Source organism: Mugil cephalus, chromosome 1 (assembly GCF_022458985.1).
Source record: "Mugil cephalus isolate CIBA_MC_2020 chromosome 1, CIBA_Mcephalus_1.1, whole genome shotgun sequence".
Taxonomy (NCBI): domain Eukaryota; kingdom Metazoa; phylum Chordata; class Actinopteri; order Mugiliformes; family Mugilidae; genus Mugil; species Mugil cephalus.
The window spans coordinates 52,709,810-52,998,167 of NC_061770.1; the positions used below are offsets into that span (position 1 = coordinate 52,709,810).

The 288,358-nt window shown below is 40.8% G+C and overlaps 1 protein-coding gene, 4 long non-coding RNA genes and 1 pseudogene across 9 annotated transcripts; 1 reads left to right on the plus strand and 5 right to left on the minus strand.

The window, feature by feature from the left end:
• Positions 1 to 5,195: 5,195 nt before the first annotated feature.
• On the minus strand, positions 5,196 to 147,612 carry dachb (dachshund b). 4 transcript variants are annotated; one of them, XM_047581478.1, is made up of 12 exons: positions 146,588 to 147,612; positions 88,882 to 88,997; positions 67,075 to 67,182; positions 45,443 to 45,643; positions 31,239 to 31,408; positions 30,515 to 30,620; positions 25,701 to 25,775; positions 22,642 to 22,739; positions 18,725 to 18,872; positions 18,462 to 18,635; positions 17,216 to 17,281; positions 5,196 to 6,842 (listed from the first exon to the last, which is right to left on the minus strand). In XM_047581478.1, exons 1-12 carry the CDS (start codon positions 147,223 to 147,225, stop codon positions 6,805 to 6,807), a joined length of 1,938 nt encoding a protein of 645 aa, XP_047437434.1. In that variant the 5' UTR covers positions 147,226 to 147,612; the 3' UTR covers positions 5,196 to 6,804. The 4 variants fall into 4 exon arrangements, with proteins under 4 accessions (XP_047437434.1, XP_047437426.1, XP_047437418.1 ...); XM_047581470.1 differs by having other exon boundaries at positions 25,701 to 25,778; XM_047581462.1 differs by having other exon boundaries at positions 22,642 to 22,742; positions 146,588 to 147,611.
• LOC125005852 lies at positions 25,825 to 27,683 on the minus strand (annotated as a pseudogene).
• Positions 68,122 to 81,759, minus strand: LOC125005866. Of its 2 annotated transcripts, none has more exons than XR_007112498.1 (6): positions 73,194 to 81,759; positions 72,540 to 72,749; positions 72,283 to 72,392; positions 71,822 to 72,060; positions 70,744 to 70,912; positions 68,122 to 70,501 (listed from the first exon to the last, which is right to left on the minus strand). It is a non-coding gene; the product is annotated as an uncharacterized LOC125005866 (long non-coding RNA). The 2 variants fall into 2 exon arrangements; XR_007112497.1 differs by having other exon boundaries at positions 71,152 to 72,060.
• Positions 147,613 to 152,347: 4,735 nt separating the features above from the next.
• Positions 152,348 to 155,225, plus strand: LOC125020885. Its single transcript, XR_007114285.1, has 3 exons — positions 152,348 to 153,327; positions 153,985 to 154,064; positions 154,398 to 155,225. It is a non-coding gene; the product is annotated as an uncharacterized LOC125020885 (long non-coding RNA).
• Positions 155,226 to 206,711: 51,486 nt separating this feature from the next.
• LOC125022059 lies at positions 206,712 to 213,526 on the minus strand. The gene is made up of 3 exons (XR_007114410.1): positions 213,443 to 213,526; positions 213,055 to 213,178; positions 206,712 to 207,332 (listed from the first exon to the last, which is right to left on the minus strand). It is a non-coding gene; the product is annotated as an uncharacterized LOC125022059 (long non-coding RNA).
• A 37,166-nt stretch (positions 213,527 to 250,692) lies between these two features.
• LOC125023541 lies at positions 250,693 to 256,708 on the minus strand. The gene is made up of 7 exons (XR_007114636.1): positions 256,615 to 256,708; positions 252,397 to 252,586; positions 252,152 to 252,280; positions 252,020 to 252,067; positions 251,364 to 251,486; positions 251,146 to 251,277; positions 250,693 to 250,834 (listed from the first exon to the last, which is right to left on the minus strand). It is a non-coding gene; the product is annotated as an uncharacterized LOC125023541 (long non-coding RNA).
• Between the last annotated feature and the right edge of the window lie 31,650 nt (positions 256,709 to 288,358).

Here is a 288,358-nt window from a genome sequence, read left to right on the forward strand (position 1 = left end):
AAATGATTATGATAATAATAATAACAATAAACCATCATGCAGTAGAGCTCTAATCCTTGCTGGCATGTTCCTCACGAGCCTTTCACACTGTTTAGGGCTAATTTTTTCCTATTTTTCTTGAATTACTACTTTTAGTTCTTCGGTTCTTTACGGTTTGCGCTTTGAAAAAGACCTTTTGATAATCTACCCCAGATTTTCAATGGAGCTCATGTTTGAGCTGGCCACTCTAAGACCCGGATACTGTGCTGTGATGCTGGAGATAATGCTTTGCCTAGCCTTCTGTGTACCCTCACATTACTAGGAGGAAGATAAAGCTGGAAACTAGACTCATCTGACCACAGAATCTTCTGACTGTCCAGTTTTTGTGTGCTTGGGCCCAACAATGCCAGGCCAACCTCTGTCTCTCATTGATCATGGGTTTCCTGACAGCCTTGTAGGATGTGTGGTGAAATGGTTAAAGTTTAAATGGGAAACTTACTTAATGGTGGTCTAACAAACCGTTGTCAGTGAGAGGCTCCATTTTCAAGGTATGAATGGGGTTGAAACTTTTTTGGGGCAAAAGTTAAGACTATAATTGTAAAACTATGTTTACATGAATCTGACTTTTGGGTGAAACCGCATCAGTCTTGCATGGTCCTGCCTGCTGTCAGTGACTGATCCGGATCTTGCCTGAGACTGGAACCACACCCTTTTGAATCCAGGTCCCAGGGTGAAAACAAAAAATACCTCTGCAGTCCTTTTTTTCATTCGTGTCAACAGCCTGACATGAACACGATGATGTCATCCGTCCCACTGTCGCCCCTCGCTCACGACCCTCTAGCCCCCAACGTCTCATAACAACAACATTACTGCTGGACTAAAGGCGTGTGATGGTGCCGCATCAGATATTGATGATTGGTGAGTGGCTAGGTCCAATATATAGTGTTGTTTCGCCACTACAATGAGATGTGGAATATGTACTACAGCCTTTCTACAACTACATGCACTTTCGCAATGGATCAACATTTGTGGAGAAATACTCGATATGACACCAAGGAAACCTGGATTGTTTTTGTACGTGTGGACATGGCCTAAATTGATGGCAGATTATATCTTAGTCTACCTCCTCTGTTAAGAGAAGGTTTTTCCTATTTGACATAGATACCTGTCTTCTCTGGCTAAGATCTTGACGTTGCTATCTTAGGTGTGGGTGGACCACTGAATCTTTCCCTGATGAGCTGGCTCTCCTGTGCTGGTATTCATTACTCTGTTACAGTACATTACTCTGTTTCTGCCTGGGTGTTTTGTCACTGAGGTTGACTAGTTTCTGTTCCAGTTGTCCAGATTTGAAATAAACTGGAATGCAGTTTTTCCCATACACCAGCCACGTAAGGAATGACAATGTTCTTCCTCCTGTTGTGCTCCTTCTCCCTGTCCTTTTTTAGATGTCTTCTAGAGCCTTTGACAGAGGCCCAGTTGGTATATCCTCATGTCTTGAGGGTTTGTGTGATGTGACTCCCACCTGACTCAACCTGACTCGCTAGAGCCTATGTAGCTGTAGAGAACTCACCTCTCCCTGGATGAGATGACTAACTGGTGACCCTAAATTGACCCTTGGTGAGAGTGATAGATAGATAGATAGATAGATAGATAGATAGATAGATAGATAGATAGATAGATAGATAGATAGATAGATAGATAGATAGATAGATAGATAGATAGATAGATAGATAGATAGATGAAAGACTAATGATGGAGCAAGTTGTGTGTGTGTGTGTGTGTGTGTGTGTGTGTGTGTGTGTATGTGTGTGTGTTTGCGTGCTTTAACAGTCTGGCTGCTCTGTCTGGGAATGTCTCAGTTGTCTTTCTTTCTTCCGTTCATCCCTCCATCTTTTCAATCAGGCACTTTTTAGCCTTTTTTTTGCTTCTTTCTTCTCTCTCAATGTAGTTTTTCTTGCCTTTTCATGCCTTTTAGATTTAGTCAGAGCTCCACCTAACACATTTATTTATTACTGATTAATTACATATTGTTCTTTTATAGCACTGGGTCTATGAAAATAAAAAACAAACTTTTGATTCAAATCAATATTTTGAAATTTTCTATATCTAATATCTGTCATTCAACGGATTAGAAGTTGTGCTGCAGTCTCCAGAGACTGCTTTTACATGAGAAATCTTGCAAGAATGTGCAGCCAGATTAGTCCCCCTTTCAGTGACATAATAGTCATGGCAGTACTCCACCTCTAAAAGCAGATTGGATTAAAAAAGTATGACAACAGATAAAGGGTGTACAATAACAATACATGCTAAATGTGAAATTAGACGTAAAACATAGTGGAAATACTCTGGAACCAAGAGAACATTAGTTTTGTGAAAAACTAGTGTGTGTGTGTGTGGGGGGGGGGGGGGGGGGGGGGGGGGGGGATCTTCTCAATCTTCCTTTTTCCTTTCATTTTCTCCCACATTGACTCATGGATTCCTCAATCTTTTTTCCTCACGCTGTCACCTTTTCATTCTTCCTTGTTGCCTCCTTTGCTTTCTATCCATTCTTCTTCATCTCTAGCTATTTTTCCTCACCGTCCATCGCTCTGTGTTTCTACCTCCATTATGGGGAAATGGAAAAAGTGACATCAGCTATTTGGTAAACAGAGAGAGATGGAGGGAGGCAGAGGATCAGATGAAGGATAGAAAAATGGCAAGCAAAGGTCAAAAGAGTGAGTGTGGGCAAAGACTGTAAAAGAGAAAGGGGCGGGAGAAAGAAAGGATCACAGAGAAAAAAGACTTGGAAGAGAGAGGCAGAAAACCTTTAAAGCAAGAGTGAAGGACAGACAGAAAGGCTTCACCTCATTAACCTCATAATGCAGAGTAAATACACAGTCTAAACGGAACATAGACGATGTGTGTGTGTTTACTGTCAGCCACCTGTGTGTATCCACAAAAATACATTACCAGAATGTCAAACAGTGTTTGTCTGTTTTTGTGGGTAAAAGTTATTGCAACTGTTGAGTTATATAATAAAAGTTATATAATGAAAATGTCACACAAAATTATAAATAGGTATGTCCCGATCAGTAATGGGGCCAATCTAGTAATTTTTATAATGATCGGATCAGCCTGGATTGGCCTTCGTCCAACCCTGATGTTTTGTAGTTATTTGTTTTAGCTCTGCCATAAACAAATGCAATGTGCATGTTTGGTGAGGTGACAGTATAAAATACTAACTTGATTCAACACTTATGAAAACAATCACTAAACAGAATCCTTTGAGTCCACTGAGGTACAAGCTCCAACAAACAGTGAACACCATATTCAAAAGAAGTTTCTGTTCTGTTTGGAGAAAAACATTAAAGAGAGGGTTACAGAGTTTATGACATTGGATGACAAGAACATTTTTGGAGTATAAAACACTCAAATATTCTGAAGCCAAAGTCAGTGACTACCCACTCCACTTTGACATCCACTGAATTGAATGAAGTCACATCTAGGAGAACACAGATAAATAAATAAATAAATAAATAAATAATAGTAATAACTAAGAAGAGAAGATAAGGCTTTTATGAATCTGCAGGGGAGGACGTTTTATTCAAGATCAAATAATGACTTAGAATGGGGAACATGGAATCAGGGTACAAGGAACACTCCCTTTCCGTTGTCATGGGGGTGTGCTTGGTTTGCAACACTGTTCAGGTTGTTGTATGCGTGTCCTACAACCTGTTCAAACCTAGTTATATTAGTGAACCAATTGCAGCTGAAAAATATGTGGATGTTACTTTTGCATGGTTCCAAGCTTTGCTCATCCCTTCTTGGAAATGGTATTCCCTGATGGTCACTTTCAGCAGAATGATGCCCTTCTCTCTAAGCAACAGATATTCTGGAATGGTTTGAGGAACAAAACAAGACGTTTAAGGTGTTGACTTGGACTCAAAATTCCCTAGGCAGGCATCTGTGGAATTTGATAGACAAACAAGTCTAATCCATGGAGGCCTCACCTCTCAGCTTGCAGGATTTAAATAATTCCTGCAAATGTCTTGGATCCAGGCCAATGGGGCAGGGCTGTTTTGCCAACAAAAGGGGGATCAAGACAACATCAAGGCAGTAGATGTGATGACTGATGATTGAAAGCTGGTTTATTTTAAAGTGTTTCAATAATTGAAAGCAGTAATTTTCCACAGAAGATAATCAATCTGGGGGCTAATGCCAGTGGCATTGGCATAGTAATTGTAATGCTGTAATAAAGTATGTGTTTACACAAAATCAACACTTGTGATTGATTTCACTGTGGTGTTGATGTTGACATTTGCTAATAAGCCAGTGATAGCATGCTTATATACTCAGTGGAGATTGTTGTAATGGAAAACGCTGATTGGCTGCATTAGCATGTTAAAATTGCTAATTGTTTAATCTTTTAATCCCAAATCTTGTCTTTTTTAATAGCTCCTCCTCTGCAGTACAAGCTTCCTGGTGATTTGTTTGTCTAATGATGATAAAGCCTGATGGTAATCTACCCTAGAATCAGGTTAGTGCGTTGCTCCATCACACTGGTGACCAGTTAGACTGGTGAGCATTGTAGATTCAAAATATTTACCTTAAGGCAAGTTCACACCAGTATACCGTCTATACTGCTGTATAATCCTATTCCTACTTTTTTTTTTAAAAAAAAAAAAGGTTGTGTGATTTAAACTAAACTGCACTTTAAAGCATAGTGAAGAGGTGGACAAAAGTATTGTTGTGAAAATGCAACAAAAGTTGAAAACCAATGATAATTAGTTTTGTAAAAAACTGTACTTTAGAACTTGTAACTTTGTGAATCACAATCAAACAATTCAGAAAATCAGTAGTGATGACCCACTAAACCTATGAACAGGAATGTTGGGGAGTGGGGGAACGCGGGATATCCTAAAGAACCATAGTGTAGGATTACATGGAGTCTAGTGGTGAGGTTGCAGACCAACTGAATACTGGTCCTTAATCGCTTAATAGCTTAATACCTTACAAGAAAATGTGGAATAACCAAACAGTTGGTTACCTTCAAAATCATCATCTCTGTAGTGCCACTTCAAAATTAAACATTAAAAGCCAAAGGTTTGTGGTTGCATAGAATGTGGAGTGAGGGATAAGAACAGAGCTATGAGGTATATTATTTTCCTATACTTTTTTACATCAGAATATCATCACAGTGGTTTGGAAGATGAGTGCAACACACCAGGAGACAGTCGTCATTATAATACTGTATATTTGCAGTCAGCTCAAACCCAGAAAACAGTGAGAGACTGAGAGGTCATCAAGAGAAAAAAAAACAAACAAATAAAACAAGAGAACGTTAAATGTAATTTCTATCTATACACACTATCCCTTTAATAACCCCAATTTATCCGACCCACCCATACTAGCCCCACTGTTCCTCCCGTACACATTTGAAATAGTAATCAACGAATAAAACACGTAGTGTGATAAAACTTCAACACAACAGTCTGCACTCGTATTAAGACAAAAAAATCAGGTTGAATCAAAGGTTACCAGTGTTTGGCGTTGCAGAGGAGTGCTTGATTTCTACACTTGGGATACATTTAATCATCTTAAACCACTATGGATAAAGAGGTAAACCTGGATTTTTAACTGATACAGAAAGTGTTACACTTTGATTTGGGGTGGTTAAATAAATCAGATAAATCAAGAGCTCCTCAAATGTGATGAACACCAGAAACTGTACTACTACCTCTGGTCACAGGAACAGGAGTCAAAAGGTTAAAAGGTTCAACATGGTGGGAGAGAATTCAATGTACCTTTTGCATGTTGTTGCGTCTAAAAATCACTCTGTTGTAATAAAAACACATTTTATGTTAACTTTTGCATCTTTTCAAAAACCATTTTTACAGGTTTTTAAGGGTGATAGAAAATCACACATTGAAAAGCTACATCCTAAATCTTCAGAGAAATGTCTCCTTTAAAGGGGGGGGGGGATGAGAAAGACAAGTACACCATATAAAACAAGGAGTGGAATCATGCAAACAAGCGAGAATACGTAGGATGAACAGGTTTATAGAAAAGATAAACAAAACAAGGGGTAGAAAAATTTAAGTAGGGGGAAAGAGAAAGAGAATTAGAGTGAAGGAGCCAAATAAGCCAAATGACAATGAAGAGTTTTCCCATGCATTTTTTCAGTCCCTATATGGACAAAAAGAATGAAACACAAGACAGAAATAGATTTCTGAAAAAGTTGTTTTCTTCATTTTTTTCTTTCTAATATTTTGTCTACTCCTGTTTATCTGGTTTTGACCTCCTTCGATTAGCTGATTACCATCCAATCAGAGGCATCCAACCATCAGCCGAGTCAGAAGACTTGCTCGTCACATCATATGTCACTGGATATTTTTTAAAAAGTCTGATCAATCAAATTGACCACTGTTATTCATTTTCCCAAATGATGTCCAGCCAAGTTGATTTGTAATATGCTGACTTCAGTCTAGTCCATTTGCATCGTGGTGTCTTTTTTTGGGGTTGAGAGTAGTTCTGTTGCAGAGGCAGAAAAAGACCAATGAATGGAGGGAGATTTGTCAAAAAAATAGGAGAGAGAGAGAGAGAGAGAAAGAGAGAGAGAGAGAGACAACCCCAAAATAAGTACAAATAAGGAGTCTGTCCCTTTGTAGTCTCATCATTTCACAGCAACAACCAAAAAGGTTGCACTGTTATAAAGATAGAACCCTGTCTGAGGATGTTCTTGCCATGGAAATCCAGGCTGCCGTAGCATCTGTGGTTGTTGTGGGAATGGGCTGGTGGAGTTCTTCTGTGCAGGGTGGGTGAGGTTTCTAAGGGCGGAGTCTCTCTTTAGAACATCATAGTGGTCTTCAGATACGACCGGGATTCTGGGCAGAACAAAGAAATCAGAAACAGAGCAACAATAAACCTAAAAGGGCTAAGCACTATTTTCATTGATGATTTGACTTCTGGAGCAGCTGATCAATCCCTTGTCCTACACATTATCAGCAAATGGTTAAAAAGGCCTATTGTAATCTACCAAAGTCCAAGTTGACTCAATAGATTAGAACAGTTTTTTCTCAGAATGTGAACGAAATGGATCAACCCATTGTTTTAATCACACCTTAGATCTTATCCTAAATTATGGCATAGAAACTTCTGACAATATCTATTCTCATAACCCTCTTTTGTCTGATCATTCCCTTGTAACATTTTAATTTACAACCAGAGATTACACTGAAATTGGAAAGACATTTCATTAAGGACTCACACGTCAGAATGCTGTTCATAGGCTTTAGCTCAGTATTCAATACAATCATCCCCCAACAGCTGATCTACAAACTGGACCGGCTGGGGATCAACATCTCGCTGTGCAACTGGCTGCTGGACTTCCTGACCAAGAGACCACAGGCAGTATGGGTTGGCAGCAACACATCCGGCACCATCACCCTGAACACGGGTGCTCCCCAGGGATGTGTTCTGAGCCCCCTCCTCTTCATCCTGCTGACCCATGACTGCACAGTGATGCACAACTCCAACCTCCTCATCAAGTTTGCAGATGATACGACTGTGGTGGGTCTCATCAGCAACAGGGATGAGACGGACTACAGGAGTGAGGTGAGCCACCTGGCCACGTGGTACACACACAACAATCTCTCTCTGAATGTGAACAAGACAAAAGAGAATGTTGTGGACTTCAGGAGAGCGCACACCTAGCATGCTCCACCATCCAGCAACGGTGCTGCTGTGGAGAGGGTGAGCAGCACCAAGTTTAAGGGTGTGCACACTACAGATTTTATTTTACTTTTATATTTTTATATATTCTCAATGTTTGCACATTTCTTGTTTACATTTTTTGTGTAGCTGCTGCATCGTAGACCTTTGAGGATGATAATTTCAATCCTGTATTATGTTTCACATGTCAGAATTGACAATAAAGTTGACATGACTTGACTTGACTAAACAATCATTCTTCTATATATACCAAAGTAATCTATGGAGCCCCTCAGGGTTCTGTGCTACGACCAATATTATTCACATTATACATGCTTCCCTTAGGCAATATTATTAGAAAGCACGGCATAAACTTCCATTGCTACACAGATGATGTCCAGTTATATTTATCCATGAAACCAGATGAAACTAATCAGCTGGTTAAACTCCAAGCATGCCTTAAAGACATAAAGGCTTGGATGACCTGTAATTTTCTATTTCTAAACTCAGACAAAACAGAAGTCATTGAATTTGGCCCTAAACATGTCAGAGATTTATTATCTAATTACCTGGTTTCTTTGGATGGCATTACCATATATATACCCTTAATTCTCAGATAAAGCAGGTGACCAGGACTGCTTTCTTTCACCTCCGTAATATTGTCAAAATTAGGAACATACTTTCTCAGAGTGAAAAACTAGTTCATGCATTTGTGTTTTACAGGCTGGATTATTATAACTTATTACTGTCTGGCTGTCCAAATAGCTCTTTAAAAGCCTCCAGTTGATTTAAAACACTGCAGTAAGAGCACTGACAGGAATCAGCAAGAGATCTCATATTAAGTAATATTAGACCCCAGTTTTAGCTGGGGTAATATGGCTCTGAAAGGCCTAGGTCAACCATATCTGAAAGACCTCATAGTACCATATTGTCCCAACAGATCATTATGGTCTCAAAGTGCAGGTCTACTTGTGGTTCCTAGTTTCAAAAATTAGAATGGGAGGTAGGGCCTTCTTCAGCTATTAGGTTGGTCTCCCGTGGAACCAGCTCCCAGTTTCGATTTGGGAGGCAGACACCGTCTTTACTTTTAAGGTAAGGCTTAAGACTTTCCTTTTTGACTTAACCATCCCTTAGTTATGCTGCACTGAGGACATGACCTTTGTCTGACATGACACATATTGTAGTATTTGTTGACTTTGATACTCACAATCTTTAGAATTGGCATACTGAAGCTGTCAAGAATTTATTTTTGTTTGTTTAAGGTTTTCTCCTTTATTTTATGAAATTGCACAATTATGTATCAGGGGTAAGTGGAAACATAGAAAATATTTGTTTACTAATCACTATTGGTAATGTCTGAAAAGCACAGGGCCATTGACCATTTGCTGACCTCCTGGTTGGTTGGTGGTTACCAGACCAAAGGACTCCTACCTTTTGAGAAGTCCCGACTTCCAGTGTTATTACTTAGGGAGGCAGGCAATAGCTACAGGGATAAACACGCATAAAGCCTGAAACTCTGAAGACTTAGCTAGCATTTTACAATCTAGTCAACAAATGGGGCTATGGTGAAGAAAAAAACAAAATATAAAAGCTGAAAAGTGTTGAAAGACTCAACATTTTCCCCTCTGGTTTGTGGATAACTCACTCTTCCTAATTTGATGGCAACATTATGTACAGTACAAATCATATTTTTGGTTTATGCAGTTGGAGAAATTAGTGTTTTAAGGCACCAACAAACCAAACCAACATCAACAAACCAGCTAACTTACAAACTATCTGGACTAAAATGTTGCACTTGACGGACCACAAAGACTACAGCCAAAGATCAGCTGGTTCATACATTTTACGCATGAAAGGAAATAACTCCTCATAGAAGCAAGTGCCAGTAAGCTGTGATCGTCAGTCAAAGGGGAAACTGGAAGATCAATTATTAGGTGGGAAGCTAGTAATAGCTTCTATTAGCTGGGAGACTAGGAAGCTAGGGAGAGCAACTGTTGGCTGGGCTAATAGTAATCTAGAAAGAGCTACTATTAGCTGGGAGACTAGGAAGCTAGGAAGAACTACACATTGCCGTACAAAGCTGGCCTCCCCTGAATCATGGTGATCCATTGATCTACAGTTTTCTCCATTCCGAAATATGAAAAATCTGCAATATTTGTGGAGTGGATGTTCATATGAGATGAAAATGAAAAAATCTTTTGTGTGACTTTTTTTGCTTTCATTTTAAATTAAGCTCTGGTTCTCTAAGCTGTTCAGTCAATCAGAGTGATCACACTCACTCACCAGTGTCAGGGGCCAGACTAGAGCCAGAAGTACGGGACACACTGAAAAAAGCAGGCACATGAAGCTCACCGAGGACCGGGTAATCAATCAGCTGTCAGTTGTTTTATTGGCGTTTGCCGGTAGTAAAGGCTGTACAGTAGGAAAGTGGGCATGACAAGTGGATGCGACTTTGGCCCAAGTAAAACATTAAAGACCATTCAAAGATCATTTCCGTCAGTTTAGATATCTGGTTCATATATATTCTTTCTTATCTTGGACAAAACAATTTCCCTGTGGAGATCAAAAAAAGTGATCTTGAATCTTGAAATAGTATAATATCGATGTATGATCGGTATTGTTTCTTTTGTTTTTGTTAGTTATTTGGCACTATAAAAACATGAAGTTTGACAGTTATCACTGACAACCACTCAGTGAAGCAGCATGGAGTGGGACATGGACTAGGAATGTTAAAAAAGCTTAGTGGTTTCAGCACAGCTAAATGAGCAGCTGTGCTGTAAACTGTGTTAACTGACCTCAAGGACCTGAGGGAGCAGTTTTTCTGGTAAGTTTAACTCTTGTTCTGTGAAATTGTAGTTGAATTAATAATATATTATTATTATATTAATAATAACACTCCAACATAATTGCAGACTGTGGGGAAACAGTCTGCAATTGGTAGCTAGCATTCATAAGTGCCTTCTTGAAAGAAATGTGTATAGAAGCAGAGGAAGAGCAAAGCACAATGAGTCTAGAGAAGTGGTCTTCAATGTTTTTCAGGCCAAGGACCCCCAAACTGATGAGAGATTAAGTAGAAACCCCCTACCTAATATTCAGAAACCTAAACATACCTGAGATAAACATACAGATATACAATGATATAACATTTTGGCCTCAGTATGGTACTAATGGGAACGAGCTACATTGTTAGCTTCTCTTCTGCCAATATTGCAGTGTGCTTTCGGATTTCACCTGGGGTATCTAGTATCTTCTGCTACATATATATATATATATATATATGTGTGTGTGTATGTGTCTAATCAACCAACCCTCCAGGGTTCGACAACGGGTCCCCAGACCCTCTGTTGAAGACCTATGTTCTAGAGAAAGTATGAGTGGATCATCGATAACGTGAGTCCACTCTCTGACAGTATTGCTTGACTGTGGCTCCAAACCTGCTAGATGGCGCTGCTTGTATCCCTAGAATGCTAGTGTCAGTTTTACCAATGGGATGTAGTATTTAGCTGCTAACTATAAGCAGAACTGAGCTACACAGATTATCCCAATTTTCTACAGTCATTAAATGATTAATATCTAAAAGACACACACACATATTAAGCAGAAATTCACCTGCAAACAGCCCCATGTGTTTCATCCTTAAGAGTTTACAGTGTGAGTAAATGTAATAAGCACTTTTGTCCAGGAACACGTGTTCATCGTGATAATCAAAGCAGGATGTTTTTTTTTTATTTGTTGAAAGTCTTGCATCTTGTGTCTCCCTTTATGCAGCATCTGGGCTCTCATATCTCTAATTTTGCCAGGGTCGACATTCCTTCGTTCTCCTTCTTCCACTCCCTGTGGTGCTGTTGCCGTACCCACCCACACAGGAGCATGTGCTTACACAAAAACAAACTCATACATACAACAGAAATACGCACACACCTTCCTCTTCCTCTCCCTATGGTGTCATTGTTTTCTGCAAACGTTGCAAAGTGTTTACATTTCTGCATAACAGCAACCATAAACCTGCCCTCCTTCCTCTTTGCATCCTCTCACTCCTGCCCAGTGCTACTTTTTTCTTTAAAAAAAAACCAACAACTTTTCATCTGTTGTTCTTTGTTCCCGTCTTACTCTCATTTTGTCCTCTTTATAATACTGTGTACTTTCTCTTTCATTTTAAACTCATCCCTCGTTTCCTCCTACATACTCCCTACTTTCCCTCTCATCTCCTGCCCTTCCCTATTTTTATCACTCCACAATCCACTCAAACCCCCTCCTGTCCTCCTCTTTTATCCCTCTATTCAACATGAATCCCCATCTCTTCCTCTTGCGTCTTCTCCTCACCTTCCCTCTGCTCCCTCCTGTCCTCTGTTACTTTCACATTATTTTTATCCCGACCCATTCTTCTCTTTGTCCTCTCCTGTCCTTTCTTTTTGTCCTTTAGGCAGTAGGTTTAGCCTGGTGCTAAAAAAGTGCCCTGCAATTTAAAGAATCGCAGTGTTGATTCCACTCACTACTGCCCCTAAAACTTAAATCTACAACGTTGGGGTTGAGTGCTGCAAACTCAACTCAACCTAAAACTTAAATCTACAACGTTGTGGTTGAGTGCTGCAAACTGAAATAATTTTTCGTTTGTAGGCTCCTCCGTGCTGTTACCTTGTCATGGTGGATAGGCATGTGCGTATCTGTGACCCTAAGAGCTATGCTGGGTGGAGCCTGTCACCCCTGGCCATACCACTAGCCAGGTTGGGGGTTGGGCGGGGCGCTAACAACACTGCCTTATAGGAAACCCTTACCATTACAGAAATGAGCAATCAAGCTGACATCGGGAAAATAGCAGACCCTGGCCTGACCAACCATTTGGGTGGCCGTGTGACCACTTCTGATGAAAACCGAAAGGAATTCAGGAATGTGAAGAAGGGTCTACTAGGACATAAACCAAGATCCATATTGGAGCATGGAATGTCCGAACCACGTTTGAAACCACCAAGACAGCACAAGTCCTTGCAAGTGGCGAGTGAGGTGAAGAAGTACCATCTTGACATCTGGGACTGGCTGTCAAGTTAAGTTAATCCTCCATTCAGGGTACGAAAACACCCACAAACATGGCACATGGGACATCAAGGCAAGGGCTGGAAATTATCAGGGTGACTTCTCCCAACTCCATTCACTCTAGAGGTCCCAACAGTACAGCCTTAAAACAAAGATGCTCATATACAACAACAGTGTTGCTATATGGTTCAGAGAGCTGATGGGTGGTCAAAACACTGAACTGAACACTTCTGGCCCTGCGATAGGCTAGTGACCTGTCCAGTGTGTACCCCGCCTCTCGCCCTATGACATCTGGGATAGGCTCCAGCAATCCCAGCGACCCTGGTGAGAATAAGCGGCATGGAAGATGAGATGAGAACAGCTTTCTTTGTTACTTTTATTTGTCCGGCTTTTCCTTCTTCTTTCCCTTTACCATTTTGTTAACTTTACAACATGGCAATCCTGCTTCCTTCCCCTCCCCCCTCTATCCGTTTCCATAAAACACCTTGTGCTCACGGTGCATGCTGTCTTTGTTAAAAATGGCATTGACCTACCTTGTTAAGAGTTAATCGACTGGGTGGAGAAAATGTCACCAGGTCTCGGAACAGAGTCACATTTTTCATCTCTCTCTATCTTGTCTTTGCCTTTCACACTCCCATACTTTTCCTTTCATCTCCCTCCATCTCTCTCAACCTCTCCACCCGTTCTCCCTCTGCCTCCATCCTTTCCATTTCTGTATTTCCTCATCAGCATTGTTCTCTACCTTTGTCACCTATCCCGTTTGCTCCTTCTTCACCGTTCATTTGTCAACTCCACTGTCTTCTTACCATTTTACCCCTTTTATCCCTCTTTCCTCTTATTCTTTCACCTTTCCAATGCTTAGTTGGTACACTTCCACACTTTTGCCTCTTTTCCTACTGTTTTCCCTCGTCATTTCATCAGCCGTCTCTCTTTAATTCTGTTCAACAGATGGGTCCCTCCATATGAGCTGGGTTCTGCTCAAGGTTTCTTCCTGTTAAAAGGGAGTTTTTCCTTGCCACTGTCGCCCTCAGGCTTGCTCTGGAGGTTGCAGGCTGGTTTTTGTGAAGCGTCTTGAGACGATTTGTATTGTTATTGGCGCTATATAAATAAAACTGAATTGAATTGAATTGTTCTCTTTTCCTTTCTTTGCTTCTCTTCATCTTCTCTTCCATCTCCTTGTCATCTTTACCTATCCCATTTCCTTTCCTTTCCATGTTTAATTTCTGTTCTATGCTCTTGCTATTTTTCATTTTGCGTAAAATGATATCCTTTTCCAATTTTTCTCCTCTCTTCCTCTTCACCCCCTTTCTTTTCCTTCCACTCTTCTTTTTTCATTTTCCCCTTTCTTCACCCTTTCCCTTGTTCTCTTTATCTTAACCATTTTCTCCATTCTTTTTGTTCTCTTTTCTTCTTTTCAATTTCTTATTCATACTCATCTTTAAACACTCTCCTCTTCTTCTCCTCTTTTTGTTTGTTCCTATCCCTATCACTCCTTTGTTCTTCATGTTCATTTCTTCTTCTATGTCTGTGAAGGTTCTCAGTCATCCAGGTCATGGTAATCAAAAAAGCGTTAAATAAGGTCAGCTTGAAGACGTTTCGCCACTCATCCAAGTAGCTTCTTCAGTTCTGGTAAACTAGTGGGAAATTGAGGTTTAAATAGGAATAAACTCTGTGGGTAACACCCACCCGAAACTTGCTTTACCAGAAAATGGGGTCCCTAATTTCCATAATGACTGGTACTTACCTGTCTTTGAATGGGGGGAACTGTGTGCCTAGGCTACTTACCCTATGAATAGAGCTCTAATGAGGAGTCAATGGGGTCAGTGGGATCTTGGATGGGTTGTTTTGTTTCCCCAATGTACAAATCTTTACATTCCCCATTACACTGAACAGCGTACACTACATTACTATGTTTCTGTCTAGGTGTTTTGTCTTTGGGGTGGACCAGTTTCTGTCTTAGTGTGTTTCCAGGTTTGAAATAAACTGGGATGTGGTGTTTACCAAAAATTCTCCTTAGTTTCTCTGATACACCAGCTATATAGGGGATGGTGATGTTCTTCCTTTTGCTGTGCTTCTCTTCCCTGTCCTTCCTGGGATATCTTTTTGAGCCTTTGACAAAGGCCCAGTTGGGATATCCACATGTTTTGAGGGTTTGTTTAATGTGTTTTCCCTCCTCGTCCTTGCCTTCTTCTTCTATCATTTTTCCAACTTGTGTTTCCTCCACTCTACTTCCTGTTTGAACTCTTCGCTTTTCCTTTCTCCATTAAATCCAGACTTCTTCTATCTATCTATCTATCTATCTATCTATCTATCTATCTATCTATCTATCTATCTATCTATCTATCTATCTTTAGGCTTTTGTTTGACACTTTGTTTATTTTTGTGTTTTTTTTCTGTACCTCTCTCAGTTCCTTCTTATCCCTGTTCCTCATTTCTTCCCCGCAAATTTCCCTCCACACTTACTAGTTGGCTTTTAACAGGCAAAAGAAGCCAATCTCTCCCCTTTCTCTTTAACTCCCACCACCACCGCTACCCCATTCTTCTATCATTTTTCCCTCCCCCTCCTCTCCCTTCTTTCTTCTATCCCTCTCTTTTTTATTGTAATGTCTTTCTTAGTATTCAGCAGTTTTCTCCTCACTCGTTAATTAAGAGTGTGGAAGGTGAGAGAGATGTGTGCAAGTAAACCACGATAGGTGCAAAATGCTTTTATGGAGGGATAAGGATGTGTGTCTGTGTGTATGTGTTTGTGTGTGTCCAAGGTAGCAAAGGGGTCCTACTGGGCCAATCAACATTAATGAAATCAGGTGTGTGTGTGTGTGTGTGTTTCTTCGAGTGCTTGGCTTGCAGAAGAGAGGGGATCTAAAAGGGGTCTAAAGAGGAGTGAGAGCTAATTAGACTTCCCTGTCTCACAAGAGCATGGATCAAACACACACACAAGCACACACACACACACACACACATACACGCAAACACACACACACACACACACACACACACACACACACACACACGGACACACACACACACATACAGACACACACACACACACTCCACTGTGTGTGTGTGTTGCCTGTAGATATTCAATGTCAGAGAGGACTGCGCACAGCTGGTGGAAAGAGGACGACACATGCATATTAACACCTTTGGTACTACATTTGTGAGACCCCTAAATCTTACCTTAACTTCCTCTTCGCATTTTGTACTCACAAAAATACCCTGATTCATAGGTTTAATTTAGGAGTATTGAACAGCAAGCTACTTTTTCCACATCCTTACTTCATCTCTCTGAATGATTCCTGTTTCATCCTTGTTTTTGTCATCCCTTCATATTTTCTACCTCCATTATTTATTATTACTTCCATTGTTACTATCTTTATCTTTTGAGCCTTACCTCTTTCAGTTCCTTTGAATGCATACCACTGCATTCCTCTTCCTATTTTTTTCTTCTTTTGTAATTTTTGCCAATATTTTTCCTTCACTCTACTTCCAGTCCAAGCCAAACACTTTCCTTCACCTTCTTATTCCATATTTGAACAAATTCTACTTATCCTCACTTTGCTCCATTCTCATTCCTTTGCCCTGCTTTTCCTTTTTTGTTTTGTCTTTTACATCTTTCAGTTTCTAATTTCCTACTTTTTTCCCACCATCCTTTCTCTCCAAATGAAACTCTTTCACGCTTTTGTCACTTAATCATCTTTTCCATCCCCTTGCGCATTGATCCCTTTTTTTTATTAATTTACTTTTCTCTTGTCCTTTGTTGTACGGCCTCTTTTAATTCCTCTCAACCATATCCCTCTTTTCTTTGTCACATTTTCTTCCTCTTTTACTGTTTTACCAACACATTTCCTCCTGTTCGATGTCAGCATTTTTACTTTCTTCAATAAAACCCTCCCTCTTTTTTCTTCTACAAATTTCACCTTCCACCACAACTGTAATTTTTTATTTCTATGTTTTTGCTCTTTTTTCCACACATTACTATGGGTTATGACTTATGTGAGATACTATATTTACAATTTATGCAAAAAAAAAAAAAAAAATGTCCGTAACAGAGTAGCAGATGTAAACTGTTTATGAACTGTGCTTTACTTTCCTAGCCTGGCATTCCTTGAGTCAATTCTTATTGGAAAATACCTCTCCTTCATACATGTCCATATGTTCCAACCAGTACAGGGACACTAATAATAACATGCATTTGAATGATACTACAACTAGAGCTGTCTTAAGTTAAAATTAAGAACAACTGTCAAAATAGGTTTACTTCTGAGGTCTCAAAATTGAATTTGTCTTGAGAGATGCATACAACACAGACAAGCAACATGAGATCTCTTCACATACAGTTTCATGTGTGTTTGTTTGGTGCATATCAAAGGAAAGCCACACGGTCTGGTTAATGTCTCCACTAATCCAGGCTGGGCCCCAACACACACAACCCTGTGTTTAAACACACTTGTGTACAGTGTCCGTTTGGTTGTCTGTATCAGCATGATGATGGTGCGTGTGTGTTGTGTTCAGGTACCTTGTAAAGCGCTGTTGTCTTGTTGGTTTCCATTAACTTCAGGTTTGTCCTCAGCTACAGCAGTGTCTGGCAAGAAACACGAAAACAAGACAGAGTCTATGTGGGTTGGCAAATTAAACCGCCCATGAGGTTCTACACAATACTTAGTCTTTCTACATTTGAATGGTGATTACATTTAAGTCATACTATATATTCCTTTATTGTGTGCTCTTGCAATAACCTCCAGTTATAATTATTCACAATTACATTTTATACGTTTACAGTATATCTATGTGTAACACCAACTGAAGCATTTTATCAACTGCACTACAGTGCTAAATAGAATTGTTATTAAACCAATCCTCCAGTTATTCTACCTCTTCAACATTTTATTTCTATACATTGGTTTAAAAGGAAAGGTCTTATTAATAATGCTAATTAAGAACTATAGCAGGATACTAGTCTGGTGTTACCAGACTTAACAGTGAGTCTGGTACAGCTACATCTGGATTTCATAATGTTTCAACTAATACAGGGGAAAGAAAGTACTTCTTTGGGGCTCAGAATATTAGAACAACTGCTGTCTCTCATGGACTTCTATGTACCTTTGATTCAGAACCATGAACAGTGCTTGTTTTTATATGTGAGTCATGACTTGAACACATATTAAGTTATATTTTATTGATCACTGCCTTGATTATTATTAGTTAATTATTAGTTAATTTTCAAGACCTCCACAAAACTCAGATAATAACTCAAACTCTGGAAACCTCCATTAACTTTGTGATCTGTTTTCTGGGCCCGTTTCATTAGTTTGATTTTTTAAATGATTATGTTGAACCGCAAATCAAAAGCAAAGTCTGATTTTCATTAGTTAATTTTCAGTATTTTTTTATTTATTTATTTATTTTTTAATTTCTGAGATATTGGTCAGTCAAATGCATCTTCGGTGTGTCCTGGGTGTGTTCTGTACTTTAAGGTCCAAACTTGTCATCGGGTTGTCCACAATACCCACAATGAATGTTACTGCAAAATCTGAATATATTTTAAATGACATTAAGAAATTAAGGCATTCTGTAAATATAAGTTGTTCAAAAGACACAAAGCAATGAATGACTATGGGCAAATCAAAAAATTAAAAGACTGAAAACCACTATGAAATAAGCAAAAAGAAAAGGAAAAGTGAATTTACTGTTGATGCAAAAAAAAGGGTTGAATAAAACGAATGAACAATAAGGGCCGACAACAAACAAATCTCAGATCAAACCTTTCTTTGTGCTGTTGTTGTTGGCAGCATGCAGTGGCTCCGGTGAGGGGGAGCACGAAGATGAATGTTTAAGGGCATCCTCCACTCTCTCCCTCCTCTTTGACTCGAACTCCAGTGCCTCCTGCAACTTCCTCTTGGCCTTCTTCTCTTTCTTCAGTCGCTTCTGGATGGAGGCTGGAGGAAATAATTGCCCACGTTTCACTTTCAAAAACTCATCCTGCCTTTTAGGTGGAGCTAGGAAGTGCAATGATATCATTTCTAACCTCTGTTCTGTAGTTCAGAGGTGAGTTGTCGTTCCAGACTCTCCCTCATCTCTCTTTCTCTGTACAACTCCATCTTCAGCTCCCTCTTCTCCGCCTGGATCTGTTTTTCCTGTACCCGGGCGTTCTCAACTGCCACCTTCAACAGGCCCTGAATAGAGTGGATTTTGTTCAGAATTAACCCATTTTAAAGTCTTTGATGATTCATCCAGGTCATGGTACATCCAAAAAAACAACAACAACAAACAAACAACAAGCTAAAACAAGAGCAAGTGAACTTGTAGAATTTCTTGAAGACATTTCATCCAACGGTCTATGTGACCAGTCTTTTACTTGAGTTACTTGAATGAAATTCCTCCGAAAACCTCTACAAGTCCAGTTGTACTGTAGAAATAAAAGACTAAAACAGTAAGATGTGGTAAAATAAGGAGATGATAAATAAATAAATAAATAAATAAATAAGTTAAAATACCATTAACCCATTAAGAATAGGTTATAAAAGTAAATAAATGAACAATTTTAAATTGAGCTACGTAAAACACTAATAACATAAATATAAATCAGCTGTGAAAAAATAAAATCAGGATGAATTAAAATCATCAAATGTTCCACAGTCGGGGGCCATAACTGAATGCTGCCTCCCCGAGTGTTTTAGATCTAAGTTGTGGTATTGTTAAAAGGCCAGTGCCGGAAGACATCAGGGTTCGTGAGGGTTGAAATGGTAAAGGTAGGTCAGACAAAGACCATTAAGACATTTAAAAACTACTAAAAGAACCTTTAAATCAATCTTGAAATGCACGACGAGCCAATGCAACAATTTTAAAACTGGTGTAATGTGTTCCCGCCCTCTGGTCCTCATTAGCACATGAGCGGCTGAATTTTTTAAAAGTTGTAAATTGGAGAACAGAGCATTACAATAATCCACACAGGAGATAAAGTATATAGTCCAAAAATCTTTCTTTGTTATGCTTCTGATAGGTAATAAAACTAAACTTAGAGTCAAAAAAACACCAAGATTTTTTACAGATTGTGATGGCTGTAGTTGTGGTAAGAGTTTCTCACTCATGTTCATGTTCAGGACCAATGACTAAAACCTCTGTTTTGTCCTGATTGAGCTGTATTTCTCTGTCATCCATGACTTAATATCTAAAATACAGTTTAAAAGGGCATCAATAGGCCCTGTGTCATCAGTAGACATGGTGATGTACAGCTGTGTATCATCAGCATAACTATGAAAGCTGTTGCTATGCCTCCTGATGCCGTCCCCCAGGGGGACCATATAGAGGTTAAAGAGAGTTGGGCCTAGAATTGACCCCTGAGACCTCTGACACTCAATCTCATGGGTTCCTGGGGAACAGGTATCCACATTTACAAAGAAGCTTCGATCAGAGAGGTATAAGGTGAACCTGTAAAGAACAGTACCAGAGAGGCCGTCCAGGTGCCTTGGTCTGTTTATTAAAATGCGCCCGTCTGCTGTATTGAAGGTCGTGGTAAGATCCAGCAGAACTAAGAATGTGAGTTTATGGTTCTAAATGACACCCAATGTCATTTAAAATCTTTAAAAGGGCTGCCTCCGTTTCATCCTAAAACCAAATTGGTTCTTCTCTAAGATCCTGTTTTTACTCAAAAAATCATTAACTTGAATAAAAATATGTCTTTCTAAAATTTTACCTATAAATTGTACGTTGGACACTGGCCAATAGTTATTAAATGTGTCAGAGTCTAAACTGCTTTTCCCAGAAGGGGCCACACCACCGCCGTCTCTAATGAGGCAGGGACGATCCCTGTCTGAAATTGGGCCTAAAAGGCAGGTTGTGGGCCTTAACTTGGGAGAAAACTCGATCAAGCCATATCAACCAGGGCAAAACTCTCCAGTGTTTTCTCAGGTAAAATCAATGATCCATGTGTGTCGACAGTTAATATCTGTTGAGATAAAAGACTCAACCTTATGTCATTGATTTTACTTCTGAAGTGGTCTGCAAAGTCCTCACAAAGTTTATTATATGGCGTACTGTGGAGAAGAGGAATTCGGGGTCATTTTTATGTTCTGTAATTAGTTTGTGGAAGCGGGTAATTCTTGCCTGTTTAACTGTATTATTGATGGTTTTGAGGTGTTCCCGTAATATTTCATAATCAACAGTAAGCTTTGTTTTTCTCTATCTCCTCTCAGCAGTCCAGATTCCTTTCAAATGTTTAATTTCACAATTTCTCTTTGGTGGTTTAGATGGTAGGTTTTTAAAGTTTTGGTTAACAGTGGAGTCACTGAGTCCAACACTGACTTCAGCTTGCAGTTAAAATTGTCAACAATAAAATCACAGGGCGCTGGTAAGATCTCTCTAGGAGTGCTCTGTAAAACCTGGATAACATTTGCTGCCACTTCAGGAGTAAGGCAGCATTTGCTCACCCCTGATTAAAACTGGCAATATTAAAAAACACACAAAAGTGGTTGGTCACTGCCATATCAATGACACAACCATTGACAGACCATAGTTTATAATCATAGATATAACCAACTTGGACGTAGAGCCCAAGTACATCAACATGTAAATTATTGTTGCAAGTTATTAAAATTCTGTTATATGATGCATGGATAATTGATATGAGATTTGAAAATTTGGTGATGAAAGAGAGGAAGTAACAGGGGGGTCAGTGGACTGTGACACAGAGGATAGGTGTGCTGCTAAAAACAAAGGTGTTGTACTTAAATGATGTGTAACTGAACATGAGTGCCAAGCCATACCTCTGTAAGAAGACAAATTATTGTCTAAAATTACATCATAAATCGTAAATGATTTGTTCACCAGAGAGCGGACATCCAGACATTTGGACATTCATGACGCTTTAGCGGAATTTTAAAAATACTCTAAAAACAGACCTGGGTCTCGTTGGTCTGTGTTTAATGATTGTTTGAATTGTGTGGATATTGCCCTGTGCTTCTGGGGCCACTGGGGAGCAGTTGTGGTGGACAGTCAGGTCGATGTTGATAGACACTGTTAAATTGCCTACAAAGGGGACACCTTTAATCAGGCAGTAGCCCTTCAGCCAGGTGTGCAGCTGACATACACGGCAGATGATGTAATGATGTGGGGGAAGCGGGTCGGAGACGATCAGCTGCCTACCTATATCCTGCAGGTGATTAACTGGGTCAATAAAGTCCTGTTTGAGGACCTCCGACTACTGGTTCCAAAGGTCAGTAATGCCAGCCATTTTCTCAGCTGCAGAGCTGACAATGCCACCTCCTTCATGTGGGCACCAGGATGGCAGAAGGTCTGGCCGCTTATGGACTGCCATGTGACGGACCATGGTGGTCCCAACTACAAGCACAGAGGGGAACTGCTGCTCCTGAGTGTGGGCCTTCAATTCCTTGGAGGTACAGTGGAGGTGGGACTGGGCCAGACGCTAGTGATGTTGGGCCACCATTGCGGAGGATGAGGAAAAGTGCCATTACCAGAATTGGAAGCAGCCCCAGCTGTGGAGAGGACACCTGGATCCCTGCTACTCAAAATTACTGTGGTCCCCTACCGTGGTGAAGAGGCACAGAGGTGCCAGCAGATGGCTTCCTTGAGGAACCTGCACTGAGTGGAAGAGGCTGATGACTGGATGGATGGCCAAGGAGGATGCGAGGGACAACAACTAGGATGCCATGCATGTGTAGGGGTAATTCTTGATGTTTGGATTTATGGATCTTTGTGTTTTTGAAGCTTTAAATCTACATGGATCCTCCATGGGTCCACCAATAGATACAGTCTTTTTTTTAGGTTTTTACATCAAAGTGTTATGGTAGGCTGTCTTTCAGTCTTAGAACAGGAGGTTATTCTGGTAAGATACAGTCAACAACCTCACCATTAGATGCCACAAAATCATACACACATTGGTCCTTTAAAAACAGAAATGATTAAAAGAGGATTGTGTTATTGTACCTGAATGTTGGTGAGCAGTGTTTCCACTGACGACAGGCCGTCAGCGAAGAGAAACGGAGCTGGAAATCCAGGTGGTAGTGCTTGTCCCAGAGAAGACTCTTCTGTAAGAAACAGAAGATATTTTTAATTTCAAATTAAAGGGTCTGTTAAAATATTTAATTAGCTGATTCTTTTCAGATGTTACCTTGTAACATCAATTACCAGTGGAATGGAACAAGAAAGGATTTCTTATTAGCAAAGAGAGAGTAGCCACTCTTACACTAGACCTAAACTATGAGCGGTCAAGCTAATCTGTCTGTGATGGTTCTCAGTCATCCAGGTCATGGTAATCCAAAAAAGCATTGAATAAGGTCAGCTGGACTTGTAGAAATTCTTGAAGACGTTTCGCCACTCATCCGAGTAGCTTCTTCAGTTCTGATAAAGTAGTGGGAAATTGAGGTTTAAATAGGAATAAACTCTGTGGGTAAAACCCACCTGAAACTTGCCTGACCAGAAATTGGGGTCACTAATTACCATAACGGCTGGCACTTACCTGTCCTTGAATTGGGGGTGGGGAACTGTGTGCCTAGGCTAACTTATCCTATGAATAGAGCTCTAACGAGGCTATTGTCCATGGGAGCCTGGAGGCTCAAAGTGTGAATGTTGTTGAAACTTCTTGGGGACAGAAGTCAAAATGGAATTATAAATAGTTGGTAAATTAAATCTCAGGCCACCTCCTCTGTTTAGAGAAGGTTTTTCCACTTTGACATAGATGGCTTCCTTGACTCCTCTCTCAAACCATCTGTCCTCTCTGGCCAGGACTTTGACGTTGGTATTCTCAAAGGAGTGTCCTTTGTCCTTCAGGTGGAGGTGGACTGCTGAGTCGTTTCCTGATGAGTTGGCTCTCCTGTGTTGGGATGGGCTTGTGGATGGGTAGTTTTGTTTACCCAATGTACAAGTCTGTATATTCCTCACTACACTGAACAGCGTACACTACATTACTATGTTTCTGTCTAGGTGTTTTGTCTTTGGGGTGGACCAGTTTCTGTCTTAGTGTGTTTCCAGGTTTGAAATAAACTGGGATGTGGTGTTTACCAAAAATTCTCCTCAGTTTCTCTGATACACCAGCTATGTAGGGGATGGTGATGTTCTTCTTTTTGCTGTGCTCCTCTTCCCTGTCCTTCCTGGGATATCCTTTTGAGCCTTTGACAAAGGCCCAGTTGGGATATCCACATGTTTTGAGGGTTTGTTTAATGTGTTTTCCCTCCTTGTCCTTGCCCTCCTGTCTAGTGGGAACAGTCTGTGCTCTTCTTCATTTGGTGCGTATTGAAGAAGATCAAAGCCTCAACATAGAAGTATATAGAAAACCCACGCACACCAATCAACACTTGTTATTTGACTCACACCACCCTCTGGGCTGGCTTTATGTAATGATAGACAAAAGAGTAATATCAATGTAGTCATAAATGTCATCTGAGCACTGTGGAGTAGGACTATCCATTGCAGATTAATTTTTTTCCTGTATTAGTGGAAACATACCACATATTGAAATCAAAATGGCGTGCCACCAGACACATATTCTGAAAAGAATTGTGATGACCATATCATATCACTTTGCAAGAAACCCTTATTGCCAAACTATCCCTTGTAGAGTCACTTTGCTCAAAATGCTTTGGAGATGTAAGGTTTTCAACTGTGGTCGCAGGCACATGCATCAAACTGTATAAAATGATCATATTTACTAAGGTATAAAAGTCAGTCAAGCAGCATCAGAGAAATCAATTACAGCACACACATATATATCCAGGGGTCTTTAGTATTCAGACAATCATGTGGGGCACTAATTGGCAAGGATTAAAGACATCCTTGATTTGTGTGGGTTTGTGTGTTCACTGGGAGTGCGTCACAGTGTCTGCTTAGCCCTCAATGCCTAACACATTGACAACTGGGTTAACTCTGCTGTGAAATTAATGCTGATTAAGATGCACTCTTAACACACACAATCTCCTACCCCAATCTGCCAGTTCATCCATACCTCCTTCCAGTTTACCTTTTCCTGTCTTTTTTATAATTTTCATTCTTCAACATTTTAGCACCAGTCCCTCCTTTTTTCCTAGTCACTATTTTTTTCACTAGTTTTTTATTTATCTTTTAGTTCCCTTGATTTGACTTTACCAAGTCCACCTCTGGTCCTTTTCTTCACATCTTTTCCAACGGTTTCCCTTACACATTTTAGTAGATACAACAATCTGCTATAACATTACAACCAACTAATGTAATAGTGCAGGTCTTCCGTTTGCCCTAAAAACATCCCTGACTCTGCTGTACACCACTAGACCTCTGAAGGTGTGTTGTGGTATCTGGATTCAATATGTTAGCAGCAGATCATTTAAGTCCTGCAAATTGCAAGGTGGGGCCTTCTTGATCTGCTTTATCTTCTGTTTATATTTCTTCTTTCAACTGTGATTAATCACTGATTCATTATTTTTCATTCCTTTACTCTTTCAGTCATACTTCTCAGGGCCAGAAGTTGTGGTATACTGAAGGAAACAATAACTTTACAGAAAAAAGAAAATGAGGAAAAACTGTGATAGCAGGAATAATGAAGGACAAACAAAGACGATAGGTTAGGATTGTGGGTTTATAATACTTGAAAAAAAAATATGAAGGTGATTTGAAGTCAATACACCAAGCAATACAATTGGGGGGAAAGAATGGAAATACAAAGGGATTGGAGGACATGATGGAGAGAGGGGAGGCCCTACATGCTTTTAGTGTGTGACCTCTTGACCCCCTTTAGCCATGCCTCCTTCACTTAGCCTCCCTCCCTCTATCCATCTATCCATCTTTCTGTCTATTTCTCCCTCCCTTGTTCCTCTGATTGATAGCTTGGAGTAAAGTCATCAATAGGAGAGGCAGAACATCCTGACAATTCTGTTTCTGTGTTTGTGTGTGCATAAGTAAAGTAAATGAGGAAAGATACTGAGGACAATTTGTCAGTTGTCAGAAAATGGTTACAATTAAGCTAGGTAATAGAACGTCATACAAGCATGAGAGTGCATGTGTGTGTGCGGTCCAACCTTTGTCCTTTGTTATTTTCTTGATGGTTGCAGCAGAATTGGTCAGGGCAACATCTGAATCAACTGACACCAAAGCTGCTGAAAGAAAACACAATTACTTTGTATATCTGTGTGTAGGGATGTTCTTATCAAAGTTTTTCACTTCTTGATCTGAAGGTAAACGGTCTTGCTTTTATATAGCGCTTTTCTACCTAATCAAAGGTACTCAAAGCGCTTTTACAGTCAGAGACACATCCACCCATTCGCTCACGCAAGCACACACACGCACACACATTCACACACCAGTGCCAGAGCAACTGGGGGTTCAATGTCTTGCTCAAGCCCACTCTACCTACTGAGCCACAGCCGTCCCTTCAAAGACATTTATTTTAATATTACATGCAGCTTTCTTTCCTATTCAATTTGTGGCATTTCAACAAGATACAGTTCTAAACCATTTCCAATTTATACTTAACTGAGAAGAGGCACTCTTCTTTTTCCTGTAAAAACTTTTGCGATGGGTTTTAATCAGCATGACCAGTCCCTTAGTGGAGTGCTTTGCCTCAGAGAAGACGATCCAGGGTTAAAGGAAGACGTCAGGGAAGGGGTGGCGCGCTGCTACCGGCACACTTCTTGTTGCTGGATGTCCTGCACAACAATTAATTTCTTCTTCTGGGACCTCTCTGCAGCCTTGGTTGTCTTTCCAAAGATTTCCTTGTACTTGACAGTGTTGATGACATCAACGCCAACCGTCTTCCTCATGTAACGGACAGCGAAATGTTCCAAGGGGAGTGTAAGTGGAAGAGGGCTCCACAACCATGGGCTTCTGTGGGATCAGTTTCACAATGGCGGCATCTCCAGACTTGATGAATTTGGGGCTGTCCTCCATCTTATTGCCAGTATGATGGTCAATCTTCTCAACGAGCTCCTTGAACTTGCAAGCAATGTGAGCGGTGTGGCAGTCCAGCACTAGGGCGTATCCCTTGTTGATCTGGCCAGGGTGGTTCAGGATGATGATCTGGGCGTTGAAGTTATCAGCACCCTTGGGTGGGTCATTCTTGCTGTCACCATGATGTTGAAGCCAACGTTGTCACCAGGCACAGCTTTGGACAGAAACTTGTGGTGCATCTCAACAGACTTGACCTCAGTGGTCAGGTTCGGGGGAGCGAAGGTGATGACCATGGAGGGCTTCAGGACGCCAGTCTCATCATGGCCGACGGGTACAGTTCCAATACCACCGATTTTGTAAACATCCTGCAGGGGCAGATCCAGGGTCTTTGAGGTGGGGCAGGCAGATGGCAGGATGGCATCAAGAGCCTCCAGTGGGGTGGTTCCACTGGCATTGTCCTCCTTATGCTCAATCTTCCATCCCTTGAACCAGGGCATCTTGTCGCTGGCCTCTAGCATATTGTCTCTGTGCCATCCAGGGGTGGGGACGAAGGCAATGGTGGTGAGGTTGCAGCCGATCTTCTTGATGTAGGTGCCGACTTCCTTGGTGATTTCTTCATCCTCATTTCCTCATCTTGTTGACACCAACGATGAGCTGCTTCACGCCCAGGGTGAAGGCGAACAGAGCATGCTCAAGAGTCTGGCTGTTGTTCAGTAGACTCGTGATCAGCACAGCGCAGTCAGCCTGAGAGGTTTCAGTGATCATGTCCTTGATGAAGTTCCTGTGTCCGGGGGCATGTAGTACTTGCTGGTCTCAAACTTCCACAGAGCAACATCGATGGTAATACCACGCTCATACTCGGCCTTCAGTTTGTCCAGCAGCCAGGCATACTTGAAGGAGCCCTATCCCATCTCAGCGGTCTACTTCTTGAACTTCTCAATGGTTCTCTTGTCGATTCCTCTGCACTTGTAGATCAAGTTGTCCAGTAGAGGTGGACTTGCTGGAGTCGACATGGAGTCGACACACCACGATGGTGAGATGTTGATGTGGATCCTTTCCTTTCCCATTTTGATTTACGTTTTTTCCGGCCTAAGCTGCTGCCCCTAGCCAGGTAACAGATCGGATCTGGCCTTTTACTTTGAGTATCAGCAGATCCAAGTCCCGATCCGATCTTAAATAAATTAAATGTTTCTAACGTCTTTTTTTGTATTCTCCTAGAGTTGACTGGATTCAATCCAGTGAATAGAGTTGTCAAAGTTAATGTGGTGTGGAGAAGGTAGCGCGTACCTTGTGTTCTCTACTCCAGAAATGGAGTACAACACTGCCATAAATTCAGTCACTCTCTCTGGAATATTTTTGTTCTTGACACTATCTCCAACTTTGTTATTCTGTGTTGTTGTGTTTGATTGAATTTTGGGACTTTTTTGTAGATGTTGAATCAAGTTGGTAGTATTGAGTGACGATATCCTACTACCACCTCACCCAACATCCACATTGCAAAATTTATGAACTGCTGTGTGAGTGGCTTAATTTTCCAGAATAAAGTTCTTCCACACTGCAGACATGTTTATTCACAGATTTTGCTTTGACACTAACCCAATCCCAATTCAAACAGGAAAAAAAAAAGAAAAAAAAGTTTTAACACTACAAGGGTGTGTTTTTGGCTCATAGCACACTGAGAACAAATAACTTCAAACCACTGATTTGGTCTGATCATTTTAATGCCTGGATTCACAATATTGATCGTGTTATTTGCTATTGTTGACATTACTGCAGAATAGGTTGATTATCACAACTGATGAGTTGTTTCGTTCGTAAAATTATCAAAAGTTCAAATATTTTACGAAAGTCTTCTGATATTTTGCTTAAGACTAACAGTTTCAAAAACGGAAAATATGAAGTTAGGGAACATTGAGTAAGATAAACATTATATACAGTGGGGGAAATAAGTATTTGATCCCCTGCTGAATTTGTAAGTTTGCCCACTTCCATAGAAATGATCAGACTCTGGTTTTTATGGTTGTTTACTGGTTATGGGTATAGACAGAATATCAGTTGAAAATGCATAAAAAACACACAATCTAAAAGTTATAAATTGTTATGTATTTTATTAAGGGAAATAAGTATTTGATCCCCAAGCACAACACAAGTCAGTACTTTGTAGAGAAACCTTTGTTGGCAAGCACAGCGATGAGACGTTTCTTGTAGTTGGTCACCAGGTTTGCACACAGCGCAGGAGGGATTTTGGCCCATTCATCTTTACAGACAGTCTCTAAATCCTTCAAGTTTCTTGGCTGCCTCTTGGAAACTCGGAGCTTCAGCTCCCTCCACAGGTTTTCGATCGGGTTAAGGTCTGGAGACTGACTAGGCCACTCCATGACCTTAATATGCTTCTTCTTGAGCCACTCCTTTGTTGTCCTGGCAGTATGTTTTGGGTCATTGTCATGTTGGAAAACCCACCCACGAGGCATCTTCAGTGTTCTTGCTGAGGAAAGAAGGTTTTTGTCCAAGATGTTACAGTACATGGCTGCATTCATTGGCCCCATAATGCGGTGAAGTTGCCCTGTACCCTTTGCTGAAAAACAGCCCCAAAACATGATGTTTCCACCTCCATGCTTAACCGTGGGTATGGTGTTCTTTGGGTCATACTCACGTTTTTTCATCCTCCAAACATGGCGGGCCGAGTTAATGCCAAATAGCTCAACTTTGGTTTTGTCAGACCACAGCACTTTCTCCCAAGCCTTCTCTGAGTCATTTAGATGTTCACTGGCAAACTTAAGGCGGGCCTGTACATGTGCCTTCTTGAGCAGGGGGACCTTGCGGGCACTGCAAGAGTTCAATCCATAACGGCGCAGTGTGTTGCCAACTGTTTTCTTGGTGACGGAGGTCCCAACTGCTTCCAGATCATTAACAAGCTCCTGCCGTGTTGTTTTAGGCTGCTCCCTCACCTTTCTCATCATCATCCTCACTCCATGAGGCGAGATTTTGCGGGGAGCTCCAGACCGAGGACAGTTGATGGTCCTTTTATGGGTCTTCCACTTGCGAATAATGGCACCAATAGTTGTCACCTTCTCACCAAGCCTTTTGCTGATGGTTTTGTAACCTATACCAGCCTTGTGCAGGTCTACAATCTTGTCCCTGACATCTTTTGACAGCTCTTTGGTCTTGCCCATGGTGCTGTAGAAGTTGGAATGTAAGAAACTGATTCTTAGAGCAGGTGTGCTTTATATACATGACGAGTTAAGATCAGGAGTATTGGTAATTAGTTGACTGAGCACAGCTGTGTGCCACCTGCGCACCAGCCAATCTGTAGGAGCCTGAATTCTAAGTGAATTGTTGGGGATCAAATACTTATTTCCCTTAATAAAATACATAACAATTTATAACTTTTAGATTGTGTGTTTTTTATGCATTTTCGATTGATATTCTGTCTATACCCATAACCAGTAAACAACCATAAAAACCAGAGTCTGATCATTTCTATGGAAGTGGGCAAACTTACAAATTCAGCAGGGGATCAAATACTTATTTCCCCCACTGTATATATACATGCTGATTTAAATATTAAGTTTTGTTAGTCTGGAAGTCAGTCTAAAATGGCCTCCAGACCAAAATTTAGTGGGAAAATTTAGGTCTGAAGTTGCTCTGTTCAGAGGTTATGATGCTGCAAGTCCAATCAAACAGTTTGGATGGGCAACAAAATTATACACTTCACCTGAGAGCTGTAGAGGTCAATTTGCTTATAATTGAATGGCTGCCATTGTAGAAGTGAGCTATTCATAGCCCACTAATGTTTCTGTTTTAAAAGATAGTTAACAATGATTAAGGTGTGAATAAGTATATATTCTCGTTAGAGAAACTTTCAATTGATTTATCTTTGAATCTAAAGTATTGTATATTTTTGTTGTGTTAGGTTGTTTCAGGTTTTGTGCTGTGTGTTGCATACCAAGTCTTTCAGGTGAGCTGGAGGCCGAGCTGCTGGGCTGTGACTGTAGAGGAGTGTTGTTTTCATCAACAGATGGAGAAAGAGAAGGACTGTCACAAAGTCTTTCCTAATGAATTAGGGAGAGACAATGAATGAATGTAGGTGAAGAGGTTCAAGATGACATAGAAATACAGTTTTCATTTTTGTCAAAACGAGAAATCCAAAAATCAGAGAAGCTCAATTACTTCAGACATAAATGTCTAAGTCTAAAATTGCACATTACCAGGAAAAAGACGAACTGAGATGTAAAATGGGACAAAATGAAAAAGGAGATGCATTATAATTTGCCAAATCCAAAGGATGTGCTTTCAAACACCCAGCATCATGTGACAAAGAGCTCAAAATTCCGACACATTTAATGAAAAAGGAGCAGGGCTCTTTTTTCTGGAAAAGGCAAATCAGAGGCATAAGGAGTCAAAATCCATCCCTCTATTCATGCTGTCCATTTTCACTTTCTTATCCAAGGTCAGGTCACAGGGTCAACAGGCTAAGTAAGGGCTGTCATTGATTAACAATGCTCTTTCAGATAAGCAAACACTGCAAAAAAAGGAATTTCAAGAAAGCAAAAAATCCTTGTTTCATCTTATATTTTGTGAGACAAGAACTTCTTGCTTATATGAATATATCAAAGAAAAAGCCAGACAGAAATGGAATAAGAAAGGATCCTCGGTGGTTTCTGTGTTACCTTGATGACAGGCTCACGGTGTACATGAGTTTGTATCTGCTGGGCTGCAGCGGCCATGTTGGCAATGGTATTGAGGTGGTTCATCTGTGACATTGCCATGGCAACAGATGCGGGTGGTAGTCCCATGGGCAGCAAAGGGTGGGGCATCATCATGAATGGCAGATCCAACCCTGAGAGGACAGTAACTTTGGTTAGCAAGTCATCAGTTTAAATGAAGTGAAATGAGGAGAAAACACATCATGACACTAAAGCCTTGTTCTTTTTGTGGCTTGGGGTTCAAACTTAAGGACTGGACATACTACCATCAACTGTCCAGCTGTGATGTCATCTCTCATATTTGGTGTAATAATAATAATAATAATAATAAATTTTATTTGTCTGCGCCTTTGAAGAACCCAAGGTCACCTTTACACATAAGAACAACAACAAAAAAAAAAATACAGATATAAAATACAATAGCACATAATATAAATACATACAAACAAAATACAGTGTGGCTAGAAAATAGATAAGGTGGATAAAACAGTTAGGGGACAGAATATTGTAGGGAGTAGGATAACTTAAAAAGGGCATTTATGAGGATTTCGGTAGAGTGCTGGGTGAGGGAGAGACGGAGTCTGGAGATATTGCAGAAGAGGAAAAAGGCTGCACGTGAGAATGAGAGGGTACTGTCCAAAACAACACCAAGACTTTTAACTGTGGATGAAGTGGGGACCAAACAGCCATCAATGAGAATACTGAGGGGGTGGGATTTGGAGAGTGATGATTTGGATCCGACGAGAAGAATTACACTTTTATTGCCATTGAGTTTAGCTTATTGTTTGACATCCAGTTTGTGATGGTTTGCAGGCAGTCCACGAGGGCAGTAGGTGGTGATATGGTGTCCAGTTTGGTGGTGATGTAGATGTGGGTTTCGGCATAACAGTGAAAGTGGATACCAAATTGATGGTAGATATTGACGGTATTGATATTGGGGGAGGATATAGATGATAAAGAGTAGGGGACTGAGGAAAGAACCTTGTGGAACACCACGAGGGAGTGGTGAGGGTGATTATCTGGAACCACTGAAGGGGAATGCCAGAGACCCTAGTGCCGGCCAAACGATCTAAGAGGATGTTGTGAGATATTGTTTCGAAGGCAGCACTGAGGTCTAGGAGTATAAGGATGGTGAGTAGGCCAGAATCTGCTACTAAAAGAAGGACGTTTGTAATTTGAGTGAGGGCTGTTTCTGTGCTGTGGTTGGGTTAGAAACCAGACTGGAAAGGCTCAAGGAGGTTATTGTTTGATAGATGGTCTTGAAGTTGGCAGGCTACTGTACGTTCAATAACTTTTGAGATGAATGGGAGGTTTGAGATAGGGCTACAGTTATTGAATTAATTGGGGTCAAGGCCAGGTTTCTTTAATATGGGTGTGACTGAGGCAGTTTTGAGTAGGGAGGGAACAATACCATTTGACAGGGAGGAGTGCACAATTTGAGTGATGAGTGAGGAGAGTGTGGGGAGACAGGCCTTAACCAATGTGGCAGGAAGTGGATCAAGTATAGAAGTACAGTGGTGCTTGAAAACATTTTAGAATTTTCTATATTTCTGCATAAATATGGCAGATTTTCACACAAGTCCTAAAAGTAGATAAAGAGAGCCTAGTTAAACAAATGAGACAAAAATATTATACTTGGTCATTTATTTATTGATGAAAATGATTCAATATTACATATTAGTGAGTGGCAAAAGTATGTGAACCTTAGCTTTCAGTATCTGGTGTGACCCCCCTGTTTAGCAATAACTATCACGAAACGTTTCCGGTAACTTCCCTGCGTACCGCCTTGGAGGAATTTTAGCCCATTCCGCCGTACAGAACAGCTTGAACTCTGGGATGCTGGTGGGTTTCCTCACATTAACTGCTTGCTTCAGATCCTTCCACAACATTTCGATTGGATTAAGGTCAGAACTTACTTGCCCATCCCAAAACATTAACTTTGTTCTTCTTTAATCATTCTTTGGTAGAATGGCTTGTTTGCTTAGGGTCATTGTCTTGCTGCATGATCAACCTTCTCTTGAGATTCAGTTCATTGACAGACTTCCTAACATTTTCCTTTAGAATTCTCTGATATAATTCTGAATTCATTGTTCCATCAATGATGGCATGCCGTCCTGGCCCAGATGCAGCAAAACAAGCCCAAACATGATACTACCCCCACCATGTTTCACAGATGGGATAGAGTTCTTATGCTGGAATGCAGTGTTTTCCTTTTTCCAAACTCAACGCTTTTCTGTTAAACCAAAAACGTTCTATTTTGGTCTCATCCGTCCACAAAACATTCTTCCAATAGCCTTCTGGCTTGTCCACATGATCTTTGGCAAACTGCAGACGAGCAGCAATGTTGTTTTTGGAGAGCAGTGGCTTTCTTCTTGCAACCCTGCCATGCACACCATTGTTGTTCAGTGTTTTTCTGATGGTGGACTCGTTAACATTAACAATAGCCCATGTGAGCGATGCCTTCAGTTGCTTAGAAGTTACCCTGGGGTACTTTATGACCTCGCCAACTATTACGTGCCTTGCTCTTGGAGTGATCTTTGTTGGTCGACCACTCCTGGGAAGGCTAACAATGGTCTTGAATTTGTGCATAATCCGTCTGACTGTGGATTGGTGGAGTCCAAAGTCTTTAGAGATGGTTTTGTAACTTTTTCCAACCTGATGAGCATCAACTCTTTTTCTGAGGTCTTCAGAAATCTTCTTTGTTCATGCCATGATACACTTCCACAAACGTGTTGTGAAGAGCAGACTTTGATGGATCCCAGTCCTTTAAATGGAACAGGGTGCCCACTCACACCTGATTCTCATCCCATTGATTGAAAACTTTAATTTCACTTTCAAATTAACTGCTAAACCTAGAGGTTCACATACTTTTGCCACTCAGTTATACGTAATATTGGATAATTTTCCTCAATAAATAAATGACCAAGTATAATATTTGTGTCTCATTTGTTTAACTTTTAGGACTTGCGTGAAAATCTGATGATGTTTTACGCCATATTTATGCAGAAATATAGAAAATTCTAAAGGGTTCACAAACTTTCAAGCACCACTGTACCAGGAAGGCATGAGAAGTTGAGATATGTGTGGGAATTTGAGGGAAGATGGAAGGCAGATAGAGTACTGGTGGGCCAGACAGAAGCATTGAGCCAAGGAGTGTCTGACTGAGAAGACAGGCAGGGGGTGAGATGGTGATGTATGGAGTGAACTTTGTGATTAATAAAGTACAAGAATTGCTGACACTGCAGGGCTGTTGTGAAGCGGGTGGCAGATTCCTTGGGCTTGAGTAGTTTATTTAGTGTGGAGAATAGAATCGTCATATTGTTTCTGTCATGGTGGATGATGTTGGACTAGAAGGCAGATTTGGCAGCATTTAAAGCAGTCTTGTAGGAGGTGATGTGGTCCGGGTACATTTGAAGGTGAACAGTAAGTCCAGTTTTCTTGGCACTCAAGGCGGCGACCATATGTTTTGAGTTGGCAGAGTTCTGAGGTGAACCATGAAGCAGTCCTAGAGAAAGTCACTGTACGGGTTTTTGTTAGAGCCAGGGTGTCTAGTGCAGTAAGTAGTGTGCTGTTGTAATGGTCAACATGTTCAGTAACAGAGAGAAGGTGTGGATGAGAAATTGACATAGAAATGAATCTGTTAAGTTCTGTGATATTGATGTTCTAAATATTACGGAAGGACATGATACGGTCTTGATGGAATTTGGAGACAGGAAGGTTGACATCAAAAGTTAAGAATTTGTGATCTGATAATGGGAGTTCTGGACAGGAAAGATTAAATGGGACAATACCAGAGCAGCTGATCATGTCTAACATATGGCCCTTATTGTGTCTGGACCAAAAGATTGCACTTAAGCCCCTTTCACATCGATGTGAAAGAGGTGACCCGGGTCACTGACCCGGCAATCGACCTGGGATTTTTTTATTTTATTTTTTTTTACAGGATTGCTGCATCGACCTGGGTTTTTTGCTCTGTTTATGCATTGGCCTGTTATTCTGATTTTATTACTCGATGGCCTGACAGACTGTATAATTGTAGAAGCTTCAGCTCAAAAACAACTTTTGGTCTACTCCCATAAAGACTGATCTCTGAAGGAGATTTTGTTTTTGTTTTTTTTCAATCAAGCAAATCAAATGTGTTGTTACACATCATGTGTGACTGTGTCTATATATAGATTCTACAGCGATATCCCACACTTTTAACGATCATGGCAGCACCCTGCATCCATGGAGAAGAGGAGATTTGGCGTCAGATATCGGGCACAGTGTGAGACACAGTGATTTATTTCAAATATCAGCAGCCTTTTGAAACAGTGGGGGTTTGCCTGGCCCATTCTTCAGGTCAACAACAAACTGAAACTGTTTAAAAATGACACCATGGCGCTAATTGTTTATCTGCAATGTATGCGATGGCGTATGGGAGGGGAAAAAACAGGCACACAGCTTTCACAGCAAGAGGTCCGACCTGGGACTTCTGCTGATGTGCACCAAAGGCGAGTCGACCCACGTCTGAAAATGCCGGGTCCGGGATTTCCGATATGAAAGCAATATTAGACGCACCACAAAGACTACAGTAAAGTACTATAGCCCATCTTTATCAGGAGTGAATTAAATTTGCGAATTCAATGGTAAATTAAGAGATCTATGTCAAATTGGAAAATCCTCCTACAGTGAAATGGATGACTAAGAACCTTCACAGAAAGTTGCACTTGAACACACCACAGAGTCTACAGCTATTATCCTGTGCTTGTGTATACGGGAATAACTCTTCATACCAACAGTCAGCAGAAGTCTGCATTTGTCTTTCAAAGGGTACACAGGAAGAGCTCCTATTAGCTGGGAGACCAGGAAGCTAGGAAGGACTCTCCTGGGGATCTGACTCGTGCCAACAGTACAGAATAGCCCATCAAAATTAGGAAAATGGACGACAGTACACTTGGCGATAAAAAACAGATAAAAAAAACACTCTGCTAAAAGCGCATTAATATGAATCTTCATTGGGTAGGAGATTAACTTAGTTTAGCATTAACACTGGAGATGTTACTGCTTCAACTCAAGAAACTGTTCCGTGCATCAAACCTTGCTTATCTTTTTATGTCTTCAAATACAGCCAAAGCTAGCTGTTTTCCAACACCTTCCAGCTGTATGGTAAAATCTGAGAAAAGGAGGTTGTAGCTTCCATTTTGTCATTGTTTAGACAAAAAGGATGGTATCAATCTCATCTAACTCTCTGCAAGACAATAAAGTTACTTGTCACCTCATTGCACCAACAAAATCATTTTAATACAACATCCTTGCAGTAAATGGTTTCGACATGAAGGTTTTAGTATTCAGCATTAGTTTAAAATAATGAAGAGCTGTTTATTCAACTGTGTTCTCATTTGAGGTGGTTGTATGTTGTAGTAGTATTGAATTGCATAGGGTTGTGTATGTGTTCCTGTGTTCCTGTTCTTTTGGCATTTTATTCAGAGGGCTAGGTTAAATAACGCACCATTGTTATATGAGAATACCTTCACGAGTGTGCAGTGTAATGAAAAGGCAAGATAGTGTAGACAGCAAAATGACTGATGTGATGAAAAATCTGAACTCGTCAAATCAAGTGTTTTTTGTTGTTTTTGTATTTCCGCTAAAGTTGTGGCAGATTGAGAACAAAAAGAAAAAATAACTTGCTTTAGCTAGAAACATAGAATTATCAGATTGCTAGTGCTGAACCATGTTTGACAGATTCTGCCCTGGTAGCAGAATAAGTTGCATAGTAAGAATGATCTCTCTGATTGGCTGATCAGTTCAGCCAACGAGTGCATGAGAGTTGAGGCTGATGGTAACAAAGGACAAACAGAGGGTTCTTCACATTCTTCATCTCATGTATGACAGTTTGTAGCTCTTCCTTGCTTTTCTAGTCTCTCATCCTAATCTCCCAGCTAATAGTTGCCCTTCCTAATCTCCCAGCTAATAGTAGCTTTTCCTAGCTTCCTAGCTAATGGTAGCCTTTCGAAAATAAATTTTTGTAAAATAGATTTTTGTGACAGGGCGGCACAGCAGCTCTGTGGTTAGCACTGATGCCTCCCAGTGAGTCCAGCATGGGCGTTTCTGGGTGGAGTTTGCATATTCTCCCTGTGTCTGCGTGGGCTTTCTCAGGGTACTCGGCTTCCTCCCGACTCCAAAGACATGCTCGATAGGTTAATGGTAAATTGACCCTAGGTGAGTGTGAGTGGTTGTTTGTCTCTGTGTTAGCCCTAGGAAGGACTGGCAACCTGTCCTGGGTGTACACCACCTCTCGTTCAATGACAGCTTGGATAGGCTCCAGCAATCCCCGTGATCCAAGTGAGGATGAGTGGTAGTAGAAGATGAGATGAGATGAGAATTTTTTGTGATAAAAACATAGGATGTGACACAATGGCGATCACCAGTTGCCATGCCAACTGCTTGGTAAAGCGGGTGTTGTGGGACTGTGAGAGTTGTAAAACCTATTTTTGAAAATAGGCTCATTGTATAATGCAAAATTTCCTTGTAGCTGGTGGAGGTAGAGCATAGCGGTCCCAGGCAAACCACCTACTTCTAAATGCTTGGACAAGTCCAAGGAGCTGCTCATTGAATTCAGGAGGAAGAGGACAGCAGCGGAGCCCATCATCACCATCCAGGGCCTGGAGGTGGAAGTAGCGGACCGCAACAAGTACCTGGGAGTCTACATGAACAACAGGCTGGACTGGAGGGACAACAGTGATGCTGTGTACAAGAAGGGCCTGAGTAGAATCTACTTTCTGAGGAAGCTCAATGTATGCAGCAAGTAGCTAGAGTCTTTCTACCAGTCTGTTGTAGTGAGTGCCCTGTACTTTGCAGTGGTTTTGGGGGAGAGTAGTACCAGCAAAAAAGACGTCAGTAGGATCAATATCTGAAAGGCTGGAGACAGTTGGAGACATTTGTCTCAGTGAGTGACAGAATTTCACTGGATAAACTGCTCTCCATTATGGACAATCCATCCCATCCACTACACCAAACACTAGAGGGGCAGAAAAGCTCATTCTCCAGCAGACCGATTCAGCTCCGCTCCCATAGTGAACACTACAGAACTTCTTTTATTCCTTACTCTATCCAGCTGTATACCACCTGATCTTTTTGTAACAATTGAGCAACTATGACTGTGGTGGCAACCTTTCAAAAGGTGAACTGAAAGCTTGGTGAAGATGAATCACAGTTCAACAAATAAAGCACATGCAGAGATTCTGGATTCTTCAGAAAAACGATTCCTCTTAAGGCAACCCTTTACATGGTCCCGCTTGCTTCTTTCTTGCATGAGTGAAAGATACTCCCTTTTGCTTTTAACTGAAGTAAATGGTTGCAATACTTGGTGAAGACACAGCCCCAAAAAGATGGACTCTCATTCTGTAGAGCTGGAGATGCACTGTTACTAACCACCGAACACCTGCTTAATGAGCTAGAGGTTAGCATGCATGCCTGGCCTCACTGTAACATGAAAGTGAGTAACGGCAGTAAACAGTATGTTTGGCTTGACGTTTTGGCTGAGTGAGACGAGTCATGCACTTTGTAACCATAGATATAAAACGTGATAAGATGATGCTAATGGTTCGGAGTTACTAGCTAGCATGCTAAAGTGGTGCTAACGCTGCACTGTGCCTTACTGTTGCATGTTCTAATATTTGTGGTGCAATTTTGAAAATAAATGTTTTTGAACTGCCAAACATGACTACCTTTTTTTATTTTTTGTAGGATTATATAAGCATTATATTGACACCTTTTAAGTGTTATGGGGGTAACACCTGTGTAGTTAGGAAATGTAAAATAGTCCTCTGATAGAGTTAATTGCTAATACTACATAAAAACACTGGTTAGTGTTAGGCAGTGTTCAATTTAACTACAAGAGTCAAATTCACACTACAACTTAGTGTAAAGGTACCAACACTTGAAAAAGTGTTAAATTAACACTCACGATAAACTCTTACAGTGTTAATTTGGGTATGCTGATTTTATTGTATACTGTGGCAATTCAGAGTTAAACTGTTTGAGGTAAAAGAGCCTCTCCTGGTCATTTTTTGTCCTTGATGACATGTTCAAATGTATGAATAAAGGACTGATATATCAGTGGGTTCCCATCATACACTTTGATCTCCCTTGCAGGAAGTAAAGACAGGTTTCGTTGTGAAATTCAGCAATGTCACTTGTTCTGCAGGTGAGCTGCGCTGTGTTCCTGTTCTCAACTCTCCTGAGGGCTGCAGTTTCTTTGAATAGCTCAAAACAGTGCTCTGAAGTGGGGTTTTTGGCACAGTACCTAATTGCACAAATTCCCCCTCTGTGCCAACAGTTCCTGTGGTTATTTGATGCATCATAATATTAATTTGTGGCATCACTTTGAATTTCACAAGGTCCAGCCTTCTCAAGTAGGACCTTTATTTTGGCGTTTGATGCTGCCAGTTTTTCTATTCAGTTTCACTTCCTCCAGTTTGGATTTCAGTTTCATTTGCTCCAATTCAAGTGTGTGTTTGTCTCTTAATGCAGTCATTGTGGCCTGCAGTGCTGCCTGTTCAGCCTTGGCCCTTTTATATTGGAAAGTTAAGAAGAAGCAGAGGTCTTTGATCCACATTTTGAATGTTTGAAAGTATTTATGACACATTTGAAATGCTGTCCTGTGGACCAACTTTTCCTCGAGCAGTATGTTCCAATTTTTATGATTACACCTCTTAAATAAAATGGTTTATGGTGGTTATCCTGGGTTCATACCATTGAATGTGATCGTTTCGTTCTCCCCCTCATATAACAGCATTTGCAAAGACATATGAGCATTTTTGAATCCATTCACAACTTCTTTAAAGTTTTCAAAACAGTTACTCAGTTCATCAAAATGTTTATTGTTCACCATCAAAGGTTTAATTTCATTCATTTTTTGAGTACATATTTCCAGTCTAGCTTTCCATGCTGCAATGCACATGTTTAACAACTCATCCGCTTCACCTGCACTCTCAGGAATTTCACTCATTTTCACATATCGATCCAGTAATTTGTTTTCATTTATTTATTCATCATCTTCCGTCGGTCAGCACTTTCATGCTTTCATGCTGAAATTTCTAAAGCACACCAAACTTTCTGAGCAATGTCATGTGGTTGAAAGAGGCGCTTGTTGATTGGACAATGAAGTGGACTGTCCAAAGAAACAAACTTTTGTTGTAATCGTTTCACCTCTACCTCCAGTTATTTCACTGATTTTCACAAATGACCTAGTTATTTGTTTTCATTTATTTATTCATCGGCTTCTGTTGTTAAGCACTGATTTAACACAGACTTAATCTGATCACTTCCGCATATATATCGATCCAACACATTTGGAGCGCTACTGCGCATTTCGTTCATAAATTCGAACAGCTGATTTACTATTCACGTCCACTGGGGATGTCTCCTGTCCTTAAGCCCTCCTATGCAGCTGAGTTTATTGTTTGATGTCTTGTGATGACTTGTGGTGAAGGCTTGGTGGAGGTGACCCATGGTTCAAAAAATAAAGACCTCTGAGAGATTCTGGTTTCTTTTCTTCATCAATTATTTACTAGATGACGGACAACAAAAAATCCCTGCAGTTGACTTTACTCAAAAAAACAAAAAATTGTTATATATTACTATCAAAACAAACCGAATTACTAAGACCTGTGGTCATCAAACTGTTCAACCTCTCTTAACTTAAGACACAAGGCTCTACACATATGGAAGTTTTTCTGTGCCATCAGAGTTTGAATATAAATTGCTAGGTGAATGTAGTTTACATAAAAAAATCAACAAAATCAGCCTCAAAGACACAACCTCAGACAATTCAACCTCAAAAGTTCAACCTCTCAGCTTCAACTTCTAATTTTCAACCACAAACCTTCAACCTCCAATTTTCAACCACAAACCTTCAACCTCCAACTTTCAACCGCAAACCTTCAACCTCCAACTTTCAACCTCTGAAAAAGCTGGACTTAACTTCCGGGTGAGCAGGGAGAAGCAAACAATCCCCGTCTCTATTCATCCAACTTCTAGCCAATCATATTACGCTCCATTGGTCATGAGGCCACACCGGCACACAGGACAGATCAGCCATGGCCACCAACACGACTGATGGAGATTCGAAGAGTACTATTTGCGTTCGTGAAATTGTGTAATAGATATTACTCGATCAGTTGAACATTGATGGAAGTATTGAACAGTATCTACACTGATTTAATGAAGTGGCGTTATTGAAAACTGCGTTAGAGACCAGCTAGTTACTGGCTGTGAGCATCTTTACCTTCCGCAGCTACAAACAACAAGCCAGTCTGAACTGAGCAACTCTGCAGTGATGCTTGTAATGCGCTACTTAGTAATCAGAGTAACTGAGTTGCTGATCCAACTCACTGTGCGTTACTGTTTTTGGACATTTTCGGAGTAAAAAGGCATGTTATTGCTTTCCTCTTATACACTTTACTACTGCTGCTGTATGCCTACAAATTTATGCTCTCACCATACATACACACAAATTCTAGTGGTAGAGCAGTGGAACTACACATAGAACTCATTAAGAGAATGGCAGTGTTCACCAATCTCAAACTTCACACATTCACACCAGCTCCTGTCCAGTCTGTGATGTTCGGGCACCAGCACCAGAACTTTTCTGCGAGTTTGGAGACTTATGCGGCATTTCACATCCGACACTAAGCAGAATCATGCCGCAATGATGGATGAAATCATATCTCTGGCCCCAGTTTACATCGAGTTCGCATACAGAAATCACCAACAAGTCATTCAAGTCATTGCCGGATTCCCAAACATAATTTGGACCCATAGATTAACTCACATCTCAATAAAAGCACATGACAAATTCAGTTACGTGTATATGTAAAATGATTTTATTCAACCAATACCCAATAATGTGCGATGCAAAGTGAGAAATGAAATTTTCTTTAATTTAATCTGATTTCATATTTTATTTAACATTTGCAATGTGCATGCATCAATCTGTATCCTCGTTTATTTGCTGTTAAGTATTTGCGATGTTGCTCAGATGATCCTTCATTTCATTTAGGGATTTGGTGGGGTCTTGCTGATTCTGCAACAATTTTCCTCCAAAGGCGGTATAGTGACTTGGTGGTTAGCACTGATGTCTCCCAGAGAGAAGGATCTGAGTCAAGCTCAGGTCTTTCTGTGTCATATCCATATGTGTATTCGGTTCTTTGGGCTCTTCCTTTCTTCATTTATAACATACTCGTTTCTGTTCTGGGGCCTCATTTATCAAACGGTGCATAGAAAATGCTCTAAATGTGTACATGTGCCAGTACAAAAAAATCAAACGTGTGGACACCAATCGCTTTAAGAATACGTGAAAGGATTTTTTTTCCCCTCACCAAAATCCAAATAGGTATAGTTTCAGATCCACAGGTTGCGAAATCATGGCAAAGAGAAAGAGGGTCAGTCCCACTTGTTTGTTGTTTGTAGCTGAGGGTACTCACAGCCAGTAACTAGCTAGTTTTTAACGTAGTTTTCAATAATGCCACTTCATTAAATTTTCAGTCTAGATACTGTTTAATACTTCTCATCAATGTTCAATGTTCAACTGATCGAGTAATATCTATTTCACAATTTCACGAACGCAAATAGTTCTCTTCGAAGCTCCATCAGTCGTGTTGGTGGCCATGGCTGATCTGTCCTGTGTGCTGGTGTGGCCTCATGACCAATGGAGCGTAAACTGATTGGCTAGAAGTTGGATGAATAGAGTCGGGGATCGATGCTTCTCCCTGCTCACCCGGAAGTTAAGTCCAGCTTTTTCAGAGGTTGAAAGTTGGAGGTTGAAGGTTTGTGGTTGAAAATTGGAGGTTGAAGCTGAGAGGTCAACTTTTTTTGGTTCAATTGTTTGAGGTTGTATCTTTGAGGTCGATTTTTTTTATGTTAAATTTTATTAGGTCGTTTTTTTTATTGTTAGATTTTATGAGGTTGAACTTTTTTTGATGTTGATTTACTTATGTAAACTGCATTTGCCTAGCAATTTACATTCAAACTCTGATGGCACAGAAAAACTTCCATACACACACCTGGTTATATCTCACCTGATTGTCAAGGCAAAGAGTAGAAGGAGGAGCCCTATTCATTCATTTATTATTTACTTCATTTAACTAGTATGGCTCCAACAATGACCAATTAATTTCCCTTGTGGATTATTAAAGTCTGTGTAAGTCTAAGTGTAAGTCTAAAGCCGCAAATATGCTTCTGCACAGGGCCATGCAAGGACCTGATGCACAAATCCTTCTCCGGTGCAAGACATTTATACATGTGCACTCATCAGTCTGGCTCGCTCTGTAACAACTCCACCCAAACTGCTGCTTAATGTGGACAAGACCAAAGAGATGATGATTGACTTCAGGAGAAAGGGAACTGCTCCTCAGCCACTTAGCATCCTTGGCTAGGATGTGGATGTGGTGGAGGAGTACGAATACCTTGGAGTGACCGTCGACAACAGACTGAACTGGAAGACCAACAGTACAGCTGTGTACAAGAAGGTCTGCAGCAGACTCTACTTCCTGAGGAAGCTGAGATCCTTCAACGAGTGTAGTGCTTGAGATCTTCTACAAGTCTCTGCTGTGGTCTGCTGGGGAACAGCCAGTGATGCCAATAGACTGAATAAGCGGTGGTGGAGAGGAGGACACTAAACAAACTGTTATCAATCATGGATAACCCTGAATACCCTCTCCACCAGACAATAGACAGACAACAGACCTCTTCTCTAAGAGACACATACAACTCTATTGTCTCAAAGAACACTACAGGAAATCTTTCCTGACCAAGAAATATGCCTTTTCAATTCCTCATCTGTATGTGACAGGTAACACTCAAATTTTTTCTTTTTCTATCTATCTATCTATCTATCTATCTATCTATCTATCTATCTATCTATCTAACACTAACACTAACACTACACGGCCGTGTTCTGTGATGTCCGTACATCCAAACCTCCTCAGTTAACCTTTCCAATTTTTTATTGATCCAAATCAATCAATTCGTAAATCGCGGAGATGGAGAAGTCGCTGGAAATACTAAAGCAGAAACACGTGACTACCAAGTGAACCAATCACAGCTCTTGCGCTCTGTGTCATCGTGAGTAGTTACATTTCTAGGAAGGTGCATGTCAGCGAGGCCAAAAGGTCCGTGCACTGTCGTCGAAGCGGTGTGTGTTCCTGCAACACGTAATTACGCTTAAGTCTATTTGGTTCGGTTCTGCTTTCATGCTAAAATTTCTGAAGCACACCAAACATTCTGAGCAATGTCATGAGGTTGACAATGCTCTGACAATGAGAAGGTAACAGAGAGACAGAAGGATAATGTGTCTGTACTTGTGTTAAACTTAACTATGAGGATAGGGAGAGAGAGAAAGGGAGGTGTCTCAGTGTCAAACGCCTCAGTAATAAAAGTTGCCAAACTGGAGGAGGAGGGAGGTCAGAGGGTTAAAGATGATGAGGCAAAAGTAGGGCAAAAACCAAGTCTTTGTCCTTTTGTTCTTCTCATTCTTTCCTTTTGTTCTTCTCATTCTTTCCTCTCTAATATCTTTCCATATTCTATATTTCTTTTATCAGCTTTTTTGTTTCATTTCATTCCTTCCACATCTTCCTTTTGTCATCTTTGTCCCCTCTTTTTCTCCGCACCATCAACTCATCGCATCCATGAGGGCATTCCCTTAATTTTGATTCACACTTTAACCCAACCCCCCTAACCTTGAACCTTGACCCTAAAATATACCCCCTCCAAAAAGATGTACACACTAAAAAAGAGGATGCCTCAGCTGTCACACACACATTACTATCAAAACTGCAGCATCTGCTTTCATTCCAATGAAACAATAATACTGATTGCTGTTGTCCTGATAACTGAAGTGATGGAATAATCAATGTGAGTGTTTGTCACCTCCTGCTGCCTGGTGTGTGTGTGGATGCATTAGTTCTGCAGCACAAGGGAAGAGAGCATTTGTTTGTGTTTGTTTGCATGTCGGTATGTGTGTGACTGTGTGTGGCGTTGATGAATTAAGTCATTTAGTAGAGTGTGTGCTGATTAATCTGGGCAGAGTGTTAATACAGGAGATGGGGACACAGTAAATGGTGGACATTAACAAATATTGCCACCCCTTAAGCAGAGTGTGTGTGTGTGTTTGTCTTTGTACTCACTGTTAGCCAGTAGCTGTTGCTGCTGGAGTTGTTGCTGGCTGACAGCTCCTAAGGCAGGACCCCTCCCAGCACTGCCCGCTGCACCACCTCCTGCTCCTCCCACTGTTGCCACTCCTCCTCCACCTCCTCCTGGTCCTCCACTGTGGGCTCCAGCAGGGGGGCTGGTCAAATGCTCTTTATCCCAAGAAGACTCACTTCCACCTAGAAGGAGATTCCGACATTTATAGATGAATGAGACACAATATCATTGGTCCTCATTAATTTTTCTATGTCTGAAAGTGTTGTGGAAAATATTGTTATATACAGTAGAGATGTCCTGAACAACTGTTAGTGTCCTCTAAACCAAACATGATCTTTTAATACTGAATATCAGCCGATCTGACTCCTAATCTTCCAATCTTATGATCTGAATCTGAATTTCTTCTCCTGGAGATTAATGAAGGCTTTTCTTCTCTTCCTTGTTTGTTGTTGTTGTTTGGGTGCAGACTCTTCCTGAGTAGACTCTGTGGATTCTGTTTCTGTGATTTTGTTGTGATTTTTTTTAGGTGTTGAATCAAGGTGTCAGTACTGAATGATGATCTCCCACCTTACAAAGCATTCACATTGGATTATTCATAAATTTCTGTCTGTGTTCTTTAAAGTTCTTCCACACAGCAGATATGTTTAGTTATGTTTAGTAATCATTTTGTTTTATCTTGTTTGATTTTTGGCAGCTTTGACGATCAATTAAGGTTGTCTGTTGTCCAACATTCATTAAATTCAACATGAGCCATTAACTTCAACAAGTTCCTCTGCACCAGGGGACGGCAACCCGCGGCTCTGGAGCCGCATGCAGCTCATTGTTCCTCTGCTGCGGCTCTTGTGGCGAGCAGTGCGGAGCAAGGACACTGAACAAAAGTCGTTCACTTTTTCACGCTAACTGACTCAGAAAAGCAAGTAGCAGTTTTTGCTTTTCTGAGTCAGTTAGCGTGAAAAAGTGAACAAGCAAGAGCTACACAACAACTGAATGACATTGAATGCCACACCACCACTCACACTCATGGTCATAAACATTGACTGTATGTACTAGGTCGTGGCATCAAAAAACACTTAACTCCCACAGTGCATTGCAGCGCATATACTCCTTGCTATCGAGTATTTAATTCAAATGTATTTTATACATAGGCCTAGCACAGAGGTAAAAACGATATATGCAGTGTTATCTTCATTTTAGATGTCAAAGGGGTTTTATGGCTCCCGGTGTTTTCTTTACTGTGGGAAACGGGTCCAAATGGCTCTTTGAGTGTTGAAGGTTGCCGACACCTGTCCTACACCATAGGTCTATTAAATCGGAACACGATTTTGTGACCCACCTGCACTACAGGGGGGGTTACTTCTCCCAAAAAGTAACTGAGTTAGTAACTGAATTACTCCACTATGAAAGTAACTAGTTACCAGGGAAAGTAACTACTGTGTTACTCTTACTTTTATTTAAGTTTGAATATGTCTAATAATTTGGATTTTTTTCTTAGTAGGTTTCCCAAGCCACTTGCATGGAGTAGAATTGCATAGACATATACTTACACAGAACTTTTAATATTTATTGCACCTCAGACCCCAACTGGTAGACATGTACTGCTTTCACATTGTCCACTTGCCTTTGGTGCTTTCACATTGGCAAAAGTCCCGGGTTGGACCTCCCATTGTGAGAGCTGTGTGCCTGTTTTTTCCTCCCTCATACATCATCGCATACATTGCAGATAAAGTTGCAGTTTGTTGTTGACCTGAAGAATGGACCCGTCAAACTCCTGCTCTTTCAAAAGACTGCTGATATTAGAATAAATCACTCAGTGCGTTTACACGCAGAGCTTAACCAAGCTATGCTCGAAATTCGACTTTCTGACTACAGTCCTTGTCCCAGTTTACATGCAGCGCAAGAAAATCGAATAACTGTTCTCCTCTTCCACACTAGGTGGCGATATGTGTCTTTTCAGTGGGTTAATACCACATTAATACCTGCCTGTTTTCCGGTTGACCTATTACGTGATATAATAAACAAGAGTCGTTCATGCGGCAGACCGGCATTTCAAACAACAACCATAGGGATAATAGTAAATTTTTTAATCTCGTACGTAATGTTCGTGCTACTTCTGGTGCAGGTAAGATATGCGCTATCCCTCAGACGGTTCTTCTACCAGCTCTGTTTATATTCTTCTTTTGCGATTTGCTTTCTTGGATGCTTTTTGTTCCAGGGTCACATGCCAGCTCAGTGGTTGTGGAGCATGTGCACACACATTATCCGATTGAAAAATGCGATTCACTGTATACATGCTGGGGAAAAACTAATTCCAATCACATTATTTGGGTGTCTTAATCGGATAATGACTAACGTGTTTACATGCACTTAAGTTCTCCTGTTATAGTCCAATTAAGGCAATAATTCGATTTTTTCATGTGCATGTAAACATAATATATCCTGCACAGAGCCTGATAACTGCCGCCAAATCCCCCCTTTTCTCGGATGCAAAGCGCTGCCATGATCATTAAAAAAGTGTGGGAGATCGCTATACCAACTGTAGATAAACCCAGTCACCATTCACCAATGCGCTTCCATTAACGATCGTGTAACAACACGTTTGATTTGTTTGATTGAAAAAAAGGAACAAAAATCTCTGCCCTTCAGAGATCAATCTTTATGGGAGCAGACCAAAATTACAATGTTTCTTCAATGACACCGTCTGTCAGGCTGTCAAGTCAGAAATGTAAGAGGCAGATATATCAGCATCAGGGAGAAAAACCAGTGACCAGTGATGGCTCGCGACTTCTCTTCCACACTTGGCATGCTGCCGCTTACCTCTGCTGAGGCTTGTATCATGAAGCAGGATTATGGACTTATCGTGTTAACTTCAGGGTTAACCCTGGGTTTCCAGCAGTGGTGTCATTTCAGTTTTGGACAAGGTATGGCAAGGATCACCCCCTCCTGTGAGGTCTGGGGGGTTTTCCACCTGCAGAATTTTTTTGATCATCATAAATTTAAATGCAGCAATCTGTTGCAATTTGAGAGTAAAATCAAGAAGCTTTAGATGATCAGTTATCACTGTCAATACTATAGATTGGATTATACTCACGATACCACACACAGTGGTTTACAATATAACTTTTACCAACAACAGAAGAATGAACCAAAATATCCAGACGATTCACATTCCAACACAACTCAGAGTCAAAGGCATCACTGAACGTCAGTTTAAGGATTATAATTTTTCTGCTAAATGATCCACAGCTAACATATTTATGGCCAATTCACCAGCATTAGATCAACAACACAGTAAGTAGCCCCAGTGTTCTGCTTCCACAGCACTATGATTTCCCCACATGTACAGCACATGATGCTGGTTTAACACAACAACTACAACAAAAAAAAAAACAATGTTCAATAGAACTTTCCACAAAGATTTTTTTAACAAGTATTTTCTTGTTAAAATCCATCTGTGAATAATCTCTGAAGACAAATGAATAAGTGTTTGTTGAAGTATATAGTTGAAGTATAGCCACTTCATAAAAGGTGTCTCTATCCTATTTCTTTAAACAAAGTATTGCCAACATGGGTTCATGTTTCTGTAGTCAGACTAAAGTCCACGTCTGGAAACAAATTAAAATTTTCACTAAAATCGAGCTAAATGAGTGATATGTTAGTCAGGGGTTTGGGGCTGGTTTGATTCAGCTAGAAGTTTTTGCGATTTGTGGCAAGATGAACAGGATCCACAGACAGTTGTCATCAGCTTGTTCTTAGCAAGATGACTGCAACAGATTTCACAATGTTTCTTAATCTTTCATTTCATTTGGCTCTGATTGACAAGCAGTGTTAACCAAACAGGCATGGGCATTTTTCTGAAATATGACTAATATTTAAACCTGTTTAAGTCATGTATGACTTTATAACTGGCAAAGGTTTTAGTCGCTCCACATGCACGTCTCTCGTCTGCAGCACAGTATGACGAGTCAGTGGCGTGCACGCCGTACGTACATGTGAGAGAGCCATGGATGTATGGAGAGAGCATGCAGCGCGCTGAGCGCGGGACAGCCCCGCCCCTCACTGAGAGACAGAGGAGCAGCAGCAGCGTTCAGTGTAAAAGAGCCGTCACCATCACAAATCGGTCAGAGAGAATTAGAGCAGGACTGAGTACGTCCCGGTACATCAGGGGTTAAAATCTAGAAGTGCTAGTAGCATACTCCGTTCATACATTTTCTACCAAAGTTAAGGTATGGCATACCCAAGCGACGCCACTGGTTTCCAGTATCACGAAGCTGTATTCATTCTTATCGAGGTACGTTACCATGGTAACTTACTCTGAACTGCAAACCTGCTTCGGGTCAGGGTAACTTTCAGGATTTATCTGAATCCGATAAAAGGCTCCACCCACCGGCCAATCAGCTGTTCGGGAATCACGTGTCCTTTCATTTAAAAGCCCATTGAGATTGGAGCCCAAATCGTGAGATGAGCGTTATGACGTGAGCTCATCTTCCAGGAGATAACTACACAAAGACGAGGATATTTTAGCCATTTGTCCCCGCTCAGCTCAAACACAGCTCAACCAGGATCATTTCATTCAGGTTAACAACTTGATGTATTGATGTGATGTAACTGGGGCATCAGCTTCCAGCTTTATTGTAGCCCATGTAACATTACAGAATTAAGAAATCCAACTCCCCAGATGAAAATTATGTTTTTGTGGTTGGTTTTTATCTGCTCCCACGTTCTTTTTACTCCAGAGGAGTTACATCTGGGCTAATGGCGATAATTGTCCTACACGCGATTCATCTATGCAGCAGTGATTGGGTTTCGTGGCTTCGTTAAATCTAAACTAATTGAGCCATTGATGTGTTATTTACGCATTTATGCAATCTGCAATCCTTTACCATGCCATTTGACGTCTCTTCAATGCAGCCGCAGTGTTTGACTTCGAGATTTCGAGTGGGATTTACTTTTTTTCTTTATATTTGAGTAGAATCAGTGTTTGCTCCTTTTTGCTGGCGGATCAGCGCTCATGACTGTGATTGGTCTGCTGGCTTGGAACCCGTCCTTTATACGTGCGCGTTCACCGATTCACAACAAGACAAACCTGTGTTACCGAGTTGATTTTTTTCAGCGTCGTGATACCGCTCATCCAGACTGTCGTTGTGGATAGGTTCAGCTGGATAAGTTGGAGTAAAGTTGCACAAAAGTCGGATAAAGACATCCTTGACCAAACCTTGTTGGTGCTTTCTTGGATTAATTGGTTGCACGACTGCTGAGCCAGGACAAAAAGACGCGGCTTAATCAATCTAGATGTGGATTGTTAGGATAAATGCGTGAGACCACGAGATCGATCACAGAATCACCGATAGGAAAATGGAACACGGACACGCGTCGTATTTCACCATTGCTGAACAAGAGCTGCTTGTTGGACAATATATTATAAGAACAAATGGCAACAGAGCAATTAAAAATGAGAGGGAAAAGCCAGGTAGACAATAGTGCGTAAGTAGCCCAAACATGTACAACTGATAAACTGTTCTCCACTGGAACGGTCTATATAACCGGAACGGTATATACAGTTAAAGGATGTGGAGCTTATTAGTCCATTAAAGTGTTTTATGGCACATTGAAGTACATGTTCCTCATGTTATATAGAGTATAATTAAGTTCAAAGAAATGATCTACTCTTCTATTTAATCTATTTCCCACATTGTGTTCTGTTTCATTCATCGTCCTTCATAAAGAACAAACTGAGGACTGGGCAGCAGGTAAAAACCAAATACAAGAATATTCTGCTGACAATATATTTCTGTATGATTTTTACAGTCAAGAAAAAAGCACATAAAACGGACACCGAGGATGGTCCACCCAGCCAGGAGCTGACCCCAGCAGAGGGGCTGTCAGTGGATGTTAATAAAGGGGGGCCAGTGATGGAGGGGTCCAGGGAGGAACTGTGATGGACTCAGTCCGAGCAAAAGGAGATAGCAGCTTCTTAAGGGGTTCAGTTCTACTAGAGATTAAACACACTTGCTAATATTGTACTATCTGACTTGGAATTTTCTTGCAGTGTCTGGGGACATGGTTGCACTTTAGGAGCCACTAGAAAATGGACTCCAGAATGCTTGAGGTATCATGTCAGTGTTGTGGAGATCTCCTGCTTATTAGTACAAATTAATATAAAGTCAGTGGTGTAGTGCTAATAAAAATATGTGTTACATGACCCAGAGACTGCACAGCTTCTAAAGCAGCCTGGTAACATTGAGTATATGCTGAAGTAAATCTACGGTATGCACAAATTTTGTACGGTATAAAGAACACCTGCAGTAACAGACAGAGCTGGAAGAACTCAAAATTCAGAGAGAAACAAGAAATCTGGAGCTGGTGGAGCTGGATATTAGAAGGAGAACACTGGAAACTAGAGAAAGAGATCCAGAAACTGGGAAGGGGTGGAGTATTCCAAGGCAAACTGTAACTGTATTTGTGACGGAGTGTTATTTCTTGTGACTTTAACTTTCTGTACTCCAGGCTCAAAGCTGAAAAAATGGTGCTTGTAAATTAAAATTTTATCTAGAAAAAATGTGTCCTATTTTCTTTCCCCATGAATGTGGAGTATACAACTGATTCAAAGAGGTGAGACTTTGAACCAATACTAGACAAAATGCACATACACAGAAAAAAGCACCACACAAGATCATTTGTTGACAAAAATTCTAAATTCAGCATTAAAGTTTAGGAGAGAAAATTGGCAATATGTTGCTCTCTGACCAACTGGCCAGCAGTGTTGCCTGGGAAGTCAAACTCCAGAGAATGACGATGCATCATTTCTTAACCTATTGTACACTGTAACACACTCATAATATCCAAGATTCTTACAAATATACACCACACATTACACAAATATAATATAAAAATGGATATGCCATCATTAAGAGGAAACAGGTGACCTATATGTATACTATGTTGCTCCCATCAGCCGTAATAGAGACCATCTTTCAACTTCAGCATCTTTAAGAGTAAAAATCTAATCAACAAAATTCCATTCATTTCTCACAGTGTTGACAGCAGATCCAACACAGGATTAATCTTATCCTGGTTCTTAGCTTGGTCTTTATGGAAGTTTTTCTGTGCTATCAGAGTTTGAATATAAATTGCTGGGTAAATGTAGTTTACATAAAAAAATCAACATCAAAAAAGTTCAACCTCATAAAATTCAACAATAAAAAAATCAACCTAATAAAATATAACATAAAAAAAATCAACATCAAAATTTCAACCTCAAGGATACAACCTCAAAAGTTCAACCTCTGAGCTTCAACCTCCAACTTTCAACCACAAAACTTCAACCTCCAACTTTCAACCACAAACCTTCAACCTCCAATTTTCAACCTCAACCAATTAACTTCCGGGTGAGCAGGGGGAAGCAGTCGATCCCCACCTCTATTCATCCAACGTCTTGCAAATCAGTTTACGCTGCATTGGTCATGAGGCGACACCGGCACATAGGACAGATCAGCCATGGCCACCAACACGACTGATGGAGCTTCGGAGAGCACTATTTGCGTTCGTGAAATTGTGTAATAGATATTACTCGATCAGTTGAACACTGACGAAAAGTATTAAACAGTATCTACACTGAAAATATAATAAAGTGGCGTTATTGAAAACTGCGTTAAAAACTAGCTAGTTACTGGCTGTGAGTACCTTTAACCTCAGCTACAAACAACAAACGAGTGGGACTGACCCTCTTTCTCTTTACCATGATTTCGCAACCTGTGGATTGTGAAACTGTACCGGGTTGGATTTCGGTGAGGGTAAAAAAAATCCTTTCACGCATTCTTAAAGCGATTGGTGTCCACACGTTAGATTTTTTTGTACTGACACACGTATACATTTAGAGCATTTTCTATGCACCGCTTGATAAATGAGGCCCCAGAACAGAAACGAGTACATCATAAATGAAAAAAGAAAGAGCCCAAAGAACCGAATACAAATATGGATATTACACACAGAAAGGCCCGGGCTTGACTCGGACCCTTCTCTCTGGGAGACATCAGTGCTAAATAAATGAAATATGAAATTAGATCAAATTAAAGAAAATTAAATTTCTCACTTTGCATCACACATTATTGGATATTGATTGAAAAAAATCATTTCACATATAGATTTGGGAATCCGGCAATGACTTGAATGACTTGTTGGTGATGTCTGTATGCGAACTGGATGTAAACTGAGGCCAGAGATATGATTTCCTCCATCGCTGCCGCATGATTCTGCTTAGTGTTGACTGTGAAATGCCGCATAAGTCTCCAAACTTGCAGAAAAGTTCTGGTGGCAGAACATCTCAGGCTGGATGGGAGCTGGATGTGTACTGGGATGGCCTTGGTGTGGTTTGTGTTTCGCTCCAACAAGAATTTTAAATCACGGCGGAAATCCATCAGTATGTTTTGGGGAGAGCACTGTTCAACAGATTAACGCTCAAGATAATCAATGGTACTTGTACTTCAACTTTTCTTTTCAGGTTGTCCCATCACAACTGTCTTTTATAGCTTGTCAAGCTATTTATTCAAAATGTCTGCTAAATTACTGAATGACATTGGTGATCATGGTGGTCATTGGTGAACACTGTGATTCTCTTAATGAGTTATATGTGTGTAGTTTCACTGTTCTACCACTAGAATTTGTGTGTATGTACGGTCAGAGCGTAAATGTACACATTTTTTCTGAAGTTCTGAAGTCTAGCAGCTTCACGTTAGCGTCTGGGGTGCTATCTATTAGCCACGTTTCAGTAAAGCACAGTAGACTGCACTCCATGAAGGTCTTGATGTTCTACGTCAGAGCAGCCAGTTCGTCGATCTTATTCAGCAGTGAGATCACGTTTGCCATTATCATTGAAGGTACTAAAGGCTTGAATCTCCACTTCTTTGTTAGCCGCTTAGCTTTTAGCTTAGTGCCGACTCTGCAGCCTCTGTACAGCTTCCTTTTGTCATCAGGTAAACACAGGTCCACTCTGTAATGGGACTGTTTTCAGTGCATGTAAAAGTGGACTCGAATAAACGAGTCTCATCGTGGAGAAATCTATATCCATAGGATAAAGTAATCAGTTTCCCCAGAAACAAAACAAACCAAAAAAAAAAAAAAGACCTTACAGTGTTAAATTTTTCTGCCCTATAAGGACCAACACAGTCTAATACAAGTGCAAATGTTAGCTAAGTAGTTTCCTAGTAATGTTGCAGTGAGTCGGCCCTTATAAAGCATAAGATAAAGTTTTACTCAATATTTTTATAGTTCAACAGCACCCCATCAAGCTATGCTCCCAGGGTTAATGGATTCATATGAAATCAATATCCACCTCAGTACACCCATGTAATTAACCCCAGCATGTATTGATATGATTGTGTTGACATGAGTGATAAAAAGTAAAGACTCTGCCGGACAAATATGGCCTGATCCACTGTAGTCCATACTGGGTACTGGTAGGGCTACCACCACAACAATCAGTCTCATGGCTTGTTGCTGCAGAAACCCCGCACAGATGTGAAGCAAATGCTGGATATTATGGGGGACATCTAACTCCAAAATATGACAAAGTCACCACTCATATCATTTCTGGGATCATATTGCTACATAAAATGTGACTTCAGTTTTGGGACACCGAAGTGTAACTGAAAGGTCCAATATAAACCACATACATTGCAACATAACCGCATGGCTCAAGTTTAGGTTCTGAACTGAACTGCTTGCACTTCAAAAGGAAGACAAAAGACTTTATAAGAATGTGTGTATATATATATATATGTATATATATATATATTAAATTATTTACTCATTTTGGGGACAAATATCTTGTGCCAGTTCCATTTGTATTGGGCACTTTCAAAATTTGCCACCTTGAGCATGAGTCGCACTGCACCTGCAAAAAAATACAAATTATTGTAATGCAACGAAATTGCACAATTATCTGTATTATTTATAAACAAGTATTTCTGAGCAAATTAGGTGGTGTTTTTTCAGGGGGGCACATATAAGGACAAAACAGGGCAATATTTAAGTGTTCAAACTGTTTAGTTTATTTAAAACGAAAACAAAATACATAAAGTATCTGGGTTCTCATTGATAATTCAACAATAAAAAAGCTTCTTGTTATGGCTCTCACTTTTAACTTTTGTTCCTTTTATACTAAGAAATGCTAAGCTGGAAAGCCTACACTACCCATAATCCTCGACCACCCACGATTTGTCACGCCCCTAGACATTTGATACTATCGCAATAGGTACCCTTCCACCTCTGTATGAAACGCTCTTCAATCACATAGTGTTTTCCAGACTGATTCAGGGTCTGAAAGTGAACAGATTTAACGTACATAATGCTTTGTTAGGTTTATTATTTTCATTTCACACATAAAAAACATTTATAGATTCATTCACCACTCTTGTCAGTTTTTTACCAACCAATCAGACGCAACCAGTGTACCAAAGGTTAATGGGATAACGGAGACCTTCTTAGAAGAAGAAGAAATTGATTAATTGATTGATTGCTGTAACGCAGATATGTAAAAAATATATGACTACTTTGAGAAAGTGATATATGTTTAGAAAGACAGATTACAGTAACGACTACACTTGGCTACTGCAGTATTAGCTATTTAAATCCACCAATGATGGATTAAATCTATTACAAACATTAAAGCAGTTGTATGTTGCAAAATAGCCCAATTGCCCTGCCACTGATATTATCAATGTTGTTATGTCATGTGGATTGCTTTCGTTATGTGTTTGTTTGTGTCACAAACAAACGTTCTGTCAAAATGTCTTTCCTCTTTAGCTTGAAAAATTAGTGATTCAGAGGATCTTGAGTTGGAGGAAGAGCTTCAGGGTGCCAACGAACTTCTTCAGGATATGGAGGTAACATTATTATTTTTAAGTTGTATTATATATATGTGTGTGTGTGTGTGTGTGTGTGTGTGTGTACATACAATTTCTGTGAAATTAACTTAAGATGTTTCATAATCTTTGCTTTAATCATGGACTGTATTTTAAGTATTGCAGTTTTTTCTTGTTAATTGTGTAGAATGAGGTACAGGGTGAACCTCAGCCAAGACCAATGCGCTGAAAAAAATGCGACAGACTGGAGATGTTATTCCTCAAAGGCCGTCATCCAGTCTAAGTACTAGTGGCTTGGCACATGGTCAGTATTCATGCTCACAACTTTTATGCACCAAAGATTTCAGTAAGTAAATATTCAATCTCTTTTTTTCAGTGTCAACTGATCAGCATCAATGTCCAGGTGAAGGACCTAGTTGTGATGTTGCCAGTGTCAACCCAACAAAAGGTACTTTACCTACATTGATATGTTGATTTCATTTTTTAAGTCGACATTTATAGTTGTTATTATAGTTGAGTTAGGCAGATACCTACAGTATTTAGTTCACTTTCTGGCAGGGTTTCTTTTTTTCTTTATTTTTTCTGTTAGTGCCGAAAATCATAAGGAGCTCCTTCAGTTGTTGGAGGATGGGGAAGAGGATGCAGCAGTGACTTGTGAGACATCGTCTGAGTTGGCTACTACTGACTGGGAGATCAGAAACATGGTGTCCTCCTAAAAGTGGAAAGAGGCCAGGCCTTCTCTTACTGACAATATGTTGGCTACTCTGGATCCAAGTCTGTGATATTACAGTTCACAAACGCTTTGACCTGCACAACAGAGAGGCAGTAACAGCAGTAACTAATCTTTGGAATGAGCCACTTATGTACATGTCACTACATCAAACGCTTTTCCAAAACATACATTTGATTAATAACAATAAGTGAGTCTTGATTGTAGTCTTTCCAGTCATTACTGGACCAACTATAGGAAGTAGTTTGTCATAGCATTTACATCAGGTATGTATAAAAATGGCCGTAAGAAGAACCACAACATGGCATCCATCAGGGATGAAGCCATTATCATGGTTTCTACATATTTCTATATGACATTAAACTGTTAAACTGGAAATATTTGAAGGTTCTGTGGTTCACATGAAAAATCAAAGTGATCCTCATATATCTCTGTGTGCATAACGAAAATGCCAACCTCACTACAACAGTGTGAAATTCATTGAACAAATGGACTGCATTCATACTACTATAACATAAAATGTATACTGTAACTATATTTTATAACCAACTATAAATGCATGGGCAGCATGCACAGGCTGTTTTGAATATATTCAGAAATTGTCATTTTTGATGCTCTAGTTTCTAGTTATCTACCATTGTTTGTATGGCTGCATATTTTGGTTGTGCATCTGTTTGATCAAATAAAATAATTGTGAGCAAGTAAAGTGTGTGACCTTGATTGCCTTCATGCTGACCCTGAGCCAGTGGCTAAGAGCCATTTTTTCTTTCTGCTGTGATCTAAGTCAAGACAAAAATGCCACCCGATTTGACTGTTGTCATGCCATTGGAAGGGCGTAATCCTGATGCATTTACCCCTTATATTCTTGATCATCAAAGATAATCCTTTAAGACAGGGGGAGGGGTTAAAGAGTTTTTTAATGGTCATATTTTGTAAATGGCAAAATATGACCTGTGAAACATGAATTGGTTTATTTATTGGCAAATTAGCTGTGAAATGGTCCTAATTTATAAATATTACTGTGTATAAGACAAAAATGATTATCTTGAATAAATTTGATCACTAAATTTCCCCTACGATATGTTTGACTGATTTCATCCAGCTTGGCCTAGAAGGAGGTCTTTGGATGTACACCTGAGACAGCCATGGCTGAGAACTAGATGAAAATTAAACTTTGTCATAGAACAACAGTGATGACATTGTTTGAAAGGTCTTGACCTGGGGAGTAACATATGTCAGTATGAGAGTTGTGGGCGGGTCCTGCTCCTCAGGTGTGCCCTTTGAACCTTGTACCTGAGACACATTTGAAGGTTTACTGTTCAACAACAAAACATGCTACAGACACAGGGTCAACGGTTTTGGAAAATTATTGACCTATACTATAATACCTGAGGGCAAACTAACAGGTGGTGCTATTGACTAGAGTTGAAACCTTGAAAAAACCTGATTGACAATGACAAAGATGAAATCTGATCAAACAGTTGTGCTCCACAGGCCCTAAAGCCCATGCAAAGTTTGCTAAGACCACAGTCACAATTTTACATAATAGAGAGAATACATCAGAACTACAAAATATATGGCGTAGCAAGCTGTTGTGTACTGTGACTCGGAAAAAAATGTAATTCCTGAATTCTTCTTCAGGGTTAGGATGATGTTATTAGGGTTCAGAAAACATATATCCACTCATTTTCAAACAAAAAGGTATATTCCCAACCTATAAGTTGATATCTTGAGTAGAGATACGCTATTAATAGCATTATTAATGCTATTTTTGGCGCATTTTTACTGTTTTTACGTGGCAGCTTTATCCTGCTGAAAAAGGGTGTGTTCAATGACATACCGTGTTCAGCAACGTTTCAAAACGGAACTTACCACCTATTTGCTTTTCATACATACATATATATACATACATACATACATACATACATATATACATATATATATATATATATATATATATATATATATATATATATATATATATATATAGGTAATACCCATATATATAGGTACTGTATATATATGGGTATTTTCAGCTATCCAAAACATACGAATATAAGATTTCTCAGAATCGAAAGAGAAAAGATTCAAAGTGAGAGCCATAACATGAGGCTATTTTATTGTTGAATTATCAGTGATATTTTGATGTGTTTATGTTGAGAAATGTTGACGATATCAATCATTAAAATAAATCCTTAAAATAGCGATATAGAGGGTCTTCGGTTCTCGGGTCCTCGTGTCCTCAATAAGATTGTAGCTCGCAGTGTCACATTTCGCCGCGGCTGCAGCCTCTGCTCTAAACGTCTCTTACCGTTGCCAGCGGGTTTACATTGAAGTCATTAGAGAACCCAGCACGTCTCATACAGACTTCAGAGGGTACAATTTGCGTCAGTATCAGACGTCTAGGGTTCATGACAAATCGTCAGTATATTACGCCTTGGGAATAAAAACAGGCAACAATAACAGAGGCTTATGGGTAGCGTAGGCTTTTTTCGCTATCGAAAACATCCGAATAAAGGTTTATTTCTCAGAATCGAAGAAGGAAAAATTAAAAGTGATGGCCACAACATGACGCTACTTTATTGTTGAATTAGTAGTGATACTCGGATGTGTTTGTTGAGAAATGTTGACGATCTCATTAAAAGAAATGCTTAAAAGGCACAGTGTCCTTGATTCTCTAATCAGTTTGAAGCTTGCAGCGACATCGCAGCGAACAAGTTATTATTGTAGTGAATGGAGCGCTCCAGCCTCTGCTCTAAGCGCCTCTTACCGCTGCGAGCGGATTTAAATTGAAGTCGATTGAGAACCCAGAGCGTTTCATACAGACGTGGGAGGGTACATTTTGCGTCAGTATCAGACGTCTAGGGTTCGTGACAAATCGTCGGTATATTACGCCTTGGGAATGAAAACGGGTTGGTATAGACAGACTTCTTTTTCACAGCATGAGACTTAAATATACAGCCACACTATCTTTATCTAAATCACACTCATCATCTCACTCTTTCTTTATGTACAGTAAGGAGGAAAAAGAAAGAAAAAATAAAAAAGGACATGATGTCCTCCTTGCTCCGTTTCTTGATGATAGCCTACTAAAAAGAAAATGGAGAGGATTGTAGCATCTACTCTCAGAAGGCCATTGAAGTTTTTTATTAAACATGTAGGCTACTAGCTGTTGGTTATTTCACCCATTTCCCAAGCATGACATCATGTTTACTGACTTCAGTAGCTTCTTATTCACAAACATAACAAGACCAAGCCGTGATTAAGCACAATAAAAATGGATTTTATCATTGTAGTGAACAACAGTAAAACACGAATATGTGAAGTTATTTCGTCACTGACGTTATGAAATTGAATTGTTTTCCAACCTTGGCCTCTTTCCAGCAGTCCATGCAGGGCTGCTGGCTGTTTGCTTTCACATCCAAAGTTCCAAATTCGCACTGCCGGTCTTTCAGAAGTGGGTAACAGTCTGTGTAGAACGCCTCACGTTAGTTCCTATCTTTGCGCCACCGCATGTCGCCGTAAGAAATTAATTAATCTATTATCCATTCAGCACAGGGGCCACAACAGCAGCCAGGAACAATTTTACAGGGGCACTGGCCCCTTTTGGCCCCTCTGTAAAACCCCTAATGGCTGCAGAAGCGCAGTATCCAGGTTTAAGAATGGCCAGCTCAATCCCTGGACATGAGCCCCATTGAAAATCTGTGATGGATTATCAAAAGGTTTGTTTCAAACCACAAACCAGAGAATTTAGAAGAATTAAAATTAGTAATTCAAGAAGAATGGGACAAGATTACCCGTCAACAGTGTAAAAGGCTCATGGGGAACGAATCAGTAAGTGATCCGTTTGTGAACTGACTCGAGTCAGTGACGCAACGCGAATCAGTAGATCAGTAGCATTCACTGACCGGATCACTCTCCTCAATCAGTGACTATATTCCTCCATTTGCTTCAATATAGGCTTAAGACCCAACACTAGGAGATGCGTTTACAGCCTTTCAAATAAACAAAGTATAGCCTTTGTGACTGTCTATGAAATTGTCTCTGAAATTAATACAAAACATTATGAAAGTGGAAAATAAATATAAAGCAAATGATAAACAAACACTATTGTATATTTTAACATATTAACACATTTTAACAATCAAAAATAAAAATAGGTCTCGTTTAGTTTAGTGCAAAAAACAAATGTATCAATTACAAAAAAATTCTATAAAAGATTAAAGATATGGAAATTGCATTAAAAATTAAATTAAATAAAAATAACTTAAATAGGCTTAAATATGAAATGATGAATATGCACGAATGATTCTTTCTTTCAAACGATTCATTTGTGAACGACCCAACACTACGGCGGAGGGGCTACCTCCCTGCTGTTGTCTGGCGGTGCTCTAATTCCTCCTGGTGAATGTCCAGACCACTGCTCTGCATCCCGAACATCATCCTCAGCTTCACGCAGGAGACTACTCAGAGAGGCAGCCCACAGGAGCTCCGCCGTGCCCACTGACCCTGTGATGCACCGTCATGGAAGCCTCTCACCGCCCACAACGGAGGCCACGTCACTGCCACGCCTCCATTATGATATCCCTTCTGACTGCTGCCACACTGACTTTTGCTCAGATCCTGACGTTTTTTCCGAGACCCAGGCCTGTCTACAGCTTCTCATCCCCGCACTCCACTCCAACCATATGGTCCCACCACACCTCTGGACTACACTGTGAACTCTACATACACCCTCAGCATTTCGTCATCTGCTCTTTGCTCAGTTTAACACTCACTGTCTGGAAAAAAAAACAAACAAAAAAAAAAACTGAACACACCATAAACGTCAGAAACATAAAATCCAAAAATCCCTCAGCTCAACTCCACCAGGATTCTCTTACTCACTCACAAAGCCCATTTGATCAGGAATAATGCTGTCCTCAATGCTGACAAATAAGGCAGATACTCATCGATCATGCAATACCACCAGGGAGGTGTATGATTAGCCCCAAATTTATTCTGTGGCATGACAAAGACCCCAAACATACAGCCAAGGTCATAAAGAACTATCTTCAGGCTAAAGAAGAAGTCCTGGAAGTGATGGCAGAGCCCAGATCTCAACATCACCGAGTGTGCCTGGGATTACTTGAAGAGACAGAAGGAATTGCCAAGGGTGATCACACCAAATATTGTTTTGATTCAGATTTTTCTTCTGAAAATAAACTATTAACACTTTCATTTTTGAAAGCATTCTTACTTACATCAGCACATGCCTAAAACTTTTGTTTTATACATATATATATATATATATATAAGTATAAGTATATATATGTGTGTGTGTGTGTGTGTGTGTAGGTATATGGGTCCCTACTTAATCTCTCCATCAGTTTGAGGCTCCCTGGCCTAAAAGGCATTGAAGACCCCCGCTTTAAGCAGCTAATAGGAGTGTTAAATTGCCTCTTTTCATATATAATAAACAATATTGACTATCAAAAATGTCTCCACTGTTCATCTGTAGAATGCACTTTCTCCATTCACACTTTCATTCCTGTACTCTCTGTGTGAAACACTGCCTCCCTCGTCCTCCACATCTCTCTCTCTCTCTCTACTCCCCTGTTCCCTCTCTCATCCATCATCATCTCCCTCCATTAGTTTGAATTAGCGACCATTTCTCTCTATTATTGCCTACTGAATCTCCTGCGCTGTGGGTGTGTTTGTGTGCAAATGTGAATGTGTGGATGACAGCTGGGCCTCATCCCCTCTGCCATTTACACCGGAGAAGAAAAGAAGTATAAACAGATGGGCAGATGTTCTCTCTGTCTGCCTCTCTCTCTCTTTCTTTTGCTGTCCTCCCATTCTTTCCTCTGCCTTGTCCTCTCCTTCTCTTCCATGAATTTCCTTTTCTTTCTTTTGCTTCTGTTTTTGGGCATTTTCCTCTCAACTCCTGCTTTTGTCTATTCTGACAAACACTGTACCTTCTCTTTTTCACTCCATACTTTTTGACTTGTTGGGGAAGTGTGAGTGAATTAATGTTGGGGCTGATCCAGGTAAATGTTTGGATCAGGATCAGGCTTCGATCAAGGCCTATCTTTGTAGCTATCTATTTTAGCTCTGCCATGAACCTACATGTGGACATTTGGTGAGATGGAAGTAGGAGATTTGTATTCAGTTCTACAAACTTGATTCAACAGCTCCGATAAAATCACTAAACAGAATCCATTCACACCAAGACAAAGGTTGCACCAAACAACAACAAACACTGAACAATGTGTTTAAAAGAAGAGAAAGGTTTGGCCAATCTGAAGACAGTGTGTACGAGAAAAAATATTCCAGTCACTCAGTATTAAAAGATTGGGATTGGATCAGGGGACAAAAAAAAACTTCAATACCTCCCTAGTCTCGTCATTTTCTTTACTTTTGTCACTTGTCTTAATATGACCCACATGAGAATTTATTCTTCTCTGTTTGGTTTGAGTTGAAGACTGAAAAACCTTCATTATTTCACTAATGTCAGCGCTGATGGTTAATTTCAGTGTGACACAACCATAACCACATCATTAACCCTTATGACCTCCTTTTTTGTACATGTACTTATTTTTTCAACTTTTCTTTTTCATTTGGTGATCACTTTGGCTGTGTTGCAGCTTGTGGCTTGAATGTCTGCAGGAACTCTTTTCTTTGGCCGAATTTTTTAAATCAAGTGTCATTTACTCTCACATGTCATTTATACTCTCGTGATGCATTTTGACCCCTCTGGACACCTTCGTGGCAAAAATGTACACGTGCAAAAAACAGCCCTAAAATTGTCATACATCAATATTTTTTCAGCTTTTTTCCATAAATCACTTAAACAACTTTAGGCCTTCTCAAAACTGCCAAAATGTCAATATTTTTCAGGATTTTTAGTTTCTTTTTTTTTTATAGGGACCCAAGTGTGTGTGCGTGTGTGTGCAAGAGAGACAGTGTGTAGCATGAACAGATAATTTAATTGTTGATAAGGAACATCCTCATTTGAGTGATATTTTTCAAGAGCCTTGCATAACATATTTTTATTTCTACCACCTATTTCATGGTGAAATAGCTTTTAAATCAACATCCGATTCATCATTGTGAATATTTATTGTGCAAACTGCAACAACATTGAAAACAACAACAAAAGAGAACTGTCTGACTGTCTGAAATCAGAGTGGCCTCTGAAGACACCAGCTGCTCATCAACGGAGATGTTGAGGGACATTTCATTAGTGAGCAGAGAAAGACCTGGAGCAAAAAGAAGGAGCAAAAATGATGAAGCATTTCAGTGCAGAGGAGGTTTTAGAAATTGTCATGCAGCCTTTATCTGCACTCATCTGAATAAGAAACAAGTTTCAGGTGGAGTCTGACATGGAAAGATCACTCTAGTCCCTCACTTCTGAGAGTGTCTCTGACTCTTCCTCTGAACCATTAAGCTGATGCTGTAGATCCTGCCCATCCTAACAGTGAGTAGACAGGAAAGAATGGACAAGTCTGGACTCCATCTCATGTAGAGACACTGCGATAGATTCAGGCTCCACCGGCTTGATGCCATGGACCACAACATCTGCCTAAATGTAGAACAACATCTCGATGTGACATGGATGGATCAGATTTGTCTGTTCTTTACTGTCCACCCACTGTCCTGTTTAATCCAGAGGACAACATCTCTGGATGAGAGAGAGCTGGTATGTTCAGAGGCTCCTACAAATCGAGACAGTACGTCCCCAAGAAGCCAGTGGAATACAGGCTAAAAATCTATTTCTCTAAAATACACACATGCACATGTACAGTACATCCCCAGCAAGACAGCTGAGTTTGATTTGCTAATAATCAGTTTCTCTATAATACACACATGTACATCACATATCACATATGACTTTTGTTTCCAGGTCATATGTTCTGTTGTGTTCTCTTTTGTTATTGTTTTCAATGTTGTTGCAGTTTGCACAATAAATGTTCACATCGGATGTTGATTTAAAAGGTATTTCACCATAAAAGTTGGTAGAAATAAAAGAATTTCATGCAAGGCTCATGAAAAATATCCTTCAAAGGAGGATGTTCTTTATCAACAATGAAATGATCAGTTCATGCTACACACTGTGTCTCTTGCACACGTACATGCACGCACGCACACACACACGCACGCACGCACGCACACACACACACTTACACTTACACTTGGGGTCCCTGTTAGTTATGTGGCTCCATTAAAATAAATGGGAAATTTACAAGAATTTCATGCACCGACCTACAATGAGAAAATTATTAAATCTGGTATTTGAATATGACTGAATATGTTTTTTTTTTGTTTTGTTTTTTTAAACTTGGTATTTTCAGACTGGCATTTAAAGGGTAAAAATCCTGAAGATTATTGAAATTGAAATAGTTTTGAGCAGGCTTGAAGGGTTAAACCGGAAAAACAGAAAAACAACAACACAAATACAAAACACAGGCATGGTTTCCACTGACACAAATAAATCCATCCCTCTTTTTCTCCATCACTCCATCACTAAAACATCTTTTCTTGTCTTTTTTTACTCATCCTAAATATCAATTTGTCTCAATATGATTCTTTTTTACCTCACTGTCCTCCCTCGCTTCATTTTATTTTTCGTACACTTCTATTGTGCTCTATTGTCCACCGCAAGCCAGGCCGGTGTGAGTGTCTCTTAGAAAGAAAAATAAGGTCGGACAATGAAAAGAAGGCTTTCAGCAAACTCACGAAACAAAAACAGAAATCACTCTGAATGAAATAAAAGAAGACAGGATTAGGGAGACGAACAAGCAAGAGAGAAAAAAGAAATGACAGAGTGATGGAAAATAGAGTGAAGAGAATAGAGGAAGAGTAACTCTATAAGCCCATTAGCCAGGTCAGCTGAAGATAAGGAAGAGGAGAAAGAAAAATAGAAACTGGAGAAACTGGGTGGAAACAGAAGGAGAGATTGCATGTTCTTCTTTCTTTTCCTTTGCTTTTTGTTTTCTGTCCATTCAGTAATTCAGGAAATCAAATGCTGCAGAGATTGAGTGGACCGCAAAGTGTCTACGTCTCCTATAAAACTATATATATATATATAGTTTACTGGAAGTTGCTGGAGAAACCATAAATGGTCTCCTTGAGGGCTCGTTTCTGCCTATTGGTTCTTCTTCTATTGGCACATCTACTCATTTTCTCAAAGGACAGGGAGCAACTAGGGGTTTAGTATCTTGCTCAAGGTTTGTGGATAACGCTTTCTTCCTACAGAGCAACTGTCAGTCATTTATCTTAGAGTACATATGTGAAAAGAGAACATGAGAAAAAAATGAGTAGGACACTGATCAGCCAAAACATCATGACAGATTATCTGGTTATTATGACTGCTATTAGTGGCAGCAGACGACCATTTTGTCCTCAAAGAAATAGGAAAAAAACCATACTACTGGTTACCACATATTACCATATAACATCAAATACCTTGCAGGGTTTGATATTAACACCCACCAATCCACCAAATGCTGGCTGGTGAATTCAGCAGTGGCAGGTAACACAGCCACTCCCACTATCCATTTGTTCACACACATTCACACACGTGCCATGCACTCGGAGTAACTGTTCAGTGTCTTGCTCACTGTAGCACATCCAGGGACTGACCCTCTAGTTTATGTACAAGTTGTTCTTCCTACTGAGCCACAAGTGCCCTGAGAGTGTTGTCTTTCACAAGAGGTCAAAACCTTGCCTTTACTTCAAATGATTCAAGCTTTACATTGACTTTTTTTGTATACCCTTTTAGGCATTTTAGGCAAAAAAAAAAAAAGAAAAGAAAAGAAAAAAAATTCTTTGTGAACAAACAGTTCCAGGACGTAAGAAACACCATCTTACCATTGACATGGGGGTGTTCTTGGTTAAGGTGGTGCCAGTATATATCAAAGTAAAATCATCAGGTTTTCCAGAAGAACACACATTGTAATGAGATCATCAGTGTTATTCACCTCACAAGCTGGTGGTTTTAATGTTGTAGATGATAAATGAACATGTGTAGCCAATGTTTTACCCGTATTGGAGTACAAGTCATCGTCTGACTCATTTCCATTTTGCAGACTCATCATCATCTTCATCTTCTGAAGCTTCTGGAGCTCGGCCATGGCGGCTGCAGTCAGACCTGAGACACACACACAAGCCACTGTTAGCATCATGATGATGAACATTTAACAGCATCCTCTCATTAGTATTTATCAGCATTTATATCAATATCTTTTAAGTCAATTACAGCGCTCATTACCTCCTTCCTCGACAGGTTTTTCATGCCTGCTTCCTTACATGCTCTTATGCTATACACTTATGTTACACACACAACACACCGATGCTCACGGCCAGTTGTCGCTATCGGAATCCCCTTTTCAGTGCGTTTTACTAAAACATTTCAGGTTGTGAGTGTGGTCAGAGTTGACCGTGTGTCTGTCATTGTACATTGCATGTGAGCTTTCTGCATTGTGCTGAGTGTGTACAGTTTTCGTTCATGTATAAATATGTATTTCTGTGTTAGGAAATGCATGCTTATCTGTGCATGCTTGCGTTTGGGTGCTCATGAGCTTTGTGTGTGTGTGTAGGTCAGTTGGTTTTGCCCCGGTCACGGTTGACAGCCTCGTAGGAATGTCCATTACACACAGTACTGTTGTCTGCAAGCTATAAAGAAAACAAGACAGAGGGATGAGGAAAGAAAGGAAAAAAGGGAGAGGGAAGAAGAGAAGGCAGAGTCGTTTGAAACTTAATTTAAAGCAAGATAGCTGGCTGGCTGGCTGGTGAAGGAAACAAAATTCACGCAGGGTAAACTACACCAGAAACTGCGAAGGATTTCTCACTCTACAGTACAAATAAAAAATTATGATACACTTCTTTTTGAAGGTGCGTTTTATTCTCGTAACAAACTTCAGTCTAACTTCAAACTTCAACAACAGTCTAAATCACTGGTCAGCACCACGCAGCTCTGGAGTCACATGCAGCCCTTCAGCCTCCTTGTAATGGTTCCCTTTGGCTTTGACAAAAAAAAAAAAAAAAAAAAAAAAAACAGATGACAAAAAATAATAAATAATGATTATTTCTTAATTTAATTTTTATTTAGATTTTATATTTGTTTATTTTGTTGCAGTTATCTTGGAGTTCGAGATGATACTTTAACATCATATTTTAAAAAGCTTTTTATAATTTGTCAACTAAAATATGTGTTACATCCATGTCTATAGCCCTCGCCTTTACCTGCAGACTGCTTCTTGAGTGTGTGACCCCTGTGGTAAGTTAGTGTTTATGTTTACCTTTTTAAAGCTTCTAAGCTGCAGCTTAATGTTTTATTTACATTATTGTGGGCTAATTTTACACAAATATGGGAAGGACTGTGCAATATGTCCATCATGATCAATTGGAAGATCGCAATAGAGTGGGTAGATAGCATGCCATTCAAAAAAATGTTTTAAATATTAGTAAATAAGTACATTATATTTATATAGCACTTGTCACAGAGAAGACTCACAAAGTGCTTCACAGTATAAAACAGATAAATACATAAGGTAGAAAGTTTCACACAGCATACAATTAATATATAAGTATCAAATAAAAGGAGCAACACATTTCATGAAATGCAGCAAAACAATACAAAAACCATCAGGCTTGCTCAAATGCATGCCTACACAGATGTGTTTTTAAAAGTTTCAGCAGAAGTGGATGCTCAAAGTTGTAGGCATTCAGCAGATCATAGTAATTCACAGGGTGATAGCAAGAGAGGACATCAGCTAAATATGGAGCAGCCTGATCATTGAGGGCTGCAAGGGTGAGGATTTTGTATCGGATCCTGAAATTTACGGGGAACCAGTGCAGGGATGCTAAGACGGGACTGATGTGAGAGAATTTGTGGGATCTGGACATAAGTCGGGCGGCAGCGCTCTGGATTAACTGAAGGCGGCCTAATGAGGCTTTACTGAGGCAGGTGAAGAGGGAATTACACTAATCAACAGTTTTTATGTGCTCATGAAACACTGGTTACCAGAACTTCACTTTTAAAATTACAGTAAGACATTTTTTACAATTACGGTAGATTAGTGGTTACTGTTTTTACCATTGAAAACATCACATTTTGTCCTACATTAAAATTATATATAAAATACTGTTTGTGCCATAAAATATGAAAATATTTTACTGCAAAATTAACAGTAAAATTATAAAATACATATTCACCATGTTAACATGTCCCTAAATTACTGTATAAATACAGGTTTTGTCTGTATTTTTAAACTAAAAAACTGGCAGCTGCAGTTGCCAGAACTTTACCATAAAAATGATGGGTGTGTATGCGCGCGCGCGCGCACGCACGCACACGCACACACACACACATGCACACACGCACACACTTACAGTGAAAGAGCACCAATATTGCTGATTTTACGGTTAATTATTGTGTTTGAATCCATAATGTTCCGTAAAATTACACGCTTTTACCCCAGGGGGAAAGAAAAAAAAAAAAAAAAACTTCTTTTGCTTAAAAATTAACATTAAAACATAAGAAAATTTAAGTTTGAGAAAGTGCAAATTTACTTGGTAAAAATGTCAATTGATTAGAGCAGAAAAATAATGTATTACCAGTTTTGTCTAACATTGGGAACATGGAAAACTATAAAACATCCAAAAACCTAACTTTTTCCATTTCAAAAATTTGTGAGGCTGTACAAACTTCTCACAACACTGTGTACACTCTGAATACACAGAACTCGGAACACATGCAAATGCTACATTAAGCATTCATACCAGTGCAAAGTATGGAACTGATGTGACACATTTCTTCTCCAGTGCTCTCTTTCTGTGTGTGTGTGTGTGTGTGTGTGTGTGTGTGTGTGTCAGATGAATATTCCACAGGTCACATGAAATTGACATAAATACAGTCTTAAGAACTTTCTAACAGATGTGCTGGGCACCACTGTATCTTTTCTGAAATAAAGAGAAAGTTAAAATGCTACTGACTGTTCTTGCTGTTCAGATCTTCAGACTTGTAGCAGTAAAATCACCACAGGTTCCTTAAGCTGTGACAGTGGTGCAGCACAAAACCAGGACCCTGCTTTATGCTGTAGTGTTATCAGTATTATCTGCTATTTATAAAAAAAATAAATAAAAATAAAAAAGTCAAAACATCAACCAGTCTTCAACCTAAACAACCATTCACCTTATGTCCAAGGCTGGGCATGGATGAGGAAAAAAGGGCCACATCTTACACTGTGTATACTCAGAATACCAATAAAACACAGTTTTTAACATACTGCAACATTACAACAACATTACACCTCACATCACATGCCTCATGAAGTATGGTCTAAGTCCACTCATGGTCTGCAAGGTCTGCGATGAGTGTGAGGACTCTTGGGTTGACAGCAAAGACCTTCCTCTTCTTGCTGTGCTCAACTTTTGTTCCTCTCTCTGGATTTATTGAAAAGAAACACCTTGAAGAAAAGAAGAAAGGATAAATATTACAGCGTCTTATGTTATGTTTTTAAATATCTTAACAAAAAGATACCACAAGATCCAGCTTTGTGATGGACACAGAACTGGACTCAGTGGCAGAGCGGACAACTCTTTACACAGAGGAGTATGTGTATAACACTGCTCAGCGACAGCATAGAAACGATGACAAAACATTTGCAGTTTCTATTGGCATTGTTTCCATTATGTATCTAAGAATTACCTCTGGAGGAACTCCAGTGTTAATCTCCGTCCCACTGGGTAGTGTATGTTGAAACAATAGTAAGTGCCAAACATCAGGCAGATGGGACAGGAGAAGGCAGTGATGTGGTCGCTGACAATCTTCTGATCAATGCTCAACATGAAGCAGTCAGCAGTGAAGCAAGAGGACCCTGAGAATAAACAACATGAACAACTATACATTACAAAAGGCATCTCTGTCAACCATTCAACTACATTGCAAACTTGGTTCAGACATATCACACAATAAGGCAGGGTGTTGCTGGCACATCCTCCATCTCAACCTCTTCAGCAAGGCTCATCTTCTCAACATAGTGGAACATATTCTCTTCTTTCTCACCAAAATAAGCAAGTAGAAGAAATACCATCTCTGTACAACCACTGGACCGACCTTTTTCAGTTTGTAACTTGAGGAGAGACTCCAGCACTTGTTTTTGTTTCCGGACAGAAACAGTTTTGAAGTTTAAGAGGCGTTCCCCCTTTTTGTCCAGATTGGTAAAGAAGGCCTCAGTCAGATTGATGCCAGCAAGTTGCTGGAAGTGTCCTGCCATACCAGCTTCATGGAACAGAAAAGGCCATTCTTGGCATAGCTTCAGGACGCTTGTACCTTTGTTGATGTCTTTACACTGTGTGTAATAGGTGGACTGGACAAGTTCTTTCACATCTTCTGCAGCGTAATTTTTGTCTTTGAAAATCTTCTTCATAACTTCTTTTTTCTTAAGCTGACTAGTCTCAGGAAGGGGCAAAAACTTTGGCTCCCAGTTGAAACAGCCATACGTGTCTTGAACACTGGCTTTCTGTTCAGCAGGTATCCCATCAGTTTCGTTGTCTGATTCTGCCTTGCGTTTAATTATCTTTGGCGTGTCTGGTCGTCTGACATTTTCAATTCTTGCCTGGAGTTGCTTTACCAGGGAATGATATCCAAGTCCAATAACATCACCATCAATTACATCCTTAAGTCACTTTTGATATCTGCTCACCATCCTTTCTGCTATTTCAGTAGTGTTGCATTTGGTGGGACTCTTGCAAATCTTCATCATTTCAGAAACAATAATCCTCACCATTTCTCTTCGTAGTCGTGGACTTGGCCTTCTCTGTCTTTCCAAAGTCTGCATTAACTCTTCCGGGAGATTCAGCCAAGGTATCTGAAAACTGTCTACCAGGTTGGCAAAAATGGGGTGCAGCTTGGTGAAGGTGATGAGGTAGCAGTAGACGATGGTGGTGAAAGAGGCTGCAGATTGAGAGGACTGAACGGACTGTGGGGAAGAGGATGCCACGCCTGAAGTTGAAGCCAATGAGTCTGGAAAGGCATTAAGTATAAAATGTTTTGGTACTCTGTTTAAAAAATAAATAAATAAATAAATAAAAAGAAATGTAAGTTTATCAAAACATCATATTATACACAGTATGGTTAAATCTGAACCATATCAACTTAATCAAGTTCTTATTGTATGCAAGTACGTGTACTTTTTACTGTTACAATTCTTAATCTTTTAAATTGTGTTACTGATATCAAATTTACCTGTGTAATGTTAGGTAACTGTTGCGGTAGTGTTTCCTTTTCTAACAGACTGTTGTCTGCTTCCTGCCCAGGAACTACCAGGTGTAAATGAGAAGCTGTACATTGTTGTCCTTGTCAAATAAACAAACACGAAATATGATATGATGAAAACTGACCTTGTTGCATCACGCCTTTCATTTTCAGTTTGATTTGTAGTTTGATGTAAAGCACATATTTTTATACAAAAGTTACACAAGAGTTTATTGCAAAATACTTACTATTTTGGGCCCACGTAGAAACCAGCCTTCTGGCCTGTATGGGCTTCAGTACAGGCAATAAGTCTCCTTCAGTGATATACCGTAAATCATCTGTGGTTGTAGTGCCGAGTTTCTCCAAAGCATCCTCTACAGCAGCCACAACCTCAGGTGAAACACCTGGAAACGCTGCTCCTATGGCATCACGGATGTCCTTTTGTGCATCCATCATATCTGTTGAAATACAGAAAACTCACACAGGTTGATCTGAGCCATTAATATCAAGCATTTACACTGACAAAACACTGTGCTTTCATGGGACAAACTGGTATCCATCTTTTATGTAAGAGGGTTGTGGCCACATGTCAATCAGTTTACTAATGTTTCTAACCAGTACACACGTGCTTGCAACTAGCGGCAACACACTTTAACATACACCTCGGTTCGTTGCGATGCAGTTTGCAATGGAAAACAAAGCTTTAACAGATTTGACCGTTTCTGCACATGCATGAATACATCTTATGTAGACTACCTCGACGGTTAGCATACAGAAATAGCGACACGAAACAGATGTAGGCTACAGCTAGTGCTGGAAAGGCAAACTTTAAATCCTCTTTCAACTAACCGAGTGCAATTTAAACTATTAGCTTCCTGAAATGTTCTTCAATAATTCCATACCTGAGAAAGAGAGCAGCTCTGATGGAGAAGGTTGGTTGAGAAGTCTGTCTCTGCACAAACTGAGCGGTCAGTGGACAGCTGAAAAAAAAAACATCAATCGAGGTGCAGCGTGTTGATTGGCCCGTTCAAATCCACCGCCTCCAAAATCCCGCCAGAGTTCCACTGCGCATGTACGAGCAGACCAGGTGCAGGGGGGCCCTTGATGGGCCATTAATTAAGACTGGCTGCTGCTGCCAGGGGCATGTGTGGGGCACAACAGTATGCGCTTCTCGACTGTCAGGTCTACTTACTACTTAACTTGAATGTGACTGACGTGACTTTTATTAAACCAAATAAATTATATTACAGTAGGCTACAAACATCTCTAAAACGTTTTTCAGTTGCTGAGTGCAGATTACTCTTTTATTTTATTTGTTACTTAGTGAAAAAAATTCCAGTGTTGGCAACAAGCCAATTTACAGTATATATTTTTTGCCATAATCATGTGTACATTTTACAGTTAAAGACTTTATTTTTTTAAGAGAAAGTATGCAAGGATTCCAAATATCAACTACTATCAACTATTTGCAGCGTATTTCTGTTATCACAATGAGAGTATGTACATTTACAAGAATCTTTACAAGAATTAAACCCGAAAATTACAGTACTGACTATTCAAATCCCTGCAGCATATTTCTGCAATTGCTATAACAGTATGCATATTTAACATTTACTAACTGCATTATTTAGGAGAATTAAATACAAAAATTACAGTACACACTGCTAGAAAAATTACAGTGTATTTTTCTAATTTCCCCAACTGTATGCACATTAACAGTTACAAATTGTATTCTTTAGGAAAAATAAGTGCCAAAATTACAGTATGTGCTTCTAGAACAATTACAGTATATTACTGTTAAAAGTAGTACAAGATTTTTTCTTACAGCAGGACAATGTATATATTCTGGAGAAAACCAGTAAATTACACTTTTTCCTAATTAACTTATTTATGGTAATTACTTGTTAAAGAAACTGTTGAAACCTGATTTACAATTTACGGTTTTTAACTGTTGGTTAAATGGTTTACTCTCTTTAAGTGTAAAATTTACGGATATTTTTTACAGTGAAGAGCATGGTCCGGTCAAAAGTAACCCCAAGGTTTCTTGAGCTGCTGTGCACATTAGCAGAAAAAGCAACTAAACAGGTGACAGAGGCCCAGCTTTCAGTACCAACAATTAAAACTTTCGTCACAATTGTCACATCTCTGCTGATCTGCGATTTTTCTATTTACGCTGCCTCCACCCCAATCTACCTGCCAGCCACATCCTCATCAGCCAACTCAGTCCACCTGTTCTCACGGATGTTCCCCATCTGTAATGAGCCTCGCATTTAAGCTCCAGCCCCTCAGCCACACTTTGCCACACTGTTCTTCACCTCCCACACAATAACTCTATGCCAGTTTGATCACCTGTTGCCAACTGCCAGCTCCGCTCTGGTTTTCCACTCTGCCTTAGTTACGCCCAGTTTTGGACCTCCCGCCTGCCTGACCATGCTTCCTACCTGCCTCCCATTGGTAACATTGAACTCTGCACTCTGGACTCTGTTAATGTTACCTCAAGAACCTCTCAACTCAACTCAACTTTATTTATATAGCGCTTTAAACAATGGCAACAGCCAAGACAAAGTGCTGTACATGGATAAAATAAGAGCAAAAAAACAATAAAAATCATTAAAACAATAAAAACTATAATACAAACAATAGAAAATAATAATAAGACTCATGCTGGTTTGAATGCCATGGAATAAAAATGGGTTTTAAGACGAGTTATAAAAATGCACAGTGAGGGGGCTTGTCTGATGCACAGTGGTAGATTGTTCCACAGTTTAGGAGCAGCAACAGAAAAAGCTCTGTCCCATCTGAGTTTCTGCATGGACCTCGGCACCTCCAGGAGCAGCTGATCATGTGACCTGAGATACCAAGCAGAAGTTTAGGGATGAAGAAGCTCAGGGAGGTAAGGCAGGGCGAGACCATTTAAAGATTTAAAAGCAAAAAGAATCTTAAAATGGACCCTAAAGTGCACAGGCAGGCAGTGGAGAGAGGCCAGAACGGGGTTTGTGTGCTCTTACATGTTCTGGTTAAGAGAAGAGCTGCCGCATTCTGGACCAACTGGAGGCATGCGAGGGAGGACTGACTGACCCCAAAATAAAGCGTGTTACAGTGATCCAGTTGAGATGTAATGATGGATGGATTATTGTCTCAAAGTGCCAATGTGCAAGAAAAGGCTTCACCTTTGACAGCTGCCTTATGTGACAAAAGATGGACTTTACTACTGCACCAATTAAGCGATCCAATTTAAAATCACTGTCCATCTTAAAACCCAAATTTGAGACTACTGGCTTCACATAGAATGCCAAGGGGCCCAAGTCAATAGAAGGAGCACCATCACCTCTGTTTTCTTCAGAGACTGTTAAACTCCTGCACCTGCTAAATAATTATGTAATCCTCTGCTCAACCCTATTCCTGCTGAAGACTCAAAAAAGTTTATTACCAATTATTCCACGCTGTTTTGTGCTGCATTTGGGTTCTACAATACACTTGTTTCAGCAATAAGATTTGCAAAATGAAGAATGACAGAGTATTGTAAGTTAAAGACTGAAACTTGAGAATCAACATCAACACTAGTGCTGTGTCACGCTGTCAAAAGCAGTTGAAAATTTCTCAGCAGAGAGGTTGTTTAACATGCAGGACAATTTCATATGATTATTGGATGCACAATCAGAAGTAACAGGCAGATTAAAAGGGATACAGCTGTGATCAGTGGCTGGAGATCAATGTCCAGGAGCCTCATTTCATCCAACACTGCCAGGCTGATTTTGCTTAGTGTCGGCTGTGAAATGCCACATTTACTCCAAACTCACACTAAAATTTTCCGGTGGTCAAACATCCCAGGGTGCACAGGAGTGCACTGGGTTGGCTTTGATATGGCATAAATCCATCAGTATGTTTATGGGGATGCGGTATTAGACAGATCAGATTAATTAACGCTATTTGAAAACGCACGGTTCTCAAAATCCTCCAGATAATCAATAGCATTGTACTTCAACTTTTCTTTTCAGATTGTCTTTTATAGCTTGTCATGCCAATTATTCAAAGTGTCTACTAAACTACCGATTTAATATTATTATAAGAGACTGGCAATATGTGTTAACGTGTGAAGTTTAAGGTTGCTTAACACTGCGACTCTCTTAATGGGTACTAGTGTAGTTCTACTGTTCTACCACTAGATTTTGTGTGTACGCATGATCAGAGTTGTGCATAAATTTGCACACTTTTCTAAGCAGTACAAATTGATAAATGCCATATTTTGCGTTGGAATGTGCTTATGCTCTCTTTACGCACAGATCTGTGCATAAGCACGGTTGATAAATGAGGCCCCAGATTCAGAGTATAAACTAAGTCCAAGGTGTATATATACATTTAGTTATAGAAAAAGGAAAGAGGTAAGGGAAGGCAGGATGAAACGGAAAACAGAGTCTGCATTTATACATTGATTACAGGAACATCTTGATGCACAGTTCTACATGTACAGTATACACACACACAAAGTTGCATATACAGGAAATACACATGGGTGGATGCACACATTACAGTATGTGCTTGATCATCATGTACACACATTTGTACACACACACTTGGACACAGATTCAAGAATGCCCGCTTTGCCTCAATGCAACCAGAAGTCAATCAATAGCGAGGACAGAGCCACAATACTGTTCACCATCATGACTATCAAACACACACACTGTCCTCTCTCACAGATCAATGGATGTCCGCTTTGTCCACGGTTACTGAGTATTGACCCACGTCGCTAATGGCAACCACAGAACCTTGGGAATTAGTGTGTGATTGATTGACAGACTAGTTCAAAGACACACACAAATCATAAAGAGACAGTATGTGTTTGAGGGAATATATATTTTCCCGATTGCTTGTGAGTGTGTGTCTTTCCCTAGTGGGTTGTCTGTAGGTTGTTTACCCATCTCTTATTTGCTCTCCATGCATTGTAATGTTTTCTGAAGGACATGTCTGGATTAAAAAAAAGAAAAGGAAAATAGAAGACATAATAAAGGAGTGTCGTGACAGCTGAGGAAACAGTAGATTACAAAAGCAAAACTGTGAAGTATCAGTGGGACATGATACATTAGGCCATGACTGATTCAAGCTCAAGCTCAGGGAGTGCTCTAGTTAAGATTTTTTTACATTAATGATTAATAATCAATAGTAGCCATAGTAGAATCTTAGATGTTGTAGCCTCAACATTTGAGGGTGATGCTGCTAGCATACACAAAATCAAATGTGGAAATTATTTGTGTTTCCATCCATTTCCGATTTGCTTTTTGTGGAACACATAAAGGAGTGTCAAGACAACTGAGGACATAACAGATTACAATGGTAAAACTGAATTCTCTGCGCACCCTGATAACCAAAGCAAAAAACATTCGAACTTTCCTGTGACTCAGCAATACCAATACTATTTTTTTATACTGTTTAAGACAATATTAACCATGGATGCAATGTCAAGTTTAGTGTCAAGTTCAGATTGAATTATCCCAATTGGCCATGTGACAAGAACAGATAATTGTGCACCCAGTACCTGGCTGGGAGGGTGCAAGTTCTGCTTCAGCAAAACACAAGCCAGAATTAAATTAAAGACATATTTTCATGTGTCTGTTTTTTTGCTGGTAGGGCAAATACAGCTTAGGCTTGCACACAGGCTAATATTTTATTGGGGAAACATTCTATTGATGATTAATCAAGATTTGAGAAGAAAACATCATCCAAATTAGGAGTTTTTCAAGAGTGTAACATATTTTGAGAAAAGAAATGTTCCCAGCCCCTTGACTATAGGGGCACTACTGCAAAGATTGCCCAGCCCTGGAAGAAAGGCAGGCCCCACACCTCAGTGTAGAGCATCTAACCACCCAGGCTAAAGGAACCTAAGGGACGGCACCCCCACAGGCAGACAGGAACAGCCATAAGCGTGGCAAGCCTACTAAACTAAAAGACTAAAACAGTAAGATGTGTTAAGAAATTAAAATAAGTAGATAAAAAATAAATAAAACTAAAATAAGTTAAAACATCCTTTAACCAGTAAGAATAGGTTATAAAAGTAAATAAATGAACCATGATAAAATGTTAAATGAAAATGTCATCAAATGTCTCCACCGCCGCCTTAAAGGAGGCGGGGAAGACACCCGTCTGAAGGGAGCAGATCACCATGTATAGCAGCTGTTCCTCAAAGAATCCATAAAATGTTTTAAAATAAAAAAATAAATAAATAAAATAAAATGGTGTGAGAATTGGGTCTAAAAGCTTGGTTGTGGGCTTTACTTGGGAGAAAACTCAACCAAGCGTCCTCGCATCAACCAGGGCTAAACTCTCCAGTGTTTCCTTGGGTAAAATCAATGATCCAGGTCCGTCGACAGTTGAAATCCGTTGAGATAAAAGATTTGACCTGATGTCATTGATTTTGCTTCTTAAGTGGTCTGCGAAGTCCTCACAAAGGGTCTCATTAGGTATTTTGGAGGATCTATTAAAATTTGTGTTTATTATAGGGACGATTGTGGAGAAGAGGAATTTGTTTTTATATTCTGTAATTTCTTTAAGGAAGTGGGAAATTCTTGCTTCTTTGACTGTGTTATTGTAAGTTTTGAGGTGTTCCCATAGTATTTCATAATGAACAGTTAGCTTTGTTTTCCTCTATCTCCTCTCAGCACTTCTGCAGTTTCTTTTTAAATGTTTAATTTCTCCATTTCCCAACACTGGTGTGGGTCTTGTTTTTATTGTTTTGGTTAACTGTGTCCAGCACCGACTTCAGTTTGCAGTTAAAATCGTCAACAATAAAATCACAGGGCGCTGGTAAGATCTCTGCAGGAGTGCTCCATAAAACCTGGATAAAATCTGCAGTCACTTCAGGACTATACAGCGTTTCCTCACCAGGGCCACCTACTGGTTAAAATTAGTGATATTAAAAAACACGAGTGGTCAGACACAGACTGATCTGAAATGATTTCTAGATCTGCCATGGGTCAGCTGCATAACATGTTGCGTAAAATCAAGGCAATGTAAAATGTTTAAAAGTCCTCTGGACATAGAGTCCAAGTAGACATCAACGTGTAAATGAAAATCGCCAGTTATTAAAATTCTGTTATATGATGCATGGATGCATGCTGATAAAAGAGGGGCAATAATGGGGGTTCTGTAGACTGAGACGGAGACGATAGGTGTGCTGCCAAAAACAAAGGCATGGTACTCAAATGAGGTGTAGTTGTTTAAAAGAACTTCCCGTCCCTCCTCCTTTCACCCCTGGTGGAAAATAAAAAATTAAAATTTGGTGGGGAAGCCTCAGTGAGAACAACAGGTGCATCAGTGCCAACCATGACTCTGTGAGAAGAATGCAGTTCAAGTTATTGTCTAAAATTACATCATACATAATAAACGATTTGTTCACTGGCGTACATTCGCACAGCCATTTTAAAGTTTGCACTCATCATGTCACTTTAGCGGAATGTTAAAAACACTATTTGGTCCTAAAACAGTCCTGGGTCTCATTCATCTATGTGTAATGATTGTTTGGATTGTGTGGATATTGTCCGGTGCTTCTGCGGCCACTGGTGAGGGGGTTGCGTATAGTGTGTGTGGATGAAGTAGGGAAGAGCGGAGGTGAATGATGGACAGAGGGTCCGGGTCTGTATGTGCAGTTGAGTCAGGAGGTGGAGTGGACAGTCAGGTCGATGTTGATGGATAAAAGCTGTGAACCCTCCTGGTTTGGGTGGAGGCTGTCCCGTTAAAAAAGGATGGGCCTGTTTAAAATTGTCTACAAGTGGGATACCTTTAATCAGGAAGTAGCCCTTTAGTCACGTGTGCAGCTGGCATATGCAGCTACACATGTGAAAAATACTGTAATGAAGTGGGGGCAGCAGTCCAGAGATGGTCAGCAGCTTCCCCATATCCAGCAGGTGATTAATTAGGAAATTAAGTCCTGTTTGACGACCTCCAACTGCTGGTTCCTGGTTCCTGGTTCCTGGTTCCTGGTTCCTACAACTAGCGAGGACCCCTGTATCCTGGCTGCCCAAAGTTACCATGGTCCCTGGCCGAGGTGGAGCAGACGTATTCAGTGGGGATAATCCTCTACTGGCTCCCGGCAAGTGTGGCCAGAGACCCTGTGCAGGTTGCTCAAGGACAGCTTCCTTGAGCAACCTGCACAGGGTGGAGGCGACTGACCACCAGATGGATGGTCGATACAGAGCGATAGTCCAGTGGAGATGTCCATCCTGGTGCCGCCAGGAACCAGAGGTGGAAAATCAGCAGCATCTCATCAACTGTTACTATGTAAACAAGGTCCATCAAACTGTTGACCTCCAACAAGCAAAATGGTAGATCGATAGATAGATAACACTGAACTAGCAAGATTATATGAGCAAGACACTCATATGTTGACATGACGTTCCACTCGATCGATATATGGGTGCCATGACGGACATTTCATGCAGGACTATGGTTTCAGTTGAGTTGCAGACAGAGTCTGACTCTGATGGACCTGAAATTACAGATAGTGCAGGCACTGATTTAAGCGATAGTTGTAGCACCACCAAATGCTAGCTGGATGGCATGACTGTGTAATCAATTTGGGTTTGCATCCTAGGGGAAACAGGTTAAAGTATATACAGCTAGCTAGCCTTTCACAGGTCTGGTTATACATTATCTGCTGCTGCCATAATACATTATGCTATGGCAGCAGTGACTAGCTAATGCATAGCTATGATGCTAACATTATAGGTATGTCTTACCTTTGCCATTACAATAAGGTGTCCTGATTTCTGAACATTTACAGCTTGGTTATCATGATGAACTGAAAGAACAAAGGAAATTATGGTAAACTGCTATGCTATGCTTTAAACTGCTATGTCTGTAGTAGCGTTTCCGTTGTTGTTGACTGCGGTAAGACTGTGTGATATATTAACGAACGAACAAGTCTGAGTTTGTTAGCGTTAAATAAGCATTGCTTGTACCGTAACATTGTGTCGTTTCATTGTTGTCCCGTGGATCCTTGAAAAGTCTTAAAAGTCATTGAATTCATTAATCTATAAATAAGGCCTTAATTGGCATTAAAATGTCTTAAATTTTTCAACAAATGCTAAGTAGGATGTTATGATTTTAATTAGTCTCAAACTTAAAAATAATAGGTAACATTTATTCCTTAAAAAAAAAATGCGAATAGCAGTAAAATCATGCAATCACTGGAGCGGAACCAACAACACAGTGATGTGTTTGTGGCGTGACTCCGCAGATGCACATCGCTAATGTAGCAGTCGGACCACATGTGCGCATGGGAAAGTGTAAATTTAATGACATTAGCTGCCAGAATAAAGGGGGACTATCGGGGCTAACTTGCTGTGGTGGTGACTGTACGGTGGAGAGTGGAGAGAGGAGCTAATCATGGGGCAGTGTTAGCATGCTGAGGCCATGTTAAACATGCTGCTGTTATTTGGCAGATGGACTCTTTCAGTGTGTCTGTATATTATGTGTTAACTGACTGGTGTTTAGCTGTAGTTGTCATTTATATTTTAGTTTAGTTTTCTGTTTGCCATGTGTGCTACCGTGGAACAAAACTGATGTTGGTAAGTATGTAAAACAATAAGGAAACAAATGGAAGAGATTTTTCACTGGAGTATGTCATTGATCTTAAATTTAATTTCAAGTCTTGAAAAGTCTTAAATTTAACTTGTCTTGAGCTGTAGGAACTCTGTTTAAGCATAAGGTCATGGATGTTACTACTGCTTGTTCCTGCCGTAATACAGGAACGTGATATGTGCTGGCTGTTCTTAGACACTTTTTTAATCTACGCAGTTAGCTCTGTTTTGTTACTGGTTTTAGAAATTCAGAGAATCAGTTTATCATGTACACTCCATAAACATTTCGGACATATATTTAAAATTGTTTGCGTATAAATACATAAATCTGGTTGTTCTATATTTAAAACACTTTGAGTTTATTACTATTAAATAAATCACAATCGTTTTTCACAAATATGCATCTCATGAAGCTTATTAATAATATGTAAAACTATGTAATCCAAATGGATGGAAATTTCATATTCAATCGAAATGCATACATGTAAATATTAGGCCTGATATTTTTTGATTGTAATTTTAACATTCTGTGTCAACTGAACAAAAATTATGGGAGGATATAGGCTTAATAAGTGTTACAGTTTTTAAAGTGAGTGATGGATTGATAATAATGTTCAGTATTATCTTCAAACATAATAGTATAGGAGATGTTTCTTTACCTGCTTTATAGTTTCTACTGAGACTCCGGTCTTCCTCAGAAGTGTCATTAGCCCTTAAATTAAATTCATTATAGACGTGAACTTAAAATCATTGTTTTATTTTATGGCCTTGGTGCCCTCAAAAAATTGACAACACAAAAGGCCAAGTGGCCTTACCCCTAAAATGATGAAATTCCAGGCCTGGCACCACGCACAGGCCTGGGATATGTATCACAGCTTTTCTAGAACTAGATGTGGTTTTGCAATGGATCCACCTTTATGGAAAAATCCTCGACATGACATCAAGGAAAACTGGAGAAAAAAAGATTGTTTTGCTACATGTGAATGTGGCCTTTAGCTGTTGCGTTCAGTCTCATTGCTGGGGGGTCTCTCTAACTTATGCATTGTCTTTACATCACAGTTGAACATAGGACCCCAACAGGCAATTTAAACTTAGTTTGTTTTCTGTTTATACCCAACTGACCTTCGGCAGATGGGTCCCTCCATATGAGCCGGGTTCTACTCAAGGTTTCTTTCAGTTAAATGGGAGTTTTTCCTGCCAATGTCACCCCTGACGTCTTCTTTTCCCATGTCCTCTCTTTGAGACCTAAAAATGTGTGAAACTCAAACTTTGAAACAATTTAAAATTTCAAATTTGAGTTGTGTTTCTCTCTGCGTCTCCTGAAGGTTCCTCTTTATGGAGTTAAAATCATGCCAAAACCTTACAAACACACAAAACATGTTTTACTCACATCAAACGATTCACAAACAAACTCAGCATGGTTTACAAATACAAAACATCATTCACAAACTGGGCCAGACCTCTGCTCACAGGATGCAGTGGGGGAAAGGCAGGCGCTGATGCACAACACCTTGACGAGAATGTCATACAACTATAACTTAAAACTTACCTGGACAGCATTTTCATTTTTTAAAAGGCTGAAGCTATTGCAGAAGCTGTTGTTCCATGTTGCTGTGAAATTCACTTCTGTACAATTCATTTCTTTACAATAGTAGACACAATGTTAATTTCGAGTGACATGTGGAGAGGTGGTGATGGGACCACATGATGGCTGAATCAACAGGACACCCGCTGATTTTGCCAGCTGTTGTAACTTCAACATGCTGCATTCCAATGACTGCTTATGCACTTAGGAGTTTATCCAAAGGTACTTAAATTGCCATTGTATTGGTCTGCTTGCTTGACCCTCTTGCTTAATTCCCTTCCTTGCTCTTTTATCTTCTTAGCATTTGTTGTTGTTTATTTGACATTTTTTCATGTCTCCAATGGAATATTGATTTTTTCATTTTATCAGTTATAGTTTTCACTAAGGCTGCCACAAACAATTCTTTTGATAATTGACTAGTCACCTATTATTAGGTGTCCTGTCTGATAACAGACAGACAGGACAGGAAATGGGGAGGTGGGAGTGGGGGGGGCACATGCAGGAAAGGCCGCTCGGTTCGGGATTGTAGCCTCAATACATGGGGCGGATGCTCTACTCACAGAGCTAAACACCGCCCCGTATTAGTCAACTTTAAAATGTACAGACAAAAGCGAAGCAAAGCAACACCTATCCGATTGTTTTGGTTAGATACCTTTAATTCTCATTGTTGTATTGTATAATACAACGAAATTTGAAGCACAAAGATACAAATGGGGCTCATATAAAAGTATAAAAATATAGAGCATGCATACTAAAAGTTGATTTCTATTCCACTCATACTCCACAGGAGGGGAATATAAATTATCTTTCAGTATTTATTGCTCTTAAGTCTATAAGTTGTCTTTGCTTACTGCCTACAAATATGGGCATAAACTTGAAAACCGGGTCATAGTCAAGAAAAAAGCAAATCAGCCAATGTGAATGTGATCACATTGATGCGAAAGCTGATTGACTGTGATTGGATGAGAGTGTAATTATTCACTTTTATGTCATGGTGATGAGAGATTTTTTTCAGTCTCAGGTTGAGCTGTATTTATGCAATTTTCTATTTTTTCTAATTTTCTTAGACTTAGACTTAGACAGACAGACTTTAATGATCCACAAGGGAAATTACTTTGTCATCGTAGCTTCGTTGCATATAAAAGTAAACACAAAAAACAGTGTCCGAGGTTGTTTGGTCAGTTGCATAGCAACAACGGCATGGATCGTGTCATGGCATGGTGTCTCCTTGACATTGTCCACTGAGGGAAGGATGTAAACGCCAACGGAGTGTGTCTGAAGCTGGGAACAGATGCAGTCGTGGTCCTATGAACCAGGTCTCCAAAGCTCTTCTCATGACACACTCCCTCTGGGTCCCATCAAGCGCATACAGTCCATCCATTCCGCCACCAAAGACCTCACGTTCCCCGTCAATACAGACGGCACCGCTGACCTGAACCTCCTTCTCCGCTCCTCCAGCCTGGCATCCCCAGGTAATCCTCACTAGGTTCGCAGGGGTGCTACAGCCTATCACAGCTGTCATCAGTCATTAGGCAGGGTAAACCCCAGGTTGCCAGTCTATAACAGGGCTAACACAAAGACAAACTTGAATCAAACTTGCTTCAAGAAATTTTCTCTAACTGGACAACCCGTCTTGCGAAGTACAACAGTCTCAGCTTCTACCACTGTAAGGCCTCTCTTGGCAAAGCATCCATCGTACGACAGGCCACACTCTGAGATCTGACAGTGTCCTCCTTTACCGCAGTGAGTCTGCATGTTCTTTAATAGTTTTGAGTTTTCTTGTGGAAACCGTTGGGTGATCTTCAAGAGGCCTGAATCCCCCTCATGAGATTGCATGACCCCCCCCCCCATTTGGCCGTGGTCATAAAAATTTAATGCATTGCACCTTACATTTCTTCCGAAGTGCTCTGAACATGCTCCCAGAAAAAGAGTGACACTTTGAAACAAACAGGGAAACAGAGGAATTGCTCTTTGTGTTCTGAATTTAGAAACACACTGTTCTGGATCTTGTTGTTTTTCTTCCCTTTCTTCCCGTGAGCAGTCGGGTGTGCCAATTTGCAAATGCAGTCAATTGGTCTTGTGCTGAGTCAAATAGATTTCAGCTCCGCGTCTCAGCACTTAGGTCGCCCATCTTTAGCTTTTACTGAATGTCCACAATGCCCATTTGCAGCCATTTTGCAGTGGCCATTTTGAACCATTTCTATATACACACTGGTTTAAAGTAATTGTTTTGCACAGTCTTTGACTTTGAAATGTTTTAGAGTGTGTAAATAGCTCAGCTAGGATTTGGTCATGGAAGGGAAAGCAACTAGGGTTTGCAGATAAATGGCCTAAATAAGACAATAACCCAGCTGGATGAAGACCATACTTAAGATAAGGTTCTATCCTGTTCCCTGTAACATTAAACAAAAGTCAGCAGTCTTGGTTTTTGTTGCCTTCAAAAAGAAGTGATTATGGGTTTTGCCTAATAAGGAATTGAAAACGTAACGTTTAGAGATCTATTGCTTGATTAAAATTACTATTAAAGATTACTACTTAATATAATATATATATTAATATATATATTAATAAATGGAGAAATTTGAGGTCAATGGGTAATATCTACTAATATCCCTTCTATTCAGTTCAATTCAGGTTTATTCTTGCACAAGTTTGACCAATATCCAGTGGCCTGTGGGCTGACTAAATTTAGCCCAAATGATCAACAACTACGGGGGCGTGACATGACACCTGTCAGTCCCCTACAAGAATTAAATGAATGAATGTGGATCGCATGCAGTGGGGTAAAAAATAAATATTGTATGTTTTTCTTTTGACTATTTGGTGTTGTTGATACCGTTGGTGTCACCAAAACTGTTGTAACTTATTTAAAAATTTTCTCAACTTTTTTGTGTAAGCTTGGGGGGGCTTAGTCTTGTTAGCTCATTTATACTAGCCGTCCCTGTATGTATACATTTATAAATGTTAGCATATTTGTGTAGACATGTTTGTGTGGAGAGTGTGTAATGGAGACAAGGCGACCCATTGAGGCTTTTCTGAAGTTGATTAACAAGTCAAATGAGCACTGGAGCACCCTGCATAGGTTAGCGCACACACAAACTCACTCCCACATTTATCATCACAGCGTCTTTGTTAAAGAACATGAGGCCAATTAAACTGATATCAATCTTGCCCTGACATGTATGCCTCCTCCCTTCAGCATGTTTTGTTTTATTTCTCTGACGTTTTCTCATTTATTCTTAATCCTTTCATCTTTTTTTGCTTGGCCACAATTTTCCCCATCCTTTTCTTCATTACTTTTCTCCCATCTCTCATCTTTATCTAGATTTTGTTCTTTTCTTTCTCTTATATATTTTATCCCAGTCATTTCTTTGCATCTACAGTCTTTTGAACTGCTTTCATTTTCTCCATGTCTTTATGCTTCTCATCCTTACTCCTGTCATCCCTCTGTTCTTTGTCTGTTTTCTCCTGTTTGTCTTTCTCTTTGCTTCACTTTCTATTTCCATTAGTCATAAATTTTTCCTCATTTGTACGCTTGAGGCACATTTTTTACTCTCTCTTCCTCATCTCCCTTTTTTCATTTTCTTCCTTTTATTCTTCGTTTTCTTCTGTTCTCTCCTTTCATCATCACGGTTTCCTCAAAACTCCCTTGCCTTTTCCCACTCAATGTTTCCTAACAGCTTGATAAACCTCCATCTGCAATTTGCCGATGCCCCCCCCCCCCCCCCTCCTCCCATTGCCATGGCGCCTGTGAGGTCGTAAACAACGGCCCGTCTCCCCCGGCAACGTGCCATCTCCATGAAGACAACCAACTCTGCGTGTGTGTGACTGAGGAGGAATGCAATGACAGCCAACTGTATGTGTGTGTGTGTTAATGAGTGATCACAAGTGAACAAATGTTTTCACTGATTTCTGCTAATGTTCAGCAAACACACACAAACAAAAACACACGCACGCACATACATACAACTCCACAGAACAGGTGTGTCTGTGTATATCATTAGTATGCCACAGGGAGCCGTGCCCAAAAGTCACTAAACACAAACAAGTCTTACTTACCATGGCCAGAGGATGACAATTTGGATGGGAGGAAGTAGAATACCAAACATGAGGGAAGTTTGGAGAGTGAGTGCAAGTGATTTAGAATGAAAGGAACGAAGGGAGGAATAAAAAAAGACAGACAAGATTGTAGGATGGTCAATAAGGAAGGAGGAAGAAAAGGAGGGTGGAGGTAAAGTTTGAGAAGGAGGAAGTTGGGAGAGAAGGGTAGGAGAATACAATCTAAAATGGAGGGAGGAAAAGGAAGGAGGAAAATGGAGGAAAAGAGAGCGTAAGGAATAACAAATTAAACGAAGACAAAATGTAAAGAAGGGAATGAAAGAAGAGATGATAGACAAGAACGGGTGATGGTAAGAAAAAATGGAGCAGAAAAAACAAATGAAAAGAATGAAGAAAAGTGGGAATGATAGAAGGGACAAATGAAGGTTGAATGGAGAGAAAACCATGACAGAATGAAAGAAAAAAAGAAGGGATGATAATAAGGAATGTAAAATAGAGGGGCAAAAGAAAGAGGAAATAAAGGGATAATAGAAAAGAACGTCAAACAGAAGGAAGAGAATGATGAACTAGAAGGCTTGAAAGAAAAAAAGGGGAAATAGAGTGGAAATTATGAAGAAATTAAAGAAAGCTGAGAAGAAATTGAAGAAAGGAGTAAATAAAAGAAAGAATGAAGTGAGAAATGAAAAAGAGATTAAAACAGAGACATGCAGTGATAGAACAAAAGGGAGAAAAGAAGTAAATGACAGAGACCATAAAGGAAGGGAGGATGGGAGATGGGTTGATGATGAAGGAAGGAAAGAAAAGACATGGTGTGTGAAGGAGGGAGGGAGGGATGGACAGATGGAGGAGTGGGACCCCAGAGATGTGTCATTCATCACGCCACCATGCAATCTGCACTCATTCACTTTCTCTTTCTCTCTTTCTCTGCAGGTCTTTGTTTTCTCCTGTTCTCTTTCCTCTCTACTCTTTTTGCCTTTTTCAATCTTTCCATTATGGGTTAATCTCTCATTTCTTTCTATCTTTTCTTCCCACCATCACTTTTGGCAGTCTTATTTTTAGGTTCCAGTATCTCCTCCGGCAACGTCCCTCCTTTCAAGCTAGGAAGAGCTACTATTAGCTGGGAGGCTAGGAAGCTACAAACTGTCATACAGAGCTGGTCTCTCCTGAATCATGCTATGAGTTGGTCTACATTTTCTTTATATTAGATGTTGTTGTGGAAATATTCCAGGATTTTAATGTTCAGAAGATAAACCAAAAGTCAATGCTCATCGAAAGCACAGCATCAGCAAATGGCTGACCAAAGGCTTCAATTGTTGAAATAAAGGGATAAATGCATAAAAACAATATAATTTGTGTCTGCCTTTGTCCTACCAGTGTGGGACAGCAAGTTGGGGGACAGCAAACCAGGGAGGCCCGGGTGAAGCAGCCTGGGGCTTTCCTGGATCCCTGCACCGGTGCAGCGTTTGGGAGGACGGCCTGGACGAGAGCTGGAGGAGGGAAGACAGAGAGAGAGAGAGAGAGAGAGAAATGTTTCCCTTCTCACATCATTTAGATCTAGATACGGAATCCATAAGAAACAATACTGTTAAAATTGTAAAATTATTTAAAGCAAGTCAAGGAATGTCAAGGAATACAATGAATGTATTATTCATCAGCAATTTTTGTCTTGGTTTTGAAGTAATCACATTAAGCAAGTTCTTTTTGGGCAGAAATGCATGTAATTTCAATTTAAAAGAGGTAACAATACCATTAACTGGGAGGATAAGAAGCGAGGAAGAGCTACCGGTAGTGGAGAGGCTAGTAAGGTAGGAAGAGCTAAGAGCTGGAGGCCTGAAAGCTAGGAAGACCTACTTTTAGCTGGAACACTAGGAAGATAGTAGGTGCTACTATTAGCAGGGAGGCTGAGAAGAGCTTTTTTTTTTTTTTTAAGTTGTTTTTAAGAAACCATATTTAGTAAGATCTATTTGGACAGAAATTTATTTTATTCACTTTCTTGATTTAACCTGCCTAAGTGTCTCAATAAGATGGTAAAGATTTACACACAGTAAAGTTATAATTAAAACAACTCTCAGACAAAAATAGTTTTTTGTTACCATTTAAAGAGCTAATTACAGCAGAAGTTATAATACAATATGGGATATCAAGCAACTACAACTTCAAACCATTTCTTGTAAAGAAAAACATTGAAATTGAATAATTTTTTAAAGGACAAAAAAAATGGGGAGTCGCATTATGGATGACACTTCCACCAGACTCAATTGTATTTTCATTTTATTGCGTTCTTTTCTACCTCTACCAGTTACAAGGAAATGTTGGATTATATATATTTTATTTAGTTATTATAAAATGCCATCAATTTACAATACACTCTTCTGGGTCCTATACAGAAACAAGTCAAGTGAGTTTCTGATGGGTTTTACACACAGATGTCTATTTAAACCTCAACTTCCCACCAGCCTGTTGGAACTGAAGAAGCTGCTCAGATGAGAAGCGAAATGTCTTCTCAAAACTCTACAAGTTCAGTTGCTTTTTTTAAAAAAATGCCTTATGGATTAACATGATCTGGATGACTGAGAACCTTAAACAACAGACAGAAACTATCCTTGACAAAAAATATTTGACATGTTTTAGTTTGTTAGTTTGGTCCAAGTTCCATCCACTAACACGACCTATACTGCAGCCAGACACCAGGGGGAGTTCTATGTACATTGGTTCACTTTTTCAACTATTTTTTTTAGCCCAAATAATACTGATTCCTGTGAATCAGAATTTAATCGATTCAGGAAATCAGTAGCAATCGCCCTAGGGTAGTGTGCAGAGTTTAAGCTAGCTGCAGCCCAAATATTTTAAAATATTTATTGAAAGACAGACAGAGGAGGAGATGTTAGCATCGACAGAGGCTAAATACTGTATATTTATATTCATGTAAAACAGTGAACACAATACATGTTCTCCATGTAAAACACTCTCCAGCCCCGTCACACACACGTAACACCTCCTGTGTTATGCATGTGCACGTAGGAATAAATAAACAGGCACGACAATACAGTAGTGCACACGAACAACCGAACATAAAGGAAGACACACACACTCAGGAGGTGTGCATACAGGCCAACTCTCTGCAGGGTGGCTAAGTAACAGATGGCCTTCCAAAGTCATTTACACCTACAGAGAGAGATGGAGAGAGAGAGAGAGAGAGAGAGAGAGAGAGGACAAAAATAATAAAACCTGGACTTCAACCAACACAGTGTCACCATATAAAAATAAAACAAGAAACTGTATGCAAACTAATAAATTTGAAGGACACATAAACTGAAAATGAACACTGTATTTAAGTCTCCAAATTTAAACCTATTAAAATACATGCTTACAACACCTTTCTCTGGTGTAACATATAGTCCAAAACAGGACCAACAAAATATGGTCAAAAGGTGTTTTGTTCACTCAACAACTGCAAACCTTCAATATCCTCACAAAATACTTGGATGAATCTTTTTCAAGAAACCCAACAAGTGCAGTTGAAAAAACAATTGTTGTACAACTTCAGGTGGCACATCCCTTTTACGCTGTACTTATAATATTAGCCTGGTCGTTGGGATTTAAACAGATACTGAAAAAGAAACACATCTGCAAGCAGTCCTACAACCAATGGCACTCAGATAACATATGTGACTATGTCGTTGTTACTCTTCTGTCTATCACCACATAAAACCCTGTCCAAATGATCTAACTGATTGACTTTAGAGTAGAAGATGATTGATTGTCATAGGATAGAAAAATATGGAAGAGTTCCCCAAACATTTACTGCAAGGAAACATTGTCCACAGTTTTGGTTCCTACCCCCAAATCCACAATGTTTACAGTGTGGTTACGTGTAGTTGACGGTATGTTCTTTTCAAACAGAACAAGAGCTAGCTGAGTCCACAAGCTAGCAGTATACACTACAGTACTCGACAACAATTGAAGGGCAGGGCTTAGAGTTGGGTCGGTTATGAGAACACTGGAACAGAGCAGAGTGGATGCTGGGCTTTTCAGGAACATGGGATGGGTCAGAGCCCGCTGGGAGTGGTGGTGTTGGTGGTGAGAAAGTGCGCTAAAAGATGTGGAGATAAAATGTTTTTGGGTGTGATCTGAATGTGAGAAACACATGCAGAGAGGTAGACAGTGCATGATGAAATGAAAACAGGAACCTTTATTTTTCCTCTAAACTGTACTTGACCCCTCTCTCTTCCTCCTTCAACCACACAATAAACACACTATTGTCTCATCCACACAATAGATACATGTTTTTAGTACCAGGTGTATGTGTGTGTGCATCCATCCATGTGTTAATGCTAAGGTGTGTTAGAGTGTATCCACATGACTACACGCCGTGTGCGTAGTCGAAAAGGACACATGATATCGCCTTCTCATTAGCCTTACAGTTCTTTGTTCCAGGTAATGTCTGCAGTGTGTATGTGTGTCTGTCCCGTAGGGTTGCCATATGTTGGGCATTAATCCTCGTCAACAGTCCACTCCCTTTACTGCGAACGAGCACAGAAACAAAGAGCAGGTCACACACACGCTTTCATGCAAAAACGAGAGGCTCACATACATGTTACATACATGTACGCACAGTTACACACTTATGAATCATGTAGACGTCTGGCTACACACATACTCCCTAGCCAGTCCACTGACCCACATTCATTTGTTAACCTTAACCTCAACTGCATTCAGATCTCTAAATGGAATCCATTTGTTCACTGACTCTTGTCTCTTCACTGAAACACTGGAACATGCATGAAGTAAAAGTGGGACAAGCATGAAGTAAAAAGTAGGACATGCATGAAGTAAAAATGGGACAAGCATGAAGGAAACAGTGGGACATGCATGAAGTAAAAATGGGACAAGCATGAAGTAAACAACGGGACATGCATGAAGCAAAAGTGGGACAAGTGTGACGTAAAAGATCTGTGTGAAGTCAAAGTGGAGCATGTGTGAAATCAGGCTACTACATATTTGAAGGAGAAGTGGCATGAGGCAAAAGTGGAAGCCAAAATTTGACATATGTGAAGACAAAATGGCAGCATGGACATGCACAGCAACACTAAAATCAATCTTCTTCACTTCTTCTTCCACTAAATAAAGTTCTATTGTGATTGATGTTTTGATGTTAATACATACATTATATCTAATCAGATCAAGGATCAGTACGTAGAGGGTTAGCGGCATGATCTTCGAAGCAAGTCCTTGAGCAAGACACTGAACCCCCAGTTGCTCCTAGTGCATTCCACTGGTGTGAATTTGTGTGTTCTCGTGTGAGCGAATGGGTAGATGTGCCTGTGACTGTAAACAGCTTACATGAATGAAACGAATTGGGAAGATTTCTCCGCAGACTCTATGGATCAAACACTGCTTGTGTTTGTTTAGTAATTATCCTAATGTCTGATAATTAATCAGGTGATCATTTATAGCTGTTAATTAAAACCCATGTCAGCTGCTGGTTGTACTTTAAGTTCTTTTTTTATTTTTACAGACACTACAATTTACTAAGAAAACCAAAAACATGGCCTAAATGGAAAACACAAAGCTGACATTTCACACGGCACAATCACGCCTCCTGACGATCTGACTCACCACCTTGAATTAAATCTTCCCACTTTGACACACATGCACCCCCAAATAGCCGTTTCCATGGCGACAGAGCCTTGATCAATACTGTATCATTGACTCTGATGGCCAGTTAGGGTCAGTCATGTTACACACAGTAAAGCGCACACACACAGTGTGTGAATAAACACAAACTCACTAACACGTTTGACAGATTGATGTAGGTCCAAACGTGCAGAGGTCTCACACACACACACACACACACACACACACACACACACACACACACACACACACACACACACACACACACACACACACACACACACACGGAGTGTAGTTTATCAAAGGGTGACACAGTCAACACGTGGGGTAGAAAAATGGGTCAACCCTCTTTAGCTAAAATCTTTTTTATCTTCCTTGCTTTATTTCATCTCTCCATCAGTGAGATGATCCATTTGTTTTCCTTCAAGTATTTCTACCCTGTCTTAGTCGCTTGTTTTGTCATGGTACTGTGTCTTTTATTCGTGAATGTTTTGAGTTTCCTGTTTTATTTTGTTAAGTTCCTTGGTTTCCTCTCTGTTGTGCCTCCTTGTGATTTCCCATGATTGCTTATTGGTTTCTCCCTGTGTGACTGCCCTCATTAGTTTCACCTGTGTCTCGTCATCCCTCGGCCCTCTTGTGTGTGTGTGTGTGTTTATATATATATATAGTTCTGCCTTTCCCTTTGTTCCCTGTTGTGTCTTTTAGTCTTCTGGCTTAATCCCCATATCTGGGCTTTTGTCTTTTTGTCTGACCCTTTTTGATTTTTGCATTTTCTTGCTGCCTTAGTTTTAATGTGGAACACTTTTTGTCACCTTTTTGTCCTGTATTTGAGTCCACATCTCCGCAATCTCATTTTCCTATTTGAGGAGGCAGAAGAAAAGAAGCTAATTATTTCCAATTATCAAGAACTCATGTTGGACTAAAAACCATGGCTCAGCCCTGAGTTTCAGCCTCTTTTTCAAGGCACTTGCTAGCCCTGAGGGCCCCAACAATGAGACATGGCCCTCATGGCCGCCACATCTGCTAGCCACATGGCGGTTGTTCCTCAGCAAGCTGGCTAATGGCCAGCTAGGCCCCAGCGACCTGTTCTGCCGCCTAGCATCACTCCGGCACCCAGGGTTACCTCAGCGCCTGTCCCTGCTCCCAGGGTCACCTCAGCACCTGTCCCTGCTCCTGCTCCTTTGGATCTTCTTGTTTCTGCTCCCTGCTCCAGCCCGCGTCTGTCTAGTCCTCTGGTTTAGTCTGCATGTCTGTGCTTTTATGTTTTGCCTGACCCTTTCTGTTTTTACGATTTTTCTTGCTGCCAACAGTGCCTTTAGTTCTGTTTATTAGTACATTTATTTGAAACCATGGCCTCATCACCTTTTTGTCCTGCATTTGGCTGAACATCTCCGCAATCCAATGACAATAATCGGTTATCAAGGAAGTTAAGAGTGGTAAAAGACCCAAAATGAAATCAGGAAAAGGTCCAAAACTATCAGATACATATGCATGACCCTGGTCTCTATGGGTAATTAACCTTTTATGGGGTGAGAAACCATACCAACCAACCGTTATCATGAGTGACTCCCGGGTTGACACTCCGGCGTATTTTTGCTTCCCAGGAAGCATCCTAACACAGAACCTCAAGTGGGAACTGAACATTAGCTCCCTTTGGAACTGGCTGTGGCGTTGGGCGGAGTAGCTGTGGTGTCTGCTGGTATGTTCCTGCTATTGGCTGCTAGTGCTGTCCGTGTCCCCTGAGCTGCCCGGAGTGAGGCCTAAGTGCTTTGGATGCCAGGCGGAGAATCCTACTAAACCTCCGAAGAAGTCCTGGGGATGCCAGGCTGGAGTTGGCGGTGCCGTCTGTTCTCAAGGGGATTGTGTGTCTTTGGCAGCGGGACTGATGGACTGTGTGCAGTTGATGGGACCTACAGGGAGTCATGTGTGTCATGAGAAGTGCTTTGAAGATCTGGTTCATGGGACCACAGTACATCTGTGCCTGGATTCAGACTCTATGACATGCTCCGTTTGAATTTACCAGTATGAGTACAAGTTTTATATAGGCCTAATGCTAATTCTGTAAAATTTTTTTTTTTTTTTTTTGTTACACTGTTTGTTTTTCTTTAATTTGATCTCATTTGTTTTATCTTGTATTTTTTTGTGTGTGTTTACTTTTATGTGCAACAAAATTATGGTGACAAAGTAATTTCCCTCGTGGATCATTACAGTCTGTCTAAGTTATCAAAAAAGCAGAGGATGTATTTCCCCAAGACAATGATGGCACACTTCTACGCCTCAATCACTGAGTCCATCCTCACCTCTGCCATCACTGTCTGGTACACTGACAGCACAACTGCTAAGGACAAAGGTAGTCCACACCGTATTATCTGCTCTGCTGAGAGGGCTATTGCCTGCAATGTGCGTTCTCTTCAGGACCTGTACATGAGCTTGCAGCCCAACTCTTTCACACAAGCCTTTTGAGGTGGTCCCCGAGGTATTGTATGGAGAAAGACCCCCCAGGTCTCATTACATACAGTACAAGGTGGCTATATTGTGTTAATCCCTGTAATTGAGGAACAGGGATCAGACTATGTCGGGTAACTCACCATGTGGTGCTTAGTTGAACTGTGTGGATAGATTGATGCAGACTGCAATTTAGTGCAGATTTGTGAACTATTATATTTATTCAGGTTTTATTTTCCCTCTATCATTTATTTTTGAGTTTTGTTTTCTTATTGAGTGTTTCTGTAATGGGATGACTGAGGTGAGGACCCAAATGCAGAGCAAAGTGCACTGCGGAAGGCAGAATAATCCAAAAGGCAAAGAACCCAAGAATACAGAAAACTGCCATGGCCCAAAAAACACATGAACATGGGACAGCATCACAGAGAAAAAAAAAACCCGCGCAGAGACAGGATGATGGGGACAAAAACGACTTGACAGAGAACAAAAGGAAAGGCAGAGGGATGATGAAACACAGGTGAAACTAATGAGGGTAGAGTACACAAGGAGAAACCAATCAGCAATCAAGGTAAAACACAAGGAGGCACAACAGACAGGAAACCAAAATAAAACAGGAAACTCAAACATATTCACAAATACAAGACAAGGACACAGAACCATGAGAGTTTCAACCGAATCTTTATCTCTTTTATAAAACTATTAGATATTGCTGGGTAAAACATAGTTTGGGCTTCATTTATGATGAGGCAATTGTACAATACCTTAAATTACTAATTAAACTAAAAAATGCTAATTAAACTTTTTCATTTTCAGATTTCCTTCTATATTAATTAATTCTCCATATTCATTTGAGCTAAGAGACAATGTCTCCAATAGTATTTTTGACAAGTACACAGCTGTTTTTGTTTAACATTATTATATGTTAGTAGTTGCTGCTGGTGGATATTGCTTAGTTTCGTTGACATAGATTTGCTTGATTTATTTAACTTGTATCAAAAGCTGTGGACACAGTGAACATTTATGCCATCCTGTGTTTCAGTCTGTCCTTCCCTCTTTCTCTACCTCCCTCACTCTGTTTTCTGGCTCCCCACATCATGTAACAGGCATCATAAATCATAAGCCCCCCCCCCCCCCCCCCCCCCCGTCTTCACTCTTTCTTTGTAGCCATAGAACAATCTACTCCTTTAAAAGACACCACAGAAATGGGATGTATTGGGATGTATATCTGTCCACACATACATGCATACATGCACTCATTAATGCTCACGGACTCAATCAAAAGGGAAACAGACAGAGAAAAGAGAAAGGGAGAGAATGGAGAAATGAATGTTTACTTTCCTCTGGGCTTCCGCCTCTTTGATTGGACAGATGAATGACTTCATTGAGACAATGAAAGTGAGGAAGAGGAAGAGGTAGAAAATAAAGATAGACATACACACAAAGTGAGAGAGAGAGAGAGAGAGAGAGAAAGAGAGAGATTGAAGCAATAATAAGTATTGATTGATAAGGGAAGTAGAGCGAAAATAATAAGAAAAAAATCACCTTAAAACACAAAGTGGAGGGACATGGGGAAACTGTATTGATTAAGTGATGACACCTTTCTCTCTATCTTTTCATCCCTTACTGTTTTCTTCTTCCTCAATTTATCTATAATGGATTGGTCTATTCATCTTTACACTTTCTGTCTTTCATACACTATTAATTCTTTCACGTTCGCTCATAAACCCATCTTTTGGTTTATTTTTTCAGTTTCACTTAAACAAACTTCTATTTCTTGTTTGTTGTCCACTACTTGGTCCTACTTGGACCTCCAGGCCCTGGATGGTGATGGGCTCCACTGGTGTCCTCTTCCTTCTGAAGTCATCTCACTGTCTGTGATGCCACACATCCAGGACCAGTAGGACTTGGCTGCAGAAGCACAGTATCCAGGTCTTAGAGTGACCAGCTCAATCCCCAGACATGAGCCCCATTGAATATCTGTGGTTGATTATCAAAAGGTCTGTTTCAAAGCACAAACCAAAGAACTTTGTAGGATTGAAAGAAGTAATTTAAGAAGAATGGGACAAGATTAATCCTCAACAGTGTGAAAGGGGGAACAGGCCAACCAGGATTAGAGCTCTACTGCGTGCTAATGGCAGGAGTACTTAATATTAATTTGATGATGGTGATGGTTTATTTATTTGTTGTTTAGTTTTGAACACATTCTCTGTTATTCGTTGACTTTGATCTATCATATCTTTCAATTTATCGGCCCACCTATCTATCTATACTTGAGTCCATTCAGTCTATCCATACATGCGTCAGTCCATAGTCCATCCCGCTATCCTTTATCCATTGATCGTTCTCTCCATCAACCTGTCTGCCAGCTTCCCATCATTTTTGTGCCCTTATATCTACATTATTTTGTTCTTCCTCCAATCAATCTATGCAGCCTTTTTTCATCCCTTTATATCTATATCTTCTCTCGTTATCTATCCATCTATCCCTCCTCATATTCTGTCTCTCTTTAGAGGAACAGGTGTGCAACAGGACTAGAGATAAAAACACTCACTGCATTTTTAACCAGTGCCTATTAAATATTAAACACCCCGGGCACACACACACTTACAGAGTGACACACAATCGCTGACGAGACAAGTTATACAGGTCGATGGGCTAACGTGTGTCTGCTTTAAGTGTCATTACCTTACTTCCTCAGCATGTGGCAAACACACACGCACGCACACAAAAAAGGAGGATAATTCAAACCCGGTGCTCTCACATGTTAGTATTTAAGAGGTAAAACTATAACAGACTCCATGTTCTCTCTCCACCGTCTCTTTGAAGTGCTCCATAGCAAACGATAACAACAGGAAGTTTTCAATGCACCACATTGGGAAGGAATGTCACATATGGTATGAGCAAGGGAGGGAGGGACAGAGGATTAAAGAGGAGATAGATTGCTTTTAGGTTCCCTTTTCTTAGATAAGACCTTATTATTTGTGAAATCAATACAGTCCACTTTATTTTACCACTTTAACCCAACAAAAAGTAAGTACTTTTTGAAAATGGATCCTAAAATCAGTTTAGCATCTCACACATTTTTAGTATTTTTGTGGCAGAAAGTTGGAGTGTCTTCATTGTAATACGTTGTATTTATCTGTCAGATTATCTATCTATCTATCTATCTATCTATCTATCTATCTATCTATCTATCTATCTATCTATCTATCTATCTATCTATCTATCTATCTATCTATCTATCTATCTATATTTAAACAATTTGCCCCCACCAGGCTCTGGTTGCCTAGTTTTGAAATGAAACAAACATAAAACTATTGGTAGGATACGGACAGAACTAGCTCTCGCAAAGACTCCATCTTGGTTCATAACTCCACAGCATGGTACAGGTCGCCCCAAAGTTCAGTTTAACTCCTATACTACAACTGAATATTAACAATGTTTTCTTGTCTTTGGTTGCTTGTTAATGATTTGCTTCCATGTTTATTAGCATGCTAACAATAGCATTTAGCTCAAAAGGACGAGCTAGTGATGCTAACCAGCCACCAAGCTGCAGGACGAGCATTTAGAAAACTTTAAGACGGCTGTAAAGGAGGGATGATAGCAACAAGGAGCATTTTCCATCATCCCTCCATCACTTCTCAACTGTAGTTAATCCCCCACACCACACACACACACACACACACACACACACACACACGCATACTTGCTGCAGTTAAGTCAGTGTAATGTAAATGATGTGCCATCGATCGCCCCTGACAGTGCAAGGACGCTCACCTCTCCTCCTCCTCCACTTCTTCTTCATCGTCCTGTCATCCTTCTCTCTTTTCACAGCTCTCCCTCACTTTTCCTGTCATCCACTTCACTTTCCTGCACTTAACATCTTTTATCTCTCTTTCTCCCAATCTCTCTAACCATCTCTCTGTGTCTCTCGTCCACTACCTCCCACGCCTGTCATATTTCATCCATCCCTCACCCTTCATTTTACTCTCTTTCTTTCACTAGCCATCCTTCATGTCTCAACATCTCTCTCGTACCTTTGTATATTCTCATCCAACCACATGACATGAAAAGTTCACATTTCACCCCTTTTTGCGGAAAAAGTAAATTGAATGCTGTTCTCAAACAGTTTGGAGCTCATGCAAGGCCTTGGTCTCTTTTGAAAGTTAAGACCCTGAAATTTCAATCACAAAGGTCAGAATCACTGTAAGTAGTATTGTGATTGAGGTATCAAAGTTCTCACACAGTTAGACGTTGTTGGGTTTGCTGTCTTATGCCTTCATGTGGATAACACAAGCTTATCATAGCATAAAGTGTTACTTACTTCCAGTTCAAATTACATATAAAAATAATAAAAACTGAGTTTTTTTACCCTTTTGTCTAAGGGTATAACCAGGCGTTGCCAAACTGTGCCATTTGGACACATTTTTAACAGTTCAACGTAAAGGTGACACTTAGAGGAATTACCGTATTTTCCGCACTATAAAGCGCACCTAAAAACCTCCAATTTTATATTTTTTCTCATCTGAAAATGAAGCCAGCTCCAATACGCACTGATCTATCTTGGAGGGAGACAAAAAAACAACTTTACGGGGGAAGTGGCATATTGTTGTTTAGAGCATCTCCTTGGCTACACAAAACGCAAATCATCCACTAAGTAAAGAAGGGGGAAGAGGCTTCTTTCCAGTGCTGACTCTCATTGGCTTCTGAAGGCTGTTGACGGGAGTAGTAGCTCAGAAATCATTCAATGAGGTGTCTGTCAAAAGGTTAGAGTTCAGCGGTAAAATTTACGTGAATTTTTTGATAAAATACGAAGACTGCAACGTATCTCATTCTTCGTCTCATACAGTGAAACAGCTCTTTGTGGATTTTTATGGAACTGAAAGTAGCTTTTGGAGTATTTGAAATGGGCACTTAAGATCCTTTTTGGATCAATTCAAAGGGGTTTTGACCTGCATAATATTGACTGTTGTGATCGATATGAGGCTTTTCCAGTGAGGCTGTTATGGGCATTTCTCGTTTTTATTGTTTTGAACAAAATGTGTTGGTTGTGTCAGCTGTGTTGTTTGAATCATATAATGGCTTATATCTATGAAAGAAAGAAAATGAGCTTTCTAATGACGTATTGCATGCAGCATTTACTCAAACACAACTTGTGTACAGAGCTACAATCGGTTCAAAAAAACACTGCCGTCTCATATACGACCTAGTGGAACGTTAAGGTTAATCAAGCATAAAGTTAAGCTTTGTTGTTGTTTTTTGTACAAAGCTGTACACATGTTTATTTCTGCTGTAAAGTTTAACATTTTTTGCAGTTTTTGGTACTTGAGTGTTGGTTTCATATTTCAACTATTACTGCGTTCAGTGCGACCTGCAACCTAAATACAACTTCAGGTTTAGGTAAAACACAAACGAAACTGTTCCCTCCAGCTAAAGGTGAGTGGTCATTACATTCTCTAGTCATGTGAGTTTCTGATGGACAACACCTATTGCAACAAATGATTTAAACTCAAGTTCCCAATCAGTCTTTTAGAACTAATGACTTGGTGAACTATGGTGAGGCATCACAATTTTATGGCCCACGTCTATGGAACAGCCTGCTGAAGGACCTCAGGGCTTCACAGAGTGTTGATGTGTTTAAAAAGACACTCAAGACCCACCTTTTTAGCTTAGCTTTTAATCAATCTTAAATGTCTATTTTAGCTTGATTTATGTATGCTGCAACTTTCCGCCACAGGTAATTTGGGATCAATTCAAGTGATTGTGAATCCTTTGAACAAACTAACTCTTCTTTCATCTATTTTATTGTCAGGTAGTGAAGTAAAAAAAAAAAAAAAGTCATACTTTTAGCGATGTCTGTTGGGAATTGAGCCATCAAGCAAAATATCATCATTTTAAAGATATAAATAATAAATCATGTAAACAAAAATAACCACATTATTTTTGACAATATTGGGATTGTCTGTGAGTGCATGTTGTGTATGTATTATGAGATTGTAAAACATACATAAAATCTAAGCGTTCTTAATTTGCAACTTGTCTCACATAGTATCCTTTAAGTCTTCTTCTCTGACTTCTAACTACTTGTTCTCCTCCTTCTTCCTCGTAACACTCTCCTTATCCAAATAGAGGACACAGACAATCCAATAAACGCCCACACTCTCAACAGCTGGAGTGTGTGTGTGTGTGTGTGTGTGTGTGGTGTCAGCAAAGCACAGAGTCAGCAGAAAACTAGGATGACACTCTCAGCACCGGGCAGGAATGTCACAGAAAAAAAGAGAGGGATGAAGAATTAAAGAAATAGAGGAGAGGGGGAGAGAAAAGACAGACGGGGAGGAGAGTGTGAGTGAGGAGGAATGTGATGAGAAAAAGAGAGGAGAGGAAAAAGAAAAGAAGTAGAAAGCTCTGGGGACACATGCAGTATTACTCACCATCCCAATACATCAAACGCACACACATACATGAGGCTACCGCACACAAATACTTCACTTGGACACAAGCAGACATGCAAGGACACCAAAAGACAAACACTTCTCTTCACCAACGGCGTTCTCCCCCCTTAAAATAAGCTTCAATAAAATGTTGTCCAACATCTATAAATAAAGGCTTTTTTATTAAAATCTCTCTGTCATTATCGCCCAGGTGAAAGAAGGCAGAAGTTAAAATTTTTTTTTTTATGATTTTATCTTCACAGAGTGAAAGCTGGAATCTCACCGGTTACCACTGGATCTGCAATCTCCACCAGTGAGAGGGTGGCTTCTTTATATTAGAATCGTTGGATTTAATGAGTGTCAACATTTGAAAAGAATATTTGTTCCTACACAAGATAAGATGCGGCAACATCCTAAGCAAAACACATTTAGAAGCGCAGTCCAAGTGGAAAAAAACAGTCACCCACCAGCTAGAAATTAAATAGAAGACACTAGTCAACTTCAGTAGGCAGTATGCTGCACATCATTGGAGTTTTCAATTGACCGATGTTTCGTTAAATTAGGCCTGCAATCCAAAATGGTTGAATAAAGGCTTCTTCAGTTCAGTGAGAACAGAAGCTTCTCGAATGAGTGGCGAAACATCTTCAAGAAATTCTACAAGTCCAGATGCCTATATTCAACGCCTTTTGGATTACCATGACCTGCATGACTGAGAACCTTTACAGAGCCTGCAATGCAAAACAAACACAACTAAACACTGAGCAACAGCACAGAGAACCTGACCAAAAAGACCCTATTCCCCCAAATACTATAATAATAAAAAACTTTGTGAAAAAGTGGGTACATTTTTGTAAAGTGTATTATTTCTTTTGTTATGTGTGTATCATGGTGACACTTTCGTTTGTAATTAAACACCTTCCTTAAGATTGGAACAACATTTTGAGTCTGTCTTCTGCTAAATCCCGAAGCTCTGGCCAGGCTTCCCCACAACCTTCATTAAAAAACTGCATTTTGTTTGTTTGTTTACTTGCGTTATCTTTGACTAATACTTAAATTTGTTTGATGATCTGAAACAGTGACAATATGCAAAAAAGTAAGAAAATAGGAAGTGCCACAACACTTTTTGACATCACTGTATACATGCCACACCAGTAAGAAGAGAAGGAAGACAAGCATAATGTCCACATAATGAACGCAAAATACATAGACATAGTGCAACAATGTGGACAGAAAAAGTCCAAAGAGCTGCAAAGAGACCCAAAGTAAATCTGTATGGAGAAAGTCTTAACATTTCTTAAGGGAAGGTCAGTTAAAAAACAATAAAAAGACAAAAAAAAAAATAAAAACAAAAAAAAAACAAGACTGGAGTTAAAAAAAGACCATCATGTAGAGAAAGAAGAAGAAGAAACTTCACAGAGATACAAAAATGGGTAAGAAGAAGAGATGTAAAAAAACAACTCAAAACTGTCGCAAAATGACCACAACAAGATATACGCTGACAGAAAACCAGCAAAGACACCCACCAAACAAGACTGGAAATTTCAGCCCAGGACAATCAACATCACTACAAAGGGATGCTACACAACCACAGAAAAAAGACATAAAATGGCACAAAATGGCCATAAAGAGACACAAAACGACTGCAAAGAGATACAAAATGAAGAAAAAAAAAACACCACAGCAACACAAATAACAAAGGGACATAAATGACTACAAAGAGACAAAACAACATCACAACGAGGTGAAAGAAACAATATGTAGGGAAAGAAAATTATCACAAAGACTATAAGAGAGACAAAATTACAAAAAAATCTAACAACAGGAACATAACTGACTTTAAAGAGGTGCAAAACAGCTATAATGATACAAGTCATCCACAAAGAGACAGAAAATAACTAGACAAAACGTGAAAGAGACACAAAGATGCCAATAAAACTAAGAAAAGACCACAGAAAGCTTACAGAAAAATTACTCTTGGACACAAAACTAACTATGAACAAACAAAAAAGAAACAAACAACTACAAAGTCACACAAGACCGCCACAAAGAGACCCTGAACAGCTACAAAGAGACATGAAATGACTGCAGATTGCCACAAAGACACAAAAACATCAACACAAATAGAGACAGGTGCCAAGAAATGGAAATAAACAATATCAAACAAATACTAGAAATACAAGAGCACCACAAAAAAACAGCAAAATCTGAAGAGACAAAACCTCTACAACCAGATGAAAGACTCCATGAGGAGAATTGACAAATTTCTGTAACAACACAAAGGGCCAAAAAAAAAAAAAATAAAAAATAATCACCACAAAGAAGACACCAACAATTACAAAAATCCACACAAGAAAGCATAGAACACCTCTGTGTTTATTTTCAACATTTATTGCTGGAAAGTCAAACTGATGCTCAAGATAACAGAAATGTAAAATTACTACAAAGAGACAACGAACAAGCAACAAGTTACAAAAACACAGACAAAGGATATCAGGATGACTACAGACTAGCATCTGTATTACATGACCACAAAGTGGGACCAAAACAACCTTAACCAGTGTAAAAGCACTCAACAAACCTGTCGATATTGGAGCAATAATCCTATTCATCAGAGGGGGGAGTAATGCAAACTCTACATTTAGTGACAACATTTCATTCTGCAATGTCAAACAGCTACTCAGACAACGAAGGGATGTAAAATGGCCTTTGTTTACAGACTTGGTTCTGTTAAGCACCTTGAGACAGTCTGTATTGTCACTGATGCTACATAAATAATTCTTAATTGAACTACCATGCCGATCACAGAAGAAGAAGAAAAAGGTAAACAGAACCGGCAGAAGAACCATCTGCACCTGCACCAGAAGTAGCGCACACATTACGTATGAGATTAAAAAGTGTACTATTGTCCCTATGGTTGTTGTTTGAAATGCAGGTCTGCCGCATAAACGACTCTTGTTTATTATATGATGTAATAGATCAACCGAAAGTGGGCCATATTAACATGGTATTATCCCACTGAAAAGACACCACCTAATGTGGAGCAGGAGGACATGTTCCCGTGAGTTATTCGATTTTTCCTTTTTTTTTTGTTTTCGTTTTTTATACGTTTTTTTTCCCGTTGCATGTAAACTGGGACAAGGACTGTAGTCAGAAAGTCACATTTTGAGCATAGCCCTGCATGTAAAAGCACTGACTGATGCCTCCCAACAAGAAGGTCCAGCTCGAACCTTTCTAGGCAGAGTTTGCATGTATTCCCTGTGTCTGTGTGGGTCTTCTACTCCAGTTTCCTCACACCTCCAATGACAAGCTGGTTAGGCTAAATGGTGACTCTAAATTGACCCTAGGTGTGAGTGTGAGTGTGAATAGTTGTTTGTCTGTGTTAATCAATGGACTTGCGACCTGTCCAGGGCGACCTGACCGCCTCTCGCGCGATGACAGCTGGGATAGGCTCCAGCAACCCCAGCAACCCTAGCGTGGGTAAGCAGTAGTAGAAGATGAGATGAGATGAGATGAGATCAGTGTTAGGGGTAACGAGTTACAAAGTAACGGAATACCATAACGATATTACTTGTTCGGGTAGCGAAGTAAAGCATTACACAAAAAATATTGGTAGCTACACTACTTTACTAGACTATAGGAACGCACTTTCCTGCGTTACCCAAGCCGTGTTTGCCTATGTGTAGAATTCTGATCTGTTTAAGTGGTGCAGGTACGTGTGCGTACTGCCTGTGCGTGTGCTACTGAGCACGTTGCCATAGAGATCGATTTGAGTCAAGTGACGTGACTGGAGATGGAGACTGGCGGTTTTCGGCCAGGCAAGCTTTCAAGGCAAGCTTCCCTACCGGTGCTCCCTGGTCTGTGGCCGTACATTGCATCCATCTCCTCATACCATTTCGGGGCCTTTCGATCAGCTCGTATTGTTGTGCCCCTTGGCTGCCTGATAATCGGCCTCCAATTTTCTAAGCTTCTCCTTCATTTGTTTTACTGTCCTGATAAAGCTAAATGTGGCCATCTCAGTGGTGATCCGCTGGAAAACCTTGTCGTTCCGAGTCCAACTCTATATAGTATATATTATACACTCTCTTCTGCCAACAAGGACAGGAAAGCCCTCATCTCCGGGTTGGTCCAGATTAACATTACTTTTCCAGTCAGCATTTAAAAAAAAAAATGTACTGGCACGAGAGCAGAAAGTTGAAAGTGAGCAGCGTACTACTAGTCAATACTGTCATCCTGCATTGTAGCTGGCGCTGATTTTTTTTCTGACCAATCAGTAGTAACCAACTTTCAACGTCACATTTTCTGCCCCAAATCACCTACTTCGGACCGACCACAGAGGAGGTACTAAAAATACCCGCGACTCGCAAGCAAATGTCTGACAGGACATGTGATAGGGCTATGATGTTTGTCCATGTATCTACTCGGTAAATTAAGAAATGGGAAAGTAAAGTAATAAGTAGTGAAGTTACTTTTCAAATGTTGTAACTAGTAAAGTAATCTCATTACAATTTACAGAAATAACTAGTAATAAGTAACTAATTACTTTTTTGAGTAACTTCCCCAACACTGGAGGAGATGAATTGATATGAAAGAGATAATTAGCTAGTAATACACAAAATAACACAAGTGACCAAAAAATTATGTCTTTCTGTGCTAAACTAGGCTAAACCTCAGGCAAAACCCACTGACATAACACAGATCTGTAAAACTGAAAATATATTTCATAAACAAAATTTCAGAATACAGCTGAGCTAGCATCTGCATTACACAAGGCAACCAAAACTAAAAAAAAAAAATAAAAATCTAAAAGTCTAAAAAACTGTCTAAAAAAATTGAAAATATTTGTGCATCAACTCGGTCATCCTCATTCAATGGGGACGGTACTGTACCATTTTATTGTTTCACAACAGGATGAAGACAATGTGTGTCTTGATTTTCAGCATTCAATTTTTAGATTTAACCCCATCTGACACATAAACTGTGGGTTAATTAAATGTATCTGCAGATGGTCTAAATCCAAGCCAGAACCCACACAACCACAAACACATGAGAAAATAGAGTCAGAAGGTAAGCCTAGATCCTACAATAAGTCCTGTTTTATGACTAGTGTATAACACGAGCAGCTGAATCAATATTAGTTTACACTGGTCATGGTGGACACACACACACCAATACAAGTTCTACAAGACGCACACAACTCTTTCATTTCATAAACACTCTAAATCTCTCAGATTGCAAATTTACACACACACACACACACACACACACACACACACACACACACACACACACACACACACACACACAGATTAGTTTTATCTATTACACCCCGGTAGGTCGGCTCAGCCATGTTAGGAAACACGCACATACACGCACACACCATTATAAAAGCGATAACTGTAATATAATGAAGCACACATGGACCTGGTTATTATAAAAATGATAAACATCCAGAGTTGTAAAGCTTTACAGTGACATATCAACTTTATTAACAGCTCCTTATTCTCACACTGCAGCCCAGTTTTAACACAGCCATTTAAATAAACTATTTTAATTCCTGCTTTTTTTTCTTTATAACCGCAGCTGAAGTTACACTAAACCTCTTTATGGTGACAAAGTGACTAAAGTACAAAGTTAAAAAGTCTCTGAAGTCTTAAATATTTTAAATTAATTATAAAAATCCACTGTAACAGCAAAATATTTTAGAAACCTCCACACAATATATGTCCTTTGATTTACTGATTATTAATGGAAACACCGTAAAACATCAAAAGATCAAGAATTGTTTCAAATGAAAATATTCTGCAAGGGTAAAAATGCACACACAATATTTCTAAAAGTAAGGCATTAAACATCAGTTTAACAATAAAAAGAGAAGCCCAGGTACCATAATATAACTAATATCTATTACACTTAAACCCTTGATGACTTGTGTTTTATTGTAAAACACCAGAAACTACTCAGATTATTAAACTGAGCAAAAGGTTAAAATATAAAAGTGCCTGAAGAACATTTGCATTGTCATGAGTTTTTATTCGATTCAAGTTTAGTTTTATTTCTTGTAACCATTTCGCATTGCAGAGAAATGGCTGATTTATTTTTTTTAAACTAATATTATTTATGCTTTAAAAGCATTGTTAATGATAAGGTTTTGGAATTCATGGATTTTTAAATAAAGGAATGCAGAAAAAAAGAATTATGACACCTGCAAGATTAGTTTTGACAACAAATAGTGCCTTGATAGTCCAACAGTGTCATATGAGTGCTGGTTTTAGAGCCTTTATCTCCATTTACGGATGTTTTTTGTTGCAATACAAGTCTGACCACAGAGGGCAAAGTTTCCTATTTTCCAGATACATCCATGGATTTGTATTGGATGAGTTAGCTAGTCACCAAAAATCTCAGCTTGAAGACCGACTCATCAGAAATATTTAAGTTACTCAAATCCTCAAAAATCATTGTTAATCAGACTCATAATGCAAACTGCAGGATTGCATTTTGCAAGCGTGGATGTATCATTTAGTAAGTTAAACACTAGCTAAAAATGTAATGTGAATGTAGCTAGCGTTTAGCTAACATTTAGGTGTGGTTTTAACTACCAACCTGTTTAGCATAACAGTCATCATTTATCTAAGTGTGGTTATATCTAGCTAGTGTTGAGTCTGTAGGTTAAGTGGTAATAGTACACTTTATTATAATTAATTGTCAATTTAAACCTATCCATCAATATTAGTAAACCAACATAAAATCAATTATTAGAGGTCATTATCAAATTTTGGTATTTTGGCATTGGTAGCCTGTGACCTTTGCCTGTAGATGACACAAACAATACAATCACATTTTCACAGCAAAGAAAGTGAGATCTTGCTAATTACAGCAGAGATCCAGAAAAATGTCCAGTGAGGAGGCTATATATCACCATACAAACTACCGGAACAATAAAACTGCTTTGTCATTTCCTTTTTTTGGCATGAGAACAGGCATTTTTCATGTCTAAGGTGAAATATTCATCTTCATTTGTTGTTGGAGGCAAGCGACTGGAGATTGAGTTCAGCTTCTAAACACGAAGGAAAGCCACAAACTCCAGCTGCTAAAGTAATTATTGACCTGCTACTATTGATCAACGTTCTCCAGTGTGGGTATCATGGATATATTGTTCAGTGGGTTAAGTTAAAGCAAAAAGAAAATATGACTTTCTTCTTATTCCTGTAACTGTTTTCTATAACCACTGATGTTGGATTTTTATCTGATCCAATTGTGTCAACAAGTTCGGTGAGTCGTGCAGACCACTCTACAATTTTAAAGACATCCTGCTTCATAAGGCTGTGTCAAACTGTATCACTTCATAAGTGGTGTTAACTCTGTTAACAGTTAGTCAATGACAAGAAGGGGAGGGAAAGCTGCTTCATTGCTACTACTGTTTTGGTTTTAATTGGCAAGCACTGAGTCCTTTATTACATCTGATTTCAGTAGTACTCAAAGATTATTACCTTCTCCCCTTATCTGCACTAGGGTCAGGGGGGTTGCTGGATTCTATCCCAGCTGGCATCAGGCGAAAGGTGAGGTACACCCATTCTATCTCAGGGATAACACAGTGACAAACAACCATTCGCGCTGACACTCACACCTAGGGTCAATTTTAGAATCACCAATTAACCTAACAAGTATGTCTTTGGAGGTGGGAGGAAACCAGAGTACCCACACAGACACAGGGAGAACATGTAAACTTCACCCAGAAAGGCCTGAGCTGGCCTCGAACCTGGATCTTCTTGGCAACAGTGCTAAGAACAGGGCCACTGAGAGTTTCAAAATAAATAGATAATTAAATTTATTTTCCAACAATATTCTACAGTGTTTCATGGCCAAAACTACTCCAATTAAATTATCAATTATTAGTTATATTCGTAGTCTTATTCGTTAAACATTTGGTACATGCGGTCCCCTTATGTGTCATATGGTGGTAATGCTTTACCATAATTGCAAAGTTTCCTGAAAACTTTCTTCAGAAAGGTTTTCAAAAAGGTTTTTGTTAATTTTACCATTAATGACAGTTTTCAGCTGGATCTTTTATTCGTTTTTAATGGGAATGGAAGAAATTGTTATTTTTATCTAATTTTTTTTTTTTAAAAATTAACATATTTTTATTGCAGAAATATTACAATTTTGAATCAGATGACTGATAACTTCCTAGAAATGTTCTCATAAATTATGAAAAACAATGGACTTACTCAAGACAAATATTTACTCCAAACCAAAAACCTAAAGTAATTCAAACAAGGTGGATTATTGCATTATTATCAGGTTAAGAGGAAAATTAAAATATTAATTTGTATAAAAACTGGAAAAAAAATAAACCTGGTTGCTATTGCAGTGGGTGCATTAGCTCTGCAACTCAAAGCTTTATCTCAGCGGCCACCCAAGAACATTATGCTCCAAAACACAATCTATTTAATACAAAATAACACTGTTTGTGCCATCATGGGGGTTCAGCAGGTCTCTAAACCAGGAGCATTGTCATTCTGTATTAAAGGATACAAGGTTAGCTGGAGCACGGTAGTGTGAGGAAATGAAAATGTGACAGTGGTTCCTTGTGGTTCCTTCCTTTAAAAGTTGTTAGTAGCCCGGTCCCACAAACTTGGAAGGAACCTAAATCTGAGTCCGTTATAAACCAGATCACTTGGGCACATTAACAGGTCATTGTCCTTTATCTGGATCCATGGAACATGGACTCACATATACGGAGTATAAAGAGCAGGACCACCAGACTGAGGAACAGCTTCTTCCCAGAAGCTGTAAGACTGTTGAACTCTGGTGGAGCTGTGTCATTGCACAACTCAAGTGTTTTTGCACATTTAACATTTTGCACATTTAAAGTATTGCACATCTAAAACTCAGTTTACTACTGAATAATCCACGCTGCACTACTACCATCATTCATGCTGTCTGTTGCTGTTTTATATTTTTATTCATATATATATATATATATATACTGTACATATATATACATATACATACAGTATATATATATATATATATATATATATACATATATATATACTGTACATATATATATATATATATATATATATATATATATATATATTTGTACCTTAGTTAGCTTATCTTAAGATGAGTGTGAGGATTTAAACACACTGTTAATAGCCTGCACTTTGGCCTCTTGTTTTTGTGTAGTTTAAATTATGGTTGGGAATTGGCAAACCTGTTATTTTTTTTAATAATCATAACTATACACCTAACTGTTTTCTCTAATAGATGCTCCCACTCATGGCGTAGTCATACTTTTGTTCCATTTTTTCATCATATGCATTAAGATTCCGTTGTGACAGATAGTAAAACAGTTGGTTTGGGGATGAAAACCATGAAGGACTTCTTTGTATCACGCAGAAAAGTGAACAGGAATTAGATTAGCACTATCCTTATCAGTCAACATCTTGGACATGTCATTGACCTGGATGAAGGTCACATGCTGATGCTGACATGTTGGTCTCATAAAGTTGTTCCATGTACAACTTATACAAGTGTTGTTGGAGTAAATGGTCTTGCTTTCATATAGCGCTTTTCTACCCTACTTTTACAGTCAGAGACACATCCACCCATTCGCTCACATCAAAAATTCCTTTACTGGAGACTTTCCTTCTCTTCCTTGTGATCTCTCAGATGCAACTACTTTAAATCCAAGACTGTCCAAGTTAACATAAAGTGGAGAGGTTAGCATGTACCTTGGCCTGAACTCTGTACCCCTTTCTGTAATATTTTTCTCCTTGGCACTGTTTTCAGGAAACATTTCTCTTCTTAAGTCTGACTGACTTAGTTTTTCAGAGTAATGTTCTTTCACACAGCGCACAACTTCTTATCCTTCAGCTTTAATGCTATCCAACCGCTATTGAAACAGAGGAATAAGTTTTGGTACAAAACTTTCGAATTTATTTATTTTGTATAATTTCTCATTCAATAATTTCAATGATAAATCTTTAGTACCAATAAAAACAGTATAAAGACAGATAAAAAAGACAGGACGTCTGCAGAATATATGAATATGTGGATGTATTGAAGAAAGAAAAATGGGAAATCATTAAAAAATAGCTATATATCATATTTTTTTTATTTTTTTGTTTTGTTTTGTTTTGAGAAATGCACCTGAAAGGGTGGCTGCATGTTGCCAGTAGCTCCATGTCTGAGTGTGTTAATAGTTGTTTTTTTTGTCTGACTTGTTGTTTTTCTGTGCCTTGAATTAATCAAATGGTTTTTGGTCGTTTTTGTCTTTTTGTGCTGTCATCTGTCCTCAAAGGGAACGTGAGGTCTTTGGTGGTGGGATGGATGAACTGTGTGTGCTTGATGTGACCCAGAGAGAGTGTGTCTTGAGAAGACCTTTGGAGACTCGGTTCATAGGACCACAGTACGTATTAAGCCCGGATTCAGACTTTACAGGCGGACACACTCTGTTGGCATTTACATCCTTCCCTCAGCGGACAATGACAAGGAAACACCATTGACGAGAAACACCATGCGATGACATGATTTTTTCATAATTCTGTAAAATTTTTGATTACATTATTTTTTTTTATTATTTTACTTTGATCTAATCTCATTTTATTTTATCTTTCTTGTGTTTACCTTTATATGTAACAAAGCTACGGTGACAAAGTAATTTCCTTTGTGGATCATTAAAGTCTGTCTAAGTCTAAGTCTACTTTGATGGTTTTAATTCATTTTTTCTCCTAGTTGAGGTGTGCACTGTGCAACTGCACGAAGTCCAATAAATAGGGCTGCCAAATTTAATGTAGTGTAGAGATGGTAGCTTGTGCCTTGGCTCCAGAAAATCTGTTCTCTACTCTCTCTTACCCTCTCTGTAATATTTTTTTCCTTGACAATGCCTCAAGGAAACTTTTCTCTTTTTTACAGTGTTAAGTGTTTGTTATTTGGGTGTCAGTACAGCCTTTACCTGTGTGTATGTTGCGTGTTCTGTTTGTTTTTGGTGTTGATATCATCAATTCAAATACTCTAGCTTCTAGGATTTCTAAAGTCTAAACTATCTATCTATCTATCTATCTATCTATCTATCTATCTATCTATCTATCTATCTATCTATCTATCTATCTATCTATCTATCTATCTATCTATCTATCTATCTATCAACTTTCCACAATGAACAAAACAATAAATGTGAAAAAACAGCATTTTTTCCACATTTACAGCATTATAAAAGCAGCTGGATGTTTGATGCAACAGAATTTCCTTTCAAAGACTGTTTCTGTTTTGTTTTTTCAGCCCCACACTGGATAACTGTCAGCATTGCCCATTGTAAAATGTAATTTCCTCTTTCTCTTGATATTTCAGTGTCTCCACAACTAACTGACAACCATTCCACTTCGAAAAACACACACACCCACACACACACACAGGTGCACACATTCATGCCCATGTGTTCTTTCGCACTTCCAAACACACATAACACACCAACGTCGAGATTGAGGGAGTTCACACGAACAGCGAAGCCTTTGGTATTTGCAGGCCTCAAGTGGGTCATACACACTCAAACACACAAGGACAAATAATCATGCGGCTTTCATCCTCCGAGGCAGGAAATGCTGCTTTTAAGCCATGTGAGTTAAAAGACAAGTTCACACACACACATACACGCACACACACACACAAACACACACACACAGATTTCCTCTTGCAGAAAATTTTGGAAAAGCGTACAAGTGGATGTGCACATAAACACATGTCCAAGCACGTATCTGTATGTTTTTCTCCAACTCATTCACAAGCACTTTGAAGACACATTCTTTTTTATGTAACAAAGCATTAGAAAAAGGAAAGTGCTCCAAAAATTATAAACACAGCTGAGATTTGAGAAATCCTGAAGGAATCTAAACAACAGTGGAGAGATTTGTCTCACGAAAAGAGAAGAACAAAAAAGAGACGAGGAGTAGACATGGAAGAAAATTAAGAAAAAGGAAGCAGACGAGGAACATGAAAATGAACTAAAGGCAAAAGGGAAAGAAAAAGAACCAAAGACCCAAAAGAGAAAACAGGGATCCCCAGAGATTAAATTGTATTGTATTGCACAGATGAAGACAAGAACAAGAGAGAAGACAGAGTTGTTTGACAAGCAAGAGAAATATGGTGCGGGAGAGAGAATGATTAATGAAGAGAGAGAGTGGGAAAGAGAAAACGACATGCCCATGAAGAAGCGGGAATTAGAAAGCATATTAGAAAACTGTGCAGCACCTCAAAACCAGGTATGAAAGACATCTGAACATTCTGAGTATTGAGGCTTGTTCCTTTCATTTTCCACACATGATGTGTAAATCAGTTTGGATATCAGAGTGTCTGTCTTACAGGTGGCAGCTCATGTCGTTTCTGTTGGACAGTATTTAGCAAAACCTAACGAAAAAGACAAGTAAAGATGTGAATGGATTTTGAATAGATGGATTTGTTTTCAAGCCATGAGTCACAAAAAAAGAATCAAGACTAGCCACTTCCATCAGAATCCAAACAAATAAGTCACTGTATCCGTATGTTTTGTTTAGAAAACAAGGGTGTTATAGTTATTTTTTTCACCAAGAAAATGTTCATTAAAACTAACATAATAAAAACATATATACTATTCATTTTATTTATTTATTTTTTGTACTTGATGATGGCCGTGAACCACTGCATTTATACCACGATTCTGTTTTGTCACCTTGAAGCCATTTAAATGCATAAATGACAAACTGGGTTTAAAACTCTCTACCAGTGACCATTAAAAAAAAAATTAGGAAAACAGGAAGTAAAATAAAAGGCTCACAGTTGGCTGAGTTCTGGATTTTTAACTATAAAAGTACTGCGAAAGTTCAAAGAAAAAGTTTTCTGTTGTAATAACAGCTTATTTTAATCTGTGTTCATCAGGGTTTATGATTAAGACACATTTAAACTTCATATGGTATAAACTTGATTTAAAACCAACAAAATTCTTAAACCCTGTTATCAAGTTCAGCTTAACATCATTCACAAACATGGAATGTTTATACCTTACGCATATGTTGAGTTAATTATTAACAAATGTTTCTCAGAAATCCTACTCTTAATATAAGAAATGTATATTGTGTTCAACTTTTTAAACACAATGTATGGGTGCACTCACACTATGGCCAGTTTTCCCGTGCCATTCCGAGGCACGAATGACCCTCCCTTCCCCTGTCCACCACTGGCCCGCAATCACATTACCCTGAACCAAGTGGACACAGTTGCCTCCAACACACACACACACACACACACACACACACACACACACACACACACACACACACACACACACACACTTTGCTGCTGCCGTTGTTATTACGGAGGGTGTTTGCTTGCTTTATACACCATGATTATATGGTTACGTTTTGTGCATCGCGTACTTAGCACTGTTTGTGCCAATGTGTGACCAATCATTCCATGCTGAAGTCCACTGTGCCTTGCGAGGGAAGCATGTCTTACCAAGGCACGTCTTGCTCTGACACTTGCCATAGAATCCGGACTTTAGGGGAAAACCACGACGTGGTTGCCTAGTGTGAGTGAGGCCTAAGACTCGCAGACTGAAATTAAACACCTTTAAAACCTGCCACAAGCTGACGGTTTTGAGAAAAATAAAGAATAAACTTCAAGAAATTCAGACTGAACTTAAATGTAATCAAATACACTGAGTAGGAAAACAAATGAATTAAATGAATGTCTGAAATTTTGGGGAAAATTAATTGCCGACCGGTAACTTATTTAAATTGGTGTTCCTCAGGGCCCCTGATTAGATACCTGTTCATTCTAATTTTATTTGATCAGCTTGAAACTGCTTAAATTTGTGTATCAATTTGTAATCATGTTGGCATCAACATTTGTTTAAACTCAACTTAAAATGTGCTTCAGCAGCAAAAAGTGTGAGTTTCACCGTGCTGCTAAATGTCTACTTGACTATCGGTCCATCCCTCTTTCTGTCCATTGGTGTATAGGTAGCAGTATTGTTGGTGTTAACACAACCTCTGAGTAACTGATAATAGAGCAGTTGGAGCTTGAAATCACATAGAAAGAGAGAGAGTGGGAAAGAGAAAACGACAAAACTGATAAGTAAAGAAGGAAAAAATGTGAGGGAGTCTAGGAAAACTAAAAAAGAGGTGTAAAGTTGTAAAAAAATAGAGGAATAAACAGAAACAAGAGGGGGCTGCTCGAAAGAGAAAAACAGATAGGGGGAGGTGAGCAGGATGGAGGAGGACAAAGCGAGGGAAAGAGACACCGAATTCATTGTTTTCATTGTCTAATTTGAAGCACAGAGAAGGAGATGGTTGTGGAGGAAGGGAAAAAATGAGAAGGAACATGATACAAACTAAGGGATTCACACACATTCCTGCTTCAGACCAAAGTTTGAGACTGAAAACTGTCCTTTTAAAAAAAGTTATTATATAGATAGAATGCCTTTATTGTCTCATAAGAGGAATTCATTTTCACACTCTGTCACTGAGCAACAAATAAAGCAACATATAAACATAACCAACACTGAGCCACATGAATACATAATCAAAAACAGAAACATCACCAACACTGAGCCAAAACGCCACCAGACACTAAGCAACATATACATATACACACACCAGACAACCAAACACTTGGGACACACTCAGGAGGGCTGGGTCGATACAGGGTTATTTGGGGAGGTTGTAGAGTGCCGAAATGGCAGACGAGACAAAAATTTTGTTGAAGCAAGCCCGTCGCCATCTCAGAGGGTGAGGGGGATCGTTTGTTATTGTCCGTGCCCGGCGTGTGACTGCTCTGGGGTTGACCCCAGTGAGGTTGGGTGTGGGATGATTTGTGATTTTGGATGCGGTGTCCATAATTTTTGTCAGGTTGTTCTTATTGGTGATGGACAGCATGTTGTAAAAGCAGGATAAACAGTACAGTAGAATTGGTTGAATGATGCTGGTGTATAATAGTGACACAAAGCTTTAACACCTTGGCTGAGATGTTGTCAGGCCTGGGTGCCTTCCCAGCTATGCACCTACTCAGCTGCTGCTGTACCTCCACTGTGGTGAATGGAGAGTGTGCAGGTACACCCGGGGGAAGGGCATTGAGCAGTTCCTTGCATGTGGCAGAATGATTTTGGGTGTCAAACCGTGTGTAGAAAGAGTTTAAAGTGGCAGCAAAGGTGGTGGGATCTGTGATTGAGGAGTGAGTCTAACTGGGTGATTGACCAGTGAGAATCTTTACTTTATGGAAGGCGTGTTTAGTGTTCATTGTGCTGAATTCCTGCTCCAACCTGTCCTCGTATTTGTGCTTGGCCTTGATTATGTCCATTTTCATTTGTCTATTGAGTGAGTTGACAGTAGTCCAGTCCTTACGCTGAAACGCCTTATGTTTTTCCCTCAAGCTGCTTTTAATGTGGTAGGTGCCTCCAGGGTTTGGAGTTGGGATATCTCCTGACAGTTTTGATAGGGACGATGCATGAGATACAGAAGTTAATGTAGTCCGTGATCACTGACACCCTGTGGTCCAGATCACCCTGAAAAATGTCGCAGTCTGTGCAACTAAGTGAACCCTGTAGTTGTGTAATGGCATCCTCTGGCTAGAGGGCAGCGGCGGTGGACGTGTGGCTTGATGCGTTTCAGTTCTGGTTTGTAGTGTCGTAGCAGGAAAACATCATTATTAAAATCAAGATTCATTTTCAAAGAAGTAGAATTCCCGCTGTGGCTCTAATTCCAACTTCCAAAACCTCTTTGTTGCTGTGATTATTTACACTCTGACAATTCAGTTATAATCAAACAAAGGTATTTATTATTGCAACTACCATGTGTACACCTTTCAAATCTAATTGAAGCTATGAAGGTTTGTGGATGATCATATCGACATACAAATATAATAAATACAGCATGCATTGTTTCAGAGGTGGATATTGATAGTTTGTCGGTCAGACCCATATATCAAGTGTGGCCAAGTTGTCATGCTTATATTTTTTCCAGTGCATCCAAATTGCACACTGCATCCATTGCATGACCCAACAGTTTCCTCATAACCAGTGTCTGTGGTGTGTCTGTCCGCTGAATCTCAGACAGAGGCTACATTTACTCGGAGTGGGTTAAATTCAGCTCCCGATATATGCTGCATAAACACACATGGCCTTTCTTTCTGCTCCAAGTGCACTGACTCTTTTTAAGAATGAGCGTTGTATTTATCCAGTGAAAATGTTTCATGAGCATGTTTACACTAATTTTAATGACTTCCTTTTGCACATTCTCACACTCCCACAGATTCAGTGTGCCACTGTGCTGTAAAGCTGCAGAATGTTCTGTATGTTGGGAGGTCAATGCCTTATCCGACTGCAAACTGGTGATCTTTTTAAGGAAGGGAAGAAAATCTTTAATATTGCCCTGCTTTTCAAATTCAGTACAGTATGAAACTGTAACCGTAGGAATTCCAAAAGCCAGAAGTCAGTGCTAACTGGAATAAAATTATAGAAACATCTGTAATACTGTACTATTTTAAAACTGTAACCATAACAACTGTTGCGACTGTTGTTATTTCTTGGTATTGCTACTCAACAGGCTTTACAATCACACACGTATCCACCCATTAGCTCACGCAAACACACACGTTTACACCAGTGCCATGCCCTGAGAGCAACTGGGGGTTTGTGTCTTGCCCAAGGACATATAGCATGTCAACAGGGATCAAACGGCTAACCCTGTGGTCGTCGACGGCCCGCTCTACCTACTGAGACATCACGATGTCACATCATGGGCTCTGAGTATGCATCAGCATTATATTTCAATACCTAAATTGATTGAAGCATCCTAATTTGACGTGTATCGTAGTTTGGTCCAAGTCCCATCCACTAACATGGAGGGGATGGAACTTATGACCAATACTGCAGTCAGACATCAGGGGGAGCTCTACTTGCTTTGGCTTCTCTTTTGAGGAGTTGTTCCATCATCAATTTTTTTAGTTACAGTCTATGGGGTAAACACTAAAATACATCAAAGTTGTAATGACTGTAGCCAGTCAGCCATACTACATTGTATTCAAATGCTAACTACAGAAACCACCATAGCCAGTGTCCCCGCTACTCCATGTCAAAACTGTAACTACACTGGATCAAACTGCAACCATAGAAACAGTACCCCCTCAATACAACATTGTATCACAGTAACCCTAGAAATGACTAAAGCTGTAGTCCATCCAGCCCTATATAACAACTGTGATGTTGGGAAAACCTGACACCAGGAATCAGAAATTGTTCAATTCCGAATTGTTGGATCTATCAGCATCTTATACCTGATCAAATTATTTCCTTTTACAATCCAACATGTTTATCTGACAATGTGCTATGCAAAAAACACACAAATGCAAAAACACATGATGCCTATTTGTTTCATGTAAAGATGGATACATCATCCTTCTACAGAATTAGTTTGGGTCCAAAACTAAATAAAATTATTACAGTCAAACTCTGGTTGTCTAGGCTAGATGATTGTTTTTTTCATATCAAACACACATTTCTCTTACATAGACGCTCCCTCTGTCCTGTTAACTGCAATAAACCCAAAGACACACACAGACACTGTAAATCTCACTATAATACGCCCCCTGAGTGTGTGTGTGCGTTTGTGGGCCTGTGTGTGTTTTATAGGTGTTGTAAATTGAGCTGCTGGCGTTGTTTTTATCAGCATATTCGCAAGCTGTTTAGCCAACGGTGCAGATGTCACTGTTACGATCACACACACACGCACGCACGCACTCACACACACACAAAAACACACACACAAAGAAGTTGCAGAGAGAAAAAAAAGATGTTCACTGACACACACACATACAGCATACATGACACTGTTTATACAGTGCAGCATGTGTGCATAATCCCATCTAAATTGTACAGACTCATGTGTTTGTGTGCATAGGTCACGTTCACCTGCACAGCAGCCCGCCATTTGTATCAGCCCTCCCCACCCCAGTGCCCCTGTGTTTTTAAATGTATGCCTGTTCAGTGTGCATACAAGTGAGTGAAGGTCAGCGCAAGACAGTGTGTGTTAAAGCTGAGACATGTGGAGTCTTTAGAAAGAGGTCATGATCTTTTAGCTTTCATTCAATCAGAAGGTGAGGGAGAGAATACCTTTACCTCCCTCCCACCGCCCTGACTGGATAACCCTTACTTGGCATACACACACTAGACACATAGACATACACACACAAAATGCTAATAAACATTATTCCTTATTTACCTCAAGGTGCATCCACCCCACTATATGAATGAAAATAAGATAAAACAGGAGGGCACCCTTGTTGTCTGGCTCTGTTTACTTGGCCCTGTTTACTTTATACTAAATATGTTTAAAGACTACGCTGCAAACTCTGAAATGAGGTGCTTTCCAGGCCTGGAATTTCATCATTTTAGGGGCAAAGCCACTTGGCCTGTTGTATTATCGATTTCTTTAGGGCACAAAGGCCAAAAGCCAGGGCCCCAAGGCCATAAAATAAAACAATGATTTTAAGTTCACGTCTATAATGAATTTAATTTAAGGACTAATGACACTTCTGAGGAAGACTGGAGTCTCAGTCAAAACTATCAAGCAGGTTAAGAAACATCTCCTATACTATTATGTTTGAAGATAATACTGAACATTATCAATCCATCACTCACTTTAAAAACTGTAACACTTATTAAGCCTATATCCTCCCATAATTTTTGTTCAGTTGACACCGAATGTTCAAATTACAATCAAAAAATATCAGGCCTAATATTTACATGTATGCATTTCGATTGAATATGAAATTTCCATCCGTTTGGATTACATAGTTTTACATAAATTAATACGCTTCATATGATGCATATTTGTGTTTAAAATATAGAACAACCAGATTCATGTATTTATACGCAAACAATTTTAAATATATGTCCGAAATATTTATGGAGTGTACATGATAAAATGATTCTCTGAATTTCCAAAACCAGTAACAAAACAAAGCTAACTACGTAGATTAAAAAAGTGTATGAACAGCCAGCACATATCACGTATTGTATTACAGCGGGAACAAGCAGTATTAACATCCATGACCTTACGCTTACGCTCAACAAAGGAAAAACTTGACAGGAAGCTAGTTAGCGTTTGTTACAGGCTACAATCGGTACTCGGCATGTTAAACGTGGGTCAACATTGAAACAACATGACGTTATGGTACAAGCAATGCTTATTTATCGGTAACAAAGGCTTATTAATTTGTTAATTGATCACACAGTCTTACCTCAGTCTACTTTTTTTCTCTCTTCAGTGAAAATTCAACGTCACAGTTCGTTTAATTAAGTCTTATGATTAGCTCGTGGTAGATTCGTGTCAAACTGTTATTAAAGCCTGTCCAGTGGTTCATGCCAGGTTGGAATCACATCCACCATTATTGAGTTGCCCAATAAGAATTCAGAATGTCATCAAAAGACGGATTTTTTTTTCAATAGACGCTGATGGTGTTAAAGCTGTGTTGACAAGCAAGAGGCAGACTACAAAACTGCAGGGCATCAAGGCCTCTGTGGCCTTACAACAGATATTTTTTTCAAGGGCACAAGGCCAAATTGAGCCCTTGTGAAATTCCTGTCCTGGTGCTTACCAACCAGTCAGATGGGTATCACCCAGGTGTTTACATACTTTTGCCCATTAGTTCTCTCTCTTCATCAGCTAATCTTTCTTCTGTGTAATCTCTTTCCCTTCCTCCTCTTCCTCCCATTTGTCTTCCGTCCACTATGTTCATTTGCACTCACTTGGTAACAGAGGTGGGTAGAGTAGCCAAAAATTGTACTCGAGTAAAAGTACTGTAACTTCAGAATAATATAACTCAAGTAAAAGTAAAAAGTAGTCATCCAAATAATTACTTGAGTAAGATTAAACAAGTACTTGGTGAAAAAACTACTCAAGTACTGAGTAACTGTTAAGTAACATCTGATTTATTTGTTAACACAAGCATTCAGTCAGACAGACAAAAATACAAAACAATCATCTTTAGGCAAATAAGTTAATCCAATGAATAAAATAAATGAATTAATTAATTACAAAATAGCTTAAATTAAAATAATCCAGGTAAATCCAAGTACTTCAATAATAATAATAATAATAATAATAATAATAATAATAATAATAATAATAATAATAATAATAAATTTAAAAAAAAAATAAACACAAATAACGCATATTTCCAAACCTTTGTGCTTTTTCACCAGGCTCTGCATGTTTCCTCAAGTTAGATGTGAAGTTTTTGAATGCTGACATTTCAGTGAAATGTCCGTTTGTTTAGATAGACACGGAAGACACCGCGTAGTGTAGCTGCTGCACTTTTTGTAAAGCAAACATGCTTTCAATATGAGGCTAATGGCGTTCCTCCTCACCTGTGTCTGCATTGCCGGCCGTTGATTTTTCATCCGCTTCTCATTTTTGTTTACTACCACTGTAAATTATAAAACTCGCGTAAACCGTCCTGCCGCTGAGATTGAGCATGGTCATGTGACAAGACTGCATGACTGATTGATTGGTGAAACACAGTCACGTGGTAGAGCCTTTGACTGACGTCTCGCTCTCTGTCAAAATAAAACTTTAAAATCAGACGGCAACCTCCAACTCCGAGCGATGAAGCCCATGCTGAAGTCAAAGATTGCAGTCATCGAGTGGTCGCTTGAGGCTGGTTGCAAAGGGGAGTGAATCCCCATAGACCCAAATGTTAAAAATACCAAATTTACAACATTATTAAGCATGTTTACAGCCTGGCTCAAATGATCTCAATGGTTTATTTCACTATTCGTGACAACGGTACGGGGGTGATTTTTTTTCTAACTCGTTCGTTTAATTTTTATTAAGGTTTAAAATTAAACAATATTACCCGAGAGGGTGTGCTTTAACGTCATTTGAGCACAGCGCCTTGGTCCTGACCGCATCACCGAAGTGTTCAAATGAAGTTTAAGCACACCCTCAAGGGTAATATTACGATTATATAACAATTACCAACAAAATAAAGCGTATAATTAAATATATATTCATGCTGATGGACATTTGGCTCCCCTGGAAACGTCTGACTGCCCAAGATGTTGATCTGGCCATGGTCCGTTCATTCCTGCACAATTCCAGTTGATTCAGTTCTTTATCCGAAATAGGCACAAATCTTTCTTTTTTTTTTTGTTATTCTCATCCTCCTCCCACCATTCATCGGAACTGAGACCACCAAATAAATCAAAATTAACAACAAACTGATCCATTTTGTAGCTATTTTTCAGCCGTTTCCTGCTCCAGCTCTGACAGTTACAGTGTTGCCATGGAGATGGATATAATGTTGCCACAGACTTGGCAGAGCAATATTTTTAGTAGGGGTGTAACGGTACACACAAATCACGGTTCGGTATGTACCTCGGTATGGGGGTCACGGTTCGGTAGGGATTCTGTACAACAGTATAATAGCAACAAAAAGTCAGACATGTATAAGACTAGCTTTTGTCATTTATTTTAAACAGAAACTGCAAAACTACAATCATCTCCTATTGTAAAAAGATTAAAATAAATAGAATAAAACATAAAACAAATGCATTACGGTTGTCATACCATTCATTCATTCTGTTCTAATAGGAAAAGAAAAAACACACTTTCACCCCGTCGGGCATTAACCCTTACTTAAACCATGGTCTGAGTGATAAAAAGTGATAATGGACACCCATAAGTTCCGGTCAAATCACCTGATGACAGTTCTAAATGATTGCGCTGGCTCAAATGCTTTGGTAACTGTGGCAACAGAAACACAGAACATATGTTATTTCACTTTATATATCACAATGGCAATACAGTTGACAAAAAAATTGTTATTTTATAGTTAACTTTAACCTATTTGGTGAATTCAAGAATAGGATGCAGCAGAAGAGAATATAAAAAGAAGAAGGAGATGCGACACATGGTTATACCAGAAGAACTGGACAATTTAGAGGATGATCCTCTACACATTAAATGATAAAAGTGAATGGTGGATAATATTTCTTGCAATAAAAATGACTTAGGAAATCTGTGGATTGGAAATTTCGCATGATCCTCTAGACAGACACGCTGTAATACGTGCGCTGGCCTTCTGAAATGGTACTTTGTATCACCTAATGTAACGTTAAGCAATCATCTCTCTTCCCCTCTGCTGATTATTAACTGCTGCTGCAACGCCTGCGGACGGGAGATTTTAAATAGTCTGCTCAGCCACTTCTTATGAAAAACTTATGATTGAAACAGTTGAAAAAAACGTATTAATTGACATGATATGGTATATTATATAGCATATAATATGGTATATTATATAACATGGTATATGCGGGTTAATGGCCGACGAGGTGTCCATTATCTGAAATGAAACGACGTGGAGGGTTCACTGGGAAACCAAAGTGCTCCCATAGGCGTGATTTCAGTGAAGCCGACGACTCAACTCAGCACGCCCCATTCTTCTTCTTCTACTGTGATGTGAGTTGCTGGCAGCTTTCAGGCTCATCCCGCGACCTGAACTGAAGTGAGGACTCAACTTTTTTAAATACTCACTCTGAGGTACTCTTCGTGTGACTGCGTGCACCGAACCGTGACATCCGTACCGTGACGGGACGAATACAAATACCGTTTCACCCCTAGTTTTAAGAGATGAGTCAGCCATGCTGTAATGCTGAGTTGAGCACGTTCTAAATGTCTTATTGACCAATCAGATTGCTTGGTTGGAACTACTTGTTGTATAATTCCTCATAATTAAGGGAGTTCCCGCTCTGAGTGACCGGCAGTAGCCTCAGCTAACTGGTAGCGGAGGGTTGGGGAGTGGGTCTCAACGTCCGACACGACCACCTAGGTCCGTCCTATTTTTTCAAAAACTTACTTAAGTAAATGTAACGAAGTAAATGTAACTTGTTACTACCAACCTCTGCTTGGTAATTTATGTTGTCAGGTATCCCATAATGCCTTGCATAATCAGTTACATCATTAAATTAAACTACTGATTCAAGAATGTATTTGGAGTGGAGGTAAAACCAGGTGGCAAAATTTGGAGGAAACCCTTTAGATAAATAGGTATTCACTACTTTTGGCCATGTAGATAAGCTCTTTACGCTCTGATCTCGTCATTCAGCAAGTCAACAGTTTTTCCCTGTCTTACACCTTACTCATGTCATCTCTTTCCTCCCCTTCCTTCCACTATCTGTTAATTTGCTCTCTATTGCTCTCTCCTGTCTTTGAATCTTTCCTTTAGCCCCTGCGGCCCAAGCCAATTACACACTGTTTGTCCACCTGTTTTCAATAAAACATTACTTCCCTTGTGCAATTCCTCCCCTCCTTTTTTGTTTTTCCTCCCCCTCTGCTACTCTATCCACCCCCAGCTGCTTCTGTCAACTCTTGTCATGCCTCCTCTCCCTCCCTAACTTGGTCCTTTTTTAATTTTTAATTAACTTCTTTTGTAAGTTGGAACTGACCCCTCAGCCCGTCCACACCACCCTCATTCACCATGCCTCTTGCCCTCCCACACTGTCACCGTCTTTCTGACAAACACAACCCTCATCTGTGAGACTTCGGTGCTCACAGACACACATGTATATTGGGGTTAAACACGCTATTTACATATCAATTACAGACAGGCACTTAATCAATGATTAATGTTAGCTCACATTAGTACCGTACTTGGACTGGATTTTGATTACTTTTAGTCCTTAAATCAATGATTTGTGTCAGTATGTATTTGCAACTAAACTCCATGCTTAACCCCTATCTGCTGAGATGCTAATGTGTCACATGTTTAAGATATAATACATTTGATTAAGATTTAAATTAAGTAGTTTTTTAGTAGTAGTAGTTTTTTAGTAGTTTTCAAGTAATTCAAACTATTTGGATTAATTTAAGTCATTGTATTATTAAATTGTGGTAGGTTTGATAGCAGTAGCCAGCTAGATTACGTTTCTTTATAAAACAGCTAACATCTCATGCTAACAAAGCAGTTTACACATATTACAAGAACTTAATATATTAATTTTAAATTGTATTACTAGATTAATTTGGTAAGTTTACTTAATATATAAATAAGTTTGTATCTGAAGATCTGAAGAACTCATTTAATTCAATTTGAATAAACATAAACAACATTTTTCAATACAAATAATTTCCCCAACAAATTTATATATATATGGAGATAAATGGGATAAATAGAGGCAGAAAACTTTATCTTTCAGTCAGCCCTTCACTCATTCAGCGATACAGCAGCTGTCTCAACAGCCACTGTTTCACACAGCGCCACACTAGCTGAGATCTGTCAATCTAAGCCTCCTGTACACAGTAGAACTCGCCTCTATCACTTCAGAGTGAATCACAAGGCCGTAGACTCTGTCAGGTTCCACAAATGGCCGAGGGCCTATTCAATCAAGTTAAATCTCACACACACACTGCACTGTTAGTAGAAGAACAGTATTAGGGCCACCCATGAGAAAAAAAAAAGGAATGCAGAATACCATCTTTGAGCACACAACACATTGAACCTTGAAGAAGATGGGCTACAGCAGCAGAAGACCACACCGAGTGCAACTCCTATCAGCTAAAAACAGGAAACTGAGGCTACAGTTTGCAAAGGCTCACCAAAATTGGACAATAGAAGATCGGAAAAATGTTGCCTGGTCTGACGAGTCTTGATTTCAGCTGCGACATTCAGATGGCAGGGTCAGACTTTGGCGTAAACAACATGAAAGTATGAATCCATCCTGCCTTCAACTGCTCTACCTAAATGCCCTACCTTAGTATTGTTGCTGACCATGTCAATCCCTTTATGGCCACAGTGGACACATCTTCTGCCGGCTACTTCCAGCAGGATAATGCACCATGTCACAAAGCCAGTGATGGGAATAACGGCGTTAAAATAAACGGCGTTACTTTTTTCAGTAACGGGGAAATTTAACTCATTACTGTTTCCGTCATTGTAACACCGTTTCCCTTACTGACAATTAAATGGGGCGCGTTAAAGACTAAAGCTGTCATCATCCGACTTGGTTCTCAGCTAAGGGAGCTGGTTTTTCGCTCTAATGTTGTTGTATCTGCCAGTTAAATTCTGATTGACGGCCTGACAGACTGTATCGTTGTAGAAGCTTCAGCTCAAAAACAGGTTTTGGTCTACTCCCATAAAGATCACATAGGTGAACGACGTGTTTATATACATCTTGTATAGCGATCTCCCACACTTTAACGATCATGGCAGCGCTCTGCATCTCAGAAAAGGGGGAATTTTGCGGCAGATATCGGGCTCTGTGCAGGACAGTGATTTATTCTAATATCAGCAGCCTTTTGAAACCGTTTGACCGGTCCATTCTTCAGGTCATCAACAAACTGCAACGTTATGTACGCGACGACGTATGAGGGAGGACAAAACTGGCACGCAGCTCTCACAGCGGGACGTCCGACTCGGGACATTTGAAGCTAAGAAAAAAATTCCAAATTATTAGACATATTTAAACTTAAAAAAAAAAAAAAAAAAGGAAGAAGAAGAGAAAAGCAATTGTTACTTTCCCTGATAACTATAACTAATTACCTTTTAAAAGTAACATGCCCAACACTGCACAAAGAATCAGATCATCTCAAACTATGTTGGGAAGCTGACCGGAGCGGCATAAGTAGGAGGCAGACTCAAGGCCGTTTGGTTAGAAAAAAATCACCGCAAGGTGTTTATTTACAGGTGCTTCCAGATTTGTCTGATTAGCAAAAGTATATACAACAAAAAAAAGGTAACTGATCAGTTAACCAAGTTAAACTAAAGAAAATTCAACTTATAACAAAGCAAGATTCAACTGAAATCATGTGTAAATAGCTACACCTGATAAGCACACCGTTTTTCCTCTCCGACCGACAAAAGGCCTCTGCTTAAATACCCTCTCCTCCTCGTAACCCAGCCTCCCTCGCTGTACCACTATGTGAGGAGAGTCCACTGGCTCCTAATAAAACCATTAACAAAGCTAATCTCATACCCAACTACAGTAAAAACACCTTTACCTACATTACTGATGAATCCCTATTTAACCATTTCTTCATTTAATAACAAATAAACCTAAATAATACTTTTGAGTAATTTCCCTTACCCGTACCCACTTGGACTAGTCCAATGACCTGCCCCCAATCATGTCACCTGAGTATAAAAGCAGGAAATATGGCCGCACTCCCTCCTTTTGACTCTGGCCACATGGTGAGTATGGTAAGTAACACAAATTAATATATACATAACTTATTTTAACAAGAAGTAAATCAATAAACTTTAACTAAATCTAACATGTGTAAGTGTCTATTTTAACTAAGATGTGAAGCTACCAAATATAACCAAACATAATACAAAACACAAACAAACCCGGGATAGTCTGCATCTGTAAAATGGTGATTACTGTTGGCAACATAACTGAAAACAAGTATGGTTAAACTAAAGATGGAATAATGAGACAAATGGTCTGACCCACTTTGTCACAAACTAGTTTTATTTTATCTATTTACTAGCTTTATATTTAATGTAAAAATGATAATAATAATAATGTATTTATAAACAGCACTAGGACGAGTTTAATACAGAACACATATAGGAGATAGGAGTTTTCCACTTTATCTCTTATCAGTTTGGGGGTCCTTGGTCTGAAAAATGTTGAAGACCCCTGCACTAGCCTTTTTGCCATCTGCTGGAAAAGTGCACAATATTAACTTGCTAAAAGCTTGATGCATTCCAATTTCCATGAAATGTCATTTTTTAACTAAAACTTAAGTAGCTAACATGGTGCTTCAGATTAGTGATAGCTAAACCTGATAGTCTGGGTCTGATCAAGCGCACACAGTCCATCCATTCTGCTGCCAAAGACCTCATGTTCCTCATGAGTACAGACGGCGCCACCAACCCAAACCTCCTTCTCTGATCCACCACCTCCAAATCCAGCCTGGCAACCCCAGCACTTGTTCTGAAGTTCAGCAGGAATCTCAGACCTCACTCTGGACTGTTAATGGGACACAGACAGTGCTAGCAGCTGATCTCTGGAATACACCACTGGAATACACCACCAGACACACCGGCTACTGGGTTAAAAAACAAAAAAACAAAATAAACAAAAAAAAATCAATCATTGAGTTAATTTATATCATTTAACTATAGTTAAACAAATTACTATGCTTTGTATTGGCATTGGTTGATCATGTTTTTGTGTTTTCCGTGGGAATTTTGTATTGTAATTGCTAAAAGCTTGACATTACTTTATTGTAGCCTGTATTAAGCATTTTAGATAATCTAGAAAACATTTTTTTGATGGATTTGAACTAACGGGATTTTTGAACTAATGATCAATGGTCTGCTTAGTTGCTACCTGATCTGAAAGCAGAATGACATACTTATAACTTGGTAAATGTTTAGTAAAATTTTGAATTAATTCCAATTTAACTAATTTTAACCAGATTAAAGGACACATAATTTAGGACACATACGTTTAGCACCAAGCTTAATATCTTACATCTACCTGCAAAGAAACTGACGTCATCAAGTTTAATTTTGGATTTCAAGCTCTAATTATTTTAAAATTATTTCTTGGCAAAATCAAACCTTAAAAACAAAACCAGACATTTACATTTCAACCTGCCCATTAACAAATTAGAGCAGTGCTTATATTTATGTGTGACTGCTCTATGTTTCCCTCTGCTTTCATGTTGCTTTTATTGGTTTGACTGTGCTTTTATGTCAGGTTACAGTATGTGATTTTGCTGGCTTTAGTTGCAGTTTAATTCCACTTAATTATATTCCTGCAGGCTATTCACATGTAACAGATTGTATGCATATGTTCTTTAAACGTAAAGAAGATTACGGTTATACATGTGTTTATTATATTATATTATTATTTACTTATTTTTTATTTTGCTTTAGCTTCTCAGCTATTTTACCCTCAGATATAAATTAGCTTTCTTAAGGCGTAGAAATCTTTGTTAACAAAAAATAAAGTTGGACGAGTAAAGAATTTTATCTTTTTACCCTTTTCTGAAAAATGATTTGACAGTCTTCCTCCCATCTGTCTCTCTGGCTATTTTGCTTGTCCTTTTAAAAACTGGAATGCAGTGATTTATTGATGACACAAATATGTCAGACATTTAAGCCAGAGGTGAAAACAGAGGTGGAAACAAGGTAAAAACAATAGAAACTAAAAAAGTAGAAGATGTACAGATGTTGCACAAATAAAGACCAGTTGCATTGACACAAGAACAGAAATCCACCATACACAAAGCTTGGGAGGATTTTTCTTTTTGACAGCAAAGCATGTATTGTTGCATTGTTTCCTTTGAGTAGAAAATTACAGTGGACCGTATTGCTTCAGTGACGAGCTATCAAACCGACAGCATGTCTTCCTGCACACACAAATCATGCAGTAGGTAATCACGTATATAGCAGAGTTAACATGCAACCACACATGCCGCTACTGAATGACAGGCTCATAGCTGCTAAAACAATGCATTTACACGAGGAACCCTGCTGGAGAAACTGTGAACTGAGGACCATGTTTAGTGTGACATTAAGTCAGTATGAAGTCATTTCAAAATGCTGTCCCGGTTGTTGTTCTAATGCTGATTCAAAGGAAAAGAACAACAAGGAGAGTATATTTGAGAATGGAAATATTGCTAAAAAGTCATTTAGAGAGTTTTGATGTAGAACGTAAGAATTGTCTTGCTGTGTTTTCATTAACAGTAAAGAAATTATTTTCCAGGAGATGTTTGGCCAATGATCTGAAAGACCACAAAGCAAAATAAGAGAAAACAACCTGAATGTGCAGAATAAGCTTCCTGATTAGAGCAGTTTTGACACCCTCCCATGAACTTTATGCAGTGGTTCGGGAGTGAGGTGGGCTGTCCGCTGTGTGGTACCACTTAGGCTAGCCTCCAGCACATTCTGTCAGGATGTAGGGTGGCATTGACCCAGGGATGCTTTAGGTGGTGCCATGACCAAGTACTAACCAAGTTGGCAGAGCACCTGGAAAGATGCAGTGGAAGCAAACTGCAGCCAGGAAACAGCAAGGTCTGCGCTAGCTGCTTTTGTCAAGCCAGGCAAAATGAGCATAGCACCCATACAGGAAATAACCATGCTGAGACCAGGCAAGGAGTGGCAAATGCTGGCTGACCACAGCTGGTCTTCCTGAGAGAGACTGTAATAACTACTCTCAGACCAGATATTGTCATGTGGTCTACTGTGGAGAGATCAGTCTTAATGATCAAGCTTACATCCCCTGGGAAGAGGGCATGAGGGGAAACACCTCAAGTACCCTGAGCTGGCAGCGGAATGCCAAGAGACTAGCTGGAAAGTCAGAATATATCATGTGGAGGTTGGAAACAGGGGCTTTGTCCTCAAGGCAGCAGAACAACTGCTCCACAGGGCTGGGATGACGGGGACAAGTCTGCAGAATGCCCTTCCCCCACTCCTGGGATATTAACAAGTGTAAGGGGTGAAACATCAGTGTCCCAGTTTACATTCAGGGCAAGAAAATCGAATAATTGTTCTCCTCTTCCACACGACGATACGTGTCTTTTCAGTTAATAACACATTAATACTGCACGATTTCCAGGTGACCTATTACATGATATAACAAACAAGAGTCGTTCATGCGGCAGACCGGCATTTCAAACAACAACCAGATGGATAATATTCCATTAAAATGTCCAACTTCTGGGTGTAACTTGATAGTCCTACAAACAATCAAAGCCATTTCATTGTATACCAATTGAACTCCATCAATTGAAGCCCATCCAAACTATTTGATTGGTCCAGAAGATCTTTGCAGGAATATAATTTCTCAATGGAGAGGCTCCAGATCAACTTTTTGCCAACTCTTTGAAATTGTATAGTTTCTTAACTTTTGACTGTTTGTCTGTGACTGCATTTGGACAATTTCAGGTGAGGACTTCATCATAATTTTCATAATTTTGATGATTAACTTGTCAAGTTCTAAAGTTTACTTGCCAAATGTCATTTGTTAAAAACATCATCTTCCTGTCCCAGATCTCTTTATACATAAACAAAAGAATAAAAACAACAGTAGTTTGGTTAGTTGGCAGTCGAGTGAAGCGCCAACGTGTTTGTTTGCTGAGACGCACACTGAAGGAAAGATGAGAACTTCCTCCTCCATGAATGTCTCAGTCAGTTTAACCACTGTTATTATTCTAATCATGATGACATGTTTTTAAATGGATTATTATACGTTTTCATTAATAGCACGCTGTCTGGGAGGATTTTTGACGCGCAGGGTGGCAACAGTGATGAACATGCACAAAAAGTCGCGCACACACACACACACACACACACACACACACACACACACACAAGGACTAAACTAAAAACAGGAAATATGTGGAAAAATTAGCCTCTAAATTCAGAGAGAAACAACACAAATGCTACTGACATGTTTTCAAGCCACTAATTACTTGCACGTTTAGACTAATAACACGCTGTCTAGTAAAGATTCTGCATGACTTGGATGCCAGTGGGTAGCACGAAAGTGCTCACTTCACACATGTGCATGCTCTTGTCATGTTTTTAAGTGATTTCAGCAATAATTATTTTAGTAATAACACACTGACACACTCTCATCTGTGCGTTGTGGCATTTTTAAATATGGCAGAGGATTCCTTTCCGTTTTTATTAATCACATGTTGTCTGCAGGAAAGCGCACACTCACAAACACACTTCACCTGTCACCCCTCCCACCCCCCACGCCCTCTCTTTACCCTCTCTCAGCTCCTACTCTCTGCTCTCCTTTCATCTATTCTGACCTCCTCCTCCTCCTCCTCCTCCTCCTCTTCCTTCATGCTGCAGTGTGAGTAGAAACTGTAAATCTGTCACTTCTCTTTTTTTCCTAACACACATACACACACCTCTGACAAGCTGTCACAATAAATACAGAGATAACAAAAGGTGTGTGTGTGTGTAGGTGGTGGGGGTGGGGTGGGGGGTTAATGCCAAGAAGACTGAATTAGAGGAAGGGATGGGATGAACAGGTGAAGCGAGATATGAGAAGGTAAAAAAGAAGCAGGAGAAAGAACATGAAAGGAAAGAAGGAAGAAGGAGTGAAAAAGTCTGAGAAAGGAAGGATGAAGGTGAAAGAGAAGTGGGGAGAAATAAGAAAAGGGGTATAAGAAGGAGAAAAGGGTAAGGACTGAGAAGAGAATGAAAAATTGTGAGAAGAGAAGAAAGATGGAGGAGCATTGGGTGAATAAAGAAAGTAGAGAAAGAAAGAAAGAATGGGAGGAGAAGATGAAGAGATGAAAAGATCTGAGAAGAAAAGAAAGGAGTAAGTGAGGAAAGGAGAAGAATGTGAAAAGGATGGGAACAAGAAAAATAGAGAAGAGAAAAATATGAGGGAGAAAGAACAACAAACAACAAAAACAAAGGAGAGGTAATGAGTAGAAAGAAAGAACAAGAAGGGAAGAAAAGAAAAGACAATAGTGAAGTGGGAGAAAGGGAGTAGAGATCAAGAAAGGAAAGAATTGGAGAGGATGGAAGAAAGAGGAATGAAGGAGAGCACTGGGGACCAGAGGAGTAAATATAGGGTAAGGACTTGAGAGAATAGAAAATAGGGAAGAAAGTATACATAAGGGGTGATAGTATAGGGAGAGAAGGAACAGGAGGTATGAAGAGATTACCTGGTGAACAAGAAGAGAAGCTGTTGTGACACTCCCTAATGTGATTTCTAAACCAATCTGCTAAGTGCATCTAAGAGAAGGTGTGTGTTCACGGGCATCAGATAATCTTGTTGCAAACAACAACCTCCTCTGCCTCTCCCATTCCTCCATCCCTCAATCTCTCTCACTCTCATTCACAGTAAAACTAGCCACATCTAAAAAATGAATCAAAACTTTGGTAAAATAGTTAAAAGAAAAAAAAAGAAATCTATCTTGGGCCATCTGATCACATGAGGCCAGCTTTAAGTCCAGGACTGATCTGGTCTCATTCCACATGTGAAGGTGGTCTTGCATTTGACCTCATTCATTTGTTTGCGTGAACACACAAGTAGACCTGGGTCACATTAAAGACCACCTACTCAACAGAAGAGGACTTTAACATGTTCATTCAACCACTAAAAGACATTATCACTTGAAAAGGAAAAACCACAGTAAGCGTATTAACACATTGCATTATTTAGCTGCACATATTTTACCTGTTATGAACGGCTCAATTGTTTGGTTGACAAAAAAAATATATTTTGACTGGAGGTCATATTGTCATTTATAGTTTGTACTGTAGCTCTCTCTCTCCTCCTGTCTTTTGCAGTGGCAATCAGGTAAGTGTGCGTATGCATGCGTGTGTGAGAGAGAGAGACAGAGAGAGAGAGACAAGCTGTACGTGTGGATTCCTGATTATCCACATGTCTGGGTTGCTGGCTGCTGATTGGCTAACCATTTCTGGTTCCAGTTAAAGCTCCAGCTGAGCCAGCCATCAAACTCTTACTCTCCCCATTCCCAAATGACAGCAACCTGTGTGTGTTACATCAAGTTGTATTGCAACTCTGTTTTTGAGGATTCGTTTATGTGCTTTGATTAAGCTAATAGCTTAAACTGTGCCTTTGAGTAGAAGTGACACTCTAATCATTGTAAATATTGTAAACAGTTCTATATATTCCTTTATTTTGTAGCAGACTGTGATAGGAGGGAGAAGTCATTTTGTGTCGATCCCTTTTCTCCTGTTTATTTCAGTTAGTTAGGTAAGTTTGATTTTCTTTTGTTTTCATCTTTATTTACTTATTTATTTAATTTTTTTTGCAACAGGTAAGATAGGGATCCTTGTTCAGTTGTTTTGTTTGTTATTTTCGCATTGCTCAATTCTGAAGATAAAAAACAAAAATAATAAACTGCTACTTAAAACAATTAGATTCTATGTTGGCTGACCTTGGGAGTGGGATGAGCAGGGGCACTTTATTGTATGTGACGCGGATGCCTCTTGGCCTGGGTCATAACATTTAGCTTTAGCTGGCTTATGTACTTATGCACTGTTTAAAGCTCACTTTATCGTATTTTGTATAGCCTAATATATAATCTGCCATTTCCTCTAGTATAAATTATATTATAGTTCCTGTTTATAGTCTTACATTTAATGTACAAACCCATCTGTAATATGTTCATATTATCTCACCCATTGTATATATTTTGCTCACTCACCTGTATATAGGTTTTCACCTATAAATATTGTCCATATGCTACAGAAACAACTTGTACCATACCGCTTATATACCACATTATTTATGTTACATGCACTTATTGCACTTCTGGTTAGCTAAATGCTAAACTGCATTTCCTTGCTCTGTACCTGTATATGCCTAATGACAATAAAGTTGAACCTAATCTACTCTCTGTCCATGTCTCCTGCCCCTCGCTTTAGGAGTGTCTTCTGTGAAAAGTTGGAGAACGATACAGCCTTTGTGAAACATTATCTATTTCCCAACACACACACGTTGAACTGCCTCTCCCCTCTTGCTCTTTTGTTCAGTCCACACACAGGGAGAGGATCAGTTCTTTTCCATGGTGACAGAGGGTCATATTTCTTGCTTTGATCTTCACCCCTCTCTCTCTACAATCCTTCTCTCTCTCCTGTTTTCACCCAGAAAACAGAGAGAGAAGAGAGGGTGAGCATCTTTCCTCTGTGTGTCTCTTAGTAGGTTGGAAAGTGATGCATGAAACCGCCTTGTCAGACCCCTGAGATGTACAGACCCACACGAAGCTGCCAGATAGTAAATGTGATAAATATCACACTGTACACAGGACTAGAGGAATCAGCTCGCTTTACACAAGACCTGTTAGTGATAAGGCAAAATGAGCGGCCATGCAAGAACAGAAAGCTTGTGGAGGATAACGATGACTATTATAAGTTCCTGTAGAACAACAACTAGTAAACTGTCACAAATTGTTCCAATGTTGCCTAAATTTAGACTACTAAAGACAGAGTTTCTCCTCTACAAGTTTGTTTCCTGTTGTAAAATCACTTGGTAAACTAGGGAAAACAATTTGTTCCAATTTAACTGTCCTCCACTAAATCTTGGCTTGACTAGCCCACTTACTACAATGTTGAAATAACAACTTGTGTCAGAACAACACAACTGTTGATTGAAAGTAATCCTAAATACTGGGTAAGATTATATAATACATATACACTCACTGGCCACTTTATTGGGCGCACCTGTTCAATTGCTTGTTAACACAAATAGCTAATCAGTCAATCACATGGCCGCATTTCAATTCATTTAGGCATGTAGAGAAGATCAAGACAACTCGCTGAAGTTCAAACCAAACTTTGAACTGGTTGTAGGTGCTAGACGGGCTGGTCTGAGTATTTCAGAAACTGCTGATCTACTGGGATTTTCAGGCACAACCATCTCTGGGGTTTACAGAGAATGGTCCGAAAAAGAGAAAATATCCAGTGAGCAGCAGTTGTGTGGACGAAAATGTCTTGTTGTGGGCAGACTGGTTCGAGATGATAGAAAGTCAGCAGTAACTCAAATAACAGTTTGTTACAGTCAGGGAATGCAGAATACCATCTCTGAATGCACAACGTATTGAATCTTGAAGAAGGGGTACAGCAGCAGAAGACCACACCAGGTGCCACCCCTGTCAGCTAAAAAGGAAAATGAGACTAAAAAAACTGGACAATAGAATATTGGAAAACCGTTTGCCTGGTCTGACGACTCTCAATTCTAGCTGCAACACTGGGATGGCAGGGTCAGAATTTGGTGTAAACAACATGAAAGCATGGATCCATCCTGCCTTGTATCAACGGTTCAGGCTGGTGGTGGTGTAATGGGGCATATTTTCTTGGCACACTTTGGGCCCCTTAGAAGTGCAGGCGACAAATCTGCAGCAACTGCGCCATGCTATCATGTCAGTATAGACCAAAGTCTCTGAGGAATATTTCCAACGCCTTGTTGAAAGTATGCCACAAAGAATTAAAGCAGTTCTGAAGGCGAAAGGGGGTCAGTGAGTGTATATCGGGGGCAGGATATACCGCATGCATGCATGGGAAAGTGTAAATTTAATGACATTAGCTGCCAGAATAAAGGGAGATTATCCGTGCTAACTTGCCATGGTGGTGACTGTGTGATGGAGAGAGGTGCTATTTATGGGGCTAAATTAGCATGCTGAGGCCGTGTTAAACATGCAGCTGTTATTTGGTGAATGGACTCTTTCAGTGTGTCTGTATATTATGTGTTAACCGACTGGTGTTTAGCTGTAGTGGTGTTGTCATTTATATTTTAGTTTAGTTTTCTATTTGCTGTGTGTGCTACCGTGGAACAGTAGCCAATTAGCCTGTTGTCTGCTAACTGGCAACAGCGTTCCAGGGATGACAAGAGGTGAAACTCATGAGGGTAATCAAACCAGGAGAAACCAATAAGCAATCAACACACAAAAGGAAACACAACTGACAGGAAATAAACTACTTAGCAAAATAAAACAGGAAACACAAAACATGACACAGACAGACATCATCACAGAAACACAAGGAGGCACGAGAGACAGGAAACTAAGAAACATGACAAAATAAAACAGGAAACACAAAACATGGCACAAAATAAAAGACAGAACCATGACAAGAAGAATTGGTGCTGTCTTGAAGGCAAACGGTGCTAACACAAAATATTGATTTATTTGATTTGGCACTATTGATCACAGTACTACCGCAGGGGCTTGAAAGTGTGATCAAGATTACAGGAGCTACATTAGACTGGTTTGAATCATATCTGTCAGACAGATTCCAGTTTGTCCATGTAAACAACAATTCTTCTATATCAAAGAAAGCTACGGAATTCCTCAGGGTTCTGTACTAGGACCAATATTATTCACATTATACATGCTTCCCTTAGGCAATATTATTAGAAAGCACAGCATAAACTTCCATTGCTACGCAGATGATACCCAGCTATATTTATCCATGAAACCAGATGAAACTAATTAGATGCTTAAACTTCAAGCATGCCTTAAAGACATAAATGTTTGAATGACATGTAATTTTCTACTTTTAAACTCAGACGAAACAGAAGTCATTATATTTGGCTCTAAACATGTCAGAGATTCATTATCTAATCACCTGGTTTTGTTGGATGGCATTACCTTGGCCTCCAGTACTACTGTGAAAAACCTGGGAGTTATATTTGACCATTAAATTTGTCCTTTAATTCTCACATAAAGCAGGTGACCAGGACTGGTTTCTTTCACCTTCATAATATCATCAAAATTAGGAACATCCTTTCTCCGAGTGATGTGGAAAAACTAGTTCATGCATTTGTGTCTTCCAGGCTGGACTATTGTAACTCATTACTGTCTGGCTGTCCAAATAGCTCTTTAAAAAGCCTTCAATTGATTCAAAATGCAGCAGCAAGAGCACTGACAGGAATTAGCAAGATCATATTACCCCAGTATTATCTTCTCTTCATTGGCTCCCTTTAAACTCTAGAATTAAATGTAAATGGTAAATGAATGGTCTTGCTCTTATATAGCGCTTTTCTACCTACTCAGAGGTACTCAAAGTGCTTTTACAGTCAGAGACACATCCACTCATTCACTCACACAAACACACACACATTCACACACCAGTGCCAGTTGCACTGGGAGCAACTGGGGGTTCAGTGTCTTGCTCAAGGACACTTCGACATATGGCACACTCGGGGGATCGAACCACTAACGCTTCGGTTCATGGACAACCCACTCTATAGCTGCCCTCATCTCAAATGTAAAATCATCTGTGAAGGTTCTCAGTCATCCAGGTCATGGTAATCAAAAAAAGCGTTGTATAAGGTCAGCTGGACTTGTAGAATTTCTTGAAGATGTTTCGCCACTCATCTGAGTAGCTTCTTCAGTTCTGATAAACTAGTGGGAAATTGAGGTTTAAATAGGAATAAACTCAAGCAAGTTTCAGTTGGGTGTTACCCACAGAGTTTACGTACTTCTTAAGGTCCCGAAAGGCCTAGCCCCATCATATCTGAAAGACCTCATAGTACCATATTGTTGTAACAGATCACTCTGATCTCTAAGTGCAGGTCTACTTGTGGTTCCTAGAGTTTCTAAAAGTAGAATGGGAGGTAGAGCCTTCAGCTATCAGCCTCCTCTCCTGTGGAACCAGCTCCCAGTTTGGGTTTGGGAGGCAGATACTGTCTCTAATCATAAGGTCAGGCTTAAGATTTTCCTTTCTGACAAAGCTTATAGCTAGGGCTGGACTTACCCATCCCTTAGTTATGCTGCTATAGGTCTAGGCTGCAGGGGGACGATGCACTGAGGACATGACCTTTACTCTCTCTTCTCTGGCTCCTCTCCTCTAATATCTTATAATTTATGTTCTATTACTAACAGCTGTGTCTCCCTCTCTCTCATCGTCTCCTCTCCCCCTCCGTCTTCTTGTGAAGGTCTCTGGTCTGGAGTGCTGAATATCTGACCTGCGGAGTTCTAAGCTACATCTGCTGTCGTGGCCTCATCAACCAGCCCAGTCTTAATGACCCGGAGTGCTGTGTATCAGACCTGTGGAGCTCCATAAACTACATCTTCCCCAGTTTTCATGTCCTCCTCCAGTTGTCCACTTCTACCTGGATGAACAAGTCACCAACCTGCCCATGATTCCTGTTATACTCACAGACTGTCACATAAGATCATCAGCTATGTGTTATATTACTAGACCCTACATGTTTCCTTCAGCTTGATGTATGTATCTATGACAGAAGTTTGTTTATCTTGTTTCTCCTGTCCTTCTTTTCTCTCTAACTTCTCTGTTTCTACTCAGCTGGCCTTCAGCAGATGGGTCCCTCCATATGAGCTGGGAACTGCTCAAGGTTTCTCCCTGTTAAAAGGAAGTTCTTCCTGCCGTCACCCTCAGGCTTGCTCTGGAGGTTGCGTATCAGTTTTTGTTAAGCGTCTTTAGACAATTTGTATAGTTACTGGCGCTACAAAATTTAATTTGTAGCGCCAAATTGTTGTATATATATTTGTCTGAGACAAACTAACTTCTTATTTAGAGTCAGTGGATTTACGTGCACAGCTTCATGGATCCTCAGATTTTAGTCAAAGTAACGCGTTTACATGCTCTTAAGTTGTCCAGTTAAAGTCGGGTTAAGGCAATAATTTCATTTTTTTCACATGCATTTAAACGTAATGGGTGTTGCCTGCAACTGAAAAGTTTCTCATATGGAACAATGGAATGGCCAGATATTTGCAAGTGAAAAGGTTCAGATCATCAAACAAATTTAAATATAAAACGAAGATAACACAAGCACAAAGTGCATTTTTAAAAGAATAAAGTTTTTAAATGAAGGGGAAAAAATCCAAGCCTTTGTGACAACATATTGCCTACATTACTCTTTGTTCTTAATGCTGGTACACTTTGAGTAGGAGCTGCTGTAATGAAAAGTAATTTCCCCCTGGGATCCATAAAGTAATGGTGATTCTGAAGTGTTTGCCGCTCTCATTTCACAAGAATCAGATTATAGGAATATGTTTTTACATGTGTGAAGAGTTTCCAAATTTATTTGGAAGTTGTTGATAAATATCATATGCAAAGTCATAGTGTAGATGTTTTGCTGATGTGCTTGTTTTAAATAATTGATCCTAAAATAATGATTCTACCAGAAAACAGTCAATTTTTACCAAAGCGTAGAGTGGCTTCCTGCTTTCTTGGCACCTCCTTGCTTCTGTGTTTGACGAAGGGAATCAACAGTGAGTGACAAGACATGTTATTCTGTGCTCTCCTTATCACAACAGGCTGTTAGAGCCCACACTCTAACACACATGCCACTGACGGAGGTCGTTTTGTCTGCAGCACAGGAGGAGAAAAGTCGTTTTGGTTTGCTGAGGCCTCGGCGCACACCCAGCGTGAACTCCTTTCATCAATTTGTTGTTTTCCATTCTCTTGCATGGGGCATTAAGTTCTTTTAATGGAGAACAGTGGTTTGTAAAAACGTACACACTCGAGTGTGGCCACTTGTTTTGTCTCATGGTTGAGGCGTTTGTGTCTCGAAAGCATAAACAGAGCTATCAGTTGTCACAGTAGGTCGGTTTCGTCCCTCAGCTAAGCATGTCTCACTGGTATTTGTGTTTTGTTTCTGTTGCTATGTGTATATGTGTGTATCTGATTTCAACTCAGCTTTGTGCTGCTGGTTAATTGATAAAGGTTAAGCGTTGGCCAGGGGGCATCTGAGGTCATCACACTGCAGCTTCTTAACAGCCAGACAGCAACTGATCAGATGTTTCATTTATAGGATTGATGCACGGACTGGTCCTTTTTTGGTATTTTAAGTTTGCTTTTGAAATCCAAAAACAAAAACTGGAAAAAAATAAAAAACAAGACTACTGGTATGTTATTTTTGGTTTTAAAATCAAACAAGAAAATAAAAAAACTAACACTTTTTATTGTGTAGTCTAAAACCAGAAAGAGAAAGTTGGTATTAAACTATTAAAGTTTATTTCTATTAATGATTTAAAAAATAATTAAGGTGTAATTCAGAAACAACAGTCAGCAACACTGGGGCCCCACAGGGGACTGTCCTCTCTCCCTTTCTCTTCACCCTCTACACCACAGACTTCAACCACTGCACGGAGACCTGTCATCCTTTGCGTTTGCATTGCATAGCTGTTTATAACAGTGTGCTGTAGGGAGATGTATTCATTATTATAACTTTATTACATAGACTTATAACTACAGACATAAAGCACTGTAGGCGAAGTCAAAAGTCATTATGCATCACTATACACATTTAGCAAAGCAAAGTAGTTATGATGCATTATAAAACTAACAAGTGACTAGGCAGATATTGACATATTTATAATGCACTATTCAGATTAAAATTATAATCATTCATAACCAGTTGTCATAATGCATCATGAAGTTAGTTATAACGACTTGTGAATATGTATAGATGGTAATAATGACCATTATAATGCTTTATAGACACCTTATAAAACATTATGAGTGTATTCATAGGGCATTATAAATACAACCTTCATAGAAAGTGTTACCAGATAAACTAACAAAACTAAATTCTTGACAGTGTCCTGGCAATCTGGTGGCAGCTTTACCCTTCCTGGCTGAGAATTTGTGTCTTCAGGCATGTTTCCTATGTAAGGTTCCTTGTTTTAGCCATTTTTGTCTCTGAATAAATTTCAAATGTACTGGCTTCATCTAGACACGGCAACAGACAAATGTGTCTTTTAATAAAAGTCACGGCCTTCGTGTGGATCACTGGTACCAAAATGAGCCAGTATTCAAAATTTCTTATGTATTTATATGGAACCAATTCATTTTAAGTTTTTAAATGGCTGTTTTAGGATTTGTTCAGTATTTTGTCTGCAACTGTACTGAAAAATTACACTGGTACAATGATTCTAAATGCAATATTTCACAAATACATGGGGTGTCCGAAAACTTGTTATTGTACTATTTCCATCATATCATCACAAAATACCAAATTTACCTAATGTTCTTTCTTTCTTTATTGTTCCGCTCGTGCATTTTGTTCTCTGTATTATGTATTTCGTTCTCTATGTGTAGGTAGAAGAGCACAGCTACAGAGTGACAACTAATGAGACAATCCAGAAGATAAAATGGACTTTAGGGAAACAAAGATGAAGAGGAAGACAAAAAAAGAGATGAAAAAGATAATGAGAAACAAAAGAATAAAAGAAAAGAAGAAAAGTGTAAAGTAGAAAAAGTCAAGAGAGACAAGACACACAGTTTGAAAGACAGGAAAAAGAAAACAAAATAACATCCCATCTCATCTCATCTTCTACTACTGCTTATCCTTATCAGGATCGCAGGGGTTCTGAAGTGAGAGGCGGGATACATCCTGGACAGGTCACCACTCTATTGCAGGGCTAACAGAGAAAGACAGACAACCATTCACACCCAAATGCGACAACTATGGCCAATTTAGAATCACCATTTAATCTAACTAACATGTCTGTTGTGGGAGGAAGCCAGGCTATTAATCAAAAAAAAGAAATAAATTCAAGATGAATGGAGCTAGAAATAAAGTGAAACTGAAAGCTGAAATTTAAAAAAAACACCATTTAACTACACAAATGTATTTTTTTTTAGAAATTTTGTAAGTTTAAGTTTTGATTCTTGAGTGTGGCAGGCTGGTGGTTACAAAGCATATTACAATCTTGATCCTTATTTCTAGGCTTATTTTAAGGGCTGCGGAGTTGATGCTGTTTCCTTTAAATGACCCGAATGTCAACTTCCGACTTTAGAATAAAGTGTAAAAATATAACTTCACTTTGAAACATGTATTGTTTTGGATTTTTACCTCAATGAAAGAGCTGTTCAAAATGAAATAAGAAAACAGCAAACACACACATGGGTTACCAAGAAGACAAACTATGCAGAAGCCCAGTGGGAGTTGTCTTTCTTTTTTTGTTGAGCGTTTAATTTTTTTCTTTCTTTTCCCAGGGCATAATGTCCAGAGAGGAGGGGAGGGCATTAAAGCGGGTAGTGAAGGCATTAGAAGAATGTCAATATGATTGGAGAGAGTGGAGTGTGTGTTCGCTATGCGTTCAGCAACAATAGATCTCCAGCCGTGTTGTTCCATGTGCATTCACATGACCCTTTATTAGCCCTGACATGTGACACTGAGTGTGGGAGAGGACGATCGAGATCAAGAGATGGAAGAGAAAGGGGAAAGAATAAAAGACAAAGAGACAGAAACACATCTCTGACTGTGTGTCCACAGAAAGGAAAGAGTCTGTGATTAAGAGTCGTGGAAACTTGAAGTCTAAACTAGAGTGAGATCATGAAAAATGGACAACGCAGCCCACTGTTAGTTATTAATAGGGGTGCAATAATTTTGTCTATAACATATCAACTATTTTCTGAGTAATCTTTTTGTTAATACATTTTATTCAAACATTATGATGACATATTTGATTTTAAACGGCATACTCTCTCTCTCTATATATATATATATATATAGAGAGAGAGAGTATGGCGAGAGAGAGAGCGGTCTATATGTTATTGAGATATCTGTACTCTAACCACCAACTATCAGACTAACTGCACTGGAATAGTACAAATATTCACCATCTCAACTACGGTTGGGAGCATTTTCAATTTTAATAAGTGTGCAACGACTTTCACTTCTTCTTCTGGGGTTTTACCAATCTTTCAAACATTCAAGGATTTTTCCACCTCATCCATTGAATTGTGTAGCAGATAGGAATGGACTATTCAAGGTTCTTTACGTCTAGAAAAGTTATCTCCTAATGTGTCCTTGATGCAACATTCCTCAGATGACATCTATGATTAGGTCACTCTCCCTCACCTTTACCATGTCTATCCATTGGATTAACATGACTCATTGAATAACAGCTGAGATCTCTAGACATGCAAACCCGGTTAAACTGCGGTAAAGGAAAACAAGTCAGAAATGCCGTTGAAATATTTGCAAAAGCAAAGGAAACAAGTCTAAATATTCCAATAGTCGAGTGTGAAAGGTCAAACTTAGTCTTAACTAATTTTAAAAAAAACTATGAACAGCTTAAATTTTTAAATCGAATTTTGATCCAGATTTTGTGAAAATTAGTTTTTTCTATTCAGCTAAGCAAAAATTAAACTGAGAAAAAAATTTACAGTCAAATGGTCTGACTAAGGCAACAGATTCCCCTGGAAAAGAAGACATGCATTTAAACTGATCTATGATTTGAACTTATTTTTGAGTAGTAGTAATATTTTTTTGTTGTGGGAAAGAAAACTTTTACTGCTGAAAAATCAAAAAATAAGACTTATTTTCTTTGGTTTGGTTTTAAAGCATCTTCATGAGACTTCATTAGGCATTTGTCACTAATCAAATTTATTATTATGACAAAAAATAATGAATAAGCAGTTATATGTAAATAATATGTTAAAAGAGTTCTTTATAACAAATTAGAAATGTTTGGTGGGTGCAACGCAAGTTCAAACTCCAAAATGGTGGCAACATTTAACTGTGGCTTCAGGAGGTTAAGGAAAAGATATGCATAATGTAAGAGGCTTTAAAAATAAACACGTTGTAGTGTTGAAATACAAACACTACATTTCTGCAACACACAACCTCAGAACTATAATGTGAAGTAAAACTTTCAATGGAAATTTGTCAACCACTTAGGTCAGTCTAAAAATTAAAGAAATACACTTTTTTTTTCATCTTAAGTTTGAAACCAGAATCAATAAAAGCAAAAGTCACAACAAAACACAAACAAGATTGAGATTTCCCTACGACAAATCAAAAGTATATTTGCTTTAGTGCATTCAGTCATCTTTAGGAAACTGGAAAGAGTTGTCACAAACCAAATTGAATCATTTTACATATTTTTATTTATTTAATATGTTTCCATAGAAGCTTTTACTATTCCAGTTAAAAACTGAACAAAAACATTGTTGCCCTTTTGAGGTTAGAAGCTGAAATAAAATCCTGAGGTTGTGTGATGGTTGTGAGCAGAAATGCAGCATTTGGGTGTAATGTGCACACACACACATGCACACACATACACACTTTGCATACATGTTATAACAAATCCACACTTTGTAGTGTTCACGCACGACACTGCATTTCTGCATCACACAACCTCAGAAATATAATGTGACGTAAAACTTTCTGTCAAACTAAGGAAATGGTCACTCGAAAACAAATGCTTTTCCCATGCACAGCTGGACAAAAATGGGATTTCTTTAAGAAAAATCTAATTTAGAATTGCTGTAGTCAGTGTGTTCAAGAAGAACACTAAGAAACTATGAACAGTTGTTTCAAATAAATACTTTTGTGAAAATGGTTTAATGTAACTATTATGTATTTTCAAAATCCAAAATGGTGGAGATCCTAATATGACACAAAAGGCTTGAAGTAGCCAGTTTGACTGTGGCTTCAAACACACACATTAAGAAACATTAAAAGTACACACTTTATAGCATTTGCACACATTTCTCCAACACACCACTGGACCACTGGTCTACACCAGCACACATCTCACACAGTATATTTCCCACACCACACACAGACACAAAAAGGCTCAGCCAGTATCACATTTACACTTATACCCCACAGGGCAAGATACAAAGTAATGGATTGTATGTAAACTGGACATGTTGACTGCTTTGCATTAGCTTGCCAAATCAACAGCACAACACACAAGCTTCCATCAAGCTCCAGAGTCAAAAACAATCTATAGAATAGGTAAATAAGAAATAAATACTGGGCTTTTAATAAATGTCACAACTCATCTCTCTTTACTTAACATGGCGCCAAGGAACACCTGCTTGATAGGAAGAAATATAGAAATATAAATGAGAAGACTTACTTTTGGAGAAAAACCATAAGTAGAAATAAGACTTTTTAGAAATATTAAACTTAGAATAAAATGTAGGAAAAGTGAGAAAGCTCAGATATTGGATAAAATTAGAGATGTTGTCGAGATGAAGCATTAGAAATGGGCCTAAATGTTCCACAAATACAATGGGAACTTTTTATGGCTGCAAACGCACGGGGAAGAAGATCAGGGTTTTTCTATGAAGTGGTTAAAGTGTTCACCGACCTGGCGCTGGTGCAATCCTGGTACAGCGTCTCGAAGTCCTTCCTGGAGATGAGCTTGCAGCGGTTCACGCCGGGCTGGATGGCGCCGAGCCCCCGCAGGACGCGCACCTGCTCCACGGTGCACACCACGGGCGTGATGTCCAGCCTCTTCAGCTTCGTGTAGACTGTGTGCAGCCCGCCCACCAGGTGCTTCAGGAAGAGGTCGAACACCTGCGGGAGGCAGATCAGCTCCTGGCCGTCCATGCTGAAGCTGGCCACCTTCACGCCGTGCACCTCGACCAGCTTGCACTCGTTGCATAGACCCGTGTTGGACGACGCCTGCGTCAAGCTGGGTGATCCCGACAGAGCGCTCAGAGAGCCGAGACCACCGAGGGGACCCAGAGCGCCGCCACAGGCTCCGCTGTTGCCCAAGCCAGCCAGCGCGCCCCCGGGTCCCGGCAGGAAAGCGCTGAGGATGCTGCTGGTGAGGCGTGGAGACGGGGACAAGGAGTGAGAGTTGGAGTTGGCGTGCGCCGGGCTTAGGGTACCGGTAGAGGCTGCGGATGTGTGGAGCGCGTCCGGGGCTGAGCGGTAAACCGGCACCGGAGTCGGGGCGCCCAAGCCCGGTGAGAGGAGCGGAGGAGAGCCAGGGAGCGACATTGAGGAGTTGGTGGAGAGTGGTGAACACACACACACACACACACACACTCTCTCTCTCTCCCTCTCTATTTCTTCACACGCAGACTTTTCCCTCTTCTTTAGTTGAGAAACACGTGTGCGTCCGCGCGTCTTTTCTCCTCGTTTTACGTTCACCTTCTCCTCCTCTTCTACTCCTTCTTCCTAATTCTCTTTTCCTCTTTCCTTTCAATTCTCACCTCTCTGTCCGGATATCAGCCTTGTTATCCGTGCGTGGTAAGCGGACTGTCCGGTCTGTGCGTAAAAGCGACAGATCCGCCTCCTCTAGGAATGACTGACAGACCTTAAATCCAATCAGAGTCGACTACTAGTGGAACTAAAGATGTGATTGGTTACTTCAGACTTTATTACACCCCATTGATATATATTTTGTCTGTGTCTGTCTGTGTGCACAGTATATCTCCCTCCTTGTTGTTTCACAAACTTTCTCATGAGTTTCCTCGTTGCTATATTTATGCTAGCGGTGTGTTGTCCGCATGAGGGCGTCCAGTTGCGACTCACATGCGAGCTCTGGTGGCGGGATGGATGCGTCACTCTATGCCCGTGAATGAAGTGCGGGGTTTTAGGAAGAAAATGACGCCTGGACAAAAAAAAAAGAGGCAGGAATGAAGGAAGGAAGCACAAGTAGAGAGCAAGAGGGACAAGAGATAGAAAGAAAGACACGAGTGAAATAATTAAAGAGATTAAACAAAAAAAATGATGAGTGAGTGGAAGAAAATGTAAGAAAAAGGTTGAAAAGGGAATCTCCAAAACAAGAGCAATTGGACTCATTTGAGGTTTGTTGATGAATCTTGTAATCTTATACACGTTTCATCCAAATCTCCAAATCAATTCTGAATACCTGAAACTCACACAACTAGGGTCTGATACTCACCTGATAGATTTAACCTCCTCAAGACACCTCCAACAAATCCGGTTTCATTTCACTTTATCATTTTTTGGATACGCCATGACCTAGAGAGTGGGAAACCTTCATAGTGTTGAAAAAACCAATGACAATGAGTACAAAAGAATAAAAATACAAGTGGTGACCAATCACCACAGAAGAAAAGGAGAGAGGGTAGGATTAAGGAGGGGAAGGCTACAGAAGACTAAGAAAGGAGATCGTAGTGCAGCATCAAAGAGAATTACAAGAGTGTGTTATGTGCGTGTCAGCAGTGAAATGGGATTGAATGGTTTGGATTACAGACAGATGGGGTTTTATAATCCCATGTAATCTCATTGCACTGAGGAACCCTGACTGAATGAAAAAGACAAGACTGAAAGAGAAAGGGAAGAGTTTAAATGTGAACTTGACATTTGACACAGAGTTGTCTTTCGGTTTTCTTCTGCTCGGTTTGGATTTTAGGCCAAAATATTTCAGTCTGGACCATAGCAAATAGGAAGTTTTACAGAGCGTCAGCACTGCCATGGTAGAAAAAAAACAGATTAGCGGGGCTAACATGGTGGTGTCTGTACAGTGGACAGTGGAACTAACCATAGGGCTAAGTTAGTATGCTGTGGCCGTGTTAAATACACTGCTGTTATTTGGCTGACAGACTCTTTCAGTGTGTCATGTTAACAGACTGCTAGCTGTTTAGCTGTAGTGGTGTTGTCATTTATGTTTTATTATATTTATGGTTAGTTTCCTGTTTGCTGTGTGTGCAACCGTGGGTCAGTATGCTAAACGATTAGCCAGTGTTACCATAGATATACACACATATGCCACCTCCACTGCCTCCGTCCATTGCAGCAATGCATCAAAGCGGCTGCCATCTTGTGCGGGGGAAAGCTGTGTCCACTTACTCCAGAGGTCTATCAACAATTAAAATCATCATAACTCACTGAGTTTTCCACCTATTTTCAAGTCGTGTGGTTTAGTATAAATATCAGGCATAGTTATAGATTGATTAAATTAAAAATACAAAATGAAAATGTAGGTTTGCATACCAAAATGCTTAAGTTCTCTCCAGATAGGTAGCGTAACACCATTGAAAAACTGCTAGGTGTTTGTTTATCAAAAGAGAATGATATAATAATAATGTATTTCAGAATGCAATATAATTTATGATATAATCATAACTTAATAAAGCAAGATACAACTAAAGGAAGAGTATGTTTGTATTTGAAATGCACTCATTCATTAATTTGTAGGGCAAAAACTTCCCAGACACACAAACTGTGGCCTGTCTGTCAGGTAGTCAGCGATCCAGGAGACAGTGGATTCACCAACACCCATTAACAGCAGCTTCCCTCCCAGCAACAAAGGCTGGATGGTGTTGAAGGCACTGAAATCAAAGAAAGTGATTCTCACTGAGCCTCAACCACCATCCAGGTATGAGTGAGCTTGCTGCAGCAGATAGATGACAGGGTCATCCACCCCCAGACTCAGCTGGTAGGCAAAAAAAAAAAAAAAAAAAAAACTACTGAAAATGTAATAAATTCCCATTATGTAATAAAGTATTACATTATCAATAAAAATGTTATTACAATATCAGTCAGGATATTTTATTACATTATTGGTTAAGTTATTACATTATTGGGTTGTATTACATTTTCGATCAAGTTAAGTGAAAATTTTATTACATTTTCAGGCATCATTACATTTTCAGGAAACTATTACATTAAAGGCTGCTACAAGCTCCATTTCACTGCCCGATTAGGACTGATAGAACCGTATGCCTCTAACATGTTTCTGGATGTTTTAACATGTGGCATAGGTCCATCATTACAAACACTTTTTCGCCAGAAGATGGATGGCCCAAATAAGTTCTGAGTGACTCCAAAGGATTGAGCTTGTGCTGGCATCTAAGCATAGTACACATGCTGATGTTGGACAAATGTCTCACACAGACTACTTTGATGTCTCACTTATGTAGTGTCTCCAAGGCATGCAGCAGCAGGACCATTTGGGTGTCTGGTATTAGAGAGTTGATATGGAAGTAGGCTATTGGTAACTTCCAGTGACTTTGGAGTCCCAAAACTATAAAAACAAGGGTCTCATCTTTTGCGTATGCGAGTCATATAGGACCTGTTGTCTGCTCATATGGAGGGACCCATCTGCTGAAGGCCATATGGATAGAAACAGAGAAGATAGAGCGAAAAGAAGAGCAGGAGAAACAAGATAAACAAACTTCTGCCATAGATACATACATTTAGCTGAAGGAAACGTAGTTGTATAATCTAATAATACAAGACACGGGTGATGATCTTATGTGACCATTTGAGAGTACAAGAGGAAACATGGGCATGTTGGAGTACTGTTCATCCAGGTAGGACTGGACAACTGCAAACCATGGAGATTGGGGCAATTGATGAGATTACAACAACAGATATAGCTTGCAACTAGCGTAGGTCAGATATACGTACAGCACTCCAGGCTAGGGATCCTCACAAGAATATGGAAGGTGAGGAGAGGGGAGGGGAAAGGTTAGATTTCTATATGACATTACACTGGTTAGTAAAAGAGGATTAGGGCCACAATAAAAAAAAAAAAAAAAAAAAAAATCACATACTTCAAGATTAAACCCGTAAATTTGTGAGAATAAAGTCTTAAATTTACAAGAATTAAAGTCAGAAATTTATGAGAATAAAGTTGTAAATTTACGAGAATAAAATTGTAAATTTATAAGAATAAAGTCATAACATTGTTGTTTTACAGGAGGACCATTTCATGAAGTTGTATGCTAGAATAGGTTTCACAAACAAAGAGATACTTAATCTTTTGGCACCGCATGAGATTTGAGCATTGCATCATTATAAGTATCAGGACTTTAAAAAGAATATGCAAGAAAGTGCATGTTTTCTGGAGAAAGAACCAGGCGGAAAGAACCATTTGGAGGAAGTTGCTGCTTTTGTGTAAGGGGAGATGTCTGGACCCGGTTGCCTGCAGGGTTACCGGTGGATACATTAGCGTGGCATTCTGATAAATTTATGACTTTAATTCTTGTAAATTTATGACTTTATTCTCATAAATTTACGACTTTATTCTCGTAACTTTACGACTTTAATCTCCAAGTATATGATTTTTTTTCACAGCCATTCCTGGTATACAGAACAGTAGTGAGGCAGCAATTAAATTGTGTATGATGACATGAATTCAACTAAAAGTAAAAAAATAAAAAATAAAACTTGTAAACCAAACCCCAGAGTTTGGGCTGAATTGGTTCAACACTGGAAAATCAAAAAATGCTTCTAGAAGAGTGTCCATTCAGTTTGGTACAGTGGACAGAGGCTAGGCGGCAATATATTGTTACCTACTGTTTATTGTTAGGGCTTGTAGTTTGGGCCTGAAACCCTTGTTTTTTGTGCTGTCTCTTACATAGACCAAGGGCCTCATGTATCAAAGGTGCATGTGACCAGAAACGTGGCGTACGCCCACGTCAGTGTTCAGATGTATCAAAAGTGAATTGTGGAAATGGGTGGTGACCTCCGCCAGTCAGCACATTAGTGCGCAATTAACACACACGTGTTTGTAACCATGGGTGGATATAAAAGCATGCGCAAAGTGATGAAGAAAATGGTATTAACAATGGCAGCCTTGGCTTTGTTAGAAGATCTCACAAATGGTAACATTAGGTGTGAGAGAGTGTTTAGAGAACGCAAAGATCTATTCGCAAATGACGACAACTGGCTCATTAGTCGTTTTCGTTTACTGACGCCACTATTACTGGAGCTGTCCGCAGAGCCCTGGAGCGCAACACAGCGCGGAGCCAGGGGTTGTCCGTGCCCACACAGGTGCTGACCACTCGGGGGTTCCTGACAAAAGGGGCTTTGCAGCAGGAACTGACTGACTGGTTAGGGGGTGTGTCAGTCAACCCTGACCTGAGCCATGCCAGCTGTGTGGGACAGCTTCATCAGAATGTCATCAAGGTAGCTACATCAAATTCCCATACAATGCTGTTGAACAGGCCAACATTAAAGCGCAGTTTACAGCAAGAGCCAGTTTCCCTAATGTAATCGGAGCTATTGACTGCACACACATGCTATAAAAGAGCCATCACAGGATGAATTTGTTTTTGTCAACAGGAAACATTTTCATTCCATAAATGTTCAAATAATATGTGATGCACAAATGCAGCTCACTAACATTGTGGCAAGGTGGCCTGGTTCAACGCATAACTTGCATAAGTTGTTTTGTCCTAAGTATTCGTTTCCCACTGAAGCACCTATAATTAGAAAAAAAGTTAGTGTGCTCCATTCTAATGGTGTATGAACAAAGGAAACTAAATCTATTTCGCACGTTTTCTGCCTTCATTTGACCCCAGGGGACCGTAGCTACCCGCTGAGAATGTGGCTGTTCACCCCTCTCACCAACCCCGGCACCAACCAAGAGAGGAGGTACAATGACCTCCAGTCCCAAACTCGGCTAGTGGTGGAGAGGGCAATCGGCCAGCTGAAGGGACACTGGCGCTGCTTGGACAGGTGGCGGGGAGTGCTGCTCTACAACCGGAGAAGGTGTGCCGCATTGTAAAGCCCTGTGGTGTTCTACGCAACAAGGCACACCAACACAAGGCACACGCCAACCCGTTCTCATTCCGTTCTCATTCAAGACGTAATATACCGACGATTTACGACATCTGATACTGATGCAAAAGGTACCCTTCCAAGTCTGTATGAGATGCTCTGGGTTCTCCGTTGACTTCAGTGTAAACCCACTTGCGGCGGTAAGAGACGCTTAGAGCAGAGGCTGCAGTACGGTGGCCGACACGGGCCAAACGGACGGCAGCGACCAAATACGTCTCAATTCGAGAAAACAGCTTCAAGTACAGAAACGATGCAAAATCACAAATTTAAACACAAGTCTAAACTAAGTACAAAAAGAGGAACGTGGTGCAAACGAAAAAACGTGCTGCAAAAAACAAAGACAGATGCGTCATCATTAAACGTGCTGCAAACAGAGAAACGATGCAAACCCAGAAACGGTCTGCAAAAGAAAAACGCTGCATTAGCGGTCACTACAAACGGAAGTTCTCCAAACCTGAAGGGGGCACTCCTAGCGTAACAGCTCAATGGAGAGACACACGGGGTGGAGAGATAGACAGAACAGCTGGCTGAACCGTTGTGCATGAAAATACGGCGTGAACGGTAATGTGACTTTAATTTGATTATATTTATATATTATGTTTATATCACTGCTGCACATTACGTGATGTTTATTTTATTGTATTTTACACCAGACGTTTCAAGGCTGCACATTTGCTTGTAGATTAGCCTGCTAAATGTCTTCCATACCATACAACGCTGCACAGTAGGTGTTATGTCTGTTAATGACAGAAGTTAACTTGTAAACAGTTAAGTATCTCCACTGTGTGTGTATATCAAGAGGTAGTGAATAGTATTAATACTCATCTCAATAACAATAATAATCTACATCACTTTTAATTTTTCCTCCTTCGATTCTGAGAAATAAACTTTTATTCGTGTTTTGGAATAGAAAAGCTTCAAAAAACAAAGGCGTCTGATTTTGGAAGCAGTTTAAGACCTTTAAAAATGGCTACTGTGTCCTTCATCATGGTTGCTAAATAGAGTATAGTAACAACTACATGTGGCTACTGCAGCATTAGCTATTTAAATCCACCAATGATGGACTAAATCTATTACAAACATTAAAGGAGTTGTATGTTGCAAAATAGCCAAATAGCCCCACCATTGTTATTATCAATGTTGTTATGTCATATGGATTGCTTTCGTTATGTGTTTGTTTGTGTCACTGAGTTCTGTCAAAATGTCTTTCCTCTTTAGTTTGAAAAATGAGTGATTCAGAGGATCTTGAGTTGGAGGAAGAGCTTCAGGGTGCCAACGAACTTCTTCAGGATATGGAGGTAACATTATTATTTTTAAAAGTGATGTAGGGGAAACAGTTGTTACAAGAGACAGAGAGACACTCTTGTCTAATTTATTGTGGGGAGTCAATGTATTATATATATATATATTTATATGGCTGTGTATACATACAACGCCAGTGTCAACCCAAAAAAAGGTACTTTACCTACTTTGATATGTTGATTTCATTTTTTAAGTTGACATTTATAGTTGTTGTTATAGTTGAGTTAGGCAGAAATGTGTATGCTGTTGTGCAGTCCTAAGCCATGCCACGTACAGTATTTAGTTCACTTTGTGGCAGGGTTTCTTTATTTCTTTATTTTTTCTGTTAGTGCTTCCTCAGGAGCTCCTTCAGTTGTTGGAGGAAGGAGAAGAGGATGCAGCAGTGACTTGTGAGACATCGCCTGAGTTGCCTGCTACTGACTGAGAGATCAGAAACACGGAGTCCTGCTAAAGTGGAAAGAGGCCAGGCCTTCTCTTATTGACAATATGTTGGCTACACACAGGAGTCACACTATTTTGATAGTGTGACTAATCCTTGGAATGAGCTACTTAGGTACATATCACTACATCAAATGCGTTCCAAAACATACATTTGATTAATAACAATAAGTGAGTCTTGATTGTAGTATTTCCAGGCATTACTGTACCAACTATAGGAAGTCGTTTGCCATAGCATTTACATCAGGTATGTATAAAAATGGCCGTAACAAGAACCACAACGTAGCATCCATCAGGGATGAAGCCATTGTCATGGTTTGTGCAGATTTCTATATGACATTAAACTGTTAAACTGGAAATATTTGAAGGTTCTGTGGTACACATGAAAAATCAAAGTGATCCTCATATATCTCTGTGTGCATAACGAATATGCCAACCTCACTACAATAGTGTGAAGTTAATTCAACAAATGGATTGCATTCATACTACTATAACATAAAATGTATACTGTAACTATATTTTATAACCAACTATAAATGCATGGGCAGCATGCGCGGGCATAGAATCACAAAGTTTTGTCTATATTGTAACTATATTTTATATAGTCATAGAAACACAAAGTTTTGTCTATATTTTGGATATATTCAGAAACTGTCATTTTTGATGCTCTAGTTTCTAGTTATCTACCATTGTTTGTATGGCTGCATATTTTGGTTGTGCATCTGTTTGATCAAATAAAATAATTGTGAGCAAGGAAAGTGTGTGACCTTCATTACCTTCATGCTGACCCTGAGCCAGTGGCTAAGAGACATTTTTTCTTTCTGCTGTGGTCTCAATCAAGACAAAATGCCACCCGATTTGAGTGTTGTCATGCCATTGGAAGGGCGTAATCTTGATGCATTTAGCCCTGATATTCTTGATCATCAAAGATAATCCTTTAAGACAGGGGGAGGGGTTAAAGAGTTTTTTAATGGTCATATTATGTAAATAGGAAAATATGACCTGTGAAACATGAATTGGTTTATGGGGCAAATTAGCTGTGAAACGATCTTAATTTATAAGTATGACTATGTATAAGACAAAAATTAAAATGTTGAATAAATGTGATCACTAAATATCCCCTAAAATATGTTTGACTGATTTCATCCAGCTTGGCCCAGAAAGAGGTCTTTGGATGTACACCTGAGACAGCCATGGCTGAGAACCAGATGAAAATTAGACTTTGTCGTAGGACAACAGTGATAACATCGTTTGAAAGGTCTTGACCTGGGGAGCAACATATGTCAATTTTACATAATAGAGAGAATACATCAGAATTACAAATTTAATGGCGCGGCAAGCTATTGTGTATAGTGACTCGGAAAAAAATGTAGTTCCTGAATTCTTCTTCAGGGTAAGGATGTTGATATTAGGGTTCAGAAAACATATATCCACTCATTTTCAAACAGAAAGGTATATTCCCAAGCTATATGCTGATATATTGAGTAGAGATATGCTATTAATAGTATTATTAGTGCTATTTTTGGTGTGTTTTTACTGTTTTTACGTGGCAGCTTTATCCCGCCGAAAAAGGGTGTGTTCAATGACTTACCGTGTTCAGCAACGTTTCAAAATGGATCTTACTTCTCAGAATCGAAGGAGAAAAGATTCAAACTGAGAGCCATAACATGAGGCTATTTTATTGGTGAATTATCAGTGATATTTTGATTCTTTTAAGTTGAGAAATGTTGACAATCTCATTAGAATAAAACCTTAAAGTCGCCGCATCATATTTCGCCGCGAACCAGTTATTATTGTAGTGAATGGAGGACTGCAGCCTCTGCTCTAAGCGTCTCTTACCGCCACGAGGGGGTTTATATTGAAGTCAATTGAGAATACAGAGCGTCTCATACAGACGTGGAAGGGTACCTTTTAGAGAACGGATAGCCACTCTCTGGTCGGAGGGGGTCAGATCGTACCCTCCTGACCCCCCGCCCATTATTGATCACGTTATGGCGGTGTTCCGAAATCCTCCACTTCACTTTCACCTTTATGTCAGACCATCTCTTTTTTATTTCCGTGTGCACGCTGCTCCATGGCATTAACAGCATCAGACACACGCTCCCAATCACTTTTCTTTATTTTTGTGTTTATGCCTGACGACAGGCTACCAAATAGAGTATCACTGCGTGTCTCCACTTCATTTAATAACACTTTGACCTCAGACTCTGTAAAGTTCCTCTTTTTCGCTTTATTCATGCTGAAAATCCGATCGTGCAGAGTGGGAAATCCGCGATGCAGGCCCTATTTAAATAAATTTGGATATTTAAATTGGGGCGTGGACAGGGAGGAGTTTGGCACTCCTACATGTGTGCTCAATTCAACGTTGATTGGGATGTACAAACGAAAAGTGCGTGGATCAAGGCGCACGCACACTTTGATACATCTGATTTTTTTGGGGCGGACGCCAGTTTCTGGATTTTAGCGCACGCCATGTTTCAGTAAGAAATCCACGCACAAGCTACCCATCACGCCAGCTGTATCAGCCTCCAGCCTGTTCCCAACCATGCTGTTGGTCAGAATGGGCGAGTGATGCATTGAACCAGGCCACCTTGCTACGATGTTAGTGAGCTGCATTTGTGCATCACATATTATTTAGACATTTATGGGATGAAAATGTTTCCTGTTGACAAAAACAAATTCATCTTGTTATGGCGCTTTTATAGCATGTGTGTGCAGTCAATAGCTCCGATTACATCAGGGAAACCAGCTCTTGCTGCAAACTGCGCTTTAATGTTGACCTGTTCAACAGCATTGTATGGGAATTTTATGTACCTGGATGACATTCTGATGATCCCGCCCCACGCAGCTGGCATGGCTCAGGTCAGGTCCCGAGTGGTCAGCACCTGTGTGGGCAGGACAACCCCTGACTCTGTGCTGTGTTGCGCTCCAGGGCCGGCTGCTGCTCTGCGCACAGCTCCAGTAATACTGGGGTCAGTAAACAAAAATGACTCATGAGCCACTTGTCGTCGTTTGCGAGTAGATCTTCATGTTCTCTAAATACTCTCTCACGCCTAATGTTACCATTTGCAAGGTCTTCTAACACAGCCAAGGCTGCCATTGTTAATACCATTTTGTTCATCACTTTGCGCATGCTTTTATATCCACCCATGGTTACAAATAGGTGTGTGTTAACTGCACATTAATGTGTCTCTGATGTGCACATCCTCTGAGAACTACTTGATTTCACATTATTGACAGTTCCTCAGCGTCGCCTCTTAGTGTCACCAATGAACAATAGCTGTGGAAACCGGCGTACGCCAGCCATGATGTTGGCGGAGGTCACCGCCCATTTCCACGGTCAATTCACTTTTGATACATCTGAATGTTGACGTTGATGTGGGCATACGACACGTTTCTGGGCGCCGAAACTTTGATACAAGAGGCCCCTGGTCCCGACCAGGTTAGGTTCATAGAGTCTGTTACTACGGTACAGAGCTTAAGTTACCTCTCTATGTGAAACATGCTAGAGTTACCCCGCTTTCTCTGGTGTGAGTTACCTCCGTTTGTGAAACGGAAAACTCAGAGGCTCAAAAGACACAAAAGATCTCAAAAGACACTTCTGACGATGTGAAAGCGCACCAAAGACGAGTTGACAGGAGTCTGAAAATGCTGGATTTTCGATGTGAAAGCGGTATTATTGTTCTGAAATTATGTTTATGATGTAAACCATTTTAGACACCCACTTTCAAAAAAGAAAAAAAATATTATTAAATAATTGTAACATAAATTTCAAAGAAATGTATTTACAGATGTGGGTTGAACTGCAGAGACACATCATTGCCCTGTGTGCAGTAAATCTGTTAGACGTACGGACATGACATGACACTTCGAGACATGACAGCCACCTCTCCAGAACAGACCTCTCATCCCACCCACAAAGATAAAGCTGCATTGTCCTCCTGTTTTACCTGCTGCCACAGGGAATAGAGGTTCGTCATTTATGGGCTTAAATTTGTCTCATTAATACCTGTAAACGCACAGAGGGTGATCTACAAATAGTTTTGATTTGTACATGTCCTATCCACAAATACAAATTTCTAATTTGTAACTTGTATTTTGGTTTTCACAAATACGGGTGTACTTGTAAATATATTGTGTTTTTATAAATACACAATTTTCCATTTGTAAAAACAAAAAATCCATTTGTAAAACTGAAAATTCTGCTTGTGAAATATGACTCAGCATTTGTGGATCGTCAATCACGCACACGCATCTCTTTCGTCACTTACGCATTTTTGAGACCTTCTTGTCTAAGATCCACACAGATCCACAAATAGCTTGTGATTCGCAAATGGCCTGCCCTTCTCACCAGTAGGTGACAGTGTTAGTCCTGGGCCGGAAGATGGAAGAAAGTAACAAATAGGCCATGCCCCCATCTGGGTAAAAACAAACCACCAGTGGTAAATACTTGGAAAATAAACTTTACTAAAATAAAAAGGTAGTCATGTCTGACAGTTCAAAACATTTATTTTCAAACTAACACCACAAATATTAGAACATGCAACAGTAAGGCACAGTGTAGCATTAGCACCACTTTAGCACGCTGACTAGCAACTCTGAACCATTAGCATCATCTTATCACGTTTTATATCTGTGGTTACAAAGTGCATGACTTGTCTCACTCAGCCAAAACATAAAGCCAAACGTACCGTTTACTGCCGTTACTCACTTTCTATGTTACAGTGAGGCCAGGCATGCATGCTACCCTCTAGCTCATTACACAGGTGTTCGGGTGGTTAGTAACAGCGCGAGGAGTAAATTCAGAGTTCATATTTAAACATTTACACCTAGAGGTTTGATTTAGTGACACTTCCTTTTTACACTCAGTTTTGACAACAACTATTTATTGACTGAGAGTTAATTATAATGGATTAACTCTGGCCAGAGTATAATTAACTCTACTAGTGTATGTCTAGTTTAAGACCTAGAATTCAACTCTTCTCAGTTTGTTATGTATATGTATGTGTTTGATAAATAGTGTCATAAATACTGTCAGTGCCTTGACAGTCATCTGAATGTAGGTGGTATGACGGTTTGGAATGACAAAAAAAACTAAGTGCAGGTAATAGAAAGGTAAAGAGAAAGTGCTAAATGGACACAAGGACATTAATTTGTCTCAGGACTAATAATCACAAAAGTGAAGCTGGACTCAGAGAAAGACAGAGAGGGATGAGCTCTTGGCAGAGGTGAATGTCTCTCCATGGGGATATAATGACAGAGATGAACTTGGAGTTGGACTTTGGATGTGGAGAGTGAGAAAGAAAGGAAGATGAGACTGAAAATAGAGTATGCGAGGAGTGGAAGAAGAATCAAAGAGAATAAAGGTGGTGACAAAAGAACAGGTGAGGACAAAAGTGGAAAAACTTGTCTGGAAAATGTTCTTTGCCCTGTGAAAGAGATGTAAGAAGAGCCTGATGTTTGCCAAAAAACATTTTGTATCTTTTCAGGCAACTGAGTAACTTGTCCTGCCACGTTTGTATGTTCTCTGTGGAGTAAACCCAGTCAGACACAAATAACACCACATTTTTCAAAAAACTAATTCCTGAGAATTAAAGTTTCATTAATCACTGATTACCACAGCAGTGTTGCCAAATCTGCTTATTATAAGCAACTGTGGGGTTGTTTTTCTGTAGAGCTGCTTACAAATATTGGTAGTCGTGAGTCGCATGTTTTTGGGCTTGTTTCGAATGTACAGTTGCTTATTTTCAACATGTTATTTAAACATAGTTTGTCAAAGTGTTGAAATTACATCACATAGGTCCACCACCTCTGTCTACTGGAACAATACACGACTGCCATCTTGGACAGAGGGGAAGCCGTGTCCACTTACTGTATTAGTCAACGGAGGCACAGCTCTGTCAACAATTAAAATCATCGCAACTTAATGAATTTTTTACCGGTTTTCAAGCCGTTTAGTTTATTATAAATGTCAGACATATATTTATGATGCAATATAGATTGGTGTTGCGCACAGTCTGCATTTTTTATTTAACATTTGTGTGGAATGATTATCTTCCCACCTTTTAGAAGGATTTGTAGTCCTGTGGAGATCACGGTGGTTCCAATACTTACTGGCACATGGGTAGTGTTGGGTACGTTACTTTAAAAAAGTAATTAGTTATAGTTACTAGTTACTTCTCCCAAAAAGTAACTGAATTAGTAACTGAATTATTCCACTTTAAAAGTAACTAGTTACCAGAGAAAGTAACTATTGCGTTGCTCTTCTCTTTTTTTTAAAGTTTAAATATGTTTAATAATTAGAATTTTTTCTTAGCAGGTTTCACAAGCCAGATGCATAGAGTAGAATTGTATAGACACATACTTACACAGAACTTTTAATATTTATTGTACCTCAGACCCCAACTGGTAGACATATATCGCTTTCACATTGGCAAAAGTCCCGGGTTGGACCTCCCGCTGTGAGAGCTGCGTGCCTGTTTTTTCCTCCCTCATACGTCATTGCGTACATTGCAGATAAAATTGGAGTTTGTTGATGACCTAAAGAATGGACCAGTCAAACCTCTGACCTTTCTAAAGGCTACTGATATTAGAATAAATTACGGTGTCCTGCACAGACCCCGATATCTGCCACCAAATCCCCCCATTTTTCTGATGCAGAGCGCTGCCACGATCGTTAAAGTGTGGAAGATCACTATACAAGCTGTATATATAGGCAGTCGCACAGTCGCCTATGCACTTCCATTAACAAGCGTGTAACAACACCTTTGATTTGTTTCATTGAAAAAAAGGAACAACAATGTCCGCCACTCACAGAGTCCTTATGGGAGTAGATCAAAACTTGTTTTTGAGCTGAAGCTTCTACAATGGTACACTCTATCAGGCGGTTGAGTCAGAAAGTAACAGGCAAATATATCAGCCTCAGAGAGAAAAACCCGGGCCCCTGATCCAACCAGTGATGGCTTGCAACTTTTCCTCCACATTTGGCATTGCTGCCTCTGCTAGTTGGGTGTGGGTGTGATTTGTGTGTAAACTGAACACTGTCTATGATTGGCTTATCGCGAAAGCCTACTCCACCTTAGCCAATCATCATCACCTATGCAGTTGTTTCGCCCCTCCCTCCTCTCCCTCGCCAAAAAACAACAACAACAAAAAAAAAAAAAACAGCCTCGGGCTCCCTTGGCTGAGAACCAGGTAACACCACCCTTTAATTTTCAGTAACAGAAACAGCGTTATAAAGATGGAAATAGTAATTAGTTAGATTACCGTGTTACTGAAAAATGTAACGGCGTTAGTAAAGCCGTTTATTTTAACGCCGTTATTCCCATCACTGCACGTGGATGACACTGTTTCTTGTCTCTGGCCAGTCTAATCAGATGACCTGCTTGAGAGTGGACAGTTGCTAGTCTTGAGCAGTTGCTGTTCTGATGTCATTCATCCTGTCTGCACTTACAGATGCTGCACTGATCACTCTGTGTATCTGAGTCTCCATAGGTTCAGATAGTGAGCTGTCTTCATCATCCATGGACTTCCTGGACAGTGTGTCGGCCACCGGGATTTCCTTGCCCGGCCTGGATGAGAGTGTTGCTGTACTTCTGCAGTGCCAGCATCATGCGCTGTAAACGTGGTGGTGTGAGGGCTAGTGGTTTTTATAGTATGGTTTGTGGTCTGACTCCACAGTAACATTTCTCCCACCGAGGTAGGGGAGACCAGGGCTTGTTATCACATGGGTAAGTTGTCACACTGCAATTATCTTCTTCACCAAAGGTGGGGGGGGGGACCTGACCTCTACATGGTCAGGTCTCATGTCCTGTGTGAGAAGACACCAACACATTGTAAGTTGAGATGAGCACCAATTAAGCATTTTCCACAACCTGAAGTAAAAAATATTAACTTTATATATTTAAAATTAAGCTTCTTTCAGATAAAAATCCTAGCAGTGATACACATGGACTTGTTAGAGAAGAGATTAAGGTATCCTGTCATACCTCAGTCATTGCTGCTTATGTTAAGCTACTTTTGAGCTAGAGCTAGCATCAGCAAACATGGTAGTTTGGGGCAACTTGTCTCAGTCATCTGGTTTGACTGATGACTAACAACTTTCAAAAATGATTTGAATAAACAAAGACAGTCTGCTTATCAGCAGTTGTCATAATGCAATTTTTACTTTATTTTTACAGAACAAAAGAGTGATTTAAAGGTGAGGAGAAAGTGAGAAGACATGGTCAGGAATAACAAAAGAAAAACAGAGCATGACAGTGCAGCACATGATGCTGAGGGCAGTCAGACAGTCTAGGTGACCCTAGCTAAAAAGTCAAATCAGGAGTACAGCAAAGGATTTTAATGTCAACTACCGTACCTAGGCTCGGTACTGCAGGACGTTCACCCCAGCTGAAATACAGAGTCAGACAGCTGTCCCAGCTACAGTGGTTGGGTACAAATCACCACAGCAGGTTTTAGTACAGAGATGTAACTACAGCTTGAGAAATATATTAAGAGATCATCTGTCATCTATTTTGGTTTGTCCCCATCTGAGGTGAGAAAGCTGACATATGAATTTGCATCAGCACAGGACCTGAAATTTCCTCAAGCTTGGTCTGACAAAGAAAAAGCCAGCACTGAATGGTTTACAGGCTTCCTAAAATGGCACACTTCACTCTCACTCAGAAAACCAGAAGCAACTAGTCTTGCCAGAGCAAGTGCCTTTAACAAGGAGAATGTTAAGTCTTTCTTTGACTTCTTTGATCTGGGGAAAGTGTGAACCAGAGATTCCCTGGGACAAGGAGATATCTGGAACATGGATGAAACTGGCGTGACAACGGTACCGAAACCAGAACGATTGGTAGCTAGGCGTGGGTTCAAGCAGGTGGGGTCACTGACATCTGGGGAAAGGGGTACCCTGGTGACCCTTGCCTGTGCAGTCTCAGCCACTGGGAACAGTATCCCCACCTACTTTATATTTCCTTGTGTGTACTTTCGTGATCACTTCATCAACAATGGGCCACCTGGCAGCAAAGGTGGAGCAGACCATGACAACAGTTTGTCAATTTCCTCCATCATTTTGTGGAGCATGCCAAGTGTTCAAAGGAGATGCCCTGCTTGCACCTCCTCGACAACCACTGCTCACACTTCTCCATTGATGGGCTGCATTTTGCCAAAGAAAATGACATAATCGTGTTGTCCTTCCCACCCCACTGCTCGCACAGCTTTACAACAGAGATGTGTTCTTGGAGACAGAATTTGCTCCTTCCTTTGTCTCAAATTGCCCTCTACCAAGCCCTAGCACTAACCCAGCCAGCACCAACCCAACCATTTCAGGACCCAACAATGACCCAGCTGCTCCAGGCCCAAGCAAACAAGCTGCTCCAGGCCCAAGCAACCAAGCTGCTCCAGGCCCAAGCAAGCCAGCCACCTCCTCCAACACATTAACTCCAGAGGACATTAGGCCTTACCCAAAAGCTGGTCCAAGAAAACAAGTTAACCAGCAGAGAAAAAAGAGAAAAACTGCTATTCTCACGACACACCCGTGAAGGAGGCACTTGAAGCTGAAAGGCAGGTACAAGGGAAAAAAGACTTTAATAAAAAATAAAGGCAAGGCAACCAAATACAAAATACCAAAGAAGCAAAGCACAGGGACGAAGCAGAGGGCAGGTAAAAAAAGAAAAACTCCAGATGACTCCTCATCGGAAGAGGATGAGAACCTGTGTCTGATCTGTGTAGAGCCATTTGGAAACAGCCGCCCAGGAAAAACCTGGGTGCAGTGCATAATATGAATATATGAAATATGAAGAATGCACCCCTGGCATATCAGTGTAAGTATGTCAGAACTGTGACCCAGATGAGGAGTCTGACTAGTGAGGTCAGGTTTTGTTTGAGACTTTATGACTGGATGTTCCAGGACTGACTGAGGTCAGGTTTTGTTTTTCTTTTTTTAATAGATCTTCCAGAATTAGTTTGGGACTAGTTTAATGTTGCATTATGTTTTATGTCAAGGGTTATTTACATTCAAGTAAAAAATAACAGGAATAATTTTGTCCTTGTTTCATTAATTGCAAAATCCAATGTGACATCTTACCCCTTGCTGATCAAGATCAGAGATGTATTTATCAAGGTGAGCCAGAAATGGCTGCCATATATACGAAAATTTATTAAGATTGGTCATCATGCTATATCGAACCTTTTCCATGTGCAATATACCCATGAGCTCACTCAACCAGATCTTAAACTGAGGCACAGTGTCTGACTTCCAGAGTTTGAGAATCATTTTCTTTGCAATAACTACGCCATACATAATTGTGCTTTGCAATGAAATTTTGTGTTTAAGGAAAGAAGGAGAAACCCCAAATAATGCAATCATTGGGTCAGGCTCAAACACACAGCCATACATGTCAGAAAACCACTTAAATATGTTACACCAAAAATTATATAGTTTGGGAAATGCCCAGAAGAGGTGGGACAGAGAATCCTCTGCAGATTTACATCAGTCACATAGAGAGGAAATGGTGGGAAAGATTCTGTGCAGTTTAGTTTTTGAATAATGAAGCCTGTGCATCACCTTAAATTGGATTAACTGGTGCCTGGTGTTAATAGAGCAAGATCGGGTCCTACCAAGGTCCTTCCATCACCTCAAATCTGCATTCCCAGCTACTCCTCCCAAAGAGTGTGTGGTATAAACCATTTGTTCAAGAGAATATATTTACAAAGTTGGAAATCAATTTCGTGGATTCAGGTGGACCCAACAAAAGCTTATAAATCATTTTACCTTCCAGAAGAGACTCAAAGTTAGGCACACATTGACGGACATAGTTCCTAATCTGTAAATATTGAAAAAAATGTGTTGCAGGAAGAGAAAACTTGTTTTTTAACTGAGCAAATGCGGCAAACTGTTTATTAATATACAGATCCTTCAAAGTGACCAGAACTTTTAGCCTCCAGCTGTTAAAGGACCCATCCGAGAGGGATGGAGAGAATGCATGATTGCAACATACTGGAGCAGGGATAGAAGTTTCTGGTAGTCTGCAGCCCTTCCTAATTTGTTGCCATATTTTTAAGCAATTGAAAATGATCATATTATCCATCTTAACAGCTGCAGGAGATCTAGGTGTTGAGAAGAGAAGTGCTGAAAGAGAACTGTTTTTGACATCACTCATTTTAATGGCAACCCAAGGGGAGTCTCGGTAGATACCTCTGTATTATAGCCTTCCTGCCAATAGACAGGGGCTGTAGCATGTGCTGCCCAGTAGTAATGCAGGAAACATGGTAGTCCTAACACCCACCACCCATTTCCCCTGGTTTATGTAAATGAGTTTTTGAAATTCTGTGAGGTTTAAAAACCCAAACAAAAGGCAAAACAATCAATTCCAAATATTTGAAAAAAGATTGTGCCAAAATAGGCAAATTTTGAAAGAGATATAAGAACCTCGGCAAGGAAACCATTTTGATGGCATTTATTCGACCCCTCCTCAGTTTCTCCACTTTCTTAAGAAAGTTCAGCAAAAAATTAGATTAGGGTCTTTTGGCAAAATTACACCCAAGTACTTCAGCCTGCCTGTAAGTTTGAATGGGAGACTATGCAAAAATACCCAAGTCGAGATCAGCACCCAGTGACATGATTTCACTCTTCTGCCAGTTAATTGAGTATCCTGAAACTCCACTAAATGTTCTAATGAGATCCAGCAAAAAAGGAGGGGAGCAATCTTCTCAGAATAATTTTTATACAGTTCAATTCCGAAACCATCTGGGCCAGCGGCCTTGCCATTGGGAAATTATTTTATAGCATCCAAAATCTCCTGCATGGTGATGCTGGAATTCAAAGCTTCTTGAGCATCCTCACTTAATTTAGGTAGTGTTAGGCGCCCCAGCCAATCAGAACTGTTCCCTTTTGCTTTTGATATATTTAAGTCTGCATAATATTCCTTAAAACGATTGTTTATACTTTTAGGATCAGTAACTAGTTCTCCAGTCTTTGATTTAATCTTGTGAATGGCTCTGCTGGCTTGCAACCCTCTTAACTATTGGGCCAGTAATTTATGTGGCTTATCCCTCAACTCAAAATGTATCTGTCTGATCTTAAACAACTGATCACATACCTGACTGGATAGGATAGTGTTATATTCATATTTAAGTTTAATAATGTTTTGTGAGGTGGAAGAGCAAGAGGAAGTCCCAAGTTCAAATTGTGATAGTGCAGTTTTAATTTCTGACAGTCGCTTCCGCTTTTCCTTTTTCAATGATGATTCAAATGAGATTACTGTGACCCCGAATCACAACTTCAAAAGTTTCACATTAAGTGGAGTCTGTGACTTCCGAATTACCATTATTTTCCAGGAATTCTGCAATCTTAATGGATATGTATTGACAAAATGACCATTGGAAAACAATGATGGGCAGAGACACCAGACACAGGTTTTCTGTGATTAAGATCAAGGACAAATGAAGTTGGACGGTGATCAGAAATTAAGATATTATGATATTTTGAGGCAATCACATTTTATAGCAAATTAAGTCAATTAAAAAATAATCCATTCTTGAAAAGGACTTGTGCGTTTGTGTGAAAAAGGGAAAATCTCTATCTGTAGGATGACCCAGCCTCCAAATATCAACTAGATTCATGGAAGACATTAAATCATTTAAAACCATGGAGGAGGTAGACGAATGATGTGACTGGGTAGACCCATCCAAACGGCTATCAAGCACACAGTTGAAGTCACCACCTACAATTAAGTGTGTAACAGAAAGATCAGGCAGTGAATTAAATACCTTACGGAAGAAAGCTGGGTCATTAAAATTGGGTCCATATACATTAAGTAGTGTGACATGAAATTAATAAATGTAGCCAGTTACCAGAATAAACTGACCATTTGAATCCCTCAGAGCAGAAACATGCCTAAAAGGAACAGTCTTATGGATCAAAATTGTCACTCCCCGGGCTTTACTGGAAAACGTGGACTTAAAAATCTGACTGGCCCAGCTACATCTAAATAACTTTTCCTTTGTGGGTCTGTGCGTTTCTTGCAAATACACTATATCAGTAGACAGAGGTTTTAAGTGAGAGAACAGTTTATCTCGCTTGAGGACATGTCTCAGCCCACACACATTCCAACTAGTAAAAGTGATGCCACCATCTGGCGAAGGTATACTAGGATGCATATGGATTTTGCATATTACCAGATTGCACACATAGTGCCCTAATAAAGGTTAAGACAAGAGGAACACATGAAAACAAACAAGAATATCACCCGCCACCCCCCTTCCCACTTTTCCAAACAAAGTGAGGTTACAAACCCTACATACTCTCTTAGGGGCTGCCACTAAGTTAACACAGAGACCCCGCGCCCTCTCCACTAATGAGAACAAGTGCTTGTGAAAAACAACAACAAGAAATATATAACACACATATGCACATACTTTATAAGCTGTCATAAACATGTCCTGGTCGGTGTACAGATAACTGAAAATCACATCAGCCGTGCCAGGTAGATGAAACCTCTCCTCACACCTGCATCTCGAAGTTGCTTGTGGACGGGATCAAATGCCTGGCATTGCTTCATCAACTCCGCCGGGTAATCAGGAAAGAAATGAACTGCTTTACCGTTGTAGCGCAGAGGAAACTGCTGGCGGGCCTGTCACAATAATTTCTCCTTCACCTGGAAATTATGAATCCGTGCTATCATGATGCGTAGGCGCACGTCGCCCTCGGAGGGCAGTCTTCCCAGTCAATGAGCCCAGTCCACCTCCAACGGCTTGGAAAAGTTGTCGGTGCCCAGAAGCTCCGGGATGAACTTTGCCACAAACTCCGTAGGATAACCGTCTTCGATTTTCTCAGGCAAGCCAACTATTTTAATATTCCCGGGGCTCCACCGAAAACAGTGTGGGCAAGTTGCCGTCTTCCGCCCCTGAGACACCGGACGGTTTGCCAGAACCTCTTTGGAGCCAAACGATAGTCTTCTTCCATGGCAGACCGTTCCTCCCAATCAATTGCTGTAATTACCCACGTGAGCGTTGAAGTCCCCCAGAAGGACAAAGGAGTCCCGAGTCGGGACACAGTCCAGCGCCCGGCCTGAGGTCTCCAGAAAGGGCGGGTACTGTTCAGCACTTATGTGCAATCAACAGTCAGGACAATTCCCTGACCCAAAGGTGCAGGGAAGCACCTTTTCGACCATCCGGGAGAACTCCAACATACAGGCAGAGAGAAGCTAAGAAGTGAAGTGTAGATGACCATTTCTTGTGTTTTGGCTACATTTAGCTCCAAAAAGTTGTCGGTGCACCACTGAGTGAAATGAGAGATGGATTGTTGGTAGGCAGAGATGGAGTTGTTGTCACTGAGCAGACCTAGGATGGCGGTGTCATCTGAATACTTGTAGTATGTGGTGATGGGAGAGAAGCTGATACAGTCATTTGTATAGTGGGTGTAGAGGAAAGAGCTGAGGACACAACCTTGTGGGGCTCCGGTGTTGGTAATGATGGTTGATGAGGTGACTGTGCCTATCCTTACAGCTTGCGGTCTGTTGGTGAGGAAATTGTGAACCCAGCAGATGAGGAGTGGAAGGATGTTGAGGTTCTTGATCATCTGCGTTGCATTGTGTTAAAGGCCAAGCTGAAATCTATGAAGAGGATGCCAGGTGATTCCACTTGTTGAAGGAGGGGGTGGAGGAGGCATGCTACAGCACCCTCCGTCCCCCTGCTGGCCCTGTAGGCAAACTGATGTGGGTCCAGGAGTGGACTGACTACTGGTAGGATGATGTAGAGGATTAGCGTTTCCAGAAATTTCATGATAATGGAGGTTAGTGCAACTGGACTGTAGTGATTTGGTTGAGAGGGGCATGGTTTCTTGGGTACAGAATTGTGGCAGAATGATTTTAGGTGTTGAACCGTGTGTAGAAGGAGTTCAGAGTGGCAGCAAAGGTGGTGGGATCTATGATTGAGGAGTGAGCCTGACTGGGTGATTGACCGGTGAGAATCTTTACTTTATGGAAGGCTTGTTTAGTGTTCATTGTGCTGAATTCCTGCTCCAACCTGTCCTTGTACTAGTGCTTGGCCTTGATTATGTCCATTTTTATTTGTCTATTGAGTGAATTGACAAATAGTCCAGTCCTTACGCTGAAAATCATTATGCTTTTCCCTCAAGCTGCTTTTAATGTGGTAGGTGATCCAGGGTTTGGAGTTGGGGTATCTCCTAACGGTTTTGGTAGGGATGTTGCATGAGATACAGAAATTAATATAATCCATGATCACTGACACCCTATGGTCCAGATCACCCTGAAAAATGTCCCAGTCTGTGCAACCAAGTGACCCCTGTAGTTGTGTTATTGTGTCCTCCAACCAGAGGGTGGCGCGGTGGACGTGTGGCTTGATGCATTTCAGTTCTGGTTTGTAGTGCGGTAGAAGGAAAACAACATTGTGATCGGAGGCTGAGGTGGAACGGGCGCAGCGACAGCGTTAGCATCTCCACGTCAGGTGTACACACTGTGCGGTGGACTTTGATGTTTGTTCACCACCGCTTGTTGATGAAGATGCAGATACCTCCTCCTCTGTCCTTGCCGGACTGGATGGTCCTGTCGGCCCGCAGGATGGAAAAGTTGTCAAGACTGACCTTCGTGTCCAGGATATCCCCGTCGAGCCAGGTTTCAGTTAGGGCAATGATGCATGCGTCTCTGAAGGCCTGCTCCACCTGGCATTTTGCGTGCAGTATGTCCATTTTATTCTGGGGGGGGAGCGTACATTTGCCAGTACAATGGAGGGGAGAGGGGGTCTGGAGGGACGCTTTCTCAGCCTGGTGCATACAACTCCTCGCCCACCTCTTTTCCGTGGGCAGAGGGAGATTGACTGCCAGTTTTACATTGCAGAGAATGGAAGAGCGTAGTTGGAGAAGCACTACGACCTCTGGTATCAGACTAATACAGTCAAGATAGACCTGACTTTACACTGAGAGCTGATTTTTGGGTGCCAGCTCATTTTTACCCAGACTGAGTATCACCTGCTGAACAAAGTATTTTTCTTGTACTTGGGACAGTCCAGGTGCAGGGCGTAAATCAGCCCAAAAAGGATGCAGAAGGCCTGAGGAAGGCTGGCCAGGTCATTAATCTTATTTATTAAAGGCCACGCCTTTTTCTGTTCCTACATTGGTTTGGTTCCTACGTTCGTCACGTGAGTAAGCGTATGACGTCACTTCCTGATTCTGCATCGCTGCTGTGTGTGCGCTTACACTGTTTTAGCTCCGTTATAATCACATAAATGTTTTCTGTAGTGGTGAAACTCGTGTTTTGAGTTTACCCAACCACCTATCCTCTGTAGCACCATTACCACATTTCTTCTCAGTTTAATCAGCTTTGGTGTATTTAGCGGTTAACTATGGCCACTTTCTCTCCCTCTGCTACTCCTTCTTTCTCCTGCTCATCGTGCCACATTTTTAGCTACTCCTCTGCCTACTTTAGTGGTAATGGTACCTGAAACAAATGTAGTTTATTTGTAGCTTTGGAGGCAAGGCTATCTTAATTGGAGGCACGGCTCCGCACCATGCAAAACCCAATAGCTAGCCAGGCGCACCAAGCGCAGCACCTGTTAGCATACCTCCAGCTGTCCCCCTTCAGCTCCCGAGCAGCCGGGAAACCAGGGCGGCTGGGTGACGGTACGAAGGAAGCTTAATCTTACCCGGAACACCACCAACCACTTCACATTTCAAACAGATTTTTCCCACTCGGTGACACACCCGCTGAGAAACCAACTCTGATAATTGGCAACTCTACTTTGCGGAATGTGAAGTTAGAGAAACCAGCGACCATAGTCAGATGCATTCCAGGGGCCAGAGTGGGTAATACCAAATCTTGTCTGAATCTGCTGACTAAGGCTAAAGCTAAGTATGGTATGATTGTTATTCATGTCGGCAGTAAAGACCAACGATTACGCCAATTGGAGGTCACTAAACTTAATGCTGAATCTGTGTGTAAGTTTTCTAAAACTATGTCAAACTCCGTAGTCTTTTCTGGTCCCCTGGCCAATCTGAACAGTGACGATATGTATAGTTGCATGTTGTCATTCCACCGCTGGTTATCTAGGTGGTGCAGCCAAAGACCTACATGGATAATTGGAACTCTTTCTGGGGAAAGCCTGGTCTGATTACACGAGATGGAGTTCACCCCACCATGGTGGGTGCTTCTCTTATCTCTAGGAATTTGGCCAATTTTTTTAAACCCCCAAAACCATGACAACCTAAAGTTCAGCCCAGGTCGCTGAGTTGCAGTCTTACACGCCTCTCTGCCGCTTCTCTAGTACTGCCTCACACCCAAATCAACACAAATTTACTAGTACAACAGAGCAATAAGAAAATTAAATGTGGTCTTTTAAATGTCAGGTCTCTCTCCTCAAAATCACTTTTAGTGACCGATTTGATAACTGATCATCGGATTGATCTATTTAGTTTGACTGAAACATGGCTGCAGGATGATGAACTTGTCAGGGTAACACTTTCTATGAAGGTTGTATTTATAATGCCCTATGAATGCACTCATAATATTTTATAAGGTGTCTATAAAGCATTATAATGGTCATTATTACCATATATACATATTCACAAGTCGGCATAACCAACTTCATGATGCATTATGACAACTGGTTATGAATGATTATAATTTTAATCTGAATAGTGCATTATAAATATGTCAATATCTGCCTAGTCACTTGTTAGTTTTATAATGCATCATAACTACTTTGCTTTGCTAAATGTGCATAGTGATGCATAATGAGTTTTGACTTCGCCGATAGTGCTTTATATCAGTAGTTATAAGTATATGTAATAAAGTTATAATAATGTATACATCTCCCTACAGCACACAGTTATAAACAGCTATGCAATATCATAAGTGCCAATTGTCAGCGCTAAGTAAAGTGACAAGAATATGACACTATTATTAACAGATATAAGTTACTATGAGTAATTAAAAGGTGCAATGAACTAAGTCCTGAGTCTGGCATCTTTACCCCATATGCACAATGTTAATATCATAGGTGTTATTTGTCAGCTTTAGGTAAATTAGTGCAAATGAGGTGTTTTGGATATAAGACTATTATAAACAAATATGAGGCACAATGAAATGAGAGCCTGGACAGTAAAGACAAAAGGAATGCATTTAGTTCACTTTATTTTCATTTAAACCAACACACATAATCAGAATGATTATCAATGTTCTGAGCACATTACACAAACACATGAAACAGGCCACAAAAGTGGCACGGCGTGGTCCTAGAGATGTGTCCCTTAAAAGTGCCTTTGGGTTGGTGAGGTAATTCAGGGTCATAGGTCAGGAGATGGTTTGACAGCAACTACAAGAAGAACAGAGGCAAATCTTTAGTGCTCTAGCTGGGTTTGTTTTTATGCGGAAAGGTTTGATTGAAAACACATAAGCAGATCACGTTTTTTTGTTTAAAGCAGCCTAATGAGACATTGTGTTACCACATATCGTGCAGGCACCGCAGATTACCCGTAAGTGGCTTAAACTAGCTACACGAAAGTTACCAGACACGGCTAGTTTTAATTCACAAATTAGATCGTTTTCATATTCTTGCGTTTAATGATTGAAACCATTCAAAACCATTGCTTTAATATATAAACGATGTGCTTCATGTAAGCAAAGTAAGACATTAGCTCACAAAACACTAGCAGGACAGAGAGACAACCTACCTGTCCTGGAGAGGCCTCAGCGGAGAAAGGAAAGAAAAGCCGCTTTACGACTAGTACATACAGTCAATGCTTTACGACAGTGGGAGGAGCTGGGGACGGAGGTCGGTGGGTGGGGTCAGAGGTCAGGGGTCATGGACTAAAGAATGACATTTCTACAATAATGATAATATAAATAAAAACAATATTAAAATAATATCTGATGGCATTCAATAAACGTTTAGACATTTCTAGCGACACTTTATAAAGAAGTGGTGTCAGGGTGGATGTGAAACTATCACGAAAATTAATCTATTGTTTGGTGCCTGCCGATTTTTCTCAAATTTTCATGCCGCTCGAAACGAATTTCAAACTGATGTATTTCAATTGGAAGTTATTTCGTGCTATGAGGACGACTGTCAATGTGACACTGCGCAATGAAGAGGTTTGATTTTATTTCATTTAGACTAGATTTGTAATGGTCTTATTTCGGTTTTAATGTAACGTCAATTTTGCTGCAGGATTCGGCACTTTGAGATTCAAAAAAAACAATTAATGGTTATTTGTTATATCGGTCTCTTATACAGGATCGCTAGAAATGTCCGCCTTTATTTAATGCCGTCAGATATTATTACAATATAGTTTTTATTTATATTATTATTATTGTAGAAATGTCATTCCTTAGTTCATGAAACCTGACCTCTGACCCCACCCACCGACCTCCGTCCCCAGCTCCACCCACTGTCGTAAAGCATTGACTGTATGTACTAGTCGTAAAGCGGCTTTTCTTTCCTTTCTCCGCTGAGTCCTCTCCAGGACAGGTAGGTCGCCTCTCTGTCCTGCTAATGTTTTGTGAGTTGATGTCTTACTTTGCTTACATGAAGCACATCATTTACATATTAAAGCAATGATTTCGAATGGTTTCAATCATTAAACGCAAGAATATGAAAACGATCTAATTTGTGAATTAAAACTAGCCGTGTCTGGTAACTTTCGTGTAGCTAGTTTAAACCACCTATGGGTAATCTGCGGTGCCTGCACGATATGCGGTAACACAATGTCTCATTAGGCTGCTTTAAACAAAAAAACGTGATCTGCTTATGTGTTTTCAATCAAACCTTTCTGCATAAAAACAAACCCAGCTAGAGCACTAAAGATTTGCCTCTGTTCTTCTTGTAGTTGCTGTCAAACCATCTCCTGACCTATGACCCTGAATTACCTCACCAACCCAAAGGCACTTTTAAGAGCCACATCTCTAGGATCACGCCGTGCCACTTTTGTGGCCTGCTTCATGTGTTTGTGTAATGTGCTCAGAACATTGATAATCATTCTGATTATGTGTGTTGGTTTAAATGAAAATAAAGTGAACTAAATGCATTCCTTTTGTCTTTACTGTCCAGGCTCTCATTTCATTGTGCCTCATATTTGTTTATAATAGTCTTATATCCAAAACACCTCATTTGCACTAATTTACCTAAAGCTGACAAATAACACCTATGATATTAACATTGTGCATATGGGGTAAAGATGCCAGACTCAGGACTTAGTTCATTGCACCTTTTAATTACTCATAGTAACTTATGTCTGTTAATAATAGTGTCATATTCTTGTCACTTTACTTAGAGCTGACAAATAGCACTTATGATATTGCATAGCTGTTTATAACTGTGTGCTGTAGAGAGATGTATACATTGTTATAACTTTATTACATATACTTATAACTACAGATATAAATCACTATAGGCGAAGTCAAAACTCATTATGCATCACTATACACATTTAGCAAAGCAAAGTAGTTATGATGCATCATAACATTAACAAGTGACTAGGCAGATATTGACATATTTATAATGCACTATTCAGATTAAAATTATAATCATTCATAACCAGTTGTCATAATGCATCATGAAGTTGGTTATGACAACTTGTGAATATGTATATATGGTAATAATGACCATTATAATGCTTTATAGACACCTTATAAAACATTATGAGTGCATTCATAGGGCATTATAAATACAACCTTCATAGAAAGTGTTACCCTTGTCAGTTTAACCCTCTGAATCCCAAGCCATTTTTGGCCGTTTTTGGCATCTGCCACAGTTTTACTCACTGTGATCTCTGTGCACAGTGAAGTCCTGCACCTCTGTAGATTCAGGACACATAGGGCTATAGGCTGATGTAACTCAATTTCTCTGTTTCAGGTACCCTCAAGCCTCGTGAACATAGAAAAAATATTGGTGGTTGCACAAGAAACAGAGAATGTAAAAATTCTGAGACCTCTTTTGATTTTAGTAACTTTAAGCAGTTTTTTCTTCTGTTACATTTTTACTCACTGTGGTCTAATTTTTCATTGTATTATGAAGTCCTACATCTCTATAGATTCAGGGCACACAGGGCTATAGGCTGATGTAACTCAAGTATGTCTAGATGCACTGTAATAAGTAAGGCACTACCCAGGGAAGAAATGTTCAGCCAATTGTTGAAGAGCGATCACAGGCTGCATGCAAATCATTTAGGGCTCGCTGAAAGCAGGAAAGACCGTAGATTTTTTGCTTTTTTACAGAATTAATCAGTCAGGATTAATTCTGACACACACACACACACACGCACACGCACACACGTCAGTCATGACGTTTTTTTTTTTTCGTTTTTTTCCGAAGATGGAGGGGGGGCGGCAGCTTGTTGCAGCAGCTCTGACTCTTTACTTATCTTTCTTGCTTTTATCTCTCCCTTCAAACTTTAAATTTGTGTGCTATCTATTCTATACTGCAGCATTCTAGTTGTAGTATTATTTGGAGTACTTTTTATCTTTTTTTCCCCCACTTGTTCTTTTGTTGTTAACGATGTTAATGTACACCCGAATGGAACTACTCCATCTCAAGCATGGAGCCAGACTTCCCTCTGTGAGGATTCCTGAGGAGATATGGAGAAACACGCTGTGAGAAGCGAGCTGGCACAAAAGTGAGATAGAGAGGGCTGAGATGCTCAAGAGATTCAAGCCTTTCTTGCCTTCGGTTATTATGGAGAATGTGAGGTCTCTTGCCAACAAAACAGACAAGCCTGCTCGTTAACAGCCAGAGTGTATATAGGGTGTCTAGCATGCTCTGTTTCACGGAGAGTGGTAGGTAGGTAGGTAGGTAGATAGATAGATAGATAGATAGATAGATAGATAGATAGATAGATAGATAGATAGATAGATAGATAGATAGATAGATAGATAGATAGCGGGAGGAGAGTGAGAGATCGCGAGATGCTGTGATCTCACGAGACGGGTGAGGTTTTGAATAGTTACATGGCGGCATAACGCTGCACGATTAAACCGATTAAATCAAGACTTTAGAGGATAACATCAACAGAGATCCGCGGACTCCACTCGCAATCGAAGAGGCTAAATTAAAACATTGTAATACTGCCAGAGTGGAGGCCCTAGAAAACTTTATCGACGAATACAACCTGCGGTGCGTCATGGAGCCTTCTGACAATCCGGCCAAGAGAAAGAAAGCTGACTCCTCCACGGACACAAGCGATCTAATAACAGCTGAGGTATCAGTACTTGATTCTATTAATAAAAAACTAGATCTGCTAAGCCTTATGCACCAGGAGATCAAGGATCTCAAGTCAAGCTTAGAATTTTCGTACGATCAGATCGCTAATCTTCAAAGAGATAACGCCGAGCTGCGAGCGGACGTCACCTCCATTTCAGTTGAGGTAAACCAGCTCAAAAAGGAAAATAAACAACTGAAAGAGACTGTCCTGGACATACAGTCAAGGAGTATGCGGGACAACCTAATTTTCTAAGGGATCTCAGAGAGCTCCCCGGACAATCCAGAGGCCCTGATTAAAAAATTCATGACCACCGCTCTCAAGCTGCCAACGGAGACGGTGAATAACATCTCCTTTCACCGCGTCCACCGGCTCGGAGCCCGAGGAGGAAACCGTCCGCGTCCCATCATTGCTAAATTTGAACATTTTCAACAGAAGGTACTTGTGAAGAGCAAAGGACGCGAACTCAAAGGCACCACTTTCGGAATTAACGACCAGTTCCCGAAAGAAATCAACAAGAGGCGTAAAGTGCTGTACCCGATCCTCAAGGATCATCGGCAGAAAGGAAAGAGGGCCGCACTTACAGTGGACAAACTTTACATCGACGGTCAGCTGTTCCGGGATGCAAACATCACCCCCTGGCTCTACTGACGGATAAGTATTAAGAAAAATAAGCCACGTATATTTGTTATTTGTATGTATATTATAAAGGTGTACATTTGTATATATAAATATAAATACTAAGAATAGGGAAAAAAAAAAAACATAAAAGAAAAACCTCACAAAACGTTAATGTATGTCACTCCTCTTACCTTCTCACTCACCTCATACATCCCCCCCTGCTATTCTTCTTTCTTTCTTCTCCTTCTGTCCATGTCTCCCTGCCCTCCACACTTACCTCCACTCACCCCCTCACCCCCCCACATATCTCCGACACAATAATTTCCTTTCTCGTGGTGCTAATGTTATTGAGTTAACAATCCATTTTCCAGGAACTGATGCTATTGTTGATATGTCTGTATGACATTGTTTGTACCAGGTATAATCAAGTATTCCAACACTCACCTCCTGATTTCTCTCCATTGTCTGTACATCCTTTCATGCTGACAGCAGCAGACGACCCCGTAAAGACGTACAAAATCCTCTACCAACACAACATACAAAGAAGGACTGAATGCTCTCAATCTCAATGTCACAGTTAACTGTTGTCTCTTGGAATGTGCATGGCATTCGCTCGCAGGCAAAAAAAATTAAAATTATGGATTATATCTCCAAATTACAAGCCGATATCTTACTCATTCAAGAAACTCACCTACAAGATTCAGAAAAAAAATCTCTTATAGATCCAAATTTTAACCAAGTTTTCTCTTCCTGCTTCAACAGTAGACAAAGAGGAGTCTCGATTTTGGTCCATAAGAGACTCGTGTTTACCTTAAACAAATTGATAACAGACACAGAAGGTCGATACATCATCATTCAGGCATCAATCTTTAATAAATTATACACAATTGCTAATATTTATGCCCCGAATAACGATGATCCGGCCTTCTTTCACAAAGTCTTTTCACAATTATCTGACATAGCCGTCACACCCTTTACAATTATTGGAGGGGACTTTAACACAGTCTTGAATCCCTCTCTAGATCGGTCCCATAACTCGACACACATAAAAAAATCACAATCAGCCAAAGTCCTCAAAGAATACATGGATGAGTTTGGACTTGGCGATGGTTGGAGAATCAAAAACCCGACAAAGAGGGAATACACTTTCTTTTCCCCAGTACACCACTCCTTTTCTAGAATTGACTTTTTTCTGACAAACAATTCTATTGTACAAAGATTCAACACCAGTATACACCCTATCATAATCAGTGATCATGCACCGGTGTCCCTCCACCTTCAAATAGAACCCTCCCTAAAACCATCACCCACATGGTGCCTTAACACCTCATTACTGAGAGACCCTGAATTTGACTCATTAATAAGGAAGGAATGGAAGGGGTTTTTGGAAATAAATGACTCTCCAAATTTATCCCCATCTCTGATTTGGGAAACAGGGAAAGCCGTAATCAGAGGCAAAATTATATCTTACTCCTCTTACAAGAAAAAGTTAGTGCAACTGAACTTTGATCCACTTCTGGATAAAATCTGTGATGACCTGAAGTGCTGGACCAATCTTCCTATCTCTCTGATGGGACACATAGCAACAGTTAAAATGAAAATTTTGTCACAAATTAATTACTTATTCTCCATGATCCCATTCAAACCCACAGCAAAATGGTTCCAGAACCTAGATTCTGCAGTCACCAAATTTTACTCCAAAAACAAACAGACAAAAATTAGCCTCACCACCCTTCAAAAAAATAAATCAGAAGGAGGACTTGATGCACCGAACTTTACAATCTACTACCTGGCAAATGAGCTACAATACATCAACAAATGGATAAACCCAGAGGCAATTCGTGGTTAGAAATAGAACAGGCCGACTGCCTCAACATATGCATTTCGGACCTGCCCTTCATTACAATCACCCTTAAGCGTCATAACTGCTTCCAAAACCCCATTATTGCCACCACCCTGTCGGCTTGGTGAAAGAGTCTACAGACCACAGGATCCCTGCTGGAACCCTGTGGGTTCTCCCCAATTTGGCACAACCCTGACTTTGTGAATAACAAAGTCCCTCTTCACCTCAGCACTTGGAAGCATAAAGGAATAACCCACCTCCATCACCTCTTCCAGGGGAACTTACTTATGAATCACAGAGATTTATTTGATACGTTTGAAATAAGAAATGGAAACTTCCTCCAATACCTACAGGTGACCAAGACAATCAGAAAGAAAATCCCAGTGCTCCAGAACTGCATACAGCCACCACAATTCGTCACCAACATTAAAAAACTCACACCGAAAAAGAAGAAAACCCTCTCTTTAATATATAAGCTGCTATCAACCACACATTTAATACATGTACCAATATCAAAATGGGAAGCCGATCTTTTCCTGTCTACAGACTTTGATTTCTGGACTCAGATCTACCAAAAACTCAAATTTACAGCTGATCCAGTTTAAAGTACTCCACAGATCACACACAACTCAATACAAGATGTATAGAATGGGCTTCTCCCAATCCGACAAATGTACGCAATGCACCCAAAACTATTCAGATTCTTATTTCCACGCTCTCTGGCTCTGTTCTCCGGTACAGCACTTCTGGTCACTTGTAACACAGAAACTCGCCTTAATGTTGGACTGCAGAATCCCATTAACCCCTAACTTGTGCCTCATTGGTGACCTGAAAACAATCAGTCTTCCTCACCATCTATCACAATCTGTCCTTGTAGCTCTCACCATCGCCAAGAAAACAATCCTTATGAACTGGAAGAACAAACAGTCACTAAACATTTCCCAGTGGTTGAACCTTCTTTCCGATTATATACCATTGGAGAAAATATCTGCTACCCGAAAAAATCAGTTGACTCTGTTTGCCAAAAAATGGTCTGTATTCTGCGACTCCCTCAACCTTAATTTACATCTAGACTTTGCCTGCTAGCTTTTGCCACTTCTGTTCCACTTACTGTAATGCTATAATAATATTTCTCTTACAGTGATGAATGTCGTTATGGAAAAGATTTTATTGCCCTCTTCATCCAGGTTCACTAAGGAGGATCCCCTGACCACAACACCTTGAGCATGCATTAGGGGTGCCCTACTCCTTCTCACCCCTGGGTTGACTTCCGGCCCTGAGCGGTTTACCCGGCTGGCCTCCCTCTCCCCCACGTGGGGTGGCGATGGAGACTTGCCTGGGGTTCCCTGTGGCTTCGGCGCTTGCTCACTTTCCTGGGGTCGTGGTGTATCGGTGGCCGACTCTCCCTGGATCTCCTGGTGGGCCTTGGCGGTCTGGGCTGGCGGGCTCCCTGTCCCCTCCTCTCCCTCCCCTCTGCAGCGCCCTCCTCCCTTCGCCCGGCTCCTCCTCCGGCTCCTCCTACCGCTGGTGGCTGGGCCCTCGCTGGTCGTGGGGGGCCTTCCTGGGGTCCGGGGGGCCCCGTCGGTCGGGGCCACGCCCGGCGCCTTGGGGTCGGAGCCTGAGGGTGTGGGGGGCTGCCTGAGTACCACCCTGGGCGTGTCCGGTCGCTCCGTCACGCTGGGGCTGGGGGGGCTGTGGGGGGTGGGGTCTCCGTCCGCCTTGGGGGCACCCCTGCCACCCTGGGGGGGGTAGCTGATGCCATTGCTCAGCTGGTCGATGTCGGTTCTTCGGGGTTTCCTGGGGGTCTGTCGCATCCTGGTTGCTGTTCTGGGCTGGGGGCGGGGTCTGGTCGGGGGACTTCCTGAGTCCTGGGGGCCCTCGCCCCGTCTGTGGGTCCCATGGGCCGCTGTTGCGCCTTGGCCCTGCTGCCGGGGACTTGGCCCTCACTTGCCTGCCTCCTAAATTGCACTCACCTCACACTCCACCATACACTATGTCGCCCATTACAACCAAGGCTAGATACACCACACACACCCATCCCAAGTTTTTAATGCACCTAACCTTAGGGGTCCACCCAGGATCGGTCAGGGTCAGGGCAGGCTGCAGGACAGTAGTGTGCTGCAGTCCTCTGACCCACCTGACCCTCCTGTTTGCCCCCTGTCTTAATGCACCACACCACATCCAGGGTCACAGGGTCACGGTGTAGGGGCTTGCTTCCTCATCAGGGACTGAGGAAGCACAGTAATAGGGACACTGTCGCTTTTCATTATCCATTGGCACGGCTTGGGGGGCCTGGTCCTCCGCTAGCAGGGAGATCTTGGGCTGGCGGTCTGTGGCCCCACGGCCGTTGGTAGGGGTATCTACCTAGGTTCTCTGGTGTCCTCTTGGCCTAGCTTTGTCTCCTGGTGCTGCGTGGCGACGGGTTCGTGGCGGCTTCCTTGGGTACCCGGTTGTTCCGGTATCGACTGGTTCGGGTGGTGGCTTGGTGCTTCCCCTCTCCCTCTGATGGGGGGCTGGGGTCTCTCCCTGGTGGGTGGGGGTTCCCTCTTCCCGTGGTCTCCCTGGCCTGGGTGTGCCAGGGGCATGAGGCCGGCTCTTTGGCCCCCCTGCTCGGATGGCCCGTCCCTGGTTGGGCGCTGGGCCGGTGCCCGTCTGCGGGGGCTTTGCTGGGCTCCTGGGGGAGTCCTCTCGGCTGGAGAGGTGACCATGGCTGCCCTGCGGGCGGGGGGTGGGGTCTTTGGGGGGGGTGTTGGCGGCGGTGGGTGGACGGGCTGCGGTGGCTGGGGGGTGTGGGGGGTATGGGGGGCTGCTCTGACTCTCACCGACTTGTGCTCGTTTGTTCGGTCTGGGGGTGTTGGTCGTCGCTCGCCATCTGCGCTGGGGTGTGGCTTGCCCCGTGGCTACGGTGGTTCTCTGGTCCTGTCACCCATGCGCCCCACACTGGGGTGGAGGTTCTCGGGCGCTGGGGCTTCTGACCTGACTCTGGGCCCTGGTAATGGTCTCACTCATATTTAGGGAATGCCCACATGCATGTGTGTTGTCACCTGCCAGCCCGTGCTGGATCACATCAAAAAGAATTGATGAGTCCCGGCTATTAAGGGCTGGATTATTGTTTTCACTCTATCACTACGTGCCCTATGGCAGACTTCTCTCCTTCCATTGGGACACCCTTACCCCCCCTGGACTCTCTCATCTCTCCAGAGATGACTGTACCCAGTCATACTTGAGTGAGGTGACTTGGGAAGCACAGAATCCTGCACTCCACTAGTTCCTACTAGCACCACATGTATCTCCTCCGCTGTCCATCATTCTATATCTTTTCTTTCCTTTGTTCCCCCCCTCTATCCACTGAGGTGTAGCACTGCCCTCCCTGCCACACAAGGTCACTACACTCAATAAAGATCAACAGGACAGTTCTCAGGGAGGGCTGGTGATGGTCACACTCACGCACTGAAGTAATAAAGCTTTCAGCTGCAAGAATATAACTGCATCAACCTCATATAATGTTGACACCCTGTGGTGTTCAACTATGCAGACAAATGCAGACAAATGGAAAAAAAAAAAAAAAGATGATAGATAGATAGATAGATAGATAGATAGATAGATAGATAGATAGATAGATAGATAGATAGATAGATAGATAGATAGATAGATAGATAGATAGATTGATTGATTGATTGATTGATTGATTGAAGGGAAATTAGGTTGTCACAGCAGTCCGGTATTTGGGTACAATAAAATACAATAGAATAAAATACTGAGGTATAAAAATAAAGGCAAAGGTAAAACACAGAATTGGACACGCACACAAGAGGATATAACATACAATATATATCATATAGGTATAATATATGCATATAAGTACTTGATTATGTAAGATATACTGGAAGGCGAAAAGTGACATGTAGTAAAGGGTGACAGTTAGATTCAGTGCAGGTTTAGTTCTGTAGAGTCTAATTGCAGTTGGAAGGAATGATGTCCTGTATCGTTCCTTAGAGCAGCGGGGTTGAATGAGTCTGTTGCTGAAGCTGCTCTTCAGCTTGTCCAGTGTTTTGTAGAGGGGGTGAGAGGGATTGTCCATGATTGCCAGCCGCTTTGCCAGCATCCTGTCCTCCACCACCTCCTCCAGGGTGACAAGCTTAGAGCCAACAACAGACTCTGCCTTTCTGATGAGTTTGTTCAGTCTGTTAGCGTCCTTTGCCTTGATGCCTGCTGTTAGTGGACCAGTCCAGTTTATTGTCCAGTGAGACCCCCAAGTACTTGTACGCAGGAACCATCTCCACATCCATCCCACCGATGCAGACAGGAGAGGGCAGGGGCTTGTTTCTCCTGAAGTCCACCACCATCTCCTTCATCTTCGTCACGTTCAGCTGCAGGTTCTCCCCACACCACTTCACAAAGCGGTCAACCAGGTCCCTGTACTCAGCCTCCCTCCCCCCTTCAACAAGCAGTACTCTCTACTGCTCTACAAGCAGTAGAGAGGCCAACAGAGATGTTGGAGTTGAACCTATTGAAAAACAAGTTCAACTCATTAGCACGTTGTTCATCCCCCTCCGCTGCTCCCCCACCTCTCCTCTGGATGACAGTGATCTCTCTCATCCCTCTCCAGACGTCCCTGGTGTTGTTTTCTTCCAGTTTGTGCTTCAGTTTCCTCCTGTAGTTGTCCTTGCTCTCCCTGATGCTGCGTTTGAGCTCCCTTTGTACTCTTTTGAGTTCTGCTCGGTCCTGTGATCTAAAGGCCCTATTCTTCTTATTGAGAAGGGCCTTCAGGTCGCTGGTTACCCATGGTTTGTTGTTTGGGTAGCAGCGGACCTCTTTAGTGGGGATGGTGTTGTCAATGCAGAACCCAATGTATTCAGAGACAGTCAGTCATGCCATCAATGTCCTCACCATGTGACTCATAAAGAACATCCCAGTCTGTGGCCTCCAGCACTCCACGCAGTGTATCCATGGCCTCAGGAGACAATTTCCTCACTGTCCTCACTGCGACTGGGTGCCACTTAACCACAGGCTTATATGATGATGAGAGCAGGACAAGGTGGTGGCAGGGCAGTGGAGCTGTACGCATCCTTAACATTTGCGTACAGCAGATTCAAAGTCTTATTGTCACAGGTGGCACAATTGACAAACTGGAAGAAGGTTGGGAGTGTGGATGAGAGAGCCATATGCTTAAAGTCACCATTTGCTTACCGGCAGCACATGGATGTTGAGGATGTCATCATTTTCCTCACTCATAAGGCCCTGTCTCATCTGGAGAGTGCAGGAAGCATTGTAAGAGTCACTTTCTTTGACTTCTCCAGTGCCTTCAACAGCATCCAACCCATCCTCCTGAGAGATAAGCTACTGGACATGCAACTTCACCCTGACATGGCTGCCTCACAGGACTACCTCACAGGACGACCGCAGTATGTCAGGCTGGATGGCTGCACATCAGAGGTCCTGACGAGAAACACGGGTGTGCCTCAAAGAATGGTACTGGCACCATTCTTCTTCACCCTCTACACCTCCGACTTTCGCTACAACTCCGGCACCAGCCACCTCCAAAAGTTTTCTGATGACTCTTCCATAGTTGGATGTATCACCAATGACTATGAGGAGGAGTACAGAGGACTGATCGAGAACATTGTTGAGTGGAGTAACCGGAACCACCTACAACTCAACATCAGTAAGACTAAGGAGGCGGTGGTGGACTACAGGAGGAACCAGAGGAGTCCTGTCCCAGTCACCGCCCAGGGTGAGGAGGTGGAGATTGTGGACTCGTATAAGTACCTTGGGGTCCACATCAACAATAAACTGGACTGGTCTCATAATACGGACACCCTCTACAGGAAAGGACAAAGCAGGATGTTCTTCCTGAGGAGACTGAGGTCATTTGGCATCTGTAGTAGACTCTTCAAGACCTTCTACCTGCCTATGGTTGCCAGCATGCTCTTCTTTCCTGTTGTGTGCTGGTGGGGTGGGGCCAACACTGGTGAGGTCAACAGACTCAATAAACTGGTGAGGAAAGCCCGCTCGGTGGTGGGATTGAATTTGGACTCCTTAGAAACAGTGGGTGAGAAGAGGGTGAAGGACAAAATCTGTGCAATATTGGACAATCCCTGTCACCCTCTGCATGATGAGCTGTGGCTGATGGGCAGCTCATTCAGCCAGCGGGTTATCCCACCCCGGAGCAGAACTGAACACTTCAGACGCTGACTGTACAACAGCAGTGTGAACAGCACACAACTCTGACCTCTCACTTTATCCATAACTGCTGTCACTTTGTGTATTTTGTGTACTGTACTTTGTGTACTGTACTTTTGTACAGTACTTTTTGTTGCTTGTTGCCTGTTTAATATTGTTGTTCTATTTAATTTATTTTTTTTCTGGTCACTGTTGTGCTGCTGTAACATTTGGATTTCCCCAGTGGTGATCAATAAAGTACTATCTTATCTGATGTTCTCTGACCCATTCCTTGAGGGCTCCAGAATGGTGAAATTGATAGCCAGGACCTGATTTGGACAAGAAGCAAGTGACCCATATATGCACAGGCAGTAGGCTGAGTGTCTTTGGCTACCTGGCAGCGCTCGCATTCCTGACACCACTGCTTAATGTCGTCGTGCATCCCAGGCCAATAGTACCACTGGCGAACCCCGCTCTATTGTTCACTCAGCATCTGGGTGTCCATCGTCATGCTGCAACTGCTGAAGTACCTGCATCTTGAGAGATGCAGGGAGTACCAACTGGAGCACTTTGTCCCCATTAGGGAGGGTGACACGGTGATAGAGCACCCCTCCTCTCACCACCAGTCGGTCCCACTGTCTGGTCAGCACAAGAACCTCCTTGTCTGGCATTGCTCCGCTGCATCAGGGTTCCTCTTTGTGATCCAAAACCTCAGGAACTCTTTAATTGCAGCTCGTAAGCGATCCTACACCTCTCCCAGATGCTGAAGATGAACTGACAAAATTTGGGCTATAGACGATTATGTCATCTAAGTATACAAGGCATGTTGTCCACGAGAGACCTTGTAACACCAGCTGCATGAGATGTTGAAAAGTGGGTGGGGCGTTTACCAAGCCCATGGGCATCACCCAAAACTGATAAAGTCCTCTGCCTGTGGTGAAAGCTGTCTTTGCTTTTTCTTGCTCCTCTAGCTGCACTTGCCAGTATCCTGAGGAGAGATCCATTATGCTGAGCACTGCTGAGCCCCTGAGTGCATCCAGTGCGTCTGTTCTTGGTAAAGGGTGTGCATCTTTCACCGTGACTGCATTCAAGCAAAGTAAATGTTTTCACCACTGTTTCATGACACTTTACCTGGAGCTTCTGATCCAGACCAGCGATGAAGCGAGACATTTTCATATACTCTGAAGCATTAGGTTTAAAATCAGGGAAAGCTTCTTTGACAAACATACATATATCTGCTACATAAATCTCCATAGCTTCATTAGGCAATCTGTAGGTGCTTCTTTGTCTCCGTATAACAGGCCTGGGTCTCCTGCAGCAGGTTATCCCACACAATGAACAGTTCTGGCGGTAGTCTAGTGATCTACTAACATGTTGTCCAGGTCCACACCACTGTCTTTGTCTTGTGGGTAGCTCAGCTACTAACATGGTGTCCAGGTCCACATCACTGTCTTTGTAGCGTGCAGCCTGGATAACCTAGTAGTTATCCAGCTATATAGCTTCAGAGACTTACAAAACTTGAGCAGAATTCCAATGGCTGATTCTCCACTGGAGAATCCCACCGCTGCCACCAGTGTAAGCGACGTGGGTGGGGGTGTGTTAATGAAGGAGTTCAACAACGTACTGGGTTGGGACTTTTAGTAAAGTCTCAACACAACACGGGTTAATGGTTCGCTAACTCTTCTCTCCCCCACCAGCTCCCTAGTGCTGCCAAGTGGTTGACCTTAAGATAATACTATAATAAACAATTCTTCAAAACACTACATTAAACACATTTGTAACCTTAACCTTTCTTCATAAAACATAACTTTCATCTTACAATAGTGAGAAAAACACTACCAGGCACAGCGTAGTGTAGTGTATCTCGCGGCGTCATATTTCGCCGTGACCGGGTTATTATTGTAGTGAATGAAGGGTTGGAGCCACCTTTGCTCTATGCATCTCTTACTGCTGCGAGCGGGCTTACATTGGAGTCAATTGAGAACCCAGAGTGTCTCATACAGACATGGGAGGGTACATACAGACATCGTCTGTATATTACGAGTTGGGAATGAGAACGGGTTGCACCAGCGCGCTTCTGTTGTCATTGACAACCACCTCCACTTCCCCCAATTCATTAATCAGGGACTCCTCTGACATCTCTGCTGTTAATACTGCTGACCCATGTCTCTCCACACCAACACACACTCCCTCTTTTCAGCCTATTTTCATGAATACAGTAGGAAAAGGGAAGAGAGGATGAGTACATTCTATGAGCAAGAGAAATGAATAGAGAATGCGAGAGAGAGAGAGTTGCATCTTTGGCCTCTTTAACTGATTTAAAAGAGAAATTAGGACAAATAATAGTCACCTTTAGACTTGTCCTCTCTCTTAATGTCTCTCTCTCTGTCTGAAATTGATGAAATTGCTTAGCTTATTCTTTAGGTACAGGAAGTAGGAATAGACTAGAGAATTTACTGCCACTGTGTCATTCTTGCCCATCTTGGTGACTTTGCTAATCTAAAACATATTGAAAGTATACTCATTGATTTGATCGAGCAAGATATATGGAATTAAATATGTTTCATATTGTTTTATATTTTAGATCCTCAAAATAGTGATGACAGCCCAGGTGAAAAATAAATATACTAAATTATATTTAACATTTTTTTTAAAAATATATTTATACTTTTTACCCTTAAAAAAAATACAAAATTAGTTCATTTAAAATATAACATCCTAGAGTATATTTTAGCAGTATAATACTATAATAATAAAAGTACACTAGTAAGAAATATGCTGGAAGCTGAATATACCGACAATGTAGTGTGTTACAAATACATTCTAAAAATCTACTTTTTCAAATATAGTGGTCATGAATTATTGCTATTTCACTGCATTCTGTGATAAATTATTAAAAATATTTTTTATCAACTACACAATGTAGGCATAGGATTATATATACATATATATATATATATATAATATACATTACAATTATAGTATAGCTATTTAACAACAACTGAGTGGCAGGAACTTATACACATGTGGGCCATTTATTTTCACTTTCGATCTCTCAAAACAAAAGTGCAAAGAGTGCTTCACAGTATACATCTCTTTATAAAATATGAACAAAAGTGCAGTATGCTATCAAAAGATAGTTAAACATGACTAAACAGAACCAACAAAGATGTAAATATTTACTCAGTGGAGCAAGACGCGTCATTGTTTTTGATTCCCTTAGACTGCTTGCTGGACTGGTCCTCATTGTTGCACTTCCTTCAGATGGCAGCTTGTATCTCTGACACAGCTGCTGCTGGGAATTGCGCTCCCACAATTTCTGCAAGAAATGAAATGAAAATCAACCTTGTAAGCCCATCAGTGAACGTCTCAATGTCAATACCCTAAGCCCCAACCGGACGCCAGCGTCCGAGTTGCAGTGTCAACAGAGAACAGAGAGAAACAGAGACAAACTGCTTTGCGCACCATCAAGCATAATTTTATAACTGTCTGAAACTTTGAAATGTGTTCTTTCAAAGACTGGGTAAACCAAGAATAAATATGTGTTTCTTGTGTATAATACCACAGAAAAACATTATTAACCACTCTATCAAATTTGAAGAACTAAAAAAGTCGTTAAGTATATAAAATTCTGCATCCAAGTTGTCAATTTTCTCTGCCTGAGGAAAGCGAGGGCGTGTAGACTGCAGGCAAAGAAACCACGCCCCCATCGCAGGAGAGCGAGGCTTCACTGAACGTCTCTGATACACAACCTAAACAGGTAGCCTACACAATGTCACGAAATAAAGACGGGAAAGTGACCTCAAACACACACCACCACCACACGCCAGAGTCCTCAGCACTGACACAACTGATAAACCTTCAGGAAATATTTCTTACCTTCACTCTTGGTGTTTAAAACAGCAGCAGCATCCAGCTGCAACATCCGTGTTGCTCCCGTTTACATCTCGTTCCTGCTCAGCATGTCTCATCTATTTGCATTGTGTGAAAAAACTTATCAAGCTTAGCCTTAGCTTCAAGTGTCCAGACATGAGAAGCCGACACAGGGAGACAGTGAATTATTTCTGGACCTGGTACCGAGTCCAGACCACCAGCTCTGGTCCAGAATGACCGGCGCCCACAACACACTGCGTTCGCATCTGAATTGAGCAGTGGTAACGTCTGCCTGCACATTGCTATGACGTAAACGAGAAAAACAATCGTGGTTGCCGTGTCCACATGCACCTGGTGAAACCAACCCCGGTCGAAAACCCCACCCTGCACTCCGGTTTCAGGGTTCCAAAAGCGCGATTGCCTGTGGACGAAATATACAACTGGGAACATATGTTCACGGTTTCAAAACCCAGGTTCGTGTGGACTAGGCCTCAGGCCCGCCTCTTAAATACCTAACGCAGAGCTGGTGAAGCACCATCTCTAAGGCCTAGCTCCACAAGGAAATTATGAATGGCAAAAATGCTTTTGACATGTTTTGAGGGACACATTTAAGACCTAATTAGTATGTTAAGAAGAAAAAACAAACGTATTTAAATAAAGTTATGCACTGTATGTCTATAAAAGTGAGGCTACTAGATGATACAATTTTTGGATTTGGTACTGTACACTTACCTATTACAGCCTCGACTAGATGAGGGTCCAGTCGTTCTTTCAGTGTTTTTCCCTCAGGGCTTTTTCCGGTGAGATTTGAATTTTTCAGCACCTCTCTTCCAAAGACGAGCTGGCACAGCTCTTGGGTAAACAAAGTCATGTTTGTCTTGTTGAGACGTTCAAAGCTGTACTTTACCACCTTCACAGCTGAATTTGGGATATATATCTGCAGACAAAATAGTTCACTTTATGAAAAAGCTTGAAAACCACTGCACTAAATAATTATCCTAAAGAAACTCAACTATACCATTCCAGCAGAAGAGAGCTGATGTGGTCATCCGTTTCCTCTTGAAGCCCAACTGTTAGGCAACAGCTGTTGCTTTTCAATGCTACTAAAGCCGTCCTTAGTTCGTTCGTAACATCTGTTAGCTCTTTCACCAAAGCAGGAAGAACTGAAAAAAGCAGAATGAAAGAAATTGTTAAAAAGAGAAAAAGAATCAAATGAGAAAAAAATACATTTAAGAGCTCTAAAAATCTCATCCTCTCTGCTTGTGGCCGATGCAGCGTCAGTCTTCTTCATCAGATGAGAGCCTTCTCTATGAGGAAAAATTACAACATATTTCCTATCAATATGCACAATTAGGAAGGATTAAACAGTCTGCTGTTGACACGTTGTAAAAGAACATATTTTAAAAAGGTCCTGTTTAAACCTGCCTCATGGGTCTCTGGGGGTACCTTTGATAAGATAATGTTAGGATAGATCAATGTTGTTCTCTTTCCCTCTGTAGGATTTTTTTTTTTTTTTTTAATGCAAGGAATGTTAAATCTTACGTTAAAAATGTCCATGACTTTTTTCAGTTTTAAAATCGCAAATTTCAAAAATACTTGATTAAATCGCTCCAAAATGGCCCAGCACTAGTTTATTACAAATTCACCGTGACCTTTAGGAAGATGAGTATTAACCACAACTTACCTCCCAAAAGAAGAACCTTTGCAGCCATTACTTTCGGTGGACCTCTCCTATTAGGGAACACCAGCTTAATCCAGCAGTTTTCACTTTCAATGTGTGGCTTGTTGGTGATCTGTTTTTTAGCTGCATGTTTACATGAAGCTCTAATTAGCCCTGTGCTATCCACACTGACCGACTTGTTCAGGTAATAAAAAAAGCGCAAACTTAAACTGCCACATTGTACACGAAACATGACTTGCATCAAACTGCATCAACCGTCATCAACAAGCTTCAAACCAGCACTGTGAACTCATACGTTGAAATCATGTCTCCTCCGCTACTATAGGTGGAGACAGAGCGATCGCTCTGGGTGGCGATATGCACTCTTTCTGCTTGTGTTTGTTTAAATTTATTTATTTAAATATCAATCAATCTACAACTTTAGTTTTATTTATTTATTTCATTATTATTTTATTTATTTATTTATTTTTGTTTACAACTACCTTTTTTTTTCTTCAACTGACGTGCAGAGCGAAATAATAAACATCTCTATGGCTCTGCAGACATGGAAAGAAAAAAAACAGTAGTGAGCTAGCAAGTTAGCGACTAGGGGCATGAAGCCTGTCTCTATATCCGTCCAAAAATGAGCTTTTGCTGCAGATTTTGCCATGTTCGATGCGTTAGCAGCTATGGTTAGCAGTTAGCCGGCTTGAGTTTCAACTTCACGGTCATAGCTTGGCTCTAAATTTACGCGGCTGGTCCAGCTCCAGTCATACAGCAGTTGCTCGATCTGGGTCTGATGTAAACGGCCACTTATGGCTTTAAAAAGAAAGCGCAAGACATATCTGGATGATTCTACAAGATCATCAGAAACACCAGTAAGTACTGATGTGTATGTTATCAACTTGCCTTTGCATCCATCTTCCATAAAAAATTGATAGGCGATACCTTCATCTTCTTTTTTTTTTTTTTTAAGCTAATTTAGAACCACCAGGGGGTAATTTGTACCCCCTGGCGGTTCTAGTGTTAAACTCCTCACTGAATTTGCTTTTTCTTGTCTTCTTAACACAGCCACCAAAACATTACAAGCTATATCGTGATTTTGAAGGCAACCGAAGTGTTCACAAAACTACCAGATGGAGAAAAAAAAACAGAACTCAGTGATTATCTGTCACCTTTTCCTGTTGGTTTTTCCTGTATACCATTTGTTACAAGATGTGATCAAGGAGAGTGACATGGCAATAGCCGAGCAGGCATTGAAAGAATTTGTGAGAGAATATGAGGGTTTATATGGCACATCAAATGTTTCATTTAATGTGCATCTCATGACGCACTTGGCTACGAGTGTGAGGAACTGGGGACCTCTGTGAGCCACATCCACTTTTTCCTTTGAGTCTTTTAATGGCACCCTGTTGATATATTTTAATGGAACAACTCTTGTCTCTGTCCAGATAATGAAAAGGTACCTTCAGGGGAGAAGTCTCACATATAAAGGAGCTACAGTAATGCAGAATGCTAATGATAATGTTAAAGATCTCTTCTGTGAAATACACGACAGTAAGCGTAAACAGTAAGAAAAGTCTGTTGAAATCAGTGCACGTCAGAGTTTTTGTTAAATCAATACAAAAAGAAGTTTCGGTGTTACACAAGCTTGCAATAGATGGACTACTAGTGTTAGAGTGACAAAAGGTTCTTACTACAACCGCTTCATTGTGAATAGAATACTGTATCACTCTGACAACAACACTCTATTGTAGAGTTGCATGATTCGACAGTTATCAGAATACTGAGCTTGATAGTTTCTGGTTCAACACACTGCATTTTGGTCAAGAAGCTTGTGAATTCCGGAAGAAAGCTGTGCAGAGACACAACTCTTAAAATTGCCTCAAACTTGTATGAAGTGTCTGAGAGCAACAATGTGTATGCCATACATCCAGAGTCATTGAAACGCAAATGTGTCATGGTTAAGTCAAGGGATAAGGTATATGTTATTCCTCTACCAAACAGTATTGAAAGAGACTAATGTGACAAGGCATCAAAGAAGGCCTCATTACTGAGAACTGCCAGACAGTACTGAAATGTGTTAATAATAGGGTTGGTTGTTATCAATAGCTGTGGTAAAAAGTGGTAATAATACTTTGAATGCAAAAAATCTGTGAAGTAAACAGGAATATGTATTATAGAGAATGTTGTATGTGATTTAGCTTTCAGGACATGTTTAACCTGACATAAATAAAGTAATATCCTTCTGTCAAGTTGTTGTGCATTAATGATGATAATAGGCCACATGATTGTAACAGAGTGTATTTAATGTCATATCCTTGACAAAAATTTCGCTTACTCTAAATTAGTATTTACAATTCAGATATAAAGAAGGTACATTTTTGAATTATACTGTCATTCAACCTTTAATAACATGAAAGTGCACTGCTTTAAAATACAATTAAAGCCATTAATAAAAGAATAAAATTAAAATACATTTCAGTTAAGTATAACCATAATGTCTTACACAAAAAAGTGTAAGTGTAAGTATGAAAATTACTACTAAGTATATTCAAATTAGTGTAATGTTTTTCCAAAATACACTGAAACTTTATGTATACCTCCATTAAGTTATACTTATTTTACATACATTTTAATACATATCTAATATGTCATTAAATTACACTTTAATAAATTATACTAACAGTATATCACAAATGATATAACAATAAGTTTACTTCATACAAATACACCTAATTATGATTAAATCATTACTTTAAAATCATTACTTTTTTTAAAGTACTCTACTATAATACTTGTAATATACTTACTTTAAATACACTTATTTCAAAGATATTTTTAGTAAATTTCTAACAGTGTAAATGAAGTACCCTAATATAAAGTATACTAATAGTATACCACAAATGATATAACAATAGGTTTACTCCATACAAATACACTTAATTACGACTAAATCATTATTTTAAAATTAGTGTACTTTTTTAAAGTGCTCAACTATAATACTTGTAATATACTTATTTTAAATACACTTATCTCAAAGATATTTTCAGTAAATTTCTAACAGACTGTAAATAAAATACTCTTTAATAAAATATATTTTAAGTGTATTGAAATTTACTAGAAAATAAGCGTAATTTATTTTAGTATACTTTATTATTACTTAAAAGTAACTTTTAAATAATATACTTTTTCACATTTTACTATTATAATATTTATAAAATAATTTAAATAAAGTGTATTTTAGATAATTACATTGAAATTATACTTTCAGTATAAAGAAGAATAGAATAATTATTTTTAGTACATTAAAGTTCAATTTCAGTCCAACTTTGTTTTCTAAATATAATATTAACATACTTTTAAATTAGTACATAAATTGAAATTGTACTTTAAATAAATTTGATAAGCTTACATTATATTTTAGATATATTTGAGTATATTACTTTTTTAATTGGGAGCGCTGCAAACCCTTGGCCTCCTCTCAGTGAACTTCATGATGTAATTACCTGAAATGGTTTTCACTTCACACGTGTGCCTTGTTAGGGTTCATTTGTGGAATTTATTGCCTTGTTATTCTGAGTTTTCGCAGTGTTTTTGGTTGTGGTGTTATGAGTGTTTGCCTGCACTTTCTCAAATTGCAGTGCATTGAGCTCTCCCGGCTACCAATAACATTTTATTTCATTTCCTCGTAAATCAATCGCAATATGACAAGTGAATTAAACTTAGACTTACACAGACTTTAATGATCCGCAAGTGAAATTAATTGGTCAAAGTAGCTTAATTGTTACAAAAAGAGTGGTTATACAGCTGGATAGAGTAAGGAATAGAAGAAGTTCTGTAGCGTCCCCTCAACAAACCACAGCAAAGTACAGGGCACATCTTACAACAGACTGGTAGAGAGACTCTAGTAACTCACTGCACACATTGAAAGACCTGAGCTTCCTGAGAAAGAAGGGTCTACTAAGGCTCTTCGTGTACACAGCTTGTACATAGTGCTTTTCTTTCTATAGTGAATGAAGAGTGAATGACCAGCTCCTTGGTCTTATTCAAATTCAGGAGACGGTGGTTTGCCTGGGATCACTCCACAAAGTCTGTGAACATTGTCCTATACTCCATCTCTGATACACTACTGCTGAGAACTTCTCCAGGTGGCAGGACCCAAAGCTGTATCAGAAATCAGAGGTGGAGATAGGACAGTCCAATGTGGTGCCCCCACATTACTGACAATGGTATCTGACAGGGGGCCCCGGCCGCACAAACTGGGGCCTGTCAGAGAAGTAATCAGCAATCCAGGAGACTGTAGAGGAGCCGTCACGCATCCTGAGCAACTTCTCACTCATCAGAAAGGGCTGAAGGGTGAATGGTTGCACTGGTGAAATCAAGGAACGTGATCCTCACAATGCCCTTCCCACCATTCAGGTGAGAGTGAGCTCGCTGCAGCAGGTAGATTACAACATCATCCACACTAACATTAGGCTGATACGCAAACCATAGAGGGTCCAAGACAAGGGCCACCAGGGATCCCAGCTGAGCAAGGACGGGTCTCTCCAGGACCTTCATGATGTGTGACATCAGTGCAACCGGTCTGAAGTCGTTAGGCTATGCAGGATGTTTTCCTGAAACAGGTTATATAGGTAGTGCAGGATGGCAGTCAGCTGTTTACACGGTCTGGACCGACTGACTTGCCTTGCTTGACTTTCTCCAACTGTGCTCGCACCTGGCCAGGTATCACAGTCATAGGGCTGGTTTCCTCAGAGGGGGTGGGAGTTGGGGGTAGAGTGCAGGTGACAGGCACTGACTGGTGCCACTCATAACGTAATAACAGCTCACAATGTGTCAGAAAAGTGTTGCGTTATTATCATTTTTACCTCTGTCATTCCTGCAGGGGTGGAAGCAAAGGCTTTTACCTCTCTCTCTCTGTCTGTATCTCAGCAGGATCACACAATTTCTGCAAAAGATAATTGAGCAATGGCCAGCTTAGATGCCATATACCTCTGCCCCCAATACATATATGTAATAAGGAATTGGTCAAAATTGCACACACTGATAACAAAAATGCACTAGGGGAAGAGGTCTGTGTTTGACTAGGATTTGTGCATAGGTGGTGCAACGAGGCAAACAGCAAGATAGGCATGCTTAAACAGGCTAAGATATGTAATTACTTCTCAATAAATGATTTCCACTCAGTGATTGCGCTCTTATATACACCTGTAGCATCTCGATCATGGATAGCATCACATAGTACCTTAGTTTGAATGACTGAGAGGAGGGCTGCAACACATTCTGGGTATGTCATGTGCATCGTGTAGTAGTATGCCATTAACATCAACATCCCATCAAAGAACTCCTCATTTGGTATGGTGCTTACAGGTGTGTTTCCCACAGCGAGGGTGCAGACCATTCCATCAAACAGTAACACTGGACTGGTGATAGGATGCTTCTCCAAGTAAAGTGATGGATCCTCCCTTGCCTATAATTGAACAACAAAAAACAAGTTGTAAATGTTTGAAGAATTTAAGAGAAAAATCAATATTGTAACTGAAATGCACAGTAGTCTCACCTGAGCTACATACAACAGTGCTTCATTGGGATTCCCGAGCCGCTTTGGTGATGAAGTTGGTGAGGGAAATATTGACGAGAGACCAGTCAAGAGGGCAATGGTGAAATCCACTGGGGGAGGCAAAATTAGGTAAATTAACACCTGTGTATCAGATGTTCTACAAACTGAAGGATTACAGTAGTTTTATACAGTTCAGATTTGGAATAGAACAGCAACATACCTTCACGCATATTCAAGGGTATAGGGGGTTTCAGGACTTTCTTCCACATACCATAGAATTGTACATTGGCACATAAGTTTTCCCATCTTTTCATTGTTTCATCAATGTATTTTGGGTTGGTGCCACCCAAGATGTGACGCAGCTCATTCATTGCCTAGGATAAAATTGTGCATTGACTGCAGCTGATATCACAAATACAGAAACAAGCACATAAACAGTGAGAGATATGAAACTTACATTTTGAGGGTCTTTGAAACATGGATATGCTTCATATATTTGTTGTGGTGTATCGTGCACCTGCTCCTTACTCTGAATTTTTAGCTGAATTCTCTGAGTTTCTATGTGATTTAGTGCTTAGAACAGATAAAGTCATTATAGTAGGTGACTTTAACATCCATGTTGATGTTGGCAGTGACAGTCTTAGCTCTTCATTTATGTCATTATTAGACTCAATTGGCTTTTCTCAGAATGTAAATGGTTCAACTCACTGTTTCAGTCACACCTTAGATCTTGTACTAACTTATGGCATAGAAACTGAAGGTCTAACCATATATTCTCACAACCCTCTATTGTCCAATCATTTTCTTGTAACATTTGAATTTACTATAAGTAATTACACAGAAATTGGAAAGACATTTCGTTATGGTAGACACTTATCTGATGATGCTGTGACTAGATATAAGGAATTAATACCTTCAGTATTTACCTCAGTGCCTTATGTTAGTGATGTGGATGTCAGCAACAATAATCTAAATCAATCACAAATAGATTATTTTGTTGACAGCACGACAGCATCGCTTAGTACAACTCTAAATCTAGTTGCTCCCATTAAAAAGAAGGTGGTAAATCGAAGGAGGGTAGCTCCATGGTATAATTCACAGTTGCGTAGTTCAAAGCAGACAGTTCGAAAGCTGGAAAGAATTTGGCATTCCACTAGTTCTGAAGAAGCTCACATAGCCTGGAAAGATAATTTAACAACAAAAAAACTCTCTGTAAGATTAGGACAGCGTATTATTCTTCATTAATAGAAGAAAACAAGAACAACCCCAGATTTCTTTTCAGCACTGTAGCCAGGCTGACAAAGGGTCACAGCTCTGTTGAGCCATCTATTCCTTCAGACCTCAGCAGTAATGATTTCATGAGCTTCTTCACTGATAAAATTGTTGGCATTAGAGATAAAATTCATAGCACCCTTCCATCTATCAAAGGTGTAAGTACAGTGGCATTAGAAACCTCTGTAGGACCTAGTCAATATTTGGATTCTTTCTCCCTAATTGATCTTCCTGAGCTCACTTCAGTAATTACAGCATCTAAACCATCAATTTGTCTTCTAGACCCCATCCCAACTAAGTTGCTCAAGGAGGTTTATCCATTAATTAATACCTCCATATTAAATCAGATAAACTTATCTTTATTAATAGGATATGTGCCCCAGTCTTTTAAAACTGCGGTAATTAAACCATTACTTAAAAAACCCACTCTTGACCCAGTTGTTTTAGCCAACTATAGGCCAATTTCCAACCTTCCTTTTATCTCTAAAGTTTGGAAAGGGTTGTTGTCAATCAGTTGCTTGATCATTTAAACAGGAATGGTTTGTTTGAAGAGTTTCAGTCAGGTTTTAGAGCTCATCATAGCACAGAAACAGCTCTGGTTAAAGTTACCAATGATCTCCTCATGGCTTCAGATAATGGAATTGTCTCTATACTTGTCCTGCTAGATCTCAGTGCTTCATTTGACACTATTGATCACAATATTCTACTACAGAGACTTGAAAGTGTGATCAAGATTACAGGAACTGCACTAGACTGGTTTGAATCATATCTGTCAGACAGATTCCAGTTTGTCCATGTAAACAACAACTCTTCTATATATACCAAAGTAGGTTATGGAGTTCCTCAGGGTTCTGTGCTAGGACCAATATTATTCACATTATACATGCTTCTCTTAGGCAATATTATTAGAAAGCACAGCATAAACTTCCATTGCTATGCAGATGATACCCAGCTATATTTATCCATGAAATCAGATGAATCTAATCCACTGGTTTAACTCCAAGCATGCCTTAAAGACATAAAGGTTTGGATGACCTGTAATTTTCTACTTTTAAACTCAGACAAAACTGAAGTTATTGTATTTGGCTCTAAATATGTCAGAGATTCATTATCTAATCACCTGCTTTTGTTGGATGGCATTACCTTGGCCTCCAGTACTACTGTGAATAACCTTGGTGTTATATTTGACCAGGATATGTCCTTTAATTCTCACATAAAGCAGGTGACCAGGACTGCTTTCTTTCACCTTCGTAATATCATCAAAATTAGGAGCATCCTTTCTCAGAGTGATGCGGAAAAACTAGTTCATGCATTTGTGTCTTCCAGGCTGGATTATTGTAACTCGTTACTGTCTGGCTGTCCAAGTAGCTCTTTAAAAAGCCTCCAATTGATTCAAAACGCTGCAGCAAGAGCACTGACAGGAATTAGCAAGAGAGATCATATTACTCCAGTATTAGCTTCTCTTCAAATCTAGAATTGAATTTAAAATCCTCCTCCTTACATACAAGGCCCTGAAAGGCCTAGCTCCATCGTATATGAAAGACCTCATATTACCATACTGTCCGAACAGATCACTACGATCTCTAAGTGCAGGTCTGCTTGTGGTTCCTAGAGTTTCTAAAAGTAGAATGGGAGGTAGAGCCTTCAGCTATCAGGCTCCTCTCCTATGGAACCAGCTCCCAGTTTGGGTCGGGAGGCAGACACAGTCTCTACGTTTAAGGTCAGGCTTAAGACTTTCCTTTTTGAAAAAGCTTATAGCTAGGGCTGGACTTAACCATCCCTTAGTTATGCTGCTATAGGCCTAGGCTGCAGGGGGACGATGCACTGAGGACATGTCCTCTCCTCTTTCTTCTCTGGCTCCTGTCCTCTAATATCTTATCATTTTATTTTCTATCTCTTATAATTTACTAACCACTGTGTCTTACTCTCTTCTCTCCACTCCCCTCCCCCTCCATCATCTTGTGAGGGTCCCTGGTCTGGAGTGCTGAATATCTGACCTGTGGAATTCTAAGCTACATCTGCTGCCGTGGCTTCATCAACCAGCCCAGTCTTCATGGTCTGGAGTGCTGTGTATCAGACCTGTGGAGCTCCATAAACTGCATCTGTCCCAGTCATCATGGCCTCCTCCAGTTGTCCACTCCTACCTAGATGAACGATTCGACAACCTGCCCATGATTCCTGTTATACTCACAAACTGTCACAGATCATCAGCTATGTGTTATATTACTAGACCCTACATGTTTCCTTCAGCTCGATGTATGTATCTATGACAGAAGTTTGTTTATCTTGTTTCTCCTGCTCTTCTTTTCTCTCTATCTTCTCTGTTTCTACCCGGCTGGCCTTCGGCAGATGGGTCCCTCCATATGAGCTGGGTTCTGCTCAAGGTTTCTTCCTGTTAAAAGGGAGTTTTTCCTTGCCACCGTCTCCCTCAGGCTTGCTCTGGAGGTTGCAGGCTGGTTTTTGTGAAGCGTCTTGAGACGATTTGTATTGTTATTGGCGCTATATAAATAAAACTGAATTGAATTGAATTGAATAGTTTTGTCTTGTTCCCTCATCACACCTGAATCAATGAAGGCCTGCCTTGCATCAAACTCCAGGTCCAAAATTTGGGAAACATCACTTTGGTTGGGTTCTGAGTTGGGTTTGCGTGTTTTGTAATGCCTCGCCTGCATTTTCAGACTGTCTTAATCTACTAAAATACAACAGTAGAGCTAAAGTGAGACAATTTTATAATTTCTAAATGTATTTTCTTGATCAGCCAAAGAACAGAAAAAACACACACATTGGTAAATATTCAGTGTGCCAGAGTAAAGGTAAGCTCATTCAATGAACAAAACAAAACAAAACATAAATACAAGGAAAACACAGTAGTAGTGTTGTGTAGCATAGGGTAATAGTGTCACAGCCTCATAAAATTACATCACTTGTGAAAGTGATACAAGGCTCAATGAGGCCACAACATATAAGGACACCACACAAAGATTTAATGGTTACCAAAAAATGAAACTTTATTGAAAATTTACACTGGAGAAGAAAAGGAAAAAACGGTTAACCCATAAAGTTATAAACCAAAACGAGATGGAGACCCCAGCCAAAAGGAACAAAAGAGGGAAACACAGGGCCAGCCACGCAATGGACCGCCACACCCTGTGCTTTCCCCACTAATTAAAAGAAACGTATAACCTAAAACAAAAACGCCAAACAGGACTACCAGCGGTCTCCAACTCAAACTAAAACAACAAACTAAAATAAGAAAACTCTGCCATCAAAGTCAGAGGAAAAACCAAGGGTTAACTTATTCAAAAGAAAGAAAGCAAACCTTCCCCTACTGCTGCTGCCCCAGAATGAGAGAGAGCTGGCCTCTCTCTTCCTCCTTTTTATCCCCTACTTGATTGGAAATGCCTACCAGCCTATGAAGGGAAGGGAGAGAGAGAGAGAGGAGAGAGAAAGGAGAAACAGCAGCATTCAACACGCTAGGTGTCAGAGATCTTCTGTGACATTGCAGTCAGTTCGTGCTTTGAAGGGTATCATCCTTTTCCCTGGGGACTCGCACGCAGGATGGTAACCATGCTGGTGATTGTGTTTCTGATGAGCTTGCAACTTAGCTCCTTTGACATCTTCCAATCTTTGTGGAGCCAGTCAAAATACTGGCTGTGCACCATGTCCAACTGTGAGTCTGTGTACACCACATACTCTGGTGGATCAGTTTCATCATTTTGGCTGTGGTTTCATGAACATGGGTAGAGGTCTGAGGCTGGCTTGTCAACATTGCACAGGTTGCTGGCACATTCCCACCTTCTTTGTCTTGATCAAGATCACCATCGTATAGCAATTACGGACATGTACACACACAACACATTCTTTAAAATAAATTTAAATTTTATATATGCTTTTCAAAAGTCACCTTAGCTCCTCTACAGATGGGCATTTACCTTTGGACCAATCATGACCCATAATTTCTTCCTCTTCAAAAAATTCTCTGGGCCAGGAAAGAGGTCTTTCATATCTTCCTGATTTAGGGTTTTCAGAACCTCCTTAACATTTGCAGCTTAAAAATATCAGTAAAAAGTCTGGCATCAGTATCACATCACATTTGCTTTTGTAATGAATTTATGGTAATAAGAATTCTTTAAAGAAACATACAATTGTTTATATGGCTGTTTGCTAGCAGTGTGAGTAGGCTAACTGAAAAAAAACAGCACATATGACTTAGGAATATACCAAGAATTGCTACACATTGTCTTGATCAACAAATAACCCCCAACTCTTTACTGGCTTTCTTTAGAATTAAAAGCTATTTCGTTTAGCTTTATCTGACACTTCTCCTTTGTTAGCTTGCGAGCTTTGTGTTGCTCCATCTACGCATCCAGAGTTTCCATTTAGAGTTGGACAAGCATTTACATGTACCAACTAACACCACGCTTTGAAGTAGCCAGCTTAGTTTATACACAACTTACCCCGTAGCACTGACAGTGTAGTCTTGTCCAAATCATCCATACCGAAGAAAGTGCCTTCTTCTACCTAGCAAAAACATCTAGCTCTGTAATGTAGGAGAGGACAGTCAAAATGTAGGCTATAAAACTTAATTCATTCGTTCTGAGTGATATAATGCTATTTATTCATTGAAAGAAAATAATGCAGCTGGAACATCTGTAACCGAACCTGATATTGCCAAGTCTGAGGCAGCACTTGCAACCAGTGTCCGGGAAGAATGCCACCTGTCACGGGTCAGTTTTGCAGAAAGGGTGCATGAATGTAATAATAATTGATAAACTGAAAATTGTAAACACAATTATAATGCACCTGAATATGTTGCATTTAATTCTGTGATGTCGTGACATTACCTTTGTGAAAAGTTATAAAATGGTCTTAATTTTTACTGAGGATCGTCAACAGAGTCATTGGTGGAGTGCAACAGTACCAAGCCGATCTCTTGGATACATTAAGGATAAGAATGAGAGGAATTTTTGACGGACATCCACAGACAACTACTCAGCTTCAAGATGAGGCTCTGAATACTTTTGATACTTTTATGGATCCTTTCTCAACTACAGCATATTGACAGAATAGAACCATTGGTGAACTTTTCAATCCATTGTTTATTGAAGCAAAGCAATTCAAAGGTCATGGCCATAAGAAACACAAGTTTTTACTATGTGATACTAATTGAAAGTCTAAAGCAGCTGCTGACTAATCCCAGAATTTTCTCCATGTTGAACACGGTACCACAGAGAAGCAGAGAGGGATTCTTGTATGACTTTTCAAATGGGGTTCTTTTTACATCTCATCCTTTATATTCTGTAAGACCTAATGCTTTGCACATCATTCTGTATTCAGACGATATAGAAATATGTAATCCTCTAGGGTCACATGCTTCGTCAAATAAGTTGTTAATGGTTTACTACAGTTTAGTTTAGCAAGAGTAGCATTCTATAGGGATCCATTTAGATTTGTGAAGTTGCTATTTAGTAAAGAGAAGAATGGCAGCCTGATGGTGCTAAAGCAGGAACTTGAGGAGTACTTGGTGGAGGTACACAAAGATAAAAAAAGGTTTAGGAAGATGGCACTCCCCTCTGATATTCCACCAATCAGAGAAATAGACAATCAGTGTGATGTTAGCCCACCAAGGTGGAAAGAGGTTCAGGATGTGGTGAGGCATGCAAGAGCCTCTTCAGCCCCGGGATCTAATGGAGTCCCGTATCGGCTCTATAAAAGTGCACCAGATGTATTGAGACTTCTTTGGAAATTGATCAAGGTAGTTTGAAAGAAACAGGTCATTCCCAAGGCATGGCTTAGAGCAGGGGGGATTTTCATTCCAAAAGACAAGGGCTCAATAGAGATAAGTCAGTTTAGACTGATCAGTTTGCTTAATGTTGAGGCGAAGGTCTTCTTCAGTGTTGTGGCACAGAGTATTGAAATAGATAAAGCAAGCACAGATACTTTGAAGTAATCCCTCAGAACTACTTACGATATTAACAGAAGAAGCAGACTTGTTGATATTCCTGCAATTCAATTCAATTCAGTTTTATTTATATAGCACCAATAACAATACAAATCGTCTCAAGACGCTTCACAAAAACCAGCCTGCAACCTCCAGAGCAAGCCTGAGGGCGACGGTGGCAAGGAAAAACTCCCTTTTAACAGGAAGAAACCTTGAGCAGAACCCAGCTCATATGGAGGGACCCATCTGCCAAAGGCCAGTCGGTCAGAAACAGAGAAGATAGAGAGAAAAGAAGAGCAGGAGAAACAAGATAAACAAACTTCTGTCATAGATACATACATCAAGCGGAAGGAAACATGTAGGGTCTAGTAATATAACACATAGCTGATGATCTGTGACAGTTTGTGAGTATAACAGGAATCATGGGCAGGTTGGTGAATTGTTCATCTAGGTAGGAGTGGACAACTGGAGGAGGCCATGATGACTGGGGCAGATGCACTTGACCTAATCAGAAAAACTCCACAGGACATAATGCATGTAATTTTTGAAGGTGTTGCACCAATGGAAATTAAGCCTGTGTTAAAAAGTCTTTCTGTCAGGTGATCTAGAGTTAGATGTGTTCAATTCAGCTATTCAGAATTTTCCTTACTCACCTCTTGATATACGTGATAAGCCTTGTCCTGTAAGTGTCAATACTTTGACAGCAAATTGAAACAATCATGTGGGCAAATGTTAATACTGTTAAAAGTACTACCTTTTATTCTGTGTGACTTGGACAATGAGTATGTTACATTTATTATTAAGTTGATTGAAATTGTGCAGATTATTCTTGCTCCCATTCTTTCTTTACAAACAGTAATACAGCTTAAGCTTATGATTGAAGAACACCGTAGTAAATTTAAACATTTATTCCCGAAAACTAATGTAATACCCAAGCAACATTACTTGTTGCATCTGCCCAGTCAAATTCAAACCTTCAATCCTTTAATAAGAAGTATGTGCATGTGATTTGAGCCAAACACAGTTATTTCAAACAGTGGGCTCCAAAGTTGAATTTTAAAATTGTGTGTAAATCACTTGCAAAACATAATCAATTTCTTGAATGTTGTCAGAATGAAATTGTCATCTAACATCCTATTTTTGCAACTGAGAGAGAATTGGGGCCTGTTGCAGATATTTCAAATGCTGATTATGTTAAGATCAAATTTAGAGAATTTTTGGATATAGACATCAGTCAATTTGTTGTCTCTGTGAAGTGGCTCATTCTCAATGGAAATAAGTACATCAGATGAAAGTCTCTGATTATTGCAGATCTGAATGATACTTTGCCTGTGTTTGGACTGGTGAAAGACATCTTTTTAGTAGTTGTTGTTGTTATTGAGTGTCAGCGTTATGAAATGTTTGATGGATTTGTTAGCATATGAAGTTGCAGTTTCTACTCTTCCCCAGGCAACAGAATTGGTGCCTGAGCTTGTAGATCACACCTAATATTTTCCAGTTACTTTTAAGGACAGTGTGTTTGTACCAATAAAATATACTCTCTGTGATGTCATTGCACATAGAAACAGGCTTGGGGATGTAAACGTTTAACGAGCTCTGGTTGAGATGTCCTCAATACTGTACATTAGTTTGCTATAGTCAGTTGTTACGTATTGGCCAGTTGTATTTGTTTTGCTGATCATTCCACTGTTGAAAAGTGGCTAGAGTCAAATTCGTTTGTTGGTTTGATTACTTTCTCCATCTAATTTCAATTATGAAATGCCATGTACTATTGAATAGAGATGTTTTTTTTTAAATCTACCTTTGAATTATTCTCAAATTAAGACATTTAACTTAAATCAAGTAATTGAACTTTGAAAACAAACCGAGTTTGTGTGGCTAAATCAAATATGTTGTGGAATAGAAGAGTACCAATGGATTCTGAATGTATTTTTAGTTGTTTTACCAGTAATATACTAAATGTAAGCTTTAATGACTAAGTAAGTCGAGATAAACACATTCATGATAAGGTGCATTCAATCAATATTAATTTTGCAGTGAAATAAAACCCAACGACAAAAGCTCTACTGTCTCCAAACTCCACCGACCAAATCCCCCTTCAAACTACAATTCGTAACACAAACTCTAATGCCAGCATCAACAAACAAAAATAAACCAGGCTAAATTTGAAAGAAATGACCCATTTCAAACTAAATAGACTTTGACTTGTCTATACAATAAACTTAACAGATTGGACAAGACCCCATCTTGTCACAAACCGGGTCAGTTAGGCAAAAACAAAGGGAAATCCACACATGAACTAACAAATCAAACTTAATTTATTAGTAAATCATTTTAACATAAACTTATTTGTAATCTAATCATTCAAATAGAAATTAAATCACAATTAACCAACAGAAAGTATACGTAAAGCAGAAATATCTAGAAAGTCATGTATGCAGTATGTGGGTGAGTGGAATGTAATGTGTGAGGCGTTGAATGCAGGAGGAAATAATACTTAGTTCCACATGGTGGGTGGAAACCTGAAACCAAGTTTCAGTCTGGAAATGCATACATATAAATATTAGGCCTGATATTTTTTGATTGTAATTTGCACATTTGTGTCAATTGAACAAACATTATGGGAGGATATAGGCTTAATAAGTGTTACGGTTTTTGAAGTGAGTGATGGATTGATAATGTTCAATATTATCTTCAGACATAATAGTGTAGGAGATGTTTTTTTGCCTGCTTGATAGTTTTGACTGAGACTCCAATCTTCCTCAGAAGTGTCATTAGTCCTTAAATTAAATTCATTATAGACGTGAACTTAAAATCACTGTTTTATTTTGTGGCCTTGGTGCCCTGGCTTTTGGCCTTCGTGCCCTCAAAAAATTGACAACACAAAAGGCCAAGTAGCCTTGCCCCGTAAAATGCTGAAATTCCAGGCCTGATGGTTACACACTTTCAATTTATTGGAAAAAAAAAATTGGCTTGCTTTCAGGCTTTTGTCAGGGTTGGGGGAGGTATTGAAGTGAGGACCCAAGTGCAGGACTAAAGATAAGGCCGGGTTTTCAAACAAAAAGTTTTTAATGAAAAACAAAAATCCAACAAAAGGTGCTGCAGGCAAGGCAGGTAATCCAGAACTCAATACAGCAAAAACTCATAGGAGGAACATAAGAAGGACATGCAGCAAACTATGAACAATGGAAAAGGCAGGGCTATATATACACAAGAGGGCTAAACAAACAAAGTTCAGGGAGTCTCTACAGTTTTCCGGAAGGCGACCAGGAGGTGGACAGGACGTGGCAGGCCCCTTGGGCTCGGAGGCGTGGATTGCCGGCGCACCGATTGGCTCTTCAGGGTCGTGAACGTAGGCGTGGGTTGCCGGTGCGGCGACCAGCTCAGGATCAAGAACGTAGGCGCGGTCAGCCGGAGCAAACAGCTCCTCAGGAACAGAAACGTGGACTGCCGGAGCGAACTGCTCCTCAGGAACAGGAACAGGAACGTGGACTGCTGGAATTAACGGCTCCTCAAGAACAGGAACGTGGGGTGATGCCGGCGGCTGGGTCTGGGGCACAGCCACAGGGGGCGCTGCGGGCGGCTAGGTTCAGGGCGCAGGCACAGGGACTGTGGGGACAGGAGCTGCAGAGACAGGTGCCACCCTCGTGGCAGGTACAGGACTCGAGGCACGACAGACAGGAAGTTAAGAAACTAGACAACATAAAACAGGAAACTCAAAGCCATGATCATGAAATGAAAGACAGAACCATGACCACTTTATGCTAAGCTACACTAATCACATTCTGACACCAGCTCGTTTTTTTTTTTTTTGTTGTTTTTTTTTTTTTTTTACACACGAAACTCACATGAAATTGATATAAATCTTTTCTGTGTGTCCTGGAATTGTGAAATTAAATGGCGTAAGATACAGATCTTGGTTTATTCAGAGGTAAGCATAGATAAGGGAGAGTAGACATCATTTTTTTTTGCATGTCAGAAAGTCATTTAAATTTGGATTTGTATGCAAACTTTCGTGCCAGCACCATGAAAGTCCATTGATCTGTGTTGGACATTTTTACTAATGTTGGATGTTCATTTACTTCATCTACCCTCTCAATCTCCTGCTATCTCACCTCTTCCACCTCTCTCCTTGTCAGCATCCCTTATTCATTTCTCTGTTCCTCTCTCGCTCTCCTCGATCCTCCTCTAAACTCTGTTCTTTCTGGATGAGTGGGTTTTATGAGCAGAGTGATAAAGAGAAGCAGGGATGAAGGGCAGAGAGGGAAGGAAAGGTGGAGGACAGAGTGGGGAGGGGGTTAGGTTTAAAAAAAAAAAAAAAAAAAAAGAACAAGAGAGCTAGAGAGAGATAGGTCCTAGGATGAAGTGAAAACAGAACAGGTCTTGATCTTTATTTTACCAGACTGGATTCTTCCTAATATTTTTCTTGATATGAAATGTCTATCTCTTACAAGGACACTTTATGATTTGAAACTTCAAAGCTTGGTTAAAAAAAGGCAAGAAAACGACAAGAAAACATGAAGGTAGCATTTAATAATAACACTAAAAAATATAATATAATATAATATAATATATATATATATATATATATATATATATATATATATATATATGCGCAACATATGGGCATTTTCGAGTGGCATTGTGATTTGGTTGGGTTTAGGTACAAAGGCTAAAATAACTTAGGTGAAGGTTACAAAACAATCCCTGCCATGATTAAAAGCAGCAGCTAATTATGCTTTCTCTTTTCAAACACTTATGTTGACCTCTCCATCCATCCTGATCTTCCTTGAGTAAACTCCAGTCCATCATGAGCAACGTCCTCCACGCTCTACATGCACAATAGTCAGACAGAGAAGCTCGTTCAGTGACAGGCATTCTGCTCCACGGACAGGTTGAGGAGGTTGTTTGTCCATCGGGCCATAAGACTCTACAATGCCTCCTTGTGAGGAAACAACTGGGATCCATTGGAGCCAGTGCGATCTTATGGGGGAGGAAATGATGACAATTCTAAGGGCCCACAGCCCATTAGAGCCCACACACAGCCCCCAGTAGCATCTGTGACTAAATTATTATACCAAAACTTAATATCAATTCATACTCATGAATCCAAGCTAAAACAAAAGGCACACAATATTTTAATTTCAATCATTTCAATAACCCCTTGGTCCCTTCTTAAAAATGTTTTGGTTCACATTTACTTCTTCCTCATGTCGTGAATTAAGTGAGCAAGCAAACTCCAGTAGACAGAGAGGAATATCAATTAAGGGAGGTGCAACAGAGCAGAGACCCAGGACATCAGACCCTAGCCTAGCTGTCAACGGGTGAGAGGTGGGCTACACTCTGGGTAAGTTGCCAGTTCATTGTAGAGCAACGATTCCTAGTGTGGCTAACTGAACCTTACTAATTTGGAGGCTATCTGCAGCAGTCTCTATGTTTCAGACATATTGTCTCTGTCGACTTGACAGTACCCCAGTGAGTATTATTTATTATTTGAGTATTAACCATCAGATGAGGTTCAATTACTTTATCAGGGTGTGTTCAAATGTAGCCTTACAAAATGTTGTTATTGATGGGACAACTGAATAGCCTAAATGCTAAAAAGGTTAAATAAAGTAAAAAGACAAATTTGAAGTCGCAGAATGGAGGGTTTGTAAAGAGGTCTGAAGGGTGAGGAGTTTCTGCAGGTAAAGGTGGGCATGTCCATAAATGCATTGATGGGTGAGGAGGGAGACCTTATATTGAATTTGGAATTGGACCGGGAGCCAGTGGAGAGTTTTCAGGATGGGGGTGATATGATCGTGTTTGCGCACCATCATCAGGGTCTTGGCAGCGCTGTTCTGGATGTATTGTCTTTGTAAGTCTTTGGATGCTTTTGCCAGAGATCCTGATAAGGAATGCATTACAGCCTTCTGTGCATCTGCCAGGGTGAGGGTTGGACAGAACTTGGCAATATTTTTGAGGTCGTAAAATTATGCCTTACAGAGGTATTTGATGTGGGCATCAAAGCAGCTGATGTGGTGTACCAATTACGATGACTTCCGTTTTCAAACTGTTCAGCTGTAGGAAGTTGACCTTCATCCACACCTCCATTTCCTCGAGGCAGGTGGCCAGTATGGATGTTGGCAGGGGACCAGAAGGAGTGGGGGTTGTCCTGAGGAAAAGCTGTGTGTTATCAGAATAACAATGTAAACATTAGCCATGTCTGCTAATGACACTTCCTAGGGGGAGAATGTAAATGGAGAAAAAGGTTGGGCCCAGCTTTGAGGGACACTGCAGGTGAAGTTGTGGGTGTGTGATTTCTTTGAAAAAAGTTGTTTGGAGTTACCGGGGCTGTTGATGAAAAATAAAATAAATGATAAATAAAACCTGGACTGTACATTAGACACAGACTTAGACAGACTTTAATGATTCACAAGGGAAATTAACTGATCATAGCTTAATTGCCACAGAAAGATGAGCTGTTATACAGCTGGATAGAATATGGAATAAAAGAAGTTCTGTAGCGTTCACTATGGCAGCGGAGCTAAATCCTTCTGCTGGAGAATGAGCTCCTCTGATCCTCTAATGTTTAGTATAGTGGATGGGATGGATTGTCCATAATGAAAGCAGTTTATCCAATGTCCTCCTGTGCCTCACTGAGACAAATGACTCCAACTCAAATATGTCCAGCCTTTCAGATCAATTTGTCCCATCAACAAACCACAGCAAAGAACAGGGCACTCGCAACAACAGACTGGTATAAAGACTCTAGTAATTCACTGCACACATTGAAAGACCCGAATTACTGAGAAAGTAGAGTCTACTCAGGCCCTTCTTGTACACAGCATCACTGTTGTCCCTCCAGGCCCTGGATGATGATGGGCTCCACTGGTGTTCTCTTCTTCCTGAAGTCAGTGACCAGCTCCTTGGTCTTGTCCACTTTCAGGAGTAGGTGGTTTACCCGGGACCACTCCATAAAATCCGCAATCAGTGTCCTATACTAGAGTGTGTGCAGGTGGCAGGACCCAGAGTTGTATCTGTTTGTGAATGGTGAGGCCTTGAACCACTGCCTCAACCACACCTGCAAGGCTTTGTTGAGGGCGGATCACTGGTAGAGATATCAGCTATGCTGCCCTCTGGTAGGTTGACCTCTTCAGTTCTGATCACGTTGCCTCTTTGAGACCATCCAGCCACAGTTGTCCAAATCGAATGACATCCCTGTGTTCCTATGTAGGTCCTGGCAGTGTGGAGTAGATTTCTCACTTATTCTTGATGAACAGCTTAATGGGATCCATGTGGAGTAGGTGGCTGATTGTTGCTCCACTTTGTAAATGATACCTGTAGCTGTTCTTTGTGATGATCTGACTGAGGGGGTTCAGGCCTATGCAGAATAGCAGTGGTAATGGCTGGTATATCCTACACTTGATGTTGATTTGGGCAATCTTTGTGTTGGCCTCTAGGGTTGTCTTCCACATTCCCATCAAGTTCTGGATTTAGACTCTTAGGTCCCTGTTGATCTTATACAGTTCCAGACATTCTAGTATCCATGTGTGTGGCATTGAATCATGGGCTTTCTTGTAATCAAGCCATGTTCCCGGCTCAGTCTGTTCTTGCACTATAGACCAGCAGCCGGTGCTTGGCTCCTCTGGTGTTGCTGCTAATTCTCTTCTGAGTCCTGCTCATGTATTGAGCCACATGCTTACTCATCTTAGGTGCAATGAATATTGACAGGGTTTTCCATGTTGTGCAGAGACAGGTTATTGACCAAAGAACTGGTGCTCCTGAAATCCCTTGAGGCATGCGCTCAAACTGATAAAAGCCCAACAGACAGATAAAAGATTTTTTCTCCTTGTCCATCTCACTCATGGGTATCTAATAGTACCCACTCTTTAAGTCAAGGACAGTGAACCAGATAAGCAGTGCTTCTTAAAACTCTTGGGACTGTGTATTGGTCTGGTATTGTGAAAGGTTAAGGGTTCGGTAGTCTATACACATCCGTACCTTCCCTGATTTTTTTCCGCACAACTATTGGTGATACGTAAGGGCTGTGTGATTCAGAGATGACACCATATCTTTTTAGTTCCTGCAAATGTTGCCGCACAAATCCTCAAAGTTGGCAGGACATAAGTGACAGGATCTCTCTTGTAAAGGTCTTGCATCTTTCAGTCTGATTTCATGTTTGGTTCACATCCCACTCATGAGAGATTTTTTTGGTATAAAATAAATAAAATGGTAATTAAATTAAGTTAATGTTAGACAGTTTAAGTACTTATTTTGCTGTTGAGACTTAAGCAGGTTTACAGGGCTCAGCGTAATTTTCTTTTCAAAATCAATCATAATTTTTGGTTTGATAAGAAGTGTAATCTTTGTTGTATGCCTTAAACTATTTTTGTTGAACTCTAAGGAAACCCACCACAAAATAAATTATTCCTTTTTATTATAATATTTCATTTAAATGTAAATATATACCAAGTTTACTCAAGGTTATTTGAAATTTCAAACCTGTTAAATGTTTTGATATGGGAGTTTAGCCAGTGCACGTCAACCGCTAAAACTGAAACTCCTGTTACTCGCTCAAATAGTAACCTGCTAAATGCTAAAAGTCCCCATAGTAGGTGGCAGAGGGTTACATTTTGGAGGCACCGCTGGGATCTGTTTAACAATTTCCATTTATCAAACAGGTTAATTCTTTTTCTTAATGTCTTTTGTCAGTCAGTAGTTGGCAGCCCAGGGGTAATTTGTAAAAGGTGAAGCTTCATTTTAGTGATTTACATGATGGATTTTTCCAAGGGTATTGATTGGAGCCAACCGAAGAATGTCAGTCATTCTCGTGGCCTTTTACCGAGTAATGTGCCCATATATATCATTGCTAGAGTCTTAGACACAGTCAAAATTTTTGGTCGCACCAAGATTTGTGAGTGTCAAAGAGATTCTCCTGGTACACTGTTTTTCATACTAGTACAGACTGCCCGTGATTTAACTACTGAGGCTGTACCTGTCCAAATAAGTGTGGCGAAGTAAGTGTGTGGGTGGAGGCCACCAGAACTGGACCAGACAACGCCACCTGGGGAGTCTCACCCCAGGAAATACTGCATCTTATAACAATCTGACTAAGACCTCAATTACTTAACAGACAACACAAGTTCGTTTACTGACACAACACAGAGAATTGGTTCCAAAGTAAGACCAAATTTATTAATATCAATTGAAGTTAATTAATGAATGAAAATCTGTAAAGAAAGGGTTTAACACCAGAAAAGAAATCAAATTATGAAAATGTAATGCTTATTCACAAATTTGTTTATATAAAATAAAACACTAAAATTGTCTATTTCTAAACACTCATTCCAAAACCAACAGAAGGGAGTGGACAAAAGCCAGCGAAAATGAAGCAGCCTACTTAAGGGTGTGTTCCAGGAGTACAACAACTTACCCGCCATGCGCGCTCACAGGAATCTCTGCAAACAAACCGGGTGTCCCGGTGAACTTTAACACTACAAACGGTGAGGGGAACCACACTACCGTGCCTGGCCTCCACTATAAGCTGACTAATGCCACTAAAAAAAGGAAAAGAACAAAAACAACAACATTACAAACAATTAAAAAACACCAGTTGGTCCAGGCTAACATGTGTGAATCAAACAGTAAAACTGATACCAAGGCAAAACAGCTGCTGATAATGACCTTAATAAAAAAGTGCACCCGGTAACCCAGCTTAATCGATGTCCCTAACCTTGGAGAACTATAAAAAAAGGGAAAAAAATTCATGTCTATTAGTACCACTTCACATCGCATCACATGAATCACCAGTTCACACATACCTTGATTCATTAGCAGACACCAATATGAGCAGGCAAAAGAGGGAGAGGAGAGCTCAGAGTCAGAGAAATCCCACACGACAGCCAGAGAGAGACCAAGACACAGCCATGAGGCCACAGGTGCCTTAAATGCCCTCAGCCTAATCAGGAAGCAATAGGGAGGGGTTGGCCTGAACACCAGAGTGTGTTCAAGAACCAACCACTTATTGAATGCAACCCTGGTTTCCCCATTACATAGGGGAAACTATGAAAAATTTCCAGGTCATTGTAGCTGAAACAAAAGCTCCCAAAGCGAATGTGAACCTTGATCTAGTGAATGCTATTGGTAAACTACTGGACAAGTGCAATCAAGTGCCTACTGATGGGGATAGCTACAGAAAGTTGAGACTGTTTTCCAGTCTGAAGCCTGTTCTTCCAGAAGAGTACGATGCCTGGATGGAACAGTCTAGTCAAATGATTAGTGAATGGCAATGCAGTGATTGTGCTATGAGACAGTGTATGGTAGAGAGCTCAAGAGGGCCTGCAGCTGATATTGTCCAAGTTCTGAAAGTGAGTGGCCCCACAACCACAGACTATTTATTTGCTCTTGACGCATTTTTTTGCACTACACAGAGTGGAGCAGACTTTTTGTCCAAATTCAGACACACATATCAGAATGAAGGAGAAAAACACCCTGCTTTTCTGTATCTTTGTTATGAACCTGGCTCAAAGGCTCGCAAAAAAACATCTATGCAACTAAACATAACACAACTTAAACTGTGTGTGAATGTTAGTTATAAGTGGTGTAGAGCATGTGTATAAGTGGAAAATAAAGAAACTAATCTCAAATCAAACTGACATTCCCAATGCTGCCAGAACAAAAGAGAAAGACGCTAAGTTGGCTGCCCTATTTATGTCACTCACCTCCACCCTCTCAAAGTGCAGCCAATCAAGTTGACGGCCTGGAAGTGGTAAAAACATAAGGGAGGGTTAGAGAGAGGCCATTACAGCTTGATAAACTTCTTCACCGTGCTCTCCTAAAGGGAGGAATTAAAGCTGCAGATATGAATCAATCACGCATGGAACAGTTTGTCAAGGGTGCAATCACCCAAGACATGGTTTCACTACGGGTTAGGATGAATCATTTGATGGAATATCCACCATCCTTTTCTCAGCTGATGTGTGATGTCAGAGAAGAAGAAAACTGGATGAGTGCTAGCGAAGGAATGAAAACTGCTGCTACTGTGACTGTACCCCAGTCCTCAGTTACATCTGAGCTACAAGCTGAGCTACAAGCTAGCTTATGAAATGAGGTGAAAGAACCGTCTTCATAGGTGTCCAAATTGTTAAAGCCACCCTCACATACCTCTAGATTGCAACATACCACAGCCAAGACTGGTTACGTATAACAAATGATAGGATCTGCTGGTCAAGATGTGTCATCCAGAGTGAGATCGCCTAGACAAATACTGGTAGGAATTTTTTGCTACAATTGTGGACAAGATGGCCATACTGGGAGATAATGTAAAAACCCAGAAGATCTGAGGACAGTGAACCAAAGCTGATTAAATTCAGCAGACAGCAGGGAAACTTCCCTGGGACCAGGTAAAGGACCGACCAACGGTTCTGTGTGGAAGGCGGTACAAATTGAAGGAGCATATGCAAGAGCTTTGCTCCACAGTTTAACCATTTTGTATCATAGCTTTTATGACACCTAAATTAATCACTTACCTAAACACCCACTTGAAGACCAGGAGATATGGGGTTTGAGCACTAATGAATACCCATATGATGGTCACCTGTCTATACAACTTGCATTCACAGCTGCTGTTACAGGAGTACCTCAGACATCCAACATGTTGACACTGTTATGCCCTGGCCCTCCTAGAGAGGGTAACATTGCTGTGGTGGTTGGAACAAAGACCCTGCTGGCGATAGTTGAGTCCTGTAAAATTGTCCACCCTGTCCTCCGAGAAGCATAGGAGATATTTGCCCAATCCGAAACATCAATTCAATTCAATTCAATTCAATTCAATTCAATTCAATTCAATTCAATTCAGTTTTATTTATATAGCACCAATAACAATACAGATTGTCTTAAGACACTTTACAAAAACTGGCCTGAAACCTCCAGAGCAAGCCTGAGGGCGACAGTGGCAACAAAAAACTCCCTTTTAACAGGAAGAAACCTTGAGCAGAACCCACCTCATATGGAGGGACCATCTGGTGAAGGCCAGCTGGGTAGAAGCAGAGAACATAGAGAGAAAAGAAGGACAGGAGAAACAGATAAACAAACTTTTGTCATAGATACATATATCAAGCTGAAGGAAACACGTAGAATCTAATAATATAACACATAGCTGAAGAGAAGAGAGAGTAGAGGACATGTCCTCAGTGCATTGCCTTGTATGTAAGGAGAAGGATTTTAAATTAAATTCTAGATTTTATAGGGAGCCAATGAAGAGAAGATAAAACTGGGGTAATATGATCTCTCTTGCTAATCCCTGTCAGTGCTCTTGCTGCAGTGTTTTGAATCAGTTGGAGGCTTTTAAAGAGCTATTTGGACAGCCAGACAGCCTGGAAGACACAAACGCATGAACTAGTTTTTCCACATCACTCTGAGAAAGGATGTTCCTAATTTTGATGGTATTACACAGGTGAAAGAAAGCAGTCCTGGTCACCTGCTTTATGTGAGAATTAAAGGACATATCCTGGTCAAATATAACAAGGTTTTTCACAGTAGTACTCCATTGTCTGAAGCCATGAGGAGATCATTGGTAACAGTAACCAGAGCCGTTTCTGTACTATGATGAGCTCTAAAACCTGACTGAAATTCTTCTAACAAACCATTCCTGTTTAATTACAGCAGTTTTAAAAGACCGGGGCACATAACGTGTTAATAAAGGAGCAGATAGACAAGCGTGGTGAGTTGTGGGTGAGACCTGAGGTTCATCCACGCTCAGTTGTTCTTAGTAGGCATATAACAGTGACTGTAAACAACATGTCCTTAAAAGAACTTTTTTGAAACGAGGAACTCCACTAGCCTTCAACTTTCCAGTGGCTGCTGTCCCCTTGAGAGTGACACAGCATGCTTATTAAACTTCAAGCTGACCCCTTCCTCATTTGAATTTGGAGCTTCACCTATGCCAGGGGTCAGCAACCTTCAACACTCAAAGAGCCATTTGGACCCATTTCCCATAGAAAAGAAAACACTGGGAGCCACAAAACCCCTTTGACATCTAAAATGAAGATAATACTGCATATATCGTTTTTACCTCTATGCTAGGCTTATGTATATAGTATAGTGTTGAATTTATGAAATAAAATAACTGCTACAGAGAAAACGTAATTTTATTTATGCATACATAATAGGGATTTTATCCATGATTGGCTTACCTACCTGTCGCACATCGGCAGCTGTGGCATATTTTGAGCCACAGAAAAATGAAGTACATTTTATTTTAATGTTACAAGATCACCATCAATTCACATTTTGAATTATATTTAAAAAAAAAACTAAATGAACTAAAATAAAATACATTTGAATGAAATACTTGATAGCAAGGAGTATGTGTGCTGCAATGCACCGTGAGAGTTCATTGTTTTTGGTTGATGTCAATGGATGTTACATCCATGAGTGTGAGTGGTGTGGCATTCAATGTCATTCAGTTGTTGTGTAGTTCTCACTCATTCAGTATTGAGTGAATAGTTGCTGACGCAGTTAGCGTTAAAAAGTGACTTTGATCAGCGCCCTTGCTCTGTGAGATGGACAAGGGGAAAAATGCTTTTATTTGTCCGTTGGGCTTTTATCAGTTTGAGCACATGCCCCAAGTGGTTTCAAGAGCACCAGCCACTTTCCAAAGAGTCATGGAGTGGACAGTAGAAGATAAGCACTTGATATGAACTGGAGGTGTTAGTGTATCTTGATGACCTCATTGTTTTTGGATGAACCCTAGAGGAACATGAAGAGCAGTTCCTCAAGGTGCTTGACTGGCTCAAAGAGGAAAGTCTAAAACTCTAAAACCTACATTGGACATGTATCCCAGGATGGAATAGCGACAGACCCATCCAAGACAGATGCAGTTGCATCTTGGCTGAGACCACAAACAGTGACCGAGTTCAGATCTTTTCTTGGATTTTATGGTTATTACTGCCGTTTTTGTGAAGGACTTCTCCAAACTTTGCTATCCCCTAAACGGGCTCCTTCAAGGATATGCTCTCAAATCGAAAGGCAGACATCCTTCACTTTCACTAAACACAACCTACTTTAAAAACGTTTTTAGCTCTCAAATTTGCTATTGTGGATAGGTTACATGACTATCTGTACGGAGCTACAGTGCAAGTAGAAACAGACAACAACCCATTGACATACATCCTGACAACAGCAAAGTTGGATGCCACTGGTCATCGATGGCTTGCAGCCCTGTCTACCTACATGTTCAGTTTGAAGTATAGACCAGGTCGGCGTAACCTTGATGGAGACTCACTGTCCAGATGTCCACATTAACCACATGACACCAGAAGATGATTGGCAAGAAATTCCAGTTGCAGGAGATCACCCACTCTACCAGAGTTTGTCAGTTGGTACACGAGCTAACCACTGTACATGTGTAATCGAATAGATAGGGCCTCATGTATCTGCAATTCCTAAGTCTTACTGTCACACTTCTGCTGTAGTACCTGATCAGTTACCCACTTTCAGCCCAGCCGAGCTTCAAGCTTTTTAGAAAAGTCACCCATGTATTCGAGAATTATGGCTACCTGTTAATAAGAAGTCCACTGCAAGTCAAATACAAACCATCCAGATATTACACTAATAAACATGGTCTGCTATACAGAACCGTGAAACACCCTAACAGTCAGGTGCAGCGACGGTTGGTGCTAACCAAGCAATTCCACAGCATTGTGCTGAAGTCTTTCCATGACAACAATGGACACCTTGGAGTTGACAAGACATATGCTCTGGTCTGTGATAGATTCTTCTAGCCCAGCATGAAGCTAGATGTTGAGGCATATTGTAAGACATTTGAACGCTACATCAGGAAGAAAACTCTGCCAGAACCAGCAGCACCCCTTTCACACATCCAGAATGCAGGCCCTATGGTCCTTGTATGCATTGACTTTCTCTCCATTGAACCAGATTGTACTCTCACTAAAAACAGTTGGGATAAACTTGAAGCTGGTTGGAGGAATTAATGTTTGAAGCCTCTGTTCGTGCGTGTTATATGAATTTTGCATTGTTAATTGATTTATTTCTGTGTATAGAACTGTTGATAGCTTTTTAGTGCAGGCTAGTATGGGTCCGAGACAGTTTTAGGCCGGCAGAAAATTATGCAGCTAAGCTTCAGTGTCTAACCCTAACCCTAAGTGTGTTGAGTTCCTGCTGTTTTACGCTATTGTGGGTAGTAAAATGAATGTAAATAGGTTGTGAACTGTATGCTAAACTAAATTTATTTTGTAATGTTTAAGTGAATTAATGTTCTGTGAACTGTGAGTTATGATAGCTACTGAGAATTTATGAATCCAAATGGACCTTTAGTAGTAATTATCTTGCATGGGTGTATAGGCTGTTTTTTTTAGGGTCCTTTGATTGGGTCTTCAGTCCTATGTTCCGGTACCATCTTCCTCTGTCATCCATCTGCATCTTCATCCTGATTGCCATCTATCCTCGGAAACTCAAAGTCATCTATGTCTACATCTCCATATTCTTCCCATTGCAATACTCACCTTAGACATTCACTGTGAAAGAGGGCGGTAGGACTTTGAGTGCACTAATTTTTATTTATCCCATTCATTTGAACTTTTTGGACGTTTTGCTTTTCAATACCTGTGATCTCAGAGGCTCATATTATTTTATTGTATTTTATTTTATTTGATTTTTTTAAAGGGGGTACAAAATATTCAGTTGGCCAATTGTGGTCTAAACAAGGGTACTCAAGAGGGTTGTACATTGTGTGGTACTGTATTATGTTCATGCAGTATTGATTTTAATTTAATTACCTTTTAAGATACTGTACTACGAATGATCGTTATTGGATTCAATATATCTCCTTTTAAATTTTCTGTCTGTTGTTGTGTGTTATTTGGGGTGGATATTGCAGATCTAAATCAACAATTAGACAAGTAAATATCAGCAGTCTCCTCAGTGAATCTAGAAACAAAGTCAACCCTCATTTGCTGTTATATATTCAGCACTGTCTGGAAGTGGCAGGTGCAGAGAGGGATTACAAAGTGGCGAGCCAGCCAGAAGACTGCTGCAATTAAGTGTCAACTTGTTGTGTAAATTATTATTATTGTTGAGTAGACCATAAAAAGTTGTTACACTTGGGACGGTGTTTAGCTCAATGAGTACAACACCTGCCCCATGTGCTGAGGCAACAGTCCTTGCTGCAGGCGGCCCCAGTACTATTTTTACTGTGCTGTCAATTAAAGGCCAAAAGGCTTTTGGAGTATGCTTCAGCAAGAATTAGAACCGGTCCGAACTGACCTTGTTCCCCCACTGAGTCCTGATACTCATTTTGAGTTGTCAGATTAACATGTCCTTACACCTAGTAGTGACAATAGAGCAACTGATAATGGTCAGCCTGACAATGTTGAGCCAAGCCCAGCAAGTCCAGCTTCTGATACTTCTCCCCTATGCTCCTCCAAAAGTCCCCCACTTCTAAATGACAGTACAATTAATCCACCTCAGGTCCAAAAGCTATTGTTGAACATTTCATTCATAGTGATGGTGTTCCGTCTAGCTTCAGTCAGAGCAGAGTTCTCAGGGCGACTTCCAAAGTCAAATGGCAAGGTGGACTATGATGCCTGGCGCACCCAGGTAGACCTCCTCCTCAATGATGTTTCATTACCTGACTCCCAAAAAGTAAGAAGGATCTTGGAGAGTCTGCCCTCTGTCTACCTGAGCTGCCTCCAAATGCTTCTTACCAAAGCTATCTCTAGAGGGGAATTTCACCTGTGGAGTCAGATGAGCATTTACTTAGGCAATTTTGTCGGGGGTGTTGGGACCAGAGCTTGATCATTGGCCTTCAGCTAGAGCACAGGAAACTAGTCCCCCATCTTTCCCAGAAAGGGAAATCGCAGAACTTTGGAAACAAGTTGTGCCGCTAATACACAGAGAGAAAAAATAATTCACTGGTGAAGTACCCCCAAACAGTTCAACAAGGAGCGAAATGCCCTGTGAAAGCTTAGCGGAAGGGGCACAAATCATTTGACACCCCAAATTCCCAGTCAATCAAGACATTGCCACAAATTGTGCTAATGACCCTAACCCTGGCCTTGTATGGAAAAAGAATGCTGATCTCCAACATAAACGCAACAGATTCTGGGCACGCCAAGGGGCCCCCAAGGCATCTTTAAACTTGTAGAGACTCCTGGAGCGGGACGACCAGGAGCTGAGGACAACAGTCAGATAAATCCCACAGCAATGACCCACTATGTGGAAGAGGAAAAAGAAGTTAAAAAACATGGAAGAAGTGATGGGTTTCCACACACCCTACCTCTTGGGCTGGTGGGCCCTTGTTGTGTCTCTACACTCTCTGTAGGGGACACAAGATGTCAATCTATCCTTGATAGCGGGTCTCCTTCCCCATTCTGCCCATCCATTATTTGCTGGAGGTTAAAGGGGCTGGAGGTTAGCTTGTACCTTATCTGGGCTTTGTTGAGCTCCCTCTAACCTTCCCCGACAGTGTTACTGGTGCAGAGGAGCAGCTAACTGCCTTAGCGCTTGTTGTGCCTGAGTGCCAGTTCAACAGCCAAATTCCAATGTTGGTTGGGACAAATGTCCTGCTGCAACTCTACCAACAACGGATGGTTTATGACAAGCCGACATTCCAGAGGAGGTCAGACAAGATTGCATTGCTACTTCAGCATGTTGCCAGAATGCACAAAAATGAAAACAAACCTCATCCTGTGAAGTTGCATGGGAGCAACCCCGTCACCATCCCAGTGGGGCACAAGCTGTGTGTGTTTGGAGATGTCAGGGTTGGAAAAGAAAATCCTAATACATCTTTTGTCCTTGAACCCCACCAGTCTTCTTCCCTGCCTGGTGGGCTGTTCCTTGAATGTGCACTGATAACATCACCTGAAAGGCCTCCGTCAAGATCCCTGTCATTCTCAGAAACACAAGAGACCACTGTGTCACTTTTTTCGCCAAGGTGTGTCATCAGTGAAATATCTGCTGCTCAGAGTGCAATGCCCCTGAATGCTATGCAATCTGTGGCCATTGATTCTCACATGCCAAGTGAGAGGCTTGCATTCAATCTTGATGACTCACCTATGCCTCAGGACTGGAAGCAGCGAATTTCAGACCAACTAAGTTCCATCCCAGATGTCTTTGCTGTTGACGAGCTCCTCCTGGGTCACACAACTGCTGTGAAACTGCACATTCGCTTGCAGGACCAGCAGGCCTTCAAAGGGCGCCCAAGGCCAAAACACCCTAGTGATAGGGAGGATGTAAAACAGCACCTCAGGGAGTTCCTTGATGCAGGAATAATACGTGAGTCCAAGGGTCCCTTCGCGTCACACGTGGTGTTGGTGAGGAAGAAAAATGGGAAGATTAGGCTGTGTATTGATTATAGGAAGCTGAATACCCGCACTATAAAAGATGCGTACGCCCTTCCCAATATTGAGGAGATATTCTCAGCCCTGAGTGAAGCAAGGTAGTTCTCAGTGATGGACCTCAGGTCTGGCTATTACCAGGTGGAGGTGGCAGAGGAGGACAAGCTGAAGATGGTGTTTACATGTCCCTTGGGCTTCTACGAATTTAACCGTATGCCACTAGGTGTGACCAATGCTCCTAGCACCTTCCAACGCCTCATGGAAGAGTGTGTTGGAGACCTGCACCTGAATGAGGTTCTTGTATTTTTATATGACCTCATAGTCTTTTCAGAGATTTTTGAGGAGCATGAGATGAGGCTCGTGAAGGTATTATACCGTCTCAGGGACTTTGGTTTAAGACTGTCATCTGAGAAGTACCAGTTCTTCAGGTCATCTGTAAAATACCTTGGTCATGTAGTGGATGCCCAAGGGGTCCACACCAACCCAGATAAAGTCTCTGCTCTCAGAGATTGGCCTCACCCTGTGAACAGAGAGGAGCTGGAGCAGTTCTTGGGCTAAGCAGGATATTATAGGCGTTTTGCAGAGGGATATTCTAAGATTGCCAGGCCCCTTAACTCTCTCACTGTTGGGTATTATCCAGCCAAGAAGAGAGGTAAAGCCTACAAAAGAGACCGGCCCAAGAACTACATTCATCCTCGAGTCCCATTTGGTACAGAGTGCACGCTCGAGTGTGAGTCTGCTTTCAGAACGCTCATTGACAAGTTAACGTCGGCTCCTGTCCTTGCTTTTGCTGATCCCAAGCTCCCTTATGTGTTAAACACAGATGCTTCTTGTGAAGGTCTGGGAGCTGCTCTTTATCAAAAGCAAGGTGGGAAGCTCCGGGCAATAGTCTTCGCTAGCAGAGGCTTATCAAAGAGAGAAAAATTACCCGACACACAAGCTAGAGTATTTAGCCTTAAAATGGGCTGTCTGCGAAAAATTTAATGACTACCTCTATGGTACTGATTTCACTGTTCTAACAGATCATAATCCACTCACCTATGTTCTTACTTCCGCCAAGCTTGATGCAGCAGGACACCGGTGGTTGGCTGCCCTATCAACTTGCAGATTCAACATTAAACACAAGTATCGAGCAGGACATACCAACAGGGATGCAGATGAGTTGTCTCGATGGCCTCAGGAAGATGAGGATTCCATACAGGAGAAAGAGAGGATCGAGGTGATGACCGTCATACAGTCACCCAGCTGCAACTTCCTGTTCTTGCAGAGTCTCTCGCCATAGATGCTTCGTCAGTGCCCAAATTGTTTGCTAGCCAAGGCCAAGGTTACCCTGCCTGGTATGACGAAGGAATGTTGGTAAAAGGTGCAGAGAGAGGACCCATCAATTAGGAAAGTCATCTCCTGGTTGGATGGTGAACAGAAGCCCAGCTTCAAAACTGTAAGCACTGAGGACCCTGAGGTTAAGAATCTCTTCAGAGAGTGGAACAGGCTTGAATTTAGAGATGGCATCCTCCAAGGCGTTTTGATCAAGGAGACATGGTCTATCAGCTTGTGTTGCCTGCACAATAAAGAGACGGAGCTCTTCATGGGTTACACAATGAGGTCGGTCATCTGGGACCTGAGCGTGTGCTTAGTCTGGCTAGGGCCAGATTTTATTGGCCAAGAATGAAAGAGTCCATTGACAAAAAATGTCAAACCTGTGAAAGAAGTTTCAGGAGGAAAGCTCAACCACAAAGAGCAGCACCGATGGTAAACATTAAAACAACTTACCCTTTGGAGTTGGTCTGCATGGACTACCTTTCCCTTGAACCTGATAGCCATGACACCCGAAACATTTTGTCATCACTGACCATTTCACAACAGTACCAACAAAAGATCAGAAGCCCAGGACAGTTGCTAGGGCCCTTTGAGAAAACTTCCTTGTCCATTATGGGTTTCCTAGTCGCCTTCACAGAGATCACGGAAGGGACTTTGAATCCCACATGATCAGGGAGCTGTGTTCCCTAATTGGAGCAGAAAACATCCGTACAACACCCTATCATCCCCAGGTAAATCCTGTTAAGCGAATCGAATTAATAGGACCCTGTTAAGCATGCTCAGAACTTTGGAGGAAAAGGACAAACAACACTGGAGAGATTTTGTTGTTGTGCATGCTTACAACTGCACTAAGAATGATAAAACGGGGTATTCTCCATATGAGTTGATGTTTGGCCGGCAGCCAACCCTCCCAGTTGATCTTATTCTGGGAACCATCCCTCTCACTAAGACCCAAAAGACACATTGGGAATATGTGCAGAACTTGTGCCAACGTCTCCATGGGAGCTACACTCTGGCAGCTGAAAGCTCCAAGAGAGCAGGAGAGAGGAACAAGCTGCAGTTTGATGCCAAAGTCAGAGCTGCAGAGTTGGTTGAAGGTGACCGTGTTCTGGTGAAAAGTGTTTATGTGCACAGAAAGCATAAGCTGGCTGACAGGTGGGAGCTATCTGTTCACATTGTTGTGAAACAAATTGATGGTGGCCCCATGTATGTTGTCAAGCCTGAGAAGGGTAGTGGGCACCATACCCTTCATAGAGACCTACTTTTGCCCTGTGGGTTTCTGTTTGGGAAAACTTCAGATCAGGGACCACGGTTAAACAAAGCAAGGAAAATGGATTTGAGAAGCAGGAAGATGGGAAATCAGCAGGCAGAATGTGATGATTCAGAGGGGGATTTGACAGATGAAGAGGAAGTTGGTTGTGGTTTTGAGGGACCACAATGGATCACGTTGTGGGGACCTTTTGTTCAGGAGACAGAACTCAGAAGGCAACCTTTGACCTCAATCTATCCAGATGCTTCTGAGTTTAACTCTCCACATTCACTCACATCTAAACAATTAAGTTCTGATCAGTCAACCACACCTGTTGATCCACCTCTTGCTCATATAAAGGATCATGTTGTTGTTGACATTCCAAAGTGTGACACACCTGAAAAAGAAAGAAGGGGAAATATCTCGGTAGCCCACGAGGAAAATTAGATGGTTTCTTCTGACCAGCAGCATAACCCTGTCCCTCAAGGACCTGAATAGGATAAACATGTCCTTCAAAGACACTTATCACCTGAGCTCAGACCTTCCAATAGGGAGCGGCATGCTCCACAAAAGTTCACCTATGATGAGCTGGGAAAACCCTTGATCCTTGCCCTTAGCTAATTTTTTGAAAGCCTGCAAGATATCATTACCCCAGTGCCTAGCAGCCCCTATCAAGTCCCTAGTAGGGATTAGTGTGCATGCAGGGACTCATGCAGTAAGAGGGGGAGAGTGTAAGCAGGGTTAGTTAAACCCCAGGTTATTTGTTGTGTGTTTTAAATGTTCTCTTAAATGTAAAATGAGAAGGGAGAAATCAATGTGTTACTGTCCCTTTAATTGAGGTGGCAGCTGTTGCGCGCTGTTTTGGGTGGGGAGAAACTGATAGGTGTGGGCATCTTACTTTGGTAACAGTCTCTGTGCGTTCACCCTGGCCAATGCATGGTGTGTGTCGGAGTTGAAGAGAAAAAAAAATAGAATTATACTGATAAACCCGATGAGAAAAGTCAGAAGTGTGGGAACTAATGATGAACTGCAACTCGAGTTGGACAGTGTAGAACTGTTAGCTACAAAAAATTGATTTCCAAGTAAGTAACGATCAATATGCTACATTAGCATGCTTACTCACTAGCAAAATGTTATATGTGGAAAAAAATTAAGATGAGCATTGTACTCTCACTAAAAATTGATACAGTAAGAGTGGTTAATTAATGTTTGAAGTCTCTGTGCGTGTGTGTTATATGAATTTTGTATTGTTAATTGATTTATTTCTGTATATAGAACTCTTGATAGCTGTTTAGTGCAGGCTAGCATGGGCCCGAGCCAGTTTTAGGCCGACAGAAAATTATGCAGCTAAGCTTCAACTAAGTGTGTTGAGTTCCTGGTGTTTTACACTGTTGTGGGTAGTAAAATGAATGTGAAAAGGTTGTGAACTGTATGCTAAACTGAATTTATTTTGTAATGTTTAAGTGAATTAATGTTTTGTGAACTGTGAGTTAAGAATTGAGAATTTATGGATCCAAATGGACCTTAAATAGTAATATAGTAATCTTGTGTGGGTGTATAGGCTGTTTTTTTTAGGATCCTTTCATTGGGCCTTAAGGCCTCTGTTCCACTACAATCTTCTTCTGTCATCCATCTGCATCTTCATCCTGATTGCCATCCACCCTCGGAAACTGAGTCATTCACGTCCACATCTCCATATTCTCCCCATTGCAATATTCACCTTAGACATTCATTGTGAAAGAGAGCGGTAGGACTTTGAGTGCACTCATTTTTATTTGTCCCATTCATTTGAACTTTTTGGACACTTTGGTGTTCAATACCTGAGATCTCAGAGGTTCATATTATTTATTTATTTATTTGATTTTTGAAGGGGGTACAAAATATTCAGTTGGCCAATTGTGGTCTAAACAAGGGTACTCAAGAGAGCTGTGGTACTGTATTGTTTTTTATGCAGTATTGATTTTAATTTACTGTACTGCGAACAACTACTCCTTTTAAATTTTCATTCCGTTGTGTGTTATTTGGGGTGGATATTGCAGATCTACATCAACAGTTAGGCAAGTAAATATCAGCAGTCTCCTCATTGAATCTAGAAACAAAGTCAACCGTCATTTCCTGTTATATATTCAGCACTGTCTGGAAGTGGCAGTTGCAGGGAGGGGTTACATAAGGAAGAGGATTTTAAATTCAATTCTAGACAATGAACAGACATGAAGAGAACTTCAAGCTGGAATAATATAATCTCTCTTGCTAATATCGTCAGTGCACTGCGGCATTTTGAATCACTTGGAGGCTTTGTAAAGAGCTATTTGGACAGTCACTCACTAATGAATTACAGTAATCCAGCCCGGAAGACACACATGCATGAACTCGTTTTTCTGCATCACTCTGAGACAGGATGTTTCTAATTTTGATGATATTACGCAGGTGAAAGAATGCAGTCCTGATTACTTGCTTTATGTGAGAATTAAGGGGCATACCCTGAGATGTTTAGTCCAACTATATTGTTTTGTCTGTGTTTAAGAGTAGAAAATTGCAGGTCATCCAAGCCTTTATCTTTTTTAGGCAAGCTTGGAGTTTAACCAGCTCATTAGTTTTGTCTGGTTTCATGGATAAATATAGTTGGGTTCTGCATAGCAATGGAAGTTTATGCCGTGTTTCCTAATAGTGTAGCTTGCCGCACTCACCTTTGAGTGTCACTCATTCTTCTGTCTCCTTAACTCATTACTTTAAGTGTTCTGTAACACTTACGAGGGATTTCACAATACCAGGACTTCTGGATTAGTAAATCAGATAGTTTCGACTACTGGAGCATCGTGGAATGTTAGAATGAGACTCGGGAGGCAAAGTTTAAATATAAAAGTAATGCCAGCTTTAGTTAGTAAAAAATATAAAAATGAATTGATTAGAACAGAATAAACAGATAAATAGATGAACAAATAAATAGGTAAATAAACAGTTAAAGTTAAAACAAGACAAAACTAAATTCTCTGACAAACCAAAACAATTAAATAGATATATACAATAATATCCGTTGATTATCTAATTAAGTTAAATATTCTAATTTGGGTCCACCCTATTAACCTGAATTCTATGTTTAAATTTCAGTTTCAATGTAACAGTTTCAATAAACCAAGGGGAAAAAAAGAAACAAAATATCAATTAAAACCCATCACAACACCATTAATTTTGAGGAGGATCATCCTGCACAACAGCCATATGTTTGCAATCCCAGGACAAGTTCAATCTCCAAGAAATAGTCAAAAGGTGGGTGCAGGTCCGGTGTTCCAAGGATTGAGAAAATGTGAGTTTAGGGAATTGAGGGTAGGGAATTATGTGACGTCTGTGAGGGCGCCCCAGGTGTTGGGCCTACCACACCATAGAGTGTAGCTGGACCTATCCAGTGACCACACAATATCTAGGGTTCACTTCACTCTAGATCAAGTGGGTGGCTCACCATCACTTCACTTCACTTCACTGGAATAGGCAAAACAAAATCCAAAAGAACAAAAACAAACAAACAAACAGACAAAAAACAACCCTGACCTGTCAACAGATAGGGTCAGAGAAATATCATCAGTTACTTGATACAGTTTGTCATTCACACTTACCATGGCAACAGTTACCATGGCAATATAACAATATGCAATACTGCACATCTTGGTTAAACTGCTTCTTGTAACCATTTTAACGTCTACAATCTGTAATACAATCACCGTGAGGAGGTTTTCTGTGTAGAGGTTGGGACAGGTCGTCAGGCCAATTTGCCTCACCTGTGGGTGTATGGGGAAAAAGCATTTAAGGGCTGTTGGATCTGCATTTGCACTCTGACTGCTCCCAGACTGAGACTAGGTCTAAGGCATCCACCTGCCATGTGAAACGAAGTATTATTTACTAGTGCATTCAACACCTCACACACTACATGTCAAGGTTCCATGTCTGTCTTTTTTTTTGTCATCATGTTTTGAAGTTTCCTGTTTTATTTTGTCATGTTTCCTGTCTATCGTGTTTCCTTGTGGTTTTGTCATGTCTGTATCATGTTGTGTTTCCTGTTTTATTTTGTTAAGTTCCAGAATTCCTGTCTTGTGCCTCTTTGTCTCTTGATTGTTAATTTGTCTCACCTGTGTTGATTGTGCTCATGTGTCTCACCTGTGTCTTGTCAGCCCTGAGCCCTCTTGTGTATATACAGTTAGGTCCATAAATATTGGGACATCAACACAATTCTAATCTTTTTGGCTCTATACACCACCACAATGGATCTGAAAGAAAACAAACAAGATGTGCTTTAACGGCAGACTTTCAGCTTTAATTTGAGGGTATTTACATCCATATCAGGTGAATGATGTAGGAATTACAACAGTTTGTATATGTGCCTTCCACTTTTTAAGGGACCAAAAGTAATGGGACAATTAGCTGCTCAGCTGTTCCATGGCCATGTGTGTGTTATTCCCTCATTATCACATTTAAAAGGAGCAGATAAAAGGTCTAGAGTTCATTTCAAGTGTGCTATTTGCATTTGGAATCTGTTGCTGTCAACTGTCAATATGAGATCAAAAGAGCAAGCCATCATTAGGCTGGAAAATCCAAACAAACCCATCAGAGAGATAGCAAAAACATTAGGTGTGGCCAAATCAACTGTTTGGAACATTCTTAAAAAGAAAGAACGTACTGGTGAGCTCAGCAATACCAAAAGACTTGGAAGACCGAGGAAAACAACTGTGGTGGATGACAGAAGAATTCTTTCCCTGGTGGGGGGAAGCCTTCACAACAGTTGGCCAGATCAAGAACATTCCAGGAGGTAGGTGTATGTGTGTCAAAGTCAACAATCAAGAGAAGACTTCACCAGAGTGAATACAGAGGGTTCACCACAAGATGTAAACCATTGGTCAGCCTCAAAAACAGGAAGGCCAGATTAGAGTTTGCCAAAAAACATCTAAAAAAGCCTCCACAGTTCTGGAACAACAACCTATGTACAGATAAGACCAAGATCAACTTGTACCAGAGTGATGTGAGGAGAAGAGTATGGAGAAGGAAAGGCTCATGATCCAAAGCATACCACCTCATCAGTGAAGCATGGTGGTGATAGTGTCATGGCGTGGGCATGTATGGCTACCAATGGAACTGGTCCTGTTGTATTTATTGATGATGATTGATGACTGCTGACAAAAGCAGCAGGATGAATTCTGAAGTGTTTCAGGCAATATCTGCTCATATTCAGCCAAATGCTTCAGAACTCATTGGACGGCGCTTCACAGTGCAGATGGACAGAACTGGATTGTCTTCTGGTGGCTGCAAAGCTACAACCATGTCCCCAGACGCTGCTGAAAATTCCAAGTCAGATAGTATAACATTATCAAGTATGTTTAATCTCTAGTAGAACTGAACCCCTTAAGAAGCTGCTACTTCCTGTTGCTCGGACTGAGTCCATCAAGGACCCCTAAGTGAATCTCCTCCATCCCTCGCCCCCCTTTATTAAGATCTACTGCCAGCTCACCGGCTGGCGTCAGCTCCTGGCTGAGTCGACCAACCCTGTGTCAGTTGTATGTGCTTTTTTTCCTTAACCATTAAAATCATACAGAAATACAGTCATCAGTTGTCAGCAGAATATTCTTGTATTTGGTTTTCACCTGCTGCCCAGTCCCAAGTTTGTTCTTTATGAAGGATGATGAATGAAATTAAGCAATGGTGAAGTAGGACGCACGTCCGTGTTCCATTTTCCTATCGGTGATTCTGGGATTGATCGTGGTCTTCTTAAGAATAACGTGATCACACACTTATCCTAACAATCCACACCTGGCTTAATTAAACCGCATCTTTTTATCCTGGCTCAGCAGTCGTGCAACCGATTAATCCAAGAAAGCACCAACAAGGTTTGGTCAAGCAGGGCTTGCACTTATCCCAGATGTCTTTATCCGACTTTTGTGCAATACCCCCCAGATGGGGTCTGCCACTTATGTGAGTAAATTTGACCTCTTGAAAGGTTACTGGCAGGTCCCCCTGTCTACGAGGGCACATGAAGTTTGTGCATTTATTACACCTTCTGGTCTGTACAAGTACACCTTCATGCCATTTGGTCTATGTAATGCACCTGCAACATTTCAACATGCACCACAACTACACAAAGCCAGCATCAATGGAGCCCCGATTTGATTAGTCACTATGGCAACGGAGAAGTGGAGGGCTACACTTTTCACGAGGAGTTTCAACACATTTTTAGAAACAAGTGCAACACCGCTGCACCTGCAAAATAGAGGGAGATGGTGTGGGAGTCAGGTCAGTGCGTAAGTTTAAATGTAGTCCTTTGCAATTACAATAATATTACAGGCTATGTTCATAGAGTCTGTTACTACGGTAACTGTGGAGAGGTGGAGGGATAATGTGGTGGGACCCCAGTTTTTTTTTTAGGAGGGGGGTGTGACGGCCTGTCCCTCTGTTTGCTCCCTGACTGTGTGGCTTCTCTATGCAGAGGTTGTGACAATTTGCCTCACCTGTGGGTGTATGGGGAAAAAGCATTTAAGGGCTGTTTGATCTGCATTTGCTCTTTAACTACTTGAGAATACTGAGAATTGGTTTCAAGCTTCCACCTGTCATGTGGAACTAAGTATTATTTCCTCCTGCATTCAATACCTCACACACTGCATTCCACTCACCCACATACTGCATACATGACTGATTCTTAACATTACATTTCATATTTCTGCTTTAAGTGTACTTTCTATTAGTTAATTATGATTTAATTTCTATTTGAATGATGTGACTACAAGTTACTTTCTTGTTAAAATGATTTACTGATAAAATAATTTTGATTTCTTATTTCATGTGTGGATTTCCCTTTGTTTTTGCCACTAACTGACCCGGTTTGTGACAATAGACAACATTCTTGACAGACAAAAGACAATATTCTTGACTTATGTCCCCAAGATGTTTCAACACCATTCACACTCAGACTGGAGGCTCCCACTGTATTCATTAGAGCACCATCCATAGGGTAAGTAGCCAAGGCACACAGTCCCCCACTTAAGGACAGGTAAGTTCCCAGCCATTACGGAAATTAGTGTCACCAGTTTATGGTCAAGCGAGTTTCTGATGGGTTTAACCTACAAATTTTTCCTATTTAAACTTCAACTTCCCACTAGTCTCTCACAACTGAAGAAGCTACTTGAGTGGCAAAACGTCTTCAAGAAAGTCCAGTTGCCTTAAGGGCGTATTCACACTAGCGATGGGCATTCCGGCTCTTTTTAGAGAGCCGGTTCTTTTGGCTCGGCTCGCTAATAAGAGCTGGCTCTTTTGGCTCCCAAGTGGCTCCTCAGATTTTTTGTTCATTAAATTAATTCATTACCAAAAATAATATCCACCTAGTAACACAATCATGTTTGAGCTTCAGCTGGGCATGCCCATCTGTTGTTGGGTAGATTTGAGCTTCTCTGTGGCTGTTGTGCTCCTGTGGAAGAATTCCACTATTGCCTTCACTTTATCCACAGTGGGCTTCATCACCTTCAGAGCATCTCTTACAAACAGATTGATCGTGCGTGCAAGACTTGGGTGGTGGGTCCATTTCAGGGTTTTAATTGCTTTTGTTATGTTAGCTGCATCGTCACTAATACAGCAAACCAGTTTTCCACGTCCCACTGTCGAGGAGGGTGTCTGCCAGCGTCTGTTGGCCCGCTTTTATAGCTGGCGAACGCTGGTTGGCTGGGACCCGCACCAATCAGCTCCGGACCGAGAGAACACGCCCACTGGACACTCCACACCTAAGTCAGGATACAAACAGACACACACACACCCCGGTAGGGGAGAGAAATACGGTCAACAGGCCATGGCCATAACAGCCTGTAAAACAAAGAAAAGAGCAATGATGATAATTAGAATAGTTAAACTGCAAAGATGCAAAAAGTATTTGCAAGCATTCCTTAATATGCAATGGTAATTATAGCTGTCAAGTAAACATGTGTCAGTTTGTTGCACATTTCCTTAACTGTTGTATGTAGTTGTCATAAATAGTTATATGAATTCTGTTACCTGTCCATCACGTTAGTCAAATTGTCAAAGAACTCCCCCACTGTAGTTTTATTGAAGGCTGTAGCCCTTCCCAAAGATGTTGCTTGAGGCATATGGAAGGAGAGACGGTAGCGTGACATAAAATTCCTAACCAGGTAGAGCGGGTTGTCCATGAACCAAAGGGTTAGCGGTTCGATCCCCCGAGTGTGCTGTATGCCAAAGTGTCCTTGAGCAAGACACTGAACCCCCAGTTGCTCCCAGTGCAACTGGCACTGGTGTGTGAATGTGTGTGTGCTTGTGTGAGTGAATGGGTGAATGTGTCTCTGACTGTAAAAGCGCTTTGAGTACCTTTGAGTATGTAGAAAACCGCTATATAAGAGCAAGAACAAGCCCCTGCTTGTTTCTTCTTGTAGGTTCTCAGCATGATACCTTTTCTACAATGGTTAACATATGACTAACACACCAAACCAGCTGAGTATAATCAACTGAATGTGTGATTATAATATGATTTTAGACCTGGATGAATTTGCTTTGACATAACAACAATTTTACCCCATATGCAGAAAATTTACTTTGACAAGTTAAAAACCTTTTTTTGTGTAAAAAAGTACTTACCACTTCTCCCATGTGCTTCTCTTCATCACAGCAAGATGGAAATGATGGGTGGTTCCTGAATTTATGGTCACGTGACAAAACGTGCACAGTTACCTTGTCAGGGACAAGGGTGGTTCAACTTACCCACTGACTCATCTTACCTCACTTTCCCCTACATTTTTTTAAATGATGACTGGAAAGTATTGTTGTTCTGGACCAACCCAGAGGTGAGGGCTTTTCTGTCCTTGTTGGGAGAAGAGAGTATACAGCGGGAGTTGGATGGGACCTCTCGGAACAACAAGGTTTTCCATCGGATTGCGGCTGAGATGGCCAAATTTGGCTTTATCAGGATGGTAAAACAAATGAAGGAGAAACTTTAAAACAAAATGAAGGCCTATTTTCTCACAGCCAAAGGGCACAACAATACAACTGATGCTGAGCGAATGGTATGAAGAGAGGGATGCGACGGCCACAGAGCAGGGAGCGCCGGTAGGGAAGCTTGCCTTGAATCCATTCCACCATTGGCATAGTCCTTTGCTAAGTTTTTATCTTTTATTACGTTCATTGCGTTCTGCTCAAAAGCTCATAACTGCACAACGGTTGTTTTCTTACGTTCACTGGTTGGAACATAACTTTACTGTGCAGCCCACTGTTGCTGGTAGCAACAAGTGTGGGTGTGGCTAAAGCCCGCAAAACCGGGGGAGGTGGGGGTCACTCCTAAGCAATGGTAGTCAAAAAATGCTGTGTGTGGCCACGTCTCTTCTGTGGTGGAGAATTAATAAACCAACATTTCCCTCACTGAGCAATTTTTATATTTATTATTACATTGTTGCTTATTTGTTTACTTATTTGCTCAATTGACAAGCTACTATATATATTTCTTTTCCTTATTTTGCACTAATGACTTTTTCTAAAGTTGCCGTAATTCAAAAACCTCTTACTTTAATAGATCACTGATATCCGTTCGGTTCTCAAGGGTTAAAAAAATCTTAGAACAAGGCGCTCATGAATACTCGTAAACTCATATACTCATATAATTTTATGTAGTAAAAGGGGAATTATTTAAAATTCATAGGCTACTGTTAAATAGTTTTACATTGTAATTAGTTAAGAGAACACAGTTTATTTGCCTAAATATTTGTGCTGTATTTTATCATAATCATAATCAACTAATTAAAGTATTCACCTCAAAGATTGTCTGCTATACAGGAAAACCAGCCAGAGGAATCAACTTGTCTCGACTGACCTCATGGTCCTGAAATACCTTCATGAAGACATGGGTCATATGGGGGCTGAAAGAGTCCTGAGTCTAGCTCAAGACAGGTTTTAGTGGCCATACATGAAACGGGAACGTGAAGCCTTATGTGACAGGAAAGTGTCCCTACATCAAGCAGAAAAAGCATGTAGAGTGTCCTTGGGAAGCTCACCCCTAGAACTTATCAAGGGGGGTTTTGAATATATCTTGGTAGTGGTAGACCATTTTACCAGATTTGTACAAGCCTATACTTTCAGAAACAAGTCTGGTAAGACTGCTGTAGAGAAATTCTTTGATGATTTAATTCCAAGGTTAGGCTATCCATGGAAACAACGCCATGACCAAGGGAGGGAATTTGAGAACAAACATTTCAAAATCCTGTCACAGCCAAGGTCACTCAAGGACCACTGCCTACCATCCTCAGGAAAATCCTGGAGAGAGACTTAACCATCCCTTGCTTCAGGTGGTCATAGTGTTAAACACCTTTCTACCTTTATATGTAAAAAAAAAAAAAAAAAAAAAAAATGTGATGGAGAGTAGACTAAAGTGCTTTCCATCACATATCACATTGGAAAGTATAGTATTACTACTGTAGTTCCTTTGAGTGGTCAACTCAAGAAAATACCTTAAATCAAACGAATCAAACCCCCAGTTAGTTTCTTGGTATGTAAGGCTTTTCTACGGGTTCCCAGGACGGGGCCTGCACTTTTCTTTTTCCTCTTAAATAATTAAATAATTTAAAAAAAAAAAATAACAGGGAAATGGTCTAGGAACAGTGAATGCATTGGGATGAGGGTTTTGAAATGTGAAAACATTATTGATCTGGGTGCCAAACAGAATTAGCGACCTAACACTTTGAAGAGAAGTTTCACTGTCATTATCATAAACTGCTGTAATCCATCATATCTGGTAATCAAATTAACATATATTTACATGAACACACACACTTTTAATGCAAGCTCTCACATAATTTCTCTATATCTCACACACACACACACTCACACACCAGCATGGAGGCCAAATCATTAGTCATTAGGTTAATTAGTAATAACCCAGCAGACACGTGTGTGTGTGTGTGTGTGTGTGTGTGTGTGTGTGTCTGGGGGGGCCGATGCATAGGAAGGAGAAGAAGAAGGGAGTGGGATTGAGGGAATGTGTGAGAGGTGTAGATAAAATGGGAGAAGAAAAGAGAAGGATTGGAGGAAGTAGGGAAGAAGGGAGGTTGACTGCTGTGTCATTGGATAAGTGCCAGTGACTTGAAATTGCAGTCGCCTCAGATATGCATTTCATCACATAGTTTAACTTTTCTGAGATAGATAATGGCTGTTGTCGAAAAAAAAAAAAAGCAGGGCAGATTGTGAAATTTCCACACTCAGGATTTGGTGATAGGTCGGCTTTGAAGCGGTTTTTCAATTTAAAATTTAAAAGAGACGAAAAGAAGTGATAGTTTCACGGAAACTTGTGAAGGGTCTCTGAGGTTTCTCTGAGTGCTGCTTGGAACACAGTAACAAAGGTGGAAAATAATTCCAACAGTGGCGTTGAAGTGCTGAGGTGAGTTATTGGCCGTGTTAGGCTGCCAAAGCTTTCCCAAGACCCTGTAAGGCTTCACTGAAGGTGAGCCCAATAAAACATGGTGGGCTGAAAGGTTAAGCCTGCGAAACGAGATTTTAACGTAAAAACCATACATGTCTTATCAGGGAGTCTGCAGACGCAAAAGATCTCCTCTCAAGACTGGTTTCAAATTAGCTTCATATTACTCCAGGGTTTATGTACACAGTTACCAGAAACAAAGCTGAAAAATTAACAAAAAAGGAATTTCAAATGACTCAAAATCCCTGGACAATGGTAAAAATGGATACTGATGCTCAACATTAAAATTCCTAGGGAAATGGTTCTTGCTTTGGGTGGTCACAGTTTCAACTTCCAGACATGTCCTAATAACTGAACAGTACCTCTGCTCATTTAAAAGTTTTGGTGGAGTTGCACACTACCAGTTTCTACTTCCTTATGATAATTTTCAGTCTCATTTAGGTTTTTCTGAGTTTTTTTTTTGTTTCATTTTCTATTGTTTTGTGTCACATTTTGATAATTTAACATCAGAATGGGTAATTATACATCATTTTTGTGTCTATTAAAACTTTGCTCTGCATACAGCTCTTTATAGTACGTTTGTTTCTCATTTTGGTCTGTTCATATCTCTTTTATTATTCTTTTGTGTCCCATTTTTATAATTTTCCTTTTCACTTTGAATCCCGTTTAAGTAACTTTCAGTCTCATTTAAGGCTTTCTGTATTTGAGTATTTGTGTTTCATTTTGGTTATTTTATACAACATAAATCAGAACTTAATATTCTTGTTGGGCTATTATAATTATATATGTTTAGTGTGTCTGACGGAGTTGACACATATAAAGTTTTTAAGGTAAACATGTGAATTTATTAAAAATGTTTTCTAACCTCCAGCCTGCACCTTTAGATGGTTAAATAGCACAGATCTTTATCTGCTTGATATATAACTCTAATCAATATAGTCTAAATGATCAAAAAAAGGTATTTTAGAAAGTGTTTTGTCCCGACTCTCAAGAATCAGTGCGCTATCATTGGTGCTTGCGCCCCCTGGTGTTATGGAGCTGTATAGCTACGGAGGCACACAAATCTCTATGCGCATTTGTAATTCGCTGCACACATTTGTGGATCTTCCGCAGCAGGAGTGTAGCAGCCAGGCTACTGTCAACTCCTGCTCCTTCCAGCTTCCCCCTGAGCAGTGATGGGTGAATGGTGTTGAATGCACTGGAGAAGTCAAAGAACATGACCCTAACAATGCTACCGGTGTTCTCTAAGTGAGAAAAACATCTGTACAGCAGGTAGATGACAGCCTCTTCCACACCTATGCCTGGTTGATAGGAAAACTGCACTGGGTCTACAGTATCTTGTTGTGCACCAGGTGGCCCGGGATGATCCTCTCCATGGTCTTCATCAGGTAAGAGGCGAGATGTGCAGGCTTGGGAACCGAGACCACACACGATGTCTTCCACAGGAGCAGAACTCTCTCCAGACTGAGGTTCAAATTGATGATGTGCAGAAAACCCCGGCAGAGTTGTTCTGCACAGTCCTTGAGAAATCTGGAGCTAATGCCATCAGAGCAGTAGCCTTCCTTGCTTTCACCCTCTGTAGCTCACTCCTCACCTGGTCTGTGAATATGGAGAAGTTGGGGAGAGGGTGTGAAGAGGCGTCTGTTGGGTTAAGTGGGGGTTGGGATAAGAGGTGTGTTTGTGACAGGGATGTTCTGGGGGTGTGAAGGGGATGTTGTTTAAGGGTGCCATTTGGTCTGGGCTGTGGTAGGTGTAGGATGGGGTAGGAACACAGTAAAACCTGTTGAAGAACACGTTCAGTTCATTGGCCCATTTACGGTCTACTGCGTCAGGGCCCCTTCCACTGTTCTTGCTGTGTCTGGAGATGGTTTTTAGGCCTCTCAAGACCTCTCTGGTGTTGTTTACCTGGAGCTGCTCCTCCAGCTTCCTCCTGTAGCTGTCCTTGCCGTACCTTCTTCATAGTTACAGTGTTCTCCATGCAGAAACTGATGTAGTCAATGATGCAGGTCAAAAGACTGTCAATGTCCTCACCATGGGGCTTGCAGACCTCCACGTTCGTGATATCAAAGCAGTCCCTCAGTGCCATACTGTCCCCTTCAGTCCATCTCATCACATACCTTTTGGTAGGTGGTTGTTTGTTTATCATAGGTATGTAGGCGGGAGTCCTGAAGCTGGGCACAGACGCACAGTGGTCCGTATGAACCCAGGTCTCCAAAGCACTTCTCATGACACACTCCCTCTGTGTCCCATCAAGTACACACAGTCCATCCATTCTGGTGCCAAAGATCTCACATTTCCCATGAATACAGACAGCACCGCCGACCTGAACCTCCTTCTCCATTCCAGCCTGGCATCCCTAGCCCTTCTTCTGAAGTTCAGTAGGAATCTCAGGCCTCACTCCAGGCAGCTCAGGGGACACAGACAGCACTAGCAGCTTATCTCTGTAATACAGCAATGGACACAACAGCTGCTCCACCGTTAATGTTATCTCACCTTGGAAGTGGCTGCAAATTTTATCTATCTTTTACATGTCATCCCAGCAGACAGTTTACTCTTCTTGTGTGATTTTATGGTTGACAGTTCAGTTTTAACAGTAAACTTAGGTCCATTCTCGATTTGGTTTAAAAATAATGTCCAAGTTAACCCCTCTCTGGATAAATGATAAAATCAAAAAACTAAAGAGAAACTGTTGAACAGAGGAACAGAGGAAAAACAAATGAACTATCAACTATCTGTAACTATCTGTTTTTAATAGCTCAAACAATATGTCATCTAACTCAAAGTGTGAAGAATTTGCAGCCCATTTTAACAGTAAGACTGATGTCTGTAGTGTCTGGAAACACAGGTATGCGTGATGATGTCAGGGTAGGGAAAAGTGTATGTGGAGAAGAGATGCAAATAAACAAGTGGGGTAGTGACTGTGAGACTGGAGCCTGGTTATTGACAGTGAATTACAATAAGGAAATATTAGAAATGGCGATGAGGATCTAAAACGGGATGCGGAGGAAAAACGGTTACTGCATGAAGTTTAATTTGACTAGGAGGAAGGGGAGATGTGAACGGAGTCAGCATGGCGCTACCGGCGGTCACTTCTTTGAGACAACGCACGGAAAAGGGCTTTGCTGCTACATGTGTTCAGACAAGCAGAACAAGCAAGGAGAGTCCATAGACAATTTAGTGTGTAGATTAAAGAAGCTAGCAGCTACATGTGAGTTTGGGGACAACAGAGAAGATTTCATACATGATAAGTGATTGATAAATGCTTGTCAAACATGCTGTGCAGATGGCTGCTGCAGGAAAAAGACTTAAAACTCCTAGTGCTCCAAGAAATTGCAAGAATGACGGAGACAGCAGATTACTAGGCAGAAAAGATGGAGAAATTAACAGTGAATGCTGTGGAAAAAACCGGGATAAATATCTGAGTCCCAGATTCTCCAAAACTCAAAATCAGTCACCACGTGATGAACACAGGACCAAGTATTACAGGTGTGGACATGCAGGACACATGAGCCTAAGTGCACAGTAATCAAGAACAAAAAGTGTAATAACTGGAAAAGAAGGAACACACAAAGTAAACAGAGTCACAACCACAGTAATACAACAAGGATCCACTGACAGTGAAGATGACCATATGTTTACAATTAACAATTGCGCTGTGGACAGAACACTGTCCATATTAATAAATGACAAACCCATGGACATGTTGATAGATTCAGGGGCATCAGGTAACATTGTTACAGAATCCAAGTTTAAACAGCTGAAGTCAAACAGTGACATCAAGCTACAGTGCCCAGAAAAGAAAGTCTATCCATTCGGATCTACAACTCCACTCCATTTGAAAGGTGTTTTCAATGCCGAATTCAAAGCTAATCTAACATCAGAAACAGTCACAGCAGCGATCCAAGTGATTGAAGAGGCACAAATCTGGGTGTTAGGTAGACACACTGCTATTAAGTTTGGACTTTTACACATTAGCCCTATTGAACAGGTGAACACAGTCCAGCCACAAGATGTAACAGCTTTCACTGCCGAGGTAGAGACAAATACAAAGACTGTTTTCAACGGTTAGGAAAACTGAAGGATTTTCAGCTGAAGCTGCATGTGGACGACAGCACAGCCTGTTCACAGAATACCTTTCATTGTAAGAAAACAAGTGTAAGAGAAACTGAAACAACTTGAGGAAGCAGATGTCATTGAAAGAGTAAACGGACCAACATCATGGATATCACCTCTTGTTGTGGTGCATGGTAAGAAAGAGCCTAGACTGTGTGTGGACATGCACTGCAAAAAATCTAAATCTTACCAAGTATATTTGTCTCTTTTCTAGTCTAAATATCTCATTACACTTAATATCAACTGCCTAACAGGTCCCATTTCAGCAAGATATAGGGACTTGTTTTAAGACAATACATCTTGAATATATTGTTAAGTGAAAAAATCTTGAAAAAACATCTTGTTTTGAGTCATATGTCATATGAAACAAGCCGTTTTGACATTTGAAGAGGCTTTTAAGCTGCTGTGTTTTTTGCAAAAGATAAACAAAAGAAAAAAGGAATTGGATTTTCTTGATTTAAGAAAATATATCTTGTTTATAGGAAACTATAAGTTTCAATGGACTTTGACAAAAACTCATTAGATAGTGACTTTCTGGAGTCTGCTGTTTGCCTTGAGGTGATCACAAGTCAAGGGATTGGCAGAATGTTGAAGTATTCCTTCAATCAAAATAAAACTCCAACAAAATGTGATAAAAAACAATGATACACAAATCTAGGACTTTTTAATGTTCAGTTACATAAAATTCATTTCTGGCATAAATCCCTGTTTTGGAAATGGTAGCAGTCTATGGTTCAGCAGTGGTTTTACCTTACTGCACAGCCCTCATTAAAGATTAAATGGAAATGAGAGATGGCACACTCCATGGCTATTTCCATCTCTGAAAAACAAGTTTTATTCAGAATCTAAGTGAGCACAATATATTCACCTGATTTTTTTAAGAACTGAGACGTCTCACTTTTTCATCATGTCGGTTGAAAGTTGGACATGCGCAGTAGCGAACACAAAGAAGAAGAACAACAGTACGTCTCTCTGGAGGGCACGTTACAGGTACGTAATAAAGCTTCCTCGTCCGAGACGTTTTGAATTCACATTTCATTGCAGGTTCCATGTATATTATCCATGTTTCAATGTGTATTTGTACTTTAAGAGGTAGTGTTGTCAAATATACATTTTGCACGTAGTTATTGTTTTAATTTTAAATCATCTATCTGATGCAGAAGGCCTACTCCTTCCTGGACCGACCCAACACCTCAGTCTGGATCATGTTCTCAACGTCAGCTCAATGTGACGAAGACGAAGGAGATGCTGGTGGACTTCAGGAGGAACAAGCCCCTGCCCTCTCCTGTCTGCATTGATGGGATGGAAGTGGAGATGGCACCTGCATACAAGTACCTGGGGGTCTCACTGGACAATAAACTGGACTGGTCCACTAACACAGAGGCCGTCTACAAGAAGGGCCTGAGCCAGCTTTACCTCCAGAGGAGGCTCAGGTCCTTTAGCGTCTGCAACAAGATGCTGCAGATATTCTATCAGTCTATTGTGGCGAGCACCATCTTCTTTGCTATGGTGTCCTGGGGTGCGAGCATTAAGGCAAAGGCAAAGGACGCCAACAGACTGAACAAACTCATCAGAAAGGCATAGTCTGTTGTTGGCTCTAAGCTTGTCACCCTGGAGGAGGATGTTGGCAAAGCTGTTGGCAATCATGGACAATCCCTCTCACCCCCTCTACAAAACTGAAGAGCAACTTCAGCAACAGACTCATTCAACCCCACTGCTCTATGGAACGATACAGGAAATCGTTCCTCCCAACTGCAATAACACTTTACAACTCATCTATCTCAGTCAGAGACAACATCACAGATCTGCACTAAATCTATTGGTCACCGTTTGCTACCTTCCACCATACTGTGTACTCTGTACAACACTCTGCACCGAATACTGGAACATTTACTTCATATCATATGTGATATGTGTTAATATTAACTGTTTGATAATACATATTTACACAATATTCTGTCTTTTTCACATTCTATTTACATTTACATATTCTTATACTCATCTATTGTATGTATATCTTGTATAGTCAAGTACTTATGCATATATCACATCTATACTATATATCATATTATTTCATGTCTGTGTATTTTGTCTATACACATTTGTACATATTATATATTAAAGTTATGTACGTATGCTCACCTTGCACATATGATACATTTCTACGTGTATATTATTGTTATCCCATTATTACTGTTGCTGCCATTATTAGTACTATATACTGTTCTTATTATACACTGTTATATATTGTTATTATACTGGTGGTATTATACAATATATAACATTACCATCGTATTATCAGTACTACTGCCATCATCTTGCCACTGCACCTTATCGACCTATGTATCTTGTATTTTTTAAGTGTCTGTTGTGCTCTGGCACACTATGGTGTACATATATTCTAGTAAGAATATGATGCTTCTTACAGAAGCACCATTTTTGTTGGGGATTTTACACTGCCTCCTACAGACAGTGCCGATCAAGGTTATGCACTATGAATGTCGAGCTCTATTTGACCTAGAGGGCGCTATTTACGGTGCACTCAGGTGGGTTATTGTCTATCAAATTAGTAAAATATTAATATCGAAATATTAATAATTACTATAAAAATATTAATAGGATTTAATTAACATTAAATCCACCTCGGGGCACCACACAGCCAATTTACCAAGAATCAGTCTCATAAAGGTGGGTATGCTAACTATTAACACAGAACCACGTTTAATAATTAACTTAATAATCACAAACAATGGTACCCTATTAATAGTAGCAAACCTGAAGGATTTAAGAGTTCTACAGTGTAGAGGTTGGCATATTCACTCTTGTACAACATCAATAGACAAGCAAAGCTTCAAAGAAAGTTTATTGGTGTTATGACCTGCTCGTTTTAGGTCACAACAAAGAAGGGAGGGCCACACAGAAATACCAATTTTAAACAATGATTTTACTAGTGAACATAACAAATGAGTACCATAAACAATGTAGAAGTATGAGGTATGGAGTCAGTGATCAGTGTGAGAGGAACATGTTGGATGTAGTAAAAGCCATGTGTGCAAGTGTGTGTGGTGCAAAACAAAGCAACTAAACCAAACCAAACAGAAACGGATGGGACCTTAGCCATCCAGGTGGGAGAGAGAGAGTAACTGAGGAAGTCTAGCTTTTATAGACTTTTCACCAGTTGTAGACAGTATGCAATCTACGGTGGAGGCAGAGTCTCCCAACAGCGGAGGCGGAGCTTTACTGCATGGCTGACATGGTGACAAGGCAACAGTGCACCTGTAAAAGAAAGCATACAGCCAAACAGCCATGGCCGTCACAACCTCCCCATAAAAAATGGAGACCCTCTAGGGTCTTCGTAAATGTCCCCTTTAAGTCCGCGACAGGGCATCTGCCATCACATTCTCCTGATCTTTGATATGACAAATATTCAGACTAAATGGTTGTAAAAATATTGCCCAGCGCATAAGCCTTTGGTTATTGTTCTGTATACTGGACAGAAAGGTAAGGGGGTTGTGATCAGTGTAAACAGCAATCGGCATCACACCAGATCCCACATACACTTCAAAAAACTGCAGGGCCCAAATTAATGCCAGAGTCTCCTTCTCCACAACTGAATAGTTCAACTGGTGACGTTTGAACTTACGTGAGAAGAAACAAACCGGATGGTCAATACCCCCTTCACCCTCCTGTACATGTACGGCTCCTGCACCAACTCCACTGGCGTCCACTTGAATCTTAAAGGGATTTTCAAAATTAGGAGCTGCAAGTACAGGAGAACAACAAAGGAGCTGTTTCACAGCAAGAAAAGCAGCTTGACACTGGGGAGACCACATAAACACAGCTTTTTTACTCAAAAGGTTTGTTAGTGGAGCCACCACCGTGGAAAAGTTTGCACAGAAACAACGATAAAACCCCACCAGGCCCAAAAACCTCCCCAGCTCTTTTTTTGTTTGACACCAACCCTGTTGGCACAGGGTACTGTGCCAACAGGGTTGGTGTCAATGGCACTTGCCAATACCCTTTCAAATGGTCTAGTTTTTTCACAAACTTTGCGTTCCCTATTTCATCCACACAATCTTCAATATGGGGCATTGGGAAGCAGTCAGGTTTTGTGACAGCATTCACCTTCCTGAATTCTGTTCAAAATCTGTCAGATGCAGCCTGTTTTAGAACCAACAAACCCTGAAGCCCAGCTAGATGATGTTGGTTCTGCTATACCATTGTCTATCAGGTACCCCACCTCCTTCTCCATATGCTTTCGCTTCTCCATGGGAACACGTTAGAAACGTTGTTTAATGGGCTCAGCATTCCCAACATCGATATCATGTTGGACAAGATGAGTGAGTGATGGAGTGTCTGAAAACAAGGAGAGGTGGGAATTTATTAATGTAACCAAGGCTGTTCTTTGGAGACCTGATAAATAACTCAACAGAGTCTCCAAGTTCTTTAAATAAATCTAGTTATTATTACGACTAAATCTTGTACTCTCTTGGCAAACCTCTCGCACTGTGAGCAAAAGCCAGGGAAGACCTTCCTCCCAATCATGAGACAGCTCAGTACAATATGACCTCAGCATTGACTGGTGGTGAAATCTTTCCAGTGCTCCTTGAAACTATGGATGATAGGCACTTGAAATGTTATGCTGTATCTGAAGCTGCTTCACCACCTGAGCAAAAGTACGAGACATAAATTTACTTCCCTGGTCTGTTTGTATGACCTTTGGAATGCCAAAAGTAGCAATGAAATTAGTCAGGGCCTTAATCACTGCTTTAACTTTAATAGATCGTAAAAGAAATGCAGCTGGGTATCTTGTAGCCTTACACATAACAGTTAGCAAATAACTGTTGCCATTCTTACTTTTTGGGAGTGGACCCAAACAATCTACAAGTAAGTGCTCAAATGGGTTATCCTCAACCCTGATTGGACATAATGGAGCAGGCTTAATCTTCTGATTGGGTTTCCCCATCAGTTGACAAGTGAGACAAATTTTACAATACGCTGACACATCACGTTTTAACCAAAAGGCCAAAAGAAATGACGAAATACACGATCGTAAGTTTTCTTTACCCCCAGGTGGGGGTGAAGAAAACTTACGATCCACTGGCACCACAACTTGTGTCACCTGATCCACTTACACATTATTGACAAACCGAGACCACTTCCTCAGCAGCACACCCTCTTGAAGAAAGTAGACATTTTTAAGTTCTCCTATCCTGCTCTTCGAGCACACCATGTCGAACAGAGGTGTTAGTGTGGGATCTACTGCCTGTTCAGAAATTAGGTCCTCTCTACTAATGGATGGTAATAGGCATGGACACAACAAAGACTCATCATGAAATTTCTCAGGCAGCTCCCACTGAGACAATTTTGCAGCCTTTGCTTGTGGTGACTTCCTTTTTCTGTCTGAACTAGCCTTGTTCATGGCACGAGTTTGCGCTGCACACACAGTGAGAACATTAGGAGGCTGTCTTGCACACTGATCTCGCTCATCAAAACATCTAGGAGACACAGTCAGTTCTAGTGGTGTTGGAACCTCTTTCCAGACCTTTGCCCCAGCCAAGTCATTACCCAGGATAATGTCCACTCCATCCATAGGCGATAAGTTGCAAACCCCTATGACCACTTCGCCATTAACCAAGTCAGTAAACAAGTTAAGTCAGTGCAAATGTACAAATAAGGGAACCAAACTAATGCTGAGAACTAGAGTAGTACCCCCTGTGTCAGTAGCTGGTGATAATGGAAGTAACCTCCTCAAAATAAAGCTCTGTGACGCCCCCGTATCTCGTAAAATTTTAACAGGCCTCCAGTCACTAAAGCCGAGAGAAACAAAACCACTTGTCATGAAAGGAGCATAAATTTCATCCTCCTTTGGCACCACTGCAGAAGCTGGTTTAGACACCCCTCGATTCATCATTGATGACCCTGGAGCCCCAAGTCCTGCAGACTTCATGTACACAGTAGGTTCAGCTGAACTCCGATCAGACCTAGAAATTGGACACTCCCCCTCCCAGTGATCTTTATTTTTACAGGATTGACCGATTCTGCCTGGAACAAATTTCCCATTAGTTGCTGGAACATTTCTTCCACTGATCTGACAACCTTGCTGTGCCCCTACAGACTTGGACTGATTAGACCTCCAATTCTCTCTTCACAAAATATTTAAACCATATTTATGCTGTTCTGATCCCCCAGCATGGGTTAACACATATTCGTCTGCTAACACTGCAGCTGCTGAAGCCGTCTTAACTTTGTGTTCATTGACATATACTGCAATGTGGTGTGGAACAGAGTTTTTGAAATGTTGTAAGACCACAAGATTACACAAATCCTCATAGCTATTTACCACTGAAGCAGAGCACCAGCAAACAAAGTAAGCTGAAATATCATGCACAAACTCAACATGCGTTTGCCTGTCACCCTTTTTCCAGCTTCTAAACCTTTGCCTATATGCCTCTGGCACCAATTCATATGCCTTCAGTACTGCAGCCTTCATTTTAGCATAATTTGAACTATCCACAGGATTAAGGGCGGAATAAACTTCCTGTGCCTTACTTGTGAATACACATCGCAACATTAATGTCCTATCAGTGTCAGGCCACCCCTCAGCATCTGCTACTCGCTCAAAAAAAGAAAAGAATGTGTCCGGATCCTTTTCATTAAATTTGGATAGCATGCGCAAATTACAAGCAACATCAAAGCTGGCAGGACCAACAGCCTGCCATGGTACCCCAGAGCCCAAGAGAGCTTCACTAGCTCTCCTCTCCCTCACCGACTCCAACCGTAGTTGCTCCAACTTCAACTTTTCCCTTTCCAAGGTCAGCCTCTCTGCCTGTATCTCTGTCTCCCTGACTCTCTGTGCATGCTCAGCCTGCAACTTCTGGTGCTCCAACTGAAACTGCAACAGTTCCCTTTCCAGTTTGAGCTTCTCCCATTCAAGCTGCATTAAATGCAACTGCTCCCCAGAGAGCTTTTCACCTGTCCCTGAAAGGTCCATATCAACCTCCTTAACCTGCTCCAGTCCCAAAATACCCTCTGACTTTGCCAATTCCTCAACAATGCCCCTTAACTCAGCCTTTCTAGGTACCTTATGTGTTTTTTCCCATCCTAAATGCAAAGCTAAGTCAATAAAATCCACCTTTTTAAATTGAGACAGTGTACTACGCATGGGACACGGTAAAAACTCAACCACCAATGGATTACTGTGGTCACAAGACATCATGTTGATAGTAAATTGTTACACCCAGAATTCTGTTTAAGCCTACTGAGCAAAAACCATACTGCAACTCAGACAGCACACAACCATAGAGAGGATCTACAACAAAAGGAGGTTCCCCCTTGAACTGCCTAACCCAAATCTAACTAACTCAACCCTAGTCTTCATGTGCATATTGGCAGTGGGTATTTATGCATCTTCAAACCGTCTGCATTGGGGAGACAACTTGCCTCAGCTAACACTTCAGGGTGCTCCCGAGACAATTGCTGCTAGCCGCACAGACAACACACAAAAATAACAAACAGCCCTGGAAAACAACAAACTCAACATTCTCTCCTTATGAGGAACTGATGCTTTAGCCTACCTGGGGGAACAAACTGATGCTCCAGCCAGAATAATAAGACTATCTGACCAAAAACCCTGATACAGCCAAGTACTGTCTGAGCACATGCACAGTTCTGCAGCTCCAAACAATTTACTCAACACCCACACTGTTACTCACTGAAAACTAGGGTCTAATTTCTCCTACCCTCCACAGCTCATTAAAGGACACCCTTATCAAACAAAAGCCAAACTACCAGTTACTAACTATGGCCCCTCCCTAAACCTTGTCCAACAAAACAAATATGTCCCAGATGTTAAAACGGACGAGCTCCCATTTGCTATGACCTGCTCGTTTTAGGTCAAAACAAAGAAGGGAGGGCCACACAGAAATAACAATTTTAAACAATGATTTTTACTAGTGAACATAACAAATGAGTACCATAAACAATGTAGAAGTATGAGGTATGGAGTCAGTGATCAGTGTGAGAGGAACATGTTGGATGTAGTGAAAGCCATCCCACCCAGCAAAAATTAGTTGAAAAGACGTTGAAAAGTCTAAACAACATCTAAATTTGGTTGAAAAGTGAAAGGTAAGAACCGTCATTTTCAGGTCGTTGAAAAGACGTCTTGAAAAAGACGTCTCTTTACAGTCTAAATTTGGTTGAAAAGTGAAAGGTAAAAAGCCGTCATATTCCGGTTGTTGAAAAGATGTCTTGAAAAAGACGACCCTTTACAGTCTAAATTTGGTTGAAAAGTGAAAGGTAAAAAGCTGTCATTTTCAGGTCTTTGAAAACTTTTTAATCAAGAATTAGACATAATTCACAAAAAATGAAACTATGATATAAATATTAATTTACATTAACATTGTAAAAAAATCAATACCTAAAATTTAACAACAAATGCAAACACAGTAACATAATCAAAAATAATTGCTAACTATAGCTGATGCAAGATAAAGATAGAGATAAACAGAAGATGATCTGAAATTAAAGGTCCCATGGCATGAAATTTTCACTTTATGAGGCTTTATGAATAACATCAATTTGAGTTCCCCTAGCCTGTGTACAGTCCCCCAGTGGAAATGGCGATCGGTGTGAACCAAACCCTGGGTATCCTGACACAGAAACAGCATGTCCTAAGGAAAGCTCATCGTGTGCAATTCTGCACCAAGGCTGAATATCGGGAAAGAGACATCAGATACAGTATTAGGGGGCCACTAAGGCCTACACAAAAGCATGAATGAGCAGCATGTCATAAGACCTTTAATCAAATGAATCTACTCTAAAGGAACATTTATCTTTCTTCATCTTGGGCATTGTTGCCCAACTCTGAGGTCAAAAGTGACTATTTTGTGATATATTTTACCAGAAGCTGTCTCTTTTCATGTCGTTCGAGTTCCTCCTCCAACTTTTCCACTTCCTCCATCTTATCCATTTTTCAGACATGAAATGTCGAAACAACTGGGTTCTAAAATCTCCACCAGCTTTTTGAGGACACACTTATGGTATTCTAAAATGGTAAGCAGACATTTGAAAAGAATATTCATTTTTAGCTTTTTTTAGTATTAGTGAGCATATCTAAAAAAGGACAAATACTAGTACAGAAGACAAGTTAATTGTCTTACTTGCCACAGGCATTGGAAAAACCCTCTTTCCAGACGAGGCTCTTGGTGTTTCTGAAACAAATTTTTTGAATTCAATATTCTAGCTAGAAATACTGCATTTTTCAAGGCACGGAATGATGACTTCAACAAACTGGACAACATTTGATGTTTATAAATTTATCCTCTGAACTAGATTACTTTCAAATAAGATTTTGGGTTGTATATGTAATATGAGCACATATAATGATGCAATATCCTTATTAGTTGCTCGGTGCTTTGCATGGATGGTAATCCAGAATACTCAGTGTTGCCTCTACATTCATTTAGGAGTGTCGGGCCGTCATTCCTAAATCCTAGCCGCCGATCCTTCAAATTTCTTTTTTCCTGCTCTGGGTTGGGTACATAATCGGAGTTTGAAATGATAATTTAAAAACTGCGTGTTAAACAATACTCTACACTGTAAATAGCCTTATTTTGAAAAACCAACACTGGAAGGTGGTTGAAGTCACCACCTGCCTATCTGGCTGTGATGTTACTGCAGTGTATGAAAGACAGAAGTAAAGGGAGAGAAAGGGTGAAAGACAGGTACCTGAGCTAGGTTAAGTTTGATGCATTTCAACTTTAACTCTATGGAATTCCCTTCCATGAAATGCGTGTGTGTTGTGTCTCAGCTCTGGCACGATAGCAGAGATGATGCGTTTAAATTCTAGTCAATGTTTATGCTTCCACTTGTAGCAGCTGTGCCATGTTCCAGCAAAGACATCAAGTCAGCACAAAGCAGAACATGCAGGAAGGGAAGTCGTGTGCAGAAACAAACTAAAACATCCAGTTGAACAAAGAAATGATACCAAAAATATAAATATAATAATTTTATAATATAAATATACCAAATATATATATATATATATGTTTTTACAGATTTGCAGGATTCATGTGGGTCACATTTTCAGATCGGAAAATCCGGAATTCCAGAAGAATCACATATTAATATTAAGCTTCATGATCAAATAATTTTTTTTTTTTTTTTTTTTTAACACGTCAACACTCCCTCTCTCTCTGCTGCGAGTTTCACACTTTTCAATCAATTGTTTGTCATATGCTTTTTTTTTTTTTTAAATTTCCATTCCAACCTATGAGATCTTGTTTTTCACCAGATTGTCCGTGTTTATACAGGCTGCATGAAACAACACAAACAGGCGGGGCAAAGAATCAAAGATGCGCTTTTAGTAGTCCATCCCTGGCTTGTAGTGTTACCACAGCACAATATCTGCCAATATCTATAGAATTTGAAAAAAACATTTTCAAATTCTATGACCTTTCCAGGTTTATTGTTACTGTACAAACCATGTATTATTGCACTTTCACAAAAAAATAAACTGTAAGCGTCTTTTTTAAAAACCGGAAAGTCACAGCACAGTCAGCTACAGCTTGAACTGTCAGCCCATCCAAAAATGGCTGCCAACAATGTTTTCTAATAAGCTGATTTTCTTTCTTACGTCTGCGAGATGTTGAGCCCATTGACAACTGCCGATGAGAAGATGTGGAGCGTCCTGACTGCTGAATGGAGGAGTTGGAACGCTCCCTTCTAGGGCTGGACAGCCCTATTACACAAACGTAGGGCATGTTGGACAGGAAGACAGGAAAATGTTCTGATTGATTAAGTGCTAAACTAAGAACAAAGTCGCATGCATGGAATCAATTTCTCTGACTTTTTCTATGACATTTCCAGGCCTGGAAATAACCATCTTCAAGTTCTAGGACTTTAAGTTCTTTGACTGTAAAACCCTGTACTAGAACCACAATAAAAAAAATTAAAAAATTAAAAAAATGGAAACACACAGCACAGCTTAAAACTGTCAATATCCCAAATAATGGTTGCCAGCAATGTTGTCTAACAAGTTAATTAACTTACCAAGCATGGGAGACGAAGGTCCAGAAGATAAGCCCTCTGGTGATTGAGAACGGGAAGTGGAGCATCTTTCATCACTTTCATGGGTCGAATGATGACTGGAGGAGTAATGCTCCAATCTAGAGCTGGAATGCCCTGTAACACCAACATGACCCCAGCCACAGTTGCATTGCTGTTCCATGGGAAACATGGAAGGTATTAAGGTTGCACACTTGACTAACCTTCAGCAGTGCTTTGATCAATAGCAGGAGCTTTCTTCTGTTTTTCAGGAGTCTTTGGAGACTTCTGTTAGCTAGATATACAACTGTTAAAAACAGTCAAAATGGTATTCATACTTTACTGATCTGTAAAGAAAAAAAGAGAAATTTCCATGCCTTTTTTAACTTGTAATTAATTTATATAACCAACATTTATTTCAACTGAAAAGTACTGTTTTTAAATTAAATGTATCTGGTGCAACTATACCAGCCTCATATTCTGCTGTACATACATAAAAGTTAGAACCATATAATTAGTGTTGGGAAAGTTCACTTTCTACATGAACTAGTTCAAAGTTCAGTTTGCAAATTTTAAAATGAAATAGTTCAGTTCATAATTCAAAAATAGTCAGTTCCAACAAAATATATATATACTTTTTTTAATATGTTGCTGCGAGATATTATTCTTTTAAAATCATTGCCACATCCCATATAGAACCACAGACATCAATTATTTTTTAACAGTTTTAACACTGAATCTATGCGTCATACTTCATCTTGTTTTGATGGCTCATGCGGCGCTGCACTCTGTGGTGGCAGGTGTTGCCAGATTGGGTGCTACATATTAAGGTGTGTTTATGGTGTGTTTTAGCAGGTTCAAGCAATGTATATCCACTCACCCATCTTTTTCTTAACTGTTGAGATCTCATCTTCAGACATATCTTTTCCTGAAATTGTTGCATAAATTAGTTTACTTTATTGCAAGTAAAACAATATATAACATTTTACATTGACAATATTTATGTACTTACTGTCAGTAAAATCATCATAAGTCCTCTTCTTTGTACGTCTCTTCTGGTTGACTCCTGGTATTGTAGCGGCACTTTTATGGTCAGTTTGGGATGAAGTGTAACTGTAATCCTCACAGTCTCTCTCATTTTCTAGAAATGACATCACCCAAGTTAAATGGATTCACATTAGTAGAGCGTCACCTGTTTTGATTTAATAATTTAAATAGTAGTAGTAGTGTAGTTTAATTATGCTTATAAAAACATACCTGATATCATCTTTATTTTGACCAGTGAGAAAGTCTCCCATTCATCCTCGGGATCCTTTTTCTTTTTATGGGCCTGCACACGGGTCTTGGGCCTTACAACATTCTTGTCTTTTTGTATCCAATTTTTGGGGATGACACCTTCAAACAGTTTGTCCTGCTCAAACCAAACAGCTCTTGCATAAACCATTGCCTGAAACATAAACAAGTGGAGAACTTCAAATGAGGAAAGAAAAAATAGTCTGTCTTGATTGGGGGGTTGAAGGATTCACTTGATTTCATGTAACAAAGGAAAGATGGCATATCCCCCATTATGTGGCAGACAAACAGCTTTCCTTTTCAAATCCTGCCTATGTAGTAGCTGTGTTTTAGCCATGCTGGGGATACTGGTAACAAAAGCAATGTTCAGGAGTTTTGACTGGCAAGGCTTCTGAAAGAGGTTGGAGAACGATCTGGAATCACACTGCAAACCAATCTGACATCAGGTCTTTTTTCAGTCACAAATGCTATGCTGTCATCCTTGAGCAGAAAGCAGCTGTCCCTCAGCTTTACCGACACAGACGGGAGTGGCTTTTGCTTTTCTTTCTTATTTTTTTGTGAGCACTCCTTCTCTTTCATTTGCTTTGCCACTTGCACCAGTGGGTTAGGGCTGGTCTTCACAAGCTTCTTGATTGCTTGAAGATGGTTCTGAAAGGGGAAAGCAGATATCTCATTTAAGGAGCAATCAAAATGTGCAACATCTTCATGGAGGTGCTTCACAGCATGCACATTGTAGACAGTGAATTTGTCTCCATAGACTACAGCACTATTGACCACAAAATGTTTCAGGAGCTCAGTTGCATATGGCAGAAAGTGGTTTCTTCTATCACGATCTGCTGTGAGAAGAATCGACATTCCCACTGTAAGGCAGAGAAAGTGGTGGTACAAATCTGGGTCCACAATTCCACAGAGCACCACAGGGCCAGTGTATAGCAAAAACTGTCGAAACTCTGTGGCTTTCCATCTGTCCAAGTCATGCAGGGATCTAGGCTTCCTTGCTACGTCACTGACCATTGCATTCCTCAGTCCAACAATTCTGTTGGAGAGTTCAGCTCTCTGTCGTGGAGGGAGTCTGCGAGGGTTGGAGGTCCGACACAAGGAAAACAGGATGCGCCTCACAACTCCAAGGCAAACTAGGTGCATATAATCAAGGACAAAAGAGCTGACACACAGGATACCTGCTCTGATCAGTGGTTTCTCCCCAGTCTGATGTTTTCCTCTGTAGGTCATCCGGCTGAACTTTTCATCTGTCCTTCTTGGGAATGTATCCTTGCTGTTGAACACCACTTTCCCCAACCATTCACTGCCCTCTTCACACCTTTCACAGCTTGAGTATCCAGTGTGGTAGGTTATGTGTTTTAAGAAAGCCCTAGCTGGAGCATCGCATATAAAAGCTTTTAAATGCACCTGTACAACTCCTCCATTGTGCTGTACTCAATTTTCTTTGAGCCTCACAATCTCATCTACCAAGTCCTTGACGTAGTCTTCAAGTGGTTCTGGTTTTGCCACGCCACTGAACAGAGCGACAACAAAAGGCTCAAATCCATCCACCTTTGCCAACATCGGCCAGAGTTGAGCACCACTAGATCTAAATAGTGGTACACCAACAACATTAATACAGACAGCAATGTTTTCTGTATGTGGGCATTGTAAAAGTATACGGTGTATTCGTTTCTAGGCCATAATAAATGTACTCTCCATCACATCTTCCTTGACACCGAATAACTTTTGGACTGGAAAGAAGTATCCAGGAGTCCTTGGGTAGTTCAGCATGTCCATGTTTCCTAAGGATTTTGAGCAGGTCATTGACTGATTTGTGAGTCTGATTATTGGTCACAGCCCAATCCGCCAAGTCACCGCGTAAGTCATATCCATTTTCATCCAGGTGTTCAAGAACACAACTGTGTTCTGTGTCTTTCTTGACCTGTGCCATCATCCACTGACTGGACCTCTTCATCATCATCCAGAATTTGATCCTCTAAATCTTGGTCCATGAATTCATCTTCACTCTCATTGTTAGCTAATTTATTGACAATGGTATTGACCTTTCTCCATTTTTTAAGGTAGTTTTTTGGGGCCATGTTTTTATAATGATGCACATTTCACAACTCTCCACCCTGATTATCTCAACCAATTCAAAACCTGTGATAGGAGACAATGATTCATTAGAGCTGAGGAAATTACATTAGAGAAGGTTGATATACTTTATATATATATATATACCTCCTCCACCACACCTGATTCATATGAGTGGCTTGTTATCGGGCCACTGCAGAGCTTGATGACAAGCTGATCATTTGAATCAGGTGTGGTGGAGGGAGAGAAGCCAAGAGAAGCCCTGCTTTATGCAATGTCAAAACATTTGTTATGTCATTGTTGTAACATTTTTTTCTATAACACTTCAATGAAAGCAAAAAAGGCTTTACAAATATATTCCCATTTCAGTCATTCATTTCGATGTGCAAAAGCCTGGTAAGAACTGTCCGCAATACAATGAAAAAATGAGTTTGAGTATTGTCAGTGTAACGGGCGTGCATTTTCCTTAGCGGTTTTATATTAGTTTGGATCCACGTCCATTAACCCTTGTAAATTCTGCGTTGTGTTCTATGTTGTGTTGGATGAAGAAAGGACTCAGACCACGACCAGCTTCCGGTTGCACTTTTACTGAAGGCACGACGGTGGATTTGTCTGTACAAATCAACAGAAAAACACATAAGATGCTACAACATGCAGTCTCCTCCACACAGCACACAGGTCTCAAGCTCCTCCTCTCAGCTAGCCTGGCACGAACTGCATATACATACATGACTGACACAACCTTTTAGTGTCAACAACAAAAATACTTTTAAATAAAATATGAAAATGAATGAAATAAATTATAAAATGCTCAATGTATTTGATGATATGAATTTCTTTTACAAGCCTAATGCAACCAGTGTAAACACATGTAAACACTATGCCCAATGAATTATAATAAACGTAGCGCACATACCTGTACAAATCAACAGAAAAACACATAAGACACTGCAACATGCAGTCTCCTCCACACAGCACACAGGTCTCAAGCTCCTGATAGTAGATAAGAAAACCCTGTAGACTAGCATGTGGAAACATGTCTACTTGTAAAAAGTCTGTTTACAAAGTTCATATTTGACTAACACATTAACTGCATGTTTACAGCCTCAAACCTAACATTTATACATGCATAAAACAAGTTTACATTGTCCAAAAACCGAAATAAATGTTCAAAAAGCTAGCCATGCGCGAACTGAGAGAAGCACCGTAATGACGGCCCAAGGCCTGCGACCTCTTAAAGTGACAGTACAGGTATTAACATTTTGGTCTGAATACAACATTCAGGCATAGATATGGGCAACAAAACACATCTAAAACATATAGAAAACAATACTGATCAGGATTTGGTGACATTTTAAATGTTAACGTAACGTAATTTCAACCTGGTTACGTCAGTTAGCGTTCAAATTATGAGCACTTTGCCTGAACAGGAAGGATGTTGCTAAATGTTAGCACCTGAATAGACAACACTTAAGCACATAGACACATAAAAAGTAGATGCCGCATTGGCTGTTGAGGCGCAAATACGGCCACCATCTTGGACCAGTCAGCCACTCCACTCAGTGTTGTCTATCTGACAGGAGAAATGAAGCGTCGGCGCATTTAATCAATCATAACTCTGGTTATAAAAATGATTTTCACGGGATCTTTTTCTGCAAACGTCATACACGTAGGCCATTACCGGACACATGATTCAACGTATTTTAATATACATAGTAAAATTCATGTGTCCTGACGCTTCATTTCTCCTGTCAGACAGATAACACTGAGTGGAGCGGGTGACTGGTCTAAGATGGCGGCCCCACGTCTCGTCAGCGCCAATAGGCAGCAGTGGTTGATGAGGCGTCTACTCTTTATTATGTGTGTTCTTAAGCACGGTGTTGTAGTTTGAACATAGTATGAGCCAAAATGTGTGTGGCGTGCTACCTAAGCACACTACCGTTGGTAGCTAATGTTCAGTTAAACTACACAGCGTTTAACGATAAAAGGACATACAGAGACATACACATTAACGAATGCGTTCTCACTTTAGCGTGCTAAAGTTACAGAATTCAGTCAACACACGTTTCAGCATCACAATTTATAAAAACATAATAAGTTACTTACATCTCTTCTACTATTCTTCTTCTGCTTCCTTCTCTCCAGTTCGCTCCAGCCCAAATTCCAACAATTTACAACAGGCACCTTTACAACATTTACAACAGACCTTCGCGTTTTGCGCATGCGCGAGAGAGTACCTGTCAGTGAGAAGACGACCGCTACCGTGCCTGTTCAGTGTTGTACATCCATGACTGATCGACTGTAGTATACATTATTCATTATCAGGGGCGGTTTGTACATAAGGGTGATCGGGCGACGCACCGCGAAAGGGGAAAAAAGAGGATTTTTTTTCTCCCTATCATATTCTTCCACAAATATCTGGCAAATATCAAGATCAGCATGGCAAGTGTACGGAGCAACTCTATCGTTTCATTGAAAGAAATACCCTTCAGTCGTCGTATCAATGAGGATAAAATGGCAACCAAACAATTAAGATCCCCCAGACCAATTTAAATATCAGGCAAATTTCTATTACAGGAGGGAAATCATACAATCGGGGATTTGAGCGGAAAGCCTGGCTAACGGGCTGTGACACGGTTAGCCTGTGTCACTGTTCCACCCTGATGGCAGCATGGCAGACACCACAGCGTGGACAACTACAGGAGTCACCGACATGCACCACCTGTCGGAAAAGATCAAGAAACACGAATCTTCTAAGACCCACATGAACAGTTGTGTAAAGTTTTCTGTGTTTGTGCGGGTGAACATCGCGACACAGCTGGATGAGGGCTAGGCTAGCGGTTCCTCATCACAATGATGAGGTGACCAAGAACCGCCACATCCTTGCCCGCCTGATCGACTGCCAAGTTCTGCAGTGTGTTTGAGCGGGCTCCATCAGCCGAAGACGAGATGGAGGATGATCTGGCTTCCTGAGGATGCTGCAGAATGAAGACTTTGTTTTTTCTGAAGCTGTTTCATCTGATTATGTCTCATATTGAAAATTAAAATTAACCAGCAAACTTCACTTTCATCTGAATGGTTAAATGGGCATAATTGATTTTTTGATTTTTCTTTCACAATGTAAGAAAATACAGTTGCAGTGGCAGTTGTTTGATCTCAGCACAGAGAGTATAGAAAAACACCATCTGTCAAAATTTAATTGATTGACTTTGATGGATCAAATGGGCGTGGCCGACCAAGTTGGCGTAACCAACTGTCAAGGTGGGCGTAACCAAAGGTGGTTGGATGTTGTGGCATTTCACTTCCCTTGGGGGTAGGAATTCGGGGTCTATGTTAAAGTTTTTTAATTAGGTGAAACAGCGGTGTCACGAGCCCCGAAGCGGGAAGTCGGGGTCTATGTTAAAGTATTTTTATCAACCGAAATGTCCGGGGGGTCTCTTTCGTGAAACAGCGGAGTCACGAGCCCCGAGGCGGGAAGTCGGGGTCTATGTGAAAGTCTTTTTATCAGATGAAACAGCGGTGTCACGACCCCCGGGGTAGGAAGTCTGGGGCTATGTTAAAGTATTTTTATCAGGTAAAAACAGCGGTGTCACGAACCCCGAGGTAGGAAGTCGGGGGCTATGTTAAAGTATTTTCATCAGGTAAAAACAGCGGTGTCACGAGCCCCGGGGTAGGAAGTCGGAATCTATGTGAAAGTCTTTTTATCAGGTAGAAACAGCGGTGTCGTGTATAAAACCGCTGGTCAGCCGATGTCATACGCGCATTTCATCACAGCCTGCCGCTGAAGATGTCACATCAGTCCTGCCTGAGAGTCTCCAAAGAAGCAAATTCTTTCTTTTTTTTCTGGGGAGGGTAAGTAATCTCTGTACCTTTATTATCGGGTGATTCCTTTTACTAGACCTAACATAGTTTTCCGAACCTGTTTTTCAGAACACAGATATTTTTTCGGGAAAGCATCAAAAATGGATTCTAGTATGTAACATTTTAAGACTTACATGATTTTATACATGTTTCATTGTTACGGTATAAGGATAACACAGGGCCTTTCTTCCAGACACTGAGAAAGCGGCCTTCTTTTGCCGTGCATATGATGCGGACAGCCATGGCATCTTATGTAAGCCAGTTATTTGATTCAAATGAAGCTATAAATTTTACAGAAATTTACAATTACTCTTGTATTTTTTTTGTAGGCACCCCTGAAGTAGTCCCATCCACCCCGTCTGTATCAGTTCAGAATGGTTAGTTACTTTCCTTTTTTAAAAAAAAAAAAACTGCATGTGTGAATATATTCGTGTGTGTGTGTGCGTGTTTCACTAAAGTATTATAATAATAAATTATTTTCTGTTTATAGTATATCCTTCTCAGACCGTAATCTGGCCAGGGAGTGGACTGTTTGAAGGTAGAAGCACTAACACTCTTCCACTTTCCTTTGACTCTGTATCCCAGAATGTATGTGATAGATTCTATTGACTTGTATTATACTTTAGCAGGTGACGATGCAATACTAGACAGCGTGTTGGATTACAAGAACGAGAGTGGACTTCTATCTCAATCTGAAATTAACACAACAGACAGGCCTGAGACACCTCCGACTAACGGTAAGAAGAAGAAAAGAAAAAAAAAAGTATAAATTTTAAATAAATACGTAAAATAAATCTAAACCCGTCTCTCTCCGTTTTGTAGAGTGCAGACCAGAACCCGCTCACAAGGTGAACAAGGCTACTTGTACCAGCGAAGACGGTGTCTACCCACTACTCGTCATAGCCGACATGCCAGAAAAGCAAAGCAGACAACTGGCTAACAGTAAGATTTTTTTTTTTTTTTTAAAAACTAAATGATTATAAGTAAGCCATGTCACTCATTGTGATATTTTAACATGATTCTGATAGCTAAAGAAGCTGACACTGACGGAGGACCATCTGGATCCAAAATTAACATACCAGAAGCGCCAGAGAAAGCAGTGACTGACGGTAAGAATAAAATACAAATTTTATACAAACTTAAAATAAATTATAGCGGAATACGAGGAGATCAGCTTCAGGACGTTGGGGCCTATCGAGAGGGAAGGTTGTGAAGACTTTTTGGAAAATACTGACTTCTGTTTGTGAATTGACCTCAGCTTTGACCAGGTAGAGTCGTGTGTGTTGTAATGATGAATGATCAAGGGGAAAATTCGGTCTCGCAGTCAGCTCTGCTATCTTTACAGTCTACGGTTGAAGTGTTAAGAGATATCCCTCACCCGCAACTTTACCTCCACTGGTTGAAATACAACAACAATTAGAGCTTTCAAACGAGCTTTTAAGAGAAGCTCCGTCCAGTCCTCCATCCCCCGAGCTTTTACCTCCACCGATTGAATTACAGCCTTTAGAGGTTTCAAACGAGTCTCAGGCTCACCACGAACCTTCTGATTTTCAAAATTTGGAAAGTATTGATGTAGCCCTTCAACGTTTAAGAGAAGCTTTGTCCAGTCCTCCACTCCCGGAGCTCTTACGTCCTCCCTCTCAACCCCGCGTCGTTTGTCCGTCTAATGTACCATTACCTTCAGCCGACCCAGGTTCCCTCTGTTCGTCCAACCGAAGATTCCGTGCCTGGCCCGTCTAACCTTTTACCCGTAAACGATCCGTTACCCGGTCCGTCCTCGTACTTCCCACCTGCAACACCAGTCTAGGGGTGCGGGTCAAAATCCTGAATCCCCCAGGAGGGTCTCCAGAGACAGGTTTAATAACATTGAAATAAGATAGATGCTAAATTTCAACTTTCCCAATCCTGTGAGTAATTACGCAGAGTTTTATCTTAATGTGATGGAGACTCTCCAAGCAGCGGGTGAACGGGCTGTATCCTATGCCAGACAGGGGGATGTGCTGCAACTACAATTAAGGGGGGAAAGATCAAACAGCGCCTCTGTCATAGTGACACACAATGGCGGTCTACCTCTAAACCATGTTCAAGAGGCTCTTGACCGCCTAGTGCAATCAAACATGACCATTATGCCGGAAGATGAGATGGAGTTAACTTGTGCAGGTGGTACGTAGTCCTAGAAGGGGTGTTAAAAGAAAACTGCAAACCATCTTTGATGATGAAATCTGCAGGAAAAAAGCCCATTGCCTGAACATTGTCATCAATCCTGGCAACCAGCTCTGCTTTGCCATTAACCTCGCTCAGATTTTAAACCGTGAATTAACCACGCGGCAGGCCACTGAGCACGCTAAAGTGCTACAGAATCATGTGGCGTTAGCGGACAACACGCCTGTGACATTTAATGATATTATCAAATTTGAGCAGGCTTTAGATTGCAAAATCGTCGTCTTCTTCAGAGCGGACGGTGAGCGGGCCCTGTCTAAATTCCAAACATCTGAAGGAATGCATCCTAAAATCCTCTATCTCTTCCTTCATCAGAACCATTACTATGGTATCACCAACCTGAAAACATTTCTAGGTGCACGGTATGTCTGCGGTTACTGCCACACAGGTTTTACTAACTTATGGCAGCATCAGTGTCCGGGCCGTTGTTCTGTATGCTTGTCATCAGACTGCACAAAAACCGAGACTAAACTGATTAAATGCCCCGATTGTAATATGACGTGTCGATTCGACACGTGTTATTTAAAACATAAAATTACCTCGTCACCGCCCCACCGCCGGTACAGCCGCCAGCAACTGCGGTACAATTAAAAAGTGCAATACCTGCAGAGTGGTGTATTACTCGGCCATCAGCGGCAGCACCCAGCACAAATGTTGAGCTAAGACATGTCCGGTCTGTTCCGTAAAAGACCCGGGCAAGGATCATCTGTGTTACATGACTCATTTGAAGGTTGAGACTGATTATTCGAACCGCATAGTGTTTTATGATTCTGAAACATTTGTAGATGAAACAGGCAGACACATCCCATTTTACATCAGTACACAGTTGATGCTAGGAAAGAAGTGGGGTTCCTGGGGCATTAGTTGCACAGCTAGCTTCTTTAAACACTTCAGAAAACAGAAATACAGAGGCTGCATCTTCATAGCTCACAACGCTAAGGGTTTCGACAGTTACCTGCTTCTCAATCATATAATTCAGCAAGGTATGGCACACCGTATAATCATGCAGGGCAGCAAGGTGTTGCAGATGGTGGATGAGGTGTTCTGTCAAACATACATCGACTCGCTTTCCTTCTTAACCATGCGCCTAGCAGATATGCCCGCAGCCATGGGCCTCGATGATGTGAATGCTCCACGCGACCAGGAACTAAGCAAAGGTTTCTTCCCCCACCTTTTCAGTTCAGAGGCTCACTTAAATTATGTAGGCCCTTACCCTCCCCCAGACACTTACGGCGTAGACAGGATGCCTTCGGACACGCTGAAAAAGTTCAATGCTTGGTACGCCACCAAAGCTGGCTGCACATTTGATTTCAGAAAAGAGGCAGTGCTTTATTGCAATCTGCAATCTGCAATACTGAAATCCTGGCAGCATCATGCTTAAAGTTTCGCAAAGAATTCATCCGAGAGACACGCGTTGACACCTTTACATGCATTACAATCGCTTCCGCCTGCATGAAAGTCTTTAAATCAAATTTCCTCCCTCCAAACACTCTACCGCCCGCCGATAACTACAACTGGCAATTCAAAAACTACTCCGACTCTGGCATCCAGTGGTTAGAGTGAGTCTCGCAGAACGAAAGCGTTGCTATTCAACATGCTCTGAATGGAGGAGAGAAAAAACTGGGGAAATACTTTGTGGACGGCTATGCAGAGACTGACGGTGTTAAAAAAGCATGGGAGTTTCTCGGGTGTTTTTTTCACGGCTGTCCAAAGTGTTACTCGCCTACTGAAGTGAATCGTTTGTTGCAGACTCCCTTTGAGCAGCTCCACTCAGCCTGGCAGGCCAAGCTGCTGACCCTGCGATCGGAGCTACACGTCTCGGTACAGTTCATATGGGAGCATGACTGGATCCGAATGACAAATCTCATGACGGAGTGAAACAGTTCCTCCGCAGCCCTTAAAACCTCACAATGCGCTGTTTGGAGGTAGAACTTGTCCCATCCGTCTGAGGTACACGACAAGTGACACCGAGCAGGTTCGTTACGTCGATGTTACATCCTTGTATCCGTACGTTAACGCACACTTTCACTACCCCCTCGGCCTCCCCAAAATTATCCGTCAGGGTTTTAAAGATCCGCGTGAGTACTTCAGCCTGATTAAAACTATCGGTATCCCCCTCGGAAGCTATTTCTACCTGTTCTACTGCATAAAACTGAGCAAGGCAAACTGGTGTTTACTCTCTGCCGCGTGTGTGCTGAGATCAACCATCAAGCCGGTTCGTGCACGCATAGTGACGGAGAAAGAGCTCTATCCAGTACCTGGACGACGCCTGAATTCACGAAAGCCCAGATAACAGAAGTCTGGCATTTCAAACAAAAGAGCGACTCCATTTTTAGGGGTTACATCAACACCTTTCTGAAGGGTAAACAGGAGGCTTCTGGTTTCCCCCCTGAAGCATCGGATGAGGCTAGCAGAGATAATTACATCAGAGACTACGCAGCCAACCAAGGTATTGAATTAGACCGCAGTAAAATCGCACCTAATCCTGCAAAAAGACAGATTGCCAAACTTTGTCTCAACAGCTTTTGGGGAAAGTTTGCCCAGAGAACCAACTTAGGTCAGACCACCCTCATCAGAAAACCTGAAGAGTTTTTCGAGTTTCTGTTTTAAGAGCAGTACAATGTAAAGTATTTTGGCTTTCTGAATGATGAGGTGGCTATGGTGTAGCAGCAGTATGGTAACAGGTACATCCTCCCAATAACATCTTTAGCAATAACATCTTTATCGCAGTGTTTACAACATCCTACGCTCGACTGACTCTTTACAGATATATGGAGATGGTACATGATGCCGAAAGGATTCTTTACTATGACACCGACAGTTTGATTTATGTCGTCAGAGAGGGGGAGACGCCTCTTCCCACAGGTAACTACCTGGGGCAGCTGACGGATGAGCTGGGCGGGACTACATTCAAGAGTTTGCAGCAGCAGGTCCTAAAAGTTATGCATATCAGACCAGAGGGGGTAAAGTGTCACTGCGCGTGAAGGGTATCACACTGAACCATCAGAGTGGTGAAGAAATTAACTTCAACAGTATTAAACAGTTGGTAGAGGGTTACATTGAGAATCCTCTTAGCAACTCCGTCATTACAGTGCCTCAGCAGAACATGGTGCGAGATAAAAAAGGCTTCATCCTGAAAAATTCTTCATTCCAAAAGAGGTTCAGGGTGGTGTATGACAAAAGGCGTCTTTTAGCTGGCGGGCGAACCGAACCCTTTGGTTATTAATCAGAAAATGTCACACTCTCTAGGAGAAGAGATTGAGTTTGACCCCAGATTGCAGCTTCCTTTTTCGTGTCTGGTGGTGGGTCCGAGTGGATGTGGAAAAACTGGTTTTGTAAAAAATGTTCTGGAAAACTGTGAACATGTCATGAATGATGTACCTAATAATATTGTATGGATTTATACTTCTTTTCAACCTTTGTATACTGAACTGCAAAAGAAAAAGAAAAAGATAAGATTTGTTAAAGGATTACCGGATTCTTTTGAAGACAAGTCTCTTTTTCCAGCCGACCAAACACACTTGGTTATTTTGGATGATGTCATCTTTCAAGCGTCTGATCACCCAGAGGTGGTAAGGATTTTTACCCAATACCGGCATCACCGAAATATGAGCGTCATAATGCTCACTCAGAATGTTTTTCATCAAGGGAAATTCAGTCGAACCATCGGTCTAAACACCAATTATCTGGTGTTGTTCAAAAATCCCAGAGACAAACTGCAGATGAATATACTAGCTCAACAGATGTTTCCCTCCAGAAAAAAATATTTTTTAGAAAGTCTCAAAGATGCCACTAGTCAACAGCACTCCTATTTATTACTGGATTTAACTCACCGTTGTCCAGACAGGTTCAGACTGAGAACGGGGCTACTACCCTATGAGTGGCCTGTTGTGTACATTCAGAAAGAATCATGACCAGCGCTCGTCTGAAAAGAAACCTTGCTTAAAGTTCTGGTCAAGGCCACACCAAAGAGACGGAACGATATATTTAGGGGGTGCTCCCCAGATCTTCTCCAGACGTTGTGTGAGATCGCGCTGAATCTTTTGAAGGGGAATATACCCCTTTCACCGCAACAATATCAGAAGTTAAAAAGATATAAGAAAAATATCAGACTCATTGCCGATAAAGCCAGCGTGAAAAGTAAATGCAGGGTGTTACAAACAGGAGGCTTCCTTTTCCCTCTGCTTACAGCGGCCATTCCTATTATCGGGGAATTAATAGGAGGACTTGCTAGACGATAATCCTCCCTCCTACTCCCATGGCTCTGAAGACGACGCAGTAAATGTTTTTGGTTTCCCCGCATCAGTTAAACCGCCTGAGTCAACCCAGAGTTGCTACAGGTAGCACCATCAGGCAAACAGCCCAGCAAGATTTGGATGTAAAGATGCGTGAGATAATAGAGGAGAGAGGTTTAAATCCTTATGAAAAAATTAAAAAGTACAACGCTTTGCTCCAACGCTATCTCAGCCTCAGCAGACAAGGGGAGAATGAACTTCAACCAATAACTCTGAGTCTACCGCAAGAAGAGGTACATCAGGCAGAGAACACAGAGGTGAAAGGTCAGGAAGTGGGGGAGGAGGAAGATGTTTTAAAAAGTCTTCCGACACGCAGTCGAAAAATGCAGAGTATGTGATGAAAAAACTATCCAAAAGCCCCAGTAGCTGGACGCCGAGAGGTGAATTTATCTACAGGGGTAAAGCCGTGAGAGGCTCTCATATGCTTGATCTGGTAAAACATCTGACCTCTTCCTATAAGAAAGTGAATGATCGGCCACCGGAAGGATGGATAGAATTTCTAGGTATTCTGTCAGAGCTCAATATTCCCGGGAGCTCTGTGACTAACCCCCAGGCCCGTGAGCAGTTAAGGAGACTCAAAAACTCTGGCCCCCTGCAGACGCACGCGTCATCGAATGAGGGGGAGAAAAAAGAAAATACGTCCGACTATGGAGTGGACTGATTTCTCTCCTTAAGATCACCAAAAAATAAATAAATGATTGCGATAATTGTACGACAATAAAGACTCTGTAAATCAGTCATTGAATAATAAAGCTTTATTGAATCCGTTCCTTTCACAAACGGTAACAATCTTTAAACATTTGCAGAGAACAGGCTAGCTGATTAGAATTCCCGCCGCAGGGGTATGCTAGACATTTTTGATATTTTTTAACAAATTCAGATACCATGGCATCATTACGGACAGGATCGTCTTTATAGTGAGATAACACATCGGCGTACGATAGGCCGCTTCCTCTCAGACACAAATAATATGCACAGTGCTGACCACAGACATCCGATAATTCATGCTGGAGCTGACGATTGTGATGCAGGATCTGTTTTATTCCACGTTGACATTCCAGGAAACGCAGGATGCTTGTAGGATAATATTCAAATTCAGGGCTGAGTCCGAAAGAGTCAAAGAATGTGGCCTTTCCATGTTTTTCCACAGTGAGCGCTAGCCAGTGCTCTCCTGGCAGATGATGAGGGTGGGTGTTCATGATATAGTATGCAGGCAGCGAGGGTTGTAGGGAGGGTAATTCATCTGAATCCCAGACACCACGGAATACGTTACCCAGTAGTCCGCTCAGGAGTGTTTCCAGCTCAGTAGAATTCATTGTTTCAATAATAATCCACCAGCACCTGTCGTTTTGAATTGATCTCCAGAATGGAGTCGTAGCAGGCGTAGACAACCAGGGTCAGAGTGTGAGGTAAGGGGACTCGAAATCTCATTTCTAGCCTCAAACTACCGCTGGATACTGGGAAAAGAGCCGCCACATCTTCGTCGGGGCTCAGGTTGAAAACAAATAAAGTATATCCTCTTTCGAAATCTTCGCAGTCGATGGTCAGAGGTAAATCTTTCAAATGTCTCCCAGTGGCGGTAAACATGTTATAATATTCTCTCACGGAAATGCCGTTATTAAATTGGGGCTGGAAAGCTTTGACCGGTATTTGTCGACCCTTATGACACAGAGCCAGGTACTCCACGTCAGAAAGCGTCACTCGCCCGGGTTAGTTTAATCCGCAAGTCGACGCTTTTCAAAAGAAGTCTCTTGCTAAAGAAGATGTCCCCGTGCAGGGGGCCCATCACGTGAAACTAAACTGAGCTCTTTTAACCAGACCCGATTCGGACCGTCAGCCGCCACCAAGGTTGAATCCATAAATCCGGTTGTGTCTTTATAAAACAGACCGGCTGAACACTGACTAGCGAGTGTTTCATGACTGTAGTTCAATAAAAGCTCTATCAAAGCTCCGTAGGGGTGTGTAGCCCTGGACTGAGAGATTAATCTATCTCCCAGGGTCACTTCTACCTGCGAGAAAATGGTGTTGAGGGGATAGTTGATCAGGCCCACACGAGCGTCCTGTGCCAAGTTTGTCTCATCCTTGTTAGTAATTTGTAGATGCAGGAATAGCAGAGTGTTGGCTAGATCCAGATATTTCTCTCCATCGCCCGGAAAAAAATTTTTATAGGACCGGTGTCCGTGAGAGCCGATAAAGTGGAAATCTCTGTATACTGACTCTGCTCGATAGACATCTGCATCACCGGAGCAGCAAATAAGTCCAGTTCCGTCATGCTGCATTCTGGCAATTTGTGATGTAATAGAGCCATTTTCAGGAGAAAATATCTTCGGCCTTCCTTCCTTTGGACCTTCGTCTCTGCACTGAATTACTATTAGCAGTTGACTTGCACTTTTTATGAGCTGCTACGCGACGTCCGGGGGGTCTCTTTCCGGCTCGTCGATCGAGAAGCGTAAGTCCTGATCCTTCTTGGTTCTCTTCCTCTGAACCTCTTACGCGCCGAACAACCCTGCTGACTACGTCAGATGCTATGTTCTTAGCGGTGTTTTGAAGATGAGGTTTTGCGATGGTAAAACCTTTTTTAACCATCAGCGTCACAAACCTAAATAGTTTTGAAAATATGGATCCCAGCCCCCTCCCTCCATGGAACCCTGGCAGGCCGCTTCCCACTTGATCTTCATAATAACTTACAAATCAATAAAGATCAGGGTGAGGCTCCACCACTATCATTTTCAGCTCACTGTTTTACACGGTTTAAAATGTAATGTTGCAACCACTTTCCCGAACCTGAAATCTACCACCGGTTCTGATCGGTCTTGAGCTTGATGCTGATGTTTTCAATATGTCTTTTTGCTACCGGTAAGTAGTAGGCGGGGCTGAAGGTGTGTGAAATAACATCTCCAAATTTACCCTCAATTTGAACCGTTCTTAACCGGGTTTTAATCCTAACATATAGGCCATGGGAGGGAAAAAACATAGTCTATAACGGCCGCTACCTAGCCACTGAAACTTATGTTTACATTTGTGATATCGTAGTGTAACGTCTGTGCTAATTTCCCTCATACAGGCGTTTATCTGTTTCATGATCTGCTCTTTGTCGTCATAATATCCGCTTTCAAAAGGTTTGACGTGCTGGGTAAATCTTTTCTCGTCCAATTCGATAACGGGGTCAATCGCATCCGGGGCACCATGTTCCCACGCGTCAATCCGCGTCAGTCAGCTGACCTGCGGCTACCCAGCTATTAAATTTCTCAGGCCAGTTTTTCCAATGCATCAGAACCTGTTTTTTACCACGACTAGTGCGCTCATCCAGAACAGCTTCTACTTGGTACGGTTTATCCTCGGTAACGGTTAGTTTTTGTAGTTCGGCCTCATAAAAGGTTCCGTCGATAGGTTCCCCATCATAATCTTTTATTTTGTACACCGGTGGAAGGCGGGGAACACATTCGGATAAGGTGAAAAGCTCGTCCGTGTAACTCTGCTCATCCTTTTTGTCAAACACACCCGTCAGCTTGGAAATCCTCACACTCTTTTAAATTCATTTTCCACGTGTTTTTGTGACGAAGTGGAAATGTACCAGTGTTATGCCCCGGCCTAGGGATACCTTAACATAACATAAACATGTAAAGTAATACAGAACACGGAGAGATGCAGTCCAAAAACGAAGGGATTTATTTACCCAAACGAACATAAAGTCTTCGGGGTGAGCATCACCTAAAACAATAAACAAAACGAGCTGGGTTTGAAAACTGACTTGCCTAGCCAAAAGAAAAGAAGTCAACAAAACAACAGGTTTTCTACCCTCACTCCCTAACACCAAAACAAGAGAAAAGATGGACAAAAGTAAAAGGCTACTCACCCCTACTAATATGGTACTGCGAACTATTTCTACTATTTACAGTATTTACAGGAGAGATAACAGATCTCATCCGCAACATAAATGAATCACAAAAATCACAAGAAGGTCGGTATGGATTGCGTCGGTGAAGGTCGCGATGCGGTTTGCAATGCTGCCAAAGGCGAACCAGCGAGAGAGAGAGAGTGTGTTGTCGGCTCCACTTTTGAATCCGCGGCCTCCGGACTTCCTCCAATCAGCGGCCTCCACCTGCACGCGCCCATCCTGGAAACACAAGGACACAGCTCCCCCCCTGGACAGGGAGGGACAACACAACAGAAAGAACAAAACATGCAAATTATGACCACTACGGTCATAACACCCCCCCACCTAAATTCAAACATCTCTTTCCCAAAGACATGTTTGACCTAAGATTCTGCACGTGATAGCGCATCAGCCACGACATTGTTGATACCTTTTATATGTTTTATTTCAACGTGGAAATCCTGCAACAACAATGACCAGCGCATAAGGCGTTGATTGTTATTGCGCATGCGGGACAGGAACACCAGGGGATTATGGTCTGTAAATACAATGACTGGGACGGAGCTTGAGCCTACATAGACCTCAAAATGTTGTAGAGCTAATAGTAGGGCCAGACATTCCTTCTCGATTGTACTGTAGTTCACCTGGTGTGTATTGAATTTTTTTGAAAAGAAACATACGGGATGCTCAATCCCATGGACATCCTCCTGCAGGAGCACAGCACCGGCACCATGAGCGCTTGCGTCTACCTCCACCTTAAAGGGACGCTCAAAATCAGGTGCAGCCAATACTGGCGCACTGCAAAGGAGGGCTTTGGCAGAGTCAAAGGAGTCCTGACATTCAACTGTCCACAAAAACTTGCGGGAAGGACTCACTAAGTTGGTCAGTGGCGCAACAACACTAGCGAAGTTCTTACAGAACCCACGATAGTAGCCACACATTCCCAGAAACCGGCGCAGCTGCCGCCGCGTCTCTGGTACAGGAAACTCCAAAATTGCCTGAACTTTGGCCGACAGGGGGCGCACTTGTCCCTGTCCGACTTGTTTACCTAAATATGTGACCATAGCTTTACTGAATTCACACTTTGCTAGATTCACCGTCAGAGAAGCACTCTCTAAGCGGCTGAATATTTCCTCCAATGTGTCTAAATGCTCAGACCAGTTGGACGAATATGCCACAATGTCATCCAGGTACGCCTCGCAGTTTTTCACACCTGACAGGACAGTGTTCATCAGTCTTTGGAAGGTGGCGGGTGCGTTTCTCAACCCGAAGGGCATAACGGTATACTGGAGGAAGTGATCTGGAGTGACAAACGCTGAAATTTCGGATGCACGCTTTGTAAGAGGCACCTGCCAGTAACCCTTCAAGAGGTCCAGTTTAGTGACGTATTTGGCAGATCCTACTCTATCAACACAATCATCCATGCGGGGCAGTGGAAATGAGTCGGGCTTAGTGATGGCGTTCACCTTGCGGTAGTGGTTACAAAAACGAGGAGTTTGGTCGGATTTTGGTACCAGGAGCGAAGGTGCGCTCCATGGACTGGAACTCGGTACCGCAAAACCATTTTCTACCAGGTATGCAACCTCCGTTTTCATTACCGCCCGCTTCACAGGATTAATGCGGTACGCGTGTTTCTTAATTGGCATGTGGTTCCCAACATCAATGTCATGCGTGAGGACAGTGGTCTGAGTGGGCTTATCCCCGAATAGCGCAGCATGACCACGAATGAGGCGGCAAATATCACGTTTAGCCGGATTACATAAATATGACAAATGCTCCTCCAAGTTTCTCAAAATTTTGGAATTCTCCAAACGTGAACCAGGAACTGAAACCGAGCGCTCGCACAGTCCATCCTCTTTCGGACTGTAAGGCGGCGAAACCACAGAGGCTACAGGTGAGGCGCAGGCACAGGAGTCAGGCGACACAGATGGCGCATCAGCACTTCCGCGGACAACATATTTTTTTAACATGTTAACATGGCACACTCTGGACTTTTTCTTTCTATCTGGCGTCATGATCACATAGTCTGTGTCGCTCGACTTCCGCTCCACCTCATAAGGACCACAAAACTTGGCTTGAAGACAAGACCCAACAACAGGCAGTAGAACTAACACACAGTCACCTGGGTGAAAATTGCGACTGAGTGTGTTTTTATCATACTGTTTTTTCATCTTGAACTGTGCAGCGGAGAGAGAACTACGCGCCAGTTCACATGCAGTGTGTAACCTCTCCCTGAATGAACTCACGAAGTCGAGGATATTGTGCGACGGACCGGGCCGGTCTGCAAGCCACCTCTCTCGCAGAAGCCGTAGCGGACCACGCACCGTGTGCCCAAAAACTAATTCGGCTGGACTGAAACCAAGAGACTCCTGTATGGTTTCCCGAATGGCGAACAAGAGCAGTGGCAGACCCTCATCCCACTCCCTGTTAGACTCAGCACAGTATTTACGAAGCATTGACTTTAATGTCTGATGGAATCTCTCCAGTGCGCCCTGACTCTGTGGATGATACGCAATGGACACTTGATGGACAGCTCCGACATCACCTGTGCAAAAACCTTCGACATGAAGTTAGATCCCTGATCAGTTTGAATGCGTTTTGGCAAACCAAAGGTGGAAAAGAACTTAACCAGAGCCTTTACCACTGCCTTAACTCTCAACGAGCGCAACGGGACTGCCTCAGGAAATCGTGTGGCTGCGCACATCATGGTCAGCATGTACTGATGTCCTGTTTTTGTTTTTGGCAAGGGACCGACACAGTCAATGATGACATGCTCAAAAGGCTCACCGATCGCTGGAATTGGACGTAACGGAGCCGGGCGAATAACCTGGTTCGGTTTGCCGGTGGTCTGGCAGATATGGCAAGATCGACAAAACCTGGCAACATCAGACTTTAGCCCTGGCCAAAAGAAATACTGGAGCACACGGTGATATGTCTTTTTAACGCCCAGATGGCCGGACAAGTTGTGATCGTGGGCTAAACTCAGCACTTGAGGACGGAACTCTTTTGGCACAACGACCTGAGTAACCACGTCACACTCCATACCAGACATTGGGGACCATTTTCGCACTAGCACACCTTGATCAAAGAGGTAAGTCAAAGGCAGTGTATCGCTTTTGTGTTCCCGAGCAGCAGACAGACAGGCAGCCAGCGTACTGTCAGATTGTTGCGCTTAACTAATTGATCTTTGTTTATTGACAAACACAACTCTTTGTCCTCTGTTTCCACCACAACTGAAGGAGATTCATTTTCCGGTTCAGGAGAGGGTCTGACCGAGACCTCAGATGTATTAATAAACGAGTCAGACAGATCAACTATTTCACCAAGTTTACGAGCTTGGGCACGGGTGACAACGCACGCCGGAAAGACCAACTGCGCGTCAGGTATAGCGGGGGTGACACACAAGTCAACAGTGGGATTCTCAATCACCTCCGGAGCAGACGGAAAAACTTTGTTGCCAGCCAAATCATTCCCCAGAATAAGATCAACTCCCGCAATCGGCAGCTGATCACGCACTGCTACTTGTACTGTCCCAGACACCAAAGAACAGGAAAGATAAACGGTATGACGTGGCGCACGGATCTCGCTCAATTTAATTCCCCACAACAATAAATCAGAGCCACAGTACGACTGATCCGAAAAAGGCAACATGCCACGACGAGCCACAGAGTGTTTGGCAACAGTATCCCTCAGGATAGTGACCGGAACCTTGGCCTCATTGTCAGTCAGAGAGGCAAAACCTTGGTTTATAAATGGCTTGAAAGAGTCATCAACCGCGGTCAGATCTTCCTGCTGACTTATAGTAGGCTCTGAATGTATCAGACCCACAGCAGAGGGATGTTTACTCTTCGATTGTTCCTTTGACTTTAACACAGGGCAGACTGAAATTAGGTGGCCAACTTCATGACAGTAATAGCACGCTCGATTTTTACCCGTAGAGACGCCGGGAGTTTTTAGGAGACCGAGGCTTATTATTCGCCGCAGACCTCGGCGTTTCCTGGATAGGTGACAGACGCGCGCTCTTGTGAGTCAGAGCAAACTCATCGGCGAAAACAGCAGCTTCCGACAGAGACATAACTTTTTGTTCATTTAAATACACAACGATGCGCTCTGGCAGGCACCTTTTGAACTCCTCTAGAAGCACGAGCTCTCTCAGCTACGCAAAATCATTCGTCTTGCTGGCGTGACACCACTTATCAAAAAGCACGACTTTTTCACGTGAAAACTCAACATAGGTCTGGCTGACATTCTTCACACAGTTTCTTTTTGCCTGTAGGCTTCGGGTACTAACTCATAGGCACGTAATACACTCGCTTTAACAACGTCGTAATCTAAGCTCTGTTCAACAGTGAGGGCGGCACACACTTCCTGAGCTTTTCCTACCAGCTTACACTGGAGCAACAAAGTCCAAACATCCTTTGGCCAGTTTAAGGTGGTTGCAATGCGCTCAAACGCGTTAAAGTAGGAGTCCACCTCGGACTCTCTGAACGGAGGCACCAGTGCAATGAGCCGACTCACGTCTAGACTCTGCCGGAGAGAGGGTGGGTCCTGTGGGGTGACAGGGGAACGGGGATCGACATTTGGCGGGCGTTCCAGCTCCAACGCTTTCACCAGCTGCCTATTCCTCAACTCTATCTCCCTAATGCGGAGTGTTAGTCTGAGCTCTTCCGCTGACGAACCCGGCATAAGGGGAGGATCAGAGCACACAGGCGTGACCGGCGGCACAGGTTCCCGAATCTCCACGTCACTTTTACCAGGAGATTCTGCAACAGCCGAAACAGTTAACCTGTCCGACAAATTCCCCACCATGAGCTGCCTCAGCTCCTCCTTCCTAAGCCTGGGAGGCACTTGCACATTATACACATTTGCTATGAGCATCAAATCCTCCTTCCTGCATTTGTTAATCTGCTCCAGTGTAGGCTGCCTAACAAAACCATCCAAATCAAATTCCATTGTACCACTAAATGAAACAGTGTCTGCCAGAAATATGCAAAACAAACAAACCGCGATAACAAACCAAATCGATCCGGCGCCAAAAAAAAAAAACAAAAACACGGAAACAGATCCCGGACGAGCCCCCAATTATGTTATGCCCCGGCCTAGGGATACCTTAAAATAACATAAACATGTAAAGTAATACAGAACACGTAGAGATGCAGTCCAAAAACGAAGGGATTTATTTACCCAAACGAACATAAAGTCTTCGGGGTGAGCATCACCTAAAACAATAAACAAAACGAGCTGGGTTTGAAAACTGACTTGCCTAGCCAAAAGAAAAGAAGTCAACAAAACAACAGGTTTTCTACCCTCACTCCCTAACACCAAAACAAGAGAAAAGATGGACAAAAGTAAAAGGCTACTCACCCCTACTAATATGGTACTGCGAACTATTTCTACTATTTACAATATTTACAGGAGAGATAACAGATCTCATCCGCAACATAAATGAATCACAAGAATCACAAGAAGGTCGGTATGGATTGCGTCGGTGAAGGTCGCGATGTGGTTTGCAATGCTGCCAAAGGCGAACCAGCGAGAGAGAGAGAGTGTGTTGTCAGCTCCACTTTTGAATCCGCGGCCTCCGGACTTCCTCCAATCAGCGGCCTCCACCTGCACGCGCCCATCCTGGAAACACAAGGACACAGCTCCCCCCCGGACAGGGAGGGACAACACAACAGAAAGAACAAAACATGCAAATTATGACCACTACGGTCATAACCACCAGTAAGTTTTGAAATACCGCAGGAGAGTTCTCAGCTGTGACGTCATTCGGTTTTCATTTTTATACTGGTATGATAGCTCTCATTATAACTTTTAAGCAGATCCTGCAAAACACCCACATATCGACGCATGTTTCTGGCCGTAAAGTATTGCCACATTCTAGTCTTTAGCATACGGTTGAACCGCTCGACGACGCAAGCTTTGAGGTCGCTAGCGGTGGAGAAGTGAGTAATACCGTGCTTCTTCATCAGAGCATTAAAAGTCTTGTTATAGAATTCTTTACCCGCGTCCGTCTGTAACTTCTCAGGCACTTTGCTCTCCTTTAACACCGAGGCAAAAGCCCTGCTCACTTCACTTCCCGTTTTTGTCTTCAGTGCTCTAACGTACGCCTTTTTTGAAAAAAATATTGATGACCGTTAATAAATACTTATACCCGTCACTGATCTCTGCTAAAGCTTGCATATCACATAGATCCGCTTGAAACTGGTTCAGGGGTCGTGATACAAATACTCTGTTTCTAGCAAAATGTATCCTGGCCGGTTTGTGTAAAGTGTAGGCATCCTGCTTCGATAAAAAATCTTTTACTCGATCAATTTTTCCTTTAGCCCCACCTTCGTCCTGTACAGCTCTCTGAAGCCGTTCTACCCCTCCAAAACTTCCCGGATGTGAAGGTGAATAATATAGCTTTTTCATCAGGCGTTCTTCCTTTTTCTCCATCTTTCACCCTCGTACGTTAAAGAATGACGAGACCTCTTTACTGTTTTCGACTTTATAGTTTATTAACAAAAGGCAGAAAAGAAATCATTATTATTATTTCAACATTTTCCAGGATTGGATGAGAACAGCGGCTGTGAATTTCCGATGTATAATAACATGCAATGTTTGCAGCATTTGTAAGATATCATCGCTCGGCCGATCTTGAACGTAATGGCACAATGCATCGACGATCAGAGCGTAAAGTGCCAACAGGTGAAACACATTCATTTCAACAGTTTCATCATCATTGATTATACCACAGAATGTATCCATCACAGAGCTTTCAAATAATGATGTTACAGCCTTTTGCACAAACACTTCCCATTGAACATTTGTAGCCCGAGCACGTACTAAATCCAAAAACTTTTCTAATTTTTTAACTTCAGGTCAGGTTTCGGGCTACCGCTGATTTTAAAATTTTTTATCATCGTTTACTTTGTTGGCAACAGCTTGCTCTAGTATAGCAGATAGCTCCCACACGATGTACCTCAGCCTCACATCCCTGAACACTATTCTCAAACAATTCCCCATGGTAAAGAAAAAAAAAAACAACACCAAAGATGTAGATAAACGCACATACAAACTCAAAAAGTAATCTAAAGATAAATGTGTTCTAAATAAGGAATTTATTCTGGCGGTTTTCAGGCTCCTCTCCAGGTATCGGCGACCACACGAAGTAGAGCTATTTTCATGATGTCCTCTCCAACCAGCAGTACAGCTCACCGATTGTCTCAAAGATATTGATTTATCGACGGAGATACGAAGGGTAGTCAGCAGCTGCTGCAGGGTCAGTATAAACTTCGGTTTCCAGAGTCTCCTCATCAGCCGGTGAAAGTGACTCCTGTAGAAGAAGCTGGGGACCTCAAAGAGGCACACATGGTTTCTCTGGCTAGGGTGGTCTACCTGACAACCAAAGCAGATCTCACGACGAAATTCCTGCAGGACAATGTTGAGCAGATGGATGATGCCGGCTTTACTATTTTCTTGGAGGGTGGAAGACAGCAACCCAGCATCCAGCTGGTCTTCAGTAGTAGGCTCGGGGAGGCGCGCCGCAGAGCTCTCCTCTTCTTCTATGCCTGACACAGGAGATGAAGGCGGAGTAGATGGTGGAGTCTCCTCTTCCTCTTCCTCTTCCTCTACGAAAGGAGATGAAGGAGGAGTGGGTGGTAGAGTCACCTCTTCCTCTACGAGAGGAGACGGAGGTGGAGTTGAGTCAAAGGCGAGAGACATGGTGCTCGAAGTTGAAGTTGGTGTCTTCTTCGGACCTGGGGCTCGGGTGTTCAAATTTATGCTGTAGTCAGGGAAGTGGGCGTGGTTGGGGTGAGTGGCCTTGTAGTCCTAAAACAGATGAGAAATGTCCTTTCTCACCAGCGTCACATCTTTCCAGAGGCGGCTGTTTTGGAATAGAGCGGTGATGCGATCGGCTGATTCATCCAGCATCTTCATCCACTCAGCAACCGGCACACTCAGGCACCTGAGAAATACCCCATTTTCAGAGCTGAAACGGTCCAGCACCAGGTGGCCCCCTGGACTTTTCTTTCCGTGCATCTCCAATTTTACTCGGTAAAACCATTTACTGGAGCTGTCAGATTTGGTCTCCCATATTATCTTGATGAATTTTTTGATTTCTTCTTTTTCTCCCTCATGGAACTCGAAGGGATCCCCCTCCTCCTTCAAATGGGCTTCCCCCTCTTCGTTTAGCATGACACAAGATGGAATGCTCTCGCCACTCATGCATCTGGCCACCAAGCCGTTCAGTACTCCCCAGTCATTGGAAGTGATTATGGCATTCGGTGTGTCAGGACTGAAGATTTGTCCCGGATAGAGATGATACATACACACTTCAGCGGTGTGATAGTTGAAAGAATAGCCAAATTTCTCACCTGTCTCCAAACGCCACTCTTCCTGGAGAGGGCCCGTTGGTGGCTGCTGGAATCTGCACTTAAACACCATCAGTTTTCTTGGCGCCATCCCTGACAAGGCTTCCTGAATGACGCTCACAGGCGCCTCACTAATGATACCGGATGTGTTCTCTGAAGTTCTCTTGCTCATTTTTATTTTTCAAGTCGGCCGCGGACTGGAGAATGGACTGCAACGATCTTTGGTTATCATTAGCTTTTCACTTGGCCGGAAGCATGGGCGGGGTCGGGTGGCATCACGTGTCTTTCATAGAACCATGTCTGTGTGTCTGTGTGTGACTGGGGATCTGTGCGCGTGTGTATCTGCCTGTGTGTGACTGGGGGTCGTGACTCCGCTGTTTCATCTGGTAAAAAGACTTTCACATAGATTCCGACTTCCTACCCCGGGGGTCATGACACCGCTGTTTCATCTGATAAAAAGACTTTCACATAGACCCCAACTTCCTGCCCCGGTGGTCGTGACACCGTGTTTCACCTAATTAAAAAACTTTAACATAGACCCGGAATTCCTACCCCCAAGGGAAGTGAAATGCCACAACATCCAACCACCATTGGTTACGCCCACCTTGACAGTTGGCCACGCCCACCCACTTTATCAGTCACGCCCCTTTGATCCATCAAAGTCAATCAATTAAATTTTGACCGATCGTGTTTTTCTATACTCTCTCAGCACAATTTTCAAGTTTGACTTGTTATTTTATTTTTTTTAAGTCTAACATTTTGCAGATTATCTTTGCAAAGGGTTTAATGTTTGTATTTGTCTCCCAGCTGCCTTAGTGCACTTCTTTTAAGTGCTTGACTAAAAGGAAAATAATAAATCTGTGTTACTCAAGGTTGACATTGATGAATATTTTTGATTCAGTGTTTTTTCTTTGCAACCTGAAAAGTGTCTGTCTAATGGGAAAATTAACTCAAAACAGCAATCTCAAATCTGCCTAAACTGAGTTTAGAATCAATTATGAATCAAGAATCAATGAATCAAGAATGGATTTGGAATCGAATCGTGACCTTGTGAGACTTTCTGAATCATGCACCCCCACTGAAATATGAGAATATTTGTGACCATAATATTCCACGTATAGAGTATATACATAATTATATATGTTAATTATAATTAATCTGCCAATATTTGGCATAAAATTACACAAAGACATTCAAAGATGTAATAAGTGTTTTTTTAGCTTTGTAAGATGAGTTTTATATTGTTCAGCCTCTTGAAGGAAAAACACAACTTGAGGTTTTCTATTACAAAATTGATATTTAGGAATGCATAATTTAGCCAATATAATTCATACATTTCTTATTAAATGCTTATCTTCTTTTCTTTGACTTATTTGAAGATTTGCCAGAATTCTTTGATGTCTAAACAATGCCAAAAAAGGTGCAGCAGTGTTTCTGTGTGGCCCTTATAGAAAGAACAGTTTGTGTTTGTGTCTCCTTTGAATTCCCCTGTGTATTAGTAGGGTAATATTTGTGAATAATTCTACATGACTCTACCTTCACCTTATTCACAAGGTGTTTATGGGGAGTCAACCAGACTTTCCTCTAGTTGATATCATTCACAAATCAATATGACGTAACAAGTGGAATAGAGACAATATCTTTCTGAAGTAAGACATGTTTGTTTCTATTATTATTTGTAGGTAGGTGGAGGTCCACTAAAAAGCATAACGGTGATGGAAAGGCATTAAATACTATAGTAATTTCTTTCAGCGTAATTGGAAAATTGTATACGAACTCTCCATAAGGGGAGAAACAGCCCACCAGCAATCCTGTACCCATCACTCTCAAACCCGGCCATTCCCAGTCTTCTTCTTCCTCTTCTTCTCCAACTCAGATGGACCTCACATAGCTGAATATTCAACAATTTTTGTGCTAAATTTGTACCACATTGGGCAGGCTAAACACAAAACCCAATTTTCAACAACTATTTTTGGACTAAATCAAGACTTTGATGGACCGACCAGATTTAGCCCAAAAACCAACGTCGAAATTGAGGTCTGGTGTTTGGTGGGATGTGTGCAAGTGTGTGTGGTGCAAAACCAAGAAACCAAACCAAACCAAACAGAAACGGTTGGGACCTTAGCCATCCAGGTGGGAGAGAGAGAGTAACTGAGGAAGTCTAGCTTTTATAGACTCCTCCCCAGTTGTAGACAGTTTGCAATCACCGGTGGCGGCGGAGCCTTCCAACAGCGGAGGCAGAGCTTTACTGCATAGCTGACATGGTGACAAGACAACAGTGCACCTGTAAAAGAAAGCATACAGCCAAACAGCCATGGCCGTCACATTGGACACATCTAGAAAATGAAATAACAAAACATTAAACTACGGTGAGCTACATACGCTATGCACACGTGTGTGTATGTGTGTGTGTGTGTGTGTGTGTGTGTGTGTGTGTGTGTGTAGATAGATAGATAGATAGATAGATAGATAGATAGATAGATAGATAGATAGATAGATAGATAGATAGATAGATAGATAGATAGATAGATAGATGTCATCTTAGATATCAAGTCATGGATGGCAAGTAACTTAAAAAAGTAATTGTCATTGGTCCTGAAGCACAAAGAGGAAAACTTAATCTAAAAGTCAAAGCCCTGTGCTTTAACACATATGAGCAGGTAAAAACCTTGGTGTTATTTTGGATTCAAAACTAAGTTTTAATGCTCACAATCAAGACTATCATCTTAAGAACATTGGCAGAGTGCGGCCATTTTTATGCCAAGCAAACACAGAGACACTAATCCATGCTTTTATCACCTGTAGAATTGAGTATTGTAACACTCTTCCTTCTGGTCTCCCTACGAAAAGCATTGTCCACTGCAGCTTCTCCAGAGAGCACACATTACACCTGTTTTAAAGTATCTGCACTGGCTACCTGTCTGCTTCAGAATCGATTTTAAGATCCTCTTAATGGTTTTAACCCAACCCAGAGTGAGCAATCCACCATTTTCGGACTGAGAACCTGGAGGTGCTGATCTTCTTCCCAGTCACTTCACACTCGACTGTGAATCGCCCCACTAAGATCTGGTGGTTGTAATTTGATGAAGCTAAGAGGAACACAAAAAAGCAGGGATGCGATCCTCTGATCACCGAACTCAACAACCTCTACCAACCGGCTGCACCTAGAACTCGGTCCATAAAACTTATGAACAGTTGTGGTGACATAGGAAACGAGTCTGACTTAGAGCCGGCTACACGGACCAAACACACACACTCCTTTGGTACCAGGACTGAATGGCCCTTAGTAAACGTCAATGTACTTTATTTATACAGCCCTTTACAACAGTCCTTTTGGTGTACCAAAGTGCTTTACAGCAGATTATAAATAAAGAGAAGAATAAGTAAAAACGGTTAAAAACAATTAAAGAACAGTGAAAAGCAATAAAATACAACAAAATCGAAAAGATAAAATAAGATAAAAGTGTTATCATACTACTGGGTTTTAAAAGCTATCCTGAATAAGTAGGTTTTTAGCCTAGATTTGAAGAGGCCCAGGTCAGAAATAAGACGCATCTCAGCAGTTAGCTTATTCCAGAGCCTGGAGGTAGCAACAGAAAAAGCTAGGTCACCCCAGTGTTTGCATTTTGACCTGGGCACTTCCAGCAAAAGTTGACTTGTTGACCTCAGAGCTCTACCAGGATTACGGAGAGTTAAAAGCTCAGATAAATATAATGGGACGAGGCCGTTAAGAGCTTTAAAAACAAACATTAAAAGTTTAAAATCAATTCTATAAAGGACAGGAAGCCAATGACAAAACAGACGTTTGTGTTGGTTAAGGATGGGCAGCAGCGTTTTGCACAAGTTGAAGGCGACTGAGAGAAGACTGGGAGACGCTGACATAAAGTGCATTGCAGTAGTCTTAACCTTGAATGGCATAGATGGCCTTCTCAAGGTCATGACGGCTTAAAAACATTTTGACTTTGACAAGGAGACGCAGCTGGAAAAAACTTGTACTGACAACATTGTTAATTTGTTTGTCAAACCTTAGATGACTGTCAAAGGTCACTCCAAGATTTCTGACGGATGAACTGAGCTTTGAAGACAAGGTGTCGAAGCCAGCCATCACAGTATCCCCAAACACAATACCTTCAGTTTTATCATCATTTAAATGAAGAAAATTTTGGGCCAACCACTGCTTAATATCAGTGATACAATCAACCAAAGGGCATTGTGCACTATTCCTATTTGGCTCAACTGGCAGATAGATTTGTAAATCATCAGCATAACAGTGAAAAGAATGATTGTGCCTGGCTATAATTGACCCAAGTGGTAACATGTACAATAAGAAGAGGATAGGGCCAAGAATAGATCCTTGTGGGAGGAGCACTGGAAGAGGACAGGTCACTAAGGTTCTACTGGACAAATAAGACGTAAACCACTTCAATGCAGTGCTGTGCATGCCAACGTAATTACTTAGACGTGACAGGAGGACTGCATGGTCCACCATGTCGAAGGCTGCTGTAGCACTAAGTAGCACTAAGACAACAGCGCATTTGGCATCCACAGACAGAACAATATCGGTGTTCACCTTTAACAGTGTAGACTCAGTGCTGTGCCGAGACCTAAACCCAGATTGGAATTTCTCAAGTACTCATAATGACACTCTCACTGGTGTCTTTTCTGACAGAATCCACTTTGTCAACAAAATAATGAAGAAAATTCTCACAAGTAGCTATTGATACATCAGTCACAGTGTCACAGTGTCATGTGTTTACAACAGCATTTATTGTATCAAATAGCACCCTGGGACAACGACTGCTGCTAGAAATAATATTAGAGAGGTACTGAGATTTTGCTTCACGTACGGCTCTCTGATAATCAGTGAGACAGTCCCTTAACATTTCCAGAGACACATGCAGTCTGTCCTTCTTCAGTCTGTGTTCCGCCTGCCTGCAACATTGCCTGATGGCGGGGGTAGTGTCTTTAAGCCACAGGTCCACTCTTGCCTTGGTAGATTTGAACCTAAAAGGGGCAATAGAGTCCAGAATCCCAGCACAGGTGGAGTAGAAGGGAGACAGAAACTGATCACTGGACCAAACTGAATTAGTATTATTAGAGTGAAATTCAGAGATTCTGTGTTAGTAATTTGTGTAGGTAATTTGCGGTGTAATTTTTACTTTACAAATCACGGATATGGATGATTCGGAGGTCCCCAAGTAAAATTAATCCCTTGTGAATATCGCACATTATTTGTGCATTGATTGAATAAAATCCTTTCCTGTTTATGTAACTGAATTGAGTGTTTTTATTGTGATGTAGGTGGGAATCCAGCAATGGTGTGAAATAGTCATTTAATTTGGGCTGGTTGGTGATGTCTGTATGGGAACTGGATGTAAACTGGGGCCAGAGAAATTATTGCATCCAACACTGCCAGCATGATTCTGCTTAGTGTCAGCTGCGAAATGCAGCGAATGTTCTCCAATCTCTCGCTGAAGTGTTTGTGGCCAAACATCCCAGTGTCAGTTGGCCCTTGTCATTTCAGCTGCCGAGACGAAATCAGAATGAAATTACAGTGTGGCACCCACAGGTCACTAATAGAAACTAAACATTGTTGGTATCAAAGTCAAGAAATAACAGAGTATGTGTTAAAAATGGAACAAAAAATAAATAAACCATCATATCATCAAACTGACGTTTAGTACTCCTGGCTCGCATGTTCTCCAGCAGCCTTTCATATTGTTCCTGAGTAATCTTGTCCCATTCCACTTGAATTACTTTTAATTCTTCTAAACTCTTAGGTTTGCAGTTTGAAACAGAGCTAGGCACTCTAAGACCTGGATGCAGTGCTTCTGCAGCCAAATTCTACTGGCCCTGGATGTGTAGCAAAGGGCATTATCTTGTTGAAACATCCATTATGGACCTCAACAGAACAATGCATGTGCAGAAGCGAGCGTGTGGGTTTGGAGAAATGCACAGTGTTGGCCAGAGTTCAATGTGCCATCACAGACAGTGAGATTACCAACACCACCAGCACTCATGCATCTCCAAACCATGATACTGCCTCCACCATTTTTGCAGAGTTAAGTGAATCCAACTGTTGAAGGACTGCATGGTGATCTGGTGGCAGCTGTATCCTCAGGTATGTTTCTTGTGTTACGTTCCTCATTTGAGTAATTTTAGTCTCTGAAGAACGTTTAAATGTACTGGCTTTATATATATATATCATTAGGGCACTCAAACTCCTCCACCATGATAAGGTGATGGTTCAAGGAGAACAGAAGAATGTGTCTTTTAATAAAACGCATGGCCTTCATTTGGTGGATCACTGGTACCAAAATTACCCAGTTTTTAAAATTTCTTATTTTTATGGAACCCAGTTTTTAATGGCTGTTTTAGGATTTTAGTATTTTGTCTGTAACTGTACTAAAATAATTTGTTCCAGTAGCCCATTTCTCAATGGGCTGCCCTGGTTCCTTAGGACCTTGTTAACTCGGGTGACATCTGACTCCGTCATTTTGATGTGCTCTCATTTTCCTGAGGTAGCCATTGAAAGCATTAAGGATCTTAGGGGGTCAACCTACCAAAGGGAAACATAGGTGACATCCAAAACAACTACACGTACCTTGGTATCCCACAGGCTAATGGAAACCATAGGCCGCAAGGAAGTCAGCCACAAACAAATACCTCCAGGCAAGTCCTGATTCCTGAAGATCCAAGCCTTCAACATGTACTCCACAGATACCCTGCTGGGATAATAGGCTGGCCAAAGGAGGAGATAGAAGGCAGATATCAAGGCAACAAAGCGCCTTACCATGCACAGAGGGTTCCAACCCCAAGTCCAACACTGTCAGGCTGGAACTGTCGTGGAAAATTGCTTCCTGTAATACATAGCACTCTGGACGCATAAATAGTCACACACAACTGAAAGAGTTAAAAGTTCAACGTGTATTGTATACAATTGGTGATCCCAATAACAGACCAGTCAATGATGTGAATCTCCCATTCCACCACATCCCAAAGGTGCTGTATTGGATTGAGATCTGGTTACATTGAAGATCAGTTTACTACGGTGAACTCATTGTCATGTTTGAGAAACCAGATTGAGATTATATGAGCTTTGTGACATGGTGCATTATGCTGTTAGAAGTAACAAAATGCAAACCATTCTTCCTTTGTATGAATCAATGATCATTCGTATCTTCACTTCCACAGGACACAAACATAACTCAGATGCAGAGTGAGATACGGCTGAAGCTAACTTTATTTAACATACAAAAAAATCACTCCAGACGGAGGAAAACCAGCGAGGCCAAAGTACAAACAAAAATTCACGGGAAATGTACTACAACAAAAAAACAAAAACCTCTTGAGACAAAGTACAAAGAAAATAAACAGGCCAGATAACTTAGCTCGAAGCTGATGCAAAAAGTGAGACACCCAAGGGAAGAGCAAGTAAGCTGAAACGAGAGGAGATTTACTTTTCAACATAAAACAGGAAATCACGAGACATGAACAGAACAAGATCAAAACCTCACTGCCTTGGGACAAACACCCTAAGACTGTAGACCAAGGGGAAAGAGAAAAGCTACGGTGTGAGCATCAAGGGTCCAGGGTGAAGCATGTGCAGTGTAGCCACACCTTCCCGCCCAGAACTCGGGAAGAGTGTACAACGGTAAGCTGTGTAGGGATGCTCTCTCTCATTAAACTATGCTAGCATGTTTAAAAGTTGGTTCTTCTGTTGGAAACGTCCTGAAAATGTAGGGTCAGGTTGTTTGTAATGTTTTGGTGTGTTTTAGGTATTGAAAAAATGTTGTTTCTATTAGTTTGGTCAGTTTTGAGCCTCATTTGTATATATTCTGTCCTGCTGCAGCTATTGAGAGAGAGCTTGTGCCCGTGTTTCTGCTCACTGTGTCCCCCCTGCTCTGATAGGTTCGTCACTAAATTCATATTTAATGGCACATTTTGGTGTGTACATTTTATTTGTAATCATATATGTATATTCATTTTCCTTAAAAACAAAAGCCCAGAACTCGGGAAGAGTGTACAACGCTATTGAGAGAGAGCTTGTGCCCGTGTTTCTGCTCACTGTGTCCCCCCTGCTCTGATAGGGAATAAAGTGCAGATCCCACATTCTGGCCCTGGAGCATTTATTCTTCGAGCAACCGGATTAAAGCTGCTACACTTGTCCCACTTTACATGCAACAGAGAAAATGGAATAACTGATGGGAACATGTCCTTCTCCTCCACACTAGGTAGTGATATGTGTCTTTTCCGGCTGACCTATTATATTAAATAATAAACAACTAGAGTCAATCATGTGGCAGACCAGCATTTCAAACGACAAGATGGATAATAGGACAGCTATGTACTTATGGTGTAAATAAGATGGTGCTGTGCCTCAGGTGGCTCTTCTACCAGCTCTGTTTACCTTGTTCTTCTGCGACAGACTTTCTTGGATGTTTTTGTTCTGGCATCAAACGCCAACTCAGCGGTTGTGGAGTGTGCACATGAGTTGTCTAGTTTAACTCTGATTAAGGCATACATGCTGAAGAAAATCAATTTCCAACTGTATTACCCGAGTGGCTTAACTGGATAAGGAGAACTTCGATTTTAGTAGGAGTAACGTGTTTATGTACGCATAAATTGTTCAGAGTTGAATTAAGACAATAATAATAATACATTTTATTCATAGAGCGCTTTTAAAAGGTACTCAAAGACACTTTATATTTTTGCAAAACTCATAAAATAGAGCAAGTCAAGTTACTGTACACATCAAAATTGCGATTCAGTTAAAAACAGCAGAGACAGTATAAAACACGCAGAAATTGTATCTTAAATGCTCATTTAAAAAGGTGTGTTTTGAGGATCAACTTGAATGTTGGGAGGTGTGTACATGTACGGATGGGTTTGGGAAGTGAGTTCCAGAGGGAGGGGACAGCGATGGAAAAGGCTCTGTCTCCCCAGGTTCAGTGCTTGTTCCGTGTGGGTGGTGTGTTGTTAAGTGCTTTGTGTGTGAGGAGGATTATTTTGAACGGTATGCGGTGAGTGATGGGCAGCCAGTGCAGGTCACGGAGGACGGGGGTGATGTGGTCTCTGGAGCGGGGGTGGGTGTGTAGGCGTGCAGCTGAGTTCTGGATGTATTGCAGTTTATTGCGGAGTTTGGATGGTGAACCATAGAGGATGCTGTTGCAATAGTCCAGTCTGGATGTGATAAATGCATGGATGAGGGTTTCTGCAGCATAGAAGGTGAGTTAGGGGCGGAGACAGGCAATGTTCTTGAGGTGGAAGAAGGCAGTCCTGGTGATGCGATTGATATGGAGGTCAAACTTTAGCTTACTGTTGAAGATGTTTCCTAGGTTACGGGTGTGTGATGATTGAGACAGAGTGCAGTTATCAAAAGTGAGGGAAAAGTTGTGACTGGCTTTGGTGCGGGATGTAGGGTTTATGATGATTATGTCTAATTTGTCACTGTTCAGTTGAAGATAGTTTGTTTGCATCCATGATTTAATACCGTGAAGTGGGTGGTGTTGGTGATGGTTTTGGTGGAGATATACAATTGGATGTCGTCGGCATAACAGTGGAAGTGGAGTCCATGTTGATGATCTGGCCAAGGGGGAGGATGTAGAGAACGAAGAGGAGGGGACCAAGCACCAACCCCTGGGGGACGCCTTGTGACAGGTGAGCAGTGGGAGAAGTGTTGTTGTTTATGCTGATGAACTGTTGTCAATTGGTGAGGTAGGAGTAAAACCAGGATAGTGCTATGCCGGTGATGTGGAGAGAGAATTCCAGACGGGAGAGCAGGATGGAGTGGTTGATGGTGTCAAAGGTTGCTATGAGGTCGAGGAGGATGAGGATGGTGAGATGTCCGGAGTCTGAGGAGAGGAGGAGGTCGTTGGTGCCTTTCAGAAGGGCTGTCTCAGTGCTGTGTTTTGGGCGAAAACCAGATTGGAAGGATTCAAACAGGTTATTGGAGGTGAGGTGGGTTCTGAGTTGTGAGGCGACCGCACGTTCCAGGATTTTTGACAGGAAGGGGAGATTGGAGATGGGGCAGAAGTTATTTGGGTTGTCAGGGTCAAGACCGGGTTTTTGATGATGGGTGTAATGGCAGCCAGTTTTAGGGTTTGGGGGACAGAACCAGAGCAGAGGGAGGCGTTAATGAAGTCAATGATGAGTGGGGAGATAACAGGGAGGCAGTCCTTGATGAGTTTGGAGGGTATGCGGTCCAGGGTGCAAGTGGAGGTTTTTATTCCGGTCATGATGGTTATGAATTGTGCTGGCGATACTGGAGAGAAATGGGTCAGGCGCTGGATAGTGGTGGGCGGGGAGGCAGGTGGTGAGGTAGGGGGAGGCAGGTGTGGAGATGGGAGGGATCCTGGAGATGTTGAGGTTACTATAGATGGTGTTTTTGTTTGGAAGAATGTTAGGAAATATTGGCACTTTTTTTAGTGGTGAATGATGAGGAGATGTTGTCTTGAGGTTTGAGAAGGGAGTTGATGGTGGAGAACAGAGCCTTGGGGTTGTTGGAGCCAGAGTGAATGAGGTGGGAGTAGTGGGTGGACCGGGCGGCATTGAGTTCTTCTTTGTACTGTTGTAGGTGGTCGGTGTATACTAAAAGCTGAACGGTTAATCCGGTTTTCTTGCAGAGTCTTTCCAGTTGTCTTTTCCGGGTCTTCATTTGGTGGAGTGTGGGGGTGAAGCAGACAGACAATGGGTGAGTGAGGATGAGAGAGCTGAGGGACAGATGGTTTTAAGATTTCTGAAGGTAATGGTCCAGTTTTGATTTGTGTTGGGGATAGGGATGTCTATGTCCATGGTGATAAGATAGTACTTTATTTATCCCCATTGGGGAAATTCAAATGTTACAGCAGCACAACAGTGACCAGAAAGAAATTAAAGAATTAAAGAAATTAAATAGGACAAGAACATTAAACAGGCAACAAGCAACAAAAAGTACCGTACAAAAGTACAGTACACAAAGTGACAGCAGTTGTGAATAAAGTGACAGTGCAAGTGTGCTACATATGGACTCAGTGAGGTCAGAGCTGTTCACACTGCTGTTGTACAGTCTGATGACAGTGGGCACAAAGGAGCGTGTGGGGGGGGGGGGGGGTATTGCGAGTGGAGCAGGTGGACTGTAACCAGGTGTGGAGACTGAGAATTCTGCTAAAACTTTCTGCAGGCCACGGTGGGAATTGGCCCAGAAATATGAACAGACTTTCCGTAGCTGCTTAAAAAGTTTAAAGGGTCTAAAAAGTGTG

Coding starts and splice junctions, on each gene's coding strand:
- dachb (XM_047581452.1), bottom strand. CDS start 147,225: ATGTCGCTCCCTGGCTCTCCTCCGCTCCTCTCACCGGGCTTGGGCGCC. Junction 45,644..67,074: donor TGACTTGTACTCCAATACGG/GTAAAACATTGG, acceptor ATCTCCTTCTAG/GTGGAAGTGAGTCTTCTTGG. Junction 31,409..45,442: donor GCAACAGCTACTGGCTAACA/GTGAGTACAAAG, acceptor CTGTCCTCTCAG/GGTTGGATCTGCCATTCATG.